The sequence below is a fragment of the Haliotis asinina genome, chromosome 9 (assembly GCF_037392515.1).
Source record: "Haliotis asinina isolate JCU_RB_2024 chromosome 9, JCU_Hal_asi_v2, whole genome shotgun sequence".
Lineage (NCBI taxonomy): Eukaryota > Metazoa > Mollusca > Gastropoda > Lepetellida > Haliotidae > Haliotis > Haliotis asinina.
Window position 1 is genome coordinate 41,511,430 of NC_090288.1, and position 265,078 is coordinate 41,776,507.

Below are 265,078 nucleotides of genomic sequence, written 5' to 3' on the forward strand. Positions count from 1 at the left end.
CTCTTTTGAAAACAAAAGAAACAAATACAGAAATGGACATTCTTCCATTTGTGCTTACAACTATAATAACTTTACAACCATGCCCATTTAAAAAGCGAACCTTCCAGTTTTTTTCATAAAATTGGATCATTGGATGATGAGTTAGTTACAAAAATGCATTGCATACAAAAGTATAGTTCACATTAACCACCTGAAGAGCCGCTGAACGGCGAATGATCTTGTGGAAGCATGAAGGAGTTTTTGCAAGACGAAATATAGGGACTCATCATGTATATATTTATTACTTATGCACCTGCGGAAATTACTGTTGGTTTGATAAATTACACGTTACACCTTCGCCTTAAATGTTTATTACTCGCGTTAGTTACTAAAAACTATGTCTCCTCTTATTAACATGATTGTCTTTTGTGAAACTAATGTAAACATTTCGTTTGTTTCCGTTGTCAGATTTAATTATACGGACTGGTTATGTACTGTTTTATGTTCTCTAAGGTAAAAGATCTTAGCATACCGTCGATCCTTAATGTAGTAGTCATGCTGTGTATATGCCGTTGTACAAATTAGAATTGACTGTAATGTCTTTGTTCACTGAGGTGTGCATTTATGCATTCCCTTCTCTCTTATTTGCTGTAAATAGTTCCATCAAACTGGATGACAACAACAAAGCGGTCAATGCAGAAAGACCACGGGGACTTGAAGCAGCTTCAGATATTCTATCAGTCCGTTTCCTATCAGAATTCTTCAGAAATGCAGAGATATGTGTCCTTAAGACACGGCCTTGATAGAGAACTTGGTCGTTTTCATTCCCTTGTTGTATTTCTTTCCAACAAGAACTGAATCCACTGAATCCATCCTTAATACCTACTTCCAGACACACGTCGGACAATCCACAACCTCCCGTGTGCTTTCTTATCACTTTGAGGAAGTGCACTGTGTAATCCGCAGACTCTGTGTCTCTGACTATTTGTACTGAATGTAAAATACCTCTGAATAAACTCCATGGTTGCAGAAACCGCCGGGGGATACTCAAGATTGAACATGTAGAATGATGCAAGAATGCAGAGAAGGCATCCATGAAGCTTGGGATTCTTCCCATGGATGGGATGACGATTCTGTCACACATTAACATATATGATTTGCCAGCAAGGACTGAATCACCTAGAACAGAAAGTATAAGAAATAATTGGATAAAATATTATCAGACAGGCTGCTTGGACGTCGTTCTGAAATTGTTCTCAGATAATATAAATTCAATGGCTCGGACATGGATAGCATACTTTGAATTATCCACAATACAACTTTTGATATTAGTACTTACACATTTTAGACTCACTACGAAAGTAGAGGAAACTGTCCCTGAACATCTAGAAATACTGTTTCCAATAAAGCTCAATATTACATTTGAAATAACTGAATAAAATATTTACCAAAAACTATCAGCAGCAGTGATTCCAGTCCTGCACTCTCTTCTATTTCTCCAACACTTGTTTTGTAAAGGTAAAATGAATACACAGGAAAACACTCGATGAGCAGAATGTCTTTGAAAGACCTTTCGATTTCATACTGAAACTGAAAACAATAGAAAAACAATAGCATTGAAAAGAGGTCCCTCTAAGTTTAAAATTGATCTTGAGAGCGATGATACTAATTCGCTATCAGAATCTTACTATTAATATATCTAATACATGAATATATCTTACATCAACAACAAAGAAGACATCCTTCTCGTTTTCCACAAAATGATTAAGAACACAGAAAATCACCGCCACCAACCAGGCCTTGATATTATCCTTTTCACTCTGCCTTTTGGCTTCATCATAGATCATCTCATATTTGGAACTTGATTTGTTTTTAAAGAATCTGTTTATTCTCATAGCCTTGTCCGAGTAAGCGCTTCCCAAGGCATTTCTTACGTCGATCTCCAAAAGTTCTTTTGCATGATCTAAAAGGCCCTTGACATGAAAAAGAAAAGGCCAATTTCTTTTCAATTCCTCCATGGAGGTCCCACTGTTAATCTCCTTGCGCCACAGGGCAGAGGTAGCCTTCATCAAATGCATTACCTTTTCATCATCAGTATCGGAATCCTCAAACATTGCTTTCAAACTCTGCTTTTGAGTTTCCATAGCATCTGCATCCCCTGTGTACAGTGGTATCCAGTTGATGCAGCCATATGAGTCTCTTCGTTCAGCTGTTGCTGCTACAGGAGTGCCACCGGTATCTTGAACACCTGAATTATCATAAGCACGTGGTCTCTTCTTACGAGAAAGACACATGCTGCTTGCATTTCGGTTCAGATTTTCATTTCTGCTTGTTCAGAATGCTGTCATATCCAGAACCAATAATGGAACCATCCAGGTTATCCATTAGACTATCAGGATATCGTGCAGTCATCCTTTGGGCAATGATTGACATTTTGGACCTAGTTGCATGATTGGTTTTCTTTCTCACTGCATCAACAAACAATCTGACAAGATTCTGTTTAGCACTTGGATTAAGTCTTTTTCCCCACTCTAAATCATTTATAACAGCAGCACTCATATTTGTCCATGGCAGTAATATTATATGTAAGCTCAACGTCCTTGTGTAACACTTTTACCTAACCATTTACCATCTATATGAAACTGCACTTTTGGTGTTGCAATAGCCATGTCTTGCATGGTATCTGCATATTTATGGAAGGTTAACAATCCAATTCCATTACCTGAATACTCAGACTGCTTCAGCAATTTAAAGGAATGACAACTTTTCTACAAGAAGCTGAAACATGATGAATTATTTTGTGCATTAGCTGTCAAATACATACGAGGGTTGGCTGAAAAGTTCTAAGCCTCACTGTGAAAAAAAGTTACAAAGTCCACGTTTGTAATTTATTTTTCTACATAGTCCCCTTCCAAGTTCACACATTTTTGCCAGTGATGCTGCAAGGCCCTTTTTCATTTGGGGGAACAGGTGGAAGTCAGAAGGAGCCAAATCAGGTGAATAAGGATGATGGTCAAAGAGTTCAAAGCCACAATCGCGGATTGTTGACATGGCCACCACCGATTTGTGAACAGGCGCATTGTCTTGGTGGAAGAGGACACCTTTAGCGATCATCCCTCGTCGTTTGGCTTTGATTGCTTCTCGCAACTGGTCCAGTAGATCAGCATAGTATCTGCTGTTGATAGTTTGACCTTTTTCAAGATAATCAATGAGCAGAATACCCCTGGAATCCCAAAAGACTGATGCCATCATCTTTCCAGCTGAAGGAACAGACCTGGCTTTCTTCGGAGCTGGTGAATCAGGATGCTTCCACTGTTTTGACTGTAGTTTTGTTTCTGGTTGAAAGTGATGTATCCAGGTCTCATCCATGGTTACCAATCGTGCCACAAAATCATCGGGATCTGCTTCAAAACGACGCAAATTGTCAAGGGACGTCTGGAACCTGACACGTTTCTGTTCTGCTGTCAAGAGCTTTGGCACCCATCTTGCAGAAACTTTAGTCATTCCTAATTCGTTGGTGATAATATGGTCAACCCTCTCATGAGAGATGCCCACTACACTAGCAATATGTCGAGTAGTCAATCGTCGATCATCCATCAACATATCGAGCACTCGCGTGATGTTTTCTGGAGTGGTTGCTGTTGAAGGCCTTCCTGAGCGTGGGTCATCATCAAGGCTTTGTCTGCCACGCTTAAATTCTGCAGTCCACTTCATCACTGTGGAAAATGAAGGAGCATCATCCCCTAGAGTGGAGACCATGTCAGCATGTATCTGTGTTGGGGACATCCCTTTCTTTTGCAAGTACTTGATGACTGCCCTGTATTCAGTTTTGTCCATTTCTGATGATTTCAGAGGGCAGGTTTACCAAAAGAGCTGTAGTTGAGATAAAACTATTAGTACGATTGTAGTTCTTGTGTCTATGATTCACTAAATGATTGTCCTCATTGGTGGCAAACACCTGTCTCTACCTGGTGGGGAAAAACCACTCAGACTGACAACTTTTCAGCCAACCCTCGTATTAAGAGTACTCACTCATGGTTTGGCTTAGGAGTTTCCTTGTATGAACAGGCTTGATTTTCCCCACCAGATCATTCCTGTGTCACCCACTGCAGGTCATGCGCTTGACTGACGCCTAAGGTATTCAGCACCTGAACAATACTGTTCAAAGTGTCCTCGTCCAGGTCACCAATAACACCATGGACATATCTCTGAAGATGCTGTTCACCCTGAGACATATCACTGGCCATTTTCTGCACTGATAGTCACTGTGGCAATGAATGCTTTAGGGAAATGTAGAAAGTTCCTCATTCAAAACTTCCACTGGGTAGTAATCTGCAAACTGAGAAAGAGTCAGACGCTGCGATCTATACTCCTGATCAGTTGAACTTTCACATGCATAAAGATCCATGTCATTTATGTAGGTGCATACAATTTCATGTACCAAAAAATATACTCTGATTCCTTCAACAAATATGTCTTGGATGTTTCCAATTAACATTTCAAAAGAAGATGGTTTGCTGACCACCAGTGTGTTTCCAAGTTTGTATATAATGCCTCTTATACAAACCTTAGCGGCCCTCATAGAGTTTGAACCCGTTAAGTCACATCTTGACAAAACCGATTAGATGTTTTTAGAATACATTTCTGGGTGGAAGGGTAAAAGTATTTCCACTTCAGGTTCATCTGGAAACAAACTACCTGAATTGTACAAAGTCTGTAAAAGCTGGTGCTTTTGAGCGAGTGTTTTCACAAGATTTTTATAATTGAGTAGTTTTCTTGCACACTTTTTGAAGTAGGCATGCTTGCTTTCAAATCGAAGTGTCCAGAGGCGAATGAGGGGCCCAAACTCTAAAACAAGACCCGGATAATGTACCAGATAATGGTGCTTTGGACGCATCTGAACATTGGAAATATCTTTACTTTAATGCAAATAATCTTCTATGACAGAATTCAAAATTGCAATTTAGTAAATTTCAAAACTTTGTGTACAGACAAGTTCCACCAAATTTTTCATCAGTAGGAAAAAGGCCCAAACCCTATCCTCTGTATCAGCAACGTATTTTCCAACTAACAAGGAAAATAATCTGATGAATACCCAGTTCTGAACTGCATGTCCTTGAAGTCTATCTGATGCACGGTTTACAGCACAAGGCTTGTCAAGAGCATCGGAGCCACTGTAGGGAAACCCATTCAGTCTTTTGTTAAGCTGGTCATAGGTAAGCCATCTGTTGGTTTTCACAATGACAAGCATCATATCATAGGCAAGAATTCCTTCAAATAGGTCATGTGCTAAACAGGGTGGCAACCCCTTTACTACATGAAAGTGTTGTAACTCATTAAAGATAGAACTTTGCTTTATTCCTGTGTGATTGATAAGACTTTCACTGTGGACTCTTTGGACACTTTCCTGGTAATTGTGTTTTGTTCTTTTCTCCCCTCTAACAGCATAAGATACCTCAAGCATTTCTGATCTTTTGACAAGACAGTATCTACAAATGTGATTTCCACTAAAACTTTCCACGTAACCCTCAACCATGTGGGAACCTAGATTATCTCCTAGAATGCAATATAAAGATCCGAAAATGAAAAGATCGTTTGCCACTACAAGGCCAACAATTTCAAGATGTTTCAGATCCTTCACCAATTTACGAAAAACTCTATCTGGACCAAATTCTTTCATGTCCCTTTCACGGCAAAGTATAACCAACTGCATTTGGTCAGTTGTCGAACGCTTGAAAGATGGAAAATTTCCGAGAGTAAAATATACTCCTACAAGTTTGTGCTTTCTTTTAGCTGAAACCAGGGGATTCACAACTTCAAAGGCATCCTGGTACAAAATTATCTGGAAAGAGTTCATGTGTGTTTGAAAGAATTCGTTGTCTTTAAAATGTGAACCCTGGTGAATGTCCTGCAAAGGTGGCTGCTGCTCACCACTGTTGCTCACACCACTGGCATTATGGCATGCCATTTGTAAACTGTGGTAGGTATATATGTTTTGAGGATAGGGACATACTGAAATGTTTGCTCCCTCTCACTTTCTTCACTGAAACCCAAAACTACTTCCTCTGGGGGTACATTTGGGAAATTATGTTTGTAGAAAGTTGACCTACACTTTGCAGATCTTAAGGGGCCTTTATTGCAAATAGAAAATATATCTGATGTGCTCATGTCATTTCTGATGTCATCAATGATATCATCTGAAATCCTATTTGGCTGAAGTCTTTCTATGATTCGATTCTCTGCAAAATGTTTGCTAAGTTCATGCAGAGATTGATATTCTGTTAGAATATCTTGAATCAAAGATACGGGTAGCAAGTGTTTTGCTTCTAACCTTAAACAGAACTGGGCAATATTTTTTAGGTATTGATTTTGTGAGGTCACATCTAAATCAACATCCCGCATTTCACTTCCTTCAAGGTCAACTTCAACCAACCTGTTGTCAGCTTGTAAAGACATGCAGTGTTGTCCTTCATCTGGATTTGTACGTGTGTTATTTGTGTCAACAACTGACTCTGATGACTCTGACAATGTGTGTTTTTTGTGCTTTCTACTTATATGGGATCAGAATGTTGACGCATGTACAATTTTGGTATTGCAAGATCTAAATGGACATACAATGGGATCCCTTCTATCTAAATGCTGACGCATATGTTTTAAGAGCTCTTCGATACGAGAAAATGTACTGTCGCAAAAGCAAAAGCGTGGATGACAGTATCCCACAATGCTTTGGGCTTAAACGGTGTTATAACGTAAAAATCAGTCACAACAGTAAAATGCCGTAAATCCCACAATGGTGTGTGGTTTAACGATATTATCCCGTAATTTATTGACGTTAACGGCATTGCACCGTAACAATGTCATAACGTAGTTCTACCGTCGCATTTTCACGTGAAGTTACCGTATATTTTACGGCAAAGTTTTACAGTGTATATTGGATTTCACTTATAGTATTAAATATATCTGCCTGTGATAATCTAATTAGTTTTACTGTCCTTTGTCGACAGATGTTTTAAACTGACTACCTTGTTTTCATCGCTACATGGCTGTAATATATTAGATGCGATTTATTTACTAATTTCAATAGAATACCTTAAGGTGACAGTATCAACACTGCCACATTAACATGTTTAGAAGTAAGCAAATTTAATCACTATAAAGATGATTTTCCAATTTTGAGGTTCACGCACGGTTTTTTTTTCAAAATTCGTATCCGATTTGATCAGCAACTTGTTTAAAAAAAGTAAATTTTCAACGATGTAGAAAACAGATATACCGTCACATCCCGTCCCCGCCACGCGCTTTGAGGGGGTGTTTGTGCATGTGTGTATTAAAATGAGATCTGTCCATCCGTGCGTGCACATTCATTTATTCCGGGGCAGAACTTCAAAACTATGAACTATTTCTTCATGAATTCTGGTGGTGTGATGGTGCCTTTTTATGGTTTTGGAGTTCTGAAAACAATAGTCATCAGCAGATGACCTGTCCCCCGGCCCAACGTATTTGAAAGGTCAAATCATCTGACAGGTTCTTGATTTTATTTAGACTTAGTCGTGAAAAATCATGAAAAATAAATATAAATGACATATGGCTACAAATGGCAAAAGGGACAACTTCAGGAGCTGTCTCACATATCTGCCAAGACCTATTGAAATAGTGAGTGAGTGAGTGAGTGAGTTTGGTTTTACGCCGCTTTTAGCAATATTCCAGCGATATCACGGCGGGGGACACCGGAAAATGGGCCTCACACATTGTACCTATGTGGGGAATCGAACCCGGGTCTTCGGTGTGACGAGCGAACGTTTTAACCACTAGGCTACCCCGCCGCCCCCCTATTGAAATAAAATATTATATATGTCAAATGGTTTTCGAGTTGTACTCCGGAAACAAAGCCCTTCCCTTCCTTTTCGAATCGTTTTCATGGAAACTGGGAAAAATAAAAAATGAAAAATATCTGTAAACAGCAAAAGGCACAACCATAGGTTCAGCTAATTGTGGTCTGAAAATATTGAACGGTTTTTGGCTTGTGCTCCTGAAACAGAATGACTGCGGACGGACGAACGGACAGACAGACGGGGTGTCGACTATTTGCACCCGCATTACAATCACGGGGGGATAAAATATTTTGTGTTTCCATGACAACAAAACTATAAAACCATTCACTATTTCTTCACCAATCTTGGCACATGGTGGGATGCTGCTACCTTCTGGCATTGTGGAATTCTGAATAAAGAATGTGTTTTATTTTTATTTTTATTTATTTATTTTTGTTTACATAGCAACAAGTTTGATTGCGACTAAATTGGGTGGCAGTGCTCCTTTCTGAAGCAGAACCTGGAAATGCTGTCCTTCCACTTTGCCATAAAAACACAAACACATTTGACATAACTGTCAAGCATATTCATGAAGGGGATTTTGCCATTGATGAGGATATTGGTTACTTTGTCTACTTGTTTCAGAATATGGTGGTCATTTTCTTTCTTAATTGCGAGGGTCAAATATACTTTTTTAAAGTTTAGTGTCCCATTTTTCGTGACCAGTACCCTTTAAATAGGAAAAATACCCTGTGTACCAAATATTACTAAAAATGCCTCAACATCTTCTTTATTTGAGCCTTTCATCCAGAACCAGGTCTAGTCCATAATACACACGTGTGCACAGTTACAGCGATATATGTTTAGAATGGGTTCCATATATATGGCCGGTCATTTCCCACCTTCCTGTGTCTTGGTTATTTGACGTATAAGTGGGAGTGAGTTTAGTTTTACTCCACACTCAGCAATATTACGGCTGTATGTCGGCAGTCAAACTTATCTCAACCAGATTATCCAGTGACCTGCAGCATGGGCATCTAGCGCAATTAGGAACCGATGACGTGTGTCAACCAAGCGAGCCTGACCACCCGATCCGTTAGTCACCTCTTACGACAAGCATGGGTTATTGAAGATCAATATTCTAACCCGGCCCTTCACGAGTTTTGAAATATATTAATGAATGAACTAGAAGTAGCGTATTAGAAATACATTTCATTCTGTAATATTCCGGCAGATTGTCTTGGCAATTAAAACAAGTATTGTCACTATGGTGACATAATCCCCCGCCGCAAATTATCAAATAAAATTCAAAAGTGATGAAAATGAAGGTAGTAGTTTAAGATGAAGCTTGGTGATGAATAAGAAAATGCGGTGACCAGTTCTGGTTCAGAGAACGGTTCTAGAGGTATCTCGCTGACAAGCTTAACATGCAGCTTGAAGTGTCGCCATGACTTTGAAAAGTATGTGAAGGTCACCAAACTCGGCTGGGTCCTGTACCTTCCCAAGAATACGCTTGGAGTTGCATATGAAGAAAATTCTGGGAATGGTTCTTGACATATCTCACTGACAAGGGTAAATGGTTAGAGCTCCCTTGTGACCTTGAAATGAAGGTAAAGGTCACCAAACCTGAGTTTTGCTTGTGATCTTGTCATCCATCCAGTCTGATAATTTTGTCTTTGCGGGCGTGTTTAAATCTAATCTGCGTGAATAGTTCTTTCCGACTAGTCTCCAGCCATGGGTCCTTTCTTTTTCTTCATAGCAAACACCTCATACATACTATTCAGAAACCGCTCTGCCATATATTGATATAAAACTATGTTGTCTGATCAGTAGTCACTCTTGGTAGCATGCTCACATTGTTTCACCGTTCATTTCCTTTGGTCAGGTCTATGGAGATGGTAGTGCCAATGTTGGAGAAAAATGTCATGGAAAAAATGCCATAGGTTTGGATAGAAAATTGCGTCATAAGAAACAATATCGTAAACTTTAAAAGGTCAGTATTAATAATGTATTTATGTCACGTATCATAACAATATTATCGTCATAAGTACTATGACTTACAATGACATATTCCATGGATGAGTGAGTGAGTGAGTGAGTGTAATTTTACGCCACACTCAGCAATATTACAGCTATATGGCGGCGGTCTGTAAATAATCGAGTCTCGACCAGACAATCCAGTGATCAACAACATGAGCATCGATCTGCGCAATTGGGAACCGATGACATGTGTCAACCAAGTGAGCGAGCCTGACCACCCGATCCCGTTACTCCATGGATGAACTTGTAAATTGTTTTCATTGTATACTATTCCAAACAAGAAACGCATAGGCGATTTGTATTTTTAAAAATCTGTTAATTAGCTACTGTCTTCAAACAATCGTCAAAATATGTAACAAACGTGCTGATAAATGTTTTTACACTATTGCATTAGTAAAAAATTGATTTTACCTGTAAATGTTGGTTTTGATGAGATATCTTACAAGGTTTACAAAGGCATTGCCACAGCGTAACAGAAATCACCTTCCAGTTGAAATTATGCAGCAAAGAGCATTCACTGTCTGGCCATAAGTCCAGATTACTGGCATTGGTTTTGAGTTTCAAGGTGAAATGACTGCGACACGATATGGGACATCGCCTTTGAAAGGATCCATGCTATAGATTACCAATCTTCTGTTGCCAGGCGTCTGAAAGTCTCAGCAAAATATCGTGGCTGGCTCGTTTCAACCAAACATGTATAACAAATGACCGTCGCCGTACAGGCAGACCTCGAGATACCACTGCTGTCCAAGATCAATAGTATATCCAGGTACCACAGTTGCGCGATCGTACTGCCACGAGAGAGAGAGCACAGCAGTCAGGATGCCTGGACTTCAGAAGATATCCGGTCAAACTGTACGGAAGAGTTTGAAAGTTTGATCTTACAGCCCAGGAAACCCGACATGAGGGGAAGTCGTGCTATGTCGTCGCCATCGCGCTCAACGTCCCCGTTATCTAAAACATTCCAGTTAGTTGGATAGACATTACCTTCTGAACTGGTGTAAAATTTCATGCTCTAAAGTGTATTTGTGGAGGAGATATGTATGTTTGAAAATACAACATTTTCGCAACCGATTTCTCGTCTATGAGTGTGTTTTGTTTTGATTTTGTCTTTGTTCTGTTGGGTATTTTTTTGTGTGTTTTTCTGGGTTGTTGTTTGCTTTTTTTTTTGATAGTTTACTTGTCCTATCTCACGTTATGCCCTCTCGCTCTGGATACAGAGTTGAATAAAACCTTCTGGTCTCTCGCACGCGCGATCCATCGCAAACGCTCCCATTCCTGGTCAGCTCATTAGACACCCGAAAGAATGCGAGACGCTCAGCGGTAACGTGACACCACTCTCATGTCACTTTAGTGATGTGAGAATGACAAGAAAGGCATCATAAAAAGGACATATCACGGCATTATCATCTGCAGCGGGACTACATCAGTAGTCTGAGCATATTGTATGTAGCCGAATATTAAATATTCCACCATACTAAGAGGTTTCCACGGATGACCAGAAGTCGGAAACGGTTTCTCACAGAAAGCACCCCGCACCATGCAACTTCCGCCCCTGAATCTGTCGACTTCCAGTACACAACACTGGTCATCTCATTCATGACATCGTCTCCAGACTCTATGCCTGCCGCCAGCGAATCTGAGGGTAAACTTGGATTCATCGCTAAAAGACGACTCGATTCCAGGTCTGTCGAAGGTGACGCTGGGTCGACAGCAGACGCTGACGTTGATGAAACGGCGTCAATATTGGCCCACGATATGGACGTTGAGAATGGAGACTGGCAACCGCAACCGATTTCGAATGGTCTGTGAGGATGGTCAACCCCTAAATATCTCAGCCCTGGTTCGTGTAGCCGGCAGAAATATGTCAAGGTGACGAAGGACGATTTGACGGTCTTCTGCTCGTGACATCACACGTAGATGACCCGACCCTGGCCGATCAGAAGTGGTGCCAGTTTATTGTAGACGACCTCGCAAGTCATACACACTACGACTGCTGCATCTCATTGCTCTTGCGACGTCAATAACTGATCTTCCCGCTTGCAACATCCCAACGGCACGTTCACGTTGCACATTTGACAATCGTGGGATTTAAAGTACCATTAGAAGTGTGGTTTAAAAGTGTGTTTTTTTCTCAATTCTTGAGACCAGTGCAAACACGAGCAAATAGAGAAAACTTCCATGCGAAGATCACGTGATCGACTGCACGTGCAAAACCTGATTTGGCACTAACGTCATTGGCACGACGAATGGATGGGTTTGGGTGAGTTTTGCTAACGTTTGTCTCTCGTTTACTAACTCTATGATAGGTTCCAGGTAATAAATCCACTGTCGTGAGGAGACGAGATCAAGTAGTGGTTGCGAAGTTTCTGAGGAGTGGTCAGAAACGTGAGTTAGTGAGTTTAGTTTTACGCCGCACTCGGCAATAATCCAGCTATATGACGGAGATCTGTAAATAATCAAGTCTGGAACAGACATTCCAGTCATCAACAGCATGGGCATCGATCTGCGCAACTGGGGACCGAAGACATGTGCCAACCAAGTCAGCGAACCTGACCAGCCGATCCCGTTAGTCGCCTCTTACGACAAACGTAGTCGCCATTGATGGCAAGCATGGGTTGCTGAAGGCCTGTTCTACTCCGGGACCGTCACAAGAAAATCTTCTTCAACTGCTGAAATGTCGATTTCTTCTCCAAAGGTAGCCCTGGAAAGAGATATGAAATGTTCTCAAATGTTTTAAGGAAAGAATCCACACTTTAGCTTAATGATTATTTGTCACACCATGCTGGCTCATACATAAGACTGCATACAAAAGCCCCTAACCCCACCTATATGCGATACAGTTTAGATACTGAATTAGGAAGAATTGTTTCAACAATTTATATAAAAAATATCTTGAGAGTGGGTCTGTCTTAAGGACAGTGTGTTATGAATAGATTGTACTAGGCATTGATACCGCGAGACCAGTATGCATGGGCACGTGGGTTCCAGCATTCCGTTAGTCAGTCAGGACACTCCATACAGCAAATGTAGGTCTCTAATATTTGGTTCAGTTGTTGGCAATTTTCTACTTTAATTGAAATGTTTTGGTTTAGGGTGGTTAGTCTTTTGTTTGTTTTGTGTTTTAGGGGTTTTTTTTGTTGTTTTGTTTTGTTTTGTTTTTTTTGTTTTTGTTTTTGTTTTAGTTATTTTAACAGTTCGCTAAATGTTCCTACAGTCATCAGCGGCTGAAGGCCGGGGTGGGTGTAAATCCAGCTAGGGTAAGTGAAAGTAGCAAACGTACTGTAAGTGTCCATACTTCCTACTGGTGATCTACCTTCAGTTGTTGGTAATTTATTTATAGCCAGTTTTATACATCTGTGATAGTCTAGTCACTGTCAATTATTTTAAATTGATTACCTTGTTTTCATCGAGATATGACTGTATTATTGTCGATGCGATGTAAATTTTTAACTCACTGGCTCACCCTAAAGTAGTATTTGTTTGAATGTAGACGTAAACGCTTTACTCAACAAAGAGAAATGTGTGTAGGAATGCTTTGTAGTATTCATGTTTCGAATCCTTTTTCGTTTAACAATTCCTCTTTTAGGCGAAACCTAGGTCAACCCATTCACAATTCGTGAGTTTTAAGTGATTTAGTCGCAATGACGTTATTATGGTAAACGTTGTTGTATACGATTGTTCATTAATGACAAATGTGTATGTTCCCTTAATAAAGATGTTTTCCCTCTGGTCGATAACGGAGTAATTACTAATTAGCAAGTAACATTGTTAATACGGCCCGGTCCGGCTCTCAGGGAAAAGCATCCCATAACATTCACGTACCAGTGGTTCAGGCAACAGTTCTAAAAATAGCGACAACATTCAGTCAGTTCACTACTCCTTCACTAGGCCTTCAGCAACCTTGCAATAAAAGGCGATTATGCTTTTAAGAGGCGGCTAACGGGATCTGGTGGTCAGGCTGGCTGACTTGATTTGTACGTCATTGGTTTCCAGTTGTACATGCTCATACTGTTGATCGTTGGATGGTCTGGTCCAGACTCGATTATTTACAGATCACAGCCATATAGCTGGAATATTGCTGAATGCGGCTTAAAACTAAATTCAATCACCCACTATTCATATTTCGTTTCAGTTTTCACTGCCGTCGTTCTGACTTTTCGTGAAAACCCACTGGTCATATGATCAAAACAAAGTCGAAGATGGCAGAAGCTGCGAGGGAAAGGCCTCGGAAAAGCAAGGTGGCTTTCATTTTGTTCATTACTGAAAATTTGCTTGAAAAAAAAGTCTGTTTTATTTGCTATGTGCTTTTGGAAAAATATCTGTTGTCACTCTTGTTCATGTCATGACAGCTTGTAGTGTGGTTATCTTCTTTTTTATGCTTGCAGACGAATCTGATCAGGAATTACAGGATGACAAGATTTACACACTTTCATTATCTTCTGTTCGTTTGAATAAGCAATTGCTATAGCTTGAATCGTGTTGTCACAAGAGTGTAACAATATTTTAGAGATTGCAACGCTACTATGTCCCATTATATGATAGAATATCATCAATATCATGGGTGTGTACTTTCTTTGAAAAACCAACAGCCTTTTTGTATCAGTATTTTTTAATGATGGGTCTTCTCTTCTAACATCAGTGTCTGTCATATGCTAGATCCACGAGGTGAATGACCAGTGATGACCCCGGTGATAAACAATGCCTTTGATGGAATGAAGTTCCTGAGTGTGGAATTTGTTGCACGCATGGCATTTTTTTTCCTCTGTGATTTATGACCTGTCACAGTCATCACTATCGTCACTGATTTCTGGCAAAGATACAGGCACACAGTCCTGATGTGGAAGGTCGTACATCTTCCCCCTTGGTTGATGACATGATGTCATTACTATCAGTTAGTTTTTCTTTTTTACATCCAGATGAAGGTATACATTTTGATTTTTGCTTCTTTGCACTGCTCCTCAAGATGGTGGTGTTGTTTTTTTCATGAAATTTCCAGTGATGGACTTGAGTGGTAGAACGAACCTTCTTCTGGATTTCTTCTCGGCAACTGTTATTTTCCTAATTTCGAGAAAATCACCAGCAAGAGTAGAAGTATTAGTCGGCAAATGTGATTCGCAGACTGTCACAGGTGGAGCGTTCACATTGCAATTTGTATCACTGGTGCCAGTGGAAGTCAGAGGGATGACCACATACGGTGTTGTTCCAACAGCTGCAGTAGATGTAACAGGAGTAGTGTCCGAAATTTCAGTCAAGACATCAGTAGGATAAATAATCGCTGGTGCTGTCTGTGCTTCATTGATGACACCTCCATCAAACAGGAAGATTCCCGACTTGTGAAATGCTTTGGAGATGTTGTCTGGACAAAAAGTGCTTTGCTAAATCATCATATGACTGAACTGACAAAGCGGCAACTTTATATCTGGTGATAGAAACCCCAGGGTTGTTGTGAAGATATGTCTGACATTCCCTGTAATAATGATTCTTAAAGGGACTGAATACTCCAACATCAAGAGTTTGAGACAAATGGCTGGTGTTTGGTGGAAGTACAAAAAGAACGCCCAGTCAGTTAGCGTCAGAGACATATGTGTCTTGTGACTGTCATGAAGGATCAGTGTAGGTGGGACATCAATCCCTTCCTTTAATACAGCATGTTTGGCGAGATGATCCATCACACAGGTCTCAAAAATGGTGGAAGTCGACCAACTAGTTTGCGACATCTTCCCTTTGGATCCAACTGGCACACCTGTCAAGAGGGAAAACCTGGGAAAACATAAAGTGGAGGAACATAATTTCCGAGTGTGTTCGCCCCTGCAATGATTGTGACACAGGGATGGAAATAATTCTTGAATTCCTTATGTACCCTGGTACAGTGGCACTTGTAAAATCACTTGCCCTGAAAAGTTTTCCACTATACTACCTGATTTTCTTGTTGATTATTTAGATACATGTAATCAACATAATTAACAATGGAAAGTCCACTGGACAACGGTACAGAGTGATATACAAATTAGCTTGCCTGACAGAAAAAAAGACACTGGATGGCAATGGGTCATTTCCATCCCTGTGACATATTTGCCGATCTAGGTGATGTGATGACGTGGGGGTTGGAATCTTTTCCACAGACAACCTTTGATGGATTGTGTTCTATGCTCACACCAGTTTCATTAATGTTAAAGATGTGCTCAGGGCAACTGTTGTACTTACCATAGAAGCTCACGGAAGTACTCATCTATTGCTTGTTTAGAAGCACCCTTTCCCCCTCGCTAGGTGTAGATTCTGTGGTTTGGCTAATTTAAGGTCTGGCCAATGATTAAAAAAATCACAGAACCACTTGTTACTTAAGAAGTGGCTAGCCTTAACATGTTTCTTAACTGACTTGAGATAGTCGGCTGCAAGATATTGGATGTTGCTCTTAGACTAACCGTATCCAATTTCCCCCATGTATTTTACATGGTTAACCAGTGATTCCTCTTCTGTAGTTGTTAATAGTGTGTCAGGTCCAGGTGTTCTGTCAAGAGCAACATCATCAAACTCTACAGAGTGACATTCCTGTACTGGTAGCCTTGTACTCTTTTAGAAGATTGTCCTTATCTTATGGCTTCTTTACCCCAGCCTTTGCTCCCGAAAAGACAAATAAAAAATACCTTTTGAGATATATATATATATATATGTACCTATGTTGTATCTACGTTTTATTAATAGAAATTCTGTGATACAATGCAATGAATGTAGAAGTCATGACTTAAAAAAGGTTATTTTACAAAGTCACTTTTCTATTATTATTTTTATTCTTTTTGTTCAAAAATTTAATCTTTAATGTGAAATTTATGTCATGTATTCGTTTTATTAATTACTGTTTAGAAGACGTATCACATTAAAACTATTATATTTAATGTCATGACATATATAGCTTAGTTACAACAGATTATCAATGACGATTGGACCCACTTCCTCTTTATGGCCCTTAATTGTTTCCATACTTTTTACAGCATGTGAAAATGAAGTCAAGTGATAATCATGTGATTTCTGTTTGTCAATGAGTCGTAGTGTAGCAGACGATGTTTTTGCTGGAGACTGAATATTTCTGTTTGTTTTTTAACTAGATACCACATTGTGACAGGGTAAATATCATTAACCCCTGGTGTATCACAAACATGGTGTTATGGTTCTTTTCTCTAAACTCACCCATTTTCGTGACATTGCAATATTTTGTTCACTCACAGAATTTGATCACTTCCTTGTTACCAGTAAACAAGGTAAAGAACCGCTAGGTGTCACGCATGGACGATTTTGACAGAAAATGTGTTTAACGCAAGAATAGGAGATGGCCCTATACCTCGCCCCATATTACCCTATCCCTCCCGGATATTTCTTATGTTAATTCCAAACATGAAATTTGTATGAAATGGGAATATATTCTTCAGGTTAGGGACTAATAATGAAGGATTTGGTTCCCGCATAGTAAGCTAGGCTCAAGCAGGTACCAAAAGTAATGTAAGTCTCCTTGGTCCCTAGTATGGTCATCTACCTTCAGTACTTGGTGATCTATAGCCCGTGTTTTATATTGTATTGTCTTCTCTGATTACAGTGTTTTAGTTTTACATGCTAGTTTTATGTTCATATTTGTGATAGTCTAGTATTTTTACTGTCCGTTGTCGACAGGTTTTACTCTTCCAGATATTTTCATTTTATTAAATGAATTGTTCTCATCATGATATGGCTGCAGTATTGCTGATGTGACTCACTAATACATAGTAAAAGTTCCGTTGAAACTTTTCATTTCACATTTGTTCCTATATAGGACATACGGAACAATTATTTCATTCCCCGTACACATAATCTTTTACGTGTAAGTAGGAACTCCCACACACATCCTAAAGTATGTAACAGGGTTTTATTTGTTGGTGTGATCAGAAAAGAAAATAGGATTTTTAATATAATGTTTGTTTCATATGGAACAAATGCTGTGGCTATCAAGAAACAATTATCATTTGTGAAAGTTCCTTCATAAAAAACTCAAGATCATATAAATGGATGGTTGTGTAATAGGGCAGCCTAAACCAGCATTTGATATGATTCACCATTCTTCGAAATTCTGTGCATCTGTTTCAAATTGTTATTGCAAGGATGTATGTATAATTATCTACATGTTATCACTGAAATAGCTTTAGGTGAAAAAATATGTAAACTTAAACAGTACAGCATGCATTGGGTGATAAGGGTCCTGACAATCTGGACAATACTGAAGAATTGTTCAATTATCGTTGTATTTCAATTTGATTTACAGTTCTGGTAAACTTACAGTGATCAATATAGCAAATTCTGATTGTTGGTAATATCTAGTCACTATGTGTCACAAGTCTCAGTGGACCAGACTTATCATTGATCTCGCCCCATACATTGTGCTACGAAGCTTTGGGAAACATGAAATGCTTAGCCTTTTTCCTTATTTCTTCTTTTTGCTCTCTGTGGCATTTTCCTTGTATTTGTTTTCACTACTATACTCTACTAGAGCAGAGTCTTCTTCTGCCTCCATAACCTGCCTGTTGCACCTTCCTGCTGTGCGTGACAAATGGCTGCACACTAAGTTAATCTAACATAACTGACGTGTGTTTCTGTCTAGAGAAATCCTGGGTGTTGACAAGTTGGACAAGTCCATTTTGCATTCACTAATGGCTGGGGTAGTTTAGACCTACGGTATTTGTTCCTTTTTATGGAATATTTGCCATATGTGAGTCATTCTTATTCGTGTCATCCATTCTCTATTTCACGGCATTTGTTCCGAAATGAAACATGTATTACTCAGGACTAAATCATGTTTACAGGTGATTGCAATTATGTCTAAATCTTCAAGGACAATACCACTTTTAAATAATGAAAAAATAACATATTACATTCTTTAATGTAATGGTTGACTCACATGATCATAACGTGACTAGATTGTGAGGTGGGTACCAGACTAAGGGCTAACTAGAGTTGGTGACTTTCAGGATATGAGAAATATATCCCTTAGCCAAATATGCATGGTATTTGATATCAAAATCTTATATTTGTTTCATGTTTTGCAACTTTTTCAGCTCTCTGGTTAAATTTTGGGGGCCATTTTGGATTTTGAGCTAACTTTAGACTTGACATAAATTGTCAAATTGGAAGCAAACATTTTAGCAATTTTCACAAAATAATATATGATTTGCTTTCATCAAGAAACTTTCACTGAATCCAAAATGCTGCTTGACTATTTAAGAACACATTACTATAGCACAGAACAGACTTAAATACATCTGATAAGGATGGATACAAACAGCATGAAATGCATGGTATGCATGAAATGGATTAAAAACAACAAGTGATGTTGATAATTAATGCAGTAATAACTGGATTAAGCCAGCCGTACCCGAAGTGATACAAAATATACAAAGGTTATAAGCTTACTTAGAGATAACAGCTGTGTTGTTTCAGTTTACTGTGGGCAGATTGGATCAGTTGTCCTTGTTCCCTGTCGATTGAGGGCTTTTGTCAGCAGATTCTGGATTCTGCCTGTTTTCTTTTTCTGAAGTCATGGAGGTTATTTGATAGAATTGTGGTATTGTACTCTATCAAATTTGTACACAATGGCAGTTGATGATGATGTCTGATATTGCTAATTGCAGAGGGTGAAATAAGCCAAAAACCCAACCAAACATCAGGAATGGTAACTGATATAGCCACACAATCCAAAGAAAACAACTCAATTTTTAGTTAGTCAGTACCTAGAGCTTGCAATATGATAATTTATCCGGTAACTGTCAAGTCTAAATGTGATGCTCAATTCGAAAAATATATTTTCAGATGCATGTAACTTCTTGTCTCAAAATTTTAACAGACCATTGGGCTGACTAGCTGTAAATGTAGACCATCTGTGAGAATGTTAGTCCATGAGGTGGCCAACAAAGTGTACTACATTATATTTTGATTCAGATGCCCATATTGCTATATATTATGTTCAACAGTGATTGACACTAATGGTTATGCAGATCCTATTTCCTACATACGAAAACCCTAAATGTAGTTAATCTGTTGTTCTGATCCATAAAAAAAAATTAGATGTTTTCTTGGTTACATATTTTAATTTTAGACAGTGTGTGGCTGTATACCAGTAATACCAGTAACCATGGTAATATATTGTAGTCCTGTTGCGATGGAATGGGGCCAACAAATCAATTGCTGACCCAATCAAACATGACTTGTGTGTGTCTCATAAGTAGTGTCTGACAAGTAGGGACCTTGAAAGTTCCAGGAAATACATTTGCATAAAAATGTATGGCACAGGTAACTATGTTTCCAACAGAGCTATAGACTGCTATCTTGAGGTTTCACAAAGAAGGGAAAATTGCCAGAAAGTAAATTTATTAAGACTGGTAACTTAATCTTTTATCCTTATTTTACCTCAGTTGTCTTTACTGATATGAGAGTCACATATGCCTGGAATATTGCCAATGTGAGTTTAAATTTCAACTGTCTGACATGAAGGGCAGTTGGGTAGCCTAGTGGTTAGCTCGTCGCTCCAAAGACCTGGGGTTGATGCCCCACATGGTACAATGCGGGAGGCTCATTTGTGGTGTCCCCCGCCATGAAAATGCTGGAATATTCCTATAAAAGTATAAGCGGTGTAAGACTAAACTCACTCGCTCTCACTAACTGTTGACATGAGATCAGTCAGTGGTATAGAGAATTAAATCAAGGACACACTTTTGCATAATGCACGAAGACATTGCTGTAATCTGAACCTGAGAAAGGCGATGGGGTAGCCTGGTGGTTAAAGCATTCACTCGTCACAAAGACTTGGCTGGGTTTGATTCCCCATGTTGTACAGTATGTGAAGCTCATTACTGGTTTCACCAGATATTTCGAAAATTTTGATGTTGGTGAGGAGGTGTATACCTAAACGCGCTCACTCATTCACTCACTCAGCTTGCTATGTTTCGTATTTGGTTTTGGTATGTTGTACACAGAGGGGATAAGTGATCCAGTTAGCACAAACCATACTTATCATGTGACAGATACTTATGAGAAGCTCATCAAATAACACAGATAGTGAGAATATTCCCATGTCATCAGCCTTTGTAATGTTGCAATAGCACCAACACAGGTGAATGCTGTGATACATCAGACTTGTGTATTTTTTGTAAGTGCTGTATCTTTTTCAGAATTTCTAATTGTAATTGATTTTGTCTACAGAATAAGAAAGATGGAAAAGACAAAAGGGCCAAAAAGAAAGAAGAAAGCTTTGATTCTCCTCTTTCCAAAAGGTTAGATGAGTGTGAAAAAGAAACTTCAGATTCAGTTGAGCCTGTGCTTCAAGGCCTCTCAAGAGCTGACACTAGGGAACAAGTTCCATCTGAAACAGAACATTCACTTCCAGAAGCAAACTTGGCCACAGATGTTAAGAACCTTCAGGATGCAAGGACATCAGATATACATGTTGATCCTGGATTAGAGCCAGTAAGGACAGAGTCGGATGTGTGTAAAGATACAGAGAAGGATGTGCTGGTGTCTGGGATTACTGATAGAGTTGGTGCAGTTATCATTGATACTGGACAACACACATCCACAGGATCAGAAGCTTTGTCTGAAGAACCTGCTACAGGCAGTTCATGTGAAGTTCAAGGTGTTTCAGAACCAACTATTAACGTTCTTCTTGATCCGCAGGGAGAATTTGTGTCCAGCACAGAACCTGTGAAAGAGTTAGATGCTGTCTCAAGCTTATTGGATTCTAATGAAGGTGAAGAAAATGATTCTAAACAACAGACAGAAGCTACACACATGTATCCGTCTTTGCCTTCTGTCCTTGTTGTGCCTGTTCCAGTTCTAAACAGTGCTAGTGCTGCTGCCACTGTTTATGCACAGGAAAGTGTGGAGGAAGAAACTGACACATTCTATTCGCTTCCCAAACAAGATGAAACCCTTGGCTCACCCGAAACTGTAGCATCATCAAATAAAGATGGCGATGTTCCCAAACAGGATGAAACCCCTTTCTCATCTAAAACAGTTGGATCATTAAATGAAGATAATGATGTTCCCAAACAAGAAGTAAATACTGTCTTGGCTGACACTGTAGCATCTTCCAACGAAGATGATGTTCTCAAACAGGAAGCAATCCCTGGTGTTGCTGTTGACATCAAGCAAGACACTGCTGCAGCTGAAAATGCTGATCATATTGACCAGAGTGATGACCTGAACTCAGCAGGTAAAGACCATGAAACACCAAAGTATATGCAACAGGAGCCTCCTCTGGCAGTGCCTTCATCAACGTTCACCAAAGAACTTCACAAAGCTCATGGTATAACAGGTGACATTTCAACAGATGAGGGGACACAAGGTGCCACAGGCTTGTCTCGTCAAGAATCTCAATCAGAATATAGTGCTGATGACTCCTATGAATTTGTTACCAAGCCAAAGAAACCGGAACCAGCTGCTGTGAAATTAAACGAGCAACAACCCAAAAGTAAATTGGTAGATGTGTTAGAAACTATTGAAGCCTTCCCCGTACCCAAGAGTGATAAAGAGTCAGCAGAGGCTGGGACTGGGACTGCTGAGAGAACGGCTGTTCCCGCTTCAGCTCCACAGCCGAAGTCAGCAGCAAGAGAGAGGGTTGTTCACAGGAAGGTGTACAGTGAGACAACAACCCAGATGTTCAAGCCCATGACCATTGAGCAGATCCAGGCATTGTACTATAACCCCCAACTTGCCAAAAACCCACAGTTCATTGAAAGTTTTGTTTTGGTGAGTAAAGAAGGAAGAGGATATTTAAAATTTGGAAAAATATATGTTCCAGTGATTGACTTTAGAAACCTAAGGATAGTGGTAATCTTATTCATTTTTGATTGTATGGAAATGTCCTTGAGCACAGAACCATAAATCACAAAGCTCACATAAGCCTAAGATCTTGTAACTTTTCTGTCAGCATTGTACGTTTTGTGTTACAGAACAAGAAAAGTTAAGAGATTTTAGACTTATGATAGCTTTGTGATACAGGGCCCTGTGCTCTATTCCAGGAAGAGCTTATACCACAAGTTGTCTTACTACACTTGTTCCGATACAGGTCTGTACGATAGAGATTTATAGTTCTAAACATTTAGATCACTGTGGGACAAGGATCAGATTAATATGATGTCTTAAGACTAATATACCATGTTTTATGTCCGATCTATTTTCCATGTGTTCAAATTTCCATTTGAAATTTTTGAAATTTGGTCATCAAATTGTTTCCATCAAGTTCAAATTTAAAAGAGAGGTTATGTGAATTTGACATTCACTTAAGTTACAAGATTAGTGGTTAAAGTGTTTGCTTGTTGCATCGAAGACTCTGGTTTGATTCTTCACATGGGAACAATGTGTGAAGCCCATTTCTGGTGTCCCTAGTAATGACATTAGTAGAATATTGCTTAAAGCAGAGTAGAACTTGAGACTGGTGTTTGAGTTCTATCTTTCTGAAATACCATCACAGTTTTAGCTTGGATGCCTCATTCAAACATGTTGTTGATTATTTGGCTTCTATAGTTGTTATCACATACCAGTGTTTAGTTGTTTGTGTTGTGCACGTAACAGAATATGTCTGATGGCATGTGGTGTAATTTCTACATATAGAAAGAAGCAAAGAAAGACAGCCATGAGTTTTACGAGATTCTGCTGAGCTACTTTCGTTCACGGAAGAATCTGATCAGTGCAGAGGAGGACGTGAAGGGGCTGCAGTCGAACTATGTGAAGCTGCAGGAGGAGATGTGGATCACCACCACCAAGTCCATCACTGCTCAGGTAAACACGTGGAGAAATGTGGTCCTCTGTGTACCTCAAAGATGGCAAAGCTGGCAAACAGTGGTGCTTGTGCAAGTAAATGGATAAATGGGTAACTGTTTGTATGCCTCCACCATATATGTACAACGAACTACAGGAATAGGGAATGTAATCCACCTCTCTACAGAAAAAGCTCTTTGGAATTCCGTGAACTTATTCTTTGGCTTCTTGGGACTCTAATGGTGTGCATGTCGTATATTGTTTTTGTGTTTTATTGGGTTTTTGTTTGTAAGTTTGGGGACATTTGAACCTTAAGAACATTTTGCTGAGTTTCTCTATGATGATATGGTAATAGGTTTTTTTTTTCTAACTTGATAAAAACAAACCATTATCTAATTCATTTTCCTACCAACTTTTGGCCCTAATGCCACAATTTTAAAACATGGCAGTGGCCTGTCATGAGCATTCACCAGTCTGAGAATAAGTGCTATTTAGGGTTGTTTTCACTGTGTTACAAAATCAAAATCTAAATCTACTGGGAATAAGGTATGTATTTGACTGATGGACAACGGAATTTGCATGACGTTGCTTATAACATAACAATTTCACCCCAGGAAGCGAGATGGGTGAGAATATGATACTACTTAGGAAATTGTCACTTTGACCACAACTTGATTCCAAGGAAAAAATCATTATGTTGAAGTTGTGTCATGCAAAATCCTTTTGGTCATCAATCATTTACTGCAACTTGTAAGTAGTTTTGATTTTCTTGAACTCAATGAAAACAAATCTAAATAGCATTTTCTATCTTGGAAACGAAACCATCCCATTTAATATATCCTACAACACTCGATTTGCACTCGATTTAGCATGAACTGCAGGTTCCTGTGGAAATCTCTGCATGGTGTCACCACTACCCAACACCTTGGAGCATTTGACAGCAATGCAGCGATTTGGCATGTCTTTGTTGATGTTGAGAAATCATTAAAATGTTGAGCTTCTTACACATTTTATATACAACTAGCTGAAAATCCTTCCTCACATGGCATCACTGAGGTTTGCTGCAGAGCTCTGGCATCAGAGTTACATAACCTGTCTGTGGTTTCACTGGCAGGCGAGAGTGAAGCAGACGACTTTTTGACAACATTTAATCATTAGGTATTAATTAACCAAAAGGTTTTGAAGAATGAATTTGGTGTTCCTCTTAAGACTGTCCACAAGTCTTTTATACGTAAGAGTGCAAAAATCAAAAGTTTATTCGTTCTTTAAAGTGATGAAATTTCCCGTACACAAACTTCTTGGAGTCATCAAGAAATATTCAGTCATGACTTTTCAACTAGTGATGTGAGTATTCTGAGAATTTTCTGGCTCTGACAACCTCAAAGATATGTTCCATCACCAAGTGTTTCTGTCATACTGAACCAGCTGTTCCCTTATTCCAACGAAGTATTCTACTCACCTGACACTTCTTTTGCAGTCCATGTGCGGGGATGGGTCCAAGGTGTCAACCACACATCTGTATGAGACCTGCAAACTGAATGAGGACTCCTTACACAGCATGCAGGTGACTCTACAGACCATCAGGGACCAAATACAGGAGGAGCTTACCCTACACGCATACTCCTCGCAGCTCTCCAAGTCAGTATACCTCAGGCTTACAGTATCACAACTACATATTATTTGTTCATTGCTTGACACCACTGTCAGCAATATTCCAGCTGTATTTCATGTCTTTGATCAACAACATAAGCTTAACTTCATACATGACAGTGACTCAAAGCACTGTCAATTATCATTATAATGATCATCAGTGTTACATTATCATTATCATTCTCATGATCATTGTGTGGCAGAGTTACCTACCCTTGGTGTATTCTTACAACACTATGCTGTATGTGGTAAATTTTACATGTATTATCCTGAAATATATATGAAATGTCCTATTTCAGGCTACAAGTTGAATCCTACATTCACAACTTGTTCATGAACTCCCCTGGGCTGAGAGACATCCCCAAGAATACTCCAGTTAATGGTGGGTGCAAATCTCCACAGCCTTTCATTTGACAGAATTAACAGGCACAGAATGTTCATCTACACTAAATTTGGTTCATAGTTCACTTGTTAAATTTTCACCAGTTGTATTAAGACCTGATATGATTCCATTCTGAAGGAGCTTCTGACAAACCATTGGTAGTAGAACAAGTCAGATGAGGCCTGCACAAACAAAATTAAACAGTGCATAGATTCTAACAAATGTTACTGACATGAAACATATAAAGAAGCTTATAGAGCCTCGGGAAACCATTGTTATCCCCTCTCTCCTCCCTCTCTTCTTGTGCTTTTTGCCTATTGCAGATTTTTGTCAGTTTTCGTTTAATTTTGGACTTAGTCTTGAAAGGGAGGAGTGGGCTTTTTTCAAAGCACAATTCAAAAACTGTTCACTATCATTCTACAAGACTTGGCACATATGTCAAACAGATCTTGAAGTAGTGCCTTTTGCTATTTTCAAATTTTGGGCATTTATTATTTCATGATTTCCATGGATGGAATTTGGACCTAGACTAAAAGAATCAAGTTGGACTTTAAGTAACTCTCACAATGATTTATTCTTTCAAATTTGTGTGGGATTTGTCATCTTCTGATGACTGTTGCTGTCAATGTAGAAACATCTCTCATTACTTTTACATGTAACAACATTCAGGTATACATTTTCTTAAATAAGGTTGGAATTCCAATATAACAATACATCTGAAGAATCGATATATTCTGTCTCCAAAACGATACATCTTATCTCAAGATTTAACTTTACTGGATCCACTGGATAACTCATGGGCCAATCAGGAGCCTTGTTGTATTATCAGTGGGTTGTGTTTAGGTGAAGTAGAAAGACTTTAGCCTGGCTAGATGGCTGATTGTGTGCTTGTGAATTGGTGCCTGACGCTGAGAGTATGGCTTTATATTCCGGATGGGCGTCAGCCTAACAAAAGTGCCAGAATCAGTACTTACAGACAAGTTTAATCCCATATACACATATGACCTATTTATTATGTTCACTGACTTTCTGTATTATTTATTAGTTATACGGTGACATATCTTGCAGCATCGGCTAGCCACCGAGCAGACATTCAGCATCAGGTCCAGAAGTTGCGGGATTGTATATCTGTGTTGTTTGTGTTTCACCGACGCCCCATCAAGGATGTGGAATTTGTTACCAACATCAGACAGTGGACTGACAGACTGGTGAGTGGTTCACGGAGCTTCCTCACTGCACCAATGGCACAGTCTAGGCTCAGTCAACTGAAGAGTTGCAATTCACCCACCAGTGCGGCTCCCTACCTCACTCACTCACTCACTCACTCACTCACTCACTCACCCACCCACCCACATACCAGCCTTGGTTCAATTCCCCACATGGGTACAATGTGTGAAGCCCATTTCAGGTATCCCCCTTGTAAACTCTTTCCTCAAAAATGTTTCTGATACTATTTCTTACATTCCATTTAGTTCACATCACAGCCAGACCTCCGAGAACAGTATTCGTGTACTGCTCCTTCTCTCAACATATGAAATTCAGCGTTAAAGGTCATGTTAGATCAGTTACAGATCCTTCAATTCTAGTTTTGACCTCTTGAAGGAACAATTACAGTGTTTGTTAATTTTAATTCCAGTGATACTGTGGCTAATCTTTTTGTCAGTTTTGTAAGGTATATCGTCTCATAGACTCAGGAAAGAAGTAGAGTTAAAATGGTAATATGGTTGTTGTAAACTGACAGGTGGCGGCGCTTCTGAGAGTAGCAACATTTGATGACCACCTGTTCATCCTGAATCACATCTTGCGATGTCCAGCTGGGGTTGGGAAGTGGGCCACCAAGCTGATACAGGTTCCTGAGCCTGGATCCAGCTCCATGCAGGGAGCCTTTGGGAGCCCATTGCTGGATCATCTTGTTACTGCACTGGCAACTCTACTCTTCCCTACACAGTGAGCAGAATTAGACATAGCTTACACATTAACTGGTTAGCATGTGAAGATCCGGGTTAGAATCCGATTTCAGACACCCATGCTTGTCGTAAAAGGTGACTAATTGGGTGGTCAGGCTCGCCGACTGGGTTGACAATATATCATCATATCCCAATTGTGTAGACAATGCTCATGTTGTTGATCACTGGATTGTCTGATCCAGACTTGATTATTTACAGCTATATAGCTGGAATATTGCTGAGTGCGAAGTAAAACTAAATTCACTCACGATAATCTCTGTTATTCAACACTCAAGTGTGGAGGACAGAAGACGCTGTTTGCTCTTGTGCTTCCATATTTCTAGTCACGTTGAAAATATGAAACTCAAAATGACATTCGTAACTACACATGTCATTCCGGCAAGCCGGATGGCATCTCGTACTCCTCTTGTGGCCATGTTTACGGTTTGGTCCTGTCTAAGCACAAAGAGGCATGGAGATGAAAACACTCGAGAACTATTATCAAGGAAAGATAACTCTGAATGTCCAAACACGGCTCTAAGAATATCCTACATACCGCAAAACAGCAATATGGTAATTCCCTTTGCAAATATGTTTCAGTGTTGAAACTTGTTTGTCCTTTAGCTCAAAGTTTGTGTTTAAATTGTGCTTTGTATAGTTTAGCGAAGTTTCAAAGTTCAACGGTTGAGCCATTTTCATGTTTTGAAATGCGTTTTACTATGCGTGATTTGATTGGTTTGTCATGATCCTGGACAATAATGGTATATGAGTCTTCTTGTAGGGAGATGAGTAGTTACAAATATCTAAATGAAACAATCTACCAGAGCTTAAGAAAATCAAAGCTACCACTAATTTCAATTTGTTACAGCCAGGTCTTGTTATATACTATTCAACTGAAGTAGACAGCATGCGATTGGGACAAAGGAAACCCAGTTTGTAACATTTGTCAGTTAATTATGAGCATCTTTATAAAGTTAGTATACATCCAGTCACTGTGACAACCCCAGGAAAATAGTCATGTTTAGCACATGTTGGTCTGAAACAGGTAACTGTTGTTGTTCAGATCCCGTGAGGAGTTCATGAGTCAGATGAGGACATCCCTTACCAATGAAAGCATGCAGATGGAGAACACCTGGATCCTCGTCGACTCAGATGGGGAAGAGGTATGTCCTACTCCTAATACATGTTTTTTTCTGAACACCAGTCACTGAGCAATAAGGGCAGTGTAGTAGCCTAGTGGTTAAGGCATTTGTTCATCACACTAAGGTCTGGATTTGATACCCAACATGGGTACAATGTCTGAAGTCCATGTCTGGTGTGATATTGCCAGAATATTGCTAAAAGTGGCAAAAGTAAGACTCAGTTAGGCAGAAAGTCCAATAGAGATTCTGGGTGAGAGTGTTCCCTCGCAATGGGTCAGACTTTGTGACTTGTCTGTGATTGGACTGTGACTATATGGTTGTTGCTCATGAGGGCAGTCACTGGATAGTGTAGTCAAGTTTAGCTGGTATAACCCGAATTTTGAGGAGTGCTGCTTTAAAGAAACAAACTCACAAACCAAAGAATCAAACAAATCAACTGACCAATCTGTGTATAATTCTTACTGTCTGTATTTATTTTGTGTATATCTTGTGTGAATGTTGTTTATATCTTGTGTTAATCAACTGTGTTTTCCTTGTGTATATGTGGCATATATTCTATTTCCTGCAGGATGAAGACCCAACACATGCCTGGCTGTACCTCCATGAGAATGACATAGTGGCCATATTGATGCAGTTCCCCATTACTGCAGTGTTTGCCCATGTACTGAAGGCCACCATAGATGAGTCAGGTATGGGGGATGTACTACCTTCCAGGACACTGAAATTACATGACAACTGTGCAAAATAGTTTCGAAATTTTGAAAACCAGTCAGGCAAGCTATGCCTTAAAGTTACCAACAAAATAATTCACTAGCCCCCAAATTGAATGTAGACCAGGTTTCATCACTAGGCTGCCAATGTGATGAACATATATATCAGGCCATAATCCTACATGATTTAAAAGTGTAACATAACTTAAAAGTTGGAGAGAGAGATGTATTTTCTAAATGACCTCATGAAAATTCACTAAACAATCAGACCTGACTGGATTTTTTGCTAAAATACTCTTGTTTTATTCTAATCCAACCTTTTTGACTTACCAGGATCAAAGAGTAACTTATGTTAACTTTTCACTTGAAAGGTCAAAGTGATGAGCTTGAAAACTGATGAGCATTTGTATTTTTTTGCCCAGTGGCCACTAAAATCAAATTGTTATAAGTTAGGAACAATTTTCATGCTAACATGGTCAAGAAATCAGAAAACTTAATACAAGTTGTCGCAAGTCTTGTACCAGAATACAAAGATTCAAGATCAAGTCACCTTTGTGAAAGGTGTGATACATCTGAGAGTAATGCAAGCTGTTACAAGTAGAGATAATATAGGGTTCAACTGTATCTCTGTTTTGCCATTATAATATTGAAAATGGGCCATGTATTGCATTGCCAGAAAATCAGTTACATTTGATAATGGATTTTTTTCAGGCACGTCTCACTATAACATTGAACACTCTCGAGAGGTGGACATAATGAGGACATTTGCCTTCTGTACCTGCTGGGTGAACCTGTTGGGGTCAGGTCTACAGACATACTGCATGGCCCGGTACAGACAGCTGAACAAGAGGCTGGGAAAGATGATCAGGTATGTTCTCTGGGATCAGGTACAGACGGCTGTACAAGAGGCTGGGAAAGATGATCAGGTATGTTCTCTGGCATCAGGTACAGACACTTGAACAAGAGGCTGGGAAAGATGATCAGGTATGTCCTATGGGCTCAGGTACAGACAGCTGAACAAGAGGCTGGGAAAGATGATCAGGTATGTTCTGTAGGGCGAGGTAGATACAGCTGAACAAGAGGCTGGAAAAGATGATCAGGTATGTCCTATGGGCTCAGGTACAGACAGCTGAACAAGAGGCTGGGAAAGATGATCAGGTATGTTCTCTGGGATCAGGTACAGACGGCTGTACAAGAGGCTGGGAAAGATGATCAGGTATGTTCTCTGGGATCAGGTACAGACAGCTGAACAAGAGGCTGGGAAAGATGATCAGGTATGTTCTCTGGGCTCAGGTACAGACAGCTGAACAAGAGGCTGGGAAAGATGATCAGGTATGTTCTCTGGGATCAGGTACAGACGGCTGTACAAGAGGCTGGGAAAGATGATCAGGTATGTTCTCTGGGATCAGGTACAGACAGCATGTTTTACAAATAAGCACTTTCTTGGAGACATGCCAGTTTAGACTTGTAAGAGGGATACTCAAAACATGCCATTTTTGTTGAAACTTTGGAGTTGAGTGGGTTAGATGGTTTGCTTTGTGTTCTTCCAGTTGGGTGACTGACTCGTGAGAGTGTAGGTTTGAATCCTGGATGAGACTCAACCAAAAATCATGTTGACATGCTTATGAGAAAAGCAAGATTTATGGATGTCAACTTCTTTATTGTGACATCCATAAATTTTGTTTTTGTTATGCATTCCACTTCTACTGCCTTTCATAGATTTGCGATTATTAGAGTATTGTTTCATCAGTTCACATTTGTCTGTGCCTCCTGAAATACCCGGATGTTTGTGCTGTGTGCTTTGTACATGAAATGACTTACAATGTCCAGCCTCCTTCTTCCAGACAAACTGTGTCCTTCGTGTCTGACCACTGGCTGAACTTCAAGGCCCACAACTCCGACCGGCTGACCCCAGACACACTGAAGCGACTCCAGATGGAGTTTGACCAGTTCTTCATGAGGTCCACCTACTGCATCCTCACCGCACAGAAGTAGGTCTCCTTCATTATGAAATGTTTGTACTAAAATTTTGACTTGTGTTTATGGAGATGTAACAGTAAAAATATGGACACAAACAATCTAAATTGTTAGTTTCAACTTTAGTATCTCCAAACGCGATGAGGCAGTGGGGTAGTTTAGTGGTTAAAGTGATCGCTCATCACACAAAGACCGTGGTTTGATTCCCCTCATGGGTATAATGTGTGAAGTCCATATCTGGTGTCTCCTGCTTGGCATAGAACCCAGCACTGAATGTCTTTATTAAAACGATCAATGCAAAAATAACTGAAGACAACATGACATCAATAGCATTGTCCCATGTAATAACGGAGCACAAGATGCACTTATTCTGTTATCACAGAAGAAAGAAGAATCCTGTTTGTTGATGCATGAATGCAGAACAAATTGCAATGAAATTCCTAGAAATCACAATAACCAGTCTCACGTAAATTTGTCACGGTTAAGGCTTAGGCTGATTTGTAGTTTGACACAATTTTTTGCAAAAAATATTGAATGAAATAATACCAGAACAGATACATGGCCTTTACACAATGAACGCTTATTTGTTTATCTTTAACATATTTATTGATATGTTTTTTCCAGTGTTTTCTAGCGTTTGGAAAAAATTCAAAACAAACACTGCATTTTAGTAAACACTTAGCACAACTAAATAAGGTATATTATTTGACTTGGCATATAAATTTGAGTCAGAATTATTGGAATCAAACTTTCCAGGGCCACCATCTTGTCTGAGCCTGGCTATTGATAATACCTAAGTAGGGTCAGTCATCTCAGACTATGATATTTTTAACTTACACTTAAATTTATTGTCTTAAGATTAGTATAAGACAGATGTTCTGTTGAAAAACTTCCTAAGTGCAATCTTTTTATTTATAATTGGTCCCACTGACTTTGGAATATTGGAATATGAATCCCAGGGACTACTTGATAAATATGAGATGTAAGGAAAGTTTTCAATCATGTGACAGTGTGTGAAATAAGGCCTATCCAACTGCCCGAGATGGGCTACATCTTAAAGCCCTTTTTACAAATTAGCATTACGTTTCGACTTGACAATTACTCTTTGAACATTGAATTTTGATATTGCAAGCTCAAAGTACCCCAATGACATATATTTGAGGATTGACTGTGTATTTCTTTCGTTTCATTGAAGTATGAAACTAAAAACCAATGGGCACACTTTTGTGAGAATCCACGTCATACCTCAATGCAGCAAAAAAAATACACAGTCAATCCTTATAATTAAATTCAACAACAAATACTATAGGCTTTCAACAATATTTTATTTAAACTCAATCATATTCATCAAAGCAGATGTCTTTGTTACCTTACCACCAGTTAACTTTTTCGGTGATAGAGTGACTCATTTACATAAAATGACATGCCTCCCGAACCATTAGCCAATCAGCAAAGAGCACCCCCAAACAGCTGTCAATCAACCAAGCTAACATTGGGTGGGGAATCAGAGCAGAACAACACAACGTGACGCGTTCTGGTAACGGTAAAGTTTCAAGTTCAAACATTTGAATTAATACCAATGAACGGAAAGACACAGTTTGAAAAGTGAAAATTGGAAATGAAGCCTAAAGACATGAAGTTAGTGGAACTGAGATAGGTAGTGGCAGCAGTATTTGTGCAAGTGGAAAGAGGCTGTGATGTGACTGGGATTGCGATGCCATGAACTGATGTTCCAACATGCGCATGCTCTTGTCGAGGCATTACAACGTTATTAACGTTCAAAGATAATTTTGAGTTGTTTGTTTACATAACCACAGTGTATCACTTCAGTGTTTATCCAAAGTTAATTAAGGTACCCGAGTGCAAGGGAATTCCCCGACATTCCTCAGGTCCGAAAGTAGTCCGATTTGTTGGGTGTGGCTTATTTTTTAGATTCACTGGGAAATGAAATCAAAAGAAATGTTCCCAGTTAACCAATAAGATTGCCAGAATTTAAATGAACACAATAAAAATTTAATAATTATCATTTAAATAGCCACTTAACAATAATGAAAAATTAGGACGGTTTTTTTTTGGACTGTCTGGTCTGGTTAAATCCATTCTGGTCAGGTAACATTTGAAGTAACCAGCCCAGGGCCTCCTTTTGCAAAGCAATAAGGTGATCATAAGTCCCTAAGGTAACCTTAGTGCAGTGCTAAGTATGGGAGTTAAGTTTAACCATAGTAAAGGTTGCTTTGTGAAAGGAGCCTCTGATACTGGCCTGAATTTGGTCTTACTTCATTCACTGGATATGACCAGGACTTTTCCTAAACTTTCAGCTTTCATGAGTCAGACTTGTGAGTAAACCATGTAATTACTGTGATGATAATTGCTGCACATTTGGTTAAATTTAAATTTTTGTGATGAAATTTCCTTTTCAAGTTTTGTGTGTTTTCTCTTGGGTTTATGGTTGTAAGCTGTGTATTTCCCTCATGGCCTGAGTTATAGTAGTGGAACTTTGGTTGGAAGTTTGATCTGTTGGTTATCTTATTAGATGTGTTGCATTTTATTATGTATTTTGCAGTGAAATATTTAATTATGTGAAGATGTTGAATTTCAAGCAAAATAACATGTGAAGGCAAAGCTACTTTCACGCTTCCTCAGTAACACTAAACCCATTACCATATAACTGGAGTACTGTGGATGTGGCATTATATACTGAAGAGCCATAGAAATGCAGCTGGTTTTTTTTCATCAAGTTTTTAGATAGAAGACATAAACACAAATGTTCATTATTTTTTTCGAAGCTTTTGTTTCTTTTGCTGTTAAGCTCACTGATCCTGCTCGCTCAATGTCGCTATGGATTTGGGTGATCAGGCAAGAAATACATAATAAAAATGTCATGTTTGTGTTTTCTTTATATTGTCTCATCTCTTAGCATGAATAGAATGATATTTTCACTCTTGGTAGCAGCAATTGTGAAAATATCACGTCATAGTACCCGATGAGATAAGCGTATTGGGCGAAAAAGACAAACATTCTTTTGTCTTGTGTGTTACCTTTGTTGAACAATATGAGGATTTATGACAGATTGTCACCTCTTAAGCAAATTCTGTTGGGTGGGTCAAGAAAGATATTGGATATTTCAATCTATTTTGTTGTTTGCAAATATGAATTTAGAAAGAGACAGTCTTAATAGATTCTTTAGTAATTTACATGGATCTTGCTTTATGTTTGTTCAGTGACATCTTACTGTTCTTACAACATTTAAAGGTTGAAATGTTACTTATTGTTTTTTAACTTATTCAATGTATCACATATCGCATTTCTGCTGTTGAGTCTATTTTCAGTTATTGTCAAGCAGGCTTTCAATCTCTTGGCTTGACCCACCAGTGACTGCTATTATGAATTATGCCCCTTCTGTGTCCTTCATCTTGACTAGTGAGAGTCCACTATCCATATCACTTACTGAAAATGTACTGATTAAGAAATATATTGATTGAAGAGAGTTTGGTTTATAATCAAGATCTCTCTATGATGAAACATTACATTGTGAGTGGCTCAGTGCACATGATTTGCAAATGATGCAGTTAAACAAAATATCAAAGGCACCTAGCAAGTTGTTGAATTGGATGTCAGCATGAATCTGATGATACAGTAAATAATCATATGCTCACACTTGAACACACACACGTACACACACGTGCACACACACACACACTCTTGAAGAAGGGTCCATCATGAATTGGTTGTGTTTGGGTGAAGTGTTATAAGATACATGTTCTAAATTCCCTGTTTCTGGAACAGGTAGTTGTAATGCTGTATGTGAGACAAATTTTTTCAAGTGCCAAATTTATTAGAATTTCTGTAAATTTGAGTGGGGAAGGGGAGGGTATGAGTATGAACGAAAGTATCAGCATTGTTCTCTGATGCATGGCTCCAAAATTTCATTTAACAAGGAAACATCTTCAGTCTTTGGTTTGGAGTTGTACCAAAAGCAGTAGTATTAAGGAGATGGTTTTAGTTCAGTTTGACAGTTTTTATCATTGTATACTTCTTTCAGACTGGGGTCGTGGCAGTTCATGGCAGACATGCCTTACACGTGTGTGTCTAGTGACAGCATGTGGCAGCTGTTGTGGGTGCTACACCAGGGACAGAGTCACACCCTCAACCTTGACACGCTACCCCCAGTAGAGCACTGTCAGGGATATCTTAAAGGTACGTTCACACTCTTTCCCCAGTAGAACACTGCCATTATCAGGGATATCTTAAGGTAGGTGTTTGTCATAGTGGTAGCAGAAGATCAGTCCTTGTAATGTTGTATAGGAGGAGGAGTACCAGGAACATAGCTATGCTGATATTGACGTGATGTTGAAACATTAGTAATGTTAGCAGATCTCACTCTATGTTAAACTCACTTAAAGAAGTTGTGAAAGACCACAATAAGATGCTTTTGCTTAAGCGATATTAATGAGTCATGCAGATTCATCTTAACTGAAGAATCAGTATTAGCCATTCCTGTTTTCAGATCCTGACAGCAGACAGCAGCTGGCAGACAATCTGTTGAGTCTTCAGACATCAGAGACCATATACCTGCTGACAACGTTTGCCAACATGGCTCAGTGTCGACCCGAAGAAGAAGTAGATTTCATCCAGACAGTGAGCTTTGGGGTGTTTGAGGTCAGTTCCAGTTGACTGCTTGCTGTAACTTCAAAGCTTTAAATACAGTGGAAACCCTCTAAACCGGCATTCATTAGGACTAACAAAAAATGTTGGTATAGAGAGCATCCTTGGTTAGAGGACTTTTCCCTTTTCAACCTGAGAATTTTCTGTGTGCCTGAAGTACGACTGAACAACATGTTCATAGTCATCATATTCTTCATGTGTCAATCTAGCCCGCTTGACTGGTCTAGGCATCTTGACATGGTGAGCATTATGCATAATGTTTAAAAAACTCAATGCCAATGGTAATCCACTGTGTTACAGTGTTTGCCTTAATGGAGAAACCAGCAAATAATAAAGACACAAAAAACATTTTGTGTGCATGATATGGACGTATAGATTATGGTCTACATAGCTATATAAAGTATCTTAAAACAACAACATACAGAAAAACAATATATTTTGAAATGATTCAGGATTGTAATGAAAATTTCATGCGCAAACAAAATTGGACTACATATTTACAATTTTATTCCTGCATGTACTCGTAGAAAACCTACCATGAACACTGTTATTAATACACAATAAGCCAATCAGCCAATCAGCCAATCAGCAGGAGAGCTGAGATACCGGATGCCAGTTATAAAGAGCCTGAACAGGAGCACAAATAGTCATTTGGTGGGGTCTTTGTTGTGCCAAAATACGAAATAAATTGACACCGGGTTAGAGGGCGTGCATATGATCATAAATGAACTGGCTTCTGTTAGGACCAAATTCTAGTGCCAATATTTAGATTTTGCCGCATTGGAGGACTGCTGGTTTAGAGTTCTTCCACTGTCCTGATATTCAGCTGTGATGTTGGTTTGACTTTTATGAAGTAACTTTTAGTGTCAGTGATCTCATTTTTGTAAACTGTTTTGTTAATTGTACTCTCCTAGTTATATCATCATGAAATGTTTTGCCATACTTCTAAGGCATTAGAAAGCCATTAAATTATGAGGCTGCATCATTTTTGTGGATTAGGTCCCTTAGCTGTGTTAGGATCTAGCTTCCAGTCCCGGGTTTGTATTGATGTTTTTTCATGATTATGTTAAGAGGTTTCTTGCAAGCATACACAATTCTTTGACAAATGGTTTATGTATGAGATCTGCATCACTGAAGTCTTTCCTCCCACATCAAACCAAACTGATGAAACCAAGATACTTTTCAAAACAGAATTAAAGGAAACTCACCGTCTTATCTTGTTATGATCCTTGGTTTGTCAGCACTGTGCTAACCCTTCATCAAGATTATATATGACATATATACACGGTAGCATGAATATATGCGACTGAAATAGTATTCTACGCCTGTTATGTATGATACATGTCCTTGATAGCTTGGATATAGTGATGTAACTGAAATAGTGATCTGACCCCACTGATCTCTGTATATTTTGTGTTTATATTTTCATTTTTGTATTTTTCTGCTTTGTGAGGCTTTCTCTACAATATGGACACTCATTTGTTGCCAAGTAGTGACATATTAAAATTGGGTAAGAATGTTTTGGGGAAAGTAGCATCATTGTGCTATAATACTTTATAGGGAAGACTTATTAATGTAATTATTTCCAGATATCGTACACATGCAGCCATACACGTGAGTTCTGCTCCAAGGTGGGTCGGGAGCTGCTCTCCTCCATCGTGATCAGACATCCCTTCATACTGTCTCTACTGCTACAGAGGTCAAAGGAGGTCATGCCAAAACTGGGAATGGTGAGCAACATAGTCATTTTACGTTTGTGAACACGAGCGAATGTTTGTGTGTAAAGTTTAAAAGCCTGAGCATAGTATTTTAGCTTGATTTTTGTTAAGAATAAAATTAATCGGGAATCGATTGGCAATCTTCTATGGCAACTCATGGCTTCCATCCAGGCATCAGTTTATTATAGAGCGAGTTTGGTTTTGCACCACATTTAGCAATATTCCAGCAATATCACAGTGAATGGCTCCAGAAATGGGCTTCACACGTTGCATCTAGATGGGGAATCGAACCAGGAATTCTGACATGACAAGTGAAGGCTCTTACCTTAAGACTACTCACCGTTCCAGAATTACTCATATTTTTACCAAGCTGATGTCCTGGGGCCTGTTTCACAAAGCTCTTGTAAGCCTAAGATCTCGTAACTTTTCTTGTAGCATTCTTACCTCCTACGCTGTGATGTAGGTGGTCCGAAGGTTACAAGAAAAGTTATGAGATCTTAGGCTTATGAGATCTTTGTAGAACAGGTTCGTGTAAACTTTGCTGTTGGTGTTGTGTAGTAAAGTTGTCATGTGGGCATTCTCAATTCCAAATACTGGTACCAGTGATTTTCTGTCATCCATCATTTCATCAGATACCAATCAACTGATCAGGGTAAAGCTCAACAAACAGTTTATATGCAAGATTGGTATTTTTGATATTTGAAATTATTTTGACCATATATCCACGAAAGCCATTCTGGTGACAGTATTGTTTTTGACTTTGATCAGCTGAAGACACTTACTTTTAACATAATGGAAAGATCCCAAAACATGTCGTCACTTTCTTCCTTCTAGATGTCTCTGTACTTGTTCCGTGAGCTGCCAATGTGGTCATGGTTGCCAAGCGACCCGGACATGCTGGTGTTGAGGCAATGGCTGCTGTTGGCAGATCTTGCACAGCCGGAAAACCAGCTGGCGAGACTTGTCCTCAGTCGGATGAACTGGAGCATCGATACACAGGTAATGCCTGCATCCTGAGGCGATAACTGGTGAATCAACTACATGAGACATGGAATTATTGACTGTTATGTTTGAATTGAATTACTTCAAGGCACATACATTTTATTATCCCCACGGCATGTCTATCTGTCTGTCTGTCTGTCTGTCTGTCTGTCTGTCTGTCTGTCTGTCTGTCTGTCTGTCTGTCTGTAATCATTTTGTTTCTGGAGCATAGCTCAGAAACCATTCAATATTTTAGACCAGACTTGATAGATATAATGATCCCCACCTATAGTTGTGCCTTTTGCTATTTACAGATTTTTGGCATTTTTATTTTTTTTTTGTTTTTCCATGGTGTTAGTCTAGTGGTGGGGCAGGCTTCGTTTCCGGGGCAGAACTCAAAAACCGTTCAATATTATTCTGGAAAACTTGGTAGATATGTGTAACAGGCCCTAAAGTGGTGCCTTTTGTAGTATTTACAGGTTTTTGTGATTTATTATTTTCTCAGTTTCCATGGAAATGTTTCAGACTTAGTCTCAAAATGGAGGGATGTGCTTCGTTTCCGGATCAGAACTTAAAAACCATTCAATATTTTTCTGCAGAACTTGGTAGATATATCAATCAGAACCTAAAGTGGTGCCTTTTGCTATGTACAGGTTTTTGTGATTCTTAGTTTCTCAGTTTCCATGGAAACGATTCAGACTTCATCTCAAAAGTGAGAGGTGTGTTTAGTTTCTGGAGCAGAACTCAAAAACTTCTTAATATCTGTCAGTGTAACTTGGTAGATATGTGTTGCAGACCCCAAAGTGGTGCCTTTTGCTATTTACAGGTTTTTGGGGATTTATTGTTTTCTCATTTTCCATGGAAACCTTTCGGCCCAGTCTCAAAATGGAAGGGTGGGCTTCGATCTCAGAGCACAACTCGAAAAACATTTCATATCTTTCAACAGATTTTGGCAGATATATGAGACAGATCTTGAATTTGTGACTTTGCTGGTTACAGATATATGGCATTTATAATTTTCATGAATTCCATGGAAACAATTCAAACTTAGTCTAAAAAACCAATGAGTAACTCTCAGATTATTTGTGCTTTCAAACATGTGGGGGCCGGGAGGATATGTCATCTTCTGATGACTGTTGTTTGTTTTGATCGAGTAACTTTGGGCTGACCTAGATCACACATTTAGAGGTCATATTAGAATGGTTTTTCATTTGTAAGAATCATGAGATATTTTGGTTGAATTAAACATGCTAATCATAACAACTGACAACTTAACAAAATCAACCACAGGCATTGTACAGAATAGCTACATCCAAATGACTTGTCTGCAGATGTATTGAAGTCTTTTGGTTGATGCCTGTGAGCACCAAGATTTACTACACAATATCAATTTTCAGTTTAACAGAAATCTTAGATAGTATCCCAGTTATCACATAACTGCAGAAAGTACAAACTCTCATCCTGATTACACAATGCCATTTAGAAAGTGGTCAAATGTGATGTACAGATTCTAGTACTTTTGGGGTTGAGTCCTATTCGGGACCTAATCACCAGCGCACAAAGTCACCCATCGTACGCACTTAATCACCATTTTGTTTCAGACGGAAGCACCTGTGTTGCCTGTACGACTTCACCGCCAGGTGGCACTACTACTCGTGGAATGTTATTCCAAGTATATATCCAGTAGACACATGGGGGCTGTCATTGGAGAGGGGATCAGGCAGGTAGGTGGAAAACATCCCTTTGCATGAAAAGCAGTATATTACTTGTCCGTGGAAGATACTACAGTGTAACATTATTACGGCACACAAAAGCCAGGAGTCTTCACCCTGTAGGCAGTTTATGTTGGCGAGTAATAAACAGAATACTAAACCCGCTTCTGTGAAATACCATTTTATTGAACTTGTGAAAGATTTAGTATCAAATTTGCTTTCGCTCGTTTGATACCAAATCATTAACTTACTTGTTTAATAATAATGATATTACACAGAAAGTCATTTAGTATCGTCTATATACACTGTATATATAATCTGTGAGTGGTGAAAATGTTCTCCATCTTCTATATTCTGTGATATGTTTGCCTATATCAAATCCTAGACCAAGTTTGAAAGTATCTGGATTTATGAAGATTGAAGTGTTTATTCTGTGTGTATTACACTTGAGTTGTCTGGGTTAGAACAGGTGCTACCTATGCTGGTCTCAGTGGTGAAGTCATCTGTTTACTGTCACTCTATACCAAAGATGTGTGTTCTTACACAAGGTGTGGATTGTTGATTCTTCTTGGTCTGAAGGTTAGCTTCAATATTGCTGAGTACCTTGCACAGCTTCAAACAGTATAGAGTTTGATTGCAAGTGGCAAAAGTCTTCCAACAGAACCAGATTCATCAGCATGTACTATTTCTGATATTAACATTGAGGGCGGTGGGGTAGCCCAGTGGTTAAAGTGCTTACTCTTCACACCAAAGGCCCCTGTTCAATTCCCCACATGAGTATATTACTAGTGTTCCCTGCTGTCATGTTGCTGGAATATTGCTTAAAGCAGCGTAAAACCAAAATCAATCAATCAATCAATCAATCAATCAATCAATCAATCAATCAGTCAATCAATAGTTTATGTGGTCCAGATTCTACTATTTACAAGTTTCCCTCATTAAGGTAAACTATTGATGTGTATAGCGTAAACATGCAAACACTCACATGTTGTTTTATTGCAGATGGCATCCGTCGTCCGACAGAACCAAACCCAAGAGCAGCAGTTCAACAACTGGGCCTGGGACGTGCTCCTGAAGTTGAAGCTGCATAAACACAGCATCCCCTCCCCATCACAACAACTTGCTGGCGACATGGTGCCTCCAGATCTTTTGAAGGATGACTTCTTGATGCCAGTTACCAGGGGACTCAAACTGAAGAATCCCGTGGCTTGCTTTGTAGCTCTCACTATGACCACTATTGGACACAAGTAAGTGCCTGGACTGACAGCCATGCTTCAATTGTGTCTTCTAGTTGTGTTAGTCAAGGAGATATTGTTTCAGAACGGTTACCTGGCAAATTGTACTGGATATAAGAGCTTAGGGATGGATGGAGAATGTGTGTGTGTGAATATGCAGCACCTGAAATAATAAAGAAGTTGGTGTATTTTTGTGTCTCTTGATGAATGATATGTTCATGCTTCCCAGTCAGATTTCCTTTAAAAAGTGAATTCCATGCATTAAGCTATCCAGTGGGGAATCTAGTTCTGAATACATCAGCAGTAGCCAGTTCTGGTTGAAAGAAGGGAGAGTGTGTCTGTGTGTGAGACTTATTTGCATCTCTAATAAAGTTTTAAGATGGAGGATGTTTTTTTATCATTCACAGAATCATTTGCTCAAGGTTCCCTGTCAAATTTCATGAAAAATGAAATTCCTAACAATTGTCACAAATGGTTGGTCAAAATGTGACCTAGTTGCATCACTGTGATTTTCAGCCATCTTGAGGTTAGATAGCAGGTAAGTGGGCAGGTTGGACTTGGAGACAAGTAGAGAACAGTAGTAGAGTAGGACTGAACCCTGAAGATTAATATTCATGCTCACACTATCCAGCTTTGGTTTCTTGGTGCCATGACTGAATACATTTAGTTTTGTGACCTGGCACTGTTACTTGTTCCAGCATCACCAGCTTTGTGACAGAGGGCATGGACTACCTGTTGAGTCTGACCATGTGTAACCAGTTCTCCGCTGTCATCCACATCATCAGCTGTATCGTGCCCTACTTCTACGACTCCCCCATGTACTTTCTGCAGAGTGAAGGGTAGGCTGAAACTGTTCATGACTGTATGTGAAATGATCCCAAATGTAGCAACAGCAGCTGTCTGGTCAGCTGCTTCAGCTATATTTATTCAGGTCTTTGTAAATCTCAACATCCAATTCTGTTGTTATTTTAGGGTAGTGGGATACCCTAATGACTGCTTGTTTGTCATGATGGAGACCAAGGTTTGATTCCCTGAACCAGATGTGTGCAACGTATTATTAAGTCTATTTCTGATGTCCTCTGCTGTGATATTAATGTAGACAGCATTAAACTAAACTCACTCACTCTTGTTATTATACCACTGTGTACATCATGTCTCTCATATTGGTCTGGGTTAGAAAAGATCCCTTTTGAGTGTGGCGCCGGTGGTAGAAGTGTTCACTCAACATCTGAACTTGGTTTGATTCCGCACCTAAATACAGTGTTTAGCCATATTCTGGTGTCCCCAGTTATTATGCTGATGGAATATTTCTTATAATGGCTCATCACTCACCATTTCTTGGTGAAGCTTATCATTGGACCTTGATAACGCCTGACATTAATCAGCCACTGATTGGTCAGTCCCCAACCAGTGCCCCATTTCACAAAGCTCTGGGAAGCGTAAGATCTTAGATCTTTTGTCGTAGCATTGTGTTGCCTATATTGTAACATAGGAGATATGAATGGTGCAAGAAATGTGACAAGATCTTGAGCCTATGAAAGTTTTGACCCTGGTTATTACTGCTGTCTGCAATGTTAAGTGAAAAACCAAATCAAGGTTGTCTTTGCTGGTAGTTCAATAAATTTTTAAAACATCTTGTTGAGTACTTCATATTGATGATACTGTTTTAATGAAGGTTCTTGAAGATTCAGCAAACCCTTCTAGCAGCAGATGAATCACTCTTCAAAATGGCCAAGTCAGTTTTGGGATCCCAGTTCCCAGGCACTGTCACCAAACAGTTCACAGACATGATACAGGTAGGGTGCTACTGTCAGTACAGTGAACCAACCAATGAGTTCCTTCTTTGATTGGCATTTTTAAATTTTCAAAGAATGTTTTGTTAAGTAAAGGAGATGTTGTGTATTGAGAAAGCTACAATACTTTTTTGATAACAACTTCCTTATTCATCTTATTATGCAATGTTTTGGTGTGGATTCTTTTACCATTGTCCAGCAAGAGTGTGATTCTAATTCCATGTCACCCTCTTGCTTGACAAAGGTATTTGAATCTGTACAGAGACATTGTATGATAATATGATAAAGAAATTGTCATCCATACAGTATTATACCTTTTTTATTATTCAATTTCTCCAAAGCCAACAGAACAGATCATGATGACATGACTATAGAGTTGTTACATATTCTTTTACAGTCCCAGATATCCAGCGCTGTTGCAGGGAAGACCACAGTGGTGATCATGTTCTGGCTTAAGGCGCTCATGAAAGTTCCAAGATGGTCGTCTGATAGGTATGCTTATGTTGTTAACTTGAATGTGTATCAGGCGCAGAATATTTTCCCAGCTCCTCAGCCACAGTTTGGCAGATGAAAGTACTTGGAGTGATTATGATTAATGATATGGCTGATAGTGTCAGTGCATTATCAGTTGGATTGCCAGATTGGACCTGATTATGTTTTGGTTACAACTGTGGTTACCATATATTGGCAATTCCCCTATGTAACACATGTCATCGTATCCCAGTGCTCATCGTATCAGATCAGTGCTCATGCCATTGATAATTGGATTATCTTGTCCTTTCTTGGTTATTTGAAGACCGCTGCTGTATGGCTAGAATGTTTGCTGGGTACAACAATAAACAAGAAACAAACAAACACACAAATCCCTAGTGAAATATTTTGACAGAACAAATATTGTTTGTTTATTAGTGTTTTCCTGATAGATTTTTGAACACACTGCACTGATGACCCTGCCATAGTGTATGTGAGGTGTATTCCACAAAATCAGAAACACAATGAAGTCTGAGTGTTTGGTAAACTATGTACAGCTCTAGGGAATTTAGTTTTATAATATATACATATTCTTTATTATACAATTTGTTCTCATCACAATATGGCTGAATGTTGCTGATTTGACTGTAAATATTATCTCACTCTCTCACACACTAAATTTTGTTCATTCACTTTTATATGCATATAGACTGAGATATAAATCAGTTGGTTCGGGACAGAAATGCTTTTCACATTTATATTTTGGGCATTAGGCCACTGAAGCTGGTTGTGTGTGTTCTGAAAACCAATGTATTTACAGGAACTGTTGCTACCTTGTCGACTCTCTTGTGGAAAGAGCTTTCACCGTCATGGGTGCTGTTGATGAAATGAAACTGGTTTTTACACAAGCATTTAAGGTGAGAAATGACTGGCAGAAGGATAGCTCAGTGTATTGAGTGCACTGTGAAGTACAGCGAATTCATCCATGCACATACAGGGTTCGAATCTTTACGCTCGTCCGCACGCCGGTGGCGAATAAATGTTTTGTCGGGCAAATGGAAATATAACTGCACTAGCCCGGTGAACTACTTGGGTTTTTTCAGTGGTTACTCTAATTCATCATGTACTGGAATTGAGATCATGCATTTTCTACTCAAATCATCAGACTAGTGAATCTCTATCGTTGCAAAACTCAAAAGTTAACATATACATTGTGTCACTTCTTTCAAATCATGTTATCGCTCCTCCGCTTTACCACAAGGTATAGGTTGGAAAGAGTTACACGGCTTACGATTTTAGTTATCCCTTTCCATTTCTTCAGTTCTTTACAGCTGGCCCTGATAGAGAATAACTATCTGACAAATCACAGCCTCGCACACGCCTCTCATAACGTCTGGCAAATTCAGTTATAAATACATTTCCACATGTTCAGTTCTTTACTACTGGCCCAGATGGAGTATAAATAATTGGATCATTATTGGTTTCTAATGAAGCATTTCCGCCTGTCTGCTATAAAGATGGTGATTGGTCCAAATCATGCACATGACCTAAAGCTTGAAAGCTTTTAGATTTAGACGCAAGTTTTAGGTAAACTCATGCCAATTAGAACGTTTTACTCGAAACCTTGCCACCTATACGTAAATTATGGAACTTAGTGGACGCATCGTGCATAAGTTATCTGCAATAAAAATGCTTCATGCACATATTTTAGCATTAGACATCGTCGTCTGAGCGTGAAGTTCGAGATGTCACATGACTTTCACTAAATATTTACGCAATTGCGTAAAAAGTATTAAACGGCAACTTGATATACTATGGTGTAACATCTTCTCGGGGTAATAGCGCTAAATATGATCATGAATATTACTGCGTATCAGTAGATTATCAAAACTCTAATTCCGTAAATAAATATCACCTCACCTTTCATAAATTTATTCTTAGAATTCTTCTGTCGTCCACTGGTTTCCAATGCAACATAATTATGTGTCTTGTTCGCAAGCACGAGTGCTAGAAGTGACGTACCATGTTTTCAGGTTACTCGTTGTTAAGCGGGGTAACACTGTTGTATGGTTCCAAGCGCATGTGATCCATTCTTCTCCACGGAAATCAACAAATACAGTGTATCATTTTAATTAAAAGCCAAGCAAACTGGTAATTTTGTTTTTGATTATTTTATTATTTTTTTGTAAAATTTGTTAAAAATAAACATATATACAGGTAAGTTATTCAATCATTTGCACATTCATTCTTCTTGTCTGCAGGGACAATAAAACGTGTCATGTCTGTGCGGCATAGTATCATCGCAGTAGCATTTTAAATGAACCCAGAGGTCACATGCCTGGTGTGAATTCTGCTGCACGTATAAAATATATGTAAGAGATGACCAATTCGGTGTTTGAACAATGTGGTTTTTTTTACTACGTCGGCAACATTCCATTCGAGTCACGTGATATTTATGTTTGGCTTTTCACTTGAGCAGACGATGCTCCGCTTGACAAGTTGCGAGTGTAATTTCAAAAGTTATGATCTCATTTACGAAGGTTTTCAAAGTGCATTATGTTCTATGGTAGATTTTTAGTCCTTTGACAGAAATTAGGCCACAACGTCCGTGAAATCTGAATATTTCAAACATTTTGTGTTCCGATTGCGACGGAAGCTTCTGCACACGAGACGGTGTTTACAGGTGGCACTGTCATGTCGCTGTACGCAAGAAATTGCGGGGTAAAGAAATATCCCGAAAACATGGTACGGCATTTTACGTTTGACAACCTTCATGAGTACTGTTGTTTATTTTATTCGTTTGTTTATTTAGTTTGTTTATTTATTTCCGCCAAACAGTGTTGCTTCAGGTTTTTTTTTTTGGTTTTTTTTTTTTTTTTTTTTTGACAACTTTGATGTGGACACGTTGCCAATCCATGAGTTCGATAATCGTGTCTTTCAAATTAAAATATCACTACAAGTTTATAATTCGAATTCTGTCAATAATGTATGACCATCTGAAATGCCATAAGTGTTTTCAGACATTGTGACATTCAGGTTGGTTCCTAAAATTATTCCTATCATTTTGATGTGCATTCTGCCTCCGTTGTCTGGGGACCTGCTATTTTCGGTAGATTATCAAATCAAAAACCGACTTCAGGTGCTCCTGATGTTGATGAACTCAGAAAGATTGAAGCAAGAGCCCACGACCGTCTTTTAGCAGCCCTATCACTAGTGAAGCAATCTTCTGTGTCAGATGAATTGTAGACAGTGCCACGATATTAACAATTCAGTGAATAACTTTCATTCCTCTGGACTACTGGTTTTGTGTCTGGGCTAGTGATAGTTGAAGGTTACTGAAGGTTACAGGTTAGTGGCAATTTTAAGTTCAGTTCTAACCCTGCACATAGATAGGTTCTTGATTGTATGGATACATCTGGGATTGCTCCACCCAATTATTGTGGACTTCTTAATATTTGTTTACTTTTTAAAGGGTAGCCAAGTGGTCATGGTCTTTCTCTCTCCCTCATTCCCACTCTCTTCCCTCCCTCACTCCCTCCCTCATTCCCTCCCTCTTTCCCTCCCTCTCTCTCCCTCTTTCATTCCCTCTCCCTCCCTCTCTCCTCTCTCCATCATTCCCTCTCTTTCTCTCCCTCTCTCTCCCTCATTCCCTCTCCCTCCCTCTCTCACCCTCATTCCCTCTCTTTCCCTCCCTTCTTCCTCTCTCCCTCCCTCGCTTCCTCCCTGTCTCTTTCTCTCTCTCTTTCTCCCTCTCCCTCTTTCCCTCCCACCCTCCCTCCCTTCTTCTCTCTTTCCCTCCCTCTCTTTCTCTCCCATTGTCTCTCTCCCTCTCCCTCTCCCTCATACATTGCTGAAATATTGTTGTGTCATAAAGCAACAAGCAAATGTTATAATGGTCCATTGTTATCTGTTATTTCAGGACATTCGTAAAAGTGATCAGAACCAAGGATTAGTGACATCTGTTGTCAGTTGGATTGCATCGGGGGTGACCCTGCCTTCATTGATGGAGAGGAACTCCTTCCCAGAATTCACTTGGCTGGCCTACATGATCCTGGTTGTGGAAGCTGACTACGAGGCAGACACTAAGTTGTGGCTCTCTCTCGTACAGGAGATGTACGGTGATACCAAGCTGGCTCCTGATCAGGCTCACAGGGTACGACATGCCTGATCACCAGTTACATTTCAGTTTATGATACTGTGGCTCTTTTGTTATATCTGAACTCAAAACGGAAATATTGGTGAAAATAAGGTTTTAAAATGGCAACTTTTACATGACATACTCCCCAAACAGTCCAAAACGGTTTCATACAAGTCATAGTTAATGCAGTATTTTATCACATACGTATACCTTGAATCCAACTAACTCTGCCTTATTTATATTATCTGATTGTAAACTGCATTCAGCAAAACCTTATGTTTTTTTTGCACAGCCAAGCTTTATTTAGAATTGATAAAGTTTGTGTAAGACCCTGTGTTGTAATCAGATTGTCAGACTCACTGATTTGGTTGATACATGTCATTGTATCCCAACTCATGCTTATGATCACTGGATTGTCTGGTCCATATAGCTGGAATACTGCTGTGTGCGGTGTTAAGAAGTAAATACACAAACAAATCAATTAATTTGGATATATCTGTCACCCATGTTTATTTGAGAACAGTTTTATAGTGTGAAAAAAAAGATGAATTATTAATGGAAGTGACTTAAATTCCAGCGTGTGATTCCCAAATTGAAGTTAGAACAAGCTCCAACCTTTGCTCGTCTCAACATTTATCGCTGGGCACAGCAAGCTCTTGATTCTCCAGTCTCCCATCCATTCCTCCCAGTAGTGTGGCAGAGATTCTTCCTACTCTACCTGGGCAGACAGGTGTTTGATTCCAGGTATGTGAGATGAATGCCTTCCAGAGTTATTGAGTGTATCTGTCATCACATAAGGTTTATTCTAACTTCACAAAAAAAGAAAAATGCCCATGAAGCTCAGGGTTAGTGTTGGTCCTCAGCAACCCATGCTTGTTGTAAGAGGCAGATGGTCAGACTCACTGACTTGGTTGACACGTTATTGTTTCCCAGTGGCGTAGATCAATACCCATGTTGCTGATCACTGCATTGTCTGGTCCAAACTTGATTATTGACAGACATCCGCTCTATAATCTGTGGTGAGGCGTGAAATAACAAACTCATATTCAGAGAAATCTGGAATAGAGTTCATTTAATCGTAACTTGTTCTTCCTCTCTAGTCTGCCTCAGAGGGCCAGCGTGGGAGAGAGGTTCTTTGACAGCATGAGCTACTCCTCTATGCTGAAGAGGATGAAGAAGCGTCTTGGTGAAGCGGCAGACTACCACATGTATTCCCACAGCAAGAAGGACAAGGGAGACAACACAGAGGATGCAAGTGGCTCAGATGAGGAGTCTCAGGAAAGGCAACCAGGATACACCAGCTCCAAGGAGTTTCACCAGAAGCTGGCAAGGTGGGGCTTGTTGGTAGTGTCTGCTTGGCTTGTTGGTTGTGTCAGATGGACAGTGGGGTGGGGAGTGAAGCTGGCAAGGTGGTGGGAGCTTGTTGGTTGTGTCTGCTTGTCTGACATGTCCATCTGGTGAATTTGGCCAGGTAGGGCCAAAATCATTTTGCATCATTCAAATAAGTTCAGAGACATGCAATATTAGCACATGAGGTAGTGTTGTATACATGTAGTTCAGGATCTGTATGTTGATGTTAACTGCCAGTATGGAGAGACACCCCAGAAAATTGAGACTTCAGTTGTGGCTGTAAGATGAATATCTCTCTGCAGGATGTACCAGACATTTGCCCTGTGGCTGGATGAACCTCGTCTCCATGATGCCAACCTCTACCTCCCATCCCTCCCAGCTCAATATGACTCAGCTCGCCTTCTGCAAGTCTTCCAGAATCAAATGGTAATAAACTTCGCTAGATTTTTACGGGTGACTAAGTAATTTTGTATTGATGTCCAATGCTGGTCTATATCTACACTGTTATTAAGTGAAAAATAACCAAATATAAAAAATTAATATAATTATGATCAATAATGTCTTACAAGCTAAGGGTGTAGTTGCTGTTGGTAATGTATTAGGTGACAAATATTGAAATATATGATAATGCGGTCAGTCACTGTGACCTTCCTTTGATGTGCTGTGCAGGTGCCATGGCTGGAGTTTGTAGATCTAGAGGCTGTCCGACACCAGCTGGCAAAGTCCGCAGACGACTGGAATAAACTGGTTAATGCTGCTTCGTCAGATGATGTGAGAAACACCAAGCTCCACCCGGAGCTCGATCCCCTCAAAGGTTGGTTAGATACCATGCACTGAAGCAAGAATTTATTGTAACAAACAGGATGAAGAACAGGATGTAAAATGCTGCTTTGTTTATGAATAGAGATGTATCATTAGATAGTCAGTGATTGATGATTTATTTTGGATGGAAATGTTTTCATTAAAGCGGGACTGACTGGAAGTGCCCGTTTCTGGTGTCCCCGTGTGATATATTATTTGGAATATTGCTAAAAGCGACATAAAACTGAACTTGGAAACATTTACTTAAAAGCAGAAAACGGAAGCTGTGCAGATCTGTTTAACAGATATTTCTTTTCTTGATGAAGTAGTTTTAGGATTTTCCTCGTTAGAAGTAAAGGATTAAGACTGGTCTCACATTCCCAGAAATATATTTTGACAAAACTTTCAAATGTAGTCCCTGTGAATATTATCTGTGAGAAAAACTGCAAGATTCAAGTCATTTGATTCACACAGGTTGACTGAAGTGTATGATCTGATACCCAGGCTTTAAACTGTTCAAAATTAACATTTAGGTGTTCAGTTAGATAAACATGTTGTTCACTGGTCTAGTGGGGTCCATGGTTTAATTGATGTAGTTTCGATGTTTGTTTATGTTCCCTGAACCAGTGCCCCCTGGTGATCAGTGAACAACTCACACACTAGCAATCCAGCATTGTAACATGCATATTTGAACCCCACAGCTGCTGACCGGATCTTGGTTCGTCTCCGTCACTATGACCCCCCTCTGTCCGCTCCTCCGCTGTGCACCTTGAAGGCACCGGTGCCAGACATCAGCACAGTCATCCTGGTGGAGAAACACTCTCTTATACACCTCGTGGATGCTGATCTCAGCACACTCCGGGACTATACAAGGTAATGCGCTGAGACTATAGAAGGTTACATAAGTCCTGGTTGTTGTGATTGTATTTGATAGTTTTGCTTGTTGAGGTATATGTTTAGTACTGCTGACATGTTTGTTAAATCATCATGCTCAGAAATCCTTATTACCCATGTCAATTGATCAGTGTACTTCTGATTTTCATTCTTACCTTATTGTGCATCATACAACCCACGGGGTCTCTACAAGTTTGAAGGTTGACTCAGTACATCCTTTACACATTCAGAAGATAGGTTCATGTCCCAACATGATTACAGTATATAACAGATTTTTTCCTTATCCTAACTCATGCTTAAAATGCTTGTCTCCTTCTACTATGCAAATGATAGTGGAACACTTAAAATGCCCAGTAGTAGTTCCTTTGAAGAGGCCGTAAAAGTACACTCACCCACGAGTTGCCCCTTTTGCATAATTTTCCACCCAAAACAGTCACATGACCAACCAAGCCTCTATATTGCTGCTGACAATATGAAACTTCCCTCACAATCTCTCTCTCTGTACTTTTATTTGTTGATTCTATGTTAAGTAATTGTTTACAGTCCTAGCTGTGGTTGTTTATGTAACCGACATATTTTAATTTTCAGAGTGTTTTCTACTCGAGTAGCCCAGCACTGTGCTGTGGATGGAATTTACCTTGACCTGTTACCTGAGTTGTTCTCCAACCAACTCAACCAGGTACAGATTATATTATGACATGCAGTTGAATAAGGGTCTGTGAAATGTTGTGGATGATGTGGTGCGATTGGTTAAGCTCAAACTGATTTGGTAAATTAAATGACATCATGTGTATAATATTTGTGTTATCAATAACTAGTTTGTAAGATAGCAACAAACAAAGGAAATCAGGTGATCACAATGGGCGACCAGACGTGTATCTACAGATAACTGATGTATGGGTTCGTGGGTTTTTCCTGACTTGAATATTTACAGATGGCACCTTTACACTCACACCTTTAGTTTTTATTCAAAATGTGATTTGAGAAATTGCAGAATCTCACATTTCCTTCCGTAGGTGACCTTGACGATTGAGTGTAAGAGCAAGGTGAACCCTCTGCACAGATGCACTAACCCAGCTGTGGCTACAGTTCAGGTAAGTCGCAACTGTTTTACATAAGTATGTCATATGCTTCTCCCATGAGTAATATGATCTAATGTATGCCTTTTTGTATCATGATATCAATCATTGGTTTGTCACGACAATGATACACCAACCATAGCTGTGATGTTGCTGTTTGCATTGCTACTCAACAAACAAACAATGCAATACTCTTAAAACCACATAACTTGCTGCACCACTCCCTCTGTTTAACCTACTGCTTTTCAATGCATGGAATAATATATGACAGTTTACAGGTACAGGTCACTCGACATATTGATGTTCATGTTTTTATAATATTCTTTATATTACACATAAAGCTTGTTGTTTACCTGTGCAGGTGAATGAGAAGACCATCAACACAAGTGTTCAGCGTAAGATTGACGAGAATCGGGCAGAGTACAAACAAGTGATGATTGAGTGCCTTTTGCCTCCGCCATCTAATGTCTGCACGGCAGCCGTACATGTGGAGAACGCCATCACGTCAGTATTACTGCTGCAGTTAGTCTCTCAGACCTCACACACAGCTTTAAGCTATGTCTGTCAGTCCTTATGAACTTAACGTGCTTGTTGTCAAGCTATCTCTAGGGCCGATTGGCAACTTTGTATTATCATCAACAAGAGCATGAGATCATGACATGATCATACATCAGATCATGAGAGTTAAACACTCCATCAGTATATTCTCAGAGTGATGACAAAAAATGAAGGTTTTTTTGTTTGATTAATACTAGTACATTGAATTTATGAATTAAAAAGCATGTGTATCTGGAGGTGGTATTTGATAAGGCAATCATTCGGGGTCAAGGTCATTGGAAGTATTTGACTTGAACGTAACCACCTTTGTGGCAAATACTTGTGCTATAAAGAAGTAATCGCTAACTGTATTAATTAATAGACGTACATGCCCCAACTCCATGTGACCCCATTTACGTCTATAACACAGAATGGTGTTTGACAAGTAGACATGAATTATGTCATGTGTCAGGTAAAAACTGTTTGGACTGTCTGATGTACTTGTCCAAATTTTAAGAATGGGCAATTAATAAAGTGTTTGCTGTCATGAAGTTCTAGAGCCACGGTATCTGCCGTGTCAACCAGTAGACCTCGATACCATTTATGACCTATATATGGGAATGTTTTCAGTGTCGTGTACATCAAAGAGTACTTCTTACCAAGTTCTTGTCTTTTTGTGCAGCTGTAAGGGGATTTCCTCAGATATTTTTGTACCAGTATAGAACTCTATGATCTGATTTGAATGAGATTGGAATTTGTACTGACACTGATGCAGGCTTGAGCCAGCCTCTGAGCTAAACCTCCTGTTATAAACGAGAACAAATTGTGACAAATGCAAAGTATGGCATTACACAACAAGTGATTCTGAGACTGTCCATTCCATGGCTTCAGGATGCTGATCAAAATGTCCCAGTCAACAACAGATGATGGTAGACTCGCCACCTTGTTTGATATTGCCAACACTTTGTTTTACCACCTGGCCACCATGATCAATGAGGACACCAACTTCTACCTCCCAACCAAGCAGTTCTTTTCCTCCTGCCTCGAGATCCTGGGACAGGTAGGACATCATTTGATATTCACAGGGGAGAAGATTTGTTATGTTTTAAACAAATAATTCATACCAATAAAAATGCCTTAAACAGTTTCACAAATTATTTGATAAATTGGAATGCTGTGGACCCTAAAACTCTATTTCTTTTCATCTTGAAATCTTGAAAAACGAAATAAATGTTTTGAATACAGGACTGAACAGATATTCTGTCTCGAACCAAATACAAAGCTAGTCCTAATTTTAATCATGATTTTTATAATTTTTTCAACAAATGATTTCAGACCTTAACAGATAATATATTCCCACTTGTCACTGGATCGGTGTCTATTCGATATTTCTTCTACTATTTCAAAATATCTCATGAATGGACATTGGTATTGAATCATGAAGCTGAATGTTATAATGTTTTCTGTAAATACCAATGATGCTGTGTTCCAGGAGTTCCTGTCTCGAGACCCCACCCAGACCCAGCTCTTGCTGCAGTTCTGTCTCGACAACCCGAACCTCTCCTGCCATGTGTCTCAACACTTCATTCCCAACAACAGCCCAGAGTCATACGTGCCGATGTACGAACAACTCATTCACATACTGCAACAGAAAAACATGGACCTGGTCTTCGCTCTTCTCACTAAGGTACAAATCTACCACATGACGGTTGAAGAAATGTGGGTCCATCTTCAACATTGTCCAATTCATTGACTACTATAGTTTGGCATGAAATGCATGTGGACCTGTTTTTTGTAAATATCTTTTCATCCAATGATGCAGTCAATCTCAGACTTTGCAGGTGGATGATCAGACAACCCAATCACATTGTAAATCACCGATTTTATGCATTTGTTTGAAAGAATCTGTGTATGTAACTACCAACAAAATAAACAGCAGAACCCACCCTGCTTGCAGAGGGAGGGAGGTAATATTTGGTGACTTCTTACACTTGATTTCTAAGAGTGTCCTCTTAGAAGTGGGTGCTCTGATTCAAGGGTTTTGATACAGATGTTTGTATGGGTGTATGTTTGGGACTTTGTGTTACAGTTTGACGTGTGGACCTGGCTGCAGACCTCCCAACCCCCACAGGCAGATAGGAAGAGGTTTGTAGGTATTCTTGGTTCTGCTCTGATGTCCTGTGGAGCTGAACCCGAGAGGACGACTAAGCTTGTGTTTGATGTAAGTGTTTCATGTGTTACTTGAATGTCAGTTAGTTAAAGGAGATACCAGCAGTGAGTTTTACTAGAACACCATGGGACATTAAAGGCTTGAAGCAATTTACAAAGGGACCCTGACTAATGTTCAGTTTAATTTTGGGGAGGAAATTTTTTTCTCATATTCTTTCAATGAAATGTCGTTCTCAGAGACACCAACAATCTATGTCAGAAGGAGGATGTATAAAATATTGTTCTTTCATATACCTCAATGTTACCGGTATCATTTGCAAGAATGAGAAATCATATATGCTTCTCTGAATCTCTGTTTACTCTTATTGATTAAATCTAATGGCTTTGGCGCTGATTGAAAGTTCACCTGAAGCAGTTTCTATGTGTAACCAATCAGCAGAGCTTGACAACCCATGCTTGTCCTATGATTCAACAGGATTGGATGATATGGCTCACTGACTTTGTTGACTCATGTCATTGTATCAAACTTGCGTAGAGAGATGCACATGATGTCGTTCACTTGATTGTCTGGTCCAGACTTGATTGTTTACAGAAAGCCATGATATAGCTGGAATATTGCTGAGTGCAGCGTAAAACAACAAACAAGCTGATGTAACAAGTTGATGGGACGTTGATATTTTCGTTCACTCTTCAGTGATGTGTACTCTCTTCCACAGCTGTACTGCAGTCATCTGAACTCATACCTGCAGACCAACTTCCCCCAGAACTTGTGTGATGTCCTATCACTGGTCATACAAGGTTAGCCAGGGGAATCTGCTATTTTTTCATACTTAAACAGTTTGTCAGGTTTAGAGCTGCTTGTGATGTGCATAAGGTTGTCCTGTGGCTCAGCTAATAGAGTGTCATGGTCTTTAAACAGCATTGGAAGTTGATAACAAACAATAACAATGTTCACCGGGCTTTGACTTGTTTACTAGAAGGCTGCTTCAACAAAATGGTATTTTGGCCAGTGTGCCTTAAGACAATATGCAGTCAGTGATAATGGGACTATGAGGAGATAGTTATAAATAAAAGAATGTTTATATCTGAACACAGTTCTTGCCGTTAGACTTGCAATGTAGCGATGTCATAGCATTGTGACATTATCAAGTCAGGGCATTGTACAAAATCTGCTGTCAAAATTATATCTCCCGGAGATATCATTTGATCTCACACAAGCAATATCATCTGTGGAACACAGTTTTGGATGTTATTCTTCCTCGATGACAAAGGCAAGTTGCTGTGTTGACAGGGTCAGCAGTGGAGAGGCTTCATGTCCAGTGTTGGGAGATACTGCTTGGAGAGTGCTTCACCCCAGTCACCCAGAGTCTGGCTCCACAACAACGGAAGCCATCAATCTGCTTCTCATTGAGTGATGTGGAGTCATGTACTGATACAGTCCTTGCTACAACACAGGTGAGATTGACAGCAGTATTTAAAGATTACCATAATTTTAGACAGACAGAGCTCATATTTACTTCTTCTAGACTGAGGATGTTCCTTGTTTATAGAACTTATGTCACTGCCTTCAAGAGATGTACCGACAGTTTTGTGACTGTTCTGTCTAATACAGCTGACAGACTTTGGTGAGGCCTGTGACCTAGCAACATAGCTGGACATGTACTTAGTTTTAACATGAGTTGCCTCACATGGACACAATCAGTGAAAAATCAGGAGATATGCCTACTGTATTCTGTCTGTTCTGCCTGATAGATTTAACAGAGACTCTGAGTAGTACTGTGACCTGATAACATAGTTGTACTGAACTATGAAATTATTCAACATCACAGTGATGATGATGAAGAGATAAACATACGGTTTTGGGCTTCCACATTATACAGTTGACTGACCTATATTGACCACATGGCCTGATTCGACAGTTCTGCTGAGCTGAGACATAAATGTAAAGACATCAAATAGTCTTCATATTCGGACTGTTATGGGTAACAGACTCTAAGGAGCCACATGACCTGCAGACTGGCCACAGACAAAAATATTCTTTACTGTTATCTTCGAATCCCAACATGGGTAGAATATTTGAAAGCCATTTCTGGTGTCCCCTATTATGAATTTGCTGGAATGTTGCTAAAAGAGACATAAAACCAAACTTACTCAGTCAGGCTTTACTGTGATCTGTGTTTAGCATCGTAACATAGACAACAAAGAGAACTCTCTTGTCCACTTTGCTTGTATTTTGATTAATAGTAACATTACAAAGATGATCATCATGCTGTGACTGTACTCTGACTTGACACAGCTGACAGAGATCCTACAGTGGCTGTCCAGCCAGTTCATGCAGCTTCGCCTCCAGAACTCCCAGAACTCCTTGTTCGGCCTCTACCCAAAGTGGAGCCGCTACATCCCATATGTGTCCCACTTCCTTGGGGGACTCATGAGAAGCTTCGTCACAAAGATGCTGCCAAATTTCACAGAAATGAATCCATACCAAGGTCAGAAATATTTATTGCTATTGCATACCAGTGGAGACTAAAACTTCCCTGCCAGTATGCTTTCTCTCTGTGTTACACAGTGAAACCCCAGATACCCAGACCCCAAATATCCAGAAACCTCACCTTGTGGTTGATTCTCTTAAAAAAACAATTTTTTATGCTGTAAAAGTGACTGTCTATAATGGATGTTGTGTTTTTGTTTCTGGACAGTAAATTTTACAAACAAACCCACTAAATCAATGCAGAATTGACTCACAATTGGCAAACGAAAATGACCATGCTGTTTTGGAAGTGATTTTAATCAAGCAGTGTGTGCTCGCTATTTCAACAATGAAGCCTGGATAACAGAAATCCAGAATTCTGGTTATTCAATTATTCAAACAGTTTATGCTAAAATGAATGTGTCCAGTTATCCAGGGTCTGACTGTATTTCTGGTCAACACTTTACACATCAAACTCAAATTTGACAAAACCTTAAGTTTGATGGAAAAGTTTGTCAGAGTAGACAATGAGCCTATTTTCTCAACAACTCTGAAATTAGTGTTGGTGGCAAGTTGGTGGAAAGCTCACACTCTCAAACTCGAGTTTAACCGCAGGTGTTGTGAAAGCTGCTTTACTGCTTACCTGGCTTTTCCTCACTGGGTCAGGACCTCATCTCATGGCAAGAAAAAGAATGCTGACAGTGATAGTACCGAGGTTACTCTCTGAAGTTGGTCCCAGTTTCATCATTCATTACTCTGGGCCTGTCATGTCTGATACACATTGAAATAAGACCCACAATGTCATTTCACTAGCCTCAGCTCTGTATATATTGACTGTTGTAACAAGTTGGAGGAATTACATAGTCATGGATACCCGTGAAGGTCACTGGGTAGAATAGGCCTTCAGCAACCCATGCTTGCCATAAACAGCGACCATGCTTGTTCTAAGAGGTGACTAACGGGATCAGGTGGTCAAGCTCGCTGACTTGGTTCACTCTTGTTATCAGTTCCCAATTGCGCAGATCAATGCTCATGCTGTTGATCACTGGATTGTCTGGTCCAGTCTCAATTATTTACTCACCACTGCCATATAGCTGGAATATTGCTGACTCACTCATTTACATACTCACTCACATAGTCATGCAGCTGAGGATGCTAGCCAAGAAACAAGCAGTTCCAATCTCAGTGCTTCTACAACCTGATCTCTCAATATGTATTTGAGACACACTACAGTTATCATGAAATTTCCTTTTGTTAAAAGGCCTCTTGTCTGTAATGTCAGCTGTGAGACAAGCTTCGTTTCTTTAACATACAAACTGACAGCTGTTTCTGGTTGTGTATGTTAGTGTTGGACATGACATGGAAGCAGGTGCTTGACTTGTTCGCTGCCTGGATCCAGCCTGTGGCCAACCCCCAGCAGACCTGGTACCCCTGGATAGAGAGTGACAGTCTGGTGGCTTTGGAGATGGTGGCCATGTTCCGCAAGGTGGTGGACTACATCAGAGTACAGTTCTCAGGTAAACTCCATCTCTGTCCTCATGTGTCATCAAGTACAGAACATTTCTATGACACACAAGGATACAATACTGGCATCTGCCCTTCTCTGTTTGTCAGTCCTTGCAAGTCAAGCTTAATAGTACGTATTAAGGTAGTATATGTATTTTAGGGAAAGGGTGAATTACACTTTCTTAGTTAAGTACAAATCATCTGGGTTCAAGTCAGGCACCTAATCACCAACACACCTCTTTCTAAATGGCATTGTGTAATCAGAAATAGGAGGGGTGGGGGGTGGGGTTGAATGAACATAGAGGACAATAGCATGTACAGTGGCAGGGGCACTGTGTTGTCCAGTTTGTGAATATGGTCATTGAAGGTATGAACAGAGGGGTCTAAAGTGTGAACAGGGATCTGCATGGCATGAACAGGGTGGTCCATATCGTGAACAGGTGGTCCATAGCATGAAGTGGGTGGTCCGTTACATGAACAGGGGGTCCATAACATGAAGAACGGGCCAAAACATGAACAGGGTGGTCCATAGCATGAGCAGGAGGTCCAAGGCATGAACAGGGTGGTCCATAGAATGAATATTGGGGTCCACTATAGGGAAGGACAAGGTGTGAATGTTGGGTGCAAGACGTGAGAACAGGTATATGCTGCACAAAATATTAAAATTTTGGTAGTTTGTAATAAAAATGATACATGTTGAGTGAAGTTTGCTGCCTGCAGCCAAGATGACAGACATGGATGGTCGAGTGCTGGGCATGTTGCTGATGTACTACATGAACTGCCTGTCCACTCCCACCCTGCCCATCTGCATTGCTGAAATCTACAACCAGGAGCTGCAACAGCTCCCCTGGGAACAACTCAAGCCGGACCTGCAGCTCCTTGAGATGATGGCACAGGTGATGACCGTTCTGTCATAGTACCCATTATAAGTGTTTTGAAGTGATAGCTGTGATTGACATGTGCACTAGAGCTTCTAGCAGACATTGTGATATCAACCTATCAAAGGGTACTGGTAGGTTTGAATGAGAATTTTCAAGTTTCAGGACCAAAAATTTGTTTAATTTGATCTTACTTTGGTTGAAAGTTTAAGCACTGACTTACATACATTTACATGTATATTGATTTCTTCCTGTAGTTATGTATTAGGTGCTTGAGAGATATGGAACAGATATAAAGATGGATCAAATTCCAGTATGTTCTGCTTTAAATCTCAGTTGAAGGAGCGTGTGACTGCACCATGCTTCCACCTGATTGGCGACATTCTGACAAAAGTGACGTGGAATGAGTTGGTGCAGTACCTGATGATCTACCAGTCCCCAGACATGACAGCCAGATTTCAGTCAGCCCTGCTCATCCTGCTGGTTCAGTGCTATGGGGACAAGTCACTGCTGGAGGTGAGTGGTTACAGCTGATGTAGGGGTGGGTGGTGGGTAGATAGAGGTGATGTATGGTGGGGAGATGGGTGTTTAGAGCTGATGTAGTTGTGGGTGGTTAGAGGTGATGTAGGGGTGGGTGGTTAGAGCTGATGCAGGGGTGGATGGTTAGGGTTGATATAGGAGTCGGTGGGAAGATTTGATGTAGGGGTGGGTGTTTAGGGCTGATGTAGGGATGGGTGGTTAGAGCTGTAGGGGTGGATGGTTAGAGGTGATGTAGGGGTGAGGAGGTGGGTGGTTACAGCTGATGTAGGGTTGGGTGGTTAGAGCTGTAGGGGTGGGTGGTTAGAGGTGATGTACGTATGAGGAGGTGGGTGATTAGAGCTGATGTAGGGGTGGGTGGTTAGACCTGTAGGGGTGGGCATAGTTAATGGATACTTATCTTGGTGGTGCATACCTATGTCCTTTGTAAATATTTCAGAAACCAGAGACTGTCAAGTTGTTAACGGCAGCAGAGAATTTCAACTGGCTGTATGTGGGGTCGTCCAGCTATAGGGTGGCCAGCAATTGGTTCATGCAGTGCTGTGACCCCTGCTGTGTCTTGGCTGAGAGATCATCCTCCCTGGCTTTGGGCCTGAAGTAAGTCAGTGTTGTTATAAAACAATTACTTACTCTGTACTTCGCACCGTCGCTCAAGTTGGTTGATGTTGCCACACATGAATAACCTTGCCTATCCATTACAATGAACCAAACCTATCTTTAAGAATGGGTGAGCGATTGAGTGTGTTAAGTTTTATGCTTGTTTTAGCAGTATACTTGAAATGTCACATTGGGAAACAGCAAAATTGGGCTTCACTCATTTTAACCATATGGTGAATTGAACCCATGCCTTCAGCAGAATGAGGGATGGGTCTGATGTAAGTCAATGTCATACATCCTAAAGCTGTTTTTTTAATAAGTTCAGTTTTCATGATGGGCCCCCTGCACTTCACTTTAATTCTTTATACAAAAGAAATCATCTCTCGTATGGTTTCATTCCCACTTACAGACTGATGCGGGTGGCGGCAGGGTTCAGCAACAACTCTAGCATGCCCTGGTCAGAGGACCTGTCCACCAAGAGACTGATGTACGTACACTGCATCACCCAGCTGCTCTGTCAGTGCTCCTACAAGGCAGACATCAATACCGAGGCCATCTCAACTGTCATCGTCAACCTCCTCACAGAGATAGAGGCTGTAGAAACGTCTGGTATGTTCGTAGTTTATAGTGAACTTCTGTGCAGATAATGGAATCATGATATTATGCACTGTTTTTCACTAATAACATACTTCTTTGAGTGTACTGCATGTGTTTAATCTGTGATTTCAGTGGTGGACGTGAAGACCCAGCAGGAGGAGTCTCTAGACCTTGTCAAAGATGTCCTCAGTCTCCTCAACAACTGCAACCCTGACAGCAATTCCCTCAGTGTAGTCATGACAACCATCTTTGAGTGGCTCAAGTCCTCCCCTCACAGCATCCTCCTCACCCCCTGCATCAAGGCCGCCAACAGGTGTTTGGCCTCCCTACAACAGATGGTACAGATCACCGAGGTCTGCATTGAGGTCTACTTCACAGCAGGTAGGTGTATACGACGTACCTCCATTCTGTGAGGCAACCATGGGGACTAAAGGTTACAACATCCCTAGCAGTTTGTGCTGGTTGTTATAGGTGATCATGTGTATTAAGTGGTGGGTCTAGATGTCTTTTTTGAATGTATGTCATCGTACCCATAGAGCATGGATCGTGGCTGTATCAGTCTAAGTAAACTTTGTCTCAGTGTATTTCATTACACTCCACCACTGAGTCTAACAAACCTAGTAGGTCACGTCAGGTAACCGTTGAGCAACCAATGATGGTCCAATCAAATGCGAGATGGTTAAATAGATTTAACCAATCAGACAACGACTACTATTTAGGGATCGGAGGGACTTTCAAAGTATTCAGGTCACCGACACAGATCTCTCCACAAACAAAAATCAGCATATAACACAGTTATTTTAAGTGCAGTATATATGCTTTGGGGTTTCTGTTGACATGGTTACCATGAGTTATTTCCGCAAATTAACATCCTTGAATATTGTCAAAAACACTATTTTCAGCGACTGTTTACTCACCGTTGTCATGGCAGTACATACACCGTGTTCATCACCCGGAAGCGATTGTACGCTAAATAGCATTCAGAATTGTTCCGGTACGAAGCTTTTAGAGATAAAAAGTTTATAAGGGATGTGCGAATGTGCACTTTCGCGATTTGGTAAGGTGTGTTCTGAATCTCAATCTCAAAGGTTACCTGACGCGACCTCCCATAAGGTTTGTTAGATGCAGTGGTGGAGTGTAACGAAAAGTACTGAGGATAAGTTTACTTAGACTGGTTGCTGTATTGGCCAGTCAACTGGGACAACAGAATCTGTTGAGAGCTGAGCCCTCTAAGTGTGCAAGAACCTCACCCACAGGTTTATCAGAACCATATCTTTGTATGTGGGTGTCACTAGTGTGATACATATGTGAATCCAGAGTGATGCTGACTTCAGTGATATTGCTTATGTATATCAATAAAAAGATATACAAAAGTATATATATAATCACTCAGTCACATAGTTCTTGAGGCCAGTATTTGCAACCATGATAATGTCTTAAGCAAAGTCAGACCCTCAGTTTTTCAACAACCAGAATTTATTGATATTTGAATCCCTCTCTCTTCAGACCAGAACACAGGAAGCAGTGGACAGTGGGACCACATCCTGGCTGTGTTCCAGATGCCGGAATTGAATGTCTCTGACTGCATCAATGAGGCAATCAACCAGGGCTCCTACCTGATGCTGTATGCCTATACCCTGCAACAGATACCTCTCTGTCAGAGCTATGATGATGAACTCAAGCTGATTGACAACTTGGTCAATTGGACGAACGACATCAAACCTGGGTGAGGAGGGGCAGTTGGGAAGATCAACAGCAGACCGACAAAAATCATATGCTCAGTTCGTGCTGGTCACTTTAGGTGATCGTGTATTTGGTGGTCAGCCTGGATTTGTTGATGTGTGTCATTGTACCCAGAGTGTATGGATCTTTGCTCATATAACATGTATATAGGATGCATATATAGGATGCATACATTTAACACATAGTGAGTGCTTTAAGTGATGCTAGGATTTTGATGGGTAGTATAAGTTAAGTAGTATACAATGTCTCCGTGTTCCTCCAGTGCTGAGAACGAGGGCAAGTTGTTGCTGTGGTGGCAGAAGCTGCTGGACCTCCTCCTGAGACAGCTGGAGGGGGCACAGAGGAGGGTCCGGTGTATCCTCGCCCTCAAGAAGTTCCTCATGCAGCTCAATGTCTTTGGAGAGGACCGGGCTTCCTCAGGACTGCTTGGTGCTATAGGCTTTGGTAAAAAGTCATCTCTGTCACTCAAGTAAGTATACCATTCTGAAACATTTACGATAAAACAGAAAAGTAATGACGGTGCTTTATGTATTTATCATCATGAACACTTTTTTTTACAATGTCTGTCCATCTACAACCTTGTCATGACTTCAGTATACTTTTTGCATGGACAAGTGAAGGATGAGTGTTTTAGGAGGACAGTGTATGTTGTGTAATTCATCAGTAAGAATTGAGTTGAACATTACTCAATAGGTACTTCTTCAATAAAGAGAGGCAGGCAGTAGTGAAAGTATGATAAATTTGTTTTATATGTTGTTCGTCTTTTGTTGCCAGGTTAGTTCAAACTAGATGAAATGGTCATATCAAATGTCCTCCAAAAATGCCATATTTTGTGATGCTGAATGTCAGAAAGAAAAGCATTAACTGGTTTTTACACAGGTTTCGCATCATGTGCCGCACCATTGCCGCTTTCCTTGCCACCCAGATCTACAGTGACACCGAGCTCCGGCTCCAGCCACACCAGCCCTTGTCCAACATACAGATGGCCAGGGCTAGCCGTACAGCACTGGCCGGTCTCAAGACCAACAAGCAATACGCCCAGTACAAGGAACAGATCGACCTGGTGTGCCACTTCGTCCACGACCAGGCGATGTGTTTGAGAGACTCACTAGCACTCGTCCAACAGCTTTCACTAGCATTCTATGCTGACTGGCACTATCTGAAGTGTATTCAGTGAAATGGATGGTATTACTCATTGAACTTATGTTTATATCTGCTCCAAGAGCCATCTAAGCCAAGTGTAATGTAGCTGGAAACTATTACAAACCTGCAACACAGTGTCCAATACTTGTTAAAGCTGGATAACGAGGATTGTTTGGCTAGTAGTTGTCATCATTCCATCAAGAATAGATCAACATACTTAAAGTCACTGCTTTGCTTGAGATAATTCTTACAGAACTCTTTGATGTTGAAACATTGCTTCAGCATTAAACCTCACACATGCCAAATGTTTTGTTGAGAATCACAAGATTTCAAAGTGTGATACAAGTGTTCAGCTTTCCATGTTGGTGCTATATCAATGTTTCAGGTGCATTGTTAAAACAGGTAACTGCTTGTTAAGGTTGATGTCACTGATTATTCCAGCAAACATGCATTTGCTGTGTGTACTTACATTTGATGTGCATTTTATCTACTCCTTCCTGCAATATTTTGATCACATTTCTTTAATTTTGATACAAAGCAGTACTTCATCATTGTAAGTTCAGGGTATGAAACTCCAAATATTTCAGCCCAACCTTAGGGCTGGTTAGATATAAAACTTGCCAGCACTGACCAAAATTTACCAGCCCACAAACAATACCAATTTTCTTATTATCCCCTGCTGCACATTTAGTGCAAAGCTGGGGATTCAGTATAAGGCTCTGTCCATCCGCTCATACAAATTGGAATGTCTTAAGAACCGTTGACTAGATTCTTTTCATATCTGGTACCTAGGTTCATCACAGTATTAAAAAGGTCCCAGTCAGGTGTGGTGACCTTGACCATTATTTCAAGGTTACAAGGGAACTTGAACGTTATAACCTTGTCAGCAAGATATCTCTAGAATTGTTCACTGGATTTTGTTCATATTCAACACCAAGCTTTACCTAGGGAAGGCACAGAGCCCAGTCGATTTGGGTGACATTCACTTAATTTTCGATGTCATGGTGATACTGTGAAGGTATCAGCATCTTTACCTGCATGTTCAACTTATCAATGAGATAGCTCAAGAACCATTCACTGGATTAAGGCACCCAGTTCATTTTGGTGACCTTCAGTTAATTTTCAAGGTCATGGTCATTTCAGCATGTTAACTTGAATAGTCCATGTGATAGCTCAAGAGCGGTTCATTGGATTTTCTTCAGAGGCTTTCCAGACATCCCTTGAAATGTCTTCAGTACTATTTTTGCATATTTCATACTCTATGACATCTATTTACAAGTTAGGGTCAGTCTTGAAAATATTTGTGTTTGAACAACGAAAGAGCAAGATATCAAGAGAGGTTCACTGGTTATGTTTTTGTTGACATTTAATTTCCTCATAAACTTTCATTACTTTTTACGTTTGATTCGGTAATTTGCAGCACCTTAGTGACAGTGCATGTTAGCTATATTTCTAAGAGTCATTTGATAATGATTTATTCTACAGAAATATGATGAACATTTTCATATGCATGTCTAGATTTTAACCCAACCGTGGGGCAGATGGATGTGAAAATCTGTTCAAAGTATCTCATCCCAGGCGGTTGGGCATGCAGGATTATTTAATGCTGACTGTAAGTGACTGTGTGTATAGTCAGGTGGCTGAGTGAGTCAGTGAGTGAGTTAGGGTTTCTGTAGTATTCTAGTAATTTCATGTTGGGGGACACACAACATAACTAGCACAGAGCTTCATCCGGGTGAGGATACCCTTTAACCACTTGGCTGCCTCACTTCCTAAATGACCTGAGAATGTCCAGTGCAGAGATGCATAGATGTCTTTGTTGACGTAGATAATTTCAAATTTCACAGTTGTAAATTATGCATTTGCAGTTTATTTTTATATTCAATATATTTGCCAAGGTTTTATTTCAAGTATGTGATAAGTAATACCTTCATATCATGTGGTTAATTGTGAATAAGCTGTAAATATAGTTGTTGTTGTTTTGATTTTTGTAATTACCTTAAAAGTTTTTGTTTTCATTTCAATCTGTTCAATGCAGTATTTTGTAATGTTTGGGCTTTGCCTACTACCTCTTGGCAGATTGACCAAGAAAGCCTGTAAAACTGAAACGTGTCTCTTTGGACATTGAATATTCAACATACATTGCATTATCCTCTGTGAATATCCTTATAACCTAAGGTACATATAGGAATTCATCTTATCTAAAACATTTGCAGTTACATCTTTGCACTGTTGTCAGTAGTGGATAAGTTGATCAGCATGCTGTATGTATGTTAAAATAACAGCCAAAACATGAGCTTCTATTCAGTAGTAGCAAGGACAATATCTCAAGTATAGTTTGTGATTTGTGAGAGGCATAACCAAGTGTTTGGATAACCTGCCTATTTACTATGGACAATTTGATGGACAAAACGAAGGATCTTGAAAGAATACACATCCTTGTGTTTGCTCATATCAGAAAACGTATGTGTTGCCATGTGTGATTTTTGGTATAACAGTTCCGGGTAACCTATGCTTGTTGTTGGCGACATTAGAAGTAATTTCTAACCTAGCTGTGCATCATGGAAATATATATACTGAGGGACAAAAATATGGGATCAAATGAAAGCACACGTGTTCCTTTCTTTTTTCCAGGTTTCTTCACAAGTTACACTATACAAAGTTTGTGAAGAAACCTGGCAAGAAAAATAGGAAGACTTATGTTTTGATGTGATCCCTTTTTTATTCTCAGTATATCATTACTGATGCTGTCAATGACTTATTTGCCTTGTCCAGGACCCAGCTTCACAAATCAATCTAAGTGCTAAGGTGATGGTAACTCCCATACTTTAACACTGGCCAATGTAGCGCTAAGAACACTTTGTCTCATGGGTCCTGACTTGACCAATATGTAGATTGCTATTCTTTTTGTTGGAAAATATGAAATAATCAATGTTAAGTGATTGTTTTGTTTGTCTTGTTAGTAATATGGGTCACAAATGTGTCGTTCTTGGATTGAAAAACTCTGAAGGTCTGTAACAAAAATGTTAACAGGCTTGACGACTTGTTTGAAACATTGTGTCACAACAGCATAGATCGATGCTTATGATGTCAGTCGGTGGAATATTGGTTCCAGATTCAGTTATTTACAGACTGTTGCTATATACCTGGAACACTATGAACCTAGGTCTCCTTACACAAAGCAACCTTGACTCCCATTCTTTAACATTGCACTAAGGCTAGCTTAGTGACTTACCATCGCCATAGTGTTTTTTGAAAGGAGTCCCAGAGCATTAAGAACCCCCCAAAATACAAATGTGTTTTCCCATCTACAGTCAAGGGAACTTCAAAACAATACCACACTATGAATATTTTGATCAAGGATACTCTGTATATAGTAGCCGAGAACCATGCTAATATAGGAGAATAGGATTTCATTGCCCTGTCATTTTTTTTTCATTAATTAAATTCTGTAAATACAATACATTAAGAAAATTAGTCATTCTGCTGACCACTTTGATAGGTATGTCACAGGTGTCCTGAAATTACTCATTAGGTGCTGTTGGTTTCAATGTGCAATCACCTAAATGATATTGTGGAAATTAGTCTTTTGTGAACAGCTCAGAAAGCATATATTTGTCACTGTGATATATACTTGTCATTCTTTCATAGTAATTGCTGACTGTATCTGCATCATTCATCAATGATCATTTATCATGTGTACATCATTCTACCATGTTGACAGAGTTACTTTAATAGGATTGGGTCAGAATATTGATACATTCCTCTCATCAAAATAATGACTGAATGATGATGACAGTTTCAGATTACTACTTGTAAACAAGTATCTGTAATGATGAAGCAACTGGCTTTTGATGACATACCTTGGCAAAATGAATGTTTAGTGATTCTGTACAGCTGGTCTTTTTGATCAGAGAATGTTCATGATCAAATGACCATAATCAGCATTTAGCTGCTGTGTTTTCATAAATGTATGACAAATTGTATTTATTCTATGTTTCTGTATCTGAAAATAAAGGTGATACGATTTTATGTTTATATGAAAGAAAGATATAGTGTCATGATTGATGTGGTTTAAGTGCTGCATTGTTTTGTATCAAAGATTTGACTGAGCTGTAACTTATTCAGTAGGTAATTGTCATGTACAAATATTTCCAGTGATATTGAATTAAGTTATTTGATTAAAATGCTGAAAATATTTCTTGAAATATTTCTTGTTTGTTTTTGTAGCAAGTTAGTGTATTTTTATAAACTGACATACAAGAGAAAACACACACCTAATACTTTGGGATCATTTTCCATTGCAAATATTTTGTAAAGTTTTGATGATGACTGCAGGGTATAGACTTTGTAATGTACTGTTGCCAAAACAGAACAGATATGGCACCCAGCTGTCATCCTCCCAACATCCCACAGTTATGTCCATGGATGATCTTCAGTCACCCAAGCTTGTCATAAGAGACTAGCAGGATCGGGTGGTCAGGCTCACTGACTTGGCTGACACATGTCATCACATCCTACTTTCATAGATCGATGCTCATGCTGTTGATCACCAGTACTGGATTCTCTGGTCCAGACTTGATTAAGAGACCGTCGCCACATAGTTGGAATATTACTGAATGTGACATAAAACCATGCCCACTCCCTGACAAGCCGTGATATATGTAGAAAACTCCGTATTATGCCACAAATGGCAACATCAAACAGTACAGTATTGGAACTGGAGACAACTTGGGATAAGCGTAGCAGTACCTGTATTAATTAAAAAATTATGGCAAATTAAGAAATAAGGTCGACCGGTCATAGCAACCGTCATTATTCGTTAATAGTCAAACTTTTTGGATAATAGAAGCGACAAAACCCTTTCGACCTTCAGAAATATCTGCCAAAAGCAGAATCGATGGTTCAAATGTGCCTACAAATGTGACTACAAATGTGCCTACACCAGCAGATATTTGTTTCAGAAGTATTACAGGTCTATGATGTTTGTAAACAATTCCTGATTGACTGTAGAAACGCCACAGCCTCGTAATATAGACATTATCCATAAAGTTTGGCTACTTAGTATTTCCCACCGTCTAAAATGCCTCTCAAAAAGGTTATCTCTGTTCGTGTTGTCTGAAATAGAGGTTAGCATCTGCATCTAATCACGCCCCGTAACAACTCAAGACATTCTACGTTTCCATATACTGTTTTTATTATGTGTATTATTGATAAACAATCATGTGCTAATACTCCTCGTCATTACTGAGAAACCAGTTGGGAGTATTCATTTATGTACCGTGAATCGTTCAAAAGACATTATTTAAAAAATTGATATAATTCGAGAAACAATACTTGAGGGTAAGGCTTCTAATTAATGATAGTCGTATGGCTACATCGTGAACTCCAAAATGTCTTTCTTTGCCATTATCATACCTACTATGATTTATATTATAGATTTATATCAGTAACCCATGCTTGTGGTAAGAGGCGACAAACGGATCGCGCTCATGCTGTTCATCACTGGATTGTCTGGTCCAGTCTTGATCATTCACAGACCGCACGTGTTTGGGTTTTCTGCCATTAATAGCACTGAACAAAACACAATATACAAATAATATTTGACATTCTTGATGTAAACTTATTTGTGAAGGACCGGGAGAAAGACGTTCGCGTTATTCTTGTGATTTTAATTGGTGGCTGTCCACTGGAAGGCATCGTGGAAACAGCAGATGTGTGGGCTGAAGCTCTGAAGCAATGTGAGCAGCAAGGAAATGGCGACTGATATGACTGTATATTTTAGAAAGTATTTAAATATCAACGTATGCATGCAAACACTTACAAATGAACTATCTCTTATCTTATTCAATTGGAAGTCAAATCTGCCTGTCTGTGTCTGTCTGTGTAGGTTGCATTTATCATTAATGGATTACATCCTTGGTTTAGTGGATACAGTGTCTGCCAGGATTCCTAAATGTCGGTGGTTTAATCCCATGAGAGAGTAAGTTTGGTTTTAAGCCGCTTTTAACATTCCATATCGTGGTGGAGGACACCTGAAATGGCTTCATGCATTGTACCCAATCAAGTAAATCGAACCCAGATCTTTGGTGTGACGAACGGACAGTTGAACCACTCGGCTACCCCTTTGCCTGCTTCGATTCCATATTGCGTCTTACCAAGTGAAGTTAAAATGTGGCGCTGGATCTGTGAAGCATGGGGCTGTTGACAATGTTCTTGTTCGGAAATACAAAAGCCATTGCTTGTAATGAAAAAGATGAAACATTGCACCTCAAAAATGCAAACGGAAAAGGCCCACTCGTCATTGTAAAAATACACGTCCCGTTCATGTTTGTCCATTAACATCTGTATTGAACAATATTTTATCATGCAAAAATGTTCCATGAGAGTGAGTAAATGAGGTCGTTGAATTAGCTTCACGCGTTGTACCCATGAGGGGATTCAAACCTGAGTCTGCGACGTTACGAGCCAACGATTTAACCACTGGGCTACCTAACCGTCCCTATTCAACAGGAGATATTGCTTGGGTGATATCAACGATATCTGCGGGGAGATATAGGTTTTTTTCATTCCTCGCCCGTGGAAGACACCACAGTGCAATATTCTGACGACAATATTACACTAGTGTAACACCGCTAGACGTATGACCTTATGATGGCTTACAGTTATGGCATAACAAGTCTAATACCTATGTCACAATGCTGTTAGACCTTGAGAGAGCTGAGAGTAACCACACTGTTGGCAGTTTCTATCAAATTATGTTGGAGAGTAATAAACAGAATGCTAAACTTGCTTCCGTGAAATACCATTTGTATGAAACTCGCTCGTTTGGTACCGAATCATTAACTCGTTTAATAAAAATGGTATTACGCGGAAAGTCGTTTAGTATCCTCTATAATATAAGGGTAACGCTATTTTTCAGGGCATTATCATTTGCAGAAGCCCGAGGTCTTTCATTACCTGCCGGACCGAGAAGCTCTCGGTTAAGCTCTCGGTCTTTTCAACTGCCCTCCTTCGTCGGGCAGTTAATGAAAGACCTCGGGCTTCTGCAAAAGATAATGCCCTGAAAAATAGCGTTACCGTTATCATAGCTAAAATGAATAGAATTTTCAATACAATAAGAATGAAAACAACGGCATCAGTTTAGAAGCATTTACTGCCAGCAACAAAGCGACGAAGGTCACTGACACAAATTTTGCAAATATAGAAACGTCATAGAACAACCCAGATGTCGTCACTATCGAGAGTGACGACATTCGACCTTGACCTTTGCTCATACTACCAGCCGCCATTGTTTTCAGTCATCAACAACGTTAGACTTTAGACATTTTCATTGCTGTATGTTGACATTTATGGTACAATTGTTATGGTTGGCACAGGCAGGAAAGTGCATAATGGCACAGGCACATGTGACGAATGTGAGCCAGATATATGGTCAGTAATGAACCCAAGTTTATTCGAGCCGTAGGTGATTGAACTTCAACAGCTGAGCTACTTATGACGTCACCTAACAACGGGCTTGATAATGGCCCGTCGTCAAGCATTTTGCGGGCGTTATCAAATTACAGTGGACCGCTCATTTCTGATAACGAGCGGTCGTTTTCATGATAATTCTATCCATTTTAGCTACAATAGCAGATATTGCACAAATCCTTGATGTCGTTTAGTAAGCATCACAATGCTTTTAGCATAATCAGTTTCATGACTCACAATGCTATGACGTCATAAACTTGTTGACGTCACTTTGCTGTAACATCTCTGAACTGCCACTGTAATGGTAGTACCGTGTTCAGACACTTACATTTTCCACTGGAAACTAATGAAGATATAATGTTAATGATAAATAGAATCTCACTCTCGTGTCTTCTGATATCGAATAAATCAGCACCCACTTGATAAAACTTCAAATACCCTCGCTATTCACGAATATTTGCGACTTTATCAACTCGAATCAATATAATTGATATCTGTGGACTGTTGGGAGAAATACAGAAATACTCTATATATAGGATAATCTTTCATAAAGTGATTTAAAGGGGTTGTGTAATGTTAAAACAACGACGTGTCAACAAATGAACGTCAGGGGTATATGCACTGTGTGTTGCTTGTATAAACTAATGCTTATGGTAAAAAACTATAATGGAAATATACCGCATTTCCTCTACAACTCGCACGGGAGTCAATAAATGTCGAGGTGGACGGTGGGGTAGCTCAGTGCCTTAAACGTTCGATTGTCACACCGAAGATCCAGCTTCACTTCCCCGCAATGTGTGAGTACAATGTGAATCCCATTTCTGGTGTTCAACGTCGTGATATTGCTGGAATATTGCAAAACAAGGCGTAAAGAGGCTATGCTCACTCAATAAATGTCGAGCAAACGTTGTCATGCGGTTTCAGTAAGAAGCCGACGTCTGTCAGTAGCCCTACGTCACTGATGTTTAACGGTCGTCTGTAAATAATCAAACTAGACAATATAGTGATCAATAGCATGATCATCATTCTGCACAACTAAGATACAACTTCAGTGGTCGAGGATGTACTTCAAGCTAGACATATAGCTGTATTTGGGTTAGTTTTGGGGGTGATGGAGAATCGCAACGAAGCACACACACCCACCCCCACACCCTACCCACCCCACTCTCTCTCTCTCTCTTCTAAACATATTGCGTGTCTTATCTTCCTTGACTGCCACAGTAGTCGTCCTGTCTGTCTTTCTGTCTTTGTGAGCGTTCCCTCGTCACACTGAAGACCCGGGTTCGATTCCCCACCAGGGTTCAATGATGTGAAGACCATTTCTGGTGTCCCTCACCGTGGTATTAATGACTGGAACATTACTACAAGCGGTGTAAAAAGATACTGACTCATTCAGCCACCCACCCACTCACTAACTCACTCACTCACTCACACGTTGTCTTGTGTTACCATGTTGCAATAAATTAAGTAATGTTTCACAAAGCTGATAACACAATGCATTTTTAAAAAATAGTCTCAAAGGATTTTAGCTTTGAACAGTCATTCGGCAATATCCCGAGGGGGACACCAGGAACAGGCTTCACTCACACGGGGAACTGAGTGTGAGTGAATGGATGAATTTAGATTTACTTCGCGTTTAGTTATATTCCAGCAATATCTCTACGGGGGAAACATTGTACCTATATGGGGAATCGAACTCGGGACTTCGGTGTGATGAGCAAATGCTTTAATTACTACGCTACCCTACTGCCCTCACTCATTTGAAACTCTTTGTGTTGACCATAGAGACATTTCAGTGTTACTTCTTTTTTTTTTATTCCAAAAATATAAATTTTTGTGTTGTTTTGTTTAAATTCCATAATAGCATATTTCCTTTTAACTTTTTAATTTACAACATGACGCCACAAGGTAAGAAGAAAACCAGAATAAAAAAAATAATAAACAACATCATAAACAATAAACATCTGTTTTATCCATGTTATGGTGTGATATGGCTTTAGTAAAAGTAGTTTAAAAAAACAAACTGTTCATGTTTGTGACATCAATTAACACGCGAACGTGTTCTCGATACCACTAACATTCTCCTAAACACTACACTACTCTCGATTTTCACGTGCATTCTGATGTGATTGGCTCGTTTTTGACAGACGACAAAGCAGACGACACTTTGCGCGTGCTCAAGAGCAGACGTCATTTCGTTCCACAACTGTTATTGTGGATCAACCATTCAGTGTTTGAACTTTTGTGAGGAACATCAGCTACACTAGGATTCAGCACAAGTGTTTTGAACATCTTTTTTTGTGCCAGAGGTTCTTTAATGGATTTGGAACGAAAGGGACGGGACAATTCGTATCAGCGGATAAAGGTAAGAAATCACAGTTGTTTAAATGAATGTTCAAATCTCGTTCAATGAGCTGCCTTTTCTATCGGATGATAAATGGTATCACATACACTACAGAAGTTAAAACATGTACTCATGTTTTGTCAAACTGCATTGTTAAAACATTAATATAGATTAGTTTTGCTTACGTGGAACATTTTCAAAGCACTTTGTAAGAACTTTGTATGACGACTGGGAACGAATGAAAACTTTTTAAAACCTACTTAGTATTCGTTTTTGTAAGATGTATGAACGTTTTGTGCGTGTGTAAGTTAACTAACATGTTATTTTACCTTTTTATGGTTCAATTCTCTCATTAGGTGGATAAAAGGGTGAAAAGTATGTTTAATGAATGGCAGTTCAAAAGACGGCAAATTGCGCCTGTAATCCCCGCTTGTATTCCATTTATTAGCACTATTTAGCTTATTTTTTTATCAAGCATTCACTCACAATTGTAAGATATATCGTGGTCATTCTATAAAGTGTCAGCCTTTGGTAGAATTCTACCAGCATCTCTTAAAATATTTAGCGGCAATGTATGGGAAACGGCTCGAAATGTAAATGAAGATGATCACGCCAATCGTTAGAATCCGTGGTGACTTTGCTCAACACTTTAAATTTCATTTCGGAAATTTTTAAAATTTCAGTAATATAAGAGTTTTTGCCAAGTTATTTCCCAAATTTGCATGCAGAAATCGGTTGTCAATGAATATCGATTCGACGTCATAAGTTGCTAAAATAGCATTTCTTTATTGCAAGTAAGGGGTTAAGAGTTCCGTCCGTACCCTTCACCCCAATCAAAAGCCAAAGTTACAAACTGACATGCATACCTCACCCTAAATATACATTCAATAAACTCGAACAGGTATAAAAAAAATCATCCAGGATTTGAGGAGGGTGCACATGTTCGGGTAAAATCATTGGGGTAGAGATTGGTTGGGTAGGGCTTGGCCGGACACCCTCCACCCCACTCTGGATCTACAATGTTCTTGTGCACTACATCTCCGTGATAAACGCTCACAGTAGTGGGGAGTGGACCAGGCCATTCAATAGTGGTGGCCTGCATCAGATTAGGGAACCCTTCCGTTTGACCTATTATATAATATAATATAATTCTACCAATCGGCCTAAAATCAAAATATTTATCAAATGAATTTGAAATGACTCATTTCCACTTGAGGATGTTAACATAATTTAAGTTTTGCTGTCTTAAAGTTTACATTCAAACCCTTTTTGAGTATTGTCATCACATAATACAGGAGTTTGGAAATCTTTGAAATATGTCTATAATACAACATATGTCATATTTGGGATTTCACTTTCTTAGTAAAGTACAAATGCTAGTACTTTTTTCGGTTGAGTCCCATCCGGGATTCGAACCCGCACCCTCAGTCAGGCACCTAATCGCCAGCACACAAAGTCAGCCGCCTAGCCCGCTCAGCCACCGCGACTTTCACTGATATTCAGATGTTCAGTTGTTGTCAAAATTTATGCAAAATTGCGTTCTTAATGAAACATCTTTTCCCGGAACATGATATAAATTTCCATTTTGCCCTAAAACTTATGTTGTTCACGCTGGGAAGGTCCATTATTAGTTATCACATCGTGTCGAGGGAAATACAACCTTACTCGGGACTGATAAAACCCTCGACACGATGTGATAACGCATTATTCTAGCTGAATGTTTTCACTAAATCAAAACAAAACAACATGCATCAAATCGACTTGCTGCCATATTGACACCAGCTGATCGTTTGTCCTCAATGCACTGCACGTTACTAAAGGCTTGTCGATGCACGCTTTTCTCACTTCTCGTGTCGTCACAGAGGCGTAGCAGGGTGATATAACTTTCGTAGAGGGAGTACACGACTTTTATACTCCCACTCGAGGATCGTGATGGATGTACATAGTATTTTATCAGTCACGTGGACCAATCAAAACTCGACATTCTTACATGAGGCTAGATAATAACTACTCGTCTCTATGATCATATCAAACCGTTTTGTGCGGAAATTGATATCTTTTGAAATAAGGAAAATGTTCAAAAACATTCCGTTCGGCCCATAGCAAAATAGCCTATAATAGGCAGATAGCTAGGTTTCCCCAACCCACGTTTTTGCTAGTAATGGGTTCCCACGCGTTTTACGAACCGTTGGTAGAAAACACTGGGCACTTAACATAAACTGTAACTTTCGTTCAGTACAAAATTGATAGAATAACCTTTGCCAAAAACAAACGGCCGAAACGTCTTTGACCATGTAGGAATCAAATAGAGTAAAACAATAGAACTTCAGTAAATTGGAGTAAATGGTTCTCGTCTGTGAAGTTAACAGTTAAATCAATATTCATGCCATTGTATGAATTGATGGGATGAAACGTCCAGCTGCATCAGTAAGGTGTGAAATGTCATCAAACTATAAGTCGGTTGCATGTCACATTTTTGAAGTTTTGATGCCATTAAAACGTGTCAAAAGAATGAAGACACCTGAACATACCAGTTGTAAATGTAAATCTGAATAAAACCTAGTTATTTTTGCCCTTTGTGGACAGGTATGGTAGGCATATGTCAACTTAATCACACACTTCACCTTCAATCTCCTCACCAAACCTGTGCACAAATCCAGTGCTTTTCAGAAAATGTCACACATCGTCTTGATATGTTGGTCATGTGGATACAATAATACTTTCTATTTGCCTATTAAGACAGCATTCTGACAAATTAACATCACTTTACAAGTGTTTGGACTTTTCCAAGTGAAACATTATTTTGCCTTGACAGACCTAGAACTTAATATTATTCTTGGTATCTTAGTAGTGGAACAGAGATAACATTGCAAGCAGGTCAAGAGTTTGTGCACATATTTCTTGTCAAGAATGTGGTACTCTTAAGTACTAGTAATATGCCTTTCTTGAAACATGTCTCACTTTATATTTTGTATATATTTTGTCTGCGTTTTGGGAGCATCTTTAACATCAGAAGCACTGCTCTCATACATATTGTGCCTTGTTTAATATATATTACACTTACTTCGATCATATTGATTGAAATTAAAAATGATTCATGCTTATCACATACTCATCCTGGTTGTGTGTCTGTGATATCAGTAATCTATCAGCAGACATGTAATTGGTGTCCTTAGTTATATGGTGTGTGGATCTCCCATATTTTAGACACAAGAAATATGACATCTTTCCGAATAATGGTTTTAATCAGTAATGTTACTGTTCACCAATTTGAAGAAGTGAAAATGTGCTTTGAAGATGTTCCATCAGTTAGTCTTGTCGTACAGACCCTGAAACAAGTATGTCAGTGAAGGCTTGCAAGTCTAGAATGTCATGTCAGATTACGACAGTTTGTGTCTGAAATGAAAGTTTCTAGTTTCCATTATATTATATTTTATGATTTTTTTCATAATACATTCATTTCAGAAACTAGATGTTGGTCAAGTCAAACAGAACGTTATTCATTATTTGCTCCAAACCTTCCTTTTGGGTGATGTATAGCTAAAGAAAACATTTCCATACCTGCACAACCAATTACCATAGCTTGTTGCATTTTTCAGGTGCTGTAGTTACTGTTTCCATGCAATGACCCAGTAGAAGTCATAGAAGGCTGTGTCGGTTTCGGTGGGAAAGATGTTTTCTTACGATTTGAAGATTGTGTTTGAACTGTCACCAGGACCTCACATACATGTGGATTGGATATATTGTGGACATTTTGTGACTGTTTCATGGTTCACTGAAAACAGACTGGAAATCGAAGTCATCAGAGAAGGTAGGGAGTCCTTTACATTTCACATCACATAAAACATGTACATAACATAACAGCAGGTGGCAGTATGATGAAACGGCTGCATTAACTGCAAGCTGTAACTTGGGAATAGTTCATTTGGATCCTTCCAACCAATGATGCTCCTCATCAAAATATGGTGGGATGGAACCCAAAGGAGGTATTTTCAAAATTTAGAAAACAAGCATACTGAACAAAAAGAAACTTCACACTTAGACAAATGAATCTTTTTAAAAGTGGATTTATTCAAACAAGGCATACGTGATTCTAAAGAAGCTCCAATAAGTATGGCTTGTCCCTATGAATGACCCTAACATACTGTTGACTGGAGAGTACACCTTTGTCATTAATCTTGTTTCACTGTTCGCTCATTGCATCCATAAACTAGATTTACCCATTAGCAACATGATTTGTTCTCTATGGTTATGTTTGCAACAAACGTGTGAAGTTTCTTTGTGTTTAGTACACAACATAAAACAGTTGGAATTTTCATGAATTTTGCAAACATGTCTTGGATTTTCCTAATCAGCTTTCTGGCAGTAATCTGTGGACCACCCTAACATCAGCCCGGCCTTGTGCATGCCACCAACAAGTCTCCTTTCTACTCTGAACTGGTGCCACCATGATTAGACCATGTACATACACACATATATAGAGCATGCACTTCAACACATTCTATAGCAAGCACTTAGGCAATTAAAAGAAACCCCTTAGAATATAGCAAGCACTTAGGAACTTCAGGAAAACCCCTTAGAATATAGCAAGCACTTAGGTTATTTACTAAGACACTCAATTCCCCAATACTATACTGCCAGAACAGTACAGTCTGTCAGCCTGATACACAATCGCCCACTGCTATGACAGTACAGTACAGTCTGTCAACCTGATACACTATTCCCCACTGCTATGACAGTACAGTACAGTCTGTCAGCCTGATACACAATCGCCCACTGCTATGACAGTACAGTACAGTCTGTCAACCTGATACACTATTCCCCACTGCTATGACAGTACAGTACAGTCTGTCAACCTGATACACCATTCCCCACTGCTATGACAGTACAGTACAGTCTGTCAGCCTGATACACTATTCCCCACTGCTATGACAGTACAGTACAGTCTGTCAGCCTGATGCACTATTCCCCACTGCTATGACAGTACAGTCTGTCAGCCTGATACACAATCGCCCACTGCTATGACAGTACAGTACAGTCTGTCAGCCTGATACACTATTCCCCACTGCTATGACAGTACAGGACACTCTGTCAACCTGATCCACCATTCCCCACTGCTATGACAGTACAGTACTGTCTGTCAAACTGATATACAATGTCCCAAGCAAGCACTTAGGATATCCAGGAAAACCCCTTAGAATATAGCAAGCACTTAAGTTATTTACTAACACACTCAATTCCCCAATACTATATTGACAGTACAGTACAGTCTGTCAGCCTGATACACTATTCCCCACTGCTATGACAGTACAGTACAGTCTGTCAACCTGATACACTATTCCGAACAGCTATGACAGTACAGTACAGTCTGTCAGCCTGATACACAATTGCCCACTGCTATGACAGTACAGTACAGTCTGTCAGCCTGATACACTATTCCCCACTGCTATGACAGTACAGTACAGTCTGTCAGCCTAATACACTATTCCCCACTGCTATGACAGTACAGTACAGTCTGTCAGCCTGATACACTATTCCCCACTGCTATGACAGTACAGTACAGTCTGTCAGCCTGATACACCATTTCCCAAGCAAGCACTTAGGATATCCAGGAAAACCCCTTAGAATATAGCAAGCACTTAAGTTGTTTACTAACACTCAATTCCCCAATACTATATTGACAGTACAGTACAGTCTGTCAACCTGATACACTATTCCCCACTGCTGTGACAGTACAGTACAATCTGTCAGCCTGATACACTATTCCGAACAGCTGTGACACTACAGTACAGTCTGTCAGCCTGATACACTATTCCCCACTGCTATGACAGTACAGTACAGTCTGTCAACCTGATACACTATTCCCCACTGCTATGACAGTACAGTACAGTCTGTCAACCTGATACACTATTCCCCACTGCTATGACAGTACAGTACAGTCTGTCAGCCTGATCCACCATTTCCCAATGCTTTGACAGTACAGTACAGTCTGTCAGCCTGATACACCATTTCCCAAGCAAGCACTTAGGATATCCAGGAAAACCCCTTAGAATATAGCAAGCACTTAAGTTATTTACTAACACACTCAATTCCCCAATACTATATTGACAGTACAGTACAGTCTGTCAGCCTGATACACTATTCCCCACTGCCATGACAGTACAGTACAGTCTGTCAGCCTGATACACTATTCCCCACTGCTATGACAGTACAGTACAGTCTGTCAGCCTGATACACAATCCCCCACTGCTGTGACAGTACAGTACAGTCTGTCAGCCTGATACAGTCCCCCCACTGCCATGACAGTACAGTACAGTCTGTCAGCCTGATACACTATTTCCCACTGCTATGACAGTACAGTACAGTCTGTCAAACTGATATACAATGTCCCAAGCAAGCACTTAGGATATCCAGGAAAACCCCTTAGAATATAGCAAGCACTTAAGTTATTTACTAACACACTCAATTCCGCAATACTATATTGACAGTACAGTACAGTCTGTCAACCTGATACACTATTCCCCACTGCTATGACAGTACAGTACAGTCTGTCAGCCTAATACACAATCGCCCACTGCTATGACAGTACAGTACAGTCTGTCAACCTGATACACTATTCCCCACTGCTATGACAGTACAGTACAGTCTGTCAGCCTGATACACTATTTCCCAATGCTTTGACAGTACAGTACAGTCTGTCAACCTGATACACCATTTCCCACTGCTATGACAGTACAGTACAGTCTGTCAGCTTGATGCACAATCCCCCACTGCTGTGACAGTACAGTACAGTCTGTCAGCCTGATACAGTCCCCCCACTGCCATGACAGTACAGTACAGTGCAGTCTGTCAGCCTGATACACTATTCCCCACTGCTATGACAGTACAGTGCAGTCTGTCAGCCTGATACACTATTCCCCAATGCTATGACAGTACAGTACAGTCTGTCAGCCAGATGCACAATCCCCCACTGCTGTGACAGTACAGTACAGTCTGTCAACCTGATACACTATTCCCCACTGCTGTGACAGTACAGTACAGTCTGTCAGCCTGATGCACAATCCCCCACTGCTATGACAGTACAGTACAGTCTGTCAGCCTGATACACAATCCCCCCACTGCCATGACAGTACAGTACGGTCTGTCAGCCTGATACACTATTCCCCACTGCTATGACAGTACAGTACAGTCTGTCAACCTGATACACCATTTCTCACTGCTATGACAGTACAGTACAGTCTGTCAGCTTGATGCACAATCCCCCACTGCTATGACAGTACAGTGCAGTCTGTCAGCCTGATACACTATTTCCCACTGCTATGACAGTACAGTGCAGTCTGTCAAACTGATATACAATGTCCCAAGCAAGCACTTAGGATATCCAGGAAAACCCCTTAGAATATAGCAAGCACTTAAGTTATTTACTAACACACTCAATTCCCCAATACTATATTGACAGTACAGTACAGTCTGTCAACCTGACACACTATTCCCCAATGCTATGACAGTACAGTACAGTCTGTCAGCCTAATACACAATCGCCCACTGCTATGACAGTACAGTACAGTCTGTCAACCTGATACACTATTCCCCACTGCTATGACAGTACAGTACAGTCTGTCAGCCTGATACACTATTTCCCAATGCTTTGACAGTACAGTACAGTCTGTCAACCTGATACACCATTTCCCACTGCTATGACAGTACAGTACAGTCTGTCAGCTTGATGCACAATCCCCCACTGCTGTGACAGTACAGTACAGTCTGTCAGCCTGATACAGTCCCCCCACTGCCATGACAGTACAGTACAGTGCAGTCTGTCAGCCTGATACACTATTCCCCACTGCTATGACAGTACAGTGCAGTCTGTCAGCCTGATACACTATTCCCCAATGCTATGACAGTACAGTACAGTCTGTCAGCCAGATGCACAATCCCCCACTGCTGTGACAGTACAGTACAGTCTGTCAACCTGATACACTATTCCCCACTGCTGTGACAGTACAGTACAGTCTGTCAGCCTGATGCACAATCCCCCACTGCTATGACAGTACAGTACAGTCTGTCAGCCTGATACACAATCCCCCCACTGCCATGACAGTACAGTACGGTCTGTCAGCCTGATACACTATTCCCCACTGCTATGACAGTACAGTACAGTCTGTCAACCTGATACACCATTTCTCACTGCTATGACAGTACAGTACAGTCTGTCAGCTTGATGCACAATCCCCCACTGCTATGACAGTACAGTGCAGTCTGTCAGCCTGATACACTATTTCCCACTGCTATGACAGTACAGTGCAGTCTGTCAAACTGATATACAATGTCCCAAGCAAGCACTTAGGATATCCAGGAAAACCCCTTAGAATATAGCAAGCACTTAAGTTATTTACTAACACACTCAATTCCCCAATACTATATTGACAGTACAGTACAGTCTGTCAACCTGATACACTATTCCCCAATGCTATGACAGTACAGTACAGTCTGTCAGCCTGATCCACCATTTCCCACTGCTATGACAGTACAGTACAGTCTGTCAGCTTGATACACCATTTCCCAAGCAAGCACTTAGGATATCCAGGAAAACCCCTTAGAATATAGCAAGCACTTAGGTTTTTTACTAACACACTCAATTCCCCAATACTATATTGACAGTGCAGTACTGTCTGTCAACCTGATACACAATCCCCCCACTGCTATGACAGTACAGTACAGTCTGTCAGCCTGATGCACAATCACCCACTGCTATGACAGTACAGTACAGTCTGTCAGCCTGATACACAATCCCCCCACTGCTATGACAGTACAGTACAGTCTGTCAGCCTGATGCACAATCACCCACTGCTATGACAGTACAGTACAGTCTGTCAGCCTGATACACAATCCCCCCACTGCCATGACAGTACAGTACAGTCTGTCAGCCTGATACACTATTCCCCACTGCTATGACAGTACAGTACAGTCTGTCAACCTGATACACCATTTCCCACTGCTATGACAGTACAGTACAGTCTGTCAGCTTGATGCACAATCCCCCACTGCTGTGACAGTACAGTACAGTCTGTCAGCCTGATACACAGTCCCCCCACTGCCATGACAGTACAGTGCAGTCTGTCAGCCTGATACACTATTTCCCACTGCTATGACAGTACAGTACAGTCTGTCAGCCTGATCCACCATTTCCCACTGCCATGACAGTACAGTACAGTCTGTCAGCCTGATGCACAATCCGCCACTGCTATGACAGTACAGTACAGTACAGTCTGTCAGCCTGATGCACAATCCCCCCACTGCCATGACAGTACAGTACAGTCTGTCAGCCTGATACACTATTCCCCACTGCTATGACAGTACAGTACAGTCTGTCAACCTGATACACCATTTCCCACTGCTATGACAGTACAGTACAGTCTGTCAGCTTGATGCACAATACACCACTGCTGTGACAGTACAGTACAGTCTGTCAGCCTGATACACAGTCCCCCCACTGCCATGACAGTACAGTACATTCTGTCAACCTGATACACCATTTCCCACTGCTATGACCTTACAGTACAGTCTGTCAGCTTGATGCACAATCCCCCACTGCTATGACAGTACAGTGCAGTCTGTCAGCCTGATACTCTATTTCCCACTGCTATGACAGTACAGTACAGTCTGTCAAACTGATATACAATGTCCCAAGCAAGCACTTAGGATATCCAGGAAAACCCCTTAGAATATAGCAAGCACTTAAGTTATTTACGAACACACTCAATTCCCCAATACTATATTGACAGTACAGTACAGTCTGTCAACCCGATACACTATTCCCCAATGCTATGACAGTACAGTACAGTCTGTCAGCCTGATGCACAATCCCCCACTGCTGTGACAGTACAGTACAGTCTGTCAGCCTGATACACTATTCCCCACTACTATGACAGTACAGTACAGTCTGTCAACCTGATACACTATTCCGAACAGCTATGACAGTACAGTACAGTCTGTCAGCCTGATACACAATTGCCCACTGCTATGACAGTACAGTACAGTCTGTCAGCCTGATACACTATTCCCCACTGCTATGACAGTACAGTACAGTCTGTCAGCCTAATACACTATTCCCCACTGCTATGACAGTACAGTACAGTCTGTCAGCCTGATACACTATTCCCCACTGCTATGACAGTACAGTACAGTCTGTCAGCCTGATACACCATTTCCCAAGCAAGCACTTAGGATATCCAGGAAAACCCCTTAGAATATAGCAAGCACTTAAGTTGTTTACTAACACTCAATTCCCCAATACTATATTGACAGTACAGTACAGTCTGTCAACCTGATACACTATTCCCCACTGCTGTGACAGTACAGTAGAATCTGTCAGCCTGATACACTATTCCGAACAGCTGTGACACTACAGTACAGTCTGTCAGCCTGATACACTATTCCCCACTGCTATGACAGTACAGTACAGTCTGTCAACCTGATACACTATTCCCCACTGCTATGACAGTACAGTACAGTCTGTCAACCTGATACACTATTCCCCACTGCTATGACAGTACAGTACAGTCTGTCAGCCTGATCCACCATTTCCCAATGCTTTGACAGTACAGTACAGTCTGTCAGCCTGATACACCATTTCCCAAGCAAGCACTTAGGATATCCAGGAAAACCCCTTAGAATATAGCAAGCACTTAAGTTATTTACTAACACACTCAATTCCCCAATACTATATTGACAGTACAGTACAGTCTGTCAGCCTGATACACTATTCCCCACTGCCATGACAGTACAGTACAGTCTGTCAGCCTGATACACTATTCCCCACTGCTATGACAGTACAGTACAGTCTGTCAGCCTGATACACAATCCCCCACTGCTGTGACAGTACAGTACAGTCTGTCAGCCTGATACAGTCCCCCCACTGCCATGACAGTACAGTACAGTCTGTCAGCCTGATACACTATTTCCCACTGCTGTGACAGTACAGTACAGTCTGTCAAACTGATATACAATGTCCCAAGCAAGCACTTAGGATATCCAGGAAAACCCCTTAGAATATAGCAAGCACTTAAGTTATTTACTAACACACTCAATTCCGCAATACTATATTGACAGTACAGTACAGTCTGTCAACCTGACACACTATTCCCCACTGCTATGACAGTACAGTACAGTCTGTCAGCCTAATACACAATCGCCCACTGCTATGACAGTACAGTACAGTCTGTCAACCTGATACACTATTCCCCACTGCTATGACAGTACAGTACAGTCTGTCAGCCTGATACACTATTTCCCAATGCTTTGACAGTACAGTACAGTCTGTCAACCTGATACACCATTTCCCACTGCTATGACAGTACAGTACAGTCTGTCAGCTTGATGCACAATCCCCCACTGCTGTGACAGTACAGTACAGTCTGTCAGCCTGATACAGTCCCCCCACTGCCATGACAGTACAGTACAGTGCAGTCTGTCAGCCTGATACACTATTCCCCACTGCTATGACAGTACAGTGCAGTCTGTCAGCCTGATACACTATTCCCCAATGCTATGACAGTACAGTACAGTCTGTCAGCCAGATGCACAATCCCCCACTGCTGTGACAGTACAGTACAGTCTGTCAACCTGATACACTATTCCCCACTGCTGTGACAGTACAGTACAGTCTGTCAGCCTGATACACTATTCCCCACTGCTATGACAGTACAGTACAGTCTGTCAACCTGATACACTATTCCGAACAGCTATGACAGTACAGTACAGTCTGTCAGCCTGATACACAATTGCCCACTGCTATGACAGTACAGTACAGTCTGTCAGCCTAATACACTATTCCCCACTGCTATGACAGTACAGTACAGTCTGTCAGCCTGATACACTATTCCCCACTGCTATGACAGTACAGTACAGTCTGTCAGCCTGATACACCATTTCCCAAGCAAGCACTTAGGATATCCAGGAAAACCCCTTAGAATATAGCAAGCACTTAGATTATTTACTAACACACTCAATTCCCCAATACCATATTGACAGTACAGTACAGTCTGTCAACCTGATACACTATTCCGAACAGCTATGACAGTACAGTACAGTCTGTCAGCCTTATACACTATTCCCCACTGCTATGACAGTACAGTACAGTCTGTCAGCCTGATACACCATTTCCCAAGCAAGCACTTAGGATATTCAGGAAAACCCCTTAGAATATAGCAAGCACTTAGATTATTTACTAACACACTCAATTCCCCAATACGATATTGACAGTACAGTACAGTCTGTCAACCTGATACACTATTCCGAAGAGCTGTGACAGTACAGTACAGTCTGTCAGCCTGATACACTATTCCCTACTACTATGACAGTACAGTACAGTCTGTCAACCTGATACACTATTCCCCACTGCTATGACAGTACAGTACAGTCTGTCAGCCTGATCCACCATTTCCCAATGCTTTGACAGTACAGTACAGTCTGTCAGCCTGATACACCATTTCCCAAGCAAGCACTTAGGATATCCAGGAAAACCCCTTAGAATATAGCAAGCACTTAAGTTATTTACTAACACACTCAATTCCCCAATACTATATTGACAGTACAGTACAGTCTGTCAGCCTGATACACAATCCCCCCACTGCCATGACAGTACAGTACAGTCTGTCAGCCTGATACACTATTCCCCAGTGCTATGACAGTACAGTACAGTCTGTCAGCCTGATACACAATCCCCCACTGCTGTGACAGTACAGTACAGTCTGTCAGCCTGATACACAGTCCCCCCACTGCCATGACAGTACAGTACAGTACAGTCTGTCAGCCTGATACACAATCGCCCACTGCTATGACAATACAGTACAGTCTGTCAACCTGATACACTATTCCCCACTGCTATGACAGTACAGTACAGTCTGTCAAACTGATATACAATGTCCCAAGCAAGCACTTAGGATATCCAGGAAAACCCCTTAGAATATAGCAAGCACTTAAGTTATTTACTAACACACTCAATTCCGCAATACTATATTGACAGTACAGTACAGTCTGTCAACCTGACACACTATTCCCCACTGCTATGACAGTACAGTACAGTCTGTCAACCTGATACACTATTCCCCACTGCTATGACAGTACAGTACAGTCTGTCAGCCTGATACACAATCGCCCACTGCTATGACAATACAGTACAGTCTGTCAACCTGATACACTATTCCCCACTGCTATGACAGTACAGTACAGTCTGTCAAACTGATATACAATGTCCCAAGCAAGCACTTAGGATATCCAGGAAAACCCCTTAGAATATAGCAAGCACTTAAGTTATTTACTAACACACTCAATTCCGCAATACTATATTGACAGTACAGTACAGTCTGTCAACCTGACACACTATTCCCCACTGCTATGACAGTACAGTACAGTCTGTCAACCTGATACACTATTCCCCACTGCTATGACAGTACAGTACAGTCTGTCAACCTGATACACTATTCCCCAATGCTATGACAGTACAGTACAGTCTGTCAGCCTGATCCACCATTTCCCACTGCTATGACAGTACAGTACAGTCTGTCAGCTTGATACACCATTTCACAAGCAAGCACTTAGGATATCCAGGAAAACCCCTTAGAATATAGCAAGCACTTAGGTTATTTACTAACACACTCAATTCCCCAATACTATATTGACAGTGCAGTACAGTCTGTCAACCTGATACACTATTCCCCAATACTATGACAGTACAGTACAGTCTGTCAGCCTGATACACTATTCCCCAATGCTATGACAGTACAGTACAGTCTGTCAGCCTGATCCACCATTTCCCACTCCTATGACAGTACAGTACAGTCTGTCAGCCTGATGCACAATCCCCCACTGCTATGACAGTACAGTACAGTCTGTCAGCCTGATACACAATCCCCCCACTGCCATGACAGTACAGTACGGTCTGTCAGCCTGATACACTATTCCCCACTGCTATGACAGTACAGTACAGTCTGTCAACCTGATACACCATTTCTCACTGCTATGACAGTACAGTACAGTCTGTCAGCTTGATGCACAATCCCCCACTGCTATGACAGTACAGTGCAGTCTGTCAGCCTGATACACTATTTCCCACTGCTATGACAGTACAGTGCAGTCTGTCAAACTGATATACAATGTCCCAAGCAAGCACTTAGGATATCCAGGAAAACCCCTTAGAATATAGCAAGCACTTAAGTTATTTACTAACACACTCAATTCCCCAATACTATATTGACAGTACAGTACAGTCTGTCAACCTGATACACTATTCCCCAATGCTATGACAGTACAGTACAGTCTGTCAGCCTGATCCACCATTTCCCACTGCTATGACAGTACAGTACAGTCTGTCAGCTTGATACACCATTTCCCAAGCAAGCACTTAGGATATCCAGGAAAACCCCTTAGAATATAGCAAGCACTTAGGTTTTTTACTAACACACTCAATTCCCCAATACTATATTGACAGTGCAGTACTGTCTGTCAACCTGATACACAATCCCCCCACTGCTATGACAGTACAGTACAGTCTGTCAGCCTGATGCACAATCACCCACTGCTATGACAGTACAGTACAGTCTGTCAGCCTGATACACAATCCCCCCACTGCTATGACAGTACAGTACAGTCTGTCAGCCTGATGCACAATCACCCACTGCTATGACAGTACAGTACAGTCTGTCAGCCTGATACACAATCCCCCCACTGCCATGACAGTACAGTACAGTCTGTCAGACTGATACACTATTCCCCACTGCTATGACAGTACAGTACAGTCTGTCAACCTGATACACCATTTCCCACTGCTATGACAGTACAGTACAGTCTGTCAGCTTGATGCACAATCCCCCACTGCTGTGACAGTACAGTACAGTCTGTCAGCCTGATACACAGTCCCCCCACTGCCATGACAGTACAGTGCAGTCTGTCAGCCTGATACACTATTTCCCACTGCTATGACAGTACAGTACAGTCTGTCAGCCTGATCCACCATTTCCCACTGCCATGACAGTACAGTACAGTCTGTCAGCCTGATGCACAATCCGCCACTGCTATGACAGTACAGTACAGTACAGTCTGTCAGCCTGATGCACAATCCCCCCACTGCCATGACAGTACAGTACAGTCTGTCAGCCTGATACACTATTCCCCACTGCTATGACAGTACAGTACAGTCTGTCAACCTGATACACCATTTCCCACTGCTATGACAGTACAGTACAGTCTGTCAGCTTGATGTACAATACACCACTGCTGTGACAGTACAGTACAGTCTGTCAGCCTGATACACAGTCCCCCCACTGCCATGACAGTACAGTACATTCTGTCAACCTGATACACCATTTCCCACTGCTATGACCTTACAGTACAGTCTGTCAGCTTGATGCACAATCCCCCACTGCTATGACAGTACAGTGCAGTCTGTCAGCCTGATACTCTATTTCCCACTGCTATGACAGTACAGTACAGTCTGTCAAACTGATATACAATGTCCCAAGCAAGCACTTAGGATATCCAGGAAAACCCCTTAGAATATAGCAAGCACTTAAGTTATTTACGAACACACTCAATTCCCCAATACTATATTGACAGTACAGTACAGTCTGTCAACCCGATACACTATTCCGAACAGCTATGACAGTACAGTACAGTCTGTCAGCCTGATACACAATTGCCCACTGCTATGACAGTACAGTACAGTCTGTCAGCCTGATACACTATTCCCCACTGCTATGACAGTACAGTACAGTCTGTCAGCCTAATACACTATTCCCAACTGCTATGACAGTACAGTACAGTCTGTCAGCCTGATACACTATTCCCCACTGCTATGACAGTACAGTACAGTCTGTCAGCCTGATACACCATTTCCCAAGCAAGCACTTAGGATATCCAGGAAAACCCCTTAGAATATAGCAAGCACTTAAGTTGTTTACTAACACTCAATTCCCCAATACTATATTGACAGTACAGTACAGTCTGTCAACCTGATACACTATTCCCCACTGCTGTGACAGTACAGTACAATCTGTCAGCCTGATACACTATTCCGAACAGCTGTGACACTACAGTACAGTCTGTCAGCCTGATACACTATTCCCCACTGCTATGACAGTACAGTACAGTCTGTCAGCCTGATACACTATTCCCCACTGCTATGACAGTACAGTACAGTCTGTCAACCTGATACACTATTCCCCACTGCCATGACAGTACAGTACAGTCTGTCAGCCTGATACACTATTCCCCACTGCTATGACAGTACAGTACAGTCTGTCAGCCTAATACACAATCGCCCACTGCTATGACAGTACAGTACAGTCTGTCAACCTGATACACTATTCCCCACTGCCATGACAGTACAGTACAGTCTGTCAGCCTGATACACTATTCCCCACTGCTATGACAGTACAGTACAGTCTGTCAGCCTGATACACAATCCCCCACTGCTGTGACAGTACAGTACAGTCTGTCAGCCTGATACAGTCCCCCCACTGCCATGACAGTACAGTACAGTCTGTCAGCCTGATACACTATTTCCCACTGCTATGACAGTACAGTACAGTCTGTCAAACTGATATACAATGTCCCAAGCAAGCACTTAGGATATCCAGGAAAACCCCTTAGAATATAGCAAGCACTTAAGTTATTTACTAACACACTCAATTCCGCAATACTATATTGACAGTACAGTACAGTCTGTCAACCTGACACACTATTCCCCACTGCTATGACAGTACAGTACAGTCTGTCAGCCTAATACACAATCGCCCACTGCTATGACAGTACAGTACAGTCTGTCAACCTGATACACTATTCCCCACTGCTATGACAGTACAGTACAGTCTGTCAGCCTGATACACTATTTCCCAATGCTTTGACAGTACAGTACAGTCTGTCAACCTGATACACCATTTCCCACTGCTATGACAGTACAGTACAGTCTGTCAGCTTGATGCACAATCCCCCACTGCTGTGACAGTACAGTACAGTCTGTCAGCCTGATACAGTCCCCCCACTGCCATGACAGTACAGTACAGTGCAGTCTGTCAGCCTGATACACTATTCCCCACTGCTATGACAGTACAGTGCAGTCTGTCAGCCTGATACACTATTCCCCAATGCTATGACAGTACAGTACAGTCTGTCAGCCAGATGCACAATCCCCCACTGCTGTGACAGTACAGTACAGTCTGTCAACCTGATACACTATTCCCCACTGCTGTGACAGTACAGTACAGTCTGTCAGCCTGATACACTATTCCCCACTGCTATGACAGTACAGTACAGTCTGTCAACCTGATACACTATTCCGAACAGCTATGACAGTACAGTACAGTCTGTCAGCCTGATACACAATTGCCCACTGCTATGACAGTACAGTACAGTCTGTCAGCCTGATACACTATTCCCCACTGCTATGACAGTACAGTACAGTCTGTCAGCCTAATACACTATTCCCCACTGCTATGACAGTACAGTACAGTCTGTCAGCCTGATACACTATTCCCCACTGCTATGACAGTACAGTACAGTCTGTCAGCCTGATACACCATTTCCCAAGCAAGCACTTAGGATATCCAGGAAAACCCCTTAGAATATAGCAAGCACTTAGATTATTTACTAACACACTCAATTCCCCAATACCATATTGACAGTACAGTACAGTCTGTCAACCTGATACACTATTCCGAACAGCTATGACAGTACAGTACAGTCTGTCAGCCTTATACACTATTCCCCACTGCTATGACAGTACAGTACAGTCTGTCAGCCTGATACACCATTTCCCAAGCAAGCACTTAGGATATTCAGGAAAACCCCTTAGAATATAGCAAGCACTTAGATTATTTACTAACACACTCAATTCCCCAATACGATATTGACAGTACAGTACAGTCTGTCAACCTGATACACTGTTCCGAAGAGCTGTGACAGTACAGTACAGTCTGTCAGCCTGATACACTATTCCCTACTACTATGACAGTACAGTACAGTCTGTCAACCTGATACACTATTCCCCACTGCTATGACAGTACAGTACAGTCTGTCAGCCTGATCCACCATTTCCCAATGCTTTGACAGTACAGTACAGTCTGTCAGCCTGATACACCATTTCCCAAGCAAGCACTTAGGATATCCAGGAAAACCCCTTAGAATATAGCAAGCACTTAAGTTATTTACTAACACACTCAATTCCCCAATACTATATTGACAGTACAGTACAGTCTGTCAGCCTGATACACAATCCCCCCACTGCCATGACAGTACAGTACAGTCTGTCAGCCTGATACACTATTCCCCAGTGCTATGACAGTACAGTACAGTCTGTCAGCCTGATACACAATCCCCCACTGCTGTGACAGTACAGTACAGTCTGTCAGCCTGATACACAGTCCCCCCACTGCCATGACAGTACAGTACAGTACAGTCTGTCAGCCTGATACACAATCGCCCACTGCTATGACAATACAGTACAGTCTGTCAACCTGATACACTATTCCCCACTGCTATGACAGTACAGTACAGTCTGTCAAACTGATATACAATGTCCCAAGCAAGCACTTAGGATATCCAGGAAAACCCCTTAGAATATAGCAAGCACTTAAGTTATTTACTAACACACTCAATTCCGCAATACTATATTGACAGTACAGTACAGTCTGTCAACCTGACACACTATTCCCCACTGCTATGACAGTACAGTACAGTCTGTCAACCTGATACACTATTCCCCACTGCTATGACAGTACAGTACAGTCTGTCAGCCTGATACACAATCGCCCACTGCTATGACAATACAGTACAGTCTGTCAACCTGATACACTATTCCCCACTGCTATGACAGTACAGTACAGTCTGTCAAACTGATATACAATGTCCCAAGCAAGCACTTAGGATATCCAGGAAAACCCCTTAGAATATAGCAAACACTTAAGTTATTTACTAACACACTCAATTCCGCAATACTATATTGACAGTACAGTACAGTCTGTCAACCTGACACACTATTCCCCACTGCTATGACAGTACAGTACAGTCTGTCAACCTGATACACTATTCCCCACTGCTATGACAGTACAGTACAGTCTGTCAACCTGATACACTATTCCCCAATGCTATGACAGTACAGTACAGTCTGTCAGCCTGATCCACCATTTCCCACTGCTATGACAGTACAGTACAGTCTGTCAGCTTGATACACCATTTCACAAGCAAGCACTTAGGATATCCAGGAAAACCCCTTAGAATATAGCAAGCACTTAGGTTATTTACTAACACACTCAATTCCCCAATACTATATTGACAGTGCAGTACAGTCTGTCAACCTGATACACTATTCCCCAATGCTATGACAGTACAGTACAGTCTGTCAGCCTGATCCACCATTTCCCACTGCTATGACAGTACAGTACAGTCTGTCAGCTTGATACACCATTTCACAAGCAAGCACATAGGATATCCAGGAAAACCCCTTAGAATATAGCAAGCACTTAGGCTTTTTACTAACACACTCAATTCCCCAATACTATATTGACAGTGCAGTACAGTCTGTCAGCCTGATACACTATTCCCCACTACTATGACAGTACAGTACAGTCTGTCAACCTGATACACTATTCCCCACTGCTATGACAGTACAGTACAGTCTGTCAGCCTGATGCACAATCCCCCACTGCTGTGACAGTACAGTACAGTCTGTCAGCCTGATACACTATTCCCCACTGCTATGACAGTACAGTACAGTCTGTCAACCTGATACACTATTCCCCACTGCTATGACAGTACAGTACAGTCTGTCAGCCTGATACACAATTGCCCACTGCTATGACAGTACAGTACAGTCTGTCAGCCTAATACACTATTCCCCACTGCTATGACAGTACAGTACAGTCTGTCAGCCTGATACACTATTCCCCACTGCTATGACAGTACAGTACAGTCTGTCAGCCTGATACACCATTTCCCAAGCAAGCACTTAGGATATCCAGGAAAACCCCTTGGAATATAGCAAGCACTTAGATTATTTACTAACACACTCAATTCCCCAATACCATATTGACAGTACAGTACAGTCTGTCAACCTGATACACTATTCCGAACAGCTATGACAGTACAGTACAGTCTGTCAACCTGATACACTATTCCGAACAGCTGTGACAGTACAGTACAGTCTGTCAGCCTGATACACTATTCCCTACTACTATGACAGTACAGTACAGTCTGAGAGCCTGGTACACAATCGCCCACTGCTATGACAGTACAGTACACTCTGTCAACCTGATACACTATTCCCCCTGCTATGACAGTACAGTACAGTCTGTCAGCCTGATACACAATCGCCCACTGCTATGACAGTACAGTACAGTCTGTCAACCTGATACACTATTCCCCACTGCTATGACAGTACAGTACAGTCTGTCAACCTGATACACCATTTCCCACTGCTATGACAGTACAGTACACTCTGTCAACCTGATACACTATTCCCCACTGCTGTGACAGTACAGTACAGTCTGTCAACCTGATACACTATTCCGAACAGCTATGACAGTACAGTACAGTCTGTCAGCCTGATACACAATTGCCCACTGCTATGACAGTACAGTACAGTCTGTCAGCCTAATACACCATTTCCCAAGCAAGCACTTAGGACATCCAGGAAAACCCCTTGGAATATAGCAAGCACTTAGATTATTTACTAACACACTCAATTCCCCAATACCATATTGACAGTACAGTACAGTCTGTCAACCTGATACACTATTCCGAACAGCTATGACAGTACAGTACAGTCTGTCAACCTGATACACTATTCCGAACAGCTGTGACAGTACAGTACAGTCTGTCAGCCTGATACACTATTCCCTACTACTATGACAGTACAGTACAGTCTGAGAGCCTGGTACACAATCGCCCACTGCTATGACAGTACAGTACACACTGTCAACCTGATACACTATTCCCCCTGCTATGACAGTATAGTACAGTCTGTCAGCCTGATACACAATCGCCCACTGCTATGACAGTACAGTACAGTCTGTCAACCTGATACACCATTCCCCACTGCTATGACAGTACAGTACAGTCTGTCAGCCTGATACACAATCCCCCATTGCTGTGACAGTACAGTACAGTCTGTCAGCCTGATACAGTCCCCCCACTGCCATGACAGTACAGTACAGTACAGTCTGTCAGCCTGATACACTATTTCCCACTGCTATGACAGTACAGTACAGTCTGTCAAACTGATATACAATGTCCCAAGCAAGCACTTAGGATATCCAGGAAAACCCCTTGGAATATAGCAAGCACTTAGATTATTTACTAACACACTCAATTCCCCAATACCATATTGACAGTACAGTACAGTCTGTCAACCTGATACACTATTCCGAACAGCTATGACAGTACAGTACAGTCTGTCAACCTGATACACTATTCCGAACAGCTGTGACAGTACAGTACAGTCTGTCAGCCTGATACACTATTCCCTACTACTATGACAGTACAGTACAGTCTGACAGCCTGGTACACAATCGCCCACTGCTATGACAGTACAGTACACTCTGTCAACCTGATACACTATTCCCCAATGCTATGACAGTACAGTACAGTCTGTCAGCCTGATCCACCATTTCCCACTGCTATGACAGTACAGTACAGTCTGTCAGCTTGATGCACAATCCCCCACTTCTGTGACAGTACAGTACAGTCTGTCAGCCTGATACACAGTCCCCCCACTGCCATGACAGTACAGTACAGTGTGTCAACCTGATACACCATTTCCCACTGCTATGACAGTACAGTACAGTCTGTCATCTTGATGCACAATCCCCCACTGCTATGACAGTACAGTGCAGTCTGTCAGCCTGATACACTATTTCCCACTGCTATGACAGTACAGTACAGTCTGTCAAACTGATATACAATGTCCCAAGCAAGCACTTAGGATATCCAGGAAAACCCCTTAGAATATAGCAAGCACTTAAGTTATTTACTAACACACTCAATTCCCCAATACTATATTGACAGTATAGTACAGTCTGTCAACCTGATACACTATTCCCCAGTGCTATGACAGTACAGTACAGTCTGTCAGCCTGATACACAATCCCCCCACTGCTATGACAGTACAGTACAGTCTGTCAGCTTGATGCACAATACCCCACTGCTGTGACAGTACAGTACAGTCTGTCAGCCTGATACACAGTCCCCCCACTGCCATGACAGTACAGTACAGTCTGCAACCTGATACACTATTTCCCAATGCTTTGACAGTACAGTACAGTCTGTCAACCTGATACACCATTTCCCACTGCTATGACAGTACAGTACAGTCTGTCAGCTTGATGCACAATCGCCCACTGCTATGACAGTACAGTACAGTCTGTCAACCTGATACACTATTCCCCACTGCTATGACAGTACAGTACAGTCTGTCAGCCTGATACACTATTTCCCAATGCTTTGACAGTACAGTACAGTCTGTCAACCTGATACACCATTTCCCACTGCTATGACAGTACAGTACAGTCTGTCAGCCTGATACAGTCCCCCCACTGCCATGACAGTACAGTACAGTACAGTCTGTCAAACTGATATACAATGTCCCAAGCAAGCACTTAGGATATCCAGGAAAACCCCTTAGAATATAGCAAGCACTTCAGTTATTTACTAACACACTCAATTCCCCAATACTATATTGACAGTACAGTACAGTCTGTCAAACTGATACACTATTCCCCAATGCTATGACAGTACAGTACAGTCTGTCAGCCTGATGCACAATCCCCCACTGCTGTGACAGTACAGTACAGTCTGTCAACCTGATACACTATTCCCCACTGCTATGACAGTACAGTACAGTCTGTCAACCTGATACACTATTCCGAACAGCTATGACAGTACAGTACAGTCTGTCAGCCTGATACACTATTCCCCACTGCTATGACAGTACAGTACAGTCTGTCAGCCTAATACACTATTCCCCACTGCTATGACAGTACAGTACAGTCTGTCAGCCTGATACACCATTTCCCAAGCAAGCACTTAGGATATCCAGGAAAACCCCTTGGAATATAGCAAGCACTTAGATTATTTACTAACACACTCAATTCCCCAATACCATATTGACAGTAGAATACAGTCTGTCAACCTGATACACTATTCCGAACAGCTATGACAGTACAGTACAGTCTGTCAGCCTTATACACTATTCCCCACTGCTATGACAGTACAGTACAGTCTGTCAGCCTGATACACCATTTCCCAAGCAAGCACTTAGGATATCCAGGAAAACCCCTTAGAATATAGCAAGCACTTAAGTTATTTACTAACACACTCAATTCCCCAATACTCTATTGACAGTACAGTACAGTCTGTCAACCTGATACACTATTCCGAACAGCTGTGACAGTACAGTACAGTCTGTCAGCCTGATACACTATTCCCCACAACTATGACAGTACAGTACAGTCTGACAGCCTGGTACACAATCGCCCACTGCTGTGACAGTACAGTACAGTCTGTCAACCTGATACACTATTCCCCACTGCTATGACAGTACAGTACAGTCTGTCAACCTGATACACTATTCCCCCCTGCTATGACAGTACAGTACAGTCTGTCAGCCTGATCCACCATTTCCCAATGCTTTGACAGTACAGTACAGTCTGTCAGCCTGATACACCATTTCCCAAGCAAGCACTTAGGATATCCAGGAAAACCCCTTAGAATATAGCAAGCACTTAAGTTATTTACTAACACACTCAATTCCCCAATACTATATTGACAGTACAGTACAGTCTGTCAGCCTGATACACAATCCCCCCACTGCCATGACAGTACAGTACAGTCTGTCAGCCTGATACACTATTCCCCACTGCCATGACAGTACAGTACAGTCTGTCAGCCTGATACACAATCCCCCACTGCTGTGACAGTACAGTACAGTCTGTCAGCCTGATCCACCATTTCCCACTGCTATGACAGTACAGTACAGTCTGTCAGCCTGATGCACAATCCCCCACTGCTATGACAGTACAGTACAGTCTGTCAGCCTGATACACAATCCCCCCACTGCCATGACAGTACAGTACAGTCTGTCAGCCTGATACACTATTCCCCACTGCTATGACAGTACAGTACAGTCTGTCAACCTGATACACCATTTCCCACTGCTATGACAGTACAGTACAGTCTGTCAGCTTGATGCACAATACCCCACTGCTGTGACAGTACAGTACAGTCTGTCAGCCTGATACACAGTCCCCCCACTGCCATGACAGTACAGTACAGTCTGTCAACCTGATACACTATTTCCCAATGCTTTCACAGTACAGTACAGTCTGTCAACCTGATACACCATTTCCCACTGCTATGACAGTACAGTACAGTCTGTCAGCTTGATGCACAATCGCCCACTGCTATGACAGTACAGTACAGTCTGTCAACCTGATACACTATTCCCCACTGCTATGACAGTACAGTACAGTCTGTCAGCCTGATACACTATTTCCCAATGCTTTGACAGTACAGTACAGTCTGTCAACCTGATACACCATTTCCCACTGCTCTGACCGTACAGTACAGTCTGTCAGCTTGATGCACAATCGCCCACTGCTATGACAGTACAGTACAGTCTGTCAACCTGATACACTATTCCCCACTGCTATGACAGTACAGTACAGTCTGTCAGCCTGATACACCATTTCCCACTGCTATGACAGTACAGTACAGTCTGTCAGCTTGATGCACAATCCCCCACTGCTATGACAGTACAGTACAGTCTGTCAACCTGATACACTATTCCCCACTGCTATGACAGTACAGTACAGTCTGTCAGCCTGATACACTATTTCCCAATGCTTTGACAGTACAGTACAGTCTGTCAACCTGATACACCATTTCCCACTGCTATGACAGTACAGTACAGTCTGTCAGCTTGATGCACAATCCCCCACTGCTGTGACAGTACAGTACAGTCTGTCAGCCTGATACACAGTCCCCCCACTGCCATGACAGTACAGTACAGTACAGTCTGTCAGCCTGATACACTATTTCCCACTGCTATGACAGTACAGTACAGTCTGTCAAACTGATATACAATGTCCCAAGCAAGCACTTAGGATATCCAGGAAAACCCCTTAGAATATAGCAAGCACTTCAGTTATTTACTAACACACTCAATTCCCCAATACTATATTGACAGTACAGTACAGTCTGTCAGCCTGATACACTATTCCCCCCTGCTATGACAGTACAGTACAGTCTGTCAGCCTGATACACTATTTCCCAATGCTTTGACAGTACAGTACAGTCTGTCAACCTGATACACCATTTCCCACTGCTATGACAGTACAGTACAGTCTGTCAGCTTGATGCAGAATCGCCCACTGCTATGACAGTACAGTACAGTCTGTCAACCTGATACACTATTCCCCACTGCTATGACAGTACAGTACAGTCTGTCAGCCTGATACACTATTTCCCAATGCTTTGACAGTACAGTACAGTCTGTCAACCTGATACACCATTTCCCACTGCTATGACAGTACAGTACAGTCTGTCAGCTTGATGCACAATCCCCCACTGCTGTGACAGTACAGTACAGTCTGTCAGCCTGATACACAGTCCCCCCACTGCCATGACAGTACAGTACAGTCTGTCAACCTGATACACCATTTCCCACTGCTATGACAGTACAGTACAGTCTGTCAGCTTGATGCACAATCCCCCACTGCTATGACAGTACAGTGCAGTCTGTCAGCCTGATACACTATTCCCCAATGCTATGACAGTACAGTACAGTCTGTCAGCCTGATATGCTATTTCCCACTGCTATGACAGTACAGTACAGTACAGTCTGTCAAACTGATATACAATGTCCCAAGGAAACACTTAGGATATCCAGGAAAACCCCTTAGAATATAGCAAGCACTTAGGTTATTTACTAACACACTCAATTCCCCAATACTATATTGACAGTACAGTACAGTCTGTCAGCCTGATACACTATTCCCCAATGCTATGACAGTACAGTACAGTCTGTCAGCCTGATCCACCATTTCTCAATGCTATGACAGTACAGTACAGTCTGTCAACCTGATACACAATGTCCCAGCATCAGTAGAACATTATAGCAAGCACTTACAGTACACCTTAGAATATAGCAAGCACTTAGGTTACACCTAGTCATATAGCAAGCACTTACTATAGTAATCAAACAGAAGAAGAGAGGTGAAGGTAAGTAAGCTTTTATTATTTTCATTTACTGAGCTCTTTACCAGTTTAGGCTAAGTTTTAGGTTAGGTTAGGTTAAGTTTAGGGTTAGGTTTAGGGATAGGGTTGAAACAATCGACTACAACGATGATTTCTGCGAGTGACATCATGTTTTTTTTAATCGCGCGCCGTCGCGTTTTTTTTCTAATCGTGTCATCACGTGTATATTTAATCGCGTTTTGTGAGAAGATATTTCATTTGGAGTTGGTCCCTGCCATCAAGGTAAGCCATGTTTGCTTTCCTTCAATTGTTCCATTTTAAGTATGGCTTTCCATAAATGCCATGTGAAATTATAACCTCGGAATATAGATCAAGTAATATCTACTATTATTATGTCAACAAGTGAAAGTTTATTAATATTTTTTTTTGTAGCTATAACATTTACAAAACCAAAGAGGAGGTATTAAGCAAGCACTTCCATGAAAGAAGAAAGTCTTTCAGCCTTGAATAGATGGCAGATGTGAGTTTAATTTGCTTTTCTTTTAATTGTGGGTGGAAGGAAGATTAATGGGAATAAGTCTGCTCAGTAATGGATTATTGCTAAAAACTGCCAAAACCACATATTCATTCTTCCAAGTGAAGATGTTGTTTAACTAATTTCAGTTAATGAGCATATTCTGAGTAATAACTAGCATGACATGGCTACCAGAATCATAATTCTCTTTCTTGATACAAGAGCCGATACAAGAGCCATAACAAATTCAATGTTGTGTGCATTTTCAATTTCTTGCAGGTCGTTACATAGGAGAAAGGCGAGGCACTTGGTAAGAAATGAATATCAGTTATTCTAGAGATGTTAAATCCAATTTGTTTAGCAGTGTAAAACAGGTCAAAGCAAATTTGGGGTAATCATGTCAAAAACCTAAACCAACCGAAAGACATTTTTCGCGTGATAATGTGTTGCATCCACTATATTACGTGATCCTTTACCGCTTCGAAGCAGAAGATAATTTGCACTGGCTCTGTTCCTTGCTATCCTGGCAAGCAACACTACGTTACGTGATCATTTACCGCTTCGAAGCAGAAGATAATTTTTCTACTGGCTGTGTTCCTTGCTATCCTGGCAAGCAACACTACGTTACATGGTCATTTACCGCTTGGAAGCAGAAGATAATCTGCGCTGGCTGTGTTCCCTGCTGTCTTGGTAAGCAACATTTTTGCATATGTTCATCTAAACAACGATGTAGCAAACTCAGGTTCATAAAAGTAAAAGTCCGTAAAAGTTCATAAATGGCATACTATAATTTAAATATATGTAATATCCATTATGATTTTAAATTGCATATGTCACAAGACAGGTGGCAGCCCCTCTTCAATTCTTATTTGTTTTTTTCAGGCATTACCTATGGTTACCAAGCAGTTCTTGAAGGGAGAAAATCATGTCAACTTTTAAGAAAGGACATTGTAAGTTTATATATTTTACATGTTTTACTGCCACCTGAGTACTTACTAATATAATTTGTCAACTAAAATTGTAATGTACTTTATATCATTAGCATACAAGGATACTTTTATGTGTTCAATTTAATGCAGACCTGCTGGGCATGCATTTGAAGAAAGGCAATGCTTTTAGGTAAGGCCACATAAGTTCTAATATTCTCAAACATTCGGGTTAATTAACATAGGTTAAAGACCGTTAGTAATGTATGGCCCCTTCCCCACTTCTTTTTAATTCAAGTACAAATTAACAGCCCTGCGTGTCATGTGCAAAATCAACGACCCTCCCCACTGCCCATGTTTTGAAGCATGTAGTGCTGACTGCATCCCACCTCACTAGTCCTCCCCCCCCCCTGGACACCCCCCTCCCCCTTCTCTCCCTCCCCCTTCTCTCTCCCTCTCATCCCCCCTCACAGTCCAACCCCAGTACAGCAAAAAAATTGATAAAAATGGCAGCAGTCAGGATGTCCATTCTTTCAGTATCATCAGTACATGATCTCATTTGTTGCAGCAGCAGTCTGTGGTCTCATTTGTTGCAGCAGCAGTCTGTGGCCTCCTTTGTTGCAGCAGCAGTCTGTGGTCTCATGTGTTGCAGCAGCAGTCTGTGGTGTCATGTGTTGCAGCAGCAGTCTGTGGTCTCATTTGTTGCAGCAGCAGTTCATGTTGTCATGTGTTGCAGCAGCAGTCTGTGGTGTCATGTGTTGCAGCAGCAGTCTGTGGTGTCATGTGTTGCAGCAGCAGTCTGTGGTCTCAGGTGTTGCAGCAGCAGTCTGTGGTGTCAGGTGTTGCAGCAGCAGTCTGTGGTCTCATGTGTTGCATCAGTTTATGGCATCCCCTTCTTATGTAAATTGGATAGATTCTCTGGCACCGGAGCAATTTTAAGAAGTGAGGGGTACTGGTGTAGCCTTGTGGTTGAAATATTAGCTCATCACACTGAAACTACAAGTGGTGTAAAACACTCACATTCAGGTAATTATTACCTCATTCACTGTATTACTGCATGGGTTGTGAAACTTGGTACTGCATCGCTATGAATTGCATCAACATGCACAACATGCACAACATGCTCTGCAATGTCGGGACTTAAGAAACTAATAGCATTGGTTTGTCAGTCTGAGTCTCTCACCAAAGGTGGTGCCCACTGCTGCGGGGAGTTCCATGGGTTTGCGTGATACTACATCAACTTTCACCAAGCTTCAATACAATTAGGAGATAAACATACTGTGTTGGGAAATCAGAGGTATATAATATTATAGAGATTATATACTTCTGGATGACTTTGATTAACCAATCACAATCCAGTATTTACTGAAGTCATGGTAGAATACAAAATTTCATGTGTAAATAGTATGGAATGTATTGCAAAATTCATTGTAGAACAGATGACTATATTTACATTAGTCAATCTAAAGTTTGAACAAAGTCTCCAGTGTGTACCTATTAAACCTACAATATATTATAAAGTATTTCAGAATTATAGTTGACCCGTGAAGGTCCGTGGTAGAATAGGACTTCAGCAACCCATGCTTGCCATAAAAGGTGACTAACGTGTTCGGGGTGGTCAGGTTCGCTGATGATTACACGATGCCATTTAGAAAGTGGTCAAATGCAACATATGTCATATTTGGGATTTCACTTTCTTAGTAAAGTACAAATTCTAGTACTTTTTTCGGCTGAGTCCCATCCGGGATTCGAACCCGCACCCTCAGAGTCAGGCACCTAATCGCCAGCACACAAAGTCAGCCGCCTAGCCCGCTCAGCCACCGCGACTTCATAAATGACTGGCGATTAGGTGCCTGACTCTGAGGGTGCGGGTTCGAATCCCGGATGGGACTCAGCCGAAAAAAGTACTAGAATTTGTACTTTACTAAGAAAGTGAAATCCCAAATATGACATATGTTCGCTGATTTGGTTGACAGATGTCATCGGTTCCCAATTGCGCAGATCGATGCTTATGTTGTTGGTCACTGGATTGTCTGTTCCAGACTCAATTATTTACAGACCGTCGCCATATACCTGGAATATTGCTGAGTGCGATGTAAAAAGTAAAACTAACCTAATTCACTCAATCACTCAGAATTATAGTTATTTATGAATACAAAATTGTAAAATGCGCGTATTCTGGTTCTTGTTAAAATTAAAGTTGCTTCCAAAATGACTGGGATCGATCTGTACCAAGCATTTATAAATGTAACAATAATCTTGGCACCTTATCCCTGTTACCCTTGCCACCTTTTGTGCCAAGTGGTAGTACAGATTACGTTATATGTAGACCCCTGACAAGGTAATGGCTATTTTCACACTGCCTTTTAGAAGTGGTCAGATGTAACGTTTGCAAAGGGAGTTTAATCCCAAGTATAACATGTTACGTGGCAACACAGTTTTAGTGTTATGTAACTCTTTGTTGTTTTGAAGGTCCCGGGGTAGAATAGGCCTTCAACAACCCATGCTTGCCATTAAAGGCGACTCAGGGGATCGGGTGGTCAGGCAAACTGACTTGGATGCACATGTCATCGGTTCCCAATTGCGCAGATTGATGCTCATGATGTTGATCACTGGATTGTCTGGTCCAGACTCGATTATTTACAGACCGCCGCCATATAGCTGGAATATTGCTGAGTGCAGCATAAAACTAAAACTCACTCACTTTGTTGTTGCAGCTGTATACTTTTGTTTCTTGTGACCTGTAAATATCCGGGTTAGAGTTAGTTTTCAGCAACCCATGTTTGTCATAAAAGGCGACTGTGCTTGTCGTAAGAGGCGACTAACGGGATCGGGCGGTCAGGCTCACTGACTTGCTTCACACGTTATCGTATTCCAGCTGCGTAGATCAGTTGCTCTTGAAGCATGGCAAATGTTAAAGTTTAATTTGTGAACACTAATGAAGCATATAACGTCGTTTTGAATAACTACTTTAGATTTATTTCATAGAGGGTTTCAGTGTAGATTCTTACACTGTAACGAAATCTAAACCGAAACATTGCTTCATGCAAAACAAAAAAAAGACGTTGTTATCCCTGAATTTGTATGCTTCATAGGCTCAGCTTAAAGAACGCTAATCAAACAATTGCATATGGGATAGATTGATTTTATGTGGTATGTATTCATTTTAGTTTTCTGAGAATGAATGTGACTGTAATGGAAGATTTTTCAATGTTTAGGTTACAATATATATTACAGGTTCGGATTTACGACATGGTATGTCTCTTGGTATAAACATTACATTTAAATTATATACGCAACAAAAAGTCCAATACATCTTTCTTTGTATCCAGGGTCTTTTGTTAGCAATAATGGAATTAATATTTTTCATGTACATTATCCACAAACTGTAACATGTGTGATGTATTCTATTTGCCTGGTTATCAAAATATTACTGATGCACGTTAAATATTAATTTACCACACATTCACTTGAATCAGGATTGGACCCGTGAAGGTCCCGGGGTAAATAGGCCTTCAGCAACCCATGCTTGCCATAAAAAGCGACTATGCATGTCGTAAGAGGCGACTAACGGGATCGGGTGGTCAAGCTTGCTGACTTGGTTGAGACATGTCATCGGTTCCCAATTGTGCAGATCGATGCTCATGTTGTTGGTCACTGGATTGTCGCCATATGGCTGGAATATTGCTGAGTGCGGCGTAAAACTAAACTCACTCACTGAATCAGGATTGGGTGGTACATATTTCCCTAGTATGGTTGCGTCATCTTGGATCATATTCCTGTCATGCAGTCACTGAAATATTGTGGACTGTGGCATATTTCATTTATTTGTTTCCCTCTCTCATCCTCTGAAGATGATTTCTGGCGTTGGAAAGGATGGACTTACAAGTCATGAGGCCCGCTGATGATTCGGTTGGATGTTCACAGAAGGTAACAGGACAATAGTCTGACTGGATTGAATTCGACCTTGCAGACATGGACATGCGTAGTGATGACCAAGAACATTGTCATCGTGAATAGTGATATCACACATCCAAGCTGTTTTTGGAGCCATGTCAAATGAAACGTAGACAATGTATTTAAAGCACATTATCAATTCAGTGTTATGAATGTTGTAGATTGCTCCGAAATGTCGTCATCCAACATACAGATTTGCAACTTTTTACTGACATCAGTAGTTTTCTTGGAGTTCTTTCCTTTGCATGTGAAACTGACCTATGAAGAAGTTGGAATAGATCTTCAGCAACCCATGCTTGTCTGCACTCAGTGGCCAGACTTGTTATGTTTTACCCATGAAGTTCCGGGGCAACTCATGTTTGCCATAAAAGGTGACTATGCTTGTCGTCAGAGGCGACTAAGAGGATTAGGTGGTCAGGCTTGCTGACTTGGTTGACACATGTCATCGGTTCCCAATTGCGCAGATCGATGCTCATGTTGTTGATCACTGGATTGTGTGGTCCAGGCTCGATTATTTACAGACCGCCGCCATGTAGCTGGGATATTGCTGAGTGCGGTGTAAAACTAAACTCTAACTCAATGTTATGTACGATTGAAGCTCGTGATGTCAATCACTTTCTTAGCAGCCCGTCACTCACTCAGAGACATGCAGCTGGTGATTATATCTGATCACATCCACATCTCTCAGCCTTTAACATGGACCAGGTGACTTATGTTTTAGCAAAGAAATCAAAACTGTTGGTATACAATATTTATACTCAATTTTCACTTTCTCCCTCAGCTGAATAATAGTCTGCATATGTGTACCCTAAATGACTAATATTACGTGAATAAGTATATTTTTTACTACATGAGGTCCCTAGGCTTCCTTCCAAGCTCTACCTTTGAGATTGTAAACGCCATTTTTTTTAATCAAATCACATCAATGAAACTTGACTCGAATGAGGTTGAATATACAAGAATCATTTCGGTAGACAATAGGAACACTCACTGCACTCACGAACCCCAATTAACTCAAACTAGCATTAATGCATGACAGCTTGCACTTTCTGAAAATCCAATACCGAAATGATTTTTAAAATATTTTCACCCTCAAATTTGTTCAGTGTAATTGCTTTGACGTGGTGTTTAAATGTCCATCTATCCATTGTCAAAATAATTTTGAGGCTTTTCACATGAACTGGGAGAGTTTGGAAGTAATATAAAGGGTAAGAGGGTAAGAGGGTCGATGGGGGACGCCTAGTTGCAAAACCGCTGGCTCCTCCCGATGAAGATAGTTTACGGTTATCCACGTCAGCACATGCTGTGAAACCATTCCCGGTGCACTTAGCTGTGATATTCCCGGATTATTACTAAATGCAGCATAAAACTACGCTAGAGTATTCTTCACCATCTGTGGACTAAATTGGATCTCAGAAAAGTACATGTTGAAGTTGAGGGCTACAAACTTTCAATTGTCTCGCGTCCATTTACAAATCACAACAAGGTTGTATAAATACACATATGCTTGTTTTGATTAAAATTAAAGTTGCTTTGAAAATGACTGTCATAATGCATAGAGTACAGAATCTTCGTTTTGAGTTTCTGGCCAGCCTTCAGTTGGGCACCTTGAACCATTTAGCCACGTCACCTTTTATGCCACAGCTCCTATGGCCAAGATTAATTACACACCACCTTTCAAAAGAGGTCAAATGTGGTATGTGATCGGAAAATTTAATCCCAAATAAAATGTGACGTTTGACCACTTTATAAATACAATGTGTGTTCAATGTTAGCATGCGCACGTTATATTGGAATAGTGTATTCTCTTGTTTCTTGTAACCCGTGAAGGTCCCGGGGTAGAATAGGCCTTCAGCAACCCATGCTTGCCATAAAAGGTGACTATGCTTGTCGTAAGAGGCGACCCGTGAAGGTCCCGGGGTAGAATAGGCCTTCAGCAACCCATGCTTGCCATAAAAGGTGACTATGCTTGTCGTAAGAGGCGACTAACGGGATCGAGTGGTCAGACCAGCTGACTTGGTTGACACGTTATCGTATCCAATTGCGTAGATCAATGTTCAAACTGTTGATCACTGGATTTTCTTGTCCGGACTTTTATTTACTCTTGAGACATAACATGACAAATGTTAAACTGCAGTAATTTGTGAACATTCAGTTGTAAATTTTATTAATGATGCATACGACTTATTGTTTATTTCATAGAGCGTTTCAGTGTCGTTTCTTAAACCTTTAAGAGAATCTACACCGAAACAGTGTGCTTTAAGAAAATTCTAGAATGCTGATTAAACAATTCTATGTTAGATTGAATTTAATGTAATGTGTTACGAGGGTGTTTTTTTTCTAATTTGCATAATCACTGATAAGATAATTATGGGTCACATTTCGCTTCAGAATTGCCTCCCTTGAGGTAATCGTATGTACAAGAATCTGTTTTACTGATGGTAAACACGATGCCGATCGTGAAATTTATGAGAAAATAATGTAGCCACGATTTGCTAGAATGTTCACAAATCTCTGTCGGTATATATAAAGCCTTGTTGTTGACGACCCCTCTCATTGTTAGAAAGCTTCATTCAGTATTTCCGCTCTCACTGTAAAGGTCAAAACTGGCAAGTTAATTTGATATTTGAGACACATTACCTTTGATTTTTGACTCGATTGCATTGTACTAGAAATCTGTATTGTGTTTCATTGTAACTTGCTCAATATATTGAATATTTTAGACTTGTCATGTTATTAACCGTAACAAATGTAAGATTTTTTCAATGTGAAGGTTACAATAGCTATTACATGTACATGTTTCGGGTTCAGCATTTGGACTGTCTCTTCGTATAAATATTGCATTTACATAGTATACTAAACAAAAACAATTAAGGCCCACCCCAATATTTAGTACTGAATTATTAAGCATTATGATCCATGTAATACGTATTTAATACTGGGGTGGTCCATAACATTTTGTTTTTCTTGAGTATATTTTTACATAAGCATTATTTAATTGATAAAATATGATACTCTAATGCCAATTCAGTATGTAAACATTCTCTCCGATACATATCTTTTTCTATCAGGGGCCTGTTGTTGGCAATACTAGAATTATTCCCTTTAGGATTCTAGGCCCCTCATTTTTCATGTACATTTTCTTCAAATTGTAAAATGTATGATGTCTTCCATTTGCCTGGTGACTAAAATATTGTCGATGCACGTCAAATAATTGACTACACATTCACTTAAATCAGGATTGGGTGGTACATGTTTTCCTTGTATGACTATCATCTTAGATCATGTGGATATGTGGAGTGTGGCATATATCATTCTCCCTGAGCAGATCGATGCTCATGTTGTTGATCACTGGATTGTCTGGGTCAGACTCGATTATTTACAGACCGCCGCCATTTAGCTGGAATATTGCTGAGTGTGACGTAAAACTAAACTCACTCACTCGTTCTCCCTGAAGATGAAGAGGAGGCCCGTTGATGATTCAGCTAGATGTTCACAGAAAGTCACAGGTCAAAAGTCTTGACTGGTTTGTTTTTGACCTTGGAGAACTTGACAGGATGTTGTAAATGTTGCGTACTGATGGCCAAGAAAACAATATCGTCGTGAAATGTGATATTCGACATTCAGGCTGTTTTTGAGCAATGCTGAATGAAACTTTATCTGCATAGACAATGTATGTTTCCGTGAGTTCTTTCCGTTTAATGTGAAACTGACATATGAAGTTGAGCATGGGATGCTGGTCATGTTAGTCTTACTTTGACTGTCTGGACTTGAGTGATCACACATGTGGAATCCAGAACATTCCATTTATAAAATAAGTGAAACGGTTGTCGCCTACAGCTTGCTAATCATGTCTGTTGGAAATGTTAAAACGGCGTTGAGTCAGTGGGTATTGCACGTGCTTAATCCCCGATTTACTTCATGCAACCATAACTGGACCAGATGAACTGTATGTACCCTTTTTATATAGAGATCAAAGGCGTTGTTTTTTAAATTGAATTTTTACTTTCTTCTTAGATGGACTAATAGTTTGCAAATGTATACACAGAAAACCTATTATAATAAGTGTATAAGTATTACATTTTTCTACTGTAATTTATCCCTACAAAAGGCTTCCAGACTCTACCCTTGATATTTGAAACACCATCTAGCTTATTTTCATTTCACATTAATGAAACTAAACATAAAATGTGAATGTATTGGTTTCATTTCGGTAATGAATATGAGCACGCACACTTGCACTCACGAACCCAATCTAACTTCAACTAAACCCAACTAGCATTAATGCATGACAGCTTGCACTCTCTGAAAATATTCAATACCGAAATGATTTTAAAAAATACATTCACCCTCAAATCTGTTCAGTGTAACTGGGAGAGTTTGGAAGTATTCCAAAGGGTACGAGGGTCGATGGGGGACGCCTTGTTGCAAAACCGTCGGCATCTCACGCTAAAGACACGGGTTATGTTCTCCACAAGGTGCTCGCCGCTGTAATATTGCTAGAATATTTCTAAAAGCGGCATAAAATAACACTCGCTTACTCTTTGTCCATCAAACTGCAAAAAGTGTTATTCAGCCATTTGCTTTACATGTAACGTGTATTTGGTCTCGTCACAATATGGCTGAAATATTGCCGATGTGACGTTAAATCTTAACTCACTGTTATATTTTGCATTATGCTTTCTCAGAAGTACACATTGATAGGTATACCCCTCTTCTTGAAGTCAGACTTTCATTTACAGACCAGGACAGTTGCTGAATGCGTTAGATCCTTCCTGGTGAAGTATAATCGCAAATGTACTGTTACGCTTCACCACTCTCTAATTGTAATGTTTATTTATCCCTGTTTTTGTAAACTGGTGTTTGAAACCAGTGTTGTATGTATTGAACTCATGTTAAAAAGTACAATATATTGTGATTCTAAATAATTTACTGAACCAGATTGCAAATGAACTATTATTTTCATTAAATTTTGCATAACTTCAAATATGATTTATGTTGTAATGTTACAAGTAATACTCTCAAAAGGAATATGTAGATCTGGCACTTATTGTGCAATATTACAGTAATATGCTTGCAAGAGGCGACTAAGCGATCGGGTGGTTCGGTTTCATGCATTTTATCTTTTTCAATGCAAAAACAGGAAATACTTATGTCACCAGCAATATAGGTGAAAGGACTGACTATAGATACACAGACCCGTGCCAGATATATTCAGACTTCCATGTTTTCTCAGTGACGCATTTTCTTGAAGCGAGTTCAGGATGGATCTTTTCACATTTGCCTGTCAAATTTGACAATTCTATATTATCGACCGTTATTTAACTGACATCATTCATCGACTTACGGCCACCATATAAAATGAATTATTTGCATGGTGCATGTGCTGATCAACTTGTTCCCATTCGATGAAGAAGCAACGGAAATTGTGGATCGTACGAAAATTTATTTTACACTAAAATTGTAAGAAGTATATGGAAATTACGTCATGTGTCCGAATATAACTGGTACCATGTCTAGATCATAGTGATGGATAATCACTGTCACTCCACTGGTATGTCATTGGATTCTGTCACAAACGTTTATGAAGGATATTCGCGATATTCGTTAATAGTCAGAACCTATCGATAATATTTTCTATTGCCGATATTTAGCCATGCCTAACTACTGAACAATGCTGCGTGAGGCGAGGTATACAACTAAGTCTCGCATACATTTTCCAGAATGTATCGTCGACAGGTCATTCTAAAGTGCTCTACTTCGTGTAATAATTATCCTCCTGTAGAATCAGAAAATCGACAGTGGTCATGCATTTCCACGCCGTATGATGATCTGACTATCTTCATAGATTATGCCAACACGTGCAAAATGTCTAGATAGTATCGCAGATATGTTAATAGACAACGCATCTAGGTATTTTGTATCCATTTGAAGAAGGTTCACAGGAAAGCAATGGAGATGTAACCCAAATTACGAAAATCACACAATTTATCACATTTAATTTAAAGCTTAAATGCATCCACACTAAGACCCATATTACCCTTTAGTCGCCTCGATCACTATCCGAATAACACGGGGTGGATTTACAACTGTTTCAACGCTATTCCAGTAATATAGCGGCGGGGGACACCAAAAACTGGACACTAGTTGGGAATCGAACCAAGGTCTTTAGCGTGATGAGCGAACTCAAACCACTAGACAGCCCTACCATCAACCAAGTACCAAAGGTGTGGAACACACGGACAACTTTCATGGCATTCTATGAAAAACAGTATGTTATAGGAGCATCGGGGAGAAAAATAACGTGTTACGTTAATCATGCATTTGCACACAGCTGAGGTTCTGTAATTTATGAATTACATCCAGTGGAAGTTTAAAGAAACACGAAAAATGGTTAACGAAGGAACCAGCAGGAAGTGTTTAAGCCTGTGTTCGTGTTTATGAAAACGTTAGTACTTGATTTCTTCGACACACCTTCAATCATTGACTACACGCAATTTGAATTTAACACCTATCAGGCTATACGCCATAAACAAAATAAATTGATTTGACTCGTGTAGCCGAGTACTGTCTCTGCCACATTATGTAATTGGCCATTTGTGATACACATGGAATGTTTTTATGTCTATGGGTTGCAAACAAACTACATCCATTTTTCTCGGCCGACTGGATCTGACGGAAACTGGTGCAAACTCTTGTCAGTTTCAAGCCCCGCTTTGTACTTGGACGAATGACAGTTTGCAGTCACGCGGTAGTTCACCATCTCTACTGAGAGATTTTTGATTGGATCGAACGCCAATTCAGAGAACACGTATTTCTCTATATACATTCTTTATGAATAACAACTTCTTCTAGTGTATATGATTTTGTTTGACAACGGCATATGAATCCATATTGAAACGACGCATCAAGTACAATAAAATAAGTTGTTATCCATAAAGAATCTTACTTTCTTGTGACTCGCCATACTTGTAAAATGAACCCTCTACGACTAGGTTCGGTCTCCCGAGGGCTTCGTTTCGGGGGAAGTACGCCCAAGTACAAAATATTGCACTTTTGAATGGCGATTGTACGCTGATTTTATTTATTTATTTTTTTTACAAGGATCAGTGTATACTATGTCACGAATAATTGATAATTTTATTTTAATTACCTTAAACAGTTATCTCCCCTCCACACAACAGTAAGGAATTCACTTGGAAACAGCGGGTTCAAATTCATGACAAGCATTTTCCACAGTATCTAGCGACGAAACAAAGCCATGTTCCATTGTAATTGTAACGTAAGTTCACATTATATGATGATTCCGATTATTTTATGGTCCCGGGGTAGAATAGACCTTCAGCAACCCACGCTTTCCATAAAATGCGACAGTGCTTGTAAGAGGTGACTAACGGGATCGAGTGGTCAGGCTCGCTGACTTGGTTCACTCTTATTATCAGTTCCCAACTGCGCAGATCGATGCTCAGGTTGTTGGTCACTGGATTGTCTAGTCCAGTCTCAATTATTTACAGACCGTCGCCATATAGCTGGAATATTGCTGAGTGTGACGTAAAACTAAACTCACTCACTCAGGATTTTACATGACATTGCTTGTAACATAACAATTTCACTCTTGAAAGCGAGTCGGGTCGATGTAATATTACTTACGATAATATTGCCACTTCTACCACAACCTCACTTCCCAGCAAGGAAGCGTTATATTCATGCAAAATCCTTTTGGTCAGCTATGTGTAGTAAGCAGTCTTGATTTTACGAACTCGATTTTCTATCCTGGAAGCGTGATAGGGGCGAACCATCCGATTTAGTATATACCACAGGCTTCCACAACGCTCACTTTGTGCTTAAATTCTACCCCGGGACCTTCACGGGTCTGTAAAATCCTGATGTCCATCAATAAAATACATTTATCCTCAGACAGGGTCCATTTGAATTAATGAGATTATGGTTTGTTTTCATCAAGTTAGAAACTTAAAACTACTTACTACAAATATAATATTCACGTCACTGACAGATCTCTCCACAAACAAAAATCCGCATAAAACAGTTATTTGACCTGCAGTATATACGCCTTGGGGTTTCTGTTGACATGGTTACCGTTAGCTAATATTTCCGCAAGATGACATCCTTGAATACTGCACAAAACACTATTTTCAGAGACAATTTACTCAATGTTGTAACGGTTGTACGTACGCCGTGTGCATCACCCGGAACCGAGCGTACGCTATATAACATTCGCAATCGTTCGGGTACGAACCTTTGCGAGATAAGTTTAAAAGGTATGTGCGAATGTACACTTTCGCGATTTGGTAAGCTGTGTTCTGACTGGTCCATCTCAAAGGTTACCTGACGCGACCTTGTGCATGCGCAGAGTGTGTAAACATATCTACTGGCTAATTTCCGCTTTGGTCGTACGTTTACGAATAGTGTAAACACTCAAAACAAAATAAATAATTGTTTTCGAGTGACAACTGTTCATATCTCACTAAATATATCGATTCGCATATGCTTTTCAATTATTGATGTCCTATTTTGGTTGCAGCTGCATCAGGAATGTGAGTTTTGTTAGTTGTGAGAAGGGGATGTGCGGGAAGAACGGTGGTGTTGAGATGTGTTTATGCAAGAACGTATTGACGTACATTAAGCTATTTATTTCACTAAAATAAGTTGTAATCGACATAAATCTGTGTTTTGATTTTTCGTTTCCTTTGGAGTGTGTTTACACTATCGGTAAACGTACGACCAAAGCGGAAATTAGCTAGTAGATATTTTATATGCGCATGCGCACAGCGAGTCTTAAATTAATGTTAAACCAACGTATAAGGTTTTGTTAAACTCAGTATGTAGACACTTGTCAATATACGTCTTTATATTTGATCTCAATCCTAATTACTCTATAATCATACCTGTATTCATTTTGAAACTTCTACATTCGCAGATCGCTTCTTTTTATTAACAGGAATGTAATGTTTTATAGTTTGCACGACCTAGTTGTATGTCGTCTGTAGCATTACACTTCACGACGAAAACAATTCTTGTTGAAAGCTATGACATCTGAATAAAAACAAAATGCAAATATTTAAATTTAAAACAATTTAAATTATAGGAGCAATGTCAGGCCTTACCTTGTTCGAGGAATGTATCCATCAATATCCACAAAAACGAGTGATATATAATTTATCTGCAGAATTCCAAGTGATGTGTCAGTGAACAGTCTCAAATACGAGGTTCTTGAGAGGCATTGAGAAGTCGGTATTCTAACATACCGCAAAATGTTATAGATCCCTTACCCCTTCGTCTGGTGGATGACGTGTATCATCTAACATACGAAAGCGTGATGTATCGTTTCAGGTTTTTCACATTGCTGTACAGTCACATTAGTCAGAAGGGTGTTGTTTTTACACGGCAGTGTATTCAGTATAGATTAGTAAATGCACATACATAAACACTGCCTTTTGACAAATCCCCATTTACATCCGCATAAAAGTAATTAATCAGCATTTTATCGGTTAATCCTTTGATCGACCCAGACACAAGAAATGCCAAATGGGGACCTTTGTCGGGTAATCTAAGTGGCGTTATCACTAATTATACCTGTTATAAATTCATTAACTGAGCATCAAGTGACTGATGACAAATAACTTCTTAGCCATTCTATCTATTTACCACTAATTCCAAATGTCTAATTTATTTAAAAGTCCCCTATGCCATACTTTGTAAAAATGCTTTACTTATATCACAGAACACTGCTCCTGCTTCATTACCTTTATTGAAAGCACTTGCAATACAATTGTACAAATCCATTAACTGATATACTGTAGAATCACCAGGAATAAATCCGGACTGCATTGTACTAATGATATCTCTCAAATAATTAAACAAGTATATATGAACACACTTTTCGAAAACTTTATAGATAAGCAACTGGTAAGGACTATAGTTGCCACATTCATTTACTGAATCCTTCTTGTGTAAAAGAATTACTGGTACCTTTCTCCATATCTTAGGAAAAACTGCTGCGTGAAGCGATTTGTTAAAAATCTCACACAGGGGAAATGATAATTTAATAGCATTTACATAAATACATTTAATACCATTTTTATCACAATCATTTCATTGCAATTGCAGAAAACAATTGCTCTACTACCACTGAACATATGAAAGAACTCCAGATAAATGGACATCACAAAATTAATGATTCAGTTACATAAGATTCTTAGAAGTGCAATTATGGAAAACGTATGGCATCTTCCAAACACAATTAAATATCAACTCGCCTTACCATCTATGGGACAACTTGCATCAAATAGACCACATATTGTGAGGCACCAAAATTATACACCCTCCAAGGACCTAAAATATACATGCCTTAATTAGCATGGAAATGCTTATTCTCACCAGAAAAGTAAACGTACAATCTGTTTGGACTCAAACATTAATCTGAATCAGTTGGAAGTGAAACTAACAACTTCTAAGTCAAAATATACCTCCACCAAATACATAAATTCCGATACAATAAATACTGAATGAACCTTTCAACAATTGAAGATATATATATTTTTGTAGTTTATTCCTTTAATATAAAATCATATACATGTATACGTATGACTAACCTGAAATCCACCAAAGTCAATATCCTCTTCCCATGACTTTCAAACCACCTTGCCCAGTTGGGAGAAGGGCAGCAAGTGAACGAACTTCACACTTTCCAAATGCAACTAAATTCAACATCCAATCAAAACGCTGCACATCTTCAGCCAATGGAAACCAAGGACAAGACAGCAGGTCTGACCTCATTAAAACATGGCTAATTTGCATAGGAACTACTTTCAACCCATGGGCCAGTGGTGACTTTGAATACATCATGGACTTGTGAAAATGACTGACATTTATTATTGTTTAAGGTGTTCCAAATTGAACCCGAACAGATAAATAAGACAAGACATGTTAAAATAGTTTATTTTTCCAGAACCCTTTTACAAATTCTGTATTTTATACTTGTTACATTTGTAATTTGTGTTTATTCGAATCGTGACGGGAAAAAATATTTACGTTTCTGTGGATAATACGTAAAGCATACACGTATTTTGGAAAATGCCGGTCATACTAGGGTCAAATATTACAGTCAATATCAATTTTTGACACTTAGTACAAGAAGGATGCAGATGAGTGAAGTTATACTAATATATAGAATTGATTCCTAGTTGATCGCATAGGACAACAAATAGGAAACAATTTTATGTAAATGTGCCTCTTCATGCGTCAGATGTTGTTACATTAATTTGAATCACAAATGCATACTGTCAAAATACGGCTTATTCCTGCATTTCTCATGAATAAACATGTCAAATGCATGATCACCGATGTACATTAGCCTGTAAGAACTCAAACAGAACAAAAGATGAATGGAATACTAGCAATGAACTCTTATGAGTTCACTTATTAGTATCATTGGGTAAAGGAGAAACCAAAAGCAGCCGTAAAATCCTTCCTAAATTTCCAAAAATTTCCAAGGTTGGAAATTTTAGGAAAGATAATATTTTCAAGTTTGGACATTTTCACGGTTTTTGGAAATCACCATTTTTTCTTGTGAACAAACCAGCTGATCACAAGTGACATTCTTTCTGAAGAATTGACATAACCAACATCAATAACCCTGGGAAAATAGTTGCAGCCATAGGAAAAATCATAAGCAGGGAAAGTTAAAACAATTTGGTGTGAATGTGATTGGCAATTATGTCCCTCTTCAGACTATCTAACCTTGGAACTGAATTGCCCTATGTCACATGAAAGGTTCGCCTGCAGGATCCATAGGTTTCAAAAACAACAATGTCTGGGTCAACCGATATACATTGTATATTCATCCGTTGCTGATCGTCCTCGTTTTAATACTGTATACAAAGTTTGTTTCATTTTCATGGTGTAAGCACAATTTACATTGATGTTCATTTGCTTGCCAAATGACGACTTTGCCACCGTCATATTTTACGTGTACCAGCAAGTTCATGCTCGGATTTAGAAACAGTTCTCAAAGACCTTTATGTCTTTCAAACAGAAACTGGGTATAGACATCCTGAACCAATGAGGGCATGGCTGGACAAATAGGGTCTACTAGATCCAAAATGGGGGCAAAATGGAAATCATAAACAAAACGCAAAAAATAGTCATTAACAAAACATTACCATCGTTTTCTTTGCGCTATCAAGGAACTGAATGTTCACAAGTCTACTGTTTTGTCCACTCTAGATACATTTCTGTGACACATAAACGTCTGGGCGATTCGTGAATGTCCAGATGCCCCTTCAATACATTCATCAGTGTAGTGTCCCTGTCGTGTAATTGACAACCTCATACACTCGTGACTTGACTGTCATCGTGGGGACAACAACAAACACCTCTGATCCCTAATGCTTCTCAGACATTGTGGTCATCATGTCCACCTTCTACCTCCAGCTTCCCATCTTCCTCTTTGATTGCCTTTCCTTTGTCTTTCCCCACCTTTTGGGCGACCTTGGGAGTGATCAAGGTCAAGACCATGATGGCCAGGACCTCCAGAATCTCCACCATGGACACAATGCTGAAGCCCATGAACAGTCCGATCTGGCCTCCGATGTTGGCTGCAAAGAGATGTCAGATTACGTTTACGCGGCACTCAGCCAAAAATCTATTTTACGGCGATAGCCAAACTATCAAGTGATCAGCCTAATCAGCATATCGATCTATACAACTGGGATACGAAGACATGTGTTAACCAAGTCAGCGAGCCTGATTATCCGATCCAGTCAGTCGCCTCTTTTGAAAAACATAGGTTACTGATCAATTCTAAGCCAGATCTTCACGGGTGGAGTTAGTGAGTGAGTTAGGTTTAACTGTGCTTTGGCAGTATTTCAATTATATAGGGACTGTCACCTTGATATGGGAGTAAAGACCATGATGCAGGTCTTACGTGTATGGTACTGACTATTCCAGAAACATTATTATTACGGACTTGAAACATAGTTTTCAGTATGACTAAAGGACGCATCTCTGTGAAATAAGGTGTAATCATTCAGAGCCCATGTATACCAGTTATGGTCTCCCAAATTACAGTGACAATCAGTGAAATGATAATATGCTACTCATCAGAAGTTCAGACTCACTAGTGTAAATGTAGCCACATTTCTTCAGTCAACAGTTCTAAACTAGATTTTGCAAACATATGCCCTTCTCTTTAAAGGTACTGTTTACACATGAACTGATGCATTGTAGAACAAATTCGTAATGTTGAAAAATTCAATATCATGTGTCAAATAAAGAGGGAAACTCAGTAGAAATTGGCGATTTCTTAACAAAACTTTAGACCGAAACGTAGCTGTTCATATGCACGATGTTTGCACATGGCTTTCAGCAAATTTGATGCATGATCCTCGTGCAGTTGATATGCATAAAGTTCATAGTTGATTCCCTCAAGTTAATGGAGAAATTCACCATCAGTGTAACCGTTTGTATGTACATAACACATAGTGGGTGCTTTAAGTGAGTCTAAACTTTTCAAGAGTAGTAAAATATAGTTTAAAAGACGTCAAACCTCATTCACCCATGTTAGAAATATGTAGTTGGTAAACCACTTAATTCGTGTTTACATGTTAAAAGAGCCAAGTATTAACTGCTTCAGTTGAAAATAAACTGTACATAATCTACCGTACTAAATTCCCGATAACACCCAAGCAATGACCAGCAATTCCCCTGTGTGTCGAGGATGGTTCTTACCCAATATGGTTTCAACCGAGTATACGGGTATCTGCTCGATCTCCATCTTCAGCGGTCCTGACTGCAGGAAAGTCAGATGCACCATGGGAGCAGAGGCGTGGATTGAACTGTTAAAACATCAGTGAATCCTTGGAGCTAATAGTTTAGGTTGTTTTTCCATGTCACATTTACTTTTGTAAGTGTTATTCTAGTCCCTGCTTTGACAGCCTAGTGTGATATTTCTGAATTATTGCTGAATGCCGCATATAATAACAATGAATGGTATTTACTGGGGATGTGACAACTTCCAGATACCATTTACACTTTTTCCTCGACATTCATAAGTACCTTCTGGAGAATTCTTGGGATTGGAACTGCTCCCTGTAGCACATGGTTACAAACTGACAATGTTCAGATCTGGTTGTTCACGCTGTGGTTGATGAGAGTATGATAAATAACCGCTTTAAGATTGAATGAAACACACACACAGCAGACACACACAGCCAGACCCACACAGCCAGACCCACCCACCCACACACACACACACACACACACACACACACACACACACACACACACACACACACACACACACACATTAGATTCAGTTAGTATTGTGGAAGTTCGTGTCACGTGGTCACCCTCCCACTACATAATTAACCCTACTGTTGGTGCAGGGACTCGGCCATGGAATGAAAGTTCTCAGCTTGATATGTAAATTGTTAGGAATGACCACTTCTATTATGAATGTAAAAATATTATATCAGTTACGTTAGTGGGGTACACGAGACGAATGTTTCGTACTCCACACGAGTACACCGCGACGGGCAGTTACACTGAGTGCTCTTGTTGCCATAGAAATCTGAAATGTCAAAAAAAATCATTGATAGATGTCGATGGACATGACGAAAGACTTTCCTCTTTCATTTCACAAATATATAATTACACATACTGTATTTATTATCAATGAATGTGTTGACGAATAATTGTAGAAAACATATACATTGGTGAAAAACGTCGGCAGTTTTCTGAGAGAAGCACTGACCTTGACCGCTGCTCTCCAAGCAGTGCCATGTTTGCCCGGCTGAGCACAGATCCTCGCTTCCTGCAGTGTAATACATGGAGACAGTCACACACTAGTTTTCAGGTGTATATTTCAGGTATGTTTTGTAATCTTACACGTCGGCGTATTATCAACATGTCTACTGTTAACTGTATCCGCGGAGGTTTAATGTTACAGTGTTTTATGACACCATCCCTCACCCAGGTTGTACATGCTAGCACCCATATCAGCTCTAACACTTTAGCCCGTGACTCAAAAGCAGACCCATGAATTGCAATATAACTCGAAAACTAATACACATAAAATACCTAATGAAACGCTGATCATAATTAAAACATCATACCAACTCTGGGATGTTTTTGCAGAATTTCTGTCTCAAAATTTAATAAAAGTTATTTAACAAACTGTCATCAAAATATTGGCACAATTCACTATTTAAATTTGTTACGAGGGTGTTGTGCAGAGAAAGGGGCAACGTGTTCGAGTAGCATGTGCACAAGTGCCGACAAAACGGGCGATGATGATTTTAAGGGGGAATCACCCATTGTGTTCTGGGGAGGTAAGGAGGGTCAACAATTTTGTATTTGTGTTCTGGAGCGGTGGGTCGCTGACTTTGTACATAACAACCAGGGGGGTCACTTAATTTTTTCATGCAACTCCATAAAAAATCATCACCACCCCAACTAGTCATGAATTATTAACTGTTCCTAAAGCTAAAACTGACGTGTGTCTCTGTGTTAGTCATCTAGTTCGTAGCACGTACCAATATACCCACATAAACATTGCCATGTAAACGTATAGAGAAACTGCCCGTGAAGATCCAGGTTAAAACTGGTCTTCAATACCCTATGCTTGTTTTAAGAGGCGACTAACGGGATCGGTGGGTCAGTCTCGCCGACTTGGTTGACACGTGTCATCGTATCCCAACAGCGTACAACGATACTCATGCTGTTGATCACTGGCTTGTCTGGTCCAGACTCGATTATTAACAGACCACCGCCATATAGCTGTAATATTACTGTGTGCGACGTTAAGCAACCACCCAACCAAGTGAAACATAGTGAAACAGACGTGAACATCAACTGCCCACATCAGCCCACCTCTATCCAGGTAGAATCTACAGCCACACTGCTCCGACGTGAAGTTGACCAGACATTCCCTCTGACATGCCTTCTGGCTGTAGTGCGGGTACCGGTAGAGTGACCGCTGGTCGGCCTCCTGGTCAGGTAAACACCTGCCCCCAAGCATATCCTTGTACGGCGGACCGAGTGAGTGTCTCTACAGAACAGGAAAATATACATGACGCACGAAAGAAAACACAAACTTAATATTTAAAAAAAGCTAGAAACCCTAAACCAAAGACAATATTTTGTAAAGTACTTGGTTATGGCTTAGAACAAGCGGTTTTTATATGATCCCAAAGTACCAAGTGTGTTACATCCGTTTACCTTTTGAGGCGGAATCGATCTGTTTTTCACAATAACATTACGAGAAGTGTTGAAAGGAAATTCTACAGCCAAATATCCTATAGAAACGATATCATACTAAGAAGAACTCTACCATGCCATTTTCTCTAGACATCTATTAATTTAGTAAAAAATAAAAACACATGAGAATATCGATCGTGAGCAGCATATAGGAACTGGTTATTGGGAATCGATCTAGTTTCATCAGTTATTGAGCGCTTCAGCCGAGTGACCATTTCAACGCTCATACAATCTTGTCAGATGTTTAACCATAATAAATTTTGTTCAATCTCTTTCCCACATGCATGTATAAGGGTAACGCTATCGTTAAGGGTATCATTTGCGGAAGTCCGCGACTGCCATTAACTGATCATGATGGAGAAACTTCACTGATCACCATGGCAGTCGAAAACGTGTCTTTGTCTCTATGTTGATTAACAATGAGGTTTCAAAACAAGGAGCTTTGCAGTGTCCGTGTTTAAGTTCCTTGTCAATGCAACAATAAAGTGCAACCGACTTTGCCTGCCTGCTTATTTGTAATCCATTTCATGATAATTTTAGGCCCATTTAAACTGTAATAAAATTAAAGTGAACAGACCTACCGTAGTTTTTTCGAACTTGACGATGCAGCTGGAGTTAGCTGGGATGAAGTGTGCCTCCTTGACGTCAGGGAAGGGGTACTCGTTGTTGGAGTGGAGGGCAATCTAAAACGAAACCAGTTTTTCTTTCTGAAGTAGGGATATCGTGGAAGTTTTTATGTTTATATTAGAAGCCCTGCCGAACTTCTACGCGGAAACTGGTTTTATGTCTTGACGGAGCGTTGGCGTGGCCAATCGCTGAAGTCCTGGGTTGACCTTTTAGTCCTGTTTGTCGACATTTTTTTTATCAAGTTAATGTTTTTCAGAAAAGGAACAATGCAACGAGGTGAACCCAGTTATGAATTGAACCGTTATAGACGACAGAAACTACATAAGCTAGGAGCATTAAGCCTACATCTGTTTCAATAGAGTGATCAAAGCAGATCAACATAACCACGACTATCACAATCAGACATACATTGCATATACTACTGCAATGATGCTATTACTTGTAATGACATATATATACAGTGAAGATGTAGACTGTTATTTTGAATATGGATGAATCTCTGCTAGTATGTGCTGGCGACTGTCTGCAGGAAATAATCTCTCTGTATCAAAGTGGAGTTATTAAGCCGAATCTCCCGAATAGTATTTTAACATCCTTATTACCATTCAAGACCCTTTCTTCAGTTTAATCGGAAAAAAAATCGAGATACTGATTTGCTGTTTATATCATACGCCATAGTTCGAATACTGTCTTATAGCTGTTTATTATGTTATGTTATTGCGAACGGAATGCTTGAAGATGGAGCGCAGATACAATTACGCACCTTAGCCATGCCAGGAGCCGCTTACGGGGGATAAGCCTCCGACGTTTCCCTTAATGCTACCTGATACTTGTACCCCGAGTATCTAGTCATGGTGCTAAATTGTCTCTTCGCCAAACATTTCAAGAACATAATACCGTATGTCATGCAATACAGGCAAAATCCTCACAATGATTTTTCATACACTATCACAGACAAAAAGGTCATGAGTCCATGAGTCCATGATCCCTTTCTATTACACCGGCGGCGGTGGCGCTTAAAACCGGGTTCGATTCCCCAAAAGGATAAGATATGTGAAGCCCATTTCTGGTGTACCCCCTGTTATATTACGGGAATATTGCTAAAAGCGGTATAAAACCATACTCACTCACTCACTCACGTGCATACCATAACATTCTGAGCAAAAATAATCAAACATTTGAAATGGGTGAGTGAGTTAAGTTTTACGCCGCGTTCATACATATTCCTGGTACAAAGCCAGCGGTCTGTGAATAATCGAATCTAGATCAGACAGTGATCAACAGCACGAGCATCGATCTGCGCAATTTGGATACGGTGACATATGTCAGCCAAGCCATCTAGCCTGACCAACCGATACTGTTAGTCGGCTCTTACCACAAGCTTGGGTTACTGAAGACCAATTCTAACCCGGATCTTCATGGGAATTTATATCAGATGTTGTAGGTATGACATTTACCTGTATCCCGTCCCTCTGGCCAATGCTGGTCACGGAGCTATCTAGTTCAATGATGATATTGAAGGTCAAGGTCTGCCCCACGCTGTTGGAACTGTTCCGTGACGAATTCAATGTCAAACACGACCCTTCAGTTGTTGTTGTGGGGTAGATAAACTCATCACATACTCCCTTGGACTGCAGCTTGTTCCAACCACACTTTATCAGCTTCATCCTGACGCTGTTTTGGCTGTGAGTCAGCAAACACTCTCCTCTTTCCGCTTCCTCTGCACCACGCATGTGCAGACATCCATGCGGCGCTAGGGGTCCCGTTCGCAAGAGGCTGAAGATCTTCACGTGGTCGTTGTCATCGTCGTCGTTGTCCAGGAAGGAAAACGGACTGAGTGGAGGAGGATCGCAAAATGTAATGGCAGGGAAGTCGTCCTCGTCGAACGGACGTTCCGCCATGTTGATGACAGTGGGGTACGAGTAGTAATCTGTCATTTGCACACTCACGACAATAGTCAGAGATATGGCCAAGCCCAGGAGAAGAACCAGCCAAATGAACCTAAATATAAAAATATTACAAGAATGATATTGCTCAACAAACCTGATCAGGCAACGAACGCTTAATGTTTACGTTTACGATTGCGTCTACGATTTTTCTGGAGTCTCGCATACGCATATGTTTGCACCATTCAATATGGCGTTACCAGTATAGTTTTATGCCGCTTTTAGCATTGTTACGGCAATACCAAGCAGGGGACACCATTAGTGTGGTTCACAAATGGTAGCCATGTGGGGGATCGAACCCCTGTCTTCGGCAGGACGAGCGAACTTTTTAACCACTAGAATAACCGCCAAGTTGACTTTTCAACCAGTATCTTATTGCTTACAGACGGCAAAAGGCAACAGCATCCAAATGCCGATAACAGAGCTATAGTTTATCGTACCACTTTCAACCAACCTCAAGAAAGTTTCCATTTAGAACGTTGCTGCATCACCTACACCAGTTCCCGATCAGTCGTATGGCCTCAAACATATGCTTTAACCACATGTCGTAAACCTAAGAGTGACTGAGCATGGTTTCACGCCGCATGTAACACTATTCCAGCAATAGCACGGCGGGGGACTCCAGAAATGGGCTTCCCACATTGTACCCATGTGGGGAATCGAACCCGGGTTTTTGGTATGATGGACGAACGCTTTAACCACTAGGGTACCCCACAGCCCCACGTAAAACTAAAATTCGTTATGTTTAGATTCTGCTACTGCTTATATCTGAAGAGGTGCGCCTGAACGGGTTAATTGTTTCGATGAAATGGCAGCACAGACAAAAAGGACCCGCAAACCGACGCAGGAAACGCAATTTGCGGTGCTATCAGTGGCTCGGGCATAATATCACTTCATGTTTAAAATATCAATTGCAGGCGGTAATCCTAGGCCAACACGATTAGTGTCATTAGGGTAGCCCCATATTTAATTTCACGCATGCGTAGAATGAGTGCAGTTCTTGCCATTCCTAAAACAGCTAGTATTGTACTGAAAACCCAGTCGACTGTTACAATTGGTCTTTGAACAGCACGTCGCGCTTGCCGTTAAGATACGACAGTATGGGGTCCTGAAGCCATTTTTTATTAGTTCGGACGTTTTGCAAATGAAATATAGACAATAAATTGTCAGTTATAATATTCTTTGCACCGTTACAACTTGAACTTATAGCTTCGGAAAAGAGATATTGGCAACTACCTCAAATTTCCAAATAGTTACCTCGTGTCACTGTGAAGCAAAACTTTGTTGGTTTGAAATAATATTTTTCAGCTTTAAACTTGAATGTGCTTGTCAATAAAACAACGAAAAATGTTGATATGACAAATGTCACATTCCATCACGTCTGCGAATCCATGGTATCCAATCAATGATAACTGACGGTCCATTACACAAGATTTTCATTACATATTTTCATGTCTTGGGCGGAAAGCCATCTTGAACTGTAATATTTTGTTGATTGTATACTTAGAGTAAGATTCGACCATTTCAAAAACAATTTTGGATTGTTGAAACACGAGACACAGAAACCTCTTTTCGTATTCTAGAATCAGGAAGAACCTCCGTGGGTGTAAAAATCTTCCTTTTTTGTCAAAGTTATATCAGCTGTTTAAGGAAGATTCAGTTTCACACACATAAGCATGTTCTACGAGTTCAGTAGCGGACTCTTACCTTTGACCACAGTACTTTGTAGCTCCAACCGTTTGCGGGATCCCATGCACTGTAGCTCTCTGAGCATAATCTTTGAAAACATGTCCAACTACATGAGTCTTCCCGTCTCTTGGCTTTTTGGCGGCCATTTTGATTTTGGCGATAGTTCTCATGTGTCTTATGGTCGGTGATGACATTGTTGAACACGATTCGCGTATGTATTACTCATATACACACGAATTTGTAAATGTCACGTGATCAAATGTCACGGCAGATCAACAGGATTTCATGCCAGTAGCCTTGTGATAAAAACTGAAACACTGGACCATGTGGAATTTCAATTTGGTGACACTGCTCATCAAGCGCTATCATGTCTACTGTGAAGCCAGGGTAACGTACGTGCATTTCACGATATCAGCGCCCTTTGACACGAAAAATATTTAGGAATATATCATAGGTTAATGATGCACAAGAATCCCAACGTTGCCGTTAGATAATTGCATCATTGGTTGTAACGGGACGCTTTGCCTGGACACTTTAAGGTGCTTTGTGTAAACACGCGATACGTAATTATTCGTAGAGCCGTGTTGATAGCTATTGACAATGGTAATTAACGTGATAATTCTGTTCAATTATCTCACTGAGGCAGTTGTGTTATGTATGGAGAAGACTGTTTTTTGACATGACAGATATGTCCTTTAAAATAACCTACTTTGCTTGCTTGTCATTGAGTACAGTTTTTCGCCGTTTTCAGCAATATTCTAAGAAAATGAGGCGTGGAACACTGTAAATGGCTTTACATATTGTACCGATTTGGGGAATCGAACCCGGGTCTCCGGCGTGACGAGCGGACGCTCTGACCATTTGGCTACACCACCGCCCCTGCTTGCTTCAGTGGTTTGTTCTAGGTAAAAGATAACCAATGCAATACCACAGTTTTTCAAAGACTTCTTGAACAGAAATAACTCAATTAACATTAATAGCTGCGGTTAATGATCAGGAAAGAAAGAGTCATGTTTTTAATATCAGTATCCGAGGATATTGCACGTTAAGCTTATGGAGTTGACTAGTTGTGAACAAGGGCCTTTAATAATGGTTAACAAGGATCGCAAACAAAGACTAAGACAAAGACAAAGTTTAGAAATAATCCGGTCTTAGTTTTCGCTACCCATAAGAATTGGACTTCAGCAAACCAAGCTTGTCTTCTGAGGCGACTAACGGGATCGGGTGGTCAGGCTTGGTTGACACGTGATCGCATCCAAGTTACGTAGATCAACGATCATGCTGTTGATCCCCGGATTATCTGGTCCAAACGCGATTATTTACAGACCGCCGCCGTATAGCTGGGACACTGGTTGAGTGCCGCGTTAAACAACAAAAGTTAAGGGCATCTTCTAAGGGGACACGTCAGAATGACCTTTCATCCACCAGTCAGAGCGTCTTTTCGCAGATGAGGAACGTGCCATTCAGGATGTGGTTTCTAATTATACAACTCCGATATTGTTAACTCTTGGCATTCACAAAAACACTTACAAACTGTACGAGTGATCCAGTCCTTTTCCTTGTTTCAGTGAACTATATTACAGTATACATACATGTTTCTACTGTGAATACGATGGGCCCATGGACACGTTATTAACATGGATCACAATTTTTCGCGGAAACCCGCAAATCAATCGATTTTGAAATACGTCAAAATTCTGAGAGAAACTATTTTGGGGGTGAGGTCCCGCTTATCAACGCCATGTACCCACATCTGTGTCTCTTGGACTATCAAATTTCAGAATTTCACCGTAACTTCGTTACATATATTGTGGCGCCCCCCAGCTGATTTTCAGCTGAAATCACTTTCACCTGTTGTCATCCCTGTATTACATAGATGCTTAACTTGTGAGAAGGTCCATTCGTTGTGGTGTTTTAACTGTATTTATTAGTAATGTCTTAAATAATATACAAACATCAAACATTAAAAAGAAATTCGGAAACACCGATCCCAATAAATAACATCGTCTAAGCGCTATGATCGGTTTGTGAAAACAGACCCAGGTCACTCTTCTGTCTGTAATAAATAATGTGTTTCCAAAGTGACAGAAGGCAGCGAAATAAACAAGTAGCAACATACGGTGTACATTCGGTGTTGAACGATATACACTCTTCAAAAATGCATAGCTGGTTTTGTTGTCGTGAAACTGGGACAAAATAATACAGATATTCTATTTCTTTCCAAAACGTCATCTTTGTGTGTCTGTAAACAGCTTCAGCGCCATAACGCCTCGTTTCACCCGTTTTAGGAGGGAAACAAATCACCTAGCAATTAAGCAGAAGAGCATGCGGTGTCGATCACTGTGAAAAGGCAAACGTTATGTACAATTTTGTCATTCGATTTTGCCTGGAACACAGGAAATCATCATGCCACGACTGAGTGCCGCCAGTCGTATCATCGCCGTACTCGCCGTACGTCGCCGTAAGCTGGAGAGTCGTAGTCTGCAGTCACCCGACATTACACTTTCTTCAGAACAACATATCTCGTCTTTGGGATCGTTTTCTGCAGATCAGTTCCACTAAGATCGCCCAAGAAGGTGCCGTCCACGAGTGACCACCAAAGCTGAAGACCGTTATATCCGGGCTGCCCACTTGCGTCATCGTCTTGTCACAACCATGGAGACTGCACAACGTATCCCTGGCTTGAGACGAATTTCCGACCAAACTGCCAGGAAGCAATTGCGTGAAGTGGGGATTCGACCAAGAGGGCCAGTTGTCGCCCCTGTTTTGAGAGACTTTCGTCAGCGCGATCGCTTGCGGTGGTGTTGTAGAATCTGGAAGTGGAACTTTAGAAACTAGAAGCTAGTCTGGTTGAGTAATGAGTCAGAATTCCTTCACCGGTGAGATTGAATACAGCGTGTTTACCGTCGGAGAAATGAACGCTTTGCTCATATTTGCATTCGACAGGTCGACAGATTCGGTGAGAGTAGTGTCCTGGTGTGGGCTGGGATCTTCAACTCACACAGATCTGATTTAGTGCTTGTCAGGGAAATTTACTCGTCACACGCTTCCGATTATGGACCGGAAGTGGGAGTTGTTCCAGCATGTCAACACACCTCACGGTCCGCTACCTTGCCAATTCTAACGTCAGTGTCTTGCCATGGCCTTCCCGATCACCAGATCTACACCCGACAGAACATGTATAGGATAAACTTGATCGACATGTTCGTCAGCATCAAAGCACGCATGAAGCATTTCCACAACTGGTAATCGTATGGTAGGAAAAGTGGGGAAGAATTACGCAAGAGCGACTGCGTCGATTTATCCAGTCTATACGAAGACAGTGCCGAGTAATTGTTGCCAGTGATGGCCAAACACAGTGTTGAAAAATTGATTCCATCTTGTGGACTCAAGTGAATAGAAACACAAAAATAAAGGCCGCTTTTGTGTTAATGAACTCTTTGTCTGTGTGAATCTCCACCCTTTTACCATTAATATTATATGAAATAATTTTCTTTGAATTAACGCAATAATTTTAAAAAATGGCTGATGCGTATATATGCACGTGTTGCCTGTGAATAAGAGAGGTTCGTGGTCGTGTCATTTAGCATAACACATCCACGCTTAACTCATTTGCTGTGGTGTTTTCGCTGGTTTTATTAGTAATGTCTTTTAAACAATCTACACAGACACACAACACTAATACAATATCTGGAAACACCGCTCCAAATAAACGGAACACGAGTCATAAACGTTAGGTCATGCGAGACTCCACTGTACTTATAATATAATATAATATAATATAATATAATATAATATAATATAATATAATATAATTGAAATAATGGCTTCTTTCCACATTTACATCCAAAGTCAGTGACGTACACAAGCATCCACCTCATAGAGTGTACATTCGGTGCTGCTCGTGTGACTTTATATTTAACCGCGCCATTAAATAAATGTGTGTTTTTTTAATTGAGAATGATCAAGATGTAGCTAATTGTGATTACAGCACAAGAATCATGTAAGGTGTTTTCTGTCATCAGCTACGCCTAGATTTCACACGTCATTGTCTTGACATCATCCTTGTCCCATGCATCTTCAGGAGATTTCGCACACAAACATGGCAAGAACGTCGCATGTGGACGCCCTCAGCAGGAAAGAGGCTGGCCGGGTGACAATGCACCCCTCGTTGGCCGTGAACGTCTCGCTTTGGCTCCACAATACCTCCCTTCCATTGTCCCACTGGAACTTGGCTGTGCCATTTATCACCTTCTGTGTTGCTCCCAGAAAGTAATCTCCGTAGATGGAATCTGTAAAATGGAATACTTTAGTGGTGTTAATTAAAGACACGAAAACCGACATTTGTCGAATGCGTAGGGTTAGAAGAGTAGATTAACAACGGTTCTCTGATATGAACGTAGTTGACAGAATTAACACAAGGACGCCAGAAATGAGCATCATACCAATGACAGAGAATCAGTGAAGAAGAAGAGAAGATACTTGATCAACTATATTGTTGATTGGTCTTTTCTATTGGTTCTATATAAAATTTACATGACCGTTTAGTTTTCATTCTCTTCCGTATGCATATCCAATTTTGTATTATTTCATAAACCGACATTGGCGCAATGTGTAAATCCCATTTCCGGTATCCCCTCCGTGATACTGGAATATTGCTAAAAGCGGCGTAAAACCATACTCACTCACTCAGTCAGTGACCAGTGATAGGTCGTCAGTATGACTAAAATTACTACTTTTCAACTACAATTGATAACAAATGTGTGTCCGTCTGTCTTATTGGTCACGGCGTCAAATATGCCCTCAGAGGACTTACAAGTAGGGCTTAGTTATGATCAGTCCGTGCGATGTACTATCCCAAGAATGAATCACTTTGTATAAGAGTAAGATATAGATTGTATCAGCACACCTTAGATTTGAAATCACTTCGTATTTTCTCCATCAAGCTGACACGCTTTGAGGTTATCATCATCATCACCATCATCACATCGTCGTGGTCGTCGTCACCATAACCATCATCGTCACCATCATCAGATCACTATTACCATCATCACCATCACATCATCATCATCATCGTCGTCGTCGTCATCATCACCATCGTGATCGTCGTCGTCATCATCACCATCATCACCAAAACACAAAGAACACCCTCATCATCACCACCACAGCAAGTACCACATTCATCAACATAACCGTAACCGCCGTCGTCGTCATCGATAAATTAAAATCATGGTGAAAATATGAGCACAGTATACTATATGCACTCAGGTTCCGTTATGGGAATATGTTATTAAACGAGAAGTCGTTTACTTGTAAAGTGCTTCTGGAGCGTGTCCTTCTTGTAGTCGGTATCCATGAGGTAGAGGTGCCCACTGTCCCGCCAGCACTGGTAGTTGGCCTGGTCGTGGGATGTGGAGGTGGTGTACACCTTGAGACACACCTCCTGATCCTCCGACAGCGTGTAGTCCGAGGGGCAGTTTACTGTGCACAGACACATGAAGTGTATAGTACCGTTAGCTACCTATTGTACCAAAAACATTGGGTTCCTCCATTGCGGACTATGCGAAACATACTAGTGACCCTACAGGTCACACAACATCAAATGTTTTCCCATGGACTTCTATAGTAACTTTGTATTTTTTGGTAACTATCACACTTCTATCAGTAGCCATTCCGTGGGTACAGTCAGACCTTTAAACTACAGTAAAACACAACTTTTGGCCAACTCGTGCTGCTCATTTTCCAATCGTAGGAAGCGGAAAACATCAACCCCAGTTTCGCTCCAAACGTCACCTGCTTGGTTTACACACATAAGCATAAGTCATGGAGATAAAAATGACAGCACTAAATACTTAAAATTGTAGTTAGTTTGTATTTGGACGAATGACAGTTTGCAGCCACGCGGTAGTTCACCATCTCTACTGAGATGATTTTTGATTGGATCGAACGCAAATTCAGAGAACATGTATTTACAAAACCCAACATCTCTATATACATTCTTTATGGATAACAACTTCTTCTAGTGTTTGACAACGGTATATGAATCCATACTGAAACGACGCATCAAGTACAGTAAAATAAGTTATCCATAAAGAATCTTACTTTCTTGTGACTCGCCATACTTGTAAAATGAACATCAAACAGATCATCTTTCTGTACACACAGTGACCCCTCAGAATATCAGCAAATGAACCAGCCGTCGTTACACTTCAGTGCACACCCACCCACTTTGACTGTGTTCGGTCTCCCGAGGGCTTCGTTTCGAGTCAAGTAAGTCCAAGTACAAAATATTGCACTTTTGAATCTCGATTTACGCTTATAATTTCGTTTATATTTTTACAAGCAGCAATGTATATTATATATCAATGACTTACATTACTGATGATTGTGTTTTAATTATGTTTGATTTTTTGGTTGCATGTGACCTTTAAAGAACTGAACCAAGTTGTTTTTCATCACTTTTTAATATCAGAAGGTCATTTGTATCTTACCTATACGTTTCCTATAATGTCGAAGTCCTGTAAAGCTGTTACCGTTGACCATGGCGTCGTATTCCCTGTGCACAAACAAGTAACAGGAATGTACATCCCTGGCATAGGCGAACCCCGTGCAGTACCTTGTACAGAGGCACTTCTTGGCACACTTGAGCCGACGGTCTAGCTTGTGGAACTTAAAGGCGTCATGATACAGGTGATTGATCTGTTTGTTTCGACTCCAGTACCCCACTTGAACGTCGGAACTTCTAGCAGTGGACCATTCCACCAAGAACACCGACAAAACTGTAACTCCCAGCCAAGTCATCTCCGGCAGTGTTTCCTTTTTAACAGCTACTGGTAAACGTCACTCCAGAAACTTAGCACAATGCATTGAACAGCTATGGAAACGGTCTTTTGGCGAAATGAACTCTTTTAATCAATTATTTTGATTGAAGTGCAAAAACGATGTAGCCTCTAATATCCTAGGTTGACATAAAATCAGTTGTGTGGATGTAACAAGAGCACGGAATTACAAATCAAAGACATCAACGAAACAGGCAATCGATACAGCCTAATGAACGGGGCGAAATGTTTGTTTGGGGCGTCAAACCTGACCGTGATGTACAGCAATAGCTAATCCCTTGATTAGAGGTTTGATTAAACTTGAAAGAAGAGACGCTTTACAAACACCAGCCATACCTGTGGTTAATTATATCTTCAATTACCCTCCACGGTCTTCTCTGCAGTTTATAGTGTAGTTTTTGTTCGGGGAAATGTACCGTGTGTGTGACTGGGAGAGGAATCGGCATGATTCATCATAACTTAAAGCGGAAATGATAGCGCATAAACAGCCCATACGTACGTTACTTTACATGTGGACACAGAACGTCGCGATGCCATTCAGAACGATGGCGTTCTTCATTTATACAGTTCAGAGTTGAAAATTTGATACCCTTAACTTTTCACCTCCATATATATCACTTCTAAATGCCCTTCAAAAACTGTCCGGTTTCTATTTTTTTAATAACTGCCTATATGCATTTGTATTTCAAAATTTAGACATTGTCATTATTCAACTAGAAGTCCTGGATAAGCTATACCGCTAAAGGGAAAGATGTGAGTGTTTGTATGTGCCAATGTTCCGTGGCAATATAGAACTTAACGCGCCAATACAGTCCCGATCTACTAGGTCACCCGTGCCAATACAGTCCCACCCTACTAGGTTGACCGTACCAATACAGTCCCACCCTACTAGGTCGACCGTGCCAATACAGTCCCACCCTAATACGTCCACCGTGCCCAATACAGTCCCACCCTACTAGGTTGACCGTACCAATACAGTCCCACCCTACTAGGTCGACCGTGCCCAATACAGTCCCACCATACTATGTTGACCGTGTCAATACAGTCCCACCCTACTAGGTTGACCGTGCCAATACAGTCCCACCCTACGAGGTCGACCGTGCCCAATACAGTCCCACCATACTATGTTGACCGTGTCAATACAGTCTAACCCTACTAGTTCGACCGTGCCCAATACAGTCCCATCCTACTAGGTTGACCGTACCAATACAGTCCCACCCTACTAGGTCGACCGTGCCCAGTACAGTCCGGTTCCTACTAGGTCGACCGTGCCAATACAGTCCCACCCTACTAGGTCGACCGTGCTCAATACAGTCCAAACTACTAGGTGGACCGTGCCCAATACAGTCCCACCATACTATGTTGACCGTGTCAATACAGTTCCACCCTACTAGGTCGACCGTGCCCATTACAGTCCCACCCTACTAGGTTGACCGTACCAATACAGTCCCACCCTACGAGGTCGACCGTGCCCAATACAGTCCCACCATACTATGTTGACCGTGTCAATACAGTCTAACCCTACTAGTTCGACCGTGCCCAATACAGTCCCACCCTACTAGGTTGACCGTACCAATACAGTCCCACCCTACTAGGTCGACCGTGCCCAGTACAGTCCGGTTCCTACTAGGTCGACCGTGCCAATACAGTCCCACCCTACTAGGTCGACCGTGCCCAGTACAGTCCGGTTCCTACTAGGTCGACCGTGCCAATACAGTCCCACTCTACTAGGTGGACCGTGCCAATACAGCCCCACCGTAACATGTCGACCTTGGCCAATACAGTCCCACCCTACCAGGTGGACCGTACCAATACAGTCCCACTCTACTAGGTCGACCGTGCCCAGTACAGTCCGGTTCCTACTAGGTTGACCGTGCCAATACAGTCCCACCCTACTAGGTCGACCGTGCTAATACAGTCCCGACCCTACTAGGTTGACCGTGCCAATACAGTCCCACCCTACGAGGTCGACCGTGCCCAATACAGTCCCACCATACTATGTTGACCGTGTCAATACAGTCTAACCCTACTAGTTCGACCGTGCCCAATACAGTCCCATCCTACTAGGTTGACCGTACCAATACAGTCCCACCCTACTAGGTCGACCGTGCCCAGTACAGTCCGGTTCCTACTAGGTCGACCGTGCCAATACAGTCCCACCCTACTAGGTCGACCGTGCTCAATACAGTCCAAACTACTAGGTGGACCGTGCCCAATACAGTCCCACCATACTATGTTGACCGTGTCAATACAGTTCCACCCTACTAGGTCGACCGTGCCCATTACAGTCCCACCCTACTAGGTTGACCGTACCAATACAGTCCCACCCTACGAGGTCGACCGTGCCCAATACAGTCCCACCATACTATGTTGACCGTGTCAATACAGTCTAACCCTACTAGTTCGACCGTGCCCAATACAGTCCCACCCTACTAGGTTGACCGTACCAATACAGTCCCACCCTACTAGGTCGACCGTGCCCAGTACAGTCCGGTTCCTACTAGGTCGACCGTGCCAATACAGTCCCACCCTACTAGGTCGACCGTGCCCAGTACAGTCCGGTTCCTACTAGGTCGACCGAGCCAATACAGTCCCACTCTACTAGGTGGACCGTGCCAATACAGCCCCACCGTAACATGTCGACCTTGGCCAATACAGTCCCACCCTACCAGGTGGACCGTACCAATACAGTCCCACTCTACTAGGTCGACCGTGCCCAGTACAGTCCGGTTCCTACTAGGTTGACCGTGCCAATACAGTCCCACCCTACTAGGTCGACCGTGCTAATACAGTCCCGACCCTACTAGGTCGACCGTGTCCAATACAGTCTCACCCTACTAGGTCGACCGTGCCCAGTACGGTCCCACCATTCTAGGTTGAATACTGTCCTATCTGAAGTCATTATGTATCAGTACTTGTCGTTGCACAACATCAATATTCCCCATCTGTTCATCAGATGGCTTGTAAACTTATATTAGCCATCTGCCTCTAACTTATCCTACCTTACATTACTCTACTATTAGGAAGTACATGTAAATGTACAAGCTTTGTACATTATACATAGGACATTCCTTGATTGTAAATTGACAATAAATTGGCAAGAATTTAAGATTTCGAATACTCAGAAAACGATTGGCGAGTATTTAATGTATTAGCGCATACAAGCACTTGTAGTTCTGACTTAAATGGCTGCAGGATAGGAGTATTGATATCGTATTCTTTCTGTAAGCTGCTACTTATTCAACATGAATACAGGAATCATCCATTTGCCGTTTTTTAATAAAGAATTTGAAATATTAGAATACAAGGTTTGTTATTGCGATCCGGTAATAAAAATTTGGAAAGGTGTAGGAAAATTGTTCGAAACAGCTCAAATTTACATTAATTTCAAAATTTCAAAGATAATGCTCGGAATCAGAGGGAGAAATGTCAATGCTAAGCACGCCGTTGTCCTACCCGTGAAAGACATTATTTATTTTAAAAAACAGTCAAAAATGAACATTCCTATTTTGGGGAACAGTATGTCCGATTATGCAATACTACGACATTACACAATATATTTATTTAGTTTCTGGTGTAAACGACATTTTTGTTATATCCTGGTCATCATCAGTTATACTATACTGGACAAAATAATTTAGGGATATTGGTTTTTTTTATGACTGATATCGTATCAGTATTTCAATGAATAAATTCATAATTACTCATAATTAAAAAAATTTACAAATATCCCTAACTATTTTTGTCCAGTCTCTGTATTTCATGTACTTCAAATATGTCAAACGTGCAGTAAACTTGGACAAAGTGCTGTGACGATGCGTCTCAGTCCACCCAGCTGTCAATTGGGTACCTCGTTAGAATGAGAGAGCCACAATAAACTCGGTGCGCCTAGTGGCAGCAAGAATTGTATACTCCCCCAGGGAGTTGAGATTGAAATAGGATGTGCTGTTGAGACTGACATCCTGTGATCGAGGGAAAAATACCAGCGCCTTGAGCATGCACTAGTGCGTGGATATGTGCGCTATATAAATATCCTATATCTATATCTATACTACCGACAAGAAATAAGGGAACTAATGAAATAATAGCGAATTTGAAACTGCTTTAAATATCCACTAAATCAATTTTAGGCGTCAAGTTCAATATCTGGTGTGTCCACCATGTTGGGCAACACATTCACGGCACCTTGATGGCATGCTGTTAATCAATTTCCGGATGGTTGCCCGTGGTATTGCCCGCCATTCCTCTTGGAGAGCTGCACCAAGCTGGGCCAGGTTGGCGGGTCCTGGGTCCCTGGCGTACACCCTTCGACCAAGAACGTCCCAGAGATGTTCAATTGGGGACAGGTCTGGGGACTTAGAGGGCCAGTCCAATGTCTGGATACCTTCTTGTCGGAGATAAGCGGAGACAATTTGGGCCCGATGTGGTTAGCATTATCATCTTGGAATACAAAATTTCGGCCGATAACTCTAGTCAATGGAGCCACAACAGGGCGCAATATTTGGTCAACGTATCGCTGACCAGTCATGGCTCCGTTAATGATGACCAAATCTGATCGTCTGTCATGTGTAATCCCACCCCACACCATGACATTACCACCTCCATATCGATCATGGTCAAGAATTGCTGCTCTGGCATATCGCTCCCCTCTCCGACGCCAACAACGTTTTCTGCCATCTGTGAATCGTAGGCAAAACCTTGACTCATCAGAGAACATGGTGTAACGCCAGTGGCGCATAGCCCGTCCCTGATGCTGCCTAGCCCATGCCAATCTTTGGCGCTTATGGTGAGCTGAAAGGGTGACACCCTTAACAGGCCGTCTTGCTTTCAGACGAGCTTGATAGAGTCGGTTTTTAACGGTTGAGGTTGAAATGCGTCTTCCAGTGAGTGGGCGGAATTCTCTATTGATGGCAGGGGCCGATTTAAACCTATCGCGTAGAGCAATTAACGTAATGAGACGATCCTGTCGTGGTGTCGTTGATTTTGGTCTACCACGCCCAGGTCTCGTTGCAACCCCACCCGTTTGACGGTACTTATCTCACAGGCGTGAAATTACACTTTTTGATTTACCCATCTGCCGGGCAACTTCACATAATGATATCCCCCCTCTATCATCCCCACAATTCTCCATTTTGTTGCTTCACCGAGATACTGCCTCGGAGTCATTTCTGCCAGTAAGTGTCAATCTCTATTGCATTAGTGATTGCGACTTCTCCAGTACATTTACAGGAGTTAACTTCTGTATGCACGTGTAGCACGTGCTGGGCATGCATTATGCGAAATTCCATTGTCATTGGATGTTGCGTTTGGGAGATACGCCACGATAACGGACCCTGTCACAGTCAAAGTCATCTACATTCAATTTCTTGGTTCCCTTATTTTCTGTCGGTAGTATATATCTATATCTATCAAATTGTGTGTGTAGATACTATTGTAAACGGCAAGCCGAACTGTAAATTTGCAAGAGTGAAAATTTTGAAAATAATACTAATAATAAAAGAACACCCACAAAAAACCACAAACTCTCTCTAATCCACATGACCCCGTTATACATTTGGTTGGTCTGATGTTTTCATTACACCCTGACGTGAAATGAATGTTTAGTTTGATCATGAACCGATATGGTGTTAGATTATGATTCATCGATATCATTTTGATCCTTACGTATCGGGATATCTATCATTCAGAGACACTACCGACAGCGTCCGTAATTACACCCTCTGGACTTTCATGCTGTGGATCCATGGATTGTCGGGTCCAGATCCTATTATTATTGTTTGCAGATCGCTACCGTACAGTTAGAATATAGATGAGTGCGGCATAAAACTAAACTCACCGAAAGACTGCATGTGAGTCCGTATTTATCAGATTTCTCTGATCATTCTTAACGGATCTCTCAATATTTTCTTTAGGAGTAAATTCTGATTCCAGGAATGTGTATAGCCATCGCCGATGACTGATAGAAATTGACAAAACTGCTGTTGTGACCTAATGCAACTCAATAATCTCTTGGTTCAGCACAGAAATTCGGCTCGAGGGAGTTCCATTTTTGACGACAGGCAGATACAAGGTTACTACGGAATGAGATTTTTTACATTTGAGTAGATCACAGAAAAGAACTCGATCACTGTGCCACTCACTGTGGTGTAAGCTTGCACACATTCCGAAGCTTGGGCATTTTACTTCAGGTTTAAAGTGATATTTGTGTCACTGTCTGTGTCTGGTTTCTGCTTACTGACATCTTTACGAAGTTGATACCGGGTCCAAGTAACAGCCAAACAAACAACTCGGTAATGGTAAATTCTAACCGGAATGTCTTCAAAGTAATCAGCAAAAAGCAAGGAGATCGCAATATTTAATATGGCCGGGACACAATGCGTATGTATTGATCAATATTATAATAAGGTACACTGAACAGCAAAAGAAACGCAACATAAACACGAACTCTTACTTTTATGAGATTTCATTTTTTAACTTGTGTTTCTTTTACTGTTCAGTATAGTTATGTTCATACTGGTGCAAGTTTGTGTTTGTGCAGATGAACGTCTTCATTCTATCCACATCTAGGTGACGCGAACTTTGCCAATTTAAAGCTTTAATCAACGCACGCCATGTATAAATCATCCATTACACATTAGTTGCATTTTTCGTTCCGTTTTCATTTCTTTTTTAAATTTGTGATAAGGCGTATGTCATAATCGTAGATAAAACTGTTATCCTTTGTGAACGATGCGGGTGAGTGATGTACTTACATACACACGAACATTATCTGTGCACAGCCTGAATCAAAGGGCAGTTTGAAAATATTATAATAGTTGCACCAAAGGAAACTAGAATGAAACTAGAATTAGCTTGAATTACTGTGGTGACACGTGGACAACAAAATATATCTTCAGACATTGTAAAGAGTAAGTAAGTTTTGCTTCCCGTCACACTCAGCAATATTCCAACTATATGGCGTCCGTCAGTAAATAATCCGGTCTGGACCAGACAATCCAGGGATCAACAACATGAGCATAAATCTACGCAATTGGGATACGCTGATATATGCCAACCCCGACAGCGAGCCTGACCCACGGACATGGTAAGATGACATCCATGCTGATACTGCAGATCAATTAGGTAGTAGTTTCCCGGGCAAAGCAGTTTCAATTAGGAGAAAGTATCATGAGATTAAAAACAACATAAAAAGTCTTAAGCTTTGATTAACAAAAAAGGGGAGAAGTCAAGGTCATGCTCATTCGGTCCAAATTTGTTATTAATGTTTTCTTTTTTAATGACAACTCTTGAATGGATATTTAGCATTTCATTCGTACTTCAGAAAAATATATTGTATATGATATTTGAAAAAAAAATATTAAAAAAACGTGAACGTTGTGGACATTTGTATATGTGCAAGGTTCCTGACACTACAATAGTTTGCGTTATGGGAACTGAATCGTCCCATAGTTTGCTTTGAAAGGGTTCCCTCCCATAGGTGAGAGAATCTCAACGATCCTCCCTTCTAATAGCATGATCTTCACTATATCCTTTGAATGAGTGAATTTTGTTTTACGCTTCTTTTGGTAATATTCTAGCATTATAATGGCGGGTACACCAGAAATGGGAGTCACACATTGTGGCCATGTGGGGAATCGAACCCGGGTCTCCAGCGTGACGAGAGGACGCTTTGACCACAAGGCTACCCCACTGCACCACGTAATTAAAAAATCCCAATAGGTTAGTTAAACCTAAAACAATAAAATAAAAGGAGGTTCTAGTAAACTTTGTCTTGACTTTGTTTTGACTTTGTCTTGACTCTGTGTTAGCTTACACCACGGACTCATTTAAGGTTAGTAGGAAGCTTCAGTAGGTTAATTAAGGAAAGAAAAGAAGTCAAAACATTGTCACTTCTTGCCTCACTTGTCATAAGATGAAAGCTGTGGGTGACCTTTTCACATGGACATTTTAAAGACAAAAGGGCAAAATATGCATTTCTGAGGGAGTGCATCCATCTCTGTGTGCAGTTTCGTTTTAATAATCTACAATCTGTGTTTTTATTCTCCGTCAGCCGGACTGGCCCGGGTTATTACATTTTCGGTCAGGTGCTTGCTCCACCAGGAATATTTACATTCCATAATCTACATATATTTGTATTGATATTTGTATTGATGTAATTGTGGCCTTAAAATGGTTAATCGGTAGAGAGGTAAAGTCATGTAAATGACCAAGATGGTTGGCCGTTTTCTTGGTATAACCCGGAAGTCCAACTTTTACGTAGTACCACTGGCAACATGGCTGCGAACCTCGTGGATCTGTTTGTTGGCATCGGCTTGAGTGAACAAAAAGCGAAAGAAACGCTAAAAAATGAACAACTGACACAAAACCTAAAACACATCATTGACCAGGTATAATTGAGCTATTTCCGTGAATGCGTGATGATTTATGGTCCGCAGTAAACATTCACCTGTCACTTTCGTTTATACCTGGATGATGAAATCTTTGACGTTTGTTTGTCAGCATATTGATATTAGCGATAGCATCACTTTAAAAAGGAAATACAAGCAATAATGACGACAAAGTACCTGCAAGCTCTCTGATTATAATGCATTGATACTTACTTAACATAGTGATATTTCAGCTATTTATGATATATTATTTAAGTTACACATTTTCTGACACACTTTCAAAGTTTTTGAAATGCTACTTTAGCATGTAGCATGTAAGTCTGAATAGACAATGCACTTCGGCAGCACCACCAGACACACTATTAACTGCATCACATGTGGCTGAAAGGATTTTGTTGGCATAGCATTATTATTTCTATTCTGTATCTGGGAACAAAATATTAAATAAGCACTGCCTCTTGGTTAACTTGTATACAGATACATTGTAACTGCTACTCTATATATTAGGATAATTTTGTCATATCCCTTAAAAACTATGAAACACTGAAAGTGAAAGTAGAGACCTGAACAAATTTGTAATCACTCCAACCAATGTAACATGTTATATTTTGGATTTCACTTTTCCAGTAAAGTTCAGACTCTAGTACTTTTCTTGGGTTGAGACCCATCCACATGATGCAGGATTTGAACCCACAGCCACTCAGTCAGGCACCTAATCACCAGGACACAAACTCGGCTGTCTAACCCACTCATCTACCATGGATTCCACACTTGAATCAAATTCTTTAACACCTGCCATACATAATTGTCATTTAAGTAGCTGCCCTCCTCAAACAGACTGTCATTTCTATCTAGTCCTAAAATGACTGTTTTGTTCATTCACAAATACAAAGATTAATGTTATTTTCTTTCCAGGTTGTTAAACAATGTATAGGCTGGCTCTTGTTAATTTTCTGTGTTATGATCACATCTCATATACCAAATCAAAGACCTTGTACCTCAAATGTACTGTAGTAAGATTGTATCATTTCACTCCAAGAGTACAGTCCATCCTAGCACTCATTCAAGTATTTACTGTACTGATATCAGTGATCTTTCAAATGCTTGCATCATGCAGGTTACTATTTGGGTTATCAGCTGACACCAATGTATGTCATGGTCATGCTGGACCGGTGGTCATGCTGGATTATCTAACATAACCAGGCATGATGAAACATGTGTTAATGTGTATATATACTTGAGGAAAGCTCTCAGTTACTCTTCAGGACGTGGAGAATTTTCACCAGCTTGTTTGAAACAGCAGAAGTATTTTCTGAATTGGAATCTCTATTAATATTACTGCTTCACAAATATGCCAAGAGGACAGAGAAATATGTTGCTGACCAACCAGCTCATTGAACAGGTTGTACTTAGTGTTGACCGATGACCTTCTTTGGTTTATTTTGTTGTGTGAAATGTGTTGGTATTTTCCGGATGTGTTGACGAATCATTGATATTTACATGACTTGACTGTGTCAAAGTGACATTGTCCTATGTTTGTGTTGAACTAATTCTCAGTACCTCTCTTTGTATGTCAAATTCTTGCTGAATATCTTGTAACAGGCTTTAGCAAGAAAGACACAAAGGGATATTTTGTAATAATATTAGATATTTCAGACTGAATTTCAATCCCTGTTAGACAGAAAAAAGGGAATATGTTATAATAATTTATTTTTATACATTGTTATATATTTCAGACTGAATTTCAATCCCTGTTATATTTTGTTAGCATACACAATTTTCATTCATGGATAATTATGTTCTTCATTAATGTTGTGATACAATATGTTTGTAGTTTAGGTAGTCTTAAGTTTTCATATCTATTTAATCGTTTCACTGTCATGATGGGGCGGCTGGTGACCTGGTAATTAAAGGCTTTCTTCTTCATGCCGAAAACCCAAATTCGATTCCCCACATGCGTGCAGTGTGTAAAGCCAACCATGATATTGCAATAGTATTGTTAAATGTGTCATAAAACTAACCTCACTGTCACTCACTGTCATGAAGCTATGTTGACGAGTGTCATGTATATTTCAGGCTGAGAAGTATGCCCCCGGTCAGGTCGCTAACAAGGAGGTAGGCAAGCTGCTGTACAGCCTTGCAACCAAACTGAAGGCTCAGATCAAGAACCATCAGTCCATGCTTGTGGAATATGTGGCCAAGAAAAAGATTGCATCTGAGGCACAGCTAACTGGTAAGATATGGAGCGGGATTCATGATGTGATTTTGTCTCTAACAGGATCATTGTTACTCAGCACTTGGTGGTTTGAAGAGGATATAATTTTCAGTAATCACTGTTTTTTGTCCTTGTTTTAATCTGATTTACTTTTGTGCCACATATTGAACCTCCTCTGATGGTTTCTTCACACCATGCTTGTTGTAAAACTAAGGCGACAAATGGGATTGGTTGATCAGTCTTGCTGATTTGGTTTGACACATCTCAGTTGCAAAGATTGATGCTCGTGCTGTTAACAATTGGTTTGTATGGTCCAGACATGAGTTTTTACAAACCACCACCATATAGCTGGAATATTGCTGAGTGCTGTGTTAAGCATCGAACAGTCTGACAGAAATTAATGAAAAGGAAAATACTGAATTCAATATAATGATGTTATAATGTACCACGCTAAATTGTCTGCTTTTAACAAATGTAATATTAGGGTTAAGACAAGGACTTTAAGACACTTTTGGACACTGCATTATTTGATGAATCACATGAAGACTTATTACTAATTGTGCATTTCTTTTTCTTTATGTTTCAGCTGCATTGGAGTATTTACTGTCCAACCCAATTGAACCTGTGGACAAGAGTCAGTTTGAACAGGCATGTGGAGTTGGTGTGGTTATCACACCTGAGGAGATCGAGACAGCGGTCAGTGCTTCCATCTTTCTTTCTTCCTTCCTTTCTTTCTTTAACCCATGACGATCTGATTAGAACTGATGCTCAGTAAACCATGCTTGTCATGAAAGGTGACTAACGAGATATTGTGGTCAGGGTCGGTGACTTGGTTGGCACATCTCCTTGTATCCAAATCCGAGTTGAGTAGATGGATGTTCATGCTGTTGATCACTGGATTGCCTGGTCCAGATTTGAGTATTCAAAGACAACGCCATATAGCTGGAGTAATACTGAGTGTGGTGTAAAACTAAACACACTCACTCTTTTGTTCTTGTTCTTGTTCTTGTTTTGTGGTATGCAGCTAATTTCTAATCCCTGACTTCTGAGTGTCAGGGAACCTCAAGGTTCTCGTAAAGATGTTGACAAGCCTTTGGAATTTAGCTGTGTAATTGATGGGGTTATGAAGAATAGGTTAGATGGATTCTTGAACCCAGTGATTGTCATATTATTACCTTGTCTTTCTTGTCATTTCACCAAGGCTAGATAATAATCAGTTGTAGTTTTGAAATTCAGTCCCTTTCATTTTATTGTTATTGAAATTTCCTGTTTTAATTACTGAACACCAGACTCTATTTTGGTAATCATACTGTAGAATGAGCATACAGTCAGGCCGCGTTAGTCCGGACCCCGGCAATCCGATTCCTGCGATATCCGAACAATAGCTAGCTGTAACCAATCTTGTTTATTTAAATTACTATGTAAACTCATTACCTGTTGATTCAATAATCCTGTGCTTCACTCTCCCTATCCAGACGTTAATCAGCGGTAACTGAATAGCTAATTACACATAGTTTTGCTTCATTAATCCGGCGGTACATCAAAAAGGTTTGGATAATCCCTTCACACCATGAGCTCCATTCAGTTGTAATTGTTAAGTGACACTTGCGAGTTGAAGATGTCGTTAGTTTGTGATTTTGATCAATTAGTAGATCCCACTTCTGGTTAGTTGGAGTAATACCTGTCATGCTTACTTCTTGTATAAAACACTGATCGTGTCAAAATGAGATCAGCTGACACTTGTCAGTCATAATGGCAAGTCCAGTTTTGATCTTATGTGTAAACATTTTGGTCAAGAATTCGGACATTAAATCAACAAGAGCACAATTTTGGACATCGGATATGTTTTGTGATTGGCGATGATCATTTGACAGACATATGCAATCACGTGGTTGACACATGATCTTACTTTGTGACAATGCTGGAAGTCACAAGTGTGCCAATGTCAAAGTGACGAACGTGAAAGTTAATTTCTTGCCCCCAAACACCACATCGCACATTCAGCCAATGGATGTTGGCATCATGAGAACTGTCAAGGCCCACTACAAGAAATATCTCGTCAAGCATTTCATCCAGTGTGCCGACCGGCAACAGACGCTTAATCTCTGTGAAGCGCTGAGAAAACTGGCTGGTCCGAAGTAAAAAGTTCCACCATTCACAACTGTTAGCATCATGTAGATTTTTTTCATGAGTTTTATTATGTGTATGTATAATCTATCCAGGTATGATTGTAAGCATTGATTGGTTATTATATGAATATTCAAATTATTATGTCTACAAACTGTAATAAAGTCTTTTGAAACTTGTGTACATACGTATGTTTTTGTATTGCCATGTCAAAGGGAAGTAACCCTACTGTAGTTGTGTTCATGAAAGTTTGTTTCAGTAGTCCGTATGTTTATCTGAACGTTTTTGATGAAAAACAGAAGTGTCCGGATTAACGCGGCATGACTGTATTTACATTTCCTAATTTTCCTCGTGTCACATTCATGGTTTTGCATGATAAATACTGTCACAAGGTGTTATTGTCAACAAAATAATATCTTTGTTTGCATGTTATGTATATTGTGCATGTTATTCCATGTATTTGTTGTATCCTACTTAAATTAAAGTTGAAAAAGGGGACCCTTAAAGATCTTTTTTAAAATCAGTCTTCAGCATGCTTGTCATAACAGGTGACAAACTTAGATTTAGATCGGCACTCCAGCTGGCAGATGAAAGTGCCTGTGATTGTAGGTTTGGATACCTACTTTCAGTAATGTTACTTGGTTTGACCGCACCATACCCATGCACAGTTACATCACTTTATGTATTACGATTACAGTACTCTCGCACCCCCTTCTGACCAAACTTTATTTCAAACGAACCCCATAGAGTTAATTCCCTTGGAACAATCTTTATGAATACCCTGACCTTCAATTTCAGAACTTCAGTCTGTTTTATCCTGTTTGGCCATTCCTCTGATTCTTTTGTGTTCAACTTCAGGTGGAGAAGGTTATTGGCAAGTACAAGAATGACCTGGTGGATAAGCGGTACCGTTTCAATGCAGGACTACTTCTGAGTAAGACTGTTTGCTGAGCTCTCTGGTTGGATACCTGGTTCTTGTGAAAACTGTGTTGTAAATAATGACCGGTGAATCTTCTCACCAAACCTAGAGTATGTAATTTTTAGTGAAGGTGCTGGAGCAGTTGTACTAACTTACACATTTGTATTTTGAAGTTGTGCTTGCGTTGATAAATCGTTTCTTCACAATCAGTGCTCGTACCATTTTTTTCTCACAAACAGAAACAAACACATATCACTGCTAGCCTTGTTTATGGTAATACTTCATGAGTTTCCAGTTCAAGTGAACGATTTCAGTTTCAACTGTTTGTTGAATGGAAACCATGTTAAGTAATCTTTTGGTAGTTTTTCAAGAGTGAGTGTGGTTTTATGCTGCTTTTACCAGTGTTCTAACAATGTCACAGTGAGGGACACAAGAAATATGCCCCACCGCTCCATCTTTCAAGATTCTAACACAGTTGTTTTTGATTCAGGTGAAGCTAGGAACAGCTTGAAATGGGCTGATGGCAAGGCTATCAAGAACGAGGTGGACATGCAGGTAATGTACAAACCAGATTAGATTGACACTACTAAGTACAGCTGATGCATGGATATTACACTACTCAAAACAAGTTAAAGTGCACACTCAAGTAAACTATAGTCAGACAAAATAAATCAGTGTTCTGTAACTTCTTTTGAGTAGCATGTTTTAATATAGTTGTTGATTTAATAATGTAGTGTATTTGTGTGTGAAATTGATCATATCAAGGTATATGCAACAACTGCCTGTAGAATGAATGTCTTTAAGGATGAAAAATTTGTTTACCATGACACACTGAGGACTAGTGACAGGCAAATTACCAAGCTGAACAGACTGTGTCTAAATCGCTCCCCAAATATCTGTCAAATGAAAGGAGATAATTCACCTCTCCATTGCTGGGACCCAGTGAAGGTCCCCGGGGTAGAATAGGCCTTCAGCTACCCATGCTTGCTATAAAAGGCGACTAACGGGATCGGGTAGTCAGGCTCGCTGACTTGGATGACACATGTCATCAGGTCCTCACTGCGCAGATCGATTCTCATGTTGTTGATCACTGGATTGTCTGGTCCAGACTCAATTATTTACAGATCGCCGCCATATAGCTGGAATATTGCTGAGTGCGGCGAAAAACTAAACTCACCCTCACTCTGTCTTGCTGGCATGCCTGAAGAGTGCATGGGTGAAGGTATTGAAGATATCTGTTTGTAAACAAATTATCAATTGGTGACTGTGCTACTGGTTAACACCAACAATATCTTATATGTCAAATTGGAACAAAAGTTATAATAGTAACTTTTGGACATACAAAGAATGTTTCCAAATAAATGTCAACAATGACTGTCTCTGTTACTCCAGATTTTAGATCTCCTAGGACCAAAGACTGATGCTGATCTGGAAAAGCCCCAGAAACAAAAGGTATGGTATAGTCTTTTGATAATGTAGTAACTGAAGGAAAGGACACACAGTTTTCATTAAAAATTCATGCTTGTAAGAGGCAACTAATGGGATTGGGTAGTGTGACTCGCTGATTTGATTGACACATGTCATCGCATGGATGCTCATAATGTTGATCAGTGAATTGTTTGGTCCGGACTTGATTATTTGCAGTTGGGGTTGCTGAGTGCTGCTTTAAAAAAAGAACCCAGAGAAGTAATTTTGTAAAGACTTAATCCTGTTTATATTTAAACAATGCGATTAGTAATAGTATTTCCAATTCATAAAGAGCCAGGTGACAGCCATTCCAAAATGGTCATAAAAGAATCGCTGATAGTAAGTAGATGTATTTGGAAATATGTTCAGCTATGATGAAAATGTTTGATCTTGTACAGACTCCCAAACCAGCCAAGTCTGCAGGTGATGCCCAGAAATCTGCTTCAGCTGCCACTGGTCCTGCAGAGAACTGTAAGTCAAACTTCCTCTTTTTCAACTTTACGGAACCACATGGAGGATTTGTGCATAGAATTAGTTATTGGCAAACTGTACTTGTGCTGATTAATTTGACTCCAGACTCAGTGATAGACGTCGTAAGCTGATGGAGCATTGCTTGTGATATCAGTCACTTGTTTGTCTGGTCCAGACTTTGTTATTTATAGACTACCATCATATAGAGGGATTATTGTGTGGTTTAAAAATGCAAACAAACGAATAAATAACTCTTGTGACTTTGAGGGCTTTTACCCGATGTCTTAAGTCAACCTTTGGCTAAATTTTGCAGCTAGATAACTGAAATCCTGCAAATCACAGATTCACTGACTGCTTACCTAGCATGAAATACGTACTGCAAGTATGCTTGAAAACATTTGGGTGGACAATCATCCCCTGTCACTCTGAAAACCTGGGTTTGATTACCTCTTTCAGGTACAGTGGATGTGCATGTTGTATTTGCTCAGATGTTCCACAGTCACGTATTGTTCACAATTCAAAATCTGACATGGACAATTGGAAGTCAAACCATGTGTCAAAGAGGGGAGAAACATAACCAGTTAAAATGACAAAACAGGCCGATTGAAGAGCAAGGGAGGATAATTCTGGATTGGTGACATTGGTTCCAGGGTGCAGGTCGTGTCAGCTGTTTTCCCTGATCATTGTAGATGTTGAAAACATGAAGCTGTACACAGCACCCTGCAATAGTGAGTGAGCTGTGTTTTACAGCACTTGGAACAATATTCAACCAATGGGCTTCAGACATTGACCCCTGTTTGGGGAACTAAACCTAGGTCTTTGGCGTGACGAGCAAACGCTTTAACCACTACGAAACCCAATTGGCCTAGGTCATGGAATAGCATGCAGATTTCAGTGACATTCATCTGTGTAATGTTTCTGTTGTGTCATGAACAATGCATTGGTCGTTTCAGTCCTTGGGGAGGATGGCCATGTGAAGAGCTTCATGGAGATGATGGGGGATGCTGTCAAGTTCCACAAACCAGGTGAGTAGAAGATATTGTGTGTGTCTCTCTTTATGCAGGTGTTTAATATTTGTTTATTGACTTTTAATTTGATGTATATATTCATCACACTTTTTGATTCCCCAAGAAGCACAACTTGCAAATTAGTGTGTGTATATTGTCATGCATTTTCAACCAATATTGATTCTTGAATTCCACATAGTAAAACACTGAATGTGTCTAAATCTCATGGTTATGTCTTGTCGTTTGATATGCTTAATGTTACACATTGGCATATTACACAACTGTACAAGTATTACAGATACATGCAGGCAGTTCATTGTTCATATTATGTATATTTTGTATTATGTACTTATCTTACCTCACACATGAATGTCGCTTTCTGATTGGCTAAGCACTATTCTATTATTTTCAATGTACACCGTTGGGAATTCCGAACTCTTCCGGTGCTTCATGGAAGTACTTCTTTGCCTCAAATACCATTGAATCATGCAAGAAGCATGGAAATTATCAATCTTTTGCGATTGGAATTCGATGGAAGGGAGATAAGTCTGAATCTGTTTACCTTGTGTTGTCTGCAAAATGGCGATTTGCCTTGCATTCAGCAGAAGTGCTTCAAACAGCTCGAAATTCGGGTGTTCGGTAGGATAAATGCGTTATTCACTGGTCCCTCAGTACCCTCGAGGTTTGTTTATGTTCAGGACTCGGGGAACATGAACAAACCTTGAGGGTACTTGAGCCCATGGTCTCCGAGGGACCAGTGAACAACTTATAAAGGATTACAGATACATACGGGCAGTTCATTGTCACTGAATGAGGCTATCCCCTGATACTGAATGTAAAGCAGATTTACAACTTAATTCCACTCATCACCCAAGGCAAAAGCTGAATTAGCTTCATCTTGTAGGAAGGTTGTCAGCCCTATGAAAAGCATGTTTTATTGCATTGTGCCATTTGCCAGTATCATCTGATTCAATTTTCAGGTGAAAACTACAAAACTGATGGCTATGTTATCACTCCAAAGACTATGGACATTCTGAAGGAACATCTCAAGGTCACCGGTGGCAAGGTCAGAATTGCCTCTCGTACTTGTGCTAGGAGGTGTTAGTTGTAGGTTTGAGTCACAGATTCATCCAAATAGTGATACTTTTGTTTTTAGCACCATACAACAGCACTAAAATCACCACACTGAGCTAACATTCTGGGGTATTAGGATTACATTACAGTAGTTGAACTAATGGCTGATTACATGCTTTTATAATTACGTTATATCTTGTGCATGGAATGTGGTATTATTCTGGGACTGTTCATACAGGTATATTCAAGATTTCCTCCCGAGCCAAACGGTATTCTACATATTGGTCACGCAAAAGCAATCAACTTCAACTTTGGATATGCCAAGGTAAGTATCCACAGTTACCTGTCAATGCATAGATACGACCAGTCTGTATTGTATTAGTATGTTTAACCAAAGGAACAATCCACAGTGAGAGCTAAGCCAGTAATGGCTCTGACCAATGATTTTTAGATAACATAGCACAACCAACAAAAACTGTGAACGTCAGGTCTTCACATTGAGTCAGTCTGTCAGTCTTAATAGGGTTGATTAATGCTTGGAGCAGCTTATCTGGGTCTTTAGAGCAGAATTGAATTCTAACTGCCTCATGTTGACTGACAATACACACCCTACTACTATGAATGACCCCATGGCTAGAACTGGGCTGAGAGTTGATTCATTGGCTAGACTTAGTAACTACATTGCTTATCCACTGATTGTATTCATGGGGCATGGAACAGGGTATTGTATGAGTTCATGATGAATCCTGCTCGAGGGGGGATTATAAACATTCCTGTGCACCAGTTGTATGTTGCAAGTTCCATGCCAACAGTCAGTTGTTTTCTTCAAACTGGGTTCTGAACTCGCCGGGAGCCAAGCAGACACAGTTTTCACACTCCAGAGTTCTGACTATTCAAATCCTCCTATCATGGGTTCAAATCTGGGTTGGTGCTCATTAGGTTTCTGGAGTTCTCCAGCAACTCACTTTCTGTTATCTCCTCTGGGATACATGGTAGATGCAATCTGTCTCACCAGCTGTTGTTATCAGTTTTGTTGGTTTAAGTAAAATGATTAAGTTCCAAGACCTGAATATCTCAGACTTTTGTCTCTCCATGGTTTAATTAAAATAATGAAATAGAACCCTCAATCATGATTCTTGTATTATGAATGACACAAGTGGCAGCAGATTTTGAATTCAGGTGTGTTTTGAGCATGAAGTTTGGGTGTCCTCAGGCTACAGGCGGGAACTGCTACCTGAGGTATGATGACACAAACCCTGAGAAAGAGGAGGAGAAGTTCTTTGTGGGCATCAGGGAGATGGTGGAATGGCTTGGTGAGTAGATGTTACCAAGTAGTCAGCTTACTTAGGTATCTCATTTGATATCAGCCACTGTGTGATGTCTGTAGTCAGATATGTGGCTTGGGTAGTACAACAATATTGATCCAGGTTTACAGACCGTTTTTTATATAGCTGGCATATTGATTACAAATACACAGTTATGCTCCATCGTAAAAAATGCCACAAAAGGAACCTAGTTTTATGCTCAAGGATAGAACAAAATACAGAAGCTATGCAAATGAAAATCCTAGATAGGTTTTGGAAAATGTTTGATTTTCAAGAAAAAAGAAACAAATTCATCTGTAAACTGGAAATGGTACAATAGCAATTCTGCTAATGCTTGCCACAACAATATATTTATGTCCAGGTGTGACTGCATGACCGTTGTGATTGCAATAAATAGTTACACATCAATCAACCAAATCACATTGTTGGATGTTTTCAGGTTACAAGCCTTGGAAAGTGACCCATGCTTCGGACAACTTTGACCAGCTGTATGAATATGCTGTTCAGTTGATCAAACATGGCCAGGCATACGTCTGCCACCAGAGACCGGAGGAGGTGAAAGGTTACAATAACCCGGATTCACCATGGAGGGACAGGCCTGTTGACGAATCTCTACAGCTGTTCGAGGTAAGTTCACATTCTGGTGTGAAATAGATGGTGTAAATAGATGGGAATCTACCATCAGCTTTGTAAGACAAATGTCACTTGTTGCATTCATATTTTTCCCCCCAGGAGGACTCTCTTATACTTGTTGGTTTTATTCGTTCTGTTTTTGAGTTTAGAAAATTCATTGATTTAGATTAGATATTCGGCAAACCATGCCTGTCATAAAGGTAGCCATACTTGTTAAGGTGGCCTGACTCATTGAATTCTCTGATGTTTGTCATCAGTGCTGAATTTTGTTGAGCGCTGGATTGTCTGGTCCAGACAGGATTATGTACAGGCTACCCAATTGTTTAGATTGATGTTTATACTGTTGATCCCTGGGTTGTCTTGCTCAGGTGCGATTTAATATGGAAAAAACCCACCATATAGCTGGATTTTTGCAGAATGCAGCATTTGGCAGTGAAAAACAAACTCATCTAATGAGCAACGTATCTTCTATTTTTTGTTTTTGTGTCACATTAGACCTTCTTTCTATGTGGATATGACCTTCAGCTAAAATCGTCTTAGTATGTATGATTGTGTGAAGGAGCTGAATAAAGATTGAGTCGTTTTGCAAAGGTAATATTTGTTATGTTTGCTGTGCAGGATATGAAGAAGGGCAAACTTGCCGAAGGGGAGGCAACTCTTCGTATGAAGACAACCCTGGAGGAAGGAAAGAAGGACCCTGTGGCCTACAGGATCAAATTTGTTCCCCATCATCGGACCGGAGACAAATGGTGTGGGAAAATACAGTTCATCATGTTTGACTGTCTTATTATCCTGTTAAACTTAACCTGGTGGATTTTTTCCTCTTAACCTTAACTTGATGGATTTTTGCTCTCTCTCCCCAGTACTCCACGACCACAGAAAGAGCCCACCTAAGGGGATTGAGTGGTCAGAATGTTTATTAATATTGACAGTTGTGTTACAAAGGAATTACTAAATACAGGAATTGCTAAGATTATTTGAAAGAATGAATCCTTATGCCTGGGATTGATTAAGTGAAAACTGCCAAGCATTATAGGAATAAAACTGATTTCTGTTGACAGGTGCATTTATCCGACGTACGACTTCACTCATTGTTTGTGTGACTCCATAGAAAACATCACCCACTCTCTGTGTACCAAGGAGTTCCAGTCCAGGTGAGAACACTTCTGTCTGTCGCCGACTATCTGGGAGTCTTGAATTAAGAAATGGTGGGGTGACCTTGTAAGCCTGGGTTTGGCTCCCACTTGGTTTTAATGGGTAAAAACCATACAGAGTTGTTCAGTTGTTATGCCCGACTTGCCTGACACATGAAAATCAGCGTGGGATAATTAGGATAGTATCATATATGCGGTGGGTAAAACCCATCAATCTGGTGTATCAATTGGTGATTTTTCAGGGTTATTGACAAAAGTGATATACATACTAATATTTCTATAGTACCAGTATCCAGCTCAAAGGCGCCTTGTTTTCCCCTCAACATTGGATATCAGTCTCAGCGGTGCATCATATTTTCAATCTCACTTTGGATCATACAACTCTTGCAGCCAAGGCCTAGTATTACTCATAAACATTCCTCATAGGCAAATATAAATATAAAAATATAAAATATAGTACTTGATTGGCCCTGCGTGGCTCTCAAAATGATAGGGCGACAAGGACTGGTCGGGTGAGTGTCGGTATAATGTGTCTGAGTGGCATATTCATGTTTAACAGCGGCATGGTGTCTCAGTGAGCTAGCACTATAAAACCAGCCACACATACACACATGCATATTATCATATGAGCAAATATTCTCAAGTACATCATTAAACCCCATTTCACCTCACCTCTGTCACTATAAGTTATCACATCGTGTCGTGTTTTATCAGTCCTGAGTAAGGTTGTATTCCCTGAGCCGTAGGATAAAACCCTGTATTTCCCGGGACACAATGTGATAATGCATTTATCTAGCTGATTGTTTTCACTAACTCAAAACAAAACAACACACATCGAATCGACTTGCTGCCATGTTGACCCCAGCTGATCGTTTGACCTTAATGAACTGCACGTTACTAAAGGCCTGTCGATGCACGCTTTTCTCACTGCGCGTCGTCACGTAGCGGGGTGATATGACTGTTATACTCCCGCTGGCGGATAGTGATAGATGTACATGGTATTTTGTTAGAGTCACATGGACCAATCAAAACTCGACATTCTTACATGAGGCTTAAAAATGCTTTTTATGGGCTTTTAATATTGAAACTCCCACTGTATCCTTGTGAAAGCAGAAATGCAGGTGTGACTCTTGGTTTCCCCTTGCCTTGACATCTGCCTTGTTTTGCAGACGGTCATCCTACTACTGGCTGTGTAATGCCTTGGACATTTACTGCCCTGTCCAGTGGGAGTACGCTCGTCTCAACCTCAACTACACCGTTGTCTCAAAGAGGAAAATAGCCAAGCTCATCCGTGAAGGATTTGTCAGGTATGCTTATAGTCTGTAAGATTTCTAGCGATAGATTTTCTTTGATAGATTAATAAGGCTGACATATTTTATTGTTGTGGATATTTTTTCTTAATACAGCAACATTTCTGAGGACCATTGCATTCACACTTGTATATATACTATGAGAGGAATATTTGTGTCCAAGTATGTGGGCGTTAATAGAGGTGATAAAAAAATGAAGTAGAATTATTTTAGAAAGCTGTCATCTGATTGCTTGAACAAACTCCACAAGTTGTATTTAGATGTTTTCTTATGGTTACTTATACTGACTTATCCTCATACTTAGGTGTCATGAGATTTTGACAGTGAGTTGTATTGTAATGAAAACTAAAATATCATGAAAGTAAGCATTTATGTTTATGTCTTCCCTTTAAAAACCTGACCAAAAAGGACCCAGAGTTATGCTTCTTTTGCTGTTCAGTAGATTTGGAAACATCCCTGTTACTGATATATTTGGTATTATGACAGACATATACTGAATGATGTTGCAGAGACTGGGATGACCCTCGTCTGTTCACACTGACAGCATTACGGAGACGAGGATTCCCCCCAGAAGCAATCAACCTGTTCTGTGCCAAGGTAAGATGTTGGTTCTTCATAGTCTTCTTCTGTTCAGAAAAAAACATACCAACAGCTGATTTCCAAATTTTCAAAATGTCATCAGCATTGGAGGTAGTTGTTATGAAAACATTATTTGCAGCTGTATTGAAAATAGGTTATGTACTTGGCTTCCTGTTCTGTCAGATATTTGTTTATTTTTATTATTAGCATGGTTGATAACTTAGTGAAGAGAGTGTTTGTTTGTCACTCCAGAGATATGGGTTCAGTTCCCCTTGCAGTTTTGTTAATGTTTGATGTTGCTCTACTTCTCTGACAGAACTGTTACAAAAACAGACATTAAACCATGCACACTTCCACTGTGGATATTCTGCGTTTTGTCTGGAAAACTGTGCTCTAAGAAGTGACTTAGAGAATCAGGTTGTCAGAGAAGGATCACTGCATGTCATTGTATCCTGACTTGCATCAGTGATGATGATACAAAACATGGGGACAGTATGTGTTCTTCACAAGATTTTGAATGAATGTTTATGGCCTCTGTGAGTGAGTGAGTGAGTCATGCAATATCAAGGTGATAGGGGAGGGGATGGGTACCCAAGAAATGGACTTCAATCACTGTACCCAGATGGTGAATCATACCCAGGCCTTTAGCATGATGTGTTTGTCTATGTCATGCTAATACACCATATTAAACACAACTAATAGTAAACACACATGAATTAATAAACTATGTAGCTTTCAACTACACCAACCTTCCCTGATGACAGACTTTTTTTTGAAAGGAAGGAAGTCTCTGTAATCTCTGACAACATGAAATACACTAAGTTCCAAAGGGCTCTGATGTTACAGTGACAATATTACAAATTATTTCTTTTTGGTTTTTATATGTCCAACAGACTTATCCTCATAATGTGTGTTTAGTTTAGCTTTGATGGGTATATGTGAATTAAAGAGGAATTTGTTACATAGTTCAAACTGATGTTGTAGGTGGGAGTGACAATGGCTCAGACTGTTATCGATCCCATCATGGTTGAAGCATGTGTCCGAGATGTCCTCAATGTCACAGCACCAAGGTAGGTTGTAATTTAGTCATTCCACAGTAATGAGTCCCATAACAGAACACCTCATGCATATCTTCCAATTGTGATTCCAGGGCACTCTAGTTCCCAATTGTCCCCATACTTGTCTCCTAATGGAGTGTCCGACAAGATGTACCTAGCACACATACGTGTCTCTTCATGGGAAGACAGACTAGGAGCCCCTTTTATGGTCAGCCCACATATTAGTAATGAGAGTCAACAAATGACTATATCACAATGTTCGATGTTTGCTTACCATGTAAACCCAGCGGTGTCGATCAGTGCTGATGTACATAGAACTCAGATCACGAATCAGTTGAAGTTAAGCAACATCAAGTTCGGAGAATCCCAGGATGACTGACCATGTTTGGCAGTTCGACTGCTGACAGTTTCTAGAACTTCAGTCCTGCCCTTCAACAAAGTTCATTTAATACATTTAGGAGAAAACACTTTACGAGGGTTCACAATCTCTTGTAAACCCAAGTAGGAGTGGTTTCTCAAACCACCTGACTGTTCTTGTGTAAAATATCTTTTCAAATAATATAAAATGATCGATATCACTTCATCCTGGTGCCTTTAAATAGATCTCCATAGTGTACATGGCATGGGGAGTGCGTTGACAAAGCAACCTGGCCCATTTTCATGGAAAACTAGTGCATTTCTGATAAATGATCTCATTCTTCACAGCCATCCTTCATAGCCTAGTGTATAAAACTGCCAAGCTAGAGAACAAATCGTTGCAGGTTCGAAATTATCAAAGTCACATCACAGGGATTACAACACACATCCCGAGGATTTACAAATCACATCCAGGGGACTTACAATACTCGTCTAAGCATATGGTATAACCATGTGATATGATCTTGAAGAAACTGTCTGAGACATGCGATCCAGGTTGATAAGTGTGGTTTCTCCCAGTTGGATAAAGTCATGTAACTATAACCTTTTAATGCCTCACAGGCAGCTTGGTTATCGCGGTAATAATGAACTGTCTGTTCGTATGCTCTTGATGTACAAAATTTAGAAATACAAATCATTATTATCAAATACCAAGCATTAGCAAATGTCTGGTCTGTGTACAGAGCAATGGCTGTCCTGGAACCCCTGAAGGTCACCATAAGCAACTTACCCAATGATGCCAGTGAGGTCTCTGTGCCGAACTTCCCTGCAGATGAAAAGAAAGGATTCCATAAAGTTCCACTCAGGAAAACAATATTTATTGAACAGTCAGACTTCCGAGAAGTAAGAATGATCTGTAGATTCATGAAGAATTATAAACACCTGGTCTTACTTGAGACCTGTGAAGGTTCCGTGGTAGAATAGGCCTTCAATAACCAATGCTTGCCATAAAAGGTGACTATGCTTGTCGTAAGAGGCGACTAACAGGATTGGGTGGTCAGGCTCGCTGACTTGGTTGACACTTTTCATCGGTTCCCTATTGCGCAGATCGATGCTCATGTTGTTGATCACTGGATTGTCTGGTCCAGACTCAATTATGTACAGACCGCCTCCATATGGCTGGAATATTGCTGAATGCGGCGAAAAACTAAACTCACACACTCTTACTTGAACAACGACTTAAGGAGTCATGTTAATGAGGATATCTTTCATACCAACAGAACTCCTTCACCCTGAGTCTTATTTTGTAAATTGTTGCACTGTTGCGTCATGAGTAATCGTATGTTGATACAGTACAGTGTGTCAAGAAGATACACTTGTTAAAATATTCTACATGCTACTTTTTCACAGACGCCTTGCAGTTTTGTCAGTCTGTTGATAAAAAAGCATTTAATTAGCTGTTCAAGTTCATTGTGAAAAACAGCATGCTTGTGTCTGTGTTAAATTGCTCAACAGGTAAACTAAGCAAAACTCCTTTCTTCACTCATTCCCTCACTCCTTCCCTGCATTCCTTTTGTTAGGAAGCAGACAAGAACTACAAGAGGCTTGCTCTGAACCAGCCCGTTGGTCTTCGACATGCCGGCTATGTCATATCAGTCGACAAAGTCCACAAGGTATGTGCATGTGGTTTGGTTGGTTGCTTGGAATCCAGGCTATTTCAGTAATGTAGAGTAGTGGTGTAACAGATGGTAGAGCGAGCGTGAGTGTGTTTGGTTAAGCACCTCTGTGAACAGTTTAAGTAATATCACAGGGTTTAAGCTTAATGGAGGGGGGGGAACCCCATATGGTAGTGGTGGGTAGTGATGTTTAGGAGGGTAGTGGTATAGTGGAGAGTGGTGATATCGTTTAGGGTAGTGGTACAGTGGAGGGCTGTGGGACAGTGGAGGGTAGTGCTTTAGTGGATGGTCGTGGTATAGTGGAGGGTCGTGGTATGGTAGAGGGCAGTGGTATAATGGAAAGGTAATGGTAGTGGTATAGTGAAAGGCAATGGAAGGTCTGTTCAAGTGTAACACAGCTGACACAAGGCATGCTTGCTTGGTGTATTCCAGGATAACACAGGCAAGCCCGCAGAACTCCTGGTCTCCTGCAAGAAGGCAACTGATGCTGTGAAACCGAAAGCTTTCATACATTGGGTGTCTGATCCTCTCCCCTGTGAAATACGACTCTATGAACGACTGTAAGTATGCATGCTTTGCTTTGTGAATATACAGTTTATGTAAGTACATCTCTTATACAAGACTGTATCAGCTGATCAGTAAATATGCAGTGTTTAGTAACACCAAATTATTGTTTACGTATTCTCATGTCTCCGTAAAGAATACAGAGAATAATTTGTTAAAAGACATTTATAGTGAAAACAACGCTTAGGACACATCGCCAGGTTCCTTTGCAGTGTTTAACATTCTTTTAATTCAACAGTGTGGTGACTAATGTACAGAAAGTTCACCTGTAGGTGTACAGTGTTCGGAAACATACAGCATGCACTTGTTTTTATTGGTCAATTATTCATACACTGCAGAATGCTCTTAAGATCTTTTGCAGAATAGAACCTACTGAAAGAGAAATGTCAAGACCCTGTACCCTTTTTAGCCTCTTCAAGAGTTACATGAACACTTTAGGATCAGTTAGGCACCACCAAAATGAAATTCTGTAAAGTAACGATAAACATGGATTTTTAACCAACTAAAACTTTCAAAGTATCTTGGCCACCAAATGAGACCCCACTTTACAGCAGGATGTCTTTAATTTCATGGTAAGTAACTACTATCATTACAGATGGACAGACGGACAGACAGACAGACAGATGGCCAGACAGACAGATTCATTACATCGTATCCCCAATAGGTCGTTCTTGAGGTCTTCCTGAGGTCTTGTTGAGGAAACAACTGTCTGTTCCTAGGCCATGTCATGTATACAGTTTGGTTTCCATTGATTTCTGTTTATCTGTTTGTAGGTTCTTCCATAAAAACCCTGAGGATACAAATGAAGTGCCTGGTGGCTTCCTTACAGATGTAAATAAGGTTAGTTTACCGATTAATACTCAGTCAGTATATAACCCAAAGGTTTAGAGGTGTCTGGTGAGACTGTAACTTTTGCCCATGAAAATTATCAGCAACGGTACATGTGTCTGTGACATACTTCAAATTGTGCTTGGGTGGTAGGTTGTTCCCTACCTCACTCCAACCCCACCAACCAACCACCAAAATCATACTTACTCACTGGGAACCCATCAACCACCACCAAAAACTCACCAACCAACCACCAGCTCACCAACCAACCACCAAAAAGTCATTCTCTCACTCACTCACTCACTCAAAACCCCACCAACCAACCACCAAAACTCACTCAAAAGTCATCAATCACCACCAAAAACCCGCTCACTCAAACCCCTTCAGTCATCCACTAAAATCTCACTCTCTGAAACTATCCAACCACTCACTCTCACTTACCCACCCACTTACGCACCCATCTACCCAATCAATCAATCAATCAATCAATCAATCAATCAATCAAAAAATATAAAAAAACCCACCATCCACCACCAAAAGCTCACACACCAAGCAAAACCGCTGCGGAAGTAAGTCTCAGTTGCAATCAAGTTGAGAGGTGGATATTTTACTGGAGCTTCAGTTTTTGAACGTTTGTATGGTTGAAAAATACCTGTCACCTTTAGACAGTTTATAAACATCATTTGTGTTTTTGCAATCAAAAGGAGGGATGAGTAACTGAGAGACTTAGTTAGGTTTATGACTGTGTTCATCAGTATTCTGTAGTGGAGTTCTGATCAAACAATTTAATTGATGATTGATCAGTAGCAAATATTAATCAAGGAATCGATTATAATATCTTTGATCGATCATGACTGGTCAATATGTATCTACATATCTGTATAATGCAAGCCAGTAAGTATGTTTACACTGCCATCTGAGTGTGTTATCAGTTTGGCCAGTTCAGATGTAAACAAAAAACAATCTCGGCTGAATCCTGAGCATGGTGACAAGATGATTTTCCTAAAAAAATAAGTGACAGCTGTTGCAAGTCATAACTTGTGTTAAATAGTTAACTGCAGCACAACACTGCTAGTTGTGTTGAAAATTCAGTGGAAATACTATTACTTGTATGAAAAAAAGTTCATTGAAAACAATAACTGCTTTTAACTGTCTGTTATTAAGGTTTAATGAAAAATTCTGCTGGTCGCAGTGGTTGTCTGTGGTTATGTTGGAGAAGTTTAATGAAAACAGTAACAGTTTTTACAGGTTGTGTGAAAACCCTTAAAAACAGATGCTGGTTGTGACAGACATTTCATGTTGTGTTTATGTTTTGCTGAACATAATATAACAAAACAAGTGCTCTGAGAATCTGTATGTAGTTCTCCTTTTCAAAATGTTTGAATGGAAGTTAAACACTAACATTATGATCAATCATTAATTAATGATTGATTGTTTTGAAAATCCAATGATCAGTCATGAAAATTCAACCAATTCCCTCCACTAGTAATCTGTTCATATAACAGGCCGCTGTACCACAAATTAAAGGTTTTTCAAGTGGGAGATCAGTGTCACCAGAGTTACCTCCCATTGATTGTGACAAACTCTTGCATTGTTCTTTATTTGACAAAACTGGAATTGTTATCCCACAAAGTGATAAGAACATCCCCTTAACAGTGTTTTGTGTATGTATACAAGTATTATGAAAGGACTTATAATATTTACAGTAAAATTTAGTAACTGTGTGGAGTTGTTCTGTATTTTGTGAAAAGTTTGTATGTAAGAATTTAGAAACTGAGTCATTTGGTCAAGTTTACCACATATCATTCTTTACAGTTACACCTTCAAGTATGTCAGAAACATTATGGTTTCAAATCCACTTTTGAACTGAATATGTTTCAATGCGTGTTGGTACCACAGCATTAGTGTAAACTGTCAAAAAATGTCACTCCATGATCTTGATGAAATACTGTTCAAAGTGATGGCAAACTCTCTCACTCTGTCGCACACACTGTTCGTGCTTACATTGTGTTCAAATTATTTCCTTTCATATTTCAATATGTGGAAACCACTTCTTTCCTTCACTAGATTTGTTTGTAGTCTGTTTGGTTTAAGGGCTGTGGTGTAGTATAAAGGTCTGAGCATCCTCTTGTCACAGTTAAGGCCTGAGTTTGATTCCCCACATTTGTATGATGTGTAAAGCCTGGTTTCTGGTGTCCCCAGCTGTGACATTACTGAAATATTGCTAAAAGCAGCATAAAACCACACTCACTCAGTTATTTCTAGTTTTGATATTTCAAAAATATTGCTGACTAGACAAAAATACCTAACCATGCCAACAATATTCAATTACCTTGTAGGACTCTTTGACTGTGATAAAAGGCGCAATGGTTGACGTGTCAGTGAAGGGGGCCAAAACGTTCGACAAGTTCCAGTTTGAGAGGAATGGATTCTTCAGTGTCGACCCAGACTCTACTCCAGAATTGGTAAGCTGAATTTTTGTCTGGCATGACTAAACATTCGTTGATATCTTGTTGGAAATACAAACATGTCAAACAGTGATATATGTCTGATAAACATTTCCAACAGGTGTATAAGAGAGAAACTGATTGCTGAAAGAATCAGTTAACAGTCAGGTTGTGGTAATTATAGTCCATGCTCCTTTGATTGAGATAAACCCAGAATCACTTTCTGATGACGGCCTTTGAAAGGTCGTGAAACCACAAGGACTTTAACCTTCCTACTGCTTTGCATTCAATATGGTGATCAAGTATTATTATTTTTATTTAATGCATTATGCTTTGGAAAATTATCTTGAACCGACTGCTCCTTGTATTTAATCTTGTGATGAACCATATAGATTTTTCAGCCTTAACTACTATTTGTAGAAGAATGTCTCTCTCAAAACATTGTACATATAATTAATCCCTCAACATTCTGAATGGCTCCACAAAATGACTATAGTTAGTAACTGAAAATAATGCTTTGCTTCATAATATTTGCTTGTTGAAACACAGGTTTTGTTAGACTTCTGTTTTCCCAGTGTGCTTCCTTCAGATGGAACATGTTTTTATGACAAGGGCCTCTGGAATTAGAGCTAGATTAGTTTGGACATAAACATGACACATTGGTGGTGTTGGAAGTCATCAGTATTCTAAACATGTGTTTGGGAAAAAAACAACAAGACATAACAGTGTTGTTGACACGTGTGAAGACTGTAGACATGAATGTGTTGACATGATGGAGTGACGACTTAGATCACTTCTCCTTACAAGACAGTTATGTGTATGTCCGCTGGCGTAGTTACAAACTCGAATTTCATACCTGTATGTATAGAGCCCAAAGATGTAACATGGTGATAGATGCCTCTGTACCTTTTTCAGAATTTCACATGAAAAGTTTGCACATTCACTTTCACTTTCATTAAAAGATGCTGATAAGTGTTCCTGTTGCTGAGTTGTGATGTCCAGAAAACATGGTGTCCAGATCATGAACATTGCTGTCCAGTAAATAGTGTTTGCAGATTTGTACATAGTAATGTCAAGAAGATAATGTTTTCTGAGGTTTAGATATTTTTGACCAATGTTGAGAGAACAGTTGTTTCAGGGCTGTAGATTTTGCCAGCAGTAATATCCAGTTTCTTGGCTAAAGAAGTGGCTGATAGGAATGTCCATTAAATAGGGTTTCCTGACTATGAAGGTTACTGACATAGTGTTAAAAGAACAGGGTTTTCTGGGATATCAGTTTTTCCAGCAGTAATGTCCAGAAAACAGGGTTTCCAGACTATGGAAGTTGTTGACAGTCATGTTCAGAAAGAAGGTGTTTTGCTCTATAGAGGTTTAACTGAAAGAGTGAATGAGTATGGTGTTATGCCACTTCAGCTATCTCACAGCAGGGTCACAAGAAATGGGCTTCACACAGTGTATCTATGTGGGGAACTGAACTAAGTCTTTCATCATAACGAGCCAATGCTTTAACCACTAAGCTGTCCAACCGCCCCTTTAACTGTATGAGATAAGTAGAGAGATACACCTCTCTTGTTATACATTTATCGTGTATTTTTCACAGGATGGATTTCTGTCAAAATGACTGTAATGAAATCAGTAGTGTGAATGTTCAAGCTGCCTAGACTAACTGCAAGATGAATCACTATTTGTGGCAAGTGGCAAATTAGGACCATATACAAAATAATCCCTAGATGGTGCATGAAAAAAATCTCATATTTCCCTTTTAAACTCCGTTTAAGGTGTTATCATAAAACATCAAGGAAACCCACAAGAAAGCTACACTGAACAGTGAGCCTGAGGCTAGTGCTCCTGCATGTTCATTTTGAAGCTCCTATTGTGTGCCATCAACCTGTCTCTCCAAGCCGTAAATTAGACCCTACAGTAGGGCTCCTCTGTGTTGTAATGTTTCCAAGCAGTATCAAACAGGTTCGTCCATCCATTCCCTCATCACCTGTCAAGGTGCCACTGATCTTATCGCTGCTCGTTCAAGTATTTATCTTATGCAATTCCTGTGTTCAAGTATGGTACTGCTCCTCATCTGTTTTACTCCGAATCTGATGACAGGAGGGTCATATCACAGCATGAGCTGTAGAAGGGGAGCATTCATTGCAGATCACTGGAACAGGGCTGGCTGTTCATCCACGCATAGCCAGTGGTAGAGCCGATTATTGATAGCACTATCGGAGGTATATATAGCCAGGTCTATCTTGATGGTAGGAAGCCAATTAGCATGTAAATTAAATCACGCTTTCATGATTGTTTGCAAGTTAGTGGCCCCCTCCACACCCAGGTTACTCCATTCCTTGCAGTGTTTAAGTGATGATAAAATCAGTTGCAATTTCTTCTCCTGCTGTGAGACCTATTTTACCTCACATTGAGTTGTTCCAATTTTTCAGTTTCGGCCTCATTAGAAGACCAACTTGTTATGTTGTGAGAATGAAGGCGAAGAGATTGACTAATTGAGTTTGACGGTCAAATTGAGAAAAATGCTGCTTGATAGAAACTCGTTTTATGAGTTGTGATCCCTCTTTAAATGTTTCAAATGCTTTAGACTGCATGTTATTAGAAGGTGGAGGCCTGTTACAGTAGAGGCTTGGAGTTCATTCATTGCAGTCTCCTTGAGAAAGATGGAAGATGATTACATGTCCATGGTCTTAGATGTTAGGCAACGGTCTGGAGAGGTTTTGTTGTAACAACTTAAGATGTCTTGTAAGCCTTCTTTTAGCTCTACGTTTGTTCTGATTAATTTTTTTGAATTTGAACGAACAGAACTTTCTTCAAAGGAAAATTTGATTAAGGCGTTATTGTAGACTTCATGCGAATTTATGTCTACTTAAGGTGTGTCTTTAATTTAATGACTATCCGGTTGCTGTAATAATTAGTTTGTCTAAAGGGAACTAGTAACTTTAATCATGCGGCTTTGACGGTGAGTGTTTGAAGATCCAAATCCTTTAAACATGTTTAATTGCAACATCTTAACCGTAATCAAATTAGGAAATAGATGTTACAAGATTATCACTACCATGGATAAAACTGGTTTGTCATTTCTTGTCACTCTGCTTAGTTTCAGTGTTCTGGTGAGTGACTAGTGTTGGTAACCAAGGATCTCACACCGCTTTGTTAGAATGTTACTCTTAAAACACTCCTATGATTAATTTTCATTATTGAAAATCAAATAATTTGTCAAAACTGAAGGTTTTGTTTTTGTTCAGTATGCAGTCAGCAATACTCAGTCTATATGGCGGGGGTCTGTAAATAATTGTGTCTGTACCAAACAATCCGGTGATCAACATCATGAGCATCAAGTCTTGTAGTTGGGATACAGTGACATATGTCAATCAGTGAGCCTGACCATGTGATCATGTTAGGGTTTGCTGAGGACAAATTCTAAACAGGGTCTTTACATTTGTCAAGGTCAAATGTCATTTCAGGAAAATCTGTCCACCTTTGCTTGCTGAACAATGATTGGTTAATTTTTTCAGCTTCAATCACTTGAATCACTTGAATCACTTGAATGGTTGGTTTAGTGAATGCTCTTGCTGAGCCCATAATGCAAATTGTGATTTCTGCACTTTCACACTAAATATATTATAAAACCTGTTACGACCGTTATGAATTTTTTTCATGTTGATTTAAAAAAATTTACACTTGTTACAAGCTCACATATAGGCAACTGAATGGGTTGAGTCGTTAGGCTTCGTGACTCTGTGAATGAATACCATGCCCTCGGTCATGGTGTCAGTTACTGTCAGTCCACTCGTCACACTGACGACTCATGCTTGATTTTCCACATAGATACAGTTTCTGAAACCCATTTCTGGTGTTCACCTGCTGTGATATTGATGGAATATGAATAAATGTGGTGTAGAACTAAACTCACTCACTCACTCGTATACCTAGAGCTTACAACCAATACACACTGTAGGTTTCAAGAACTGATATCATTTGATAAACAATTTTAGCCTTGGACCGGTTCATGGATATCATCTGTAACATATATCGTTTCATGAAAGCTGGATATCAAGTGATATTATGTCAGTATGTGGTATTGGCTCTGATGATAGCAGATCATCAGATTTGATTATCCTTTCTTCAGTTTGTTGTTGAAATGTTTCAGATTACTAAACTTAAAGAATGACCTTCAAATATCCAATGAAATGTCATTTAAGGAACAAAGAAAAGCTTTTATCGAAGTGTCTGTTTGTTGTACTAAATGTCAAGGTTTAACTCTACAAACTCAACAAAAATGTTAAGGACTGACCCAATACATGTATTCATCATTGAAATATTATAAGGATCATCATATGAACTATTAAATTGGAGTGGTCCTTAATATTTTTTGTTGATTATGGGTACAAGTCATGAGCCTGGAGAAGTACTGAGGTGATCGTAAGTCATGAAGGTATAGTCTGATTGCAGTGGAAACGTACCGATGAATTTCACAGTCTAAATTTTACCAGATTTGATTTGCTGTTATGTTTATTAAAGTGAAATTCATCGGCACATTTTCACTGCTGTTAGACTATAACCTTAGTGCAATGTTAAATGTTGCAAATAATATAGGTGGCTTTGTGAAAGGGACCCGTGAAGGTCCGAGGTAGAATGGGCCGTCAGCAACCCATGAAAAGGGACTATGCTTATCGTAAGAGGCGACTAACATGACTGGGTGGTCAGGCTTGGTGGTCAGTTGGTTGACACACATCAACGGTTCCCAATTGCGCAGAATTGCTCATGCTGTTGATCACTGGATTGTCTGGTCCACTGACTTGATTATTTACAGATAGATGCCATACAGTTGGAACATTGCTGAGTGTGGCATAAAACTAAACTCACTCACTCACTTCGTGTAAGGAACCCTAGGATTATAATTAGTCTTGATGATGAGTGGTCAGGTTGCTGATTTGGTTTGTGCACATCATATCCAAACAGCATTGGTCAGTGCTCATGATGTCAATAACTGATTTGTCTAACTGTCATTCACAGATTTACAAGCCGATATGATATATCTGGCATATAGCTTAGTATAATGCTCAACAACAAGGTAGGGTGGCCCAGTGGTCAAAGCATTCGCTCATCATGCCGAAAACATGGGTTCGATTCCCCACATGTGTACAATGTGTGAAGCTCATTACTGGTGTTCCCTGCTGTGACATTGCTGGAATATTGCTAAAACTGGTGTATAACAGAACTTGCTTCACTTCACATCAGCAACAAAGTTATTGAGAGCCTTTTCTGGAGTTCCCAGTTGTGATGCTGGAATATTATAAAATGCTTCATGATGCCATACTCGCTCTATCCTTGGACAACACCTCTGTTTTAACTTGTCATAGAATTATGTGTTTGTCTTTGTATCACATAAGCCCATGATGTTTCATGTTGATAGGACACCATTTTATGGAAGTCACCTTTCTGTAAGAAAAATTCATTTTATGTTTTGTCAGTAGTTCTCGCTGATCCCTTATCATGGTTATGTTTTTTAAAAGCATCACAAAAAGGGTAAAAGTACATGTATCATGTACGTCATTGCTTGGTAAAAACTGTTAAAAGAGATTCGAAACCTATGAATTTCTGACATATGTAGTTAATTGAATATGATCTGGAACACATGATTTTTGTAAGATGTATATGTTTGATAAAAAGTTTGTTTTGTTGTCATGGAAACGTGATATTCTTCATTGTGTGAGGACATCTATGATTTGCATAGTTAATCATTTGTTTTTACAATTGTATAGGTTATAGTGTAGCTTCATTGAAAAAATTTTGTCAGTGTTTGAAAGTTTTCAGCATCTGATGAAAGAACTCCTCATTTATCATGTGACAGATTTATGTAATGAAATACTGGTGGATAATATAAGAAGTACCTGTACGATTTCTACTTCGTGTAACACTTAATGCAAAATCCATAGTAAGATACTGTGTGGAAGAAGTTGTCTTAGTGGTGTGTTTCAACCTTTGGCTAATATCAAAACAAAGTGACAATTAGTGGAGTACAGCTTTTAATTCAGCTGATATTTACAAGGATTGTGTCACAAGACTTGCATTGACTCCGAAACAGTGTGCAACTATTTTACCTCGAGTGAGTGAGTTTAGTTTTACGCCGCTCTTAGCAATATTTCATCAATATCATGGCCGGGAACTCCAGAAATAGACTGCACACATTGTACCCATGTGGGGAATCAAACCCAGATTTTCAGTGTGATGAGTGAATGCTTTAACCACCCTCATATCATTAATTAATTCTTTTCAAATCAAACCAGAGTGCAGAGTATTTGCTTTCTATTTTGCAATTCAATTCCTACCCTGACAGGATATCTCAGGTACTTTCTCAAAATCCGTCAGATCTCTGCACTCTAACACAGGGGTTTGAAAATGAAGTATAACTTGTAAAAATACCCAGGGAAAATATCAGTTGCTTACTTGTATTTCTAGCTAAGTAGAGTACTGCCCTTTACCAAGAAGAAGGGTGCTAGGGTTACCTTGTTTTTGGAGTCAACTTGGGAAGACCATTGTTAATGTTCCTTGTTGTGATATTGCTGGAATATTGCCAAAAGTGGCATAAACCGTCACTCACTCACTCACTCACTCACTCACTTTCACTCACTCACTCACTCACTCACTCACTCACTCACTCAAAAAGAAGCACCTCTGACCCGAGTTTGAGACGTCATGTACAGTTCTTTACTCTGCATGTCTTGCCATGACATCATGAAATGCCGTGAGATGGACAGTTAATAGCAATATGTAACTAGGTGTCAGTTTTGGACACATTTTGGTTTTTCATATTTGGGGAAAATGCTCCCAGTTTCAGAGACGTAGAAACTCAGATTGGAATTGGAAACCATCCTCTAAAGCTAGTTTCCTCTAGAAATTTGTAGCAAACATGTTGCAAAATGCCTTTGCTGTGTCCCTATTAGATACTGATTTTCGTTATCTTAGGGTAATGTGTTGATAGCGATAATGCTTATTGCAGGAGTTTCTTAAGACCACCACACACACACACTCTACTTACATATATGGAATAATTTTGAATGTTAAACACTGTTTCACAATTTCACAATTTCACATAACGTCACCAAATCCATTTGTTTGTTCCATGCCTGCCATATTTGCTGCTTTGACATGTTACTGAAGTTGCAAGGCCCTTTGATGTACTATCAGGAAATGTCAACATTGATTTGTTTTTTACCAGATTGGTATCATGTTATTGTGTCTTTGATATTCATGGTGTTGGGAAATGGTTCTGAAGTTCAAGCCTATCCACGTAATATCTGTTTTAGCAGTCACAAAAAGTGTGGGCCTTTGAATGGTGATTGTGAGGAACAAGTAACGATTAACATTGCTTTGATGAGTGCTGACAGAATCAGACTCAGTACATGTTTATCACATTCACGATCATACAAATAAAGTCATGGAAATTTCAGGTTTAGAGGGTCAGCTGCAATGGTGACTTGCTTATCTCATGATGTCACTTAATGAATTTCGTGGTTGTAAATCGTTTGCTTGTCTCCCTGAAGACCCAGGCTCCAGATTCTGGTATATTGGTAACTACAGAATTAAATCTTGTTGACAGAAAATTAGTGGGTTAATGTTAAAGTATTTGCTGAAGATGTAGGTTTGATTTCCTGAAATTTTGGTAACATCGGAGTTGAATCTTGTTGAAATAAGGGTTGCTTTGGTTGCTAGAGCTTGAAACGTTTGCTTGTGATGCCACAGATCCATGTTTGATTCCTTTGCTTACTGAAGTGTAGTGCCAGACATACTCAACAGAGGACAGAAGGGAAAAATTACTCTCACATACAGCCTTGACCTTGTTCCATGCAGCTGTATGTCAGTTTTAGTACTGGGATATTCCTGCTGTACCAGTGAAAGTTCAAGACTGGTACAGACAAACCAGTGTCTGACAACATGAACATTAAGTGATGGGTTCGCTGGTATCAGCTCATAGTCTTATTGGGGTGGTTGGGTAGCCTAGAGGTTTAAGTGTTTGCTCATCACGCTGAAGAATCAGGTTTGATTTTCCACATGGGTACAATGTGCGAAGCCCAGTTCTGGTGTGTCTGATATATTGCTGGAATATGGCTAAGAGTGGCATAAATCTATACTCACTCCCTTATTATTGTTATTGCTGTGTATTGCCACCTTACCAGAACAGATCACTGAAGATATAGGTTAGAACTGGTCTTCAGTAGCCCACGCTTGTGGTAACAGCCATCTAATGAGATTGATGGTCAGATTCCTTGACTTGCGTGCTCATGATGTCAATCACCAGATTATCTGGTCCATACGTGATCTGCTTAAGACCACCCAAGATGGAATATCGCTCAGTGTATTGTTAAACAACAAACACTACACCAGTAGTGAGGTTCTGGAGATGAAATCAGACCTGGATTCTCAACAGGGTGTCTAGTTTATCATTGTGATCATTGCCAGAGTAAACATTGAAAGTTGGCAACCAGTATTTTGAATTCATCAGAACAAGTGATATTTAACAGAGGCTTCAATAGGTACACAATCAACATGTGAAATAACAAGCCATGAGTTTCCCAAGTCTGTTAAACAAAGTTGCTTCATGCCCTCAAGCTCAGGAAATGGATGATGTTCGCATTCATATCAAAAGCTAATTTGAAATATTACAAACTAATTTGAAAATTTGTCCTCAGGTGTTTATGAGAATTGAAGTTCATCCAGCGCCAGACCTAAGAGCTAGACATACTCATCTAGACATTTATATACAAGAAAATGGTGGCACAGAAGTAAATTGGATTGATTTGACTTTAAAATATTTTACGTATTTTAAGGTTTGGTTTTTCAAACATTATCTTTAAAAACCTTCTTGAAATGTGAGGTTTGAGTTTTAGAGTGAGTGAGTTTAGTTTAGTTCCAATTTTAGCTATATTCCAGCACTGTCATGGCATGTGAAATGGGTTTAACACAGAGTACATATGTGAGGAATCAAACTCGTATCTTCAGCGTAGCGAGTTAATACTTTAACCACTAGACTACCCCACCACCCTGTTTTAGAACTCATTAGTCTCAGATACACAAACAAGCATTTCTTTTGACTAGTAGTTATTGTAGCTAAAAGTGAAGAGAATTATCATTTAAATACCTGCATGTTATCAGAAATTCGTCATCAACTGTTGCTAGATAATGCCTGTAAAATGCTTGATGAGTGGCCATTATCAAGTCCTTTGTTAGGTGACGTCATAGGAAGCTCAGCTCTTGATGCTTGCTTATTTGAACTTGGCTTTATTATTGCCGGTATTTCTGACCCACGTTCATCACATGTACTTGTGCCATTATGCACTTCCTTGCCAGTGCCAACCTTAACAAATGTGCCATAAATTCCAACATACAGCAATGAAAACATTGACATGAACTCTGATGTTGTCGAACACCTTCGTGGGGCAGTTAATAAAAGACATCAGGCTTCTGCAAATATTAATGCCCTGAAAAATAGTGTTATCCTTGTATCTTGATAACATTTGACATATACTTTACTAATGGCGAATGTCTATTAGTCCTAATAACTTTAGTTTTCTACAGTTCTTACAAGGACTTTGCTACCTCTGCCAATATTCTTCACTGTTTCAACTTCATCCTGTTTTTGCCAAGGGGGTCTTGACAATTTTCTGCCTATAACATGTAATTCCTAAAAAATGCCATTTGAGTTCTGCACTTTGTTATAATCCTTAAAAGAATATCTCCTAAAATTCTGACATTGTCCAGGTTTCTAGCATATCAATATGAATTAATCTCTGGTTCCACAGACTTCCTGTACATCGTCATAACATGGCCTGAGCCAAGATTACACTGCTGTTGAGCATAAACACAATCTAATACAGCCTATTTGTGGATTGGCTCAAACACGATGCGTTTTCACCTGACGAGATAAATTGTTATTTTCTCCCTGTATGAACAGAAAGCCTTTCATGCTGGATGACAACCTGTCCATCAGTAGACACAGATAGCAGGATGGCATTTTGTATCGTCAGAATTTTATGTACATAACTGGTGAACCTCTTTTGCGGGAGTGTGCGTGAGACTGGATGTCACATGGCATTGTAGGTAATGAGTTTATGAGGGGTCTGGTGTGGGGATCAGAATCTACTATGTGTGATTGTGTTGTTGGTGAAAGGTTTTAAATGGAGATTGTGTATAGGGTGTTCATGGGAGTCAAGGATGATGGTGGTGGTGATTGGAGCTCATTGTCTGTGAAAGATGTGGTATGGCTGTATGCCATTTTAAATAGTAGTGTGAAGCCCGAGTTTGTGATGCTGGTGAAAGGTTTTACATGGAAATTACGTATAGGGTGTTTATGGGAATTGAGGAAGACAGTGGTGGTGGTGATTGGAGTTTATAGTCTGTGGGGGATGCGGTTTTGAAGTATGCTATTTTAAGAAGTATTACAAACCCCGAGTTAGTGAGGCTGGTGAAAGGTTTTACATGGAGATTGCTTATAGGATGTTAAGGGGGAGTCAAGAATGACATTGGCGGTGATTGGAGCTAACAGTCTATGAAGGATGTGGTATGGCCATGTGCCATTTTAACAACTGCTATGAAGCCCGGGTCAAGGAAGATTTTTTCAGGTCCAGAAAGATCAGCTAAATTTAGTCCATTTCATGCATATGTTAAAACTAGAATCTACTGAAAATGATTCCATAATGTACTGGTGGAAGCTGATGTAGAAACATATAAAGGCCTTTCTCTACTCTTTTCCAGTTCCCAACACATGCTTTGTATATGAAGTATGTGCGAAAATCTTGGAATGAATAAAGAAATGCTTGCACTTTGACCATTTTTTACCTCGCATCCTCATGAAAGTCAGTATGCACCAAATATGTGATACACAAAATAACAAGTAATAAGGACTGGGCTTTCTTTTGCTGTTTATGACGCTATGTCCTTTGAGTTTCAGGTGCCCCAGTTGTACAGAATATTGATATCTCAGAATCTGAAGGCCAATGCAGCTGAAATTTTGTATAACTGATCCAAGCTGTAGTGTTTCTGAAGAGTGCTGACAAACGGTTCGCTCCTGCTGATTATTTTTTCATAGGGTAATTGAGTTACAGACCCTCAAGGATATGCTTGTTTCTGGTCTTGTTGAAGTTGGACCACAGACATTTTTTCACATGGTCTTAAAATAATTGTGTTTCTGCTAATTGAACCTATGGTTGATAGCATGGGCAGCATCTCCCGCTTATCACGCCTGGCCACCCAATCCAATAACTTGGTTTCTGATATACAAATGTACAGCACTAATACTTTGAAATTGATTTGATAAACATGGAGCAGAGATTGATTCATCTAACAGGTCCCAGACCAGAACAGCCATCACACAAATGTAGCCAAGATGTCTGTTTGACAAACGCCCAGCATGTTTTGTGTAATTTTATAACCAACTCCTGTCTAAAGTTTGAGGGAATTACTATAATCTATCCACATGGTTTACTGGTGTTTAGATTCCACAGTGCTGTGTTGACAAGCTGTTTACACTGCGACATGTGCTGCCAATGTTCTGGTACCGCTTTGCTGACCTGTGAGCATGTTCAACAATAAATACTTGCTTCTGTCGCTGGCAAACCTTGTTTCTGTATCATTCCTGTAACAGGCTCATAATGAAGGGTAGAGGTCAGAGGTCAGATATGTCACATCTCTCCTGCTGTTTGACATGCCACCAAAAAACATTTTTACAAAAAGGTGGCTGTGTTTTACTAATGACTTTGAAAAGTTAATGGTTTTTTTTGGTGAGATTTCCATATCTTAGTGTGGAGAATTCAGATTGATATGAATACCTGTACCTGCTGTGGAGATGATGACGATGATGATGGTGATGATGATGATGATGATGATAATGATGATGACAGTGATGATGGTGATGGTGATGATGAAGAAACAGTAATGAAATATCAGTTGTTTCATGCTACATGTATGCTAGAAATGGCATTTAAGTATAAACTAGACCTTTAGTTTTCTCTTCAGCAAATTTCATTTTTAACTTTGCAAACTTGATGGTAAGTGTCAATCAATCAGTTCATGATTGATCACTGGATTGTTTGCTCCACATAATTAGTTATTTACAGACAGCCATCATGTAGTTGAAGTATTGTGTAGCCTTAGACAACAAGCATACAAAACAAACATGCCACCGTAACCCAATTTTTCTAGGACAGTGCTCATACTATTGATCACTGGGTTGTCCTTGCTCAGACATGATCATTTGCAGACTGCTGTCATATTGCCAGAATATTGCAGAGTCTAGCATTAAACAACAAACCGACAAACCTGTGCAAGTTGTAACAAGTGACCATGAACCGTTGTTCAGGCACCGTGACCCGCTTGTTCAGGCACTGTGACCCGATGTCATCATGACCATGTGACATGGAATATTACAGAGTGTGACATTAAACAACGTATAACACATAATTGCTATATTTGAAATATGGACAGGAACATCAATTCATATTTCAATGTATTAAAATAAAAAAAAGAAATCTTCTTTCCCAACATATGTAGATAGTATTACTAGTACTTCAATGAATGAAACAGCCTTCACTTGAAATATCTGGCTTCTATGCAATTGCCGACCTAATTGTTCTCTGAAGGAATTCAATCAGGTTGTGCGGGTATTTCCATTTAAGGGGGGAAAATCAATTGAATCGTGAACGATGCAAAGCAAAATATTTCTTGAAAAAACTTAATGTATGCAAATAGCTTCTGGACAATTGAAATTTGATGAATAAAAACTAATTTTTGATTTGTTTATGGCATGAATAATTATTGTTATTAAGACTAATGTATCGGTGGAAACAAATTGGAGTAATTGTGTCTCTCAGTTTAATAAAATGCAGCTAGAATTATGAAAAAATCACCTTTTTCACAGCATGGAGAAGCAATGTAGGGACTGTTTCAAAAGTGAAAGATTCAAATAAGTCTTTGATGAGACCAACAATGATCTTGTTTATTTTGCAAGATTAATGACTTCTTGAAGACATTTAGCATTAGGAAATTGGTCATAATTTGTTCTGGAACACTTTTTTGAATTGCGTAGTTGGATGAAACAGTGGGGGTCCAATCTCTTTCACCTGGTAGGTGGGCAATTCAGTGTCATTTAATTAAAAATATGGAATGTTTAATGGGTTTGTACAATCCTTAAGTAACCCATGCTGAGTGAAAAATGTGTCTGGATGACTGTTTTCACTGGTTGGATTTGATCGGGCAGGACGATCTTACAGGCTGTTTAATGGTACACCTGTTTTGAAGTTTATGATGATTAAAGTCACTTTGCTATACAGTATAATCTACAAAATATGGATTACAGAATTCAGTTTTAGTTATTTCAAAATATGTTGCTCTTATTCTTTATTAAGTTTCGTACTTACCATTTTCACACAATAAATTCAGGAAAAAAAGAAGTTATAATCCTGTTCAGTCACCTGTAAAATGACATGCCAATGTGATCACGTGTTTCCAGTGACTTTACTTTACATACAGTAATTGCTTGCTGTTGTTTTGTAATGCCACACAAGTGATACACAAGTTTTGGTGATAATAGGCCCAACTGCTTTTGTTTTGTTGTTGCCATAAACACTTTCAAAAAGTAGAAGATTATCAGAGTAAGGGCTAAATTCCTTTTCATCTGTGACATATCATGATATCCCCTTATCCTTTTTCTAATTTTCATTTTTACGCTTTTGGAAAAATATTTTAAAGAGGTTTCTCAAATAATGTGCAATTCGTCTATTTCCAGATATCAGTGGCATTCTGCTCGTTAATTGGATACAATAGGGGAAATACCTCTGTTGTTGAGGCTCTGTTTAAATAATGTGTGATGATTCGTTTGTTAGCGGGTACTGTTCGAAATCTCCGTCAGCACTAGCTTATATATGAAACATACCATTTTGACTCTTTAAGGGTCAAATTATAGGATGGGCTTTTATATGATAATGTACTTGCCCACTTACTCACTCTTTCACTCTTTCCCCCACTCACTCACTCATCCTGAAGACTGAACCTGTACTACCAAGGTACAAAACATGGAAACATACACCAAAGCCCCAGGCCACCATTCCAGTCCAATCCAGTGCGGAATCTCCTTTTTGTTACAGCTCGGAGCAATGCTGCTTTTTAAAGTGACAGTTAATTTGGGGAAATGCTTTAAGAATTTGCCACACCCGGGATTTTGTTTTTCTACAGCTCTGCTGTGTGTGTGTGCCTTTGTCAATATTTATTCCCCTTTGGCACACAGATAACAGACAGGTAGATGGCAGGATTTGTTACAAACAACAACAGGCGAGATAACCGACAGAGATGGGCCAAGAAATGAACGATGGAACTCGGATGGTTAGTCTTCCAAGTATGTTTATTGTTATCAGAGCCTAGCTCTCTCCATGGCAGTGTTCTGTTATCTTTATTGATTGAAACAGCGAAACACAGTTCCAACTTTTGAATTAAGACAGTAGGTGAAAAAAGAATAAAATTTGGCTTTTGTTTTGCGGATAAAAATTCTTCTTTGGCAATAATTATCTATACCAGAGCTTGTGACTATATGAGTTTTTTAAGCTTTTGCCATCAACAATTTGCAAAATGTATATTCTCCTTAAGTGTGTACTGTTGAAGAATCTAGTTCCATAGACCATCAGTGTGATAATTAAGCAGTCCTATTTGTTTTGGGGAGAGGACATTGGTCAGACATTATTATGGTTCAAGGACATCCCCAAAGTCATAGCGTGTGAAAGAGCTTGTTTGCTAACAAGGTTAAGAGGCTTTTATTGGAACACAGTATTTTTTTATTGTCGAAACAGGACTGACAGTGAATTCGCAAGTTAGATAATGATGTACATGAAAGGTTAAGATCACAGTAAAGATAATTTGTTTTGCGTTTCCACATGGCACTTAAATACCTTGTCATGAAGATTGTGTATTGTACCCCACCACAATGCGGAAGGGGGACTACGTATTCAGTAGCATCTGTACGTCTGTCTGTACATCTGTCCGTACTTGCGTCCCGATACTTGTTAACACAAAACTGTTGTTCCCAATGTCTTCAAATTTGGTGACAGCTTACTTTGGAGGATTATGCAGAAAACAGTTGATTTGGATGACCTTGACCTTATTTTCAAGGCCACCATGACTCTTGTTAATGCGATATATCATGGACTGTTGTAACCAGTGTCTTCAAAATTGGTGACAGTCTACATTAGGGGATTACACAGACAGCAATATATTTGCATGACCTTGACCTTATTTCCAAGGTCACCCTAACGCTTTGACCGCTTTTTAAACTCTTGTTAACACGATATCTCGTACACTGTGTTATCCAATGTCCAATGAATTTTGTGACGATCTTATTTTCAATGTGACCACAACACTTTGTTCACTCTCAAATGTTAATGTAACATCACATAAAACATTGTACCCAGTGTTGTCAGTTTTGTTGACAGCCAACACAGGGTGACCATGCAGATCATGCAGTCATTTCACGCATCTTGTGTGTGACCAAAAACTAGAAAGTAGTGAATATATTATGAATGTTATTGTCTTCCTTAGCAATGGGGGATATTGCCACGTTCGTGGCAAACACTTGTTTAATGTTTTCCATGTAGTGGAAATTCTTCTTACTGCTTAAAATCTTAAGGTTTCACAAGTTGCAATAATCTACTTTCAGTGAGTGATGTATATTTGGTTGAAAATGTAGTGGGCATGTTGTTTAGAAAAAAGTTTCCCGGTTAGATATAGTCTTCAGCAACCTATGCTTGTTGTAATAGGCAACTACATGTAACTAACCAACAGGTTGTCAGTATTGCAATTGTATCCCAGTTGCATACATGATGCTCATTCTGTTATCACTGGATTGTCTGGCCCATGCCTAAATATTTACAGACCAGCATCATATAGCTTGAATATTGCAGAGTGCAGGGTTAAATAAACAAACTAACTAACAAACACAGCATCAGAATGGAACCCCCATTCAGTAATATTCCAGCTGTATCAAGGTGGTATGTGAAAAATCGAGTCTGAACTAGACAATCCAGTGATCAACAGCATGAGCATCAGTATGCGAAATTGGGATAGGCTGACTAACTTTCTTTAATATAGCATGAAATGTTTTGGAATTTCCAGTAAACAATTTTTTTACTATTTAGTGTGATAAGAGGATGTCATATTACCTGACTGACTTCAGTATCTTCGTGTAGACTTTGTCAGCCTGTTCCTGAAGTCATTCACCAATGACATTCCCTGATGTCATGCATTGATGCCTCAACCTTCATCCAACCCCAAGTATATTTCAACATGAAAATAATTATATATAATTCCCTTTTTGTGGTTGTTTACTAAATGTTGGTGAAATGTCTTTAAATTCTGCAGCATTGCAATGTCATTCTTTATGCATAGAAGCACAGATTACATCCTAGGTTCAAACAGTTGAAAAAACCCCTTATATTTCTTGTCCTCCAGTATGTGACACTTTACGTCATTCTTGTTTACCATGCACAAATTCCATGGTTGTATATCACAGCACCACTGACATATCAAAACGCACCCTGTGGACACATGCACAAAAATCGGGATCATAAACGTGTCTCCTTGAGGATACAGATGTTTGGGGAACTTGTCTCATCTTAAAGAAGTGTCCAAGATGCTGTCGTGAGCAAGATGTTGCTGCAGTGCAAGTGCCGTTATCGAAGCTCTATCAACATCGTAACTCTGATCTATTGTGTTCGCTGTCACTGATAGCCGATAAAGGAGAGAATCGGCAACACTGCTCAACCCTTTTAGTCATTCTGTACCAAGAATGTTCATGATAAAATCAGACGGGCAAATTTCTTGAGTTGATTAAATCTGGAGACTCCAAAAAAATAGCTTGCAGTCTGTTACATTGATTAAATCTTTAAGATAAAGTCTCTGCCGTTGTTTTATGCAATTCAAAATTGCAGCAGTGCATTGATCGTACCTTCGTGTTATTGTTTCCCAATTTGGCGGCCATTAGTGGATGTTTAATCAATTTGTGCCTGCTGATCCCAGACTCGACTCCTGGTCGGCGACTACAGCGATTCAGTAATGTTCCGAAGTCACTCAAATCGCTATTAATGGAATACCGCTGTCTGATCAGTTTGATGTCTGTGTAGGAAGGTGGAATGGCCAATGAATGCATCCTAATGCCGACTTAGCATATACATGACTGTTTTATTGTGTTTGGGGCTTGTGTCCCAAGGTGTCGATTACAGAACACTGGCTCCTGCATGTTATCTTTGAGCAAGACAGGATCAAATGGTTGGAAGTCTCTCGGGGTATATAATCATTTCACATTTAGGGGGATTACATATTTACTTAGATTGAGAATGTATTTTGAAAATATTGCATACTGAAGTTTTATTTTGTTTACGATCATCATGGGCAAAATAACATTATATTAAGAATTATTAATCCAATGTCTAGTCATGATATTGGATATGCATTCTGAACTCATGAAATTTGATATGTTACTGTATTAGAATGTAAGAAGTTTGGTTGGAATCAATTTTTCATTTTTTTATCATAGCGGCGTGATTTTTGTTGCATGTCTCTGAAATCGGTAAACAAAATTAACACACTAGTTTTGAAAACACAATTTTATCTCATTTATAAAGTCTCCTGGTCTTAATTAGATTAAACTTCTCAAACAACGATAAATCTTATTGTTTTTTGTTAAAATGCTTTGTAGTCTTAGCAAGCGTGCAAAGAATGAAAATTACAAGGATTCTTGTAAACAAGGACTTAAAGATTGGAATGAAAAACAAAAAAACTTTGATGTATTGTCACAGCTAAATAAACAAACCGATTCCAATCTATGGAGACTGCGGCTGCTGTGTTTAATGTAGTTTGTCGTACAGCCTGTGGAAGTCTAGAATATATTTCAAGTTTCAGAAAAAGAAGGAAGTCTCAGGGCTCATTTTTCAGTTAATGAGTATAATTAAGAAAGTTTTCAGTAAAATATGTTCATTTAAGAGACTAGATGTGAGTCTATGCTCAATAGTCAGTTATTGAGTGTCAGGAAACATTCTGGTACATCTGTATATCAGCTAAAACCTATCCATATATCTGTTAATGATACTTCATCATGCAGTATTTATACAGGCAGCATTTCCAAGTTAATAAGTTTCTGGGAAGGTTGTTGGAGATGTCATTCACTATAGTATATGGTCACTCGTGTTCTTGAATTCGTGAGCTTAAGTTTGATCATGGAAGGTGACAAAGACAGAGGAGAAGTCAATAGTATCAGGAAAGGTCATTGAATAAATGGAGAATTGTTATACTGGGACATGGTGTTTGTGCAATTTTCATTTTTGAGAATGCCTTAGCAATCAATACTTGATGTCCTCAAAGAAAAACGTGCATAATGATTTCATGCTTTTAAGTCAACCTCTAGGGATCATGAGTGAAAATATTGGTCCCTAGCGAAGTGTGTTGGTCGTAAGAGGGGACCAAATTGATCAGGTGGCCATCTTGGTGACTTGTTGATTGTTTGTCTTGTAGCTTGACAGGAGGAATCGTTGCTCACAATATTGATCTTTGGCTGACATGCAATCACACTAGACATTGATCCATTTAGTCACCTCTTACCCCGAGTGTGGGGTGCCACGAACATCTTTTCTTACACGGAAAATCTTTGGCTGAGAGTCAATAACGTTTAGGGATGGAAAAGCATTGTTATCATTCTAGAAGTTTGATAAACTTATGAGAAGGAATGTTATGGATTACAGCTTCTTTGTTGCATTCATATATTAAAGTGAGTGAGAAAATTTGGTCGACAGTCGCTGTTAACACTATTCCTAGTCTGTTATACAGACCTTGAACTGCATTATTTTCCCTTCTACCCTGCCCTTTCTGCCATGGAAAAGCCCTTAATGAAGCAAGTCTAGATTTCCTCTTATCTGGATCTGAATGTTCCATCACAAAAGGTCTCCTTTTCAATTTGGAATGAATTACTTGCTTATATCAAAATTATGTATTTTCAGAAAGTAAGAGTTAGTCTACAGTAGTCCAGATGGTTGGTTAGTTGGTTTGTTGTTTAACGTTGTACTCAGCAGTATTTCAACATTTTGGTGGGGGTCTGTAAATAATTGAGTCTGTACCGAAAGACCCGTGAAGGTCCCGTGGTAGATTAGGCCTTCAGCAACCCATGCTTGCCATAAAAGGCGACTATGCTTGTCATAAGAAGCGACTAACGGGATCGGGTGGTCAGGCTCGTTCACTTGGTTGACACGTCATCGGTTCCCAATTGCGCAGATCGATGCTCATGTTCTTGGCCACTGGTTTGTTTGGTCTAGACTCGATTATTTACAGACCGTCGCCATATAGCTGGAATATTGCTGAGTGCGGCATAAAACTAAACTCACTCACTCACTGTACCGAAAGTCAAGTGATCAATGTCATGAGCATCAATTTGTGCAACTGGGAACTGATGACATGTCTGTCAAGTCAGCAGACTTGACCACTCAGTTTGTCAGTTGCCTCTTACGACAAGCATGGGATACTGAAGACCAAATCTAACGTGGATCTTCACATATCGTATTCTAGTTACATCACAGCCTGTCAGTGTTGGGGGAAAGCCTGAAGTAATACAGCTCTCTAACAGTAAAGTAGTTGTTATCTGTTATATTCCCTGTCATGTTGTAGCTTGTTGCCTCATCGTTATAATCATCCAAATGTTTAAAGTGCTGCTCAACATTTATTAAGTTTCAGCAAGTATGATTATTTCTGAAAAAGCAAAACTCTATTGATCAAATGTCTTTTCTTATGTGGAGATAAATACCTAGGTTGAGACCTGTGGAACACATGTTTGAAACTGGAACTGTATCATTATTGGATCTGTAAATCTACCGCAGGGGCAAGTATGGCAAGTCAAACCATATTTTGTCTACATGGTTGGCTGTAGGCATATGTGGGTGGTTTATCATTGGCTGAGATGTAATCACTGGTACTATCATGTCTCCCCTGGGATAACATTTATGACTTTATTTAATGTCAAAATATTCGGCTGGAGCTTGGTACTCCCCTATCTCAGCAGATATGCAGTTATCAAGATGGCCGCCAGGATCCAAGATGGCTGCTGACAAGAAGCAGAAGGGAATGTTGTTGACATAGATTGAGTGTTTTTACAGGTCAACCTTAGACAAAACAGGGTTTGTGATAAGTTTCATGAAAGAGTATCATTGAAATGGGTGATTATTTATCCTTTGATGCTACTGGGGTGTTTGAGCATAAGCAAACTGATGGACTATGATGCTCTTTTCATACTGACATTTGTTGGTGTCGGTCAAATGGAAATCTATATGTTTTTGATGGATTGTAAAAGAATAATGTCGGTGATAAAGTGCAATTGAAAACACCATGCTGTTTGAAAGGGGAAATTGTTGAAAATGCAAAATGTAGCTTTCTGGAAGAATTTGTCATTTCATGTGATTACTTTGTGGCCATAAACAATAAACAACCTTAAGAGGCAGGTGCTGGTACATTTAAGTCACAGCCATATTAGCCGTGAAAACCTTAGCCTGTAACGTAGATTGTGTAATAGAGGAAGTTTTTCTTTTTTAGGAGATATCTTTAAATTTACTGTCACCTGCCACACATTCAAAGCCCTGTCCTTTAGCGCATGTCATTATCATGTAATGACTGCTCTCATTTTTTAGGCACAATTTTGAAAAAAGTTTCAAAACGTCAACCTCATTCAAACTATTGATTAAGACATTAATGCTGCCAGATTGAGAGATCAGAATTCCAGGGAAAAAAATCAATTGTATAATTTTCACATTACAAATTTGACTTGGTACTCCTATTGATTAAGATCACATGTTAATGTTATGTTATCCATATGGGTTAAAAAATATGATGTTTAAAGCTATAATGCCTTCTCATACAGTCCTTTATGCATTTTTGGCAAAGCCTTGACAAGTTGAGTAAATATCTCAGAGATTCCATCAACTATCAGCGTCATGCTCATTAAGCCTAGCCAGGACTTCAGAGAAGGGCTCAGTAATTGCCTCCAGCGCCCCTCTCTTTAAACCATCTTTCTGAGATGCTATCTCTGCGCAGTTATGAAGAATCTGTCGAGTTCCTTGAATTTGTCAGGAATGGAACAAATGGTTGCATCATACCAGGTGATATGCATCGAGAACGCTTCCGTTGTTTGATTGCAAATCCACATTTATCTATTTCATGCACTGAGTTTTGAGATATATCGGTTGGATGTATTCCTTTGTCAGGTTTACTCAAACTTACTATGACGTTATGGACAGGGCTTGTTCAGACTTTGGAATAGTGGTTTCATCATCAAACTGTTGAATTACTTCCAAATGATGAACTGTGCTTACTTACTTTTATTTGTGAATACAGTGAGGGAGGGTGCTGGATGTGTGTTACACTACTCTGTAAGTGACAGTTATCTTGTCTCCGTCTTTGTGAAAGTCACCTATGGTACAGGTTATAATTGATCTTCAGCAACCCATGCTTATCGTAAGAGGCGACTAACATGGATCGGGTGGTCAGACTTGCTGACTTGGCTGACACGTCATCAGTTTCCAGTTGTGCAGATTCATGCTCATGCGGTTGGTCATTAAATTGGCTAATCCAGACTCAATTCTTTACTGACTGCAGCCATATACCTGAAATAATGTGACGTAAAATGCACTCACTTTATGGGAGTCATATGCATTGAAATTATGGACAGGTCAGGTCAGTTCAGTTCAGTTCAGTTCAGTTCTGCATCACTTTTATGAAAGTTCTTGCCATCTCAGTGAAGCCCTAGACCCAGAGGTGATGGTACAGTGATGACAAGCGTTTGATCGACTCTTTTTCACTTTCTGATCAAGGAACCAACTGTCAATTGTGATCGATTATTTTTCACAAATATTGTTCATTTTAATGCATTTGTGGATGATGATAAACTTCAGCATAACATGAATCAAAGCAAAAAGGCTGATAACAGACACGGCTTCAAGGCCTGAAGCAATTTCCCTGCCGATTGTATGGGTTTGTGTGGCAGAATGCGATAAAATATCACTTACGACAGGAGCTATGTTATTTATTTTTTACATGAAAGTTTAATTCATTTAACCATTCTTTCTGTTTAAATTTGAAGATTCATCATGTTTGTGATTCACTTTCTTTCAAAGGCTCTGGGACTGAGCACAAAGACAAGTAGAACCTGATACATATTTGTTTAGTTTTGCTCCAGCATCTGGCCAGGTCTATTAAGCTCCGACAGTGACATCGCCAACTTTGGCCCACTCCATCATTCAGCTGTGATGACAGCTCATCTCTTCATATATACCCAAGGAGTAACTTTGCCAAGCCTTGATTAAAACACATTTTAGTATTGGATTGGACAAGGGTTAACAGGCTGAACCTCATGGGGCTTCTGATATTATTTACGTCTGTAGACTTGATAAATGAACACCTTTTAAGTCCATTGCCACAAAAGGGTTTTCATAATGAGTTCTAAGTGTAAGGCTGATGTACGTTTTCTCCTGAAGGTTTTTAGATAGGCTCTTAAGACGGAAATATGAATGTCAAGTTATCTTGCGTGTTTGAGGACATTTTGAGGTTGTTCGGGATGACAGAATTGAATGGATGTTGTTGATGCTGCAGTATACTAATTATGGCTATCCATGCTTGACCAGACAAACCTGTGATTAAAAACTGCAGCTATTGGCAATAATTGCTGTTAGTACTGTACAGCACACTTTAGACAGCCTTTAGAAAATCGGTTCTGGCTTACCAATGAGTGAATGAGGTTGGTTTTGTGCTGTTTTTTGTAGTATTCCAGCTATGTCACTTACGGGACATCAGAAAAGGGCTACACACTTGGAGGGACCTTTAAGTTTATTCATTTGAATAGGATGTGTCAATGAAGAAGATCTAAAATACATTTTGCACCAACATTATATGCAAGGATGACTACTTAACATTAAAGCTAACATCTTGAATAAAGGGGGCGATGGGGTAGCCTTGTGATTAAAGCATTGGTTTGTCATGCCGAAGGCCTGGGTTTGATTCCCCACATGGTTACAATGTTTGAAGCCCATTTCTGGTGTCCCCGCCATGATGTTGTTGATACATTTCTAAAAGCATCATAAAATCCCTCCCACTCACTCACTCACTCACTCACAAATTAAGCTTTATGGAAGAATCTCTTTGTTACACATCAAGACTTGTAGATATGAGCATTCAGGATTAACCTTAAAATACATTGCAGAAGTGATGCAGACACTGAAATATTGTCAAGATATGAAACAGTGTTTTCAAGGTTGCCAAGGAATTTGAAAACAGCTGCTTCATGTCAGTGTTACATCTGGATCAAGAATAATATTTCTGTTGTGATAAGTAATCTTATCATTATGCTTATTTAGCACACTATCTCTACATTCTATATGGGGAATGAAAATAGCCTGTTAACTTAACAACCATTTTAAGCATGTTATGCTGTCATGTTGATACAATTTGAAACATGCCCCAAACAACCTGTGATTGTTCAGTTGGTCGTTTGGTTGTTTTTTAACACCACCTTCAGCAATATTCCAGATATATGGTGGCATTTTGTAAATAATCGAGTCTGGACCAGACAATCCAGTGATCAACATCATGACCATTGATCTACTACACAACTATGATATGATGACAAATGTCAGCCATGTCTGTAAGCCTGGCCACCCAATCCTGTCAGTTGCCAGTTATGACAAGCATGGGTTTGCTGAAGATAAATACAAACCCATACCTTCACGGGTCTGTGATTGTCTGAAGAGGTCACAGAATGAATTGCATGGCCAGACTCTCATACTTTGGTGATTGCATAGCATTGTGTTCAACAGTATATGATAGAATAGTTAGTCCAAAAATCAAATATTTAAAGGTCATTGTCTTACAGCTAAAATATAGCACAGACCCCATTAAATAAAAAACAAACTTGTTTCGAGTCTAAAAAGAAATGAGAGTCAATGTCAAAGACCTTTGACTTAAGCATTACGCCTCCTGTTGATAAAAAAACACAGTCTCACACTGTTTTCTACAGAAAATGAGTTCAGTCTCTATGTGCATTTTCTATGTATGTTTTCATCGGTTATCACTTAAAGATAATGAATTGGTTATGCCATGTGCTGTTTATCAGAGAGAAACTTAGATAAAATCAGAGACTCAAGTCTAAATGGTAATATCTATTATATATATAGCCAAGTAACAAATATTGTAACAAGGATATCTCCATGTACACAGCCCCAGCTGTGAAAGTACCCATTGAATAATCTGTGGTGCTGTGAGAGTTGGCTGTAAACATCTGTCATTGATGGGATTTCAATTGAGGAAAACTTCAAACTGAAAATGAGTTGTGATGTTCTGAGGGATGTTAGCGATAAATACTGTGTGTCTGCAGATTTGAAGGTTAATTGTGGAGTATTTTGATGGACATTTTATCTTCAACTGATAGTGTTGGTCAGAGGTTTCATATGTTAAGTTTTCAGGTGTCAAATATTTAATAACACCAGCAAATCATAGATATTAATTTAATCAAAAAAAGTAAAATTTCAGTAACAAATTTTCCATTGACAATTCCAGTTATGATTGGTTGTTTTGTTGTTTAACTCCGCACTCAGCAATATTCCACCAATATGGTGGAGATCTGTATATAATCGAGTCTAGACCAGACAATCCAGTGATCAACAGCATGAGTATTGATCTGTGCGATTTTTTATGACATAATTTATCACACAGGTATACATCACCCTTAAACACTATGAAAACACTATGAAAACACTATGAGCAATTAACTTTTTCAAGCATTGTACATGTTGTAAATGAGGTCACATGGTAACAAGTACCAGAGAACCAGTCAGACAAATGAGTTTCAATCAGGTCCAGCTGTCCTTGTATTTGCAAAATGCCTTAGAGAGTAAAATGAATTGTGTTGTTATGCTGTATTTATTTATGTATTTATTTTCTTACTGCCTCTGAGTTTTTTCAGTTTAATCAATGATTTGATTGCGCTATTTTCCAGCATGATTGGGAAACTCATTGCATTTTTTGCCATGTTTTTATCAGCAAACAAAGTCAATCTTGATTACCTGATTGTCAATAATGATCTTGTGAAAAGTCAACATTCAAGGTTAGTGTCACACGAATGATTTGGCAAAACATTTTGCCAATTTTTCTGCAAACAATTGGGATGATTGACTAGCCTAGCGGTTAAAGTGTTCGCTCATCACATCAAAGTCCAGGGTTCAAATCCCACATGGGCACAATATGTGAAGCACATTTCTGGTATCTCCCTTCGCAATATTGCCGAAATATTGCTGCAAGGGACATAAAACTATATTCACTCACTACAAACAATCATTAGTATTCAAAGACCTTTCCTCATGTAATAGAGATTTTCGCGTGAAATTTAAAGATTTGTAATAGAAGTATAATAGTTCTAAAAAATGTGATTTCCTAAGGGTGTATTTCTGGAGGATCTCTTCTGCAACAATGACAGTCTGCATATATGGAAGAAAGATACAGTTCAGTTCAAGACAGGAGATGTCTGCGTCTGATTCAAGGGTTAGCATGTGTCGTGGGAAAATAGGATTACTCTCTGGCCATTAAAGTTGCACTGGAGGAGAGAGCATAAAGTAGTTATGTCAACGCCATGGTTTTCACTTCTTTTGTAAAGCATGTTCTTGAATTTTATGTACTGTGATGACAAAAGCATCATCAGACATCTTTAGGCTTCCACTCCTACTAGTTATGTTGGACAGTTCTTTGTCTCCCAGACTCCCAAGCAGCTCCACTTGCCTAAGCAAGTCGAGATTTGTTCATTTTCTAATGCAAGTGATTGTCTAGATTTCTTTCTGTTTCATGTGAGAAATAGACACTCGACACCTCAAGTCTTTAAGCATTTTAGTGAGCCCTGTTCAGTGAAGTGATCTTAGCACTAAGATTGTTGTGATTTCTCTTGATGGAATTGGGAACTGGTTGGTGTAAAAAGATCTGTAAATCGTTGGACAAAATGCACGTAGTACTAAGATGTTCGTAGCTTCTATACTTTAACATAGACTTTGTAAGATCGGTTTGTTGTAAGATCGGTTTGAGGAACGTGGCCCAGGTTTGCATTTATGTCTTTGGGACAGTTCCGCAAATAATATGAGTGCTGTGATTGTTGAATGTCTGTTGAAGGATGTTACGATTGTCTTGGCGCTATGATTGTAATATCTCTGCATGGCATGGGGATCTCTGGATGCATGTATCTGGCTAATGTTTAAATATCTGGGACTGTTACACCAGAGATATGAGCACTATTATTGTACGTTTGTTGAAGAGTTACAATAATCTTAGCACTAACATGGCCTTGTGCAACAGGACTCTTGCTAGTCTGAATACTCTGAGCATTTACAACCAAACAACTTCATGAGGCAGACTTGATTCTATCTTATATTTGTAAGAAATGTTACTTGTATTACTTTTCAGCATGTTAATAGGAAACTTTAATGACGAAGCATTTTTTGTTACTGGAAAACAACATGAGGTCCTTGAATGGAACTCATGAAAATTGATTATAAGGATTTATCCCAAGCGGTGCATTATCCAACACTCCATGGAACAAAGAGTAGAGACAGACATTTGAGCAGTCTCGCTTCACTTTTTCTCCACTATTTATGTGAAGGGAAGAAATGAAATGAAAACACAGGCATTGTCTCTGTACAAACACATAATAAGCCCGACGTGGCTAAGGTTCAGTTTTTAGAAGACATTTTCTTTTTAACAAGATAGTTTATTTTCAAGCATGATGAACGATACCCTCATAAATTGTTTAAAATGGGCTTTTTTGAAGTGAACAATATTTCACTTGTGGTACAATAACGGAGTTTTTGTGTGAAGAGCGTGCATGTGGATAATGCTATAAACATTACCAAGCTCATCTTGTTCTGCCTCTAATGTCTCCCCAAATATCTCTTCTTTGCAGGTGCACTACAGTAGTTTTAATGTTCTTGTTAAATACTTGTCACTTAAACACAATATGTAATCTGGAACAGTTGTTTCGACTTACATTCGTTGGCTTAGTGAGTTTGTGAGTAAATGTTCTTTTATCCGCAGGTAAAGATATTCCATGAATGATCAGGTCTTATCATTTCTATTCAATGCCATACTGGCACTGTTGAAGCTATAGGACACTGGTATGTAAATAATCAAGTCTTCACAATACATCCAGTGATTGACATCATGAGCATCCATCCACAAGATCATGAGTCAGCAACATCCTATCAACCAAGTTTCAGATACGTGCCACAAAAGTTTTTATGTGCATTGTTCCAAGAATGTTACCCAGAATTCCCTCAGAATACTAATGATGCCAAGTCGTTTTACCCAGAATGCTTGAATATTCTACCTTTGAAGATCTTGGTTAGAATTGATCTTCCGCAACCCACGCTTTTTATGAGAGGCGTCTAACAGGATGGATGGTCAGACTTGCGAACTTTATAGCTTTGATCAGTGCTCATGCTGTTGATCACTTTATTGTCTGATCCAGAGTGAAATATGTACAGACCCCTACCACATAGCTGGAATATTTGATGAATGTTGCATTCAGCAACAAACCAACCAACCCAAAAAGCCTTCAAATTCATTCCTCGCCCAAAATGTTCCATCAGGGACAGGTAAATGGGTGGATGAGATGGTTATCAGCTGGAATGACAAGCATGAGTTGCTCAGAGGACATATGCTGGATCCCCTGCTGTGTTTCTTGGTTCAGTAAAGATACAGTGAAAGTATTTAATGATTGCCATAATGAGTGTTTTATGGAGCATTCAAAACTGACAGACCAGTGTTTAAGATACTTACCAGACCAACCATACATGATAGAGTGTCCTAGGACGCCCAGTTTTGCATGTCCGATGGTCGCCCTCATTGTTTTTGTAATCTTTTTTTGATCTCTTTTAGTATACTGTATAAGACCTAAAATAACTTATAAGCAAATCTCAATGATAAGCTGAGGTCTTGGGAATTGATCATGAACATGTATCTTCAGAATGATGAGCGACCACTTTGGCTAACCACTAGGCTACCCCAGTCCATAGTCTATTTGAACACTAGCGACCTGCATGGTCGTACAGAGTTTCTTTTTCAGTGTCATCAAACAGTATCATGTGACAAGGAATAGGTCCGGCTTGTCCTACTCAGGATGCATCAGACCCATGTGGACCTGTGAACATCTGTGTTAGAACTGGTCTTCAATAACCCATGCATGTCACTGAGGGCAACTAAAGGGATCGGGTGGTCAGGCTTGCTAAGTTACAGACCACCGCCATATGACTGGAAAATTGCTGATGCAATCTACCAACCAACCGGATCTATGTACCCAAGTTACTGATCTTGGATGTTCTCATTAGGCCTTATTTGAGGACCCAGGATCTATTTCTGGACATTGAAATGACCAGTACTGTCATTCAGGGACTATTCATTGTCTGGGGTAGAATAGGCCTTTTCGGCAACTCATGCTTGCTATAAAAGGCAACTATGCTTGTCGTAAGAGCCGACTAAACGTGATTGTGTGGTCAGGCTTGCTGACTTGGTTGACACATGTCATCGGTTCCCAATTGCACAGATTGATGCGCTTGTTGTTGATCACTGGATTGTCTGGTCCACACTCGATTATTTACATACCGCAGCCATATTCCTGAAATATTGCTGAGTGTGGCGTAAAGCTCAACTCACTCACTATTCATTGTAGGGTTTGTCAGTTAGTACCAGTAGTTTAATGTTTATGTAGATCTGCCTCTGTTCTTCCAAGGTACAGAGTCTGTTGGAAGTCTGGTTTCAATACAAAGCCAGGAACATATGAGTGAAAATATGATTTCTGTTTTACTGCTCTCTCTCGCATAAAATATCTGATGAAAGCTTAAAGTAAGCAAATAAGATAATCATAATTATTTACATATAGATAGTTTATTCATGAAACTGTTGCAGAGTATGTAAACTTGCGTCTACTTTCAAAGGAGCACATACAAATTTTGAAATGGTCTGCCATTTCTTGTCCCTGTGTTCTTTTCTGGGTTCCTCTCTTTCCCATCCACCTGTGTTGTAATTACTGTCACAGAAATGTTTTTGAATCAGTTCAAATCTCTAGCTGGAATAGAAAATGGGAATTGTTACAGGCATAATCATTCATTGCACAGGAATGTTCTTTTTTAAAGTCAGTTTTCTCCAAAAATATTGTTTTTAATAATCCTGTCCGATGAACTGATCAAAGCTTGGTTCTTCATGTGTAAAACATGATTAATGAAGCGCAAACAGCTGCTTTGCAGGTTACCGATTAGCTCTGAGTAATCCCAAGCCCATCTATCTTGCTAGCAGCAGGGTACGATTTTAATATTGATTACACTCAGCTGATAATCATATTTGTCATAAGGCTCATTTCACAATAAACATTATGATATCAGTGCAGATGTTGAAATGGTCACCCCACCCATAGTGGTCAGAACTGAGGTCTCGTTAAAATATCCGTGCCTCAATAGGGATAATTAACATTTGAAATAATTGACCGGTTAATGAGTTTGACCGTTATCAATTCACTTGACAGGATTCTTGGATATGAAAGACCTGTTTGTGCAGTGAATCATATAGCATGTAATTTAGGGGAGTGTATCGTGATGACGTCTTGTCGAGAGGCAAACGATTATTAATTGAATTTTTCATGGCTAGTGTTATTTCAGGTCCAGTTTGAATGGTCAGTAGAGGTCAAGATCACGATCATTCGCTAGATTGTCAATTGAATCGTTCACTGTGCAAATTGTACATAGAATCACTGACATTGACTAGTCGCTGGAGGTCCAGAGAGCAACTGTTTATAGAATCAAGAGGCTTGGAGTGGTCAAGCTCTGGAGTTTAATCAGCAGTTGTCTTCCCTGGTCAGTGCTGGCTTTGGCCAACTCATTAGCAGTTGAGGAGCTGAGTACCTCACACAGGGACCAGGATGAGCTGGGACAGACCTGATACAGGAAATATTTCACAGATTAAGTAGGGTTCAAGTTTCCTTGTGGGTCTGGAAGATCTGACATAACATTGAAGTGGCTATTCCACAGAGGAGTCTTTGTGCTAAGACCGTGTGAATGAAAGAATAGGAGTCATAATTGTTACTGTGGTGAGATATCTTTGTGCCATTCTACTAAACAGTCTTAAGTATGAAAGCTGGTGTGGAAATTTTGTGATGATCAAGTCTGTATTCCACAGAGATGTGTGTGATATGAATTAAAATGTCGACTGTCAATCTCTGAGACTGCCTTGTGCCATATTCCACCTAATGGTCTTAGTGCTAAGACTATATGGATATGGTCAGCTTAGTTCTGATATTGTTTTGAGCAAGTTGATTTGATCAAGCCAAGATGTACTACAACTGGTATTTGGCATCCATCTTGTTACAGGACTGTTCGGTTGACTAGTGTTTACAGCATTTAGTGGTTGAGGGGCAGATATGGATTTGATTCCTCTCATGGTTATAGTTGAACTTGCACAAATCTCTAAGGCAATAGCTGATAGGCTTAACAAAAAAAATTGAAAACATAAAAATGACAGGCTTGCAACTGTTCGCATATCTTGATTTACCTCTTAAACTGTAGAATTACTGTACATCCATTGGCTTAGCACTCAGTACAGTCTTGGAGCAATGTTACAGTGAGTGACACCAGTTATTGGTTAGTCTGTCTCAGTAACTGAACCACATTATTTTCCTTACAGCCTAGCTCTCCCTGCAATGCTAAATGAAGCAAGTCTAGATTTCCCCAGGTTCTGAATCTCTGGTCTCTCTCCAGCTCCTTCTCAATTCATAGTGGGTTTGTTTGTTCAAAGTTACAACCATTCAGCGAATAAGCATGGGTCTAGTTATTGGTGGGCACTGGTCTAATAGAATTTTGTTTAAAAAATCCAAAACCCATATTGTCATTCGTTACTGTTAGTACAACTATGTACAGCACATGTCTTCTGTGAATACCAGGTTGATATGTAACATTGAAGGTTTTACTGTGAGTCTCTTGGATTCTTAGCGGTATCAATTCATGGTGGTGAAAAGACCATGACATCGTTATGGGCATGTTAATCCATGTCAGTTCTTGCTTTAGAATTTACCTTTCATTTCCTCATCATTTAAATGTTTTTGGATTAAAGCTAAAATAATTACAAGAGATGAAGAAACACAAGGCTTGTTTTCTTAGTTTGTTTTAAGCTATAAGGAATTTCAAACTGAGCAATGATGTCACCTGAAAAATAAGTTACATTTCAGAGCCATTTTGCACGTTTCAGCTGAAACTGAAGTAATAGGGGAAAAATAGGTTCTTCTGTATCTGTTATATACATCTCTGTAATAATTATGATAGCCTAAGAATATCACTTCTATTTTTGCCAAATTAATATTATTGATTTTTTTCTTCTTAAAGTCCTGGCAGTATGTAAGGCCATGCCACTGAAGCATGGAAGAATACAGAAACTCAGCCATTGAAGTCTTGTTAGGAAATATAAGATAACAGGTACAAGGAACATTTTAAGAAACATGGGGTTTTACACATAGTCAGATTTTTAAAACTAAAAACACAGTCAATATGATCAACTGTGCTGGTTTTTTTGGTGTTTTTTTTTCTCTTCTGAATTTTGAAAATGGTCCTTTAAAATTTGACCATACCAGGCACCAGATGTCATAATGAAGGATTGGGGTTGTAGACAAAGGCATTGTCCAGGGTTGCACTGTCCTTACAGTCATTGACCAATCAGTCAACAGTCTGACATGTGACCCCAGTAGAGGGCGCTATTCTCATGAAGGAGCACCTGCATGATGCTGTATGCTCATGGCTCATCTCATCATGAGGTTTTAATGCAGGATGGTGATAATAATTGGATTTAATTGCAAAAGAAAATCTGAAATTTATGACTGTTCTAGTAATGATGATCATCAGGGGGTGACTTTATTTAGCTTTTATAGACATGTTTGCAAATGAAAGTAATATTTTTGTAAGTTTGATCATCCCAAGTGTGACTTTTTGTTGTTCATTTAGATGTTATGGTAATCAAGAGTGGTATGTTTTGAGAATATGGTAATCAAACACAGGATCAAAGCCTGATTGACACTTTTGTGAAGCTCTTTTTACATTTTTAAAATCATTGTGTAAGAACTTGTATGATCCTCTTGAGGTAAAAGACAAAATTTAAGACTTAAGTTGAAAAGAAATTGAATTTTTGAGAATATGACAGTATGACATTTGCTTTTTTATCATGCCATATCCAAGCCTGATTTAGTTTTGGTTTAATACACAAACAAGGTTTGCATTTAGAAACATGCCTGACTTTGATTTATTAGCTGCTGAAGAGACAGTGATGTTCTCAGAGACAGTGCTACCTTGGTTGTAGTCTCCAAGATAATATACAATTACAATGTGAAGCCATCTCACCATAGACGTCTCACAAGACAGGGTAGACAAAGCTCCTGTGTCATAATGATGGCGACTCCTTGCTCCAATAAAAAATAATATCAGTATTGGAATTACAATTTAGAAGAGACAGGTGCCCCTTGGGCAAGTCTGGACTTTGTCCCAGAGGAGCCAGCTTGCTCAGGTGACAAATAGCTCTTATATTTATACAGACAGATTCTTCAATTTACTCCAATAACAGTCTCTGTCTAGAGTTTGGCTTGACTTTTAATCAACCAGGAGGAGACAAAAACACAGTGCTGATCTTTTTGTCTCTCGTTATGCTTTGGAAAAATTGAGCTTGGATGGAGTAACAAATGTTTTATTTGAGTATATTTAAGAAGTGATTTGAGATTTGTTCTTGTTTTTGTTATATGGCTTAACTTTCCAAACTTCATCATTGTTCCATAAAATGAAATAACATGGGGTTTACAGGTGTGACATAATATGGTTTTGTTATGATGCAAATATTTTGTGCTAGGTAGTTAGAATATGCTTGAAATTTCTGTGATACACATATTCTTGGTTAAATGAGGAAGATATGTAGTAGCTCAATGGTCATGGGGACTAAAAAAATAAAGACTCTAAAATATGTGAAGGTCTCTTTCCACTTTCTTATGAGGGCTTAACTGATGTAAAATGTTTCTGACCAGTACAGACCCCTCACAAAGAGGACAAGAAATTATCTCATGATGTAAATATAAGAGTCCGGGCCCAATACGCATCCCTGACGTACTCCATGACCAGTAAATAATTAGTCTCCATAAGCATCTACTACTCAGATCAAAAACTTTAATGATGCTCAATTTGCGTTTGAATTATGCATATTTTTTTTCAGAAGGGATTTATCTATTTCTTATTAATTATTACCAAAACATTTGTGTTTAATCAGCATTAACGATCAGCTGATCTTTTTTCACACAAGACATGTGTTATTACTCTTTTAAAAAAACTGGAATCTCATCCAAAAGTCTTTTGACAGCAACAAATTCAACATCATATCATCGTGGATAAATATTTTTAACCTATATTAACTTGTGTCAGAGTTTTTGTTTATTTTTTTCCACTTACTGATATCCACTTCATTCACTGAGAGACACAAACTGAAAATAAAAAAGTCTGAAAACAGATTTAGTTTTGTTTTGATAAACCCAAGATTGCAATTGGTACACCGTTATTATTTAAGATATCATGAAAGATTTTTTCTTAACAAAATATCTTTCAAACAAACCATTGGAGAGAACTGATTCTTTAATATTTCATTTATTTCAGACTTTCAGGATAAGGTGTGCTTTAAGACATTCTTTTAAAGTTTGTTTTTGTGTGTTAAAGATAGCATGTTTTTGATAATTGCAAGTGGTGAAATGAATTACAGGGTAGCCATGGATGAAATATGAGATGTGGCATGGTGGCAACAAACATATTTTCCCACAAGTTTTCAAACACTCTTCATTATGGGGACATCAGAGCTCTCTTTTTGTCTCTAGCGTCCATGTGCATGTTGACTGACAACCTTTGTGAGTTACCACGACATGACAATAGCCCAAGAAAATGTTGAGCAACTGCCAATTAGCTTTATGACGAATGGCAAAGTCAATCAGACAGAAACACAGTCCCCTCCATCAGACAAGTGTCTCCTGCATGCTCAAATTTTGTCCGAATTTGGCAGATTAACACACGCTTAGCGCCCATAGAAAGCCCAATGTCCTGGGCAATCCGACACGTTTAAGCTTGCCAAACAGAGGTGAATTTTTTTATTTGATTAATGTGCAGTTTTTCTGAGAAAAAGCTTCTAGTCTTGCATGCATGTTCTACATCAAGGCCCTGAGTGCTGTTTAACAATAGTTTGTTACATGTCAAAATGCCCCGAACCATTTTGGCCGTAATCATTACATCACCCATAAATGCTTTTTGCACTTCATAAATAGGACCATGTTTCAAGAAAATTAAAAGATGGTGATATTTTGTGAACTCTGAAAAAAAAGATAAAAAATGGAGTTTTGAACAGCAAACTTAATAAATACGGAGTTTCTTCCAACTTGAAAGGAATCAGGCATAGCTGGGAACAAACTTGTATTCCAGGGCATCAAATATTATCATATGTAAGCTTTATTAATGTTTTGATCGAAAACATCACATTTTCACAGATGACAGCAAAATTTTTTTCTGAAAAACGTGAGTGTCCATAACAAGAGCTGACAACAATGGAATGAAGATGCAATCAAAGCTTGTGTCTTGGGAGAATGTTTTGTTTGTAGGGATGACATCACATATCATGATATTATGAATATTTGTTTCGTTGATACTCTTTGCTGAATATCAATACAAAATAATATCTCACTGCCAAAGAAATGTTTACATTTGTATAAGTTATCATGGCTAAAAGGGACGAAAAGAAGACAGACACTACAATTTTAATTGTTTAATGGATCTGTCATTGTCAGTCTTAGGTTTTTATGTATACTGGATTCTTTTTGTTTTCAGTCCATGTGATGATACATCCTGATACTTTAGTGTAAATAGGTCAATACAAACATTTCTGTTAACTGAGGTCTGTATTTATTTGCATGTATCTTCTTGTGTTGTTTTTTTTAATGAAAACTTCACAAATTCAAAAAATGTCAGGTATGACTTTGAATAAGTTTATCATATCTAATGTGTTTGATATTTGCTGGAATTTGTCATTGTTTAATTCTTTATTTCAGCTGAAAGTTGGTTACTTTTTTAAGTAAAACCAGTTTGTTTTGACAGCTTACGTCAATAAGTGACTTTGCCAGAACTAGTTATGTCACTGTTCTCTGAGAACTGGATTATTGCCATGTCAACTACAGGTATCTCTGCTGCTTCAGACATAATCGACAGCTGAAACCCGTGTCTGATGGTGGGCAAAAAAATATGCTCACGCCTAGTCCGTCACAAAGTCCTGATACACTCACACCTAGTCCGTCACAGAGTCCTTGAATGATTATTTTTCCATCTGCCTAGCCCTTTCTACTCTGCTAGTGCTAGTCTAGATTTCTGAAGGTTCAATCTCTCATCTCACTAAGGCTCCTTTTCAGTTTAAAACGTTTCCGTTCTATCAGGATAACATACATACAGAGATTTCCAAGCATGTGCTCCTGCCTCATGATAGTTCTTTTGTGCAACCAACTCTAGTTTTTGCACATATTTCTTTTGTAAATTGTCTTTCAGAGTTGCTTGCACTGCAGAAAGTGTTGCTTTCAAACTTCTATGGCATCAATTGAATCTAGCAATAACTAATGCTGAGCTAAAACAATAAAATGGAAGATATATTATCAGTGTCCATAGGGGCCAATTTTCTGTATTTATGGGGATTTGTCTGGGATGTGTATTTAAGAGTCCTTTTTTTTCCAAATTTGGAAGAAAATTGAGAATTTTTTAATGTTCATATACTTTTTCATACATTCAGAGCTTTTTAACACTTCATTATTAAGTCACCATAGTTTATACTGTTTGAGTGATATGCAAGTCATTTTGACTAAACATCAAAGTAGCTTTTTTACTGTATTTACACACAAAAAAGAAAGTTTTTAAATCCCATTTGTAAATTTTTACTGACACTTGCTGCAGACTTGTTGCCGAATACTGGCTTCGGAGCCAGGCCTTCCAGTCAATATCAGATTATGATATTATGATGACAAATGTGACAGTGTAGCAAAGGTGACTTGTAGTTTACTCAGAACAGGGCATATTTAAGCAGTGCAATATTTAAACACCTCTGAAACTGAGATATTAGTTTTGGAGAACTTGTAATGTATTACCAGATAAATTTGTTTTTCAACATAAACATAGTTTTGAGGAAACATGTTAACTTTAATGATAGAAATGGTCATTGTCCACTTACGCATGTGTGCTTCCAGAGAGTGAGAGAGTATGGTTTTACACTGCAATATTCCAGCAATATCACAGCAGGGACATTAGAAATGAGCACTGTATCAGTGTGGGGAATTAAACCCGGGTCTTCTGTGTGATGAGCAAACGATTTAACCACTAGGCTACCCCACCACTTCTACTTCCAGGGATTTGAGATTCATCAGCATAGTATGTGGCGTACCAAATATATTGTGTTTGGACACAAAATGTATAACATTTGCAAACATTTAGAAGCATAATAACTGTGCTTGTAAGAATTTTGTATCTCAAGAAGATACCTATGTCCAAAGAGGCGTGCTCTGATTTACATAAAACCACTACATTCATGAGGACGTTCTGCTATTGCACCGATTACAATAATTCGACATAGTTAATTTGTTTTCCATCCATTGGTTCAAATGGCGACAACAACAGTATCTTGACATTGCATTATGAGATAGTTGTGGCACCATATGACAGATTTAACCACAGATCTGAAAGATTGGACATGTTGAATTGGATTTGGGCTTGATTCCACCTAGAATGTCTGCCGAAGCACTAGCAACTCTGAGACTTTCTGGCCAAATAGTGAGACAAGAAGTCTGGGGAGACTTTTTATTTCCCTTCATTTTTCCACAAGTCTGATGAGGTTTGGTCAGAGGTGTTTCCAAAATCCAATTATTTTTGTTTAATTGTGAGAGCTACTTCTCCTATGAATATGACATGAAACGTTAATCATATTGCTTCCGAACTAGTGTATCTGGCTAGAGAGTATGATTGCCGTGGCATGTTCTGGTTTTTGAACATGTAAAATGACCAAAGCTTCCAGAAACATTGCCCAAGGAATCAGGCTAAAAAGATTTAAGGAGTTTTGTGTCTCAGCTGTGATTGAAAATTTTTTTTGCAAGTTTTTAATACGATTTGATATAATCTAATGTAATCAAGAAATAAAGTTAGAGTTGACATTCTTTAGACACTATGTCTCTTTTGGACATTTTGATATCGTTCTGATAAAATCTTAGAAATACTGAACGTTTCATTTACAGTTAATCTAAATACTGAACCATTCCTGTAACTGTAAATTTAAAAAATATTTGAAATTTGTGTTAAGGACAATGCTATTTTCAATCTGTTTAAAATCCAGAAATTAGAAATATCTACTTGCTAAAGGAGAGTCTCAAATTGTTTGTGATAAAACCTCTTTTTTCAAAATTGTTTAATTTTCATTCGGTCATGTTTCTTGGAGAAGCTGACAGGTATGTGTTCACTTCAGGTGCTGCCATGTTTCTCATATGCAGTCTTCACACACATGTTTACCATGTGTAGATAATGGTGTGTCCCTCCAGCTGGCGATGACCGTCCTTGTTCAAATTTGGCCTGATCAAACCAATGAAATTCCTTATTGTATGTTACATGACTGTTCAGAGCCTTGGTTATGCCATAAGTATTTCATTGATTGTAGGCTTGTATTACAGAATTACTCTGCTATCAAACTTGTGTGTATTACCCCTCACCTGTGAAGATACGGTTAGAACTGATATTCAGTAATTTATGCATGTCAGAAGAGGCGACTAATGAGATCAAGGGTTCAGACTTGCTGACTTGTTTGACACATGTTATTGTATTTCAGATGCCTAGATCAATTCTCATGCTGTTGATCTCTAGATTGTCAGGTCCAGACTCGATAATTTACAGACCACTGCCATATGGATGGAATATTGCGGAGTGTGTCATTAAACTGAACTGACTCGCTTCCTCACTCACTCACTCACTCACTCACTCACTCACTCACTCACTCACTCACTCACTCACTCACTCACTCACTCACTCACTCACTCACAAGGAGTTTACATTCACCTACCACCCCACTTCGGGAATGTATATTCAATCACTAACTCATTCACTCACAACAGCTCGTCCAACTTGATAACAAAAGGGATGAGACCATGACTATTAGATGGGTGAAGTTTAGGTGTAAACAGATAAGTTGATTTACTCGTCTCTTTATAAATATCCCCTCACTGGCCATCAATGACTATAGAGTAGTCCCACATAGGTACAATGTGTGAAGTCCATTTCTAGTGTGCCCCTCCATGATAATGCTGGAATAATACTGGAAAATGTGTAAAGCCATAATGACCTAACTCAATCAATCAATCAATCAATCAATCAATCAATCAATCAATCAATCAATCAATCAATCAATCAATCAATCCTTTCCCTCATGAAGTTCATGAAATCTTATTAAGGCAGACTTCCATCTTCATATGACCTTTCAATTTCAGCAGACTTAGATTCGCAAAATATTCCATTCCCGGAGAATACATGTTAAATTTATGCATTAGACAGCATTTCTTACATACACAAAGAATCACTTTTTAAGAGAATTCCACATGAAGGTTTTAGCTATATACCTCCATAAATCTACGAAAAGGACAGACACATTTGTGAAATATGGTAAAGGTTAAGTTGAATCTAAAATTATGATCTATCCTCATCAGCGCAAGCATTCATCTTGCCTAAAACACAGCATGTCGGAGATTCAGACGAAATTTACCCCTGGAACTAGCGTTGGGATGAATGTCATGAACATTATTTGATGCATTTGCTCAGCAAATACATCTGCAGCATTGACTGATTTAAACCAGATTTCTTAAATTCATGAGGAGAAATTGGAAATAGCTCTTGTGATACGTGTGTAGAAGATACGTCGACAGTAATTGACAATGTTTTGTGTTTGTCTAGCTATTTCTTCTACATAACGTATCAGCAATTTATCAGACCTGGACTTTAAAGATGTAAGTCAGGCTTGTTTGGTTGGCTTAGGAATCTGAGAAACTTTGGAAGGTTAAAAGGAAGCACATTAAATGGTTGAGAAATGTTTCTTCTGTCAGATGTTGTATCTTTTGTGAATTTGTTATAAGATTCCACTTGTAGAAAAAGTGCACAGGATTGTTTATTACCAGACAGGTATTTCATAATTAAGAAACAATGCACATAAATTAGGTACAATGCTTATTTGGTGTACCTGTCAAGGGGGAATGTTTTTATAGATGACAATGTTTGAAAATGAATGTTGTTCTTCGTTATTACAAATGAATTTCATAGTGAACATAATTTTGCTTAGAAAAAGTTGAGAGAAAGGTTTTTATTCTCTCTCTTTGAAGGTAGTTTTTTTCAGAGACATGGTATGCTTTGCTATCAGAAAAGAATTTCAACATCAAGAGAATTTTGTGGATAATAAGTAATGAGAAATGTAATAGGGGAAAAGACTGTATTGGCTATGCCAGTATATGAGACCATTAAATACCATTTTTATAGATTTCTGCAAAAGCTATGTACAGGATCGTGTTCATGATTCACAAGCAATTTTAGCACTGGAGTGAGAAATGATAGGTATTCCATCAATCAATTGATCGATTGATTGATCGAGAAAGAGAGAATGAGGTAACTGGGGTTTTTTTGTCTTGAAAAATATTTAGACAAAAGCCTGTTTGTCTCCCCTCGCCGCCATCTTTGACGATATTTATGCTGTTTCAGGCTGCTATGACTGCTGTTTAGTACAGTCATCGACCATTCTCGGGCTCTGTTGTAGCTGATGCGCGAGTTTTGTTTCCATTTCAAACGATTGGGTTTTCGTTACTTTGTGTTTGTTTCAGTTTTGTAGGATATTGTTGCAGTTTTGGAAGTTTATATTTTCCTATTTTGGTGATTTTTGTTCTCTTTTGGTGTATAAGAGTTCAGTTTTCATGATTTGTTCACCGTTTGTATGGTGGGCCTGTAGAGGTATTCTGCATAACAAATGAAAGCTTTCACCACAAGGCTATCCTGCTGCCTCAACAGGCTGGCTGACATGCTAATCACAGTTGATTTGTTCTAGACATTGCAAATGGCAGCCAGTCATGCTTACCTACCCCATAAAGCATGAAAGGCACTATTTAAGCTTACACAAAGTTCGTAATTATTTCATCAAGTTTGACATTGTAGCTGACTGATAATCCTCAGGACTATTTCTGCATGGGACCTCATCCCCAAACTGTGTGTCTGCCTCCAGTTTGACACTAACTCACCACAGCAGATGAAATTAATAGCCATTCCAAGAACAAAATTAAGGATTTCAAAATACACTTCTGTTCAACTTCTTACACGGTACCTCTTACACTGTATGATGTTCTCTAGAAAGAGTTTGACATTTTGGATTCTGTTTGTGGTTCTAATTAACGTTTCAATTTTCATTAAAATTTTCATCATCGTAAGTACACACAACTGGTTATTCAAAGCAAGCATAACTCTTGAGCTGCACAAATGAAAACAAGAACATTAATCATGGTTTTTGAGAGTTTAGTTCAAGATAATGTTTCGACTCTTGTCAAAATCTGAGATATAGAAATATTGTATAAACATAGTCTATTTGGTTCTTCATTGTTTGCTTCCTAAAAATATAAAATGACTGTAAATATCAAAATAACATTACACTTTCTCGGCAAAGTTTACATTTTAAATGTTGTTGATTATCCATGAAAATGGGCATTTGATATCTATTTCTGGGAGATTTAGAACAACCCTAGCCACAATAAATAAGGATATCATATCACGACAAAAACTGAGGAAAAAGTATGGGGATATTATTTTTTATGGTTATGTCAGAAATGGATTTCAGTGTTGCAAATAATGAATGCCCTATAGAGATTTCAGGTAAGGACTGGCTCCCATAAATGTTTACCGCTGCTTTGAACAGTATTCAAGCAGTAGAAGATTGTTGATGGGGTACCATAGTGCTTAAAACATTTGCTCGTCTTGCCAAAAAAACATGGTTGGTTTCCACCATAGGTACAATGTGAAGCCCATTTTTGATATTGCTGGAGTATTACTAAAAGTGGCTGTAGGCCTTCCTCACTCACTAAGCTGTATAAGGTTGTGTCAGGTTGTGTCAGGTTGTGTCAGTGTCAGTAGAGCAAGGTGAAGGTCATGCCAGCAGATGAAGGTGAAGGTCATGTCAGCAGATGAAGGTGAAGGTCATGTCAGCAGATGATGATGAAGGTCATGCCAGCAGATGAAGGTGAAGGTCATGTCAGCAGATGATGGAAGAATACTTAAACAAATACAGGTCTCACATATTTATCCATTTGATGAAACCCAGGAGCAGTGAGAGGTGCTGACACACTTGGAAGCATCAGAGATAGAACCTGCTATCTGTGGGTTTCTATCAAACCTAGGGGTGCACTGCAAGTCTTCATGTAACATTCTGGCACCTCACACAACTGGGTCAATGGCCATTCCTTGATAAGATATACTTACAGGAGCAGATATAGCTTCTTGAGAAGGAGGGGGTGCACGCTTCATTTTCTCACCTTGTTTCACAAGAATTTGAATGGTCATTCAATAAACTCTCAGGTCAAAAGGGGGTAGATGTGTGTGTATGAACCCCTTGACCCCTCCGCCTAAAATTTGTGACATCAGCTCATAGTGGGGTAGGGTGGTTGGGGAGCTGAAGTATCACAAAGGGACACTCCTAGTTTTCAAGTTTTAACAGTGTGTGTGTCTGTTAGTTGGTAGTGTGTGCCTCACTCAGCACTATTCCAGCTGTATGAAAGTGGTTTGATTATTATCAAGTGTGGACCAGACAGACTAATGACTAAGCAGTGATCCACAGAATTGGTTCAAGATGACATGCAATACACCAAGTCAGAGCTTGAGATTCATTCAGATGCTTTGTATTGCAGTCCGAACCAAAATCACTGGATCTTCACTCGTGTACAGATTCATACATTTATGGTTTTTCAAAGGTCAAGGACATTTGGATCACTGATCTACGAAGGTTTGGGGATGAAGTCTTGTGTCTGTGGTCACCTTGCACTGTAACCAATACAGGTGTAACTGTGTGCACACACCGCTACATGTAGATCAGGTTGAGGATCTGGATCTATATGCTTTGTGTAATACTTGACTGACTGGATTCGTTGATCAGGTTTGGTCCATCAGCTTAGTGCATGTCAGTGTATTCGATGGCATGAATCCTGCATCACATGTTTGGTAATATTGTTAAGTCTGTCATATAGACCCTGAAACAAACATATCCAGAACAGCCTCTGTGAGTCTATAACACATCGTGGGTGCAATAGGGTAGCATAGTGGTCAAAATGTCCACTTGTCCCATGGAAGACCTGGGTTCGATTCTCCTTATGTGTACTGTGTGTGATGCCCCTTTTTGGTGTCCCTCGCTGTGATATTACAGGAATATTACTGGAAGCAGCATAAAACCATATTCACTCACTCACTATGATATGTTCCAAGGCTAGATTTCAGCAGATTCCCCCAAAATAGATTCACTCAGCTCCATTTTATTATGTGCTGTTAAAAAAATCAGGAGATGTTTTATTTTCTGTAGAATATGTTCATTCGAGAGAAAAGATGTTAGTCTAAACTACTGGTGAGAGTGCTGGTGAACAACATTCTTTACTCACTTTGTATGTACTTACCATTGATAGTTGGTTCAGAAACAAAACATGAACTATCTCTTTTGCTTTGTCAGTTGAAAATTCATCGTTACTTGCAGTCATACGGTACAGTGAACAGGACAACTTAAATGTACCAGATAATATGAAAACTGCTGAAAATGCAAAATGATGCTGCCTCCACACATGGAAACAAATGATGCAAAGATAAGATGCTTCCAGTTATGACAATCCCACGTATTCCTGATCAAGCCGATCTTGACTGACATTAGTGGGAGAAACATGTTGTATGGAGACTTGCAGAAATGAGAACCATCTCTGGTCACAGTCTGATGGAAGTTTATCTACCTGCTGCATTGAGGAGATGTAATGAAGGGGAGACAACTGACCTGCCAATACACGCTCTTAACGGAAGTGACAGTTGTCTTTTTGTCAGTAGAGAAAATAAACCTTTGTGGAATTACCATGGAATCTTGGGTGTTCCATGCAGATGAGAATAGAACCTGGCACAGGTCCACTTGCTTCAGTAAATAGTCCTGGTTTCGAAGATATGTGGAGAGCTTATGGAATTTTCAGTGGTTTTTTGGCTATATATTATACTCAGTTGAAGTTAAAGAACAAACATGCTTTTCATTTGACTTTTGACACAACAGATTAACTACAGACATATGGTAAAATAGGCTTTCTACCATTCAGTGGGAGAAATGTTTACTTTGTTCATCATGAGCACATAGTGTATAATTACGTAGCCCTTGGAAAAGAATTTTGCCATCAGTTGTCATCTACTTCATAGTAGTCAGATGGAAGTGTAATTGGTTCGTCCTTAATTTTATCCCAGTTTCTTAGATGGATGCTTGTGATATCAATCACTGGCTTGTCTGATCAAGATTATTGACATGTTATTGCTGGTTAACAACTAGCAATCACCTTACTGACAATTCAAGATGGCTGTCAATGGGATGATGGGAAAATTGGAAACTTCGCTTTTCACATAATGTATAGTGAGTGGTTTAAGAATATATATAGTGATGTTAGTCTCCAATGTTTTTTAACAAAAGTACAGAATGCATTACTTTGACCCCTGTTTCAAGCCAAGTGTTTCCAGTGATGGTGATCTGGATGTCACTGTGTGTTTATAGGTCTGTATGGTGCCAGAATGTATTCATTAAACATCACAAGGTCTGGTGTTACTGTGCCAGACAGTTTCACCTCTTGGATGACCAGTAACTGGCATTAATTATGACTTTTTTGGACGGTTTTGCCAAGTAAAGCTGTTGCACGTGGTTGGCGACAGCTGTACATTTTTGATAAATTTTGTTAGCAAACCCCTGTCCATACATGACCTAGACGACCTAGTCTCGGAACGTTTATGACTTGATAGAAACAAGTGATGACTTGATAGAAACAAGTGACAACATTTTTTCTAAAAAAACGCCCAAGTGAGATGAAAGATCTCAAAAAAGTCTTTACATAAGTGCTGGGCGGAGAAGAGAATTATACGGTTCAGGGGGCTGTGAGATGGAATGAAGTATCACTGTATCTCATGAAAACCTCTTCACCCAGCATTACAATGGAAAGTAAAGTAAATAATAAATGCAGTTCTTGTTTTGTATGCTTTAGTAAGTCTAGTCAGCTCTAGGAAATAGTGCCTTGTTATGTTGTAGATATATACAGGAACAATTTTTTTATAGGTAAACCGCTTCTTTATTTGAATGGTTGCAACGTTTTGGTGTAGATATTAACGGCATTGTCATGAATGATTATCAACGTTTTTGGTGTAGATGCTAACGCCATTACCATGCAAATGTTGAGAACGGTGCTAGCATCTGCAACAAGACATCACATCCACTGTAATAAAGAAGTCTATCCATTTAAACATATTCCTGGTCATAACAGCTTCTAAATGTCACTGAAGGAACTGCAGATATACTAGTATACTGTAATATCAACTTCCTGGGACTAAATATTAGATTGAATCGAGCTCTTAATTGCATTGTTCATTGGGAGCATCGTTTTATGATAAATGCCAGTGTTCGTTCCAAGTTCAGCGAACCAAATATGACAATGACTTTTGGCCTGAAACTTCAACATGCGAGGAAGTTTGCTGGATTTTATATGGCATTAAAGGCAGAGGTTTGTTAACGTATCAGGCCACTTAACCAAGCAGCTATGATAACCCAACTTCAGTGACTCGCACTTGTTCTCTGGTTCAAGAAAATAGGCTGTACCCAGTGTTGTACAATTAGATAATGGAGGTGTGGTAATGGTAATAAACCACACACATTTAGACAGAGCAGTGTGGTTGGGCTGTGGTGGTCATATGACACCAGGTAGAGTGGTCTCCCATACACAAGCTTGCAGGGACTCCAGAATACAGCTCCTTTGTCTCATGCTTGTTGTAAGACTTGATAGCACGGTGGGAAGTGACTGATAGCAAGTCTTTGTTGCAAACTGTGTAGATTAGCTATTATTCTGTTACTTATTTTCTATTCCTACTTCGGATGGAAATGGACTCTCACTATCTATTGCAAGCTGTGTCTCCCTCCTCTCTCTCTCTCTCCTTCTCTCTCTCTTTTTCTCCCGATCTCTATCCCTTTCTTTCTCTCTCTCTGTCTCGACCCGGGGTAGAACAGGCCTTCAGCAACCCATGCTTGCCGTAAAAGGCGACTATGCTTGTCGTAAGAGGTGACTAATGGGATCGAGTGGTCAGGCTTGCTGACTTGGTTGACACATGTCATCGTTCCCAATTGCTCAGATCGATGCTCATGTTATTATTTACAGACCGCCGCCATATAGCTGGAATACTGCTAAGTGTGCCGTAAAAATAAACTCACTCACTGTCCTCCCTCTTTTTCCATTGTGTGTATGTTGCTCTCTGCAGCCAGCCATCCATGCATCATCCAGCCAGCCAGCCAGCCAGCTCATTGTAATCTTAGCTCGAACAAATTGTGAAACACATTTCTGGTATACATGGTGTGACGTATGCTGGAATATTGCTTGAAGCCTCCGTAAAACCAAACTCTCTCATTCTTTAAACACATATAAATTCTTTACATTCTTAGCATTACATGTGATTGTGACTTCAAAACAACCAAATATTTGAGCCAGACTATCAGGTATCAGGTTCCACAGTTTGGACTTCTCTTCCTCCATCATCTGCCGGTGCCAATCATGGTACTACAACCAACAGGCATTGTGGGTATTTGCAGAATATTTATGACATTTCCAAAGACAACACAATATCGCCAAACCACCAATTACTTATGGAGGGCAACAATAAAACTAGATCCTATTTGTGCAGGGGTTAAAATTTGCCTAGCACTGACAGCTGAGGGTGATTTAAGGAGGGGTATTTGGCGATAGCATCAGGCATGCACCAGTCTGTCGCAGATTCATTTTGAGGACTTTCTGGTAACCTCCATTGAAAAGGTCGAGGCCTGATTGAAAAATTTGGTTTTGCCCATGGTGGTTTGATTGAAAAAATTGTTAGTCAGAGAAATGTTTTTGATCTGTACCAGAAAAAACTATTATCATAGTCCGCACGGCCCATTTTGCCTTCTCAGAGTTGGTTTAGGAGACAGAAGCATTATCGGGATGTTTTTAATTTGTTCGGCACTAAAATATATCTCTTGCAATTGAATCAGTCCCTTGCTATCCTTGGAGATTGAATCCTTTGACTTTGATTGCAGCTGTGTGAAAAGTAGCAGATTTATATCAAGGAGGAAGGATAACTTCAATTATTTTGCCTTGTTCAATTACACAATAAAAATATGGCTCTGTTCATCTTGTGGATAGCAATTTGGGTTTCAAGTGGGCGACCTTTAGGAAGTGACCTTTGAACTTCTGAGTGTCATAAAAAGTTTGGAATTCTCTTTAGGGAAAAATTTAAGACTTGAAGACTTTTTATTCTTTGAATTTGTCATGCTGTTTGGAATGATTGTATTATTTAAACATATTAGTATGGCCAGCAAATTTAGTTGCGTTGTAGGGCTGATTTTTTTTATTGAATAATCCTTAGGCAGATGGTAAAAAACTCAAATTGTTAATTGGCAAATGTTTTTTGTAAAATTGAAAAAAAGCCAATAATGTTTTCAAACAAACACTTAACTTTTTTCCCCCATTCTTTTCTCCCTTTTTTATATATTTTGCAATATTTAAAATAGGTTATTTGTGGCATAACAAAACTAAGAGTCTGGCTTAGAACACCATGAAAATGACTATTATTGCTGTTACACACATAAAGTTATACTCCTTGTTTTAGCAGAGATAATTTTGCTTTTCACATGTGTATTACAAAGTACTTGACAGTATTGAAGCCTGATCATGACAGTCTGTATGGATTAAGCCTGGACTTAGTCCTAATCACACACCTAATGAACGATGAGAGACTCGTTGATATGTGCAGTATGTTAGGTTCACATTCAGGTGATTGTATGCCTTGGATGTGTGTCTGTTGTACATACAATTCACGCAAAGTAGTGACATTTGGCTGTGCTTTTTGTAAGGCCCCTAGAAATTAGCTCTTTGATTTTCATCAAGTTAGATGTAAAATGTGAGACCAGATGCATGTATTGTCTTTTATCATATATTTTCGGAGACAGACTGATTTAGGTACATGTGTACTTAAATTGTCAAAGATAAAGGTTGTCTTGTCAGCATTCTTGAAGTTGGTGAATCAGTTATAAAGCATATGACTAAATATCATTTTTTTTGTTATATAGAGAGATATTTTGGTGTAGATTCTTGATAACAGGCCTGTGAAGATCTGGGTTAGAATTGATCTCTTAGTAATCCATGTTTGTCATAAGAAATTGGAATGTAAGAATCTACACCAGAATTTTGCTCTATGTGAAAAACTGGAAGTTGTTATTCATACAGTCTAAGTAAACTTAGCCTCAGTGCTTTTCGTAACACTTCACTACTTCACTACTACTTTCGTAACACTTCACTTCACTGAGTCTTAACAAATCCTTATGGGAGGTAACCTTTGAGATGGACCACTCACAACACAGCTTAACAAATCACGAAAGTGGACATTCGCACAATCCTTTTGAACATTTTATCTCGAAAAGGTTCATACCCGAATGATTCCTAATGCTGTTAAGCATACGATCGCTTCTGGGTGATGCACATGGCTCACTTTACAACCATGACAACGGTGAGTAAACAGTCGCTCAAAATAGTGTTTTTGGCAATATTCAAGGATGTCATCTTGTGGAAATATTAGCTAATGGTAACCATGTAAACCCCATAGTGTATATACTGCAAGTCAGATAACTGTGTTATATGAAATATGAGGATTTTTGTTTGTGGAGAGATCTGTGTCAGTGACCTGACTATTTTGTAAGTTGTCTGATTGGTTAAATCTATTTAACCGTCTCCCATTTGATTGGATGGTCATAGGTCGCTCAAAGGTTACCTGACACAACCTCCTACTAGGGTTTGTGGTGGAATGTAACGAATAACACTGAGACTAAGTTTACTTAGACTTTTATTCATAAAGTCGACAGTGTAATGCTTTATTGAAGATAATGGTTGACACAAAGAACTGTTTGTTCGACCAAGATTTTGAGTTAAAAAAGTAGGATAGAGACATAATTTTCCTCATCTGGTTTGGGAAAGGGACAGTGAAAATTCAGGTAGTGAGTTTGGCTAAGGTATGGAAGCCTTGCAGTTTATTGGAAAAGCCACTTTTAAAAATTTCAATGAAAGTCTAATAATCATTTTATTGTGGCCTAATGACTGACTGCAACAACACTTTGATTCCGATATAATGCCCTAATGTTGATTGATTTAACAACACCAGACAAGATGGCTGACGTATACATCAGTCGGCCCACTCAAACAACAACAAAATGTCAACAAATACTGCCCCTGGTGTTAATTATTCCATTTGATTACAGGGACGCTTGAACACTAGAACAACACAGTTCGAAACATTACAATACTGCTGCATTCATGCAAATATGATAGCTGACGTTAACATTGATTAGACAATTAATTCTGGATGTGTACTGGGTGAAAATGGCAAACTAACGAAATGAACCCAATACAGGCGTCAGACCCGCTGTCTTAGCTTTTCCCCTTGTGAATTTAATTTGGGCTCGGAAATCACTGTGCACAATACTGAAGGAATAATGAATATTTATCATACAATCTGGGCCGACTAGGCCTATATCACAACACGTTTTCAATAAATAACACATTGAGCTAATCAAGGGCTTGGCAGTTTAGGGTTAAAACAGCACACTGAGGAGACTTAAGAATTTCTCTTTCTAGCCTGTGTTGTAGTCCCAGGAGGGGAAGCTTTTAAACTGCAGCTTGTGAAAACAGATCGAAACAGACTGGGGACTATATGAATGTATGTTCTGACATATCAAGGCTAGGAATATGTAGTTTTGGGAAATGACATGCCTTGAGGGAGTTCTTGTACTTGGGGCCCCTTGTCTAGAATTGCTCAAACTTCATTCTTTTTATCCCCAGTAGATTTTCTGTTTTTTCTCCTCGCACCATTTTTTGGCATTGTGTTAGATTTGACATTACATCATATAATTTTTATAAATGATCTATTTTTTTCCTGAGTTGAAAATCAAATTTTTCTTTTTCAAGCGGGGAAAAATTTAGTTGTGATTGGTTAAAAATTAATGGTATGAACTAATATAGTTTTAATTGAATTTGAAAAATTGAAATTTTATGTTATATGACTTTCATATGGCGGGATGATGATAAGGTGTCATTGGTGGAGTCCCCATGAACATGAGATTTAATTCAGTTTCTGTATTGATTTTTTTCCAAAATGAAATTGAAATGAAGAAAAAAATGTGCATTTTCCAAAATGAGCCATTTTTGCCACAAGCTCATACTACGGGTGTACACCTAATCTTTTTAAGGCGAAGCAGAAAAATCCAATGTAATTGTGTTTCCCATTTATTATAGCAAAAAGACATGTTTATTTCCTTGTTTGATATTAACCAGACGCGGAAGCATCACAGTTAGCAGGAATCGCATAATGGAAAACCTCTGTTTCTGTCCCTGTTGCTAATATCACAAGCAAGGGGCAGTGTTAGAGACCCCTCTTTTATCAATGTCGCTTTCTTTATTTGTACCCAGTTGAAAAAATGTGATGGCGCCAATCATTTTGTCATTTTCTGCAAATTTCTGAAAGGTTTGGTCTTCATTAATGATAGATCATGAGCAATAAGCTCTAAACTGCATTTTGGTCCGACCAGATTTCTATGATCGTAATCTGTAATATTGAATTAGTGCGTACATTTTATTGTTGATATCTGTTAAAAGGATGCGAGAGAATTTTTGATTGAATTATGTCTGAATGTGAGCATGGATGAAGTAAGTTCTCGATCATCTAGTTTTTCTTCTGTGTTTATGAGACGTTTGTCTGCCTATCTTCATCTGGTTTGAGGAATTAAATTATCTTCATAAATCTCCAACTGTGAGAATGAAGGAGAGAACTGGATTTGCTTGGATGGAGGAATTATTGCCAGGAATTCACTGCTAGAGATTTTGATGGCTGTGCTAGTTGAAGTTCAGACAGTGTGGTAGCTGGGTTGATTAAGTTTTGGAAGGATTGCCAAAGACCTGGGTTTGATTCCTAGGATGGTTAATGAAAAAGGACAGAAAATTGGAAGTGATTTTTTTTCCATTGTTACTGATGATGTTACTGAGAGTACTAGCTATTTACTCATTGAAGTACCCAGGCCCTGCTCTCAAAGCAATTGTAGGACGAAGTGGATCGTAACCCCCATACTTCAACATAGACTGATGACAGTCTGTTGCGCAATGATCGTTTTGAGGAATAGGACCCTGAGCAGTTGGGTAGCCAAATGATTGAAGTTTTCACTCATTACGCCAAAGACCCATGTTCGATTGCCCATGTGGGTATAATGTGTGAGCCCATTTCTTGTGTCCCTTGATATTTGCTGGAATGTTACCAAAAGCAGTGTAAAACCCAACTCACAATTTGGAAATCTAGAAATAGTTTTGATTTCATGTCTGGAAAGATTTTCATTGTCTATGTTGTATAAGTGGGATGAATTTTAAAAATTGTGATGAATGTGTTTTCAAGTTTGTGAAATACCTCCTAATTTAAGTGAACAAAATCAAAGGGATAAATCAATCATAATGCAGTACTAGTGATAGATCAACCTGCCACACTTACAAATTACTGAATTTGAATGAATATGAAGGGCAATGGAAGTTTTTTACCCACCCTGAACTAAGCACTGCCTGCCATGCATTAGCGAAACAAATGAGAAAACAGAACTGAATTCCAAAGGGGAAATATCAGATAATACCAGCCAATCGGTATTAGTCTTCTTTGATCTCCTCATAAAAGCCTTCACAATTAATTATAGTATAGTGCCTGTTTTGTCTCAATATTTCCTCCTTGAATGAGACAGGGTCTTATCAGTTGGTCATCCCACCAATGACCATCCCAGTATACCAGGGCAGATGAATAATACAACCCTGATGAATATGATAACACCTCATGTCCAGGGAAAGTCATTCAACAGGTTGATATGTATCTGAGGGGCTTGATAAGGGGCCATTGGGGGCCAATTTCCCTTGGCTATAACCTTTGCCTGTGATAAGGGTTCCCTTGAGAAATCTTGACTTTTAGGACTTGTGGCAAGTTGAGTCTATTAGTTGTAGTGAGTGTTTGTGACTACCATGGTATATTGAAGAAGCTGAGTTGTACCCTAATTAAAGGTGGTGTTTTTTTTAATTACTGTGAGTGCTTTTAGCATTTGTGAAGATATATGTGTAACTAAAATAAAAACATGTAGCTTTTCCGTTTGTGTATTTGGTTTGGTTGCACTATCACTTTATTGAGCCCCAAAGGGCATGTCTGTGTTTAGAGATTAACCATCCTAAACAAATTCTGCAATTCTGCAATGGGAGAAAAACATGGAGAAAAAGTAGCTAACATCAGAATTGTGGATAATTGCAGAATTTGCTCTTTTTATCTATCAGTGAACTATTTCTCAACCTCTCTTTCAAATCTTGTCAAGAAAGATGCCCAAACCTTTAACAAGTATTCAAACATACAAAATCATATTTATTTCATATCATTTTGTGTAAAATACAGGGTGCTGTTATACAATACAACCTCAGCTCTAAGATGAAATTAAGCCTGTGTTAAGAAATGAAAGTTACAGTAATAAGATCTCTTTGTACAACAGCACCCAGATAAGTGTAATCCTTGAAGATAATTCTTATGGTGATGTCATGATGTCACACTTTAGGCACTCCTGTCTGTTACCCATACTTACAGCCATAGCTGTCTGTCAGCAAATGACCAGTCCAGGTCAAGAGGAGTATGTTATTTGTCCATGTTGAGTTGGGAAGTGAGTTATATGATGGGCAGGTGCTGTTCCACAATAGCTGGCACTACTTACCTAGGTCGTTATTCTCAAAATGTTCATAGCTCTAAGAATTCTTAACTTTGATCATAGCCAATGTGTTAAGAATGGGTTTAAGAAATTTGTGGGGCTACAAACGTTTCGAGAATAGCTAGCCTGGAGATATCTTGTCATAAGACATTTTATGGACGGTGCATTGTCAGTCTAACAGCCCCTGGACCACATAGTCCCTTCCGACCAACCCTTGTTGCATTTATGAAAGTGTTGAATAAAGCATGTCTAGTTATACTTGGGTTCTGAACTTCTTAGCTCACTGAGGCTTGTTTTCAGTTCAATTCGAGTTACATGTATTTGTTTGTATCAGAATTCTGTATATTCAGAGATTAGGTGTCTTTCCAAGTGTGTCATCATGGTGGGATCTGTTTTGTGAGTGGATGTGTGTAAACTCTTTTCATTCACTCATCTGTTGAATTTGAAAGCCCACCTACATACCCACTCACTAACTTTTTCACTCCCTACTCACCCACTCTTTCATTCATTCATTCACCCATCCACTCATTCACTCATTAGAGTATAATTATACTGAAACAAAAGAATTGCTCCAATCACTAAGTTACAATTATATTCTCTTTGCAGATGGTATTCAACCGCACAGTGACACTGAAGGAAGATCCGGGCAAGAACTAGACAGTTACAAATGGCAAACTGCCCTGACCAGGTCGTCTTCTGTCACAGACAGGTCACATCTTCTGTCCACTCAACAATTGTCAGTGCCAATACAGCAGCATGCACTTGCGGCCATAACAGATACAGGCTATTACAGTAACAGACGACACTTCCATCTGAGGCAGACAGCAAATTTAGGTTGAACAATGTAAGATTTGACACATCAGCAGGAGGAAGTTGTATATGTGTATAATTTATGTGTTAAGCCAGAGTTTAAACAGTGTTTGTCCATCAGAATATTTCATAAATCATTACATGATTGTTAGCTTCTTGTGAATAATTTCAATCTGATATTTGTCTGTGTTAAACCAAAACATGATTAGGATATATCTTCAGACGTAACTCTGTTGGCCATAAACTGGTTGCATTGAGTTTCATTGTAAATGTAATGACACTTCAAAAAGAAACTCCCACTAAAATGAATGGGTCTGGTACAGACAAATCCCACAAACAAAATATGAATTATCCATTACGTTTTTCTAGAGTATATATGTTATGTCATATGTTGTCATCTGTGTCCAAATATAACAGAACTTTGAAACAGATAATCAAAGGCATCATACTTGCAAATCAAGGCCCCCTCTGCTCATGTTGTGTTGTAGATAGTTTTACATTAAGGTTGCAGAACCAAGAACAGAATACCATACCAGGATACTTCAGGATCTCTAAACTCATCTCAGGGAGGAAGTATTTCATTTTCATCAGAATTGTTTTTAAAAATAGCAAATTCAAGCCACAGCTATATATTATGTAATTACATATGTCTTACATTGTAAGAAAAAGGGACACGTTGACATTTTCTTGAAGGCATGTTTATTTGGAAAGATGAAACTATTCAGCTCCTCAACATTACAAAATATGCTGAAATGCATCCCAAATCCTGGCAGCCCCACGCATGTATCACATTTCCCCATGTATTCAAATAGTCATGTCAATTTGTCTCAGAATATTAAAATGAAAAGGAAACAAATATTTCATCTGTCTAACTCAAACATTTATTTCATTAGTAACAGCAGACACTTAAATCATTATGACTTGACACTCTAAGTGAAGTGCACTTGGATAATTGTAGTGTAGCCTGGAGACAGTTTGTATTAACACCACATTCAGAGCAGACGCAGTCCCAGCTGGAAGCAGACGACACTTATAACACCTAGTGGTAGACACTACATTGCTGGGTGGATGATGATGCTCTACTTCATCATCCTATCTGTTTAATATTTGTGTCAGACCTCCTGGTTGTAACAAGTTGTTGACATATCAGAACTGACATTTCAATCTACGTTTAATCTCCAAGCCAGTCGTCTTCCTGTTATGAATAGATAGTGTTTTTTTTAGAATTTCTTTGCTCATTTAAACTGGTATATCATCCCACCTACCAAATCTGCACATGTCAACATGTTCGGTGTGAATAAACTCTGCATTCACTGCATGAAGATTATGAAATTACGATGTGATAGTAACCGTGTGATATACAATGATAAATAGCTCTCTTTCCCATCTCGGGGAGGTGTATTTACTAATGGTTCCGAAACATAACTTGAGTATCTATCAAGCATTCATTCATCTCAAAGGGAGTGTAATGATTAGATTGTTGGAAACTTTATTGGCAAATATTTTATTAACAGAGAAGTCTGGATTCAAAAGGTTGACTCTGTTTCCAAAGTATTTGAAATTCAAAATCTAAGTTAAAGGTACACATACCCCTAACGTTAACACTGAGCAGTTTGAAGTCCTTACATTTACAAAGTTAACAGCAAGCCTAGAGGACCATATAGTAGAATATCTAACAAGGAATGGGGTTAGCCACGTGGTTAAAGGAATTGCTCATCACCCAGAAAATTCTGGTTTGATTCCACACATGCCTCCACATGTGAATATATGTATATGTATTGGATTCCCAGCCAGGATATTGGTAAAAGTGATAAGAAATCATACTGATGCAGTCTAACATGGAATAGTTGGCTACAGAACATCATAAACCAGTTCAGAATTGTACTTGATTGCTTTGGCAGTTCAAAATTGTGGATGACATTAGTATATCATCCCTTTGATCTCCTCTGGAACAACATCAGCAACTGCAGTAAAGCAGATCCAGTGTGTGTATTGCAGTGTTTCTGCACATCGATGTGGTGATACGGAGATATGTCTCCCTGCTCATCATTTCCAGTAATTACTGTGCTAATACTCATGAGACAAGTTAGAGAAAATTGCTTTGTACTAATTTGATAATATACATCACTAACTTGTGACATAAAATAGCTAGTACATATTGATGATATTGTGTTATCCTAACATCTGTTTGTGTGATGTGTTCATATTTGTTTCTATTTAGTCAGGGACCTTGATGTTCTTAAGTGACCTGCTATCTTTTATTTAGGCTGGGAATGGTTGTTTTATGATTTACCCTTAGGTTGTATGCTCAGATGACATTTTTTGATGGACATTTGGTATGTCCTTAAAATTGTTTCATGATATTGTAAAAACAATCACTGACAGTTTGAAACAGTGGCCAAACATATACTTCGTATCTATAAAAAAGCCCAGACTATCAAATGGTTGTTTCTGAGGAGCTCCTTAGTCCAAGTAAGAAATCTGTGTTAATATAAAATATATTTAAAAAACTAAAATCCAGATGGAGCCAAGAAGCCAGATTTCAGAGCTCAGGCAGTGTAGAATTGTCAAATCATTCTATACTTAATTTGGGTTTATTTTTTAATGTATTTTCCAGGGTCTGAGAGACAAATCATTCATAGGCTTCTATTAATGACTTTGGTTGAGGTTTGGAAGTAGTTAATTCTCCCACAGGTGAGGGGCAATGGGTAAGGTATTGTGTAAGTGCAGTATGATTATATAGTCTGTCGTGTGACACAGTTGGGCATGGTGGGTGATATGATGGATATTGTGACAGTAAGGGCGAAATATCTCACGTGTTGCTTTGTTTGGAAAACTGATGCTTGTGTTGAAATGTATCCCTGCATCCAGTGGATCAAGAGGCAAAACCAGTGGATAACAGTGGATACAGACTGTAGCCATCACAGGATAGAATTATAATGAAATGATACCATTGCAGCATCATGGCATGAGTTGTCTCAGTGTTTCACGTTTTCAGTCAAACATTGACCCCTGTGCTTACGTACTAAAGTCCTTTGATAACTTTGGTATATTCAGTAGCATCTTAGTGCACCTCTCTTTGTCAGCGGCAAGATCAGAATGATCATTGTGACGTCATAATGATATGACATCATGATTGAGTTCCCATCCATGGAATAGTTCACACAAAAATATAGAACCAAAAGTAAGTCGTCATGTAACACCATCTAATACAGGTGAGGTGGCTGAGATGTCTGAGTCATTTTTAACTCAGCAGTGCACTTTGTGGACAGCCTCTCAGAATCCCAAACCTGTGATAATAAGCTGGAGTCATGTTTTTCTCTGATTTTGATTTCTAAACTGGTCATTGCCCTACTGTGCTCATGGGTTCTTGAAGATCAAAGATCTGAATCACTGATGTGACATTAAGCTGGCACACCCTGATATGACTGAAATAACCAATGTTAAGTCAAACTCACTCAGTACAGAGTGAGGTGGCCTGAGCAGGATGGACTTGTTTCATGTGGCATGTTTGTTCCTGGTTCTGCCAGATATGTCCTCCAAGCACCTGGCGTAGACAATAAACTACCTGAATCTGATTGTGTCTCTGTCTTCTGTGAATTGATGTTGTGCACAGGTGTTGCTGACAGAGTGTGTGATGCTGGAGTAGAGCTGAGGACTGCCACCATGATTGATGCTGCTTAAGAACTATACAAGATGGAGCTTGTAGAATCCATTGTGACACTTCGGCCACACCTACAGATTCTATAATGAGACAGTGTGTTTCCATGCTTTTCAGGTTGGTCTAAGGGAGTAGAAAGAGCTTAAAGATGCCGTCTTAACTTTCAGTACCTGAAATGTGTCCGAAAGAAACCAGAACCACATTCATTTCAATTGGGCGCTTGTATACACAGCTGGATTAAATGTCTGAATTGTTTCATGATGAAACTGAGTTTTGAGTTGAGTGTTGTCATGAATGATTTTCAGTATTTTCACAAAATGGTATAGTCTTAAAATGCATTGCCCTTTCTTTCTTAAACTGTCTTTTTAGAGGAAGAATTACAAACTAAAGCTTATTTTTCTGATTTATTACATCACTTGAAAAAAAAATATTTTGTGCATCAGGGGCTGTGGGGTAGCCAAGCATCTAAAGCATCTGCTTGTCACACTGAAGACCTGGGTAGAACGTGTGAAGCCCATTTCTGGTGTGCCACCACTTGATATTGCTGAATTATTGCTAAAAGCAGCGTAAAACCGAACTCGCTCAATTCTGGTGTTCCCCACTATCGATGCTGCTGGAATATTGCATAGTGGCATACTCATTCAGTCACTCACTCTTTTGTACATCCTGTTTGAGATTCATGACATTTCTATAGCCTGTCAAAATGTTTCAGACACCACCTGGGCATAAAGTTAACATCTAGTGTCATTTGTCCTATCGGAATATACACCTATCGTGAAGCCAGAACCAAATTGAAATTATGTTAACCTGACGTCACTTGTCCTGTGGAGTACATCTATTCTCTATTCTATCCCAGGATACAACTGTCACTTACGTTTCTGTTTGGAAGTGATGTGATAATGCTCCTTTCACTAACCTCTCATAACATGTCTTGTTTGTGACAGTCAGCAGACTGGATGGCTGCATTTGGTGTTTTGTTCTGCAAACTGGGTGTAAACATCTATGGTTACACATATATAATAAATGCAGGATATATATTATGATTCAAGGGGTGGCTTTGGTTCTGTGCTGTACCACGGTGGATGGTATCCATGGAGTTCTTCTTGATGGCTTAAAAGGTCTTGCACAGAAATAGATATAATCTGGTAATGCTTCCCAGACAGTCCTTTCTTAAAGTAGAAATAACTATCTACGGCATCAGTGGCACATTCAATGGTCTTTTTTAAAGTCAGTCATCATACCAAACCTGGTAATGACACCTTTGTTGACTTCATCAAGGTGTTTAGCCTTAATATTCTGCAGCTGCCTGCACAACTTGTTTAAACTGATGTGTCGACCAAGTCAGTGAGCCGGACCACCCAATCCTGGTAGTCGATTGCAGAAAACCTAGGCCATCACCTTACCAGTTGATGCTCCAGACTCTGGGTTTGTTGGTAGGGGTGATGTCATATGTTTCCAAGGTTTACGATAGTTAGTCCCTGGCTCATTGAAGCGTCCCCTGGCCAAGAGGATCAGCTGTGATTGCTTTAGAACGTCATAGATTTTAATGAGAGATGATGAAGAACCAGGACCCAGGCGTCTTGGAAACATGTGTCCTGAAACCTCTTTCATATTCTGATATTTCCTGGCGTGTTCTCCACTGTCATGAGAGATGACTACTTCATTGGTCGTGTGACCTATGGTTATTCGTGGATCATGCACATCTATATCATGTAGTACACCAAAACTCTCTTGAGAAGCGGCAGTTTTTGGGGGACCTCTTAATCCTGGTTCTACTCTTCCTCTACTGAGGACGGCTTGTCATCTCATTTGCATCAGTGATCCTTGTCCCCACGGGCTGCGAGGGGTCGGGATGTGGTAGATTTCTGGAGTGTGTTCTTTTTGTTTGAAATACCTGATGAATTGTTCATCAAGATTTTGTTCATTTTAATCAACAGAGTAACGTAAGTTTGTAAGTTTGATGTCTGAAAAAATACCCTGTCTGGATGTCTATTTGGTCCACTTGTAAGCACCTGACTTGTTAATGTAGTAATGCACACTGTTGAAGTTAAACCTCCTCCTTAGTCAGGCTTATCACTGCGCCGTCGTCGTGAATATATATATATATATGCTTGAAAATTGGTAACTTCATCAAAATTAATTCATAATATTTTGCTCTTAGTTTGAGAAAAATAGTGAGTGTGTGAGTTTATTTTTACGCCACACTCAGCAATATTCTAGCTATATTTTGTCGGTCTGTAAATAATCGAGTCTGAACAAGACAGCCCAGTCAGTGATCAACAGCAATGGGGAACCGATTACGTGTGAACCAAGTCAGCGAGCCTGACCACCCAGTCCCGTTAGTCGCCTCTTACAACAAGCTTAGTCGCCTTTTATAGCAAGCACTGTTTGCTGAAGGACTGTTCTACCCCGGACCTTCACGGGCCATGAGAACAATAAGTGCCGAAACAGGTTAGTCTTTCCTCTTTGTGCAATGGCTGAAGTGGACCCATCTTTAACCACAGAGGCGACATGGCTCACAAACCATAAGTACCTGACAGAGGTTCACATGTAACCACAAGAGACAAAACCATATTCCATATCCATAAGAAATCTATGCTAAAACAGAGTCGATTGTTCCATTCTTTTTTGTATTATGAGCATATGTTTTGTTCATGCCTCACTCAGCATTACAGCGGTATGACGGAAGTCATATGGAAGCATGTTACAAGTTAAAATGGGGAACTTGCATCGGACATTGCTTTTGTTTTAGATGCATAGAGAATCTCGCCCAAGTGTCTACTGATATTAATTGTATCAAGTCGAGTTGATTAAGGTACAAATAATATTTTTACCTTTCTCAATGAGTGTTGATGTAATTGATATCAGTAGACTCGAGGGTGAGATTCTGTTAATCATAAAAAATCATTGCTCATTAGATGTCAAGGAGAATGCACATCTCTCAACGCTGTACTACCATTAGACTTGCAGTGCAGCGATGTCGTAGCATAGTGACGTCATCAAGTTCATGACGTCAAAGTATATGTCAGGGCATTGTTTCACAATCTGTTGTCAAAACGATATCTCCTAGGAAATATATCTCCCGTGGAACACAGTTTTGGATGATAAATGAAATATCCCCCACATGTGTGAGTTTTGTGAACATATGGACACGCCCACTGGTCTTGAGGTCCCGGTGTGTAATTCTTTACTGTGGATGTCATGATGGGATGTGATAGGGGCTCAAGATATTGAATGTGTGTGTCTACTAATGCACCTTTGGGATTTCTTGTACTGAAAGAGGAGATTATGTAGTCAGGAGTATAGCCATATATGTTGCTCACATTTGCATTTGATGTACTGGGCGATGTGGACTTATAAACGGGAAGCTTTATGTACAAACAGTAGTGTTTCGTGGACTAGATCTGTGTCTTTTCATGTCCTGCTAAATATGACCAGACTGTCATAAAAGTCTCACTTGGTTGTTTTTGATCAGGATGAACTGGCCTTTTTAACCTTTATGATCACGAGGTCTCTCTTTTGTTTGTGATCAGGATGAACTGGCTTTTTAACCTTGGAGAGCACAGGATCCCTCTTTCGTTTGTGATCAGGATGAACTTTCTTTTTAACATTGATGAGCACAGGGTCACTCTTTCGTTTCTGATCAGGATGGGCTGGCGTTGTGGACCATGATCACATAATCGTTTTCTGGTTCTGTAGAGGATGAACCTATTTGTGCCAGGCGGCATATTAATTCACTGGACATCATTTCCGTCTAGTAACATGAGAAGTATATAAGTATGAACACCATTATAGTAGATGTGTAAAGTTATGAAGGGCATGAATTCAACATATAGTCATCAATACGAATTACGGTTGCCAAAGCAGACAGAAGTGAATCATCATTATTGTGGATCTTAACGCCTTGTTTAAACCATTAAGTCTAATAACATAAAACCAGTGATATTGTGTTAAACTTCACATGAAACGGAGCGGATGGTAAATATATTTGCCTAATATCACTAAAAGCTTCAAAAGGACGTTCATATTTCAAAGAGAAGCTGCCCCTTCATCAAATTTTGACAGCACGTGACTCAGAACCGCGAGAAGACCATAATTTTTCTTCGCATCAAGTTCGTAGCGTATTTTTTTCCCAATCTTCAAAATGTCGATGACTTCGCGTTTCATGATACTGTGATTTCCGACGTCCATCATATTAATGGTACCTGCAGATATAAAAGCCGAAGACACATCTATTCGTTTTTCAACGTTCTCTGGTTGGAGAAAGACGCCTACGATATGTACATAGGAGCAGCTAGGATATCCGGGACTGCCAAAATCATAAAAACTCAGCGCCAGTATTTTAAAAAAACCGACTCCAGTCTGTCTACAATATGAAAAACTTTTCATTATCTTTGACTGTTACTTGATGTACATTTTCGCCAGTTTTGTAAAAGCAGAGATCATATACCCCTGTATCATTCCTGTTGCTTTTGTTTGTTAGATGTTTAACGCCGGTATCAACAATATACCACCTAGTTTTTGGCGTTCTGAAAATAATAGAGTCTGGACCAGACAATACAAAATACGACATCACGAGTATCGATCTACGAAAGTGGTATACGATATCATACACGAACGTCTCCTTCACTGGGTCCTTCGCTTAGGTTACGAAGCATGGATCTTATAAAGCAAGAATGTTTGACTGTCTGATTTATTTGATGATTGTCGTTTCAGGTCGCCCTCAGCAGTGTTAAGTTCTATGACAACGATACATACAGTTGCTGAAGTGTTACAATTGTCATTCTGAGTTGCCTTCCTAGGTGACAGTGTCAGCTGGTCATGGTTTCATTCCGTTCCTCACGGTAATTGTCGTGATGCTGTTGTTTGAGCTCATACATTGCTATAGTTTGTTGTCTGTAGTTTAACATCAACCTCTACAATATTCCAAGCCATATGACGGCGACACTGGTCATAATCGTGTAATATTCAGGACAGACAAACCATTGACCGGTATCAGGAACATCGATGACACACAAACTAGTCGACGAACCTAACCACATGGCCTCATTTTACAATTAACGCATTCCTCCAAAGAAGTAATATCAAGTTAGAAACCATCATGCAAAAACGAAACCCTCTGGAACCATATATGTTAAACTTCATTAAAAACACGGAAGTCAAATATTTTATAGGACTTTACTTGAAACTAAATCAATAAAAATCAACATTGTGTAAAATGGAATAGGATACTAGAGAATGAAATAGATACAAACTCTTTGATACAATATAACCATATCCCGTTCCGCTGTTCCAAAACACCAATCTGCAATGGTATACCTAGAAACCATCTTTTACCAACAAATAATTAGCTTTTGAGATGCAGTAAACTGATCATGACTTGTGTAGCTTTTGTTCTGGTTCTTCGGAGACTATAACGCACCCATTTTGTGATTTATGTGGTACAATCTTGAAAAGTGACTTTAAACTAACCTGGATGTAAATTTAAAGCTCACTGAAGAACAAATATTGCTCAGATTCGGCCAGAAAAATAATGATCCAATCAGCGTGATTCTTATCATTTTCAAAAATATTATCTTTAACTGTAAAATCTAAACTGATGACAACCTTTCAGTTTTCACAACAGGGGCTTAAAAATATTACGATCTAACAAAATATTCTGCTATGATATGTTAAATAATCGGTCATTTCAAATTCTGGTCTTCTGTGTGATATAGGCAGTTTGATGCTTTCAAACTGAAATCTATAATATGAATGAAAACATGACCAATGGTAAGATGGAAAAAAATATTTAAGGTTTGTGATTAAGTTACCGTCATTCCTTCCCAGCGGCTCCACGAACACAAGCATTAAGGTATCATCACAATTTGTTTAAAAATCGATGACAAGGCTCACGAATAATGGTTGTCATAGCAAATTTTATGGGCGTCTTTCCCTTTGATATACCATTCTAGTGAGCTATATAACTCAATTTATATACAGTACATAATTTGTATCAGGAAGCGTCTGCTTGAAGAGGGAGGAAGATCCGAAGTTATGACGGTGCTGGACGTTGGTGACGTTTGCAATATGTATGAACCACAATGTTTCTGAACTGAAAGGTTCAATGGCAGTGTTGCCCCTGCATTTTGCATGACAAATTCAATTCCCGTTTGATGAAAGAATGAAAGGGGAGTTTTGTATGGAAACGTCCTTAAAGCGTGTTTCTTCCCTAAACGGAAGGTGACATTGTCGTTCAGATATTCCAGCACCATTCTTTTTGTTCCCTACGCTCTGTTCGCGTTAACTTTGAAACCTGCGTTTTTCTCGCAAACAATATTTGCACGCATAGATTCTGATCTACTTAAGTTTGATAGTACCTTAAAACAGCGAGATATATCTAAAAAATGATTTTGAAATGCTTCGGGATTGTAATGAACATTTCATGCGCAAAAGATTTGGACTGCGTTGTCAAAAATGCCATTTTTGCACGCTCTCGTGCCAAACCTACCGCGACCACTGCTACGCATATTCTGACGAATAATGAAGCTGAATGTGCAGAAACTAAAATTAACTGTCATTAATTTTAGTTAGGTTACGTGGTACATTAGGCGAGTCAGTGAGTTTAGCTTTACGCCACACTCAGCAATATTCCAGCTATATGACGGCTGTCTGTAAATAATCGAGTCTATAAACGACAGTACCAGACAATCCAGTGATCAACAGCATGAGCATCGATCTGCGCGGTTGGGAACCGATGATATGTATTGATCAAGTGAGGGAGCCTGACCATCCATTGCCTCTTACGACAAGCCTTTTGTGGCTATTACGGAAGACCTATTCTACCTCGTTTCTTCACGGATTTGGTCTGCCAATGTTTGGGTAGAGCTCGGTGGCTTCCACGAATGGGATGTGGTATATTAAGAAAATATTAAAAATATATGACTAGACTTGCTGGGTGACGTGTCCGATCAGGGACTTGATTATTCTCAAGGTTCATGCACTTAAGTGAGTGGGTATGGTGTAGTGGATTAGAGTCAGCTCGGAGAGCGACGGTCGATGGTTCAAACTCTGGACATTGAATTTACTTCAAGATGCACGTCTGGGTATTATATCCATAGGAACATGCGCAATGATGTACCACTGATCTATGTATATGAATCCGTTATTAATCTTCGGATTGGTGCAGGCATTTTGTGTGACAAGGCTTAATGGCCCGTACGCTCTTTGAGCTCGTTGTTGCTCATGCTATTAGTCACTGTATAACTGATTCGGACTCATATAAAACTACTACGCAAAACAACTCCCTTAATTTAGCCAACACACTTGCTCTGTTACCCATAAACATCAGGGTTTCAGTTGGTCTTCAGCAGTTCATGCTTGTAACAGGCGAATAACGGGATCGGGTGGTCAGACTCGCTGACTTGGTTAACACATGTCGTCGTATCGAAATTGCGTAGGCTGATGCTGTTGATCACTGGATTATTTACAGACTGCCAATGGAATATTTCTGAGTACGGCTTTAAACAAGCGACAAACAAACAAAATGCACACGCTTTGTTAATACACAGTGGATTTCATGCTTAAATTGTGGTAAAACAGGCCAGCACACGCTTTGTTAATACACAGTGGACAGCATGCTTCAATTGTGATAAACCAGGCCAGCCCACAAAGCTTATACTGTAAACGGTTCACGCGTTCATATGTTTGTCTCGGAGGCCAGAGATAACATGGTTGACTTGGGGGTCACTTTACCATCAGCGTAAAACACCGGCGTCTAATTGAGACTAATCTAAAACTGGAGATAGAGATGCGATGTCTACACAGCGTTTATCAACTCCGCCAACGTGACCAGAAAATATGTATAGATTTCCGCAACTCCTTCCATTCTCGTGCAGAATTCTGGAAATTTCCGAAATGGTATGGAAGTCGGAAGTGTTCCAGACTAAAGCTCAGTATCTAGGTAAAATGCTTTTGATAGTAACAAATATATCCATTTAAACTGAAAAGGAATCCCACTGAGTTTGGAGATGGGAAATCTTGTTTTATTTAGGTCTTAAGCATTGCAGGCAGGACGAGACAGTGGGGAAAATGGTATGGGTCAGGGACTGTGAGATAGAAGCTTTCATACAATCCAATTATGTCAATCCTACAGCTACTTTCGCATTTGACCAAACAGAATTTGTTTCTAATTATATTCAAAACTGGGGGATTGCATATTATCTTCATGTATTACGACAGTGTGACTTTCCTTCTTACAGATTGCAGTTTTGATACGAAAACAAAGAATGTGTAAGCAAGAATGGCGAAGAGCAAAAACCGAAATTATAATTTTTTTGGGGGGGAAATGACACTGTTCTCTGCTGTGATTTAGCCTAAACGTCATAACTGTCAGCAGGTAATGGTACAATGTTAGATGTTGCCTCGTGACAAAGTTTGTTTCATTTATCTAACCAGGTTATTCTGCGAATCCAAACATGGTTCACACCTTGTACTGTAGAGAACATGAGGATAATATAACCCTCGGAACGACACTTTTGTGACTTTTTGGGGTAACTCGATGATTCGGCAGATCGACAGATTTTTATATCTTTAATACATCTTCTTGGATGGAATATTGCATACTCTGATTTTTGTAAAGAAAATGTGGAAGGTGACATATGTGTGCCAGTCAGTGTATTGGAGAGATAGAGTGAGTATTGTTTTACGCTTTTAGTGAGTGAGTGAGTGAGTGAGTTTAGTTTTACGTCGCACTTAGCAATATTCCAGCTATATGGCGACGGTCTGTAAATAATCGAGTCTGGACCAGACAATCCAGTGATCAACAACATGAGCATCGATCTGCGCAATTGGGAACCGATGACATGTGTCAACCAAGTCAGCTAGTCTGACCACCCGATCCCGTTAGTCGCCTCTTACGACAAGCATAGTCACCTTTTATGGCAAGCATGGGTTGCTGAAGGCCTATCCTACCCCGGGACCTTCACGGGTCTTTACGCTTTTAGCAATAATACAGCAACAATACTGCGTCACCAGAAACACAGTTCACAAACTGTACCCATATTGATAAAATAGCCAGAGTAATTAAACCAGGGGCCTACACCACCCCTCTACAAATGTAGATATCATACAAAATGATAAGTAGAAAAAAAACGCCGGTGCACTGTTAAATAACTTTAATGCTTCTGCTGATTCGTCGTATCGCCATCTTGTCAATATCCTTACCACTGTTTGCATCAGGGAAAACGCTTAAAGTGTTACAGAATTCACCCAAAGATAAATTTCAGGTGAAAAGAAGGTTCGACTCGCAGTCTCTATCTGTGTCTGTGTTGATAACTTAGAAGAAGGCAGTCGGCCCTACCGCGTACAACGTTAAGAATAGTTTGAATTTCATGGCGATTACGTAAGACAACAATTCTAATGATCCCGCAGCTGTTTCCTGTTAGCCAACAATCGGCCAGCTGATTGGTTAGTGGTGACCTTCGCCGATAAAACAACCGGCGGGGAATTTACAGAGGGGTTCTGGGAAGGTCAGGTAGGAAGCTGAAAATATTTTGTTGAAAGGTACGAGGATACCACTAAGGTCTGTTTCCTTTGCGTGTGGGAACTGTAAGAGGAAGCGCTTTCCATATCGTCTTCGTCTCAAGCATGCTGCTGAATTAATCACATGCCTAAACAAAAATGAAGTGTTGATAATGAATATGTGTGCGTTATCTGTTTGATTGGCTTTTTAGAAGTTGGTGAAGAATAAGAAAGGTATGATATTTCAGGAAACATCTTCATCATTGTGATGTGACATTTCAGTAGACGAATCTATCTCCATATGCTCTCTTAAAAATACGCATAGGTCCAAGTATAAGGAAATGTGAAAAATATATTTAAGTGTACAAAAGTCGATTAAGCTTGAACGGAGACAAAGGGAATTCGACACACGGATGAACATTGTATTGGTGTCATTCTCAGCATGAATTTAGTTCACTCACAAGGGACGTAGGGTCAGTATATCTGGTGACACTACGTCTAGCAGCCCTCACTGTTCGACACCGGAAGGGGTTGCACAAGGGATTCTTTTGCTTGGGGAATTCTTCGCCATTTCTCCTTCAGCGGGGTTATCGCCCTTTCGAGATTGTGCAGTTAAAAGGGAAAAGCATCAACTGATGCCCGGCATCTATCACACGACCCGTGCAACTCAAGAGATAAGTCGCTTGAGATAAACTACTACTGTATGCACTGCCAACTTCGCGACCGTTTGCCTTCTCCGTTTCATGTAGATACTATTTGCATGACCACTTGTTACAGTCGATTGTACGATCTTGGAAAATCTGAAAGAACAGAGTTATTAAAAAGAAGTAAATATTAATAACGATGCAGCAAATAAGAATTTTCAATCTTTGAGGCTTGTCACTCGTGGTCGATGAAATACTTGCATGGTATTTTGACTAATAGCCATAAATGTCAATGGACATTCCATACCTCGCACATGTGAAGTTACCTGTTACGGCTTTCAGTATTGTTGGGACATTATTTTAACGTACTCTCGTTGGCTGGATGGTTTGTTGTTTGACGACGCACTCAGCAATGTTCTAGTCCTATGGCTGTCTGTAAATACTTTTAATATTGTGGACCAGGCAATTGGGATACTATGGCATGTGCCAACCAAAGTCAGGTCGCCTGACCACCCGATCCCGATAGTCGCCTCTTACGACAACCACGGGTTACTTGAGACCAATTCTAATCCGGAACAAGCTGGGGAAAACTATTATAAGTCTGACATATGCGGACATTGGAGACATCGAGGCATGGACCAGACAATCTAGTGATCGAACTTGGATACGATGACATGTTTTACATTGCTACATATAGCAAACATACATCTGAGCCTGATACAGCGTACCACTGGTACAAGATCGACTAGTCAGGCTCGATAAGGTGGTGGACAGCACGACGTCAGCCCACTACAGCATCTATCGTTGCATATGATAATAATCACTGGATTATCTGGTCTAAACGTGATCACATTTTACAGGAAAGAACAGTTCTTACATTATACAATGTATCAGAATTATAATAAGAATATAATGAAAAGGAACCTGGAGACTTCATTTCAAAAACTGTAATCAAGATTTGCCATACGTTATAGACTCTACTCATGGGCTCTACTGGATAAATTCGGCTCGGGGTCTGTATGACAAGAGTTATTGGACCAACCGGTAGCGCAGGATATGTTTACCCTTATTGTTATACCCTTGTCAAGAACACCTGTTCATCACTGATTTTCAGTCAAAGGTTAAATTCCATTTCTAATTTGCCTTTTATCGTTCTCGTCAGAGTCTGATTATGATTTTTCTGCAGTTTTGAACCCTCCACTGACCTCCAAACAGCACGGCGTACTTTTCCGAAAACGTAATATTACAAAAATCCCCCTTCTTTCTGTCTCAGTTGTGTTGGAAACAATAGACCGAAAGAAAGAACTATAGGCATATGTAATTATTTTAGCAAATAGAATGCTGACTATCTTGAGAAGAAACCTCAAAATACACGATGCAATTTCCGGCTCTTCCTGTAAGATCAAGCCAAAGCCAGAGGTAAAGAGTTAAATTATGTTCAAATGACATAAACCGTTGTTGGAGATTGTACCTTGCCCAATAAAACCCCTGTTTAATTTATGTGTAAATACATACAACCGTTAATTATGCTTCATCAACGAGAATACATGGTACAATATCAAGCTCATCAGCGGCTTTCTTGCTATTGTTGGCGCATGTCCGTTGGAGACTGCAATCAAAATGGTGGACATTTACGCTCATTTTCGAATCATTAATGATGTAAATATATTCAGCGTGGTTACAAATGCTTGTGAGGTGTTTTCTATTTTCTGGTGATGTGTAAATATAATACATGCCACGTTATGCTATACCACTGTAGGAAATTGGATCGTGAAAACTGTGGGGCACTTTTAATCGAGACTAAATTGCAAGCAGACAAAGAAGGCATACGTGTAAAGGGAAGATTTGTTAAAGAAACACGGTCCCTGTCAGAATTATCATCACTTGGTTTCCCAAATGGATTCCATATATCATCACGCACACAGTTTTACATTTATCGGGGTGATCACATAAAGTGAGTTTAAGATTATATTTTGGGCATGAATGTCACGTATAGGTTTATGAAAACGTTAAATGATATGGACGCTAGCTGAAGGGTTTAAACCGAGTTTTCCTTATTTTTCTTAAGGCAATTTTATAGCAGTTTATAACTTCATTACAAGCTGACTTCTTTGTAAACATTTTCGGAAAGGTTTTTAATATTTTCTGATTTAACGGGAAATGTTAAAAGTCGTTTTTCGTTTCAGTCTGTTTTATCTGGTACTACAAATTTTATCATTTTCTGAGTGTAAATTGAAGCTTTTCATGACTAGGCTTATAATCGACCAGTGGATTTCATGTCCTTAGAATTCTAATTCAACACGACATGCTTGAAGCCTCGCAATACAGCACACGAAGCGTCCGTGCAACAATCCTATATATGCGTGTGTTATCTTTAAATTTAGTGCGTAAATATTATTACGTTAAAACGACATGACTATTTCAGGATTAAAACTAGGAGTTATCTTTCATGAGGTTCCAGGGCATTCTTGCTGGTTTCATCCATATTTCGACATATTTTTTCTCAATACCAAAGTTTGTAAATGTGTTGCAAAAGGAACCACCAGATATCTGAACGTAAGTGAGTGAGTGAGTTTAGTTTTACGCCGCACTCAGCAATATTACAGCTATATGGCGGCGGTCTGTAAATAATCGAGTCTGGACCAGACAATCCAGTGATCAACAACATGAGCATCGATCTGCGCAATTGGAAAGCGATGACATATGCCAACCAAGTCAGCAAGCTTGACCACCCGATCCCGTTAGTCGCCTCTATCGACAAGTATAGTCGCCTTTTATGGCAAGCATGGGTTGCTGAAGGCCTATTCTACCCCGGGACCTTCACGGGTCCTGAACGTAAGAAATACTCATAAGAAACGTAATCGGCGAGACACGTTATTGAGATTATAACTACGGGGAATATACATTTCGTTGCCGAAGACATCTACCTAAATGCTTTAAGAAATAGTAAGTTCGATTCACCATTACTCTAAGGCCTTCACTTCGACTGGCAATGTATCACATAAGCTGAAGTGCTTCAGGAAGTCCTGTTAAAACATATTCACACATAAAGTTGAGTGCAGGAAAAAACAAAATCAATTATATGTAAATCTGTTTTGCGTGATGGATTTAATGCTACAAAATATCTGCGACAAGTTTAAGCTATTTCACTTTCTGTAGTTCGTCCAAAAAAAGTCCATTTCTTCAATTTGAAATGATCGAAACGGACATCTCCTGATCTGTTTAATTTTTATGCTTGGAATACTCGTGACCAGGCATGTATTGTTGAGCGAAGAAGGATGAAGAAACCAACATGTTTGTTGAAAAACGGCTAGTGTTTCGCGAGCATATTTACACTTCATGCACAGCTTAAGATATGATGAATTTCTTCGATTCTTTCCACTATTCACCCCTTTTCAAATCCAATCAAAAAGTCACCAGAACGTCGATTGTTGAGAGGTATCTCAGTTCCACAGAAATTAAACGGCAGAAGAGCTTGTTCGTATTTTCTTTCCAAAGCTAAAGACAATTTAAGTGTCAGTCCTATTTTTTGTTTGTTTCATTTCTCAGTGTCTTTCCTGAAAAGGCACTGGAATTGCTTGCTGAACATTTGTTTTGCTTGGTTGAAGTGAATGATTGTAACGGGCAATGAAGTTTGTGCTGATTAATGACAATCTGTTTTACAAGGGCAATGGCGATAGCTAAAATGACTGTCAAATACATTAAACTTGACAGCCAAATCCATGATATTGAAAATATCAGGCATCCAACATGTTGTGATCTCTTGATGTGGAACCGATCAGTTGGAATCATAACTAGCTTTCTATCATACATTGTGTTTAACGTATTGTTCCATTATGACAAGACTGAGTGAGTGTAGTTTTACGGCGCTTGTAGTAATATTCCAACAATATCACGACAGGGGACAACAGAAATAGGCTTCAGTTGTTGTGTCCATATGGTGAATCGAACACATGTCTTTGACGTGGAAAGGGCGCTTTAACCACTAGGCTACCGAACCACCACACATTAAGATACGACGGCTGAGAGATATACCATACATCTGTCCGCCTTTGTATCTACCCGTTTCAAATTAATAGATTTGAGCTCTTTACTTATTATCTGCTGGCAACAACTTATTGCTGCTCTCATCTGTAGTTCTAACAGTCACACAACAATTCTAACAGACTCTCCTCTATTTATTGTGGCCGCCAACAGATGTGCCTCAAGTCTGGCCATGAACCCAATATCCTTTTTGTCAGTACTTTACATTCGTACCTTCTCGGACCTGGGTTGTATTTTTTCCAAAGATTACTTTATTAAATGAAGCGACGATACCTGCTAGAAACTCATTCTGCAAGACCCGTCTTAAAACTGGCCTTCAGCAGTCCCTGCTTGTCATTCGAGTCGCATAACGCGACCAGATGGTTAGACTATCGAACCCATATTATATGAACGACAGATCAACAGATGTATTTATCTTTATATGCATTTTTTAAATATCATATTGTATATTGTGTAAAAAAACATTTTCCAAACATGAACGATGACATGTGACTGTGATTGTGAGTGTGAGTGCGAGATTGCGAGTGAGTAATTTAGTGAGTCCGTGAGTGAGCGTCACTCAATATGGTTTGAAGGCTGAGCAACATTCCAGCAATACCATGGCTGGGGCAACAGAAATATGAATCACAAACTGATCCCATTTATAGATAATAGCCCGAGTCTGCTTTAAACCACTACCCGCCACCACCCCTTGAGAAATGTAGATATCATACAAAAAGATAAGTGAATAAAAACGCCGGTGCGCTGTTAAATAACTTCAATGCTTCTGCTGATTCGCAAAAACATGACACATGTCGTATCGCCTTCTTGTCAATGCCGTTACCACTGTTTGTATCAAGGGAAAAGCTGAAAGTGTTTCAGAATCCACAAAAAGATAAATTTCACGTAAAAAAAGAACCTTCGACTCGCAGTCTCTATCTGTGTTGGTAAAAGCTAGGCCGTCAGCCCTACCGCGTACAACGTTAAGAATAGTTTCAAATTTCATGACGATTGTGTAAGACAATTCTAATGATTCCGCAGCTATTTCCTGTTAGCCAACAATCGGCCAGCTGATTAGCTAATCGGATTAGCTTTTAGTGGTGACCTTCGCCGATAAAACAACCGGTGGGGAAGCTACAGAAGAGTTTAGGGAGGGTGGGGTTGGAGGCTGAACCTTTATTGTTGAAAGGTACGATGATGCCACTAAGGTCTGTTTTCTTTGCGTGTGGGAACTGTAAGAGGAAGCGCTTTCCATATCGTCTTCGTCTCAAGCATGCTAATGAAATATTGTTCCGATATCCAAACTGAATTAGTCACATGCCTAGACAAAAAGCAAGTGTTGTTGAAGAGTGTGTGCGTGTGCGTTTTATCTGTTCGACTGGCATTTTAAAAGCTGATGAATAGTAACAAAGGTATGATATTTTCTTGAAAACACCATCCTTATTATACTGTGATGCAACATTTCAGCATAAGAGTCTATCACAAGATAATGAAGGGGCTGTTATCCATAAAGTATGAAACCTGTTTATGTTCGTTTTGGAGGTAAAACAGATTTTAGATTGTGGAAACATATATACTATCCCCAAATAAATGCATAGACGATTTTTGTTTTTTAAAAGAATTTGTTTTTAATTACCTATTGTGTTCAAACAATTGTCACAACATGTAACAAACATGTTGATGGCATGAGTTTACACAATTGCACAAGTGAAAAAAAACTTGTGTAAAATTTCATGCGTTAAATCTATTTCCAAACGAGTTATACATGTTTGAAAATACATTTTCGCAACAGATTTCTCGTCTATGCGTTTTTTCTTGTGGATAGTATACCATAAAAAAGTAGGAGATATTGCATATGAAGCCAAGGAGGAAACAAATGAAGAGTAATTAAGGGAAAATGTGCCAATGCATTCCTTTTCTTTGGAATGTATCGTCCTTTTGAAAATATATTACTTTTTCTCATATGCACTGGCATTGGCTAGTATAGTGGTATGATCGCAAAATGGAATAGCCATGGTATATATGGGTATCTCAAGCCTCGGATTTCCAGGTACCTCTGAACATCCGGGTTAGAAGTGGTCTTTACCAAGCAATACTTGGTTAACATTTGCGTGGATCGATGGTCATGCTGTTGATCACCGGACTGTCTGGGCCAGACTTGATTATTTATATCTGCCATATGGCTGAATTTTGGTAAGTGCTGCAACAACCAACAAATCGAATTTCATGGAATTGTCACTAAGGATCGGTGTGTTGGTGTGGATATGTTGAAAAGCGAGGGGCATATTTCCTGAAGCATGTTTGTGTTTATGGTTTGATAATACACTCATCATGCGAATACTAGCATACGACGACAGCCAGCAAATAATCACCACCAGACAATCCAATGATTGACGTAATGAGTAATAATCCACACCATCGATGCAGATATTTTTCAGCTGTTTATGTCGTCGCGAGAGTGTATTTCCTGTAAATTGTATTATTAATTAAGTAATAATTATTGTTGGGTCACAATGTCTGTAGTTTTTTGAATGATAATTATTATAGGTCACAATTCGTATCATGAATGTTCACTAATTTTAGTATTTTGGCAGCAGGCTTTCCGGAAGTGCTTTAGAGTTACCTCTTCTTGAGTTTGTTTTGACTAATTGTTGACTTCCGGGAGATTTCTAGAGTATTCCACGTTAGTGGCAATGATCATATGTGCTGGAACTTTCAGGAAATTACCGAATGCATATATAAAGGCTAGTTGCCGTGTTGTCGACACGGAAATGTACGGAAATACACACAGATAACAGGAGTATATATGCCAGTATCCGTCAACGCCTGATCTACATAATCGTTGCCTGACCGCTCGCTCTGTTACATTCTGCATAGCTGTTTCTCACTCTCACATCAAGACTTCGATGAGTTGACATTATATTTGTGACCTATTACCGTAGATTGACTCATTTGTATTGTACTTGAAACCTAAATGCAATATTGAAAATATCAGACTTCACTGTGTTGTATATTGCTGGTTCTAAGAGGACTTGTTACACCTTTTGTCACGGCGAATTTGTAACCGTAACAATGTAATTTTGTAGGTAGGGTTGTCACCCTTTGAGACTGTGCAGACTAGTACTGAGACAAGTATAAACTAGTTTCTGTATCTTCTATGATCTGTGTGACATTAAAACAACAATGTTATTACAAGCAGAATTTTTTTTATGAATTATCAATTTAAGAAACTCATGTCAAACGTGGTCGACAAAATACTTGCATGCTATTTTTGATAATTGCCATAAATGTCACTAGATTTTCCAGACCTCACATGTGTTACAGTACTTGTAATATGAGGTACTTCTTTTCAAACAGTTAGAAAGTTATTTTGGCGTACTGGCGTTTGTTGCTACATGGCGGCAGTATAAATTATCGTGTGTGGGTCAGTCAATCCAGTGATCATGTTTCGGTTAATAAATTGTGACAAAAGGTATAAGAAATCCTCTTTGAAGCAGCAAGTCACAGACACGTCTAAAATATTCGATACTATGTTGAACAAACAATGAGCAAGTTACAATGAATCACAATACAGATTTCTAGTGCAATACAATTCAGTCACTCACCAGAATCTTGACATTTTACAGTGAGATCAGATATATTAACTGAAACTTAATTCCGCAGGGAGCAGTCAGGCACGGAGTGTCAATCCTGAATATAGATGATGTTACTGACAGACAAACGATGATAGGCAGAGGTACACTCCAGTATAATTCCGAATGTAAGTCCGCGAGTGCCAGTCACACAACAACCAACCTTTATACATACTGACACTGTGTCGGGAACATTCGAGCACAGCGTGGCTGTATCGCCATTTAGTCAGAACATTCGTGAACAGAAGACCCGCCGCTACAAATACTACTGCTATTGAACATATATGGTATGAAAAGTGACCCACAATAACTTTCACCTAATCAATACTTATACAAATTACAAATAAACACACTCTCGCAACAATCAATTGGGCTACGGTGCCCAGCAAATCAGCGATCCAGACCACCCGATCTCGTTAGTCACCTCTTATGACAAGCCTGGGTTACTGAATTCTAATCTAGATCTTCACGAGTATAACATATTTTCAGCCATAAGATATAAAGTAACTGCGTCAGTGTAAACGGAAAGGAGCGCCAACCTGTAGTGAGCACTAATGGTTGAAAATGTTTTACAATACTACATATGATCCAGATACAATGTACCACTCACCACACTAGATCGGCTCGTCCGGTTCGATGACGTAGGGGACAGCGCGGCGTCAGCGCACAACAACATCGATCATTGCACATTATAGTAATCAAAAGATTATCTGCTCTGATCGTGACCATTCACATGCCTCCCTCGTAAGGCAGAAGTACATCTGAATGTGACCGTTTGAGTCACCGTAAACTAACATCCCCATCTAGCTTGTGAAAAACAAAAAAACAACTGTACACAATTAACAGCAAAGGAAAACAGTTATATTTCTTATGTTATAGGATAGACTAGACTTATAATAAGAATATACTGAAAAGGAACCTTGAGACTTGCTTCATTTCAAAAACTGTAATGTAGATTTGCCTGTTGTTTATAAACTTCCATGGTCTCTGTTGGATAGATTCATTTCCGGCTCTGTATGACAGACAAGAGTTATTGGACCTACCGATAGCGCAGGATATGCTTACCCTTATTTTTAAACCTTTGTCACGAACACCTGTTCATCACTGATTTTCAGTCAAAGGTTAAGTTCCATTCCTAATTTGCCTTTTATCGTTCTCGTCAGAGTCTGATTATGATTTTTCTGCAGTTTTGAACCATCCACTAACAAGAAAGAACCATAGGCATATGTAATTATAATTAGCAAATAGAATTTCATCGGAAGAAACCTCAAAACACACAATGCAGTTTCCTGTTCTTCCTGTAAGATCAAGCCATTGTTAGGGGGTTAAATTAACATGTTCAAATGACATTAACCGCTGTTTGGGATTGTATTTTACGCAATAAAACCTCTGTTTACTCCATGTTTAAATAAATACAGCCGTTAATTAAGGTTCATCAACGAGTTTACATGTTGTAATATTAAACAAGCTCATCAGCGGCATTTTGGCTATTGTATGCCCATGTCCATTCGAGACTGTAAACAAAATGGCGGACATGTACGTTCCTTGTCGATTCATTCTGTAAACATATCAAGCGTGGTTATAAATTATTGTAAGGTAGCTGATATTTTCTGGTGGATTGTAAATATCATGCACGTCATGTTATTTCACACCACTGCAGGAAATTGGATCGTGAAAAATTGTAGGGCATTTTAATCGAGACTAAATTTCCATCACATAAAGAAGACATAAGTTAAAAGGGAAGATTGTATCAAAGAAGCATGTTCCGTTTCAAAATGAATATCTTTTTGGTTTTCCTAATGGATTCCATATTTCATCAGGAAAATAGTTTCACATTTATCGGAGTGATCACATGAATAGGGATAAACTTAGTTTAGGCATAAATGTCACGTATCGGTTTATGAAAACGTTAGATGAGAAGGCCGCTTGCAAGAGTTTTCGTTATTTTTCTTAAAGGATAGCAATTTTACAGCAAATTATAACTTCATGCTCACTTCTTTGCGTACATTTTCGAAAAGGTTGTTAATATTTTCCGATTAAACGGGAAATGTGAATGGGCACTTTTCCTTTCTGTCTTTTTGTTTTTTCTAATATTTCAAATGTCATTACATTGTTAGTGTAGACTGAAGCTTTTTATGACTGTCGTGAAAACAGACTCTCCCGTTTTACGGTACTGTAGCCAGACCTATACTCCATGACGCTCCCTTGATCAGATTTGATTGCAGATGTTTTAAAGAAAGTATTATATAGTAGCAGCAAATATGGTCGGAAGTTGATGTCAGACAGACAGTAGATAGGCGTGCCACTGTGTCTAATGTGTCAGCACAGTTAACACTTCAGATTAAAGGCACACGCCAGTAATGGTCTTCACACGTTGTACAATGTGGCAAATGTAACCCGTTTCAACCATTAGGTCCTGTACGTTAAAAAGGCTTATATGAAATTTCATCACCGAGGCACGTCTGTGAGATTATGACCAGGGGGAATATGCATTGCGTGGACGTATGCGGCAAGGCATGTTACCTAAATGCTTTAAGAAATAGTAAGTTCGATTCACCATACCTCTGAGACCTTCACTTCGTCTGGCAACGTATCACATAAGCTGAAGTGCTTCAGGAAGTCCTGTTAAAACATATTCACACATAAAGTTGAGTGCAGGAAAAAACAAAATCAATTATACGTAAATCTGTTTTGCGTGATGGATTTAATGCTACAAAATCATTGCGACAAGTTTAAGCTATTTCACTTTCTGTAGTTCGTCCAAAAAAGTCCATTTCTTCAATTTGAAATGATCGAAACGGACATCTCCTGATCTGTTTAATTTTTATGCTTGGAATACTCGTGACCAGGCATGTATTGTTGAGCGAAGAAGGATGAAGAAACCAACATGTTTGTTGAAAAACGGCTAGTGTTTCGCGAGCATATTTACACTTCATGCACAGCTTAAGATATGATGAATTTCTTCGATTCTTTCCACTATTCACCCCTTTTCAAATCCAATCAAAAAGTCACCAGAACGTCGATTGTTGAGAGGTATCTCAGTTCCACAGAAATTAAACGGCAGAAGAGCTTGTTCGTATTTTCTTTCCAAAGCTAAAGACAATTTAAGTGTCAGTCCTATTTTTTGTTTGTTTCATTTCTCAGTGTCTTTCCTGAAAAGGGCACTGGAATTGCTTGCTGAACATTTGTTTTGCTTGGTTGAAGTGAATGATTGTAACGGGCAATGAAGTTTGTGCTGATTAATGACAATCTGTTTTACAAGGGCAATGGCGATAGCAAAAATGACTGTCAAATACATTAAACCTGACAGCCAAATCCATGATATTGAAAATATCTGGCATCCAACATGTTGTGATCTCTTGATGTGGAACCGATCAGTTGGAATCATAACTAGCTTTCTATCATACATTGTGTTTAACGTATTGTTCCATTATGACAAGACTGAGTGAGTGCGGCGCTTGTAGCAATATTCCAACAATATCACGACAGGGGACAACAAAAATAGGCTTCAGTTGTTGTGTCCATATGGTAACCACTAGGCTACCGAACCACCCCACATTAAGATAAGACGGCTGGAAGACCAACCATACATCTATGTCCGCCTTTAAATCTGTCCGTCACAATAAAAGTTAAGTAGATATGAGCTATTTCATTAATTGCTGCTGGCAACAACTTTGCGTATTGCTGCTGCTGGCATCTGTAGTTGCCCATCCTAAAAGATCCGTCAGATTCATTTATCTGTAATTGCAACATGTCATATTGTATATTGTTCAAAAGGTCACGTTTCCAAACATGAAGGATGACATGTGACTGAGTTTCACTGAGTATGGTTTGAAGGCAACAATATTCCAGTAATACCACGGCGGGACAACAGAAATGCGATTCAAAAACTGTACCCATATGTAGAAAATAGCCCGAGTCTTCAGTAACTCTTTAAACGCCTCCACCATCCCTCGAGAAATCTAGATATAACACAAGAAAGACTAGAGGATAAAGTATAACTTTAATGTTTCTGCTGATTCACAGAAACATGACACGTGTCGCATCGCCATCTTGTCAATGCCGTCTACCACTGTTTGTATTAAGGAAAGAGCTCTAAAACTGTTTCAGAACCCACCAAAAGATAAATGTTACGTAAAAAAGAAGATTCGACACACAGTCTGCATCTGTGTTGATAGCTTGGTACAAGTTAGGCAGTCGGCCCTACAGCATTGAGAATAGTTTGAATTTCATGACAATGACGTAAAGCAACAATTCTAATGCTCACGCATCTGTTTCCTGTTTGTTTTAAACATGTTTTATTCATGTGAAAAAGATAGGGTACAAGTTATACAACTTAGAACACCCTCTCTGTATAGCATTTACATCACATTATTTACGTTCAGTATACAAGGTGGACAGACATGCTTCCTGTTAGCCCTCGTTCGGCCAGTTGATTGGTCAGTGGTGGCTTTCGCCGATGAAACAACCGACGAGGAATCTACAGATGGGTTCTGGGAGGTTGGAAGTTGAACTGATTTTGTTGACAGGTAGATCATTCCACTAAAGTCTGTTTTTGCGTTTGGGGACTTTAAGTGGAAGCACTCTCCACGTCGTCCCGTTTCAAGCATGCTGCTGAAATATTGTTTCGATATTAGAACTGAATTAGTAAAAAAAGTAAAAAAGGTATGATACTTTATGAATAACATCTTAATTCGAATGTGATATGACATTTCAGTATAGGAGAATCTATAACCATATACTCTCTCTGAAAAGAAATCCATAGGCCCAAGAATAAGGAAATGAAGTATTTCCGTGTACATAGGTCGATTAAGCTTGAACATAAATGAAGGGAATTCGACACACGGATGAACATTGTATTAGTGTCATTGTCAGCATTAACTCGGTTCACTCACAAGGGACGTAGGTTCAGTATACCTGGTGACACTACGTCTAGCAGCCGTCACTGCTAGACACTGCCCTGAAAGGGATTGCACAAGTCGGAGTTTTGCATGGGGAATTCTTCGACATTTTTTAGACTGTGCAGTTAAAAGGCAAAAACACCAACTGATGCCCGGCATCTGTCACATGACCCGTGCAACGAAAGAGATAAACTGCTTGAGATAAACTACAACTGTATGTTTTGCCTTAACACCTACTTCTCGACCGTTGGCCTATATCCGTTTCATGTAGATACTGTTTGCATGATCACCTGTTTAAGCCGATTGTAAGATATATGAAAAAACTAAAAGACCAGAGTTATTACAAAGAAAAACTATTACTAACGAATCATGTATGAATTTTCAGTTTAGGAAGCTTGTCACTTGTGGTGATTGAAATACCAGTATGGTGACCCGTGAAGGTCCCGGGGTAGAATAGGCCTTCAGCAACCCATGCTTGCCATAAAAGGCGACTATGCTTGTCGTTAGAGGCGACTAACGGGATCGGGTGGTCAGGGTCGCTGACTTGGTTGACACATGTCATCGGTTCCCAATTGCGCAGATCGATGCTCATGTTGTTGGTCACTGGATTGTCTGATCCAGACTTATGTACAGACCGCCACCATATAGTTGGAATATTGCTGAGTGCGGCGTTAAACTAAACTCACTCACTCACTCACTCACCTGTATGGTATTTTGAATCATTGCCATAGACGTCACTTGACATTTCCAGACCTCAAATGTAAAGTTACACGTGATATGAACCACATCTTTCAATATTGTCAGAACATTATTTTATCGTATTCTCATTGGTTGGTTTGTTTGTTGTTTTTCGCCACACTCAGCAATATTCCAGTTCTATGGCTGTGTGGACATATCCGATTCTGGACCAGACATAAGTTGGCATGTGTCAACCAAGTCATGCAGCCTGACCACCCGACCCCGATGGTCCTCTTATGAGAGGCATGGATTACAGAAGACTAATTCTAATATGGGACAGGCTGGGGGAATGTATGTAATAATTTTATGCCTATGATATAAGTCGTTCACTGGTCACGAATGGGAGCATGGGTTGATGTATCTTCGATATTTGTTTATGTTCCCTGAGTTTGTTTATCTTCAATCTACCCATGGACCCTGAGGGACCAGTGAACATCGTATTTATCTCACCAAACAACTCAATGTAAATTTTGAACTGTTTGAAGCATAGGTACCGGATCGTGCACTTCAGACAACTTTTGTGAATCAAATGATTTCAATCTTGCATCTTTCTGTTTTCCCTCTGGTATTGCCTTATAGCCACAGTGTAATTCCCCTTCTTAAAAATCACAGGGATTTCATTTTAACGTTTTGTCAAATTCACTTATTAGAATGCAAGGCAAATCTTTACGTAGCTAGTGCTAGATTTTGCAGACGACACAAGAAAAACAGATTTAGGGTTATCTCCCTTCCATTTGTATTCGCAAAACATCGGTAATTTCCGTGAATCATGCGTGATTCAATGTTATTCGAGATAAAGAAGTAATAATATGAAGTAATGAATGAGTTGCCATTGGCTGCGGGGTACACTGAAAACAATAGAAGAGCGATAAACGAATCGGAAAACGACATTTATGTGTGATGTAAGATAATACCTGTTGTTAACTACGAGATATGGACCAGACGATCTAGTGATCAACTGCATCGAACTGGGATACGATGACATATGTGAATCATAATGACGTTGTTGACAGCGTTTCGACATCGTACTGTAACATCGATCATTGCACATGATAGTAATCACTGGTTTATCTGGTATAAACGTGATCCTTCACATGCCCTCCTCGTAAAGCAGTAGTAGAACTTGATGTCGCGCTGGTCAACACACTAACACTTTGTAACACCATGTTAGTGACATTGACCAAAGTATCCATCTAATCTCTGAAAAACAACTGTTCACATTTCGCAGAAAAGAACAGTTCTTACATGATAGAATGTATCAGAATTATTCAATTATACTACTTAAGAATATAATGAAAAGGAAACTAGAGAGTTTCTTCATTTCAAAAACTGTAATCAAGATTTGCCAAATATTATCGACTTCCATGGCCTCTGTTGGATACACTCGTTTTGAAGTCTGTTTCCAGACAGAGTTATTGGACCTACCGGTAGCGAAGGATATATTTACCCTGATTATTATACCCTTGTCACGAACACCTGTTCGTCACTGATTTTCAGTCACAGGTTAAGTTCCTTCACTAATTTGCCTTTTATCGTTTTCGTCTTGAGTCTGCAGTTTAGAACCATCCACTGACCACCTAACAACACGACATGTTACTTTACAGAAAAAAACACTTCTTTCTTTCTAAATGGTTTTGGAAGCAATAAAATGAACGAAAGAACTATAGGCATATGTAATTATTTTCAGCAAATAGAATGCTGAATTTCATCGGAAGAAACCTCAAAACACACAATGCAATTTCCGACTCTTCCGGTAAGATCAAGCCAGTGTTAGGGGGTTAAATTAACATGTTCAGATGACTGTTTGGGATTGTATTTTACCCAATAAAACATCTGTTAACTTCATGATTAAATAAATACATCAGCTGGTTATGCTTCATCAGTTTACATCTTCATCAGTGTTCATCAGTGGCCCTCTGACTGTTGTGGGGGCATATCCATTCGAGGCTGTAAACAAAATGGCGGACATGTTCGCCCCTTGTCAATCCATTATGTAAACATATTCAGTATGGTTGTAAATTATTGTAAGGTGGCTGGTATTTTCTGGTGGTGTGCAAATATCATGCACGTCATGTTATTTCATACCACTGCAGGAAATTGGATCGTGAAAAATTGTAGGGCATTTTAATCGAGACTAAATTTCAATCAGAATAAAATACATCTATGTTAAAAGGGAAGATTTTATTAAAGACTCGTGTTCCGTTTAAGAATGAATATCTTTTTGGTTTTCCGAATGGATTCCATATTTCATCAAGAAAATAGTTTGAATTCACATTTATCGGTATGATCATATGAAGTAGGGTTAAAATGATATTTCAGGAATAAATGTCACGTATGGGTTTATGAAAACGTTAAATGAGATGGACGCTTGCTGAGGGCAAGCGTTTTCGTTAGTTTTCTTAAAGGATAGCAATTTTGCAGCAAATTATAACTTCATGCTCACTTCTTTGCAAACATTTTCGAAAAGGTTTTTGATATTTTCTGATTAAACGGGAAATGTGAATGGTCACTTTTCCTTTCTGTCTTTTTGTTTTTTTCTAATATTTCAAATGGTATTACTTTGTGCGTGTAGACTGAAGCTTTTTAGGACTGTCGTGAAAACAGACTCTCCCGTTTTACGGTACTGTAGCCAGACCTCTATTCCATGATGCCCTTCGAACAGGTGCACACACACACACACACACACACACACACACACACACACACACACACACACACACACACAGAGAGAGAGAGAGAGAGAGAGAGAGAGAGAGAGAAAGAGAGGATTAATTTACGAACGTTGTATTATCAAGTTACGACCATATTTGCTGCAACTTCATAGAACTTTCCATAAGATATCTTGATGTGCACCATCACAGTTCATGCTTCACGACATCTATTTTGAACGGTGAGCTTAAACACGAGTAGCAGATTCCATGCATTTTCTTCGAATTCTTTTTAAGCATGACCTGCGTGAAACCTGACAATACAGCGCCCGTGAATTAATCCTCCTCAATGCACAGCTTTATGAATGTATTGCAAAGGAACCCCCTGATATCTGTACGTGAAAACGGCTTATATGAAAATTGATCACCGAGACACGTCTGTGAGATTGTGACCAGGGGGAACATGCATTGCGTGGACGTATGCAGCAAGACATTTTACCTAAATGCTTTAAGAAGTAGTAAGTTCGATTCACTATTACTCTGAGGCCTTCACTTCGACTGGCAACGTATCACATAAGCTGAAGTGTTTCAGGAAGTCCTGTAAAAACATATTCTCACATAACGTTGAGTGCAGAAAAAAAAAACAAATCAGTTGCACATAAATCTATTTTGCGTGATGGATTTAATGCTACAAAATCATTGCGACAAGTTTGAGCTATTTCACTTTCTGTAGTTCGTCCAAAAAAATCCATTTCTTCAATTTTGTTCATTGCGACTACATTCCGAAATGATCGAAACGGTCATCTGATCTGTTTAATTTTTTACTCTTGGAATACTCGTGACCAGGGATGTATTGTTGAGCAGATAACGGGTGAAGAAACCAGCATGAAAAACGGTCAGTGTTTCGCGAGCATATTTACACTTCACGCACAGCTTAAGATATGATGAATTTCTTTGATTCTTTCCACTATTTACCCCTTTTCAAATCCAATCAAAAAGTCACCAGAACGTCGATTGTTGAGAGGTACTCGTTCGTTATTTTCTTTCCAAAGCTAAAGACAATTTAAGTGTCAGTTCTACTTTTTGTTTGTTTCATTTCTCTATGTCTTTCCTGAAAGGACACTGGAATTGCTTGCTGAACATTTATTTTGCTTGGTTAATGTGAATGATTGTAACTGGCAATGAAGTTTGTACTCAGTAATGGCGATCTGCTTCATAAGGGCAGTGGCGATAGCGAAAATGACTGTGAAATCCACGATACTGAAATATGAAGACATACAGCATGTTGTGATCTCTTGACGTGGAACCGATCAGTTGGGGATCATAACTAGCTTTCTATCACACATTGGTATTTATCGTAATTATTGTATCACGACGAGAGTGGACTTCGTCAGTTGGGGAACCTGGGTCATCGGCATGGCGAGCGAACACTTTACTACTAGGCTAAACTCAAATTTTTGGTACTCTGTTTTGGTTGATTTTTGGTACTGCATATGAAAGACTTCTGCTTAGTCATAAAATAGAAAGTCACATTTTAAAAATGACTATTGCCGGAAAAGCCACATTTCCAGTTAGTTAATTAATTAAGGGATTACCGTAACGGGTAAAATAGTGTAAATGACTTCTTGCACTGCACTGCACTGCACTGCACTGCACTGCACTGCACTGTATTACTCAAAGGACAAGGTATGATAAGGGTGGTTTTTGGCCCACTAACAGAATTGGCTGAAAACATGTTATTTGTTTAGAGACAAGTTAGCTTTGCATAAAAATGCTATATTTTATATGTTCTGAGGTGTAATTGTACTGCAGTGGGGGCCCAGAATGGGTTTTATCAGTTCCCATGAAAAATAACACAAAGTCTGAAATATCAGTGTGCCATAATGGCTTATTTACAACTGTCATTTTATTTACATACAAATTACCGCAGTTTTACGACAGGTAGTCATGCTGAAAAACATATCAATGTCAATCATACTGTTTTAACCGCAAGGGGCCCAATTAGGGTTGCAAAACATTGTTAATTCAATTACTTGCCAATTGTGTCCCCAAAACTCAGTCATTATTCACAGCATTCTTTGCAAATGTAATCCATGGGTTCATTGTACAACATGTAAGCATGATGACAAACATGTTGTACTAAGAATCACAGGGGCCTGATTTGGGTAAAGTTACATTTTGGGCACAGCTTCATTCCAGCTAGTAAGTGTTACAAGTCAGCATTTACAACCAGTTTTAGCAAATATACAGTTATCATCTCAATCATCATATGTTAATACAATAGCCAACCATGTTGCACTAAAAATCACAGGTCTTGATCTCAAAGGGGACCATTTCAGGTGAAATTTCATTGTCAGCGCAGGTTCATATCAACACCATGCACACGTTAAAGTCAGTATTCAAAAGACTTCACAGAGTAATTATTCACTACTTATCCACTTTAAAGATAAAAAAACATCCACTATTACTTTTCATTCACACAGTCATCAATCTCAGTATGTGATTCACTCTCAAGAACTGCAGTATTCAAAAGTGTATAAACCTAAAGTAGATCAAAATATCTAAAATATGAATTTAAAATATTGGGTACAAAGGCAACTAGACTGACTTGAAAAGGTGAATGGTCAGTGTGTCTCAAGAAAAGATTTACATGATGTTAATTAAGGCTTATTTCACCAGTGTTGTAACATAGATTACCAAACTTATGAAAACAAATTACAATATTTGGATTTGATGCGAAACAGTTTAATTAAACATTGTAGACTTGATAAACAAACTTTGAAAAAAAGAAAGAAAAGTTACATGGATTTGAACTTGCATGTCTGATAACAAAAAATACCGACAGCCCACTGTTGCTACCATTAGGCTACGTATTCCTTTGCCTCCCAGTGTGAATTTAAGCTTATATATTACACTACAACTATGTATGACTTGACGTCTGCTTGTGTTCATCATCTGCTAGACCTTGATACAATGTTCTTATTCTAGCTACAAAAATCCTTTTCATACAGTTAAGTGTAGTCATTTTGGTTAAATCTAATATGTCATTGAAAACATCAAGGTACATAAGGTCTTGGAAAATCCATATGTTTATATATGGCAATCCTGTTGAATGACAGTGTTATTTTGACAGTAACAGGGGACTCAAAGGTGTTTGATACACAGATGATAGAAAAACTATGATCAAATTCTTACATAATAACAAAGATTCTCACCTTTACAGTACTGCTTGATCATATTTTGAAAATCTTCATACATCTTCTTACTTTTCTAGCAGAGACCAACAACCCAAAACCAATGTTTACCTCTCATAAATCAGCCTTGTGAGTGCCTTGTGATGTTGAAAATTTTAATAAAGATGTTTGATATGTGTATTTTAGATAACAAAACCATTCAAAATATAATGTATCATGGCACAGATGTGTAAATGTGATGGATTGTTTTTAAAGATGTTAGTTTATGTCAATGTTTATTTTTTGAGATGTTGTATGGGGCAATTTCATAAACCGAAAAAATGTACTTTTTAAAAGATTTTGATGTGAGCAAAAGCGTGACCCACCACAATTTTTTAGGTGTGCATTCTAATTTACTCTCTTCATATGTGGTGAAAAAATTGGGATGGGTCACGCTTTTGCTCACACTTTTCTACCACTCTGAAAATCAGAAAATGTAGGTTTCTAGAAGATATTGTAAAATATGTTAACTTTGAGGTCTTCAAAGAGGAAAACTAACAACACCAAAAACATAAAAATGCAATTGGAGGTAACTTCAACAATTAGTTTAGCTCCTTTTATGCTAAAATTATTGTGTTGTAAAATTTTGATAATCATGACATGTTGTGGGCCAATAATGGCCTCTACCATACCTTGTCCTTTACTAATGTTAGAAAACGTACGTGTCTTCCGTCAGCCATATGAACAACGTTCGAAATCTACGTATCATCTGACTACCAGATTTACATACATTTAAAGCGGTGTTAAAATAAACGAACAATCGTTTATAAATATATAAATAACGCTTCCTTCCTCGAGGTTGTGGTCGAAGTGACAATATTATCGTAAGTAATATTATATCGACCCCTCGCTTCCAAAAGTGAAATTGTTATGTTACAAGCAATGTCATGTAAAATCCTGATGTCCATCAATAAAATACATATTTTACTAACAGTAGAAAGTAATTTTGGTTTTGTAAGTCGGTGAAAACAAAGTTAAATAGCATTCATCCTCAGACAGGGCGCCGTCATTTTTGAAAATAGAGAAGTCACGAACTAAAGTCCATTTGAATTAATGAGACTATGGTTTGTTTTCATCAAGTTAGAAAATCAAAACTACTTTCTACTAGTAGTGAAATATGTATTTGAATTACGACAAAAGGGAGTTTGCATGACACAACCTGTAACATAAGATAAGCGAGGTCGGGGTTGAAGTGAAAATACTGGGCGATAAATTTCTTCACTCACCAGTATGTAGACACTTGTCAATATTCGTCATTATATTTGGTCTCATAATCCTAATTACTTTATCATCATCCTTGTATGCATTTTGAAACTTAATAAAAAGAAGCGATCTGCGAATGTATAACAGGAATGTAATATCTAGACATTTTATAATTTGCCTATGTTAATCATAATTCGCACGCACGCCCTAGTGTATGTCGTCTGTATCATTACACTTCACGACGAAAACAATGATTCTGCTGAAAGCTACGACAACTTAATAAAAACAAAATGCAAATATTAAAATTAAACAGTCCGATATCAACTAAAAACCAGTCACGACACAGTCAGTTTTATTCGGCAGTTGACTAGGCATTGGCTAGAAACCCATTTTACAACAGTCCGTTTCTTTTGAAGATAACAAGACATTCACAAGGAAATCATTTTGCAACATCCGTTTCTTTTGTAGAAACTACAAGAAGCCGATCTTGCATGTTCTCCTTTTAACAGAAGATGAATATCGAATCCGTACACTTGAACATTAGTACCTTATTTATTAAACACCCGTGAAGGTCCGGGTTAGAATATTGACCTTGTCGTAACAGGCGACTAACGAAATCGGGTGGTCAGACTTGCTGATGTGGTTGTCACATACCGTCGATTCCCAATTGGACAGAACGATGCTCATGTTGTTCATCACTGGATTGTCTGATTGAATGAGTCAAAAAAGAGACTTCACTAAATGTACTTATTAAACATAATGAATAATTATTTTCCTGATGATACATCTATATATCCGAAATATGATCCCTATCTTTCGACTCTAGTAAAACGTGAGCAAAACCCACTCAAACCCATCCATTCGTCGTGCAAATGACGTCAGTGCCAAATCAGGTTTGCACGTGCAGTCGATCACGTGATCTTCGCATCGAAGTTTTCTTCATTTGTACGTGTTTCCATTGACCCCAAAAACACTTTTAATCCACAGTTCTAACGGTACTTTAAATGCCACGATTGTTAAATGTGCTACGTGAACGTGCCGTTGGCATGTTGCAAGCGGGAGGATCAGTTATTGACGTCGCAAGAACAATGGGATGCAGCCGTGGTATTTGTATGACTTGCTTGGACGTCTGCAACAAACTGGCACCACTTCTGAAAGCCCAAGGTCGGGTCGTCCACGAGTGACATCACGTCAGAAGACCATCAAGTCGTCCTACGTCACCTACAAGGGCTGATGTGTTTAGAGGTCGACTGTCCTCACAGGTATGCTCTCAGATTCGCGTACGACAGGCATTGAGACTGGAATTGAGTCGTCTTTTGCGATGAATCAAGTTTTACCCTCAGATTTGCGGACGACAGGCATAGAGTCTGGAGACGACGTCGTGAACGGTATGCCCGATGTTGTGTACAGGAAGTCGACAGATTCGGGGGCGGAAGTTGCATGGTGTGGGGTGCTTTCTAAGGGAACAACCGTTCCCGACTTCTGGTTATCCGTGGAAACCTCACAACTGCTGCTTATCGCGACCAGGTGCTCACCCCTGAACTGGTTCCTTTCATGGTGGCTCATGGCTCAGGTCAACAGTTCCAGAATGATAATGCTCGGCCGCATACCGCGATGTTGACAGGACATTTCCGTCAAAACGCTGGTATCAACGTTATGGGCTGGTCATCGAGGACCCCTGATCTTATTCCAGTAGAGCACGTTTGGGATGCACTTGGGAGAAGGCTTCGTGGTCTTAGGAACCAACCTCAGAATTTGCAGGAACTTGGCACTGCCTCGCAAGTGCAATGGCGCAGAATCCCCAACCACGTGTTCACAAGCATCAGGCAGTCGATGAAGAGACGGTGTTTGGCAGTGGTGAATGCGCGGGACGGCCATTCACAATATTGAACTGAGAAATTTTGAATTTTTATTCTTGTGACTTGACATTCTGTATACCCATGTTTTGTGTAGCCTAATGAAACTGATTGTGACACTGTCAGTGTATCGAGTACATCACACAGATCTTAGCAATGAAATAATAACAATTTAACCATCTTACCATCTCTTGTTCTTTTATAGTGCTCTGAAGAAAGAATGTGAGGTTTCTTTTTTGACTCAGTCTATTCTTTACAGACCGCCGCCATATGGCTTGAATATTGCTAAGAGTGGCGTAAAACTAAACTCACTTACTCACTATGCATTAAACGTGATGTCATAGTAGGAGGGAAACGAGTCTGAAAACGAATTCTTTCACTCGTTTGACGTTCTTTCTTCATTACATACCTTTTTCCTGTCACAGACTGTTTTGATCTAACTGTAAACGTAACTTTCGAAAGGTCCACCTTTTGTTTACTGTGACTTTAGAGTCATTCCGCCTGACGTCATCAATGAAGCGTCATATTCAAGGTGCCCTTGCACAAAACGACCAGTTCAGATGATCGTCCCACACCTTAATATAGACCAACCACTCCATTTAATAACTGGGTTTCAACGATTTCATTTCAGGCATACATCACGCCTCCTTTCAAAGGAATAATGTCGAACATTAGAAAAAGTAGATGCGGTAGCCGTGCAAATCGGCATTTGGCTGTTTTGCTTACGTAAGATTAAATGTATTCAGTGATTATATGGTTGAGATTTCAAATTCTCACACAACTTAACCACAACAAGTAAAGTGAATTAGAATTTCATGAATACACAATTCCATTTAGAAAGTGGTCAAATGTAATACATGTTATATTTGGTATTGTGCAGATTCTTGTACTAATTGTTGGGTTGGTTCCGATCCGGGATTCGAACCGAATTTTTGTGCGCTGGCGGAGTATGGGTTTGTCTCTGAGGGTGTGGGTTCGAATCCCGGATGTGACACAACAAAAGTACTAGAATCTGTACTTTGTTGAAAAAGTGCAATCCCAAATATAACTGTTACATAATTATGTTACATATAAATCATGCCTGAATGTATGCGTACATTACACACGCGTTAAATAGTTTGACCCAAGTTTCATTTACCCTTTAAACTAATTAGAGGCATATTTCAACGGACCTACATTTAGCTTTGGCAATATAATCCAATCATCAAGAAGCTCAAGGATTTTAACATTTAATTATGAACTGATGTTTTTTCAGAAGTCGCTCTTTTAGCTTTTAACTATTGTGGTGAATTACATTCTGGATGACAAATGGCGTCGTATATCACCACGACTGACACAAGTACAAATAACTTTCCATCGGGCTGTTCCATAACCTGTAATAGCAAATACATTACTTGAATAAGCATCTACTGATTAAGATTACGATGTATACTTCTCTCGATATGTATGTATGTGTGTACGTGAGTGCCTGTATGTATGTGCGTGCGTGCGTGCGTGCGTGCGTGCGTGTATGTATGGATGCATGCATGAAGGCAGACAGAATACATCCTATTCACATTCTTGGGAACAGGTTCTCAGTTGCCCTATTACAATAAATATTCAGCAAAGCAAACGTTTCCACAAGACCAAACACAAAACATAGCTGCTTATGTCATTCTGTATTGATTCTGGCAATATCATTTGGGATGGTGTAATTGTGTTATCGTCCTGAGTTCTATAAAGTATTCCACTTGTTGCTCTCACGTAATTCAGCGAGATTTCCCCTATGACGTAACACAAATGACTTTCTAAAGGGAACGATGACTTTTCCAGTAATGGTTCATGACGCTCTTTAATGCCGGGGGGCAGTCTGCATGTCTTCATCTGGACGTGTCTTTTCAATGTGCGCTAAGAAGAAGTCTCTTGAAACTAAGCAAATAATATGTGATGAAGTCGATTTTGTTGGTATTGCAAAATTCCAGCTATATGGCAGCAGTCCGTAAATAAGTGTCAACCTAGTCAGTGAGTCTCACCAACCGAACCCGTTGGTTACTATGTACGACAAGCATGGGTTGCTGAAGATGAATCCTAACTCGGGTCTTCAGGGGTCGTGATAAGAAGCAGATCAAGATTTTAATATCAGCTTATACCATGAGCTAAGCTGATAACAACGTAATGCATATTCATAGCTGTATGGCATAATGATGGATGATGCAAATAAATGTACTGTTGGCTTAAATTGATATTATTACTATTATACTGAACAGCAAAAGAAACGCAATTCTGGCTTGAAGCTTTTGAATAAAAGACATCAACACGAACGCTTTCTTTTATGAGATTTAATTATTTCGAAACTTGAGTTTCTTATGCTGTTCAGTATATTTTCAGTGTAATTCTCGGTCTGTAACATTCATGTAAGATCCCACAGACCACATGCTGTCACTTGCATCCTTCAGGACTCTTGTCTAGCTGTGGCTACGCTGTAGTTCGACCCGGACCAGAAAACCCAGTGATAGATATCAAGAGCATCAATCCAGGCGTTGGGAGATGAAATCACTATTTCAGCTAAGTGAGTGAGTTGCGTTTTACGCCGCACTCACCAATTATTCCAGCTATATGGCGGTGGTCTGTAAATAATCGAGTCTGGACCAGACAATCCAGTGATCAACAACATGAGCATCGAACTGCGCCATTTAGTCTCACTTTGGTGTAACCAAACAGTCGCCCTTAACTTCTTACAAAAGGTAACCACAACAGCTAATCAGAAAAATACCCAAAGGGCATAACTTACTAAAAAAACTGGTTAACTAACTATCACTAGAATATTGACACAGTTCACTATTTGTTACGAGGGAGGAGTGCAGAGAAATGGACGGGTGTTATTAGTTTTCGAATTTGACTGCAATTTGTCGGTCCGCTTTTGAGCCAAAGGGACTCTACTGGCGCTGACGTTTATTATACATGGTCGTTATTGTTGGTCTCTTGTCTTTAGTGGCTCGTTGAGTGAGAGCATCTCTGCCATTGTACATCAAGAATTAAAAATGATACATGTTTCATATAATGGGGGAGAAGCAACATCGCTTTCCCACTGTCTACAGCAGCTTCGAGGAAGCGGTAACACAAGACGAGTAGGGGAGTGTGTGGGTGAGTTTTTTGCAATATTCCAGTAATAACACGGCGGTGAACACAAGAAATAGGCACCATACACTGTACCCATGTAGGGAATCAAACCCGGATCTTCCGTGTAGCAAGTGAACGCTTTAACCAATAGGCTACTCCACCGCCCCAACAAGATACAAACAGGCGATAGCAAGAGGCAAGACAGTTAATATTCAACTGGGTTTGATGTGTTCAGCTTCCTGTGCTCGGAAAATTAGCGAGATAAGTTAGCCGGAATTTGTGCTTTTATTGTAGTTTAAAGGCCAGATTGTACCTATGTATAAATGGAATGACTGTAGGCAGCCTGGATGGTTGAACAAAATATACATAACGTTACTATAGAACTCTATGGGAAACATTTGGTGTTGTGTGACCTGTACATGGATGGCGTTTGACGTCATTGCTGTATCGGCCACGTTAGATACCATGCACTTTGAATGAAGCTTCACTTGACATGTCTCGTCTCGGCAGGCCTTGTCTGGACTAATCCTTATCTTTGACCTAAGCTCTTCTTGCGACAAGGTCTTTGCTCTCAAGAACCGCACCAGGACATTGTCAGCCTCTGCAATTGTCACATCGGCGCTAAGTGAGGCAATAATTCAACTTGAACCTAATCTTGGTACTTTGGTGCTGTCACAGCCGACTCCAGCGACAGACAGCAGTAAGTGGGACCTTGTAGAGAGAGATTTATGTCGACACTTAGCAGATAGAACTGACGTGAGAACCCGATTACAGCCACAGCTAGTTTGTTACCTGCAACGTCTGTCTCGTGGCATTGGCGTTCGTTAGGGAAATGGCGATCCTTCACTCTATACACCCATGCACCAACTCAAGAATTAAAGACATTTCGGGGGCTGACCATTTCATCATTTTTGTCATGCCCCATCCAACGAAAAGATGATATGTCGAATGCACACAACATTTCAGGTATTATTAACGTAGTGGAATTAGCCGAACGAATCCGAATGGCTAGACTGTCACAGGGTTTCATTACCTTGAGAATATATTAAATAAGGGGGCGGTGGGGTAGCGTAGTGGTTAAAGCGCTCGCTCGTCAAACTGAAGGCCCGTGTTCGATTCCACACAATGTGTGGAGTCCTCCGCAATGATATTGCTGGAATGTTACTAAAATTGGGGTAAAACTTCGTCTCACACAAAAGTGTCGTGACTGGCTAAGCACTCTTCTGTTATTTTCAATGTACCCCACTTAAAATCGAGGTACATTTCAATGTACCCCGCTGCCAATAGCATTAATATTGAGGCGTTCTGTAAGATAAATACAGGTACGTTGTTCACTAGTCCCCCAGGGCCCATTGGTTTGGTTGGTGTACCTTCGACGTTTACACCGAGAGTTCTTCAACCCATGCACCTCTAGTGACCAGTGAACAAATTAAAATACTTCGTGTTTCTCTGGGTCGTCACAAGCGCGAAATTGTGAGTGAAACAGTAATACACACGGGTCATATTTGTACTTCGAGGCAACCATAGGTTCGATGCGACTGTATTGCATGACAAGTAATGTTATTTTTAAGGATGTACAGACAGAAAACCATTCTATAGATCTTGCATTCACAGTCGAATATTGTTTGTATCGATTGTGTTTGGAACAGGGGTGAGATTTCTCAATCTCATGACTATCACCCAGAATGACTTCTCATGATTCCAAGAAAAGATAATCATTCTTTTTTTCTTATTTATTTCATTTTTTTCGTAGAGCACCCGTTGGCGCCTATTGCTGGAAGAAATGACTGGCCATTACTTAGATCATGCGGCAAAGCAACCACCCACAAAACGTTTAACATTTTACACAAAGATACACACAGCCAATGGCGTTGTATTCGCCTTTGATGTAAACTGTAAACAGGACAAAAACAGCAAGGGGAATAAGTCTGTTGAAAGTCTAAATTGCTTCAAAACAAAACGTGCCATTCGGTGTCTCTGAGAACGATAACCTATTCCATTTATGACACGTACCTCAAACCTTACCGTCTCTCACGCTGACAAGCCATATATAGTTTGCCAAAGTCACGAAAAGACAAAGTTTATGTTCATGGCTTACATTTTAACTCTGTTAACTTTAAGAGTGCACCTTTTTTCAAGATAAAATGTCACATTATCACAGTGGAACACGTAACGGTAAATATACAATTAATGTATTCAACTTCAGCGTTTATAAACGTTTATGCATTATTCACTTTACCTACAGACTTGTGTCCTTTAGGTTAGTAAAAAAGTCTCGACAAAGACATATATGAAGCACATACAGCCGTCTTTTCTTCCATGTCAAATTGTCATATGGAATGCACGCATGCAGAGAATGAAACACGTTATTTAGCTGTAACACGAACCTTAATCTTCAAGTAGCGGCGTTTCTGCTGTATATTGTACATAACTGCTCTTAAAACGACATTTCTACGTGGCATTAATGTCCATTCTTTAAGTTATACCATTTCTAATGCTTATTGTTTGACTTTGTTCAGTGAGTGCATGAGTTCTTTAGAATACGTTAAATGGAAGTGAGCATTATTTCTGTCGTATACGGTACATATATTCTTTAGAGTATTGAGTGAAAGAGGTACTTTTCTATTTCTGTTCAAACATTTCCATTGTTACCAATATTACCAATATTTCAAAGAATTATGTTTAAGATATCGAAAATCTGTGGAAAAGTATTCCCAGTCTTGACTTTCTCGGGAAACAAACGACATTTGGTGTAAATTGAAAATAAATTAAATTTAGTGAGTGAGTGATTGAGTTTAGTTATACGCCACAAGCAGCAATATTTCAGCTGTATGGCGCTGTCTGTACATACTCGAGTCTGGATCCGACAAGCCAGAGAGCAACAGCATGAGCATCGATCTGCGTAATTGGGAATCGATGACATGTATCAACTAAGTCAGCAAACCTGACCACCCGATCCCTTTAGTCGCCTCTTTCGACAAGCATATATAGTCACCTTTTGTGGCAAGCATTGGTTGCTGAAGGCCTATTCTACCTTGTATCTTCACGGGTCCTTACGACAGGCATGGGTTGCTGAAGACCTATTCTACCCCGGATCTTCACGGGTCGAAAACAGTTATGGAAATTATATGAATGGATCCCTGGTGATCGTTGATAACACTGTGGGTAAGCACTGGGCGCCAAACCGGTAGCATCGCTATTCACAAAATTTGTCTGGGGCGGTGGGGTAGCCAAGTGGGTAAAGTGTCCTCTTGTCTCGCCGAAGACCCGGGTGCGATCGCTCATGGTACATTGTGGGCACCCCTCCGGCATATTGCTGGAATATTGCCGAAAAAGGTCTAAAACCATTTTCACACACATCATTTGTCTAAAACTTGTTTGACTGGCACCACACAGCAGTACAGCTACCATGCGTTAACGGCCTGGAAACAAACCAGACTGTCAAATGGTCGATGATCTAGAAAGTCCACTTGGATAATTTGGGACCCAGGCAATCAATCTGGGATGTCATCGTCATGACTTCCTTTGAAATGTTAACACTTAATAATTGCCTACATGAATTGTGTTGTTACATATGTAATTTGAAATTACACTTTCTAAGACAGTACAGATTTAAATACGTTTGCTGTGGTGCAATTCCATCTCGGATTCGAACCCACATCCCCAATCAGGCACCTAATAGCCAGCACACAAAGTTTTGTTGTTAAGTAACATTGTCGTTCAAATGTTTCCCCATTCATTGTTCTTAAAATATAGCAAAATTTAGCTACCTAACACAATAGCTGCAGCACGCGTTCGAAATTAACGTCGATCCCAAGCGCTGAAGCCGACTGAAAACCACTCGGAGTACCAGTGTTTGTTTTCTGCAGGTCCTTATGTCCGACAGCTCTTTCATCCCCAATTCCAACATCTTGAGTCAAACTTTTCAGAAGACTTGGATGTTGACACGGATGTTCATTTTGTTGTAAAGGAAGACGAGACACTCACTAGAGTGAACTTAAACTCCCTAACTCAGCTTGTTGGTTGCCACATTTAGTTCCATCATGGCAATTGCCTATATTGTAGCTAAAATATAAAATATAGGGCCTACACATTCTGATCAAGACCCAGAACTTTTGATGCTTCAGGGTCCTTAGGGCTTGAGGACAAAAACTGTTGGCAGGACAAATATTATTAACGTCCCAACATAAGGAAAATGTCAAAATTATATTGTGGAATTCCTGAAAGAATTTAAGTGTGTTATAAAAATTTCAATTCTACGGAAGTATGTAACCTGACGTATTTTGTGTATGGACGCCAGGAGCACAGACGCCAGAGTCTCGGGGCAATCCGGGCGTTGTTGTAGTCGGTTATGATGTTATCTGTCACCGCCAACGTCGTTTATGACGTTGTAAGATAGCTGGGAATTAAATATTCTTTTCACACAGTGTTGTTTTACACGGTATCTTTTGATGAAATATCCATCACTGTCACGCGGTCAGGAAAATAAGAGACTCCGATTAAGATTCATAGACATTTCAGAAGGCATGTTGCCCGGTCTTCGGCTATATGTGACCTTGTTTTCTTTCAAGGGAGGCCATTAAAATGGAAATGAAATTGTTGGATTGAAGTGCTAGTAGATCTGCAGCGGTGTGTGGCTGAAGTATGTAATATTGTGTCTACCCAGGAGTCGGCTATGATAAAGAAGAGAGAATTGTTTTATTAGTGCTAGTATTTTCGATAAAGAAACAGTACGACTGTTAAAGATTTTATTTTCATTAATGTTCAGTCTGTGTCTGAACGCTGCACTTGATGCACATTCACGGACCAGCAATACAATCACATAGACTGCCCAGTACAGCAGAGCTCTTACACGTCTGGTTCAAGATTGCTGCTCCCCAGAGTAACATCTGAAATAAACATGTTCTGCAACACCAACACCCCCTAAAAACCCTTAAAACAGAAACACCCCCTACCCCCACCCCCGACTACCCCCAACTATGGATCTATGCAGGGTCGCGAACATGATCCCCTGGTCATTGATGGAAACACTGATGCGCCTTAGCCTTCTCCTAATATAACTTCATCAAACTGTGGACTACCATGGGTTAGAATTACACTCAGGGATTGAATGGAAATAGACTTGCATACGTTTCTTAGGTAATATTCATTTGTGTAAACCATAACTAAAGAGTATATATATAAAAATGAATTAAGATGATTCTGTCCAGAGGTTCAGTGTTACCTATGTTGGGCAGTTTCCGATTTTAAGGCAGATGTGCATACAGCCATGGACTTATGCAGCGCTGGCGTGACTTAGTGGTTAAAGATAGTTTTTTTTATATATTGTTAAAGATGTATTAATTACCGATTGTGTTCAAGCACAAGTGTCATTGTGTATCATCAAATTATAAGTGTTGGTAACGTTATTTTACACATTTGCACAAGTAAAAAATTGATGTCACCTGAAAAAGTTGATTTTGATGAGATTTCTTGCAAATATGAGAAAGGCATCGCCACAACACAACAGAAATCACCTTCCAGTAATAAAATTCCAGATTACTTTCAGAAATTGCCATTCGTTTTGAAAGAGTTTCAAGGTCAAAACACAACGTCACCTCTTGAACACAGAACATTGCCATTGCAGGAATGACTGCTGGATGTTACCAATCTTCTGTTGCCAGGCGTCTGAATGTTCGTCTGAGTAAGGTATCATGACTTGCAACTCGTTGCAACTACACAGGTGTAACAAATGACCGTCCCCGCACAGGCAGACCTCGAGCTACCACTGCAGCCCAAGATCGGTACACCCGGGCACTGCAGCCAGGGTGCCTGGACTTCAGAGAATATCCCGTCAAACTGTACGGAACCGGTTGAAAAAGACTGGTCTGAGAGCCAGGAAACCCGACCTCGGGGTTGTGCTACGTCGTCACCATTGCGTCCGTTATCTAAGAGTAGCCACTTGGTTGTATAGACATTACCTTATTCTAAACTGGTGTAAAATCTCATGCACTAAAGTCTATTTGTGGATGTGTTAGACATGTTTGAAAATACAACATTTTCGCAAGATATTTCCCGTCTCTGCCTTTCATTTTTTGGGGCAGTACATATGGAAATACATATTGTATTTCCATGGCTTTCCGTTATTTACCCTTGAATACTTATGAAACTGGGTTTGAATGTTTCTTTCTAATTTGTAAAATGCCATTTATTGTTTCATATCGCAGTAACTACAACAAATGGATTCTTATTCTTACCTGCAATAAAATATTTAGTTAAATATATTTTTCTCATTCTGTCTGCTGTCGCTTGACGAGCTTGTATTTTATATGTATTGAATAACATAATAAAATATCCACTCTCAACATAGGCATTTATGATAAAAGAACTCCTTTTCTGAGTCTAGTGAAGATCCGGGATAGACCTGATCTTCAGGAATCCATGCTTGGCAAAGAGGCAACTGACGGTATCGGGTGGTCAGGTTTGCTGACTTGGTTGACACATGTCATCATATCCCATTTGTGCAGATCGATGCTCATGATATTGATCAGTAGATTGTCTGGCCCAGACTCGATTATTTACAGACCGCCGTCATATAGCTGGAATTATACGTAATTCCCACGTCCACCTATGACCATTCACAGCACACGCATCCAGTAGTACAAACAGACCTCATTTTTAATGCTGTCATTTAATTACCTGTAAATTTTACCATCATGACTTGTGCTTTATGTATTTACACAGGTATTTTTACGTAGGTGACATTTGGTTCGGCACGATTCTAAACACACACACCCACCCCCACCCCACCCCGCTTATGAATCTCAGTTGCATTGTACCGTGGAGAGGACAATCCCAAATTACCTCCCATTTATTTAAAAGCCAACATCCTGTTCTTGATTCGTTGTGTGGAATTTTTTACCAGTTTGAAAACGAGCTTGAGACTCTTTAACAAATGAATTAATAACAATTTCCTCAATCTAACACTTGTTTCTTCATGTGTACAGTTCCACTATCATGTTTCTGCACATCTGTTTATGTCGCTACCACTGCCTGTAAACGTATCTACCTCACCTCCGTCAGACATAACGTCTTTAATCAAATGATTAGGTAACAGCAAAAAATATCAGTCTGTCTGGGAATCATTCGACCTCCCAAGTCTCATTGTTGAAGTCAGGGTGTTTACATGTGTGCGGCAATGCATAATCCACAGGGCGACACGGCCATGACTCGCGCCAAACATGGTGTCGTATTTTCCCGCGCCTTCAACAGAGCAGGTACAATCAGGTTAGAGATAAGATCCAATGTGTCGTAATAAAATACTCCTTGCATGTGTCCGATGTGCTTGGAAGCCTGAACATAATTATGAATAAAAGTGTGAAATGGGATCGTTCGCAGACCATATTATCGCAATATCTCCAACGTTCGCATGAGCTGACATGGTGATGTAATTTGTCAGATTAGAGAGATAGCATCGGTTAGCGCAGCAATGCTAATTGAGTCTCTTTATCCACTGGTCTGTTTATAACTTTTCTCATACTACACCACGTCCACGCCGATTTCATTCTAATGCCGTCTTGACATATCGCGTGGTTAAATAAGCTAATATGAAAAAATATTTTTGAATATTCCCCTGATGTAACCGAATGCCTTTTGTGGTCGAAACTGTTCACCTGTTGTCAAAAGTTTGACAAGCTACTTCCCCGACGGCTGGTTCCAGTGTTATAGAAATTACATTATTAGAGATTTAGGGTTGAGGTCTTAATGTCGTGTTATCTGTAGGAGAATCTATTCGCCGCGCCCACATGACCATCTGTAACTGAAGGCGTGGGTCGGGCGAAATCAGCTGATGCTGTCAATCACGCTGCAGATGCATACATTGCTGTTACTGTCTGTGTTTAAAGTGCGTGACATGTATGTCACGTACATGGCTATTCTTCAGGACGCGTTCTCCATTGTTTCCAGTGTGGGAATGTTCAGGGAGGTGCTCTGTTGCCGTGTTTCTTGTTTGTTTACTTAGACCTGCGTTCCTATGGGTTGAAGTTTGTATGGTTCTGTGTGATAATGCGTCTTCTGCAACGACCGTATGGGATTTTAAACACGTGGTCGATAGTGTGAACATTGCATTATTAGTTTGCTTACAAGTGTACTTCAGATTGAAAGTATATATGCCAGCCTTTGGTTTGAATATAATGAAATGTTAACATATCCATCAATTTTCACACAAGCACCAGGGGTGGGGGTCGGGGGCGGAGTTGACCGTCATCAATTTGGTACATAATATTATTTTTAAGTTACACTTAAGAATTATAGGAATGGGGAATGCTTCTCCATAAAAATCATCATCACAACCCTCCTCCCCGTCTATCATCCCAACAAGTATCATAAATAATACTTTTGGACCAGGAATATGAAATTAAATACACGTTGTCGGATAGGGTAACAATGGATCGTTAATGTTTTGGAGACAGACGGTGTCCCGTCGCAATACTTCCCGTTACTAATTGTGTCTTGCTATAACAACGTGAATACGATATTTCCGAGCCTTTTTCCCTGGGGCTCCTTTCACGAAACGACCTGTACCTAGGTTAACCTTAACTCCCATTCTTTAATACGACTCTAAGGTTACCTTAGTGACTGATGATCACCTTAGTGCTTCGTGAAAGGAGGCCCTAATATTTCTCACCATAGGACAGTAAATGAGTTTAGTTTGACAAAGAGGACTAGTGGGACTGTAAAAACTTGGAAGCAGTTGTACTTCACAAAAGAGTATGCATTGCCACATGGTCGACTGATGGGAAGCTGTCAGATATAAGCAAAGTCCGATGTCACACCGACCTCAACGATGGGGCCACAATCTTGGGGATACTTGTGAATAGGTGCCTAGTATTTGCTCTAGTGGTGAATATGTCCAAAGTATTTAGCTCTAGTGCTGAGTAGCTGTGTAGTAATCAACCCTTTAGGAGAAAAGGTCTTTAGTGCCTTTTTCGTGAACTGGCCCCTGTTATCGTGAATAGGTACCTGGTATTCGGCTCTTGTGGTGAACTGATCCTTAGTAGAAGGTTTTCGTGCTGAATATGTTCCAAGTATTTATAGTACTTTTCGTGAATTGGTTCTTTGTATTCACATCTTGCTCTTGTGGTGAATAGGTCCGAAGTATTCAGCTCTTGTGGTGAATAGGTCCGAAGTATTCAGCTCTTGTGGTGAACAGGTCCGAAGTATTCAGCTCTTGTGGTGAACAGATCCGAAGTATTCAGCTCTTGTGGTGAATAGGTCCGAAGTATTCAGCTCTTGTGGTGAATAGGTCCGAAGTATTCAGCTCTTGTGGTGAATAGGTCCGAAGTATTCAGCTCTTGTGGTGAATAGGTCCGAAGTATTCAGCTCTTGTGGTGAATAGGTCCGAAGTATTCAGCTCTTGTGGTGAATAGGTCCGAAGTATTCAGCTCTTGTGGTGAATAGATCACGAGAAGCCGTTTATCATATTGAATAGGTCCCAAGTATGTATAGTGCTTTTCGTGAATTGGTTTCTTGTATTCAGCTCTGGTGTGAAAAGGTTGCAAGAATTCAGTCGCCGTGGTGATAGGTCTCAAGTACTCAGCCCTTTTCGTAAACTGACCCCTAGTACTCCACTAATGTCGTAAACAAAGTTGAGTATCAGGGCTTGAGGTGAATAGGCCCCTAATACTCAACTTTGGCTTGAACAGATCTCTTGTACTCAAGTCCTGTGGTAAATATCAGTAAAGGTATCGCTTTACCAAAATGTCAGGAAAGTCCCACCCTTATATCCAACTATCTGTAATACACAGATCTCTAGATCTATATTACACCGATCTTTAGAACTTTAGTTTTGCCATTTCACAACAAGAGAGTCGAAACCAATAATAAAAGTTAATTGACATTTATTACAAAGAAAGGAATTAAGTAAGAAAGCTCTGTACTCTTTGATAAAACCCTCGTAAGTCTTTTTGTCCTAAAATCCGTTATCTGTCAAACCCTCTAACACGATGGTATATTGAACCTTTTCTAAATTTGGTTTTACTCAAAAAGGTTTA

The 265,078-nt window shown here is 39.6% G+C and overlaps 4 protein-coding genes across 5 annotated transcripts; 2 read left to right on the forward strand and 2 right to left on the reverse strand.

The window, feature by feature from the left end:
• The first annotated feature begins 14,011 nt into the window (after positions 1-14,011).
• On the forward strand, positions 14,012-68,635 carry LOC137297403 (ectopic P granules protein 5 homolog). The gene is made up of 45 exons (XM_067829405.1): positions 14,012-14,071; positions 21,051-22,595; positions 23,460-23,627; positions 25,084-25,244; positions 25,556-25,638; positions 26,707-26,846; positions 27,380-27,585; positions 28,648-28,747; positions 29,295-29,415; positions 30,148-30,304; positions 31,281-31,427; positions 35,456-35,610; positions 35,921-36,072; positions 37,668-37,808; positions 38,631-38,795; positions 40,379-40,501; positions 41,492-41,736; positions 42,423-42,563; positions 43,400-43,520; positions 43,915-44,009; positions 44,809-44,905; positions 47,908-48,141; positions 48,704-48,870; positions 49,227-49,457; positions 49,779-49,902; positions 50,146-50,290; positions 50,979-51,150; positions 51,760-51,850; positions 52,188-52,265; positions 52,612-52,754; positions 53,679-53,847; positions 54,280-54,474; positions 54,877-55,008; positions 55,673-55,754; positions 56,248-56,411; positions 57,253-57,445; positions 58,773-58,943; positions 59,653-59,828; positions 60,147-60,326; positions 60,787-60,944; positions 61,354-61,553; positions 61,674-61,922; positions 63,048-63,267; positions 63,547-63,753; positions 64,164-68,635. The coding sequence occupies exons 1-45, from the start codon at positions 14,012-14,014 to the stop codon at positions 64,459-64,461; spliced, it is 8,502 nt and encodes a 2,833-aa protein (XP_067685506.1). The 3' UTR covers positions 64,462-68,635.
• Positions 68,636-115,641: 47,006 nt separating this feature from the next.
• LOC137296303 (acid-sensing ion channel 1-like) lies at positions 115,642-126,822 on the reverse strand. The gene is made up of 8 exons (XM_067828070.1): positions 126,447-126,822; positions 124,251-124,794; positions 122,748-122,849; positions 121,780-121,957; positions 120,662-120,721; positions 120,388-120,478; positions 119,638-119,744; positions 115,642-118,505 (listed from the first exon to the last, which is right to left on the reverse strand). Exons 1-8 carry the CDS (start codon positions 126,620-126,622, stop codon positions 118,303-118,305), a joined length of 1,461 nt encoding a protein of 486 aa, XP_067684171.1. The 5' UTR covers positions 126,623-126,822; the 3' UTR covers positions 115,642-118,302.
• A 3,502-nt stretch (positions 126,823-130,324) lies between these two features.
• On the reverse strand, positions 130,325-133,246 carry LOC137296882 (uncharacterized). Of its 2 annotated transcripts, none has more exons than XM_067828766.1 (3): positions 132,920-133,246; positions 131,739-131,909; positions 130,325-130,720 (listed from the first exon to the last, which is right to left on the reverse strand). In XM_067828766.1, the coding sequence occupies exons 1-3, from the start codon at positions 133,227-133,229 to the stop codon at positions 130,509-130,511; spliced, it is 693 nt and encodes a 230-aa protein (XP_067684867.1). In that variant the 5' UTR covers positions 133,230-133,246; the 3' UTR covers positions 130,325-130,508. The 2 variants fall into 2 exon arrangements, with proteins under 2 accessions (XP_067684867.1, XP_067684866.1); XM_067828765.1 differs by having other exon boundaries at positions 130,325-130,735.
• Positions 133,247-141,530: 8,284 nt separating this feature from the next.
• On the forward strand, positions 141,531-219,486 carry LOC137297404 (glutamine--tRNA ligase-like). Its single transcript, XM_067829406.1, has 23 exons — positions 141,531-141,654; positions 143,731-143,887; positions 144,456-144,565; positions 146,855-146,930; positions 147,406-147,470; positions 148,308-148,367; positions 148,781-148,853; positions 149,807-149,878; positions 150,841-150,926; positions 151,173-151,259; positions 152,148-152,247; positions 152,699-152,886; positions 153,511-153,641; positions 153,954-154,046; positions 155,216-155,353; positions 155,866-155,953; positions 156,920-157,005; positions 158,094-158,253; positions 158,931-159,023; positions 159,459-159,586; positions 160,364-160,430; positions 162,758-162,883; positions 215,705-219,486. The coding sequence occupies exons 1-23, from the start codon at positions 141,541-141,543 to the stop codon at positions 215,753-215,755; spliced, it is 2,349 nt and encodes a 782-aa protein (XP_067685507.1). The 5' UTR covers positions 141,531-141,540; the 3' UTR covers positions 215,756-219,486.
• Positions 219,487-265,078: the final 45,592 nt, after the last annotated feature.

Excerpts from the sequence above, each read along its gene's own strand:
- LOC137297403 (XM_067829405.1), top strand. The coding sequence starts at position 14,012 with ATGATCAAAACAAAGTCGAAGATGGCAGAAGCTGCGAGGGAAAGGCCT. Across the intron at positions 25,245-25,555 it reads TACTCCTCGCAGCTCTCCAA|GCTACAAGTTGAATCCTACA; the intron begins GTCAGTATACCT and ends GTCCTATTTCAG. Across the intron at positions 38,796-40,378 it reads ACTGGAGCATCGATACACAG|ACGGAAGCACCTGTGTTGCC; the intron begins GTAATGCCTGCA and ends ATTTTGTTTCAG.
- LOC137296303 (XM_067828070.1), bottom strand. The coding sequence starts at position 126,622 with ATGTCATCACCGACCATAAGACACATGAGAACTATCGCCAAAATCAAA. Across the intron at positions 120,722-121,779 it reads TAGATTCTACCTGGATAGAG|GAAGCGAGGATCTGTGCTCA; the intron begins GTGGGCTGATGT and ends ATTACACTGCAG. Across the intron at positions 118,506-119,637 it reads CTCGGTTGAAACCATATTGG|CCAACATCGGAGGCCAGATC; the intron begins GTAAGAACCATC and ends ATCTCTTTGCAG.
- LOC137296882 (XM_067828765.1), bottom strand. The coding sequence starts at position 133,229 with ATGACTTGGCTGGGAGTTACAGTTTTGTCGGTGTTCTTGGTGGAATGG. Across the intron at positions 131,910-132,919 it reads ACATTATAGGAAACGTATAG|TAAACTGCCCCTCGGACTAC; the intron begins GTAAGATACAAA and ends GTCTGTGCACAG. Across the intron at positions 130,736-131,738 it reads GCTCCAGAAGCACTTTACAA|TATTCCATTTTACAGATTCC; the intron begins GTAAACGACTTC and ends ACACCACTAAAG.
- LOC137297404 (XM_067829406.1), top strand. The coding sequence starts at position 141,541 with ATGGCTGCGAACCTCGTGGATCTGTTTGTTGGCATCGGCTTGAGTGAA. Across the intron at positions 148,854-149,806 it reads CACTGGTCCTGCAGAGAACT|TCCTTGGGGAGGATGGCCAT; the intron begins GTAAGTCAAACT and ends TGGTCGTTTCAG. Across the intron at positions 159,587-160,363 it reads ATACGACTCTATGAACGACT|GTTCTTCCATAAAAACCCTG; the intron begins GTAAGTATGCAT and ends ATCTGTTTGTAG.